Below are 253,864 nucleotides of genomic sequence, written 5' to 3'. Positions count from 1 at the left end.
ATTGTAACATGAGAGACAGAGCCTGCAGGTGCTGCCACAGAAAGGCCTCGTAGGCTAACATTGGTGTCACTGCACCAGCGGTGTTCCATTGACAGGGGATTCAAGGGACCGGTGACGTACAGGGGGGCCCAGGGTGGGAAAGTATTATACGATGTTGTATTTTTGTTGGCAGGCTTTGTGTTTTTTAAGGGGAGCCTGTGAGCTCCTTGGGGCAGAGTGTTGAGGAAACTTGCCGTGTGTGTTGTGCGAACTGTATCCAATAGAGAATTGCCATTCCAGACCGAAGCTACACTCTCCTGTTTGATCTCTTCGAACTCTACACTGTTCCCAGTAGCGGGTTAACAATGGTGCATTGGTGCAGGGCCACACTCGGAAGGGTCCCATAATTACCTAAATGTTTTTTTTAAGTGTACACATTGCGACACATTTTCATAGTGAATATGTATATTTGAATGTGGTGATACATTTTTTTTAAATAAACTGTATTTGAAAGGTGTATACATTTTATAAGTACCACAAAAATCATTCTGTCATTATAGCTTATCTTTTTCTTGCACACTCTAGTCATTTACAGGCGCGTGGCATCACTGTGTCACTGTCAGTCTCATCAGTGCCTGACACACTTGCATGAGTGAGCGCTGCAGGCGCGAGTGAAGAAGAATCGCCTTCGACAAGTGATTTCCACAAAATCATGAAAAACATTTAACCACTTTGTGGAAGGGTGAGGAATTCACTGACACAGGAGACAGAAAGTTGTAGTACTAAACACCACTCGGGTGCACAATTTATTGTTCACCAGCAGGTGGCACTAAAGGTCCGTCGTTCCCAGATACCAGCAATGGTAAATGAGATACGACCAGATAGACTCTCGCAGGTGCCTAAAAAAATAATAATCAAAAACAGAAGGTATAAAGAAAAAGAGAAAATAAAACACTTTAAATCAAAACTAGAAAATAAAGTTGCTGCACTCTGCAGCGTTTCCTGAATCGTCGGTAGCCGTACGACTCGAGTCTCCGTCCTACGCTCTACCGTTCCCTCGACCTGTTGGGGGTCTGCCTTAGGGTTCCCCGCTCTCTATTTTTATTTTATTTTCTTTGTTTTTTCTTTTGTTTTCTTTCTCTGTCCGTTCATGGTCTCTTAGAGCAGGGCTTCCACTATCTTGTTGTCGGTCTAGAGGGGCAGAGCTGAGGGAACAACAGAGCGTTATTTTATAGGTCCATCAATCCCCCAAGGCCCGCCTCTCAGCCACTCAGAGAGAGGGAAATCCAACACACCCTCTTCCCCACCTCTCCGTGTCATTCCCATGACTGACAGGCGGATCTTACGAGGCTGCTGCCCTCTTCCTGCAGCACCATGCATACGCCAGACAGTCAGTACAGATCTCCCCAGTTACACACTTCAACTCCAGATGTAAAAATGAAACCCCTTCCCAGGTACCAGATTTTGTAAATAATAATAATAATGTTTTCAAACCTGTAATTGCTATAAAATGTTAATATATGATGAATAAAACACAAATAAATGACATAAACTGTGTTTTTCATTAACCCTTTATGCTCCTGTGTACTACATACCCATGTTCAATATAGAGATAAAAACACGTTTTTTTTTTTTTTTTGAACAATGAAAACAAAAATGCTGCTAATAACGCTAATAACAATAATAATCGGTAAACAGTAATTATCAAATAAAAATCAAACAACATCAAAATGTGTGCCATTATCGACTTGCTCTGTGCCATTTATTGAAATGTTCAATTCAACAGAACCCGGGGTTGCCTTCGCAACCACTGCACATTTTTCTTGTGTCTTTTCTTTTGTTTTCATTTTTGTAGCAGACCCTGCACCTTTTTTAAGGTCTCTGCTTCGCTTGTGTTGGAGGGATAGTCACAAATGCATGTACACAGCTACTTTGCGCAGGCATTGTGATGGATCTGGCTGCCGCAGATGCCTGCTTTATTGACTTGTACCCAGTGCTGTGTTTTGATAGTATTTCGTCACAGCACTGCCATTTCAAACCAAACAGCTTCCCGTTTGCAGCTGGCTTACCTGTAAAGAAGCTGCATGCTATTTTGTTTGTACAGTTTGTACTGTTGTTGGCTCCACATCCTCTTCATCATCATCGCTGAGTGATAAGTCAGCATCACTATCGTTGGTATCGAAATCCTCCGAACCAACTTCACTCTCGTTGCTCATTATAGAAAGACCACGTACATGGCCATGTTTAGCTTTCGCTAAAAAATATATAAACTACAAGTATATATATATACTTGTAAAAGTTGAATGGCTTCCCGCAATATATCTCAGTCTTCTAAACGCCCACAGGTAGATTGGAATCTCTACATGACACGCAATTGGATACAAATGTCACCTGACCCTCCCCCGACTTTCATTGCACATTCCACAGTACTAGTACTGCCTTAGAGAATGAAACCTGAAATGCTAGACTGAGAAACCGATCATAGAATAGAATGGGAAACTTGACGTACGCACGTACGGCATGGTACCGTAAGTGGGTTTTCATTTAATGTACTGTACATGCGTAAGTCATGGTGTTGAAGTGGTTAAGTAGCGCTCAGAAGCGCAAATGTAAAGCTGAAGTTGGTGCAACTACTGCAAAACTGCCTTGTATAAGCAGTTACTTTGTTAACAGAGCTGCCACATCACTCACTGCTTCGATTGATGTAGAGACTTCTGGTGATTGTATTCAGTGTGCAGTAACGTTAGTTGATACTCCAGCCTACGCTGACAATGGCTCTGATGAACATGGTGGCTCTTATTATGCGGCTTCACAAAGCAGGAGCCAGGCCTGCGTGAAGGGACTACTAGAATAAAGACAACGTGCTTGTGACTTAGTCTTGACTACTTGGAGAACCGCCCTCGCAGAGGTGAGGCCAAACCAATCGACCTCCAAGGCCGGGAAACGTACTACAATGACGTACTACAAAACAATACAGAAAACACCTAATTTGGTTGAAAACATATCCACAAATGAAAAAAAAACATTGATATTATATTCTTAACATGTTTTATCTGATTGACATTTAATATATACAGCTCTGGAAAAAATTAAGAGACCACTGCAAAATGTAACAGTTTCTCTGGTTTTACTATTTATAGGTATGTGTTTGGGTAAAATGAACAATTTTTGTTTTATTCTATAAACTACTGACAACATTTCTCCCAAATTCCAAATAAAAATATTGTCATTTAGAGCATTTATTTGCAGAAAATGACAACTGGTCAAAATAACAAAAAAGATGCAGTGTTGTCAGACCTCGAATAATGCAAAGAAAATAAGTTCATATTCATTTTTAAACAACACAATACTAATGTTTTAACTTAGGAAGAGTTCAGAAATCAATATTTGGTGGAATAACCCTGATTTTCAAGCACAGCTTTCATGCGTCTTGGCATGCTCTCCACCAGTCTTTCACATTGATGTTGGGTGACTTTATGCCACTCCTGGCGCAAAAATTCAAGCAGCTCGGCTTTGTTTGATGGCTTGTGACCATCCATCTTCCTCTTGATCACATTCCAGAGGTTTTCAATGGGGTTCAGGTCTGGAGATTGGGCTGGCCATGACAGGGTCTTGATCTGGTGGTCCTCCATCCACACCTTGATTGACCTGTCTGTGTGGCATGGAGCATTGTCCTGCTGGAAAAAACAATCCTCAGAGTTGGGGAACATTGTCAGAGCAGAAGGAAGCAAGTTTTCTTCCAGGACAACCTTGTACTTGGCTTGATTCATGCGTCCTTCACAAAGACAAATCTGCCCGATTCCAGCCTTGCTGAAGCACCCCCAGATGAGTCCAATTTTCAGCTTTGCCCAACACCTGGTCGTCTAATGGTTAGACGGAGACCTGGAGAGGCCTACAAGCCACAGTGTCTCGCACCCACTGTGAAATGTGGTGGAGGATCGGTGATGATCTGGGGGTGCTTCAGCAAGGCTGGAATCGGACAGGTTTGGCATGAATCAAGCTAAGTACAAGGTTGTCCTGGAAGAAAACTTGCTTCCTTCTGCTCTGACAATGTTCCCCAACTCTGAGGATTGGTTTTTCCAGCAGGACAATGCTCCATGCCACACAGCCAGGTCAATCAACGTGTGGATGGAGGACCACCAGATCAAGACCCTGTCATGGCCAGCCCAATCTCCAGACCTGAACCCCATTGAAAACCTCTGGAATGTGATCAAGAGGAAGATGGATGGTCACAAGCCATCAAACAAAGCCGAGCTGCTTGAATTTTTGTGCCAGGAGTGACATAAAGTCACCCAACATCAATGTGAAAGACTGGTGGAGAGCATGCCAAGACACATGAAAGCTGTGCTTGAAAATCAGGGTTATTCCACCAAATATTGATTTCTGAACTCTTCCTAAGTTAAAACATTAGTATTGTGTTGTTTAAAAATGAATATGAACTTATTTTCTTTGCATTATTCGAGGTCTGACAACACTGCATCTTTTTTTTTGTTATTTTGGAATTTGGGAGAAATGTTGTCAGTAGTTTATAGAATAAAACAAAAATGTTCATTTTACCCAAACACATACCTATAAATAGTAAAACCAGAGAAACTGATAATTTTGCAGTGGTCTCTTAATTTTTTCCAGAGCTGTATATATATACTGTTAAGCCATAAATATTTGAAAGCCTTTTATTGTGCGTTTTTCACACATGAAAAAAAAAACTGCAAATATTTTTGGCACGAATATCTAATTCCACTAACAATACATACTTTGTATATTGCAACAGCTCGCCAACTTTTCTGGTGCAAAATAGGTTTTATGGGTGTGATTCACCAAATATTTTGGTTGCAAATATTTATGACTTTACATTATTTATTTTTTAAATATGCTTAAGCTGTTTTGGTCGAATAAAAGAAGCCTGTGCAATTTGCTTCTGCTGGGAAGGCCGCTGCATGCTGCTATAAAGCTATTTTCTACTTGGAGCGAAACTGCCTGATTCACTTTCTGCTTAATACAAATACGATGTCCCCGAATACAGATACAGATCATAGACCCTCTGCACACCGCTAGCATTTACAGTGTTTTTCATTATTATTGTTCTGCTTACTCTGCTTACCATACTCCCTGTACATTGTACTGAACAGTGCTTTACAATGCTTTCACATATAATACTGTGCTAACTTGCGCTTGTATTTTTCATCCTTGTGTTTCTCTTGGTAGACTGTGAGGGGAGTTTATTTTCAAGAATATGAATCCTGGGTTTGCTAAACCCAATTAGAACTTGAACTTGGCAAAATCTCTTTCAGGCTTGTGACAGCATACCCTATGAGAAGAATTTCAAATTGACCTTACAGCAATAGCATGTCTTTTATGGCAATTGTGCTGTCTGTTCTGGTAGTGTAAGCGCAGTGCAGCAGATGTTTTGACGCTCTTCAGAGAAATACAAAGTATCTTTGGATAAAGGAAATGCTAATCAAATTTCATGTTTTCAGGGATAATTAAACTAAATAAACAACATTTTTTATGCAACCAGGATGCTAAATTACAGCCATTAGCAGTGTAGTCATTTGTTAAATGATGTGAATTACTGATATAAATCTTAACCTACACACACGTGGGTTGAAAGTGCAATCAATATTTTTTAAGACGCAAAGCAGATGATTACCATTCAGTCAGATAAACACTGTGTTTTTTTTCACATATTTCCATTTCCACCAACAGCTGTGGGAGATAATAACAGAAGAGCTCTGGACTAAAAAAGTTTGTTTCCAAAGTAAAGAATAACAATAGTATAAAACATGACTCAAAAAATCTTGACAGTAATCAAATACATTTGATGAAAACAAAGAAAAGTTTACATACAACCATACAGCCAATTAAATCCTACTGGACAGTCAGTTAAAAAAAAAAAAAAACTAGTTAACTTCATATCAGTTCTCCGCAAAATAGATTTCATGTTTTCATGAAAAAAAAACACAGCAAAAGTGCTTATCTGACTGAATGGTAATCTTCTGTTAGTTTTTAACCATTGATTAAAATTTTCCTCATTTAATACAGTAACTCCCTGAAAGAGAAGATGACCACCAACCAATACTTTTAGGAAAGCAGTCAGACATCCTCAAGGACACTTGTGTCTAATAAAGGCATAGAGGGATCTACCACATTGAGTGGGTAGAACCTGGTGAATGTATGCAGAGTATCCCAGCTAGCCGCAGTACAGATATCAGTCAATAAGGCACCTCTAAAGAGGGCCCATGACGTAGCCACTCCCAGTTGAATGCGCGGCCACTCTCCCAGGTGGGGGTAGGCTGGCAGCAGTATATGCAGTCAAAACTGTGTCCACAAACCAGTGGGACAGTCGCTGTTTCGAGAGGGCTTGACCCAGGGTCCTTTCACCATGACAGACGAAGAGCTGGTCAGACTGACCTCTCATCTTGTCCACATGCCCGTCCTGGGCAGAGGAAATTCAATCTCTGATCCCCCTCCGATGCAAAAGGAGGGGGATGGAAAGCCTCAATCCACCGATTGGTTCAAGTGGAAAGCCGTAACCACTTTAGGGAGGAAAATGGGGTTTGTGTGCAACAATACCCTGTTTTCATCATCCCATATAAGTACTGACAGAGCCTGCAGCTCACTAACCCGCTTAGCAGAGGTGATGGCTAACAAAAGACTGTCTACATAGAGAGATATTTCAACTTTATGAAATGTATAGGCTGAAATGGGGCCTTAGTGAGAGCCTATATAATACCACATCCAGACTCCACTCGGGGAGGGCGTCCTTTCTAGGAGGACATAGCTGCCGAGCACCCTTTAAAAAAGGGTAGCCAGAATATGAGCGCCTGGGGAAACTGAGTCAATAGGCATATAGCTGCCAGGTACACTTTTAGCGTAGAGGGGGGCTGCCCTCCTCTTAACAGATCTTGCAGAAACTGTAGGATAGTTGCTATAGGGTAATAAATGGGGTCATGACCTCTGGTCATACACCAATTTTGAAAATATCTCCACTTGTAGGCATACAGTTCCCTCGTGGAGGAGGCCCTAGCATTCTGCAGTGTACTGACTACCGCGTCTGAGAGCCCTAAAGCGGACAAATGGTCCTGTTCAGGGGCCAGACCCATAGTTGGAGTCTGGCTGGTTCTGGGTGCCATAGAGTGCCTCTCGCCTGACTGAGGAGATCCATGTGAAGCGGGATCTCCCGGGCTGGCCTTGCAGTAGCTGGCAATGGTTCGCGAACCAGATTCTCCTAGGCCATCTGGGGGCCACCAGGAGAACGGTTGCCTCTTCTCACCGAAGTTTCTCTAGGAAAGCCGGGAGCAACGGTATCGGCGGGAATGCGTATAAAAGCGTTCTAGGCCACTCGTGCGCTAGGGTGTTGACGCCTAGTGGACCACTTCAGTGGTGGAGGGAGAACCATAGGGGCCAGTGGGGCATCTCTACCATGGCAAAGAGGTTGACTCGGGCCCTCCCGAACCGTTCCCAAATGCGCTCTACCATCTGAGGGTGGAGTCAACATTCTGACAGTAGAGGACCCTCCCTGGAGAGAAGGTCCGCCGCCCGGTTCACCACTCTCGGGAGATGAACAGCCCAGAAGGCATTGAGCCACATTTGGGCTGGGCACATGTGGAGTAACCCTAGTGGGATGGCTGATGACACTGCGGCCATCAGACCCAGCAGTTTTTGACACAACACCAACTGTACTGTGGATCCCTGTTGAAACAGGGCTAGACAGTTCTGAATGGTGGCCACTCTGTTGTCCGACAGGTAGGCTCGCATTGTAAGGGTTTTAATTGGATTTTAGCATTGTTCAGGGTGAGACCCAGTGTTCTGTCATAATTGCCATGTGGATCACTGCTCTCTCCTGCGACTGGGAGCAAATCAACCAGTTGTCCAGGTAGTTCAACACCCTGATCTCTTGCAGCTGCAAGGGAGCAAGGATGGCATCCATGCACTTTGATAACATGCGGGGGGCTAAGGAGAGGCCGAATGGCAGCACGAAAAACTTGAAAACGCTTCCCTGAAAGGCAAAGTGGAAGTAGTTTCTGTGTGCAGGACGAATAGGGAAGTGAAAATACGTATCCTTTAAGTCCACAGTGGTAAACCAGTTGCCCGGCCGGACTGACTGGAGCATGTGGCGAAGTGTGACCATTTGGAACCTCCTCTCCCTCAAGAATCCGTTGAGGTGTCTCAGGTCTAGGATGGGGCGAAGGCCCCCATCCTTCTTTGGCACCAGAAAGTATCTTGAGTAGAACCCCTCTTGCTGAGAGGTGCATTCTACGAGACTGATGGCTTGTTTTCGAGGTAGTGTGTCTACTTCTTGCCTGAAAGCTAAGACCTGGAGAGGGTTGCTCACGGATGTAACCATGATCCCTCGGAAGGGAGGAGGTCCTGCACGGAACTGCAGAGCGTAACCGGTTTGTACGGTGGTGAGCACCCAGGAGTCTGAGGTGCAACTGCGCCAGTATTGCAACTGGTGTTGGGAGAAGGGAAGGGTCTGAGGCCACAAGCCTTCAGGGGCCCTGTTGGGGCTGCTGAGGCTGTGGTGGAGCCTGTTCAGGAGGCTGTTTGGGGTGTTTCCTCAGAAACTGCTTCCCAGATCTGTGCTGGAGCCCCATGTCCGTCGTTTCCCCTTCTTTGTGGACGGCCCCAGGTATTGGCTGCCGCGGAAGCCTGTAGGTGAATCCTCAGGTCGCTGCGCGGCGCAGTGGGGATAGGAATTGTCCGGGTAACTGTGGTTATGGCCAGATGCCAGTGCTTAAACCTGTCTTGTACCAGAGCACGGGAAGGAAGCATCGCAGCCACCTGTCGTGACGCCTCCCGCTCTCTGTGGAAGCATTGCATGATCTCCTCTACCGCTAGCCTGAAAGTATGGCCAGGGGAGATAGGCACGTGTAACCGGCTGATTTGTCCTCATCCAAGACCCTGGCCTGAGACAGCCAAAGCTGTCTACTCGCCACTACAAGCCCCACCAGGCTTCTACCTAAGGCTTGCCCTTGGAAGCCTGAAATCTGGAGCAGCATACCTGGCACTAGGTGCAGCTCTGAGGCTATCGGCTTAGTGAGGGGTGCCAACCACAGGATGCCATCCAATTAGGCCATTAGGGGACCTGCTGTGTTGGCCAAGCGCGTTACCTGCACTGCAGCTGCGTAAGCCTTCTTAAGGTGGGCCTCTGTGTTCCTGCATTGGCCATTAGGGCATATAGGGTCCTTGGCCAGACCTCCTACTGGAGGGTCTCGCACCAGGGGCACTATGGTGGAGTCCACCGGCGGAAACTGCGCTAGCCCCAATGCCCCTGCGCCTTCCAAGCAGGCCAGCGAGTTCCATGAGCGTGCGAACCAAGCTTGACGGAAGGGTCACCTTAGTCTCTGAGGCTATCTTAGAGCTGGGCCCTGTCTCCAGGAAGTCCCCATCCCAGGAGGCCACGATGGAAATCACGTCCTGGTACCCTTCGATCATCGCCTCGTCTCAGTCCGAGAAGACATCGACGGCGAGTACAAGCGGGGACGGTACTGGGGCAGCTGCCGACCTGGGCCATCTGGCTCTTCAGGTCCAAAATGTCCTTCACCTGCCTGCTGTGCCTGGATCACTTACTGCTCCTCGAGGGAGACCGTGATACCCTGCGACAGGCTGGAAGGCAGGTGAAGGGGGAGGGTGGGGCTCCAAACGCTGCAGAGGCCTCAGCTGAGCTGGCTGATGAAGCCGCCCCTGTGAACTCTTCTGTGCAGGGTCCAAGGCTGGGACGCTGCTCAAATCGAGCAGAACGTCTCGTCGCCTAAGGCAGAGGAGGCATGCTGCATCCCCAAGCACTTAACACACAAGAGATGCTTGTCCTGTGGGGGAAGCATCCCTCCACAGGACATGCAAGGGTGGAATTTAGACATGGTGCTGCCCAGAGCGTCTGCAGTCCTGATGCATCGAGCTGAGGGGTCAAGCACTGATGCACAGGACGTCCGTGCACCAAAGCACTGAGGCGCTGAGGCTCTGGAGCACCGAAGTGCCAAAGCACCGAATGCACCAAGGGTATCGATGAGGAGGGTGCCTGTTCACCGAAGGTGCCGAAGCACGGAGGCATCGAGGCTCTGGAGCACTGAGGGTGTCGAGGCAGCGATGCGCCGAGGCTCTGCAGCACTGAATGCACCAAGGGTATCGATGCAGAGGGTGTCTGTGCACCGATGGCGCCAAAGCACAGAGTCACTGAGACACAGAGGGCCCAGAAGCACAGATGCACCGAGGCCTCGAAGGTACCAAGGACACTGAAGGCACCAAGCACCAGGGGCGTAAGCACCGAGGTTGCTGGGCCGGTGTCTAGTCTGGACTGCATGCAACGCGCAACTTGCAGCGGTGTAGAGCACTGCCTACAGACAGTATAAGCCTGGCCGGTGAGTAGTCACACAACCGGGGTAGCGTGAAGCTTACAGCGGCTTGGAGCACAGCTACAGGCCTATACACGAAGGAGAGAGGTAGAAAAAAGAGGTGTACTTTTTTTTGGTACAAAAAACGACACACACACACACACACAGCAGAGCTGAAGGTAGGGTAAAGAAAACCCTTTTTTTTTTTTAGGCCGCACACACCGAGCGGGAGGGCACCGAGCCCTGGTGGAGGCAGCGACTCTCTTTCTCTTTCTCTATTATTCATTTTTTTTGTTTGTTGTTTTTTTTTTTTTTAAAGGAGCGCAATTGCACAGCCGAGTTACTGATTCCGGGAAGTGGCAAGCCGTCTTCCAGAAATATTCAGAATTAGCAATTTCGTCTTGTGGAAATTTGTTTTCCGTTTCTTTTTAGCCGGTGGCATAGTTGCATCAAGGTTGGAGTCTGCAGAAGCCATAGCTCAATCCTATTATATTTGCCTACGACTTATTTTTATTATTATTTATTTCTTAGCAGACACCCTCATCCAGGGCGACTTACAATTGTTACAAGATATCACATTACTTTTACATACAATTACCCATTTATACAGTTGGGTTTTTACTGGAGCAATCTAGGTAAAGTACCTTGCTCAAGGGTACAGCAGCAGTGTCCCCCACCTGGGATTGAACCCACGACCCCCCAGTCAAGAGTCCAGAGCCCTAACCACTACTCCACACTGTTGCCCTTCTTTCTGTTCACTATACCACTCATTTATCTTTGCCAGAAGGAAGTTCTAAATCTTTAGGCGTTGAGAATCTATTTATAATGAGATACACTGATCTCTCCTGTATAATGAGCAGTAATTTATGCTGTTCCTAAACTTGCGGTGATAATACAGGAATTCATGAGAAAGAGCTGTTTAGTACAATGCACGCAAAAATTCTACGAAGGAATGAGGCTACGAATTTGCAGTATTTACGAACACGTAAGTATTATATAGTCTCTGTAAGTCACCTTGGATAAAGGCACCTGCTAAAATAAGCTTGTATATTATTAGTACATAGAGGCCATAGTATATACATGCAGGCCTTTTGTTAAGTATATTTCATCTGCAGCGTTGGAATAAAAAAAAATGCATGTTCTGTTTCTGTGTTATTTTTCTTCACAGCCATATTGCTTGTGGTCAAATAAGAATAATTGTTGCTTTTGTTTTTTGTGGCAGGACAGAGCTAGTGGTTGTGTGTTGGTGGTTGGCAGGGATGGGGTTAATTTCTATCCCTGCCAAATACATGTGTGAATGTGTCTGGAGCCTTAATTGAATAATTGATGATTAATTAGGCTCCAGCCACATGGGATATAATGGGAGAAAATATTTTGCTTGTGAGAGTGTGTTGGGAAAGGAGCGAGGTGAGTCTTGCTGGGTGCTGTGTAAGTTTGTTGTTGGACTGTGACGGTGAATGCCCAGCCGGACGTAAGTATTGTTTTGTTTTTTGTGTAAGACTTGTTTTTGTTTAACCTTTTTATTTTTCTCTGTGAGCAGTGTTTTTGATGTATTCTTGTTTAATAAATGTGTGCCAGCACTTAAACCCACAGCTACTGCCTCTGAGTCTCTCTAACCCCTTGCCAACCTGTCACAAAGACCTTTTTTGGTAGAGTATTTCAAAGTAGCATTACAATTAAAAGCTAAGGTTGTAGTTAATGCATACCCCATAAGTTACCAATGAAGTATATACCGTATTTATTGAAAGTACTCATGACTTAAAGGTAATGTTGCATTTTACTCACCCAAAATATATTTTACTCACATAGTGTCTTAAATTGGATATTAAATTACTTAATAACCAAAACCTTATCTGGAGGACTGGTTACAGGTCTTAAGCAGATATACAGTGGAACAGTGTTTAATCTCTGAAAAACAGGAGAATAAATCATAAGACTAAGTTAGCTGGGGCTTGCATTCTTCCTGAATTTACTTCTGTAAGAAAAGTATAACAATACATTGCTTCAACATTGAAGTACAAAAACAAATTGAAATAAAATCCAACATTATGAATTATCAGGTATTTTGAGTTGTATTACTTGTATTGGCAAACTCTTTACATAGAGAAATATGTTTTGTAAATTAACATGTATGGTTATGTTCAAATACAAATCACTGCATTATTTTACAGTTATGAACCCTTTTATATAATTGTTGTACAGTAAGTATAAATATTCTGACATTTCAAAAATATTTTCTATGAAACATTACATTATTGTTAATTACTCAATTGCAGTTTTATTCACAGTCCAAACCGTCCTAATGTAATTATAGTAAGTGACGTATTACATTTTAGTGATTCAGAACAACATGCATTAAGTCTCATGTTTTGCCATACATATGCCATAATTTATTATCAGAAAAAATATACAATACACACCATGAAAATATCAGTGTGATTAATTAAGAGAAACAAGGCATTTAACAGTAGTATTTCAGGAGCTAGCTATATATTTATATCTATATCTATCGATTTCGCTTTTGAATACTGCGTCACTTGGGGGAAATGCAACCATTACTTTAACACACTAATAGAAAATGAGATTTCCTTAAACTGATTAGTGATCATTAGTCAATATGAGGGCTTTAATCTCTGACAAAGGACCTCGGATGTTATCGAATCACTGTTCCAAAACAATCCACCCGAACATACGTAAATAAAGTATTTGTGTATTTATTTATTTCGCTAATAAACGTCAGGACGTAACGGTAACTTAAATACTGAAACTGTGCCAAGGCCGTTCTCATTATTTAACGACACGAGGTGGGCCTTACCAGACGGTAAAGCCGTCTTCGGGTTCTATTGCTTAATTCTATTGATAATTTTATCACCACATTGTAGCCTATGTTTCCCTAGCCGATTCAGCACTTGTATATTTAACGTCAAATAGATACTTAAATCACAAAAACAATGCACCAAAACGACACAATAATTACACATACCGGTAACGTCTAATCTAATGTTTAATGAGGTATTTTCAGTGATATTGAGGGTTACTAACCTGGAAAACAGGAGGATAAATCACAGAACTAAGTTATTATTATTATTATTTATTTCTTAGCAGACGCCCTTATCCAGGGCGACTTACAATCGTAAGCAAAAACATTTCAAGCGCTACAATACAAGTAATACAATAAGAGCAAGAAATACAATAACTTTTGTTCAAGCAAAGTACAAGTTTGACAAACCACAATTCAATAATACAGCAGGTAATAGTGCTAGTTACATCAGGATATGATTAAATAGTGATAGTTACATCAGGATGTGATTAAATACAAAGTACTACAGGTTAAAAACTTGGCAGATTACAGTATTCTGAAGTACAGGATTAAATGCAGTAAAATAGGGGGCTGATAAGAGCAAAATAAAGCACATTTACATGAAGGGTGATAGTGTCCCAGGATACAAACAGAGGAGTTCTACAGGTGCTCTTTGAAGAGGTGAGTCTTAAGGAGGCGCCGGAATGTGGTCAGGGACTGGGCAGTCCTGACATCTGTAGGAAGGTCATTCCACCACTGCGGAGCAAGGGTGGAGAAGGAGCGGGCTTTGGAGTTATTTGTGGCTTGCATTCTTCCAAAGTTTACTTCTTGAATTTGAATGACATTGGTTACATATTCATCTAAATACGCTGCTGGATATTTGTGTCTTGTACAACAAGTGTTGAGAAATCTAGCATTCAGAATGTTTTTTTTTTGTTTTAACCAGATCTTATTTTGGATTGTCTTGCATTCATTCAGGTGAATATATTGTTCTAAATTACACCGTATTGTAAAGTAATGATCAAAATACAGTTGTTTAATTTAGGTTTAAATATACTTTCTTTCCCATGCATTGTACTTGTTTTATAAAAAATATTTCATGACTGTTCATAGTGTATTCTCAATCTCCACAATATTTTAAAGTTGGTTTATAATGTTTTTGCAATTTTTTTATTTTTTATATTACTGTGGTTCACATGGACATTCTGAAATGTAAATGCAATAAATAAAAAATGATATTGTCCTTATTGAAAATATAAGGTTGTATGTTTTTCAAGTAAAATGTTATGACTACACAACACTAAAAATGTAAAGAAAGGCTCCTGTTTTATTTTTTTGTTCCCTGAGCTAAGAGCTTTCATGTGGTATTCACAGCACTTGTTGCTGTAGGTAGTAGCAGGCACAAGCTTGTGTGTATGCAGTTAAAACTACTCTGTCATGACTGATACATTCTAAAAAGGCAAAGTAAAACCAGGTTAGTAAAATTAGCTTTGACCCTTATCTGCTCTCCATCTTTTGAGTATTTAAACTTCCAAAATGTAAACACATAAGCATAAATATATATTTTTATGGGCAAATAAAAAGTCTTACCAGTTGCATCAACAGGAATTGACTTCACTACCTGGAGAGCCATTAAAAGCATCACTTTGTTATGAGGTGGATGTACAAAAATATTAAAAAGAACTTGCATGTTCTTAACAAATGTGTCCTCACATGACAAATGAATAATTCCTGGAAGCTCTGTTTTAAGAGAATTGAATTCTGTAGCTGAGTCATCAAAGAGCTTTTTAACATGTTTTCCTTAATGTATCCTCTTCAAGGTAATCAATTAGTTATGTGGTGGATGTATAAAAATTAGTTATGAGCAGGATGTACAAAAATATTAAAAAGGACTTGCATGTTCTTAAATGTGTCCTCGCATGGTCGCAAGGTGCCAATTCTGCTGACCCCAAGTATGAAGAATTCTATAGAGCTGCTGTTAAAACACAGAGAAGGTGTTGGCATTAATGGTGAAAATCCATATATTTTTGCCAGACCTTATTTCAATTCTCTGGAGCACATCAGAGGATGTGACAGCTTACGGCGGAACCCAGAACACATTACATCCACACGACTCCGCAAACATGTAGCTACTTTGTCACTATTACTGAATCTGCAAACTCGTGAACTGGACCAGTTGGCAACATTTATAGGTCACGACATCCAGGTTCACAGGGAATTTTATCGACTTCCTAAAGACACACTCCAGCTTGCAAAAGTAAGCCGTGTGCTTCTTGCCCTGGAGAATGGACTTCATAACTTCAAAGGGAAAACACTGGAGGAAGTCACACCAGATCTTGATGGTAAGTGATGGAATAAAAAATGCAAAATTGTTTAAAGATTACTAAATTAAATACCAGCAAAAAACAAGCAATTGTTTCTGTCCATGATTAATCAAAACATTTAATAATTTAAATAAACTTTTTTTTATTAGTTCTGCTGGAAGACTCTGACCCCGAGACAGAAATCACAGAAAGACCTGGCCCCTCAGAAGGAAGAAGGACAGCGAGTCAGAAAAATGAAGACTTGCAGAAAAGGAAGCACAAAGGTGCAAAAGAAACAGAAAACAGCATTACACCAATAAGAAACGGTAAAGTATTACATGCAAGCATGTGTAAATAATATATTTTATATGTTTTATACATTTTAGATTATAGCACTGAAATGTAACTCAGTTGTACTGATCCCAATTTATTGGGATTACACTGTGTAACAATTTTTTTTTTTTTTTTGTTCCTGGGTAGTAAGTGTTATTTCCTAATTGCTTATGCCTTAAAAGTATAGAAAATGGCTATTATTCCCCACAAACTTTGCTTTTGTGACCAGGACAGTGATATTTTGAAATGTACCTATTTCCAATGAGAAAACGGGCGAATTTGTGTCTTTTCGTTCACATAAAGTCAGAAAAAAACAACATATGAATCCAAATTAACATGTATTTATACTAAAGTAATACAAAAATGACTACAAAAAATTTAGAAGTGAGTAGTTTTTCGAGATTTACGATTATACTGGTGCTGATGCCACCACTGCACATCAAATTGGGCCTTATGAAACAATTTGTCAGAGCTCTAGATAAGGAGTCGGCAGCCTTCAAGTACCTTCAAGACTTCTTCCCTAAGCTGTCTGAGGCAAAGGTCAAAGCCGGTGTCTTCGTCGGACCACAGATAAAGAAGATCCTGGAGTGCAATGAATTCCCCAAGAAGCTCACTAGTAAGGAGAAAGCTGCTTGGAACAGCTTTGTCACAGTGGTTCGGGGCTTCCTGGGCAATCACAAGGCCGAAAACTATGTGGAGCTGGTTGAGACTCTGGTGAAGAACTACAGCACAATGGGCTGTAGGATGTCCCTCAAAGTCCATATCCTTGATGCTCATCTTGATAAATTCAAGGAGAACATGGGAGCTTACTCGGAGGAGCAAGGCGAGCGCTTCCACCAGGATATACTGGACTTTGAACGCCGCTACCAAGGACAGTATAACGAGAACATGATGGGAGACTACATTTGGGGGCTGATTCGTGAAAGTGATTTAGAGTATAATCGTAAATCTCGAAAAACTACTCACTTCTAAATCTTTTGTAGTCATTTTTGTATTACTTTAGTATAAATACATGTTAATTTGGATTCATATGTTGTTTTTTTCTGACTTTATGTGAACGAAAAGACACAAATTTGCCTGTTTTCTCATTGGAAATAGGTAAATTTCAAAATATCACTGTCCTGGTCACAAAAGCAAAGTTTGTGGGGAATAATAGCCATTTTCTATACTTTTGAGGCATAAGCAATTATGCAATAACACTTACTACCCAGGAACAAAAAATGTGTTACATAGTGTTATGCTTTATTATTATTATTATTATTATTATTATTATTATTATTATTATTATTATTATTAATATTATTATTAATATTATTATTAATAATTTTGTCATAAAGATAACAAATAAGAAATAAATAAGAGAATTGTATTCAGTGTAATTGTCACAAATGTTAAGTATTATATATAATTTAAATAATAATGTTTGATGCAGTAATATGTTTTATTATTATTATTTTAGGGAGATTTACTTCAGAGAGAAGGACCTGGTCAAAAATGGAAAAAGAAATGGTTGAAAGCCATTTAAAAACGTTCATTAAAATGATGCAAGTCCCTGGGAAAAAGGACTGTGAAAAGTGCATCGCTGAAAATCCCACACTACAGGAGAACGGTCGTGACTGGAAAGCTGTAAAATATTACTTGTACAACAGAATAAACTCAATCAAGAGGAATACATGGCTTTGATTAATAAAAACGGTTGTTAGACATTCTTCTAGATCTTATATCTACATCTCTTGTCACAGCATCAGCTACTGCAACAGTACCACTAAAATGTGCTTGAGTTCTGACTGAATCAAAATTCTGTAAAAAAAAAATATATATATATATATATACTACTTGTTCATGTTAATATTTTTGGTTTGAATGTCTGCAAATAAGTTGCTCTCTTGTATTTTCAAGCAATAAATGTGTTTTTACTCTAATTTTATTTGCGTCACTTTATTATTGGATGAGTTGAACTGTTTAAATTATTTTTTGTGGCTCCACTTCGACAGTGTTAAAACACACACATAATTGCACTCTGGCTCCTACACATGAAATGTATGGCATTTAACAACAACAAAAGAAAGAAACTTTACCAAAGTGTGTGATTAAAATCTAGCATACCATTTTCTGCACTTTATAGAGTCAAATAACATTGCCAACAGCATTCATTTTTCTTGAATTTTTAATACAGTTTATTTTTCAAGTTTTTCAGAATCCTTCTACAAGGAAGTGCCCACATACTGTAGATAACAACAGTTTGTGTGTTAGTGTAATACAAGTATGATTGTAAAATGCATGGTAGGTAATTGGTATAATTAGTGTACACTATCATCAATAATTTGGCTGTAATTCTGTTTATATAATACCTTATCATATTTCTAAAAAATATTCATATTCAATTGGATAAGTCTCCACCCCCCTGAGTTAATACTTGGTGGAAGCACCTTTGGCAGCAATTACAGCTGTGAGTCTGTTGGGATAGGTCTCTACCAACTTTGCACACCTACATTTGGCAAAACTGTTCAAGCTCTGTCAAGTTCCTTGGGGAGCGTTGATGGACAGCAATCTTCAAGTCATGCCACAAATTTTCGATTAGATTTAGGTCGGGGCTCTGACTGGGCCACTCAAGGACATTTACCTTTTTGTTCCATAGCCACTCCAACGTAGATTTGGCTGTGTGCTTTGGGTCGTGCTGAAAAGTGAACTTCCGTCCCAGTTTCAGCTTTCTTGCAGAGGGCAGCAGATTTTCCTCAAGGACTTCTCTGTACTTTGCGCCATTCATTTTCCCTTCTATCCTGACAAGTGCCCCAGTCCCCACTTAGATAGTATTGAGTGACACAAGTCCCCACTTGGATAGCGCAGAACGATGCTCACACTGTTTTTTATATTAAATGTATATTATTATTATTATTATTATTATTATTATTATTATTATTATTTGTTTATTTAGCAGACGCCTTTATCCAAGGCGACTTACAGAGACTAGGGTGCGTGAACTATGCATCAGCTGCAGAGTCACTTACAACTACGTCTCACCTGAAAGACGGAGCACAAGGAGGTTAAGTGACTTGCTCAGGGTCACACAATGAGTCAGTGGCTGAGGTGGGATTTGAACCGGGGACCTCCTGGTTACAAGCCCTTTTCTTTAACCCCTGGACCACACAGCCTCCTTCAGGTTTCAAAATATGAATTTCTTTCTCCATTTTGATTTTTTTGTATATAGGCACATAATGTATTTTAAAATGATATGTTATGTAAATGTTATAATTTAGATATTAAATATGATATTTATATATTGATATTTAGTAAGATAAAAAAATTAGCAGTTAATGAACATCTTTCATCAAAATAATCTTATGGTTATAATTAGTTTAACTGAAACAATATTGAAACTGTGTTTCCCATTATCTTTTAAAAGTATTTAAATCTCATGATCATTTACAAGCATACTGTAATCTAGAGCCAAGAGTTATAACTTAGAGTTGTCAATAACAGATATGAATGAAAATTGATGAGTAGATTAATAATTATTAATACTGAGATAGTTTGGAGTCCCCACTTGGATAGTGCGAAACGACACTCACACACGGCTGTGTGTTTGTGCAATATAAGTACACTATGCCAGTACATTGTAGGTACCTGGTATAAAATAGTTATAGTAATTAGGCTGCTAACTGTGCTTTCAATTTTCTATCAGTATTAAACTTTACCAGGTTCATAATCCTTTATATAAATATCCCCCACATTCTAGTCCCCACTTAGATAGTATTGAGCAACACAAGTCCCCACTTGCATAGTACAGAATGATGCTCACACACTGAAATACAAATTTCTTTCTCCATTTAGATTTTTTTTGTATATAGTGACATATAAATAAATGAATGTATTTTAAAATTATATGTCAGGTAAATATTATAATTTAGATGTTATATATGATATAATATTTATATATTGATATTTAGTATGATAAAAATTAGCAGAGTTAAAATTAAGTAGAATAATCTTATGGTTATAATTGATTTAGCTAAAAATTACAAATTAGCTTTTTAAAACATTCTCATAATCATTTGCAAAGATTCTGTAATCTAGAGTAAAGAATTAGAACTTCAGAACTACTAAATGCTGAATTGTAAGAAAGAGGAAGATGAATCTGCAACATGTCTGTGTAATGGTTGTGAACAGCAGGACTCAGAGTGGCTGCGGCTCAGACACAGTCCTACTACAGGCTGTGCAGGACCCCACTTTGTAGCGTAAACGTGGTTTAAGTCCCCACTTGGTGGTTTATTTTTTAAATATATTTTTAAACAAATATTATCAATGTTGAGCTTAAAACATAATTTTCTATATATATTTGGTTTAAAGAAAATGTTGGGAAGTCATGGTGCCCACTTAGCTGGTGGAGAATCATAGACCCCACTTGGTAGCATAGACGTGTTTATGTGTCTCAGTGTGTGTGTTTCTCAGTGTGTGTGTATGTGTCATTGTGTGTGTCTCAGTGTATGTGTGTGTGTCTCAGTGTATGTGTGTCTCAGTGTGTGTGTATGTCAGTTTATGTGTGTGTGCCTCAGTGTGTGTGTGTGTGTCTCAGTGTGTGAGTGTGTCTATCTAAGTGTGTGTGTGTGAGTGTGTCTATCTAAGTGTGTGTGTGTGTGTATGTGTGTGTGTCTCAGTGTGTGAGTGTGCCTCAGTGTGTGAGTGTGTGTCTCAGTCACTTCAAGTCATACAAAGAGCATTTCAAGTGGAGCGAAAAAGTGGAGCGAGGCGATCAAAAAAAGGTGCCAAGTTAGAAGCAAGAATTGTGTGAATCTTGGGCCCCAGCACCTTTCCAATTGTGCCTATTTGCTTGATGCTTGACAAGATTGGTCTAATTGCTTCTCCTAACTTGGACTTTTGTGTCCTGGTTCCCGCAGGAAGGCGCATCACACAGGGTGAGGCAGTCCACACACAGGCGGAGGGCGGGCGCGAACCCAGGACCTCTCGCACTAAAACATAGCGCCGATACGGCTGTACAAAAGAGCCGGCTCCCTTGCAAGGAGCGCATATCGGGCTTATGTCTTCGTGTGTGATTACGTCACCTACCAACCCTACTGCTGTCTTCCCCCGTGCACGCTACACTCTCCCGTGCCAGCCTCAAGTCCGCGCTGGACTTGCTAACCAGGCTACTGTCCGACGAGTGCGTACCGGGGTACCTGCATCCCACTACTGACACCAATGTTGCGATCCTGGTTGCCGCAGGCAGGAGCATCACACTAGACGAGGCAACTCACACACAGGCGGAGGGCGGGCGCGAACCCGGGACCTCCCGCACTAAAACATAGCGCCGATACCGCTGTACAAAAGAGCCGGCTCCCTTGCAAGGAGCGCATATCAGGTTTATGTCTTTGTGTGTGATTACATCACCTACCAACCCTACTGCTGCCTTCCCCCGTGCACGCTACAATACATTTTTCTTACCTGATGTGCTGACAAGTTACCAGTTTTCTTTGGGCTGCTGGCCGGGATTCCTGACTGGAGGAGTTAGGCTATATGTACACAAGGAAAATAATCACTTTTAATCAGGTAATAGTCTACTTTTCTCAGATACAAACCATAGGGGAACAGAAAAAGTACATATTTTTGTATACAAAACATTGTTTACAAAACTCTTGTTGCATTCTCACAGCAAAAGGTTGTTTGAATCCGACATCATGTAATGAACTTGAACTCCGGATAGCATAGCAGCAATGTATTTTTCTCCGTTGCTGCTGGCCACGTCACCACAAGTGAAATGTTTTCCTGTGTTGCTCAATTAACTTTTACCAAGTTAAAGTACTTGTGTAAGACTATACCAGCATGATTACTTTGAACGTGTGCTGCCTGGTAGATGAATCAATACAGACTGTTTTGTTTCATTTCATTTCGCCCAATGAAAGCCATTTAGCTTGATTATGTAACATACGCACCAATGTTGTGTTTGGCAGGACAGAGGTTCTATTAAAAACAAAAATGTGACGCCAACGTTACAAAGACAGAGTGTATAGGACCAGAGTTAATTTCTTACAGAATATCTAGATAATTCAATATTTGTAGTTATGAAAATATTTTAGCCTTTTCTATACTTGTGGTTATGAATGAGATTTATTCACTTGTTTTAACCATTTGTAACCTTACAGAACATTTGTTGTATTGCTAAAATGATATACCGTTATTTGCACCCAGTGTAATGTTACTACCAAGAAATGATCAGTGCAATATGGATGCGTACATTATATGACAGCTGACCTCTACTGTAGATTGCATTTGAAGTATACAAATAAAAACCGAATTGTAAATAATTCAATCTATAGAAAACGGTATATTAGATATTACAATAAAGTTTCCTCAAGTGATTGCGGATTTGCAATGCATCCTTGGCTTTTAACACCTGTGTCTTATCCACACAAGAACGAAGAACAAGCGTACAAGAACACACAGATCCACTAGGAATGTGATCGAGATCATTGACATGGATTTTGCCTAAACGTATATAAACAACTCCCCCCACACTTTATGTACAATGTACACTCAACCTCACATGTTTGTATGCATATAAAATGTTCTTATAATCCTGTAAGTGTTCGGTGGCTACTTCTAATCATGTTGAGTTTATTTATCGCGGAGGCGAGCAAAGAGTACCAGAGTAAATGCATGATTAGAGGAATTCACCGAGCAATTAATTATAAACAAATTGTGTATTGGGTTAGGGTTCTATTGTAATTTTAAAAGCTTAATAAACATAATGAAGTGTTACATACATGGTATACATGTATAATAACTAAAAACTACAAACACAAATGGCACTTCAAAGTATTTATTTACAGACTACAATCGTACATACTGTAAAATACATAAAGTAGATGTCTTTATAAGAAAATATATTCCAACCAAGCCTACATAGATGGCTGTACCCACCCTATCCAAAAAGGTATTTTTTTTCTTTTTAACCAAAAGAAAGATTGCAAAATGCACATTAAAAGAGCTGTATGTAGTAAGCTGTACAAAATATCCAAATGTGGGTAAATGACTAGTGTTTTTCTTTTTTTTTTTAAATCTGTGCATCCGATAAGTCAGCCTTGTATAGGTGTAGTGTTCTAAATAAATGTACTTTCTGGATGACAAAATGCACAATTTTAAATGAAGTTTACAAATTCTACACAAAATAGATATTGCCATTATTTTTTATTTCCATTTGGCTGCTGCTCACTGGTGGGAGAGCCGTCTCCCTGTACAGATAGTAGTTTCCATAACAGTGAATTCTTCTTGATCTCATTAACATGCATTTTGATTAACATGTTCGCCTTATCTAGTTGATGAGACAGGAAGTGATGTATGTGACCTGCGACAATTAAGCTTTTTAACGAGAAATGCATTCATTAACGACCTCATCGACTCAATTTCAAAGCATTGATTGATTGATTTAATTAACACATTCTGTTTGAAAATCACTTGCTACTAAAGCTCTTGTTACTATATCACAACACATTAACACTGTTTTTTGAAAATCCTGCCCATCGAGTTTTAATGTCAGAATCGGTGCAGTATTACTGTCAGTAGTTCCAGCTGAATAAAATGGTAAATAAAAAAGCTTTTTAAGCATGTGGCTGTACAATCCTACTTAATATTGCAAGAAGCTTGTGCCACTAGAGCTGCAGTTGGTCAGGGAGGCATTTATATTAACATAGACAAAGAACTGTCTACTGGCAGTTTCGCTTTACCGTTCTGTAGTGGAAAGAAAACCTGGTCTCCTATATTATTGCTGCAGGCTGCCAACCTCAGCACCAGGCTTGAGTGACTGTGTAAAGAGTGAAATGTGTGGGTTTTTGTTTTGTTTCCCTGTTTTCTTTTTTGGTTGCCAAGGCAGGCAACACAACCTAAAAACGTATTGTAAACCCAGTTAAAGAAAGCTGCACAATATCAGTTGTAGTGCAAGGCCGACTTGGAACACTGAGTCACTGACTGAAACATTTAAATATACCCTCCTGTATTATAATATTAAGGTAATAGTGTGCCAACAAAGTGAGATTAATCAGTGCACCTGGCAGGAATCAGAGGGAGTGGGACTGATCACTGAGGTAATTCACATTGGTGCAATATCAAGGGATTGTGGGTTATAAAAGAGGCAGCCTGCGAGCTAGCCAGTGTTGGGGATTCCAGTGATTGGTGAATCGTGTTTGCTGCCTGTATGATTACCTGCTGCCGAATAAGGAGCCTGCTGTCTTTAGCTGCATATCTGTTTTGTGTCCTTCCTTCTTAGCTAAAACACTACAATACAAGTAAAACAAGCTTGTTAAATTATACTTAGTTTTAGAATGGTGACACCTGGTGCCTACTCGAGGTATGATAGGGGTGAAGACCAGTTGTGAAGAGTGTGTATCGAAGCAATTAACTTGTTTATTTCATTGTGATTAAGTGGTGCATCTGAAATAAAGCATGAGTATATATGTAAATGGGTTCTGTATTGCATTTGTGTTTTATGTAGGCCTATATATTTCTGTTTAGTGTACCTCTTTAAGAAACAAATATTTACCTAAGTTACCTGACGGAGCTAAATAATTAAAAGGTCACTGGAAGTGGCTCTATGTTAGTCTTTGTGTGGACTCCACTATATTAACACTGAATAGAATTGCACAAGTCATGTTGAACTGTTCTATTTCAGGAGCTAGCTCATATGCTACAATAACTCAATTAGTAAAAAATAACTGTTGCTATGGCTTTCAAAGAGTGGACGCTGAATCTTATTTCTTGTTTAAAAGTAAAGATACAATGCATTATAATAAATTAGATAAGCCTGATTTCCCTCCATCACTTCCTTCACATCCATAGGCAGCATTTCCGTAAGTGATTGAGCTGGATGGCTCAGTGGTAGAGCACATGGAGTGTAAGGGCATCAGGTTGAAATCCCTACTCCCTATGTTTATTGGATCGATGTTTGTAATATTCAAAATGTATAGACATGAATTGCTTTGCTAGAACATATTTATATGCTTTTAATTATATGAAAAATAGATCCTACTAATCCATGTTTATGTACAGTCCATATACTGCAGTATTCTTTTGATATAGGATCTATATTATTTGTTTTAATCTATTTTTTGTTTGTGTATTCTGTACATACATATTTTGTATGTTAAGTGATTTAATTAAAAAATAAATATACAGCTACTGATTTGCAAAGAGGTAGGAACAGGGTGAGGGAGCTGAGAAAAGATGCCAGCCATTGAATGCTTTTCCCCTTCCAATTTGAATAATTGTTCATTTCTGTTTACAAAGCTGATCGTCTACCAGATAGTTAGCACTGGGAAGTTAGAAGGAAGTCAATAACGGAATGTACTTCCCTGCAGGGAAGTGATTTTGATCGAACCCCTACCCACAATACATTCACAACTAAGATTCAAACAGCAAGATACTGAGTTATCATATTGGTTTTTGGCAGTTATTGATTAAGCAAATAATATAATTTAGAGTGCCCAATTATTTTACTCAGAGTTTCTCCCCCATTTGGAATGTCCCAAGTTTGCAGCAATTCACTACAACATCTCAGGAGAACAAAGACAGCCCTGCAGATGTCCACTTGAGCTCACCAAGCACTGTAGCACGATGAGGAAAAGCAACATGAAATCCCCAACACAGACCCTATCGAATACCAAAACACTGGCAACCAGACTGTATGACTCACCCATCACACCCCGTGGGCGAGCCTTCACCAGAGAGCCACTCGATGGAACAGCCAACAGATATTTTTGAGTTTGAAAGAAATTTAGCGTGACATTCAGTAATTCAAGCTTAAATATCAAACCTGGTGTCAATGACGTAATAGTGTGGTACTATTATGTTTCCCAGTTGGAGCTCCTGAGGGGTCTGTATCAGGTCCCAAATTATTCAAGATGTAAATGACCTCCCTGGGAATGCTGATGGAGTCTTGTGGATTTAAATACAATTTACATGAAGATGATACCCAAATCTGTCATTCCTTTCTCATTCATAATACATAGATCTGTCAAAGAACACCTTAGTGCTTGATAACAGCACTTCCAAACTCATTGAAATATAAGTATGATAAGATGTACATCTGATATATTGGTCTGCACTATGACGAACAGCTTGTGATGCAGTGTTTGCATTATTTGCTTGGAGCCGGCTGATGTTGAAAGGTCAATACATCATGTGATTTATTTGAACTCAGGAAGTACTCAATGCAGATAATTGTTATGTGGATTCTGATACAGAGACAAATTAACTAATGTAAAATATTATATTTATAGCTACCATGCAAAAGAATTGATGATTTAATTATTTCTGATTTCTCTCATTTCTCACAAATATTAGATTGATCAATTAATTAAAAAAAAAAGATCAACCCCCCCCTAGTTATTCAGTTTTGCACTGATATGAAAAAGCTTTATCGATTGTCAAACATTAAACACAAACAAATTAGCACTTAAAACACCTTGAATCAGTTTTTAAATTATGACCGCATATGTTTAATTTGAAACCTAAAACAGTATTGCTGTAAAGCTTTACATGAAGATTTGAGAATAGGGACTTATATTTGAATACAAAAAAGGAACACTATTGGAGGGGGAGGTTGGGGAAAAAACAAACAAAAAAAACTACACAACTTGAAAGAAAACTAAAAAATAGAAAACTATAAAACAGGGTGATTCCAGAGTCACTGGACAGATGGAATGTACTGTACACATTTATTAATGGATAAACAAAAGTTACAGATACTGTCCATAACTGTCCACTGGCATTTGAATTGCATTGCATATTACGAAATGTCTCTCATATATTTAAATACTTTGATTAGACAGTTCAATTAAAACCTCAGACAATAGGATTAAATTACCAAATTAGACTAAGATATCCTACTGTTTCTGAAGAAATTAAACACGCAATTTTTAACAGTTCTGTACTATCGCTTCCAAACTACACTGCATATTGATAAATGTGCTTTTGTTTGTAGCTTTGTCACAATATTCCCTTGGAATTTTTTAACACAATGTTAATACTATTATATAAACTCTATGGGGTACGAAAAAGTGCCTGCCTAGGCTTTGGAACAAAGAGAAAGAGGCAAAAGCGAAAGCATAACACTCGTGAATAAATGGACAAATATAAATAACAGAAACAAATCATGCAATTAAACAATATAATACATAAATAAACACACGTGCAATCAAATGGTGGAGTATGTCATAGACTTAAAATGCCAGACTGGAACTGGAGGGAGAAAGGGAAAAGGGGATTACAATAATTAAACAAACAATGACTTTAATAGATCTAAAAACACCTTTAATAAAGAAATATTAAAATACTAATACAACCAGTTAAAATGCTAAGAATAACGTAAATGATTACAAAGGAATAAAACGTTACCGTAACCCTGTTTCATTGAGAAGACGACCACCAACGACATTATATGGTAGGTATATAGGTAATTGCTGAGCTCTCTATACCAGAGCTGCCGATAGGCCCCTTCCTGGGATGATGCACTCGGTCCCGCCCACCGAGGGATTAAAACCTTCATCCTGAGGAAGCCATTTCTCTTTTTCCATCAAACCCATGAGGGCGACCGATGCGACCTCACTGTTGGTGGTCGACTTCTCTTTCAGGGAACCAGGGTTACGGTAAGTAACCTAATGTTTCCTTTCAATTCGAAGACGACCACCAACAACATTATGTATGGGATAATGTATATCAGAGCCGTAGTGAGGGAGAATAAACGGCAGCATATGAGGGATGCATCAGAACCGCATAACCCAAGGGTTAGCACTGTGAGCTTACACCCTCAAGGACCCTTGTGCCTAATGAAGGCAGGGCAGGATCTACCACATTAACACGGTAGAACCTGGAGAAAGTATGTGGCGTAGCCCAGCTAGCCGCAGAACAAATACTGGACAGCGAGGCCCCTCTGAAGAGGGCCCAAGATGTAGCCAACCCTGTAGTGGAGTGTGCGGCTACCCTTCCAGGTGGGGGCAAGCCAGCACCATCATACGCAGTTGAGACTGTGTCCACAATCCAATGTGACAGACGCTACTTTGAGAGGGGCTGTCCTAGGGTCCATGTCCCGTGACAGACAAAGAGCTGGTAAGATTGACGCAGAGCTCTTGTCCTATCGACATAGCATTTCAATGCCCGCACTGGGCAGAGAAAATTCAATCTCTCATCCTCCGTTGAAGCAAACAGGGGTGGATGGAAGGACTCCAGTTCCACAGACAGATTAATGTTGAAGGCTGTGATCACCTTGGGGAGGAAAGCAGGGCTGGTGCGCAGAGACACCCTGCTGCCATCCTCCCAAATATCCTCCCTGCCTGCAGCTCACTGACCTGCTTAGCGGAGGTGATAGCCACGAGGAAGGCTGTCTTCACAGACAGGTACTTCAACTCTATGGAGTGTATGGGCTCAAACGGGCCCTTTGTGAGGGCCTCCAGTACAATATCAAAGCTCCATTCGGGGAGGACAGTCCTGGGAGGGCGTAATCGTCGAGCGCCTTTAAGAAATCGGGTAGCCAAGAAATGCACACCCAGAGACACCGAATCTACGGGGGCATGGCATGCAGAAATAGCCGCTAAATACACCTTAAAAGTGGAAGGTGACCTACCAGCATCAAGCAGTTCTTGCAGAAACTGTAAGATAACTGGCATAGGGCAAGAGATGGAGGGAGTACCACAAGGGGCAATGTGTCGTCTCTGCCGAGGCGAAGAGATCGACCTGCGCCTTCTCGAACCATTCCCAAATACGCTTCACTACCTGAGGGTGGAGTTACCACTCCGACGGATGCGGACCCTCCCTAGAGAGGAGGTCTGCTGCCCAGTTCACCACTCCGGGAATGTACATCGCCACCACTGTCATGTTGTCCATCCGGATCAACACATGTGTACCCCACAGCACCGGGAGGAAGTGGTGGAGAGCAAGGGAGGCCGCTTGCAACTCTATCATGTTTATATGCAGGGACATCCAGCGGTCTGGACAGGGTCTGCGTACACCTATGCCTTCCCAGACCACCCTCCAACCCAAGTTGGAGGCGTCTGTCGTCACCACTTGGCAGTTTAACACTACTCCATTCCGCACACCCTCGCGCAGGTGAGAGGTCGCCCTCCACCAGTGTAGGGCTGCCGAGCACGCGTGAGACACCATCAGCCAACGGTGTCTGTCACATTTGGGATTTAGGTGGAATGCATTCAGCCACGCTTGTAGTGGGCGCATGCGAAGTAGACTCAGCTGAATGGCCAATATGGCTGTGGACATCAGACCCAACAGTTTCTAGCACAATAGGAGGGTGACCTGCGATCCCTGTCGAAACAGGGAGAGGCAGCCCTGGATAGCTGCAACTCAGTCGTCTGACAGGTATGTGCGCATCATACTGGAGTCCAGCCGGAGCCCCAAGTACGTCGTGCACTGCACCTGTGTAAGCTGACTCTGCATCGTTGATGGTGAGGCCCAGCCTCGCCAGATGCTCTGTCATGACCGCTGTATGGGCCACTGCTCCCTCTCGCTACTGGGAACAGATCAAACAGTCGTCGAGTTTATTACTCTGATCCGCTGCAGGCGATGCCTTAGCGGAGCCATGGGGACTGGAACTGTCCTGGTGACAGTCCGCTTCGAAGGAGCGCGCCAGCAGTTTGACCTACCCCACGCAGGAGCGCGGGAAGGGAGCAATGTGGCCACCTGCCGGGATGCCTCACGTTCCTGGTGGGATCTCTGCAGGATCTCCTCCACGGCTGGCCCAAAGGTGTGTCCCGGGCATATAGGTGCGTCTAGCAGCGCAGCCTTATCTGCATCAGGGATCCTGGCTTGTGGCAACCACTGCTGTCTGCAAGCCACAATTAAGCTAGCCAGGCTCTGGCCAAGAGCTTGCCCTTGGCGACTGGAGATCTGCGGCAGCATGCCGGACAGGAGACACCAGCTTAGGGAGCGGGGCCTCACGCAGTATACCGTCCATATAGGCCATCAGCACGCTTGCCGTGTTTGACAGGCAAGTTTCCTGCTCTTCCTATGCATACTCCCGCTTGAGGTGTGTTTCTGAGTGTTCGGGCACGCCAGGTCTCTAGCCAACCCACCCACCAGTGGGGCCTTAACCAGGGCCGCGATGGTGGGGTCTACTGGGGGGAACCCCTCTAGGCCCAGCTTTTCCACGCCTTCTAGAGAGGAAAGCGGTGCGGCCTGCTTCAGCATGCTAGGACCGGAAGCCGGATGATCCCAAGAGGAGCGTACCTCCTCCATGAAGTCCGGGAAGGCCGGGAACTTTTGAGGGCGAGGAGCCATTGCCTGCGTCCGGAAAACGGACTGGCGTGGTTCTGCTGCTGGCGTCCAGGGGACCTGTAGGAAAGCTGCAGCGCGTCCCATCAGTGCCGAAACTGAGCTAGACAATGGGGGAGCGCTGGCTACCGAGGCTACCTCGAAGCCAGGTTCTTCGTCAGCAGGGAGTTCGAGTTCGAAGGAGGCCCCATCCCCAGAGGCCACTATAGGAAGCGTGTCCCCTTGCACCAGCTGGGACGCTTCTTCCCATCCACCCTGCTGTCCCCTGGGAGAGGGGGGGGGGGGGTATGGCAGTTGGGGCTGTAACGGAGCTGTGACTGCAGCCAGGGCCGCAGGTGCCTGTTTGGCCAAAAGCTCCAGGACCTGGCCATCTGGGCTTTGAGGTCCATGATGTCCCTTGCCTGCTTCTAACGCTTCACCCTTCTTGCCTGCGGAGATGGGGAGCAACTACGGGGGGCCTGTCTCTCTCTCTCTCTCTCTCGGGCCAAGGTGGCATGTTGGACATCCAAGGACCGCGCACAGAGGGTATGCTTATCCTCCTGTGGCACCTATGCAACTGTCCCAACTGTTTACAAGGCCCGACTCACCAAGGTGGGCGGGCCTACGCAGCTGGCAAGGCCTAGTCCCGCGGAGGAGAGCACGGCTGGAGGAGTCACTTGACAGTGGGGATGCGGCAAGGCCTAGCCCAGTGGAGGAACTGTGCACTCTCAAGAAGGAAAGACAACCACTCGCGAGGGCACAGGCAGTCGCTCACACACGACAGACAAATAACAAAGAGTGGCCTACCACACAAGCGAGGAGGCTGCTGAAAGACAGAAAGGCTGTGTCTTTTAAGAGACGTTGATTCCAGGAAAGCGGCGAGCCAGGTTTCAGCACGAATGCAAGGGAAATACAATCGACTCGATTCGACTTGAGAAGCACTTTTCTATCAAACGCTCAGCTCAACACAGAGGTCTTACTGTACCGTCTTGAGTAGGAAAAAGAGAAATGGCTTCCTCAGGATGACGATTTTAATCCCTCGGTGGGCGGGACCGAGTGCGTCACCCCAGGAAGGGGCCTATCTGCAGCTCTGGTATAGAGAGCTCAGCAATTACCTACCAAATGGGCAGGCATATCCCATACATAATGTAGTTTGTGGTCGTCTTCAAATTGAAAGGGAACCAGTTACCACAATCGAGAAGGAGTCACGGAACACGTTCAGATTCACTAAAACACAATGAGCGGATTTGGCCAGAATCCAACTGCAAGTAAATAGTTGCTGAAATCAATATACTGCACACACTAATATTGCACAGAAAATGTAGCGTCATAGAACACAAACAAGTTACTCTATCTCGCACCAAGCAAACGCTTGTCTCCAGGGGAGGGGTCATACGCATTATACACATGGGAGTAGTCATACGCAAAAAACACTCATTATCATATAATAGACGTATCCCCCCCCCCCCCCCCCCAACTCAACACCACACGACCATCATGACAGTAAAAACAGACATAATGAAGCGTTCTTACCATTGTATAAGTTAGTGATCAGCAGATGTGTCAGCCGCACAAAGTGCTTCCTCCTCCTAGTTACTTTCCTGTTCTCCCCACCCTCTCCATTGCTTTCTGCCAGATTTATAAAGTCTGAAACACAGGAGCAATCAATTAGCTAACTGATTACATCAGCCTAACCCACACCTTGTCTCAGACAAAAAAAGAAAAACCTGGCACGGAGCACGTAATGCATGCAATGCGAGGCAAGAAGACACACAGCTTTTGCCAGCACTACACGTATATAAGAAACTAAACATGTTACAATTACACGCAGTGACCGATCGACGATTGGGGATATAATAGTTTGTCTATTTTTTTGTGAATGTTTTTATTTTTATTTAGTAGCCTACATCAGATTAATTTCTGCTCAGGACTACTTTACATTTTTTTAACCATATCCCTGCAAATCAATAGAAATCAATGTTTGGAGTGAAGGGACATGCAGGGCCCCCTCCTTCACTCCTGTTTCAACATCATTAATGAGGAGTCAAGGTCCTAAAAGCTGATGCCAGTTCACTGTCTAATGATCTACTCCTGTCATTGAGCCCCTGATGAAGTGGATTGGAACGTGTCACGTACGAAGAAAACTCATCCAATGAGAAGAGGTTTCTAATTGTCCTTTAGTTTGAGTGGGTAGAATAATAATACTATTAATAACAACAATAAAAAAAAAACCTTTGATGGAGGTTACCCACCTGCAGCTGATGTCTACTGTCAATCCATTTCACCCCCGGGATCTCAAACTATAAAAGGTCCTCCTCAAACTATCCCCTGTGGAGAGGCGCAGCGGTGATAGATACCTGCTGAGTTCTTGGATAAAAAGGTGGGTTATCTTTGCTTACTTTCCAGTGTACTTTATAGAGACACTGGAAAATTATAAACAAGCAGTTACATTTATCTGTGTGGTTTATGTTATTTGACTTGATTTTTTCATCTACTGATATTACCCTGTGCTTGTCCAGAACGTAATTGGGCTTTAATTATACTGCTACTCATGTTAGGTATGTTCGTTTACAACTATTTATGTTATGATATGTTCACTTACCTAACATTTATATATATATGTCTTGGTCAGAGAGAGTAAACATGATTACATTGTGAAATTATATCTTAAAAGCAGTTTCAAATTAAAAATAATATATTCATTATCCTGACTATGGCTTTGGTCGTAACCTACCAAATTGACAAAGATTCAATTACACAGTACACTGTATATGAAAGAAAATACAAATAAGAATTGGAACTGCAGATTAAATAACCCGGTATATATTATTTGTCTATTTAAAATAAATAATTAAACCTACAGAAAAACTACAAGTGGAACAAGACCAGAACTAAAATGCAACATCTCGTTTCGGTGGGGCCCTGCTTCATCCTACTTTTAACTGGTGATGGAGTAAATTAGTTACTGAATGTAATGCATTTTGTCTGTTTCAAAGCACTTTTCAAAATGTCAGTTCTAGTGCACTGGGGTTTGAGATTTGTATTCTAATCATTGCATGATTAAAAAACAAACAAAAAAAAAACATAACAGTGCTCTGGCTTTTCTGTTCCGTACCACATCATGGATCGTTATTGCTGTGTTACCTGTTTGACAATGTGGGCAGTAAGCCTTAGACTCTCAGTACACTACAGCGTTGGCGTTGTAAGTTTAAAAATGTCATGTCAGCATGTTAACAATGAAAAGAAAAATTACAGGTACGTTATTTAAATAGTTGTAGCAATACGTGGGGACGTGTAACGTTATATATTTCGGAATCCCGCTACTTACTCTTTTAAATCTGCTTTTTAATATATTTTAGACGCACAAAAAAACACAAGTGTTACAATGTGTTATTTTATTGGTTGATTAGTTGTGTATTTTAAATATTTATAATTTTTCATTTGCTTTTATGTCTGCTATATAATGCTATATCTGCCATTTCTTTGCGTATCTATTTTTTATTTAATTTTTCAATTTAAGACTGTAATTTATATATTGTTATATTTTGTTTCATTTCTATAAGTCACTTTGGATTAAAACCGTCTGCTAAATAATAATAATAATAATAATAATAATAATAATAATAATAATAATAATAATAATATACATACTAACATATTTAAAATATGTTGCATTAGTTTTATGTTTAATTCTTAAACATGTTGTTTACAATGTTGTAATTGATTTATACACACACACAGTATTGTCCAGCATTTTTACTCCATAGAAAAGGTGTCACACTGCCAGTAACGAATATGTAACGTTACCTTGAATAAAAAACAACATTCGGTGAAATGATTTTGTTTTGTTGTAACACTAAGGCAGGATAGTTAACTTAAGGCAGGAAACTAAAAGCGCATGTAGACAACATCAAATTGAATGATAGTGAATGTTTATGAAAAACTGAAACAAGATAGGTTTGCTAAGTAGACTAAAATTAAGTCTGCACAAATAAATTATTGTACGTATATATCAGATTAGTTTAAATTACTATATACACCTAAATAGATATATGTAGTGATATACAAGTAATATTAATACATATCCTTACATTTAAGGTTGACAATAATAAAGCTTGCTAAGAAGTCTAAGGTGGTCTTAAGTGGATGTTAAGATGTCATTTTTTTTCTTATTTTAAGAGTGTTATTTTAAAAGACATAATGTATATGAATGTCACATTTCCAAACGAGTTGTGAAATAATGTATATTGAAATCTATTGGGCTAATCAATTTATATTAAGTTTTATTGTTACTTTTCATTACAGTTTAAACATGTATATTAATTATGACCATTATTCCTAAAGTACAGTTTTTGTTGAAAGTTTTCCATTATCTAAGAGTTGTGGTTCCTATACTCTGTTTAGTGCCCATAGTACAGTTCCAGAATGCTGCCTACTGCTCAACGGTGCCCCAAAGGGGAATGTTCCTCAAAGCCAAGATGGGTAAAAGTGACTGCCATCTACACAGTGATGTTGCTGGTGTCCCTGAGTTTCACCACTGCACAAAGCAGCACATCTGGTAAACACCACGTTGACAACAGAAGTAAGTCAAAATATTTGCCTTTTTTAACCCATTGATTACTGGATGGACCCAATTTTAAATTACAAGAATGTCAGTTACTACTAGTGTGAAGAAATCTCTTGGACAAAATTGTTGTGAGGTAAAAATAAAAATGGAGGCTTTTACAAAAATGCCTCTGGTATTAGTGAATCCTGCAACAAAATGTACATGTGGCAAAGACTGGTGCACATTGTGAACTTCCAGAAGCTAGCTTGACAGGCAAATCAAACCTTTCAGTACTTTTGAGAATTGAGAAATATTTTCTTATTACAGCTGCACTGTTAGAGCATTCCACATTTAATTTGTCCAGCCAAGAAAGATGACATGGGTAAAATCATAGATGGTGAGTGGAATTGGTTTGATCTCTCTCATACACTCTTAGAAATGAGGGTATAGGACACATCTTTTCTAAAAGTGGAGTCGATTTTCCACACTATAAAAGTACCTTTTTTGAGCAAGTGAGGATGCTAAACTCGTGTCCAGTTTTTCCAGGAACGAGGAGAACTCTCAGTTCTGTACTGATCTTGTTTCAAAGATTGATTACTTGGTTATCAATAGTACAATTCTTTTAATCCCCTATCGTTCAAGTTAGTCACTGTTTTGTACAAGTTAACATGCTTCTGTTCTTCTGCAACTGGTTCTTTGAGAAAATTACGATAGGAAACTGAAGTCAGGATTCTTAAATCTTTGCAACATTTGTTTTATTTAGTATTTGAATTAATGAAATCCTCACTCACATTTTTATCAAAGTAAAACAATCAATTTCTCATTTATAACAATCTCAGTAATATACTACATTATAATGATATCTGTAATACAGGTGATGCTTCAAGTAGCAAATTATCCGATTCAAGAACCTTACCTCAAAGTATTTCACCGATGAGTTAAAAGGGGATTATACACTTAATGCTCATTGAGTTCTTGTTCTCTTTTGGCTAGTTAAGTGCAGGAAGACTAATACTGAAGCACATTGTATGACTGCATGTATTTCAAGATATTTATTTTAAACAGTTTGTTCTTCCACTTATTTTTAAACATATCATTTTGTGTTACACAAAAATGCTTTAGTATTTTTAATTAAATGTAAATGCTTTATTTTCACTGCAACGCTAAAACCATTTACAATCATTTACTCATACGTCATTGTATGTTATTGCACTCAAGTACTTTACAATTGAAGATAGCATGACTGGATTTTTCAGCATTACCGTAATTGATACATTAAATTTCTATGTAAACAAATCCATACAATAATAATACTTTTGTTGTTGTTGTAAAAAAGAAGGTATTTCAAAAGACTTCACTGTTATCAATAATACAAATTTCTTTGTATTCCCTGACTTTCAAATTAGTCGATGTTATTGTATGTACTATTTTTTTTAAAATTTAGTTGTTGCCAATTATTTTTATTATTTTCCCCCAATTTGGAATCGCCAATTATTTTATGATGCTCAGCTCACCGCTACCACCCCTGTGCTGACTCGGGAGGGCAAAGACGAACACACGCTGTCCTCCGAAGCATGTGCCATCAGCCGACTGCTTCTTTTCACATTGCGGACTCACCATGCAGCCACCCAAGAGCTACAGCATCAGAGGACAACGCAGCTCTCGGGCAGCTTACAGGCAAGCCCGCAGGCACCCGGCCAGACTACAGGGGTCGCTGGTGCGCGGTGAGCCGTGGACACCCTGGCCGACCTAACCCTTCCTCCCCCCGGGCGACGCTCGGCCAATTGTGCGCTGCCCCCTGGGGGCTCCCGTCCACAGTCGGCTGTGGAATAGCCTGGACTCGAACTCGCGACGTCCAGACTATAGAGCGCATCCTGCACTCCACGTGGAGCGCCTTTACTGGATGCGCTACTCGGGAGCCCCTAATTGTATGTATTAATTAACACTTTGCTTTAGTTAGTGACGACTTTACTTTGAGACTATTTAATTGCAAAACTGCTAGGTAAACTATATTTTTACAACATTGCGGTTCACATAGCACTAATGTCAGCATGGCTAACACTCCATATTTAACACCTTTTTCTCGTAAGTCTTTCCCCTTGTGCCATAAAGTAAAATATGCGGAGCTCGGATTCAATGTACTTTCCCAGCTAACACACTGTCAGGTGACATAAACAAAGAGGGTAAGGGGATAGTTACAGCTCTGCACCAGGGTTAATTCTGCATTAACTCAGTGGAGCTACAAACCTGATAAAGTGGATGTTGCAATATGCAGGCCATGTGTTTCAGTCTGAAATTATATTTATAGAAAAAAGTCAGATGATCCCAGTACGAAGCATAAAATAGAGACAAATATTATTATTTATTTCTTAGCAGACGCCCTTATCCAGGGTGACTTACAATTGTTACAAGATATCACATTATTTTTTACATACAATTACCCATTTATACAGTTGGGTTTTTACGGGAGCAATCTAGGTAAAGTACCTTGCTCAAGGGTACAGCAGCAGTGTCCCCCACCTGGGATTGAACCAACAACCCTCCTGGCAAGAGTCCAGAGCCCTAACCACTACTCCACACTGCTGCCTTGCACTGAATATTACCATGCACTGAACACAGACGTCTGCAGGTATGAGAATTGATGCTGTATTTTCAGACAATGTTCTAAATAGCTTCCTAGCAACACCATTAGATACTCTGTTAGACACATTGGATGAATTGTCTTATTGGAATACCTGCAAAGAGGACATTACAGTAATTCATTTTATCTGATAATTGTTTTTTTCTTTGACTGGCAGACCCACATATCGATCCCTTCTGGTACATGGATCGTGGAGTGCGACCAATAGGCCGGTTTGGGAAGAGACAGATGAACAAGATTATCAATTTGAGGCCTGCTATCAATACTCTTGAATTTATCCTGAGCAGCTTAAGAAACAAAGAAGTTCACAGCCTGGACCAAACACTAGAAGGAGGAGAAGCTCGCTAGTTACCGTGACAACTGAAGCCGTGCTCTTTATCAAATTGCATAACTGTTTGTTAAATAATAGGTCTTCTTAAATGATTCTACTTTTTATTCAGCCAGCTATTCCCTGAAATTATGCTTTAGTTTCCTTTTGTATGACTTTTTTTTTGTTAGAAGTTGACATAATCAAGACGGGTGACAATCATATTAGGGGTTTCCTATACTGGATTTTAAGGGTCACCTCGGGGCCATGGTCAAATTACTGAAAATCACAATATAGTGTATGTACATGAAAATTGTTAAACAGTAGCAATACTGGTACATATTATAGATTAAATTCAATCAGCCTTACAATTCATTGAAATTCAGTCAGCTAAGTACTTAAATGTATTATATGGTCAAATGTAATATTTAGTTGAATTTTTGTTAGATATTCTGTGTCAAACCAACCACATTTTTTTATTCATAAATGTAATACTTTAAATAATTTATTTGATCATGGATGAAAAAGAAAATTCCATAAAATGTTGCTATTGCTATTTATGTATGTGATGTTAAAAAACGTGGTAGTTATACGCATGGTTAGGCTTTGAGTTAAGATAAATAAAAGGGGGGGGGGGGGGGGGATGACAAAATGGGCTTTGATATTAAAATTACAAAATATTTACTACACCTGCACCAGGGGTCTCTCTGCTTACTGTTAGGGAGGTTGACAACATAGATAAATATTCATACCCAACTGCTGTGTCCTTCTCCAATCCACTGTTATATGGTTCTTGGGGCAGTAGTACTAAAAATAAACAAAAAAGACACTAGGCCAGATTGTTATTAGTATTATTAGTATGGTTAAATATTGAGTTTTAACTAGCCACATTCCCTTTGGTGACCTGTAAATTCATGTTTCCCTGTGGATCAATTGATTTGGTTAAACTATCATTTTTGTAATGATAAATTGTTAAACTCATGCTAAAAGACATAGGCCACATACCTTTAAAATACAATTTTAAATACACACTCCCTAAAGATAATGGTAGCTTAGAAAGATGTTATTTAGTGGAAAATAGTGAAATTGGTCAGGCACTGTTTTTATTATCATTTCTACACATTATTGACGGATGACACATAAAACAGTCACAGTCAAAATTATTGGCACCCAACACTTAACATAGTAATTCAATAGATCATTAAATACAAGCATTTAGTGAACATTTTACACTAATTAATATGACAAAGACCAAAATACACAATTTCTGGTAGATCAACCAACAATCTTTATAAAAAAGCAAAAGCACTTAAGCAATTTCAAATAATTGTTCATGACAAAAGTACTGGCACCTTTACATTAAAAGTCGTAAAGATTTAATAGAACTAATTAAAAAATATATCACTTGATTGAAAACCATTACACAGCAATTAAGCTGCTTTATGAAATCAGTAACAGAAGAAGAACATTTGGGCAACACAGCGGCTGGTGGTCAAGACAAAGGAGTTGGATTCATGTTTGAGAAAAGCACTTTTAGCAAACTATAACAAAGGGAATGGCTATAGAACAGTATCAAAGAAATATCACAGAACAAATTCAACTGAAATGCTTGAAAGAAGTGGCTGTCCACAGAAAATTGCAGGTACAGCAGGCAGGAGAATCGTCTGATCTTAAAAATATCCGAGATTAACAGCCAAGGACTTGAACCCAAGAAAGAATAAGAAGCATCAGGCATAAGGGGGCACACAAGAACTATACATGCAGATCTCACTGCAAACCATTTTTAAAGAAAATTCATAAAACAAACCGTCTAACATTTGCCAAGAAATGTAATCAGGAATCTTAAGCATTCTTCAACAACATTCTCTGGTTCAATGAGACTAAACTAGAAGTTTTCTACAAAAATGGACATACAGTATGTTTGGAGGAAAAGGGGAGAGCCTTCAATGAAGAACACCTTGTACCTACAGTTAAACATGGGGGTGTTTTAGCAGTTTGGGGACTGGAGACATTGTATCTTACAAAACAACAACAACCCAAAGCATAGGGCTAAGTCAACTCTGGAAATCTCGAAGAAAATGAAGATAAAAGTTCTGGAATGACCTTCGCAATCTCAATCCAATAGAAATGTTTTGGACTAATCTGAAAAAAGCTGTAGCCAAGCATTGTGTATCCAATCTGTCTAAACTGAAGGAAATATGCAAGACAGAATGGGCCCAGATTTCACCAACATACTGGTTAAGAATGATAAAATATCTGAAAGCCATAATAAAAACAAAAGGAGAAGACACAAAATACTAAAGCAAGGGTGTCAATACTTTTGTCATGAACACATACTTTAAATGAAATTAGTTAGTTTTGTTAATTTATAAGATTATTTGTTAAATTACGAGAAATTGTGTAATTTGCTTTTTGTTTTATTAAAAATAAGTGGTTCAAGTTTACTAAATACTTAATCTGTTACCTTGATTTATGGTATAAGCATAGGGTTCTACTTTTGTCTGCGACTGTATATGTTAACAGTTTTTTTTTACTGCTTTGGTCATTCAATCACCTATCTAAAAATGATTCAAGAATCTTTATTCAGTCACCATATTACATTTTATTCAAACTGGAGCAAAATGGCACATGAAATTGAATCTGGACATTTCTGACTGCAATATATTCTTTAAGTGTTTTAATCAATGTTCTCACTATGAACTTCAACAATCAACATGTTTAGCTAATGAATACATAATTGTAGAGCAAGCTGTGCATAGTATACTTTACTGCAATCATCTAGAACCCAGTACATTAACACAAATGTTTATTGTTGATACATTGCACTAGAAATAATTATGATTGAATGAATATACATTTACATGTTACCTGACATTTACAAACAATGGATTTTTGTTGATTTTCAGATACTGTTTACTATAAAAAAAAGCAAAAAAAAAAAAAGCAAAATAATTCTAATTAAGTATATATCATAAGGTGTGTGTCAAACATAATGGAAGCATTCAATGCAAAAACATATTGGTCTTGCTGCTTAAAGTTGCCCTGATATCAAAAAGTCTGAGCAAGCCCACACAGACTAGCTTCAATGCAGGTTCACTGTGTAAATATTGATTTCCAAACAAGTTTTTCTTCTAAACAATACACTTTAAATGTTTTCACATAAGGCTTCAACTGTTTCCAACAACTGGTAGATTTAAAAAGATTGAAAATAGGAAGACAACATAATAGATCATGTTTGTATCGTGTTTTTAAAGAAACTACACATGGTTTTCAGTGAGGTACATACAAGATACTATAGAATATGGCAGAATTTGGCTTTTCTTTTTTAAATTCTGGGCTGGGCAAAACATTTACATTTGCAAATAATACAAGGGGCATTTCAAAGATAGAAGTGGAATGTGTAGTGTGGTTTCATTAAACTCATTCAATTTTTTAACAAGGCAGGACCAAATGAGAACAGGTCTTACAAAGACTTTAAGGCACACTTTTGTTCAGCCTTAGGTCTTCAAATTGTCTGAATATGGCATTCGAGTCTATTAGTGCAAACTGCTGCTGGTCTTACTACTGTAATAATTTGGTACCAAGGCTTTGAAAAACAAAATTGCACCGCTGAATTTCAATTGAATAAATACTACTATCCTCTTGTGGTCCACCATCAAGACAACATACTGTACTATATACCCCCCGAAAAGAAGGGATACGTTTCATAAAATCAAGACTACCGGTACACACTACAATTACTTTGATATGCCCCTAAAAAAGTTGTAATATATGTAACTATTTAACTATAATTGCAATTATTTTATCTAATGTTTTCAATTCTGATTGCCCCTGACAGAATACAACAGAAGTCAATCTCCTAATATCAATTTGGTTATTTGCACAATCTGCCTTGCAGCTGATTTCCATCACTTCAAACTACACATAATGCTTTTAACACTTTTTACATGGAAAGTTGCAGTTTGTAAGTAACACATAGTTGCACAACACAGGGGATAGAGAACACTGCAGTGTGTTTAAATCCATTTAATATTCAATTAGATACAGCTATGGCCACAAGTGAGGATTGAGACATTTAAAAAAAAAAAAAAAAAAAACTATAGGAACATAAAATGTAGATCTTTTAACATCATGTAATCAAAGAAACTACAAAATGATATTGCAAAAGTCTACCAGAAGCCATAATTGTAGTGGTCCAGTGGTTAAAGAAAAGGACTTGTAACCAGAAGGTCCCCGGTTCAAATCCCATCTCAGCCACTGACTCACTGTGTGACCCTGAGCAAGTCACTTAACCTCCTTGTGCTCCATCTTTCGGGTGAGACGTATTTGTAAGTGACTCTGCAGTTGATGCATGGTTCACACACCCTAGTCTCTGTAAGTCGCCTTGGATAAAGGCGTCTGCTAAATAAACAAATAATAATAATAATGTTAGATTTTGAAATGTCACATTGACATACAGTATTCCTTTTACACACAGATATGATGATTGTCTGGGAAGGACCACACTTTTCTTTTACAATACCTATACAGAACAATACTTAATTGATAAAACAGCCTAAACTGACATATTTTAGTACAGATGACATTTTTTGCTTAGTGAGACTATATGTAAGCCAAACTGTGTAGCACAAACTATGGGGCCCATAATAAGGCCCATCATTGTATCTGCTTTTAAGCCATCAATAGCTTTGGTTTTCAATTCCTTTCAGTTTTACTACAACACTTTTGGCATTCAGATGAGCAAAACACATGAGTAGAGGGCAAACATGTTATGTTGGCAAGTGGAATAAGTCGTGCTTTTACTTCTACCCAATACACAGTACAGTATTTTTGTTTTATCTATGAACGCAGTTATAGGGATGGAATACAACTACCAACTGCATATAAGTAAAAAACATTCCAGGTTATATTATTGTCTGAAGAATGGCCATAATAATACTATAAACTATAACACAGACATTACTCCAAGGATTTTGTGATGGGGAAAAAACGAAAATCTTGGCCCTACCTCACATTTACTCCTTTATAGGTACTTTCAGTGCCCTCTCTAAGATACCCCATATAAACTGCTCCTCCACCAACCAGTAGATTTTAACAGAAATCTTGATTCCTGCCATGTACAGTATTATTCCTCTTTAAACACCACATTTGTCAAATACATTATTACAAGAGGTTTTAATTGGCTGACAGAACAAAAAAGCACATTAAAAATCACAAAACATAATTCCTGAATTATTCAAGGATTTTGTTTATACCATATAGTTTGATACTGATATAACATTTAACACACTTGTTCAACAACAATCCATATGAGTTTCATGAATATAAAAGCTTTGTTTTATTAATCAAAATAGCTTTAATAGATCACGTGTTAAATCTTTGTGAATAGAGCCTGTTGTCTTTATAAGGACTGGTTGTATAAAATGAAATAATTCCCAGCCACTATCAGCACCTGTTAGTGATAATGATTATCAAATAACTTAATTACTGTATTATTTTTTTAAACAATTTAACAAACAAACCAAAAAAGAATTAACAAATTGTAAAGAATTAATTGCATAAACAACCATTACTGATAGTAAACTCCAGTCTCACATGGTGATGTTTTACTTTACGATACATTACAGCGGACATATTTAGAAATCAAATTTATCAAAAGTTGGATTATTTATTTACACATAATAGTTATTTTAAAAATAATGATTAGAACATCAACACCACCCTTGCATACAAATAAAAGGAAAAGTGCTTCCCATAACATGTTTAACTAATGACCAAAGCAAACCAATCTTTGATCAAGCACGTCTCTAACTTAAGGCAGAACATTTCCATCAAAAAGCCACAATACTTAGGATGAACCTAGGGAGGTATCAAAGTAGAGCTCCATTAGCATGACCAGATTAGGACTATTGCAAGTCCATTTCCTATTAAAGCCTTTTCATGGTTGTTGAATCAAGGCACTGTTGTGTACAGCTGTAGGCAGTGTGATCTTGGCATTGTAGTAGTGTGGTCTTAGTACATAAAATTGGATTGCACATCTGGCTTCTGTGTCTAGAAAAAAAAACAAAAAACATAGAAAGGTAGAGATAAGAAATCAATACCAGCATAACATTAATTGAAGCACAACCTAATTATACTGCTTGGAAAAAAGCATAACCAAATGATATTGCTTTGAAACAAAATCAGTACTCCATGCAAATTAACATCCAGATAATTGCATTTTTGTAGGATGTTTTGGAAAGGCATGTCTGGGTACATGTTCCATTGCAAACATGGTCACAGATACAGTCAGCCCTCTTTATACCGCCAGGTAAGGGCCAAAGGCAAAAACGGGCAATAAGCGAGGGTGCGTTATAGTGAGGGTCAAATAAAAAAAAAAAAAACACACCTGCACAAGCTTCTATGTTTGAAATAAATGCAAATGTTTTCATTTTTTAGATATACAATTACAGTATCTCCAGGCCATTTTAATAAAACATGAATCTTTTTCTTTAAAACTACATTACTAGTTCTTAACACAACAGGTATACTAGTGACATTATATCATCTTTTCCCATCTGAATGAAACATACTTTTGAGGAAAAGTTTATAATTAAAAAAAATAAAAAAATAAAAAACACTCATTTAGTTTCAAATCACCCAAACAATTCCATAAAAACACAAAAGCGTATTTTTGTGTACTGTCATTTGAACTTGTGTTGTGGCACATCTGTAAGCCTGCTGAATACTATCCCCCATTGAACGATGCCATCTATTTACTTCACAAAGCAATTTAAGCTCAACAGCATTCTTTGAACGCAGTTTAAAAAAACATTGAATATGTACAGGCAAACACTTTTTTTAAATGAAATGTAAAAAAAAAAAAAAAAAAAACTGCTGTTGACAAAACTGATGCTTTAGTTTAATACACCCCAGGGAATTATGCAAGGAAAAAACAAAATTATGCAAGGAAAAATACAAAATTATGCAAAATTATGCAACATTAAATTCTTTGTATTATTTGTTTACAAATTGAATTAAATATAACACTATTTTAACCTTCTTTAGAAGTATGTACAGGTATTTTGTATTTGTACAGCACATTTGTATCACAGAATCAACTGCTTTATCATTCCTTGAACAAAAAAAGTGACCCATCAGGTGTAAATTTTAAAACTAAATGCAGTTGTTAAATAAGGAAAATAAGGACTTTTCAGCAAAATTACCCTGCTGTGAATTAGATGCTCACAAGTGCAAAAAAACAAACAAACAAACAAACTATTAAACAAAAGTACTGTGCAATGTAACAAAAAATATGTGCAGTTATATTGGGTACTTCTCATACTACCATAGCACAGCAGGTAGAAATTAAATAAAGCATCAAAGACTAATCAAATTGATGTTATGTTGACGTGAAGTCTTTTTACATTGCAAGATTGAAGTAAAGGAAAACCAGCTCTTTTAGTTTGTCCTCCGAAAGAGAATGCCTTCGATCAGAGAGAACAAGGTTGTACAGCGAGTTGCTGCGCTCAGCATCAGCTGTGTTTGTTACAGCATGTATGTATCTAAAAGCTAATGTTTTTATATTCGGGAGTCGGTCGGATGTTGCTGATCAAAACACGGCGATGTCAATTCCCCCTGACTGTTCAGCGCGCTGGATCGCGTCGAGCGCCACCTTCCTGGTATACAAAGCAAACTCCTCTTCTGGAATGTCACTGAAGCCAGGAATTGAAGCATAATCGTCCTTGACATGAGACATTACAGGAACTCTTCTGGGGTTGAAAATCTGTACGCATTTCAAGAACTTAATTGCCGGCTGCCCACTCACTCTCAGTATCACTGATGGACCATTTTAACGCTTTTAAGGGTTATGCGGCAATGCTTGATCATACTATGTGTAAAATTACGCGGGCGCGTAATTGCGTAATTCCCCGGGGTGTAGTTTAAGTCAGTCTCCATTTGTGCAAAACTTGCACGTAAACAAACAAACGTCTTACTGTTTTTTTTTTTTTTTTAAAAACATTAACTGTGGTTTGTAATATTTATTTTAGACTGCGTCAAGCCTTTTTCAGGTTAAACAAATCGACACATTCCATCGGTATAATGTGGGACAACTGTACTATTAATATATGGGGATTCTACACTATTAACATCCTTACAAACATGCAAATAGTGCAGATAATTATAAACAGTACTATGTAGCACTTACATGTTACTATAACATTAATAGATATGTAGTTACATAGTAATTAATGTGTCATTTATGTCACTTATAAAAAAAAAGTTACAAAAAAACATACAAGGAATCAACTTAAGCATTAAGCATCTGAAGCTTTTGACTTATGTTGTTAAATGATGGATTATTCCACAACATTTAGCAGCTATATGGCCAACACTTTTTCTACAAAAACAAATTAAGGCTTACTGTGTGGTCTTTGGCACTGTTTTTCCTTTCACTCGTGATTCTTTGTCCTGAAGGACTTTGAAACATTGAGTTTCTGTTGAAGGTCCTTCCAGTTACTATTAGAGCAGGGTTAATCTTGTCTCCTAAAACAAGAAACAAATATTGTAAAAGTAATACAAAAGAAACAGTAGCTCGTTTAAACAGTATACACGCTGCTAAAGTTAACTTATTGGCTCCATAGTTCCTGTTAAACAGGAGGACGTTTCATAGAAACTGCATGTGCTAGTCAAGAAAGGTTTGGGTCCATGCTTCACACTTTTCTTACAAAAGCCTGACCTTTAGCCCTCTAGAAGTTACAGCTAAAGTATTAAGCCTACTTGTAGCCAAATAGCTGCACTTCATCTCGGTTATGCTTTATATATACTTGTTTTGTTTTACTATTTTTTTTTTATAACTTCTATCGATTTTTTTATTTGAAAAATCTTTATAAAATTGTATCATAAAAAAAGCAAAAGAACAAAAAAAAGAGTATCAGGGCCAGTATTAATGTTGATAAGCAGGTGCTAATTAGAGGTAAGATAATTGATTTTAAAGCCTTGGTTATCTCTTCTTTAGAAACTCTTATTACATTTTCATCTGTAGTAGACAAAACATGTTCCCCTTGTTAACCTTAGGAATCTTGCTGTTAAAGTTGATTAAATATCTGACAATTAGAAGGAAAAAATGTATTAGAGTTCCACCGAGATCTGCAAGCTGTTTATGTGCATGGGTTCCATTGGTGTAAGGCAATAGGGGAAGAAATTCATCATGAAAAATCAGATTTATTTGCATCATTTACTAAGTTTAAATATGTATGTCCATTAATTAAATTGTAAATAGAACTTATATACAAAAACAGATTTACTTAACACACATTTTAATCAATATGTATTACTTGTATTGTAACACTTGAAATGTATTTGCTTACGATTGTAAGTGGCCCTGGATAAGGGCGTCTGCTAAGAAATAAATAATAATAATAGTAATAATAATATGTATTATCTTTATGAATAAACAGATATGCTATTATAGGTGCCATAATAGAATTAATTAGAGTTAATTAGAGTTGTGCCATATTCTGTTACCGAGCAATTTGTAACATTGGTTACTATAGCTCTACTAAGCTGACATTCAGTAGATTGGATTTCAACATATACTACTCTAGTAACATATACTACTATTATAATAAAACACTTTTAAACAAATGTTTAATTTTCACTGGAACTATTTTCATTCTTATGAATTTTCAATACCTTTTGCACTTTCTGATAAGTATACTAATACAACTGTAGCATGAGTTCAGTTATATCCTTCCGTTTTTGTAAAGGAAGGGTACAAAAGGGTGTGAAGAGAACACCATGGCGACAAAGTGAAAGAACCATAGTGTTCCAAGTACATTTTTGCCTGGTTCTAAGAAAACCTTGCTTTCTCTTATTTAAAATTAATCACAGTAAAGGAAACGATTGATAGTCCCTGATAGCAAAGGAATCAGCATCATGAAACACTCTCCAAATCTGTGTGCAAATGTGCCATATTCTGTTACCGAGCAATTTGTAACATTGGTTACTATAGCTCTACTAAGCTGACATTCAGTAGATTGGATTTCAACATATACTACTCTAGTAACATATACTACTCTTTGCTCCTTTCTCACTGAGTACTCCACACAGCTCCTAGTCCAGGCCCTGGTACTGTCCCGCCTTAACTACTGCAACTCCCTCCTGGCTGTCCTCCCTGCCTTTGCTATCCATCTGCTCCAGCTCATCCAAAACTCTGCTGCCTGCCTTGTCTTTTCTCTTCCTCGTTTCTTCCACGCTACACCGCTGCTCCGCTCCCTCCACTGGCTCCCTATCACCGCTCGCATCCAATTCAAGACTATTGTAGTCGTCTATTGCTGTCTTGACCTTTCTACTCCCTCCTATCTCCAGACTATTATTTCTTCCTACACCCCCTCACGCCCCCTTCACCATGGCAGATTAGCTATACCCCCCCTGCTTCAAGATTCTGCTCCTTCTCCACCTTTGCCCCTCAGTGGTGGAACAACCTACTCAACAGATATCAGGACTGCTCAGTCCCTGACCACCTTCAGGCGCCTCCTCAAGACTCAGCTGTTCAGACAGCATCTGTAAACCTCACAACTCTCGACTATATTGGTCTATATGCTTACAAAAATATTTGAGCTTTGAGAATGTTTTAGTTACTTAAAATGAAATACAAAATTTCAAAATATTGTGGATGTTGTTCGTAACTGCTATTTTACACATCTACAGTCTGTACTGGGTTTGTATATTCCCAAGCTGGTCATTATACATTATTTCACATTATACAGATATCACATTATTTTTTTACATACATATTTTTTTTTTTTACATACAATTACCCATTTATACAGTTGGGTTTTTACTGGAGCAATCTAGGTAAAGTACCTTGCTCAAGGGTACAGCAACAGTGTCCCCCACCTGGGACTGAACCCACAACCCTCCGGTCAAGAGTCCAAAGCCCTAACCACTACTCCACACTGCTGCTCAATAGTCCCATAGATTACTGTCCAATTATCTGTGTCAGGAAAGATCAGCAGCTGCAACTAATTTTCCTTAAAACCAAAAAAAGCCCTGCTTCAGTTACATGACCGTCTGTAAAAGTAATGGAGATCTACAATCTTTACCTGTACTGTATGAAGTACTTTTCATGCACTTAAGATGCTCAAAGGACTTTTATAATATAAAGCATATGACAGCAAGGGGCAGTAACTGCATGACAAATATTATGCACAGATCATACAACTACCTTCATTCTCAGTCAATTAGAAGTGCCTTATTTGAGTAGCAATTCTCCATTCAGCTGCATTTTAGCTCTGTTTTGTAGTAATTTGTATTTTATTTTACTTGGTATGTAAAGTAGCTTGTTGTAATAACAGATGTACACACCTTGCTTCGGTGGGGCTGGAAGTTTTCTTCTCAGTTGCCGTGAAGTATCTATGGTTTGTGGCTGTGAATGAAGATTATATTAATTTACATTTGTTCAACTAAAATATTACTGTACTTTCAAATGGTGTGACTTGAATTTGTTACCTGGTGTGGTGTATCTTCCTTTTGTTTTGCCAGTCGCATATATGGGGTTACATTCAAACCTGCATTTTTAAGGGCTGAAATCCGTAGCTCAATATCTGATACCTGAAAGAAATAATGGACAAAAAGAAAGTGAAGCTTGAAAAAGCAATAATCAGAATCAGTTACAGTACCTACAAATGCAGTAATTTTAATGCTTCTGTGAATCAATTACCACCTTTTACCTAAAGCAATGTTTCCATATGACATTAGTTGGAATTGATTTGAAATCAGCCCATTCATTCTCTCAGACTCTCGAACTCACTCTTATAAAAAAATAATCTAATAAGCTTCCAATGAGGAGGACCCAAGAGGATAAAAAAATAACAAAGGGCGACCAACTTTTATTTTAAACTACCTGTGATGCACAAAGGCATCTTTAACATTTGAGTGACACTTACCGGTGCAAGTGGAAGTATGGCATAATATAATGCAACATTCAGGAGTTTTTAGTGACAAGGAGGGAGAGAAGAGACAAAACGGGAATTAAAACTATTTCTGTCTATAGACAGAGTATGTATAGTTGTTACCAAAAACTGTAATGCTACTTGGCAAGAGTGAATATTGACTCCTGAGAATGATCGCATTGCTCTTGTGATGACTAGCTTTCTTCCAGGGAAGCTTGCTTAAGCCTGTGTTCTGAGTATCTAAATACTGACTCAGGGCTCACTGTTCTTCTGTTTGATAACCCATGAAGAAGTATGTCTGGTTTGAGATCTGTGCTTGGATACAAAACCATTGTGCTTATAACTGATGTCATCCTTGACAATTCCAACTAAGAAAACCAAGAGAAACACCCTTGAAGTTTCTGACAGGCTGTGATTGTCACAGTTCCTGCTAACATCCTCAGTACTTACATTAAGGTGCTAACCTATATCCTGTGTGTGCATTTTTATTTGTGTTACCTATCGTTCTAGGGAGCTAGTTAATGGTTACTTGGTATGGATTGAGTAAAAGGTTTTTAGGGATTTTAAAACACTAACATATGTTAATAAGAAACCATGTGATTTTGTATTACCAAGCAGAGGAGCACAGCGAGTTGCTTTCCATGAAGACTGCATACACACACTCACTCTACCTGGATCTCTGCTCGGTGAACTTGTGCTGCTGCTGACGCTACTTGATCCTCCAGATAAGCTAGTTGATTCTCAGTAGTTATGCTGTTAATGCTGCGTGCACATTCTTCCAAGTCATCCAGTTGTCCTTCAAGGCCATAAACAGTGCCAGCAGTCAGATAGACCTAAAGGAATCGAGACATTCTAGAATAACCGTCTGTCATGGAACCTGTAACTTCCACAAAGCAGGTGACACCATGACTTTACATCCATTTTAAAAATAAATACAAACTACAACAATAATGCACAAGAATAGCATAGATCTCTGAAAGGCTTGTTGTGGTTAGTTTCCCAAGCGGACTTTGTTGTTCACACCAAACCGTATAGAGTGCGGACGAAACCCTCTAAACAGACCCATCGTGAACACAGCCTTAAAAGAGGGCCTAGGGTTTTTATACAAAAGGAGACTTACGTTTTCCTCCAGTTTGGTGAGGTGTTCTTGAAGTTTTACAGTGTCTGTTTCCTCACCATGTCTCCCCTTGTCCTGCAGTTTTGATGGAGAATCACTGTCCCCTGTAGCTTCCTCAATCAACACCTCTGTGGCATTGATCACTTTGAGGACCTCTGTTGTGATGTTGCAGAGAGATACAGCAGAATACTTCTGTTTCAAGTAAACACATACAAAAAACAGCTTGTAAACAAAATGTTAATGATTTTGTTTCAGTATGCTATTAAAAAACAGCAATTGGTCAAAAGTGAAGAAGAAAAATGAACCATCAAAAACCTGCTATTATCTTTGAATTTTATGAAACCTTTGGAAGAAGCTTACTAGTCAAAAATGCCAATTTTGAATGATTTGCACAGAATTAATGCTGAAGTGTGGATTTACATCGCTTCAATTAAAGCAGAAGCTCATTTTACAGCATTAACACATATTAGGATTGGGAGTTTGCACCTTAGCAGCACCAGTCAAAATGTTGACAAACACTCTCGTCCTTCAGGAAAATATCATTAGCCTGCTTAAAAATGATGCATAATAAATGAATAAATGAAATCTAATGAGTTACACAAATCTAACACAACTACACATGTATACAGTACAGCCATACATGTTTGTCAGCCGTGCTTGTTTGGATCAGGTCTGGAAAAAACATCATACTTCCATGGTTACTTATTTACACTAAAAAGCACACTCAGGAAAGTACACAAATGAAATAGTTCTGTTTCTCTGAAGTACTTAGGGGAAGAAAATAGCAACCACAAAAAGCATAAAACATCTACAAAGTTGTGTCAAAAAGACCAGGGTAGGGTGTCAGTGACAACAGCCACATTCTCACATGTTTTTGGCAGAGACAGGAATTAACCCCATCCCTGCCAACCACCAGCAAAACACAAACACCCACACTTTATACACAGGCAGGGGTCCACCAAACTGCCTCTATATATATATATATATATAGTGTGTGTGTGTGTGTGTGTGTGTGTGTGTGTGTGTGTGTGTGTGTGTGTGTGTGTGTTATGGTGAAAATTGTCCCTTTGTTAATGAAAGTGGAAGGAAGGTCATGTATGCTGTTATTATTAGCTCCATTAATATATATATATATATATATATATATATATATATATATATATATATATATATATATATATATATATATATATATATATATATTTTAGTTCTGTGAATAATAGTACTGTATTAAATGACTGCTCCACAGAAATATTGCTATATTTCTAAATATTGCTAAATAAATGTGAAATATAGTTAATATAATTACCTGGGCATGTAATATTTAAAATACAGGGTCTGGCCACTTCATTAGGAACAGTCCTCTGTATTTTTACTGGTGTCTTCTGAGAACAAATAAAGCTTCAGCAAGACTAGGTTCCTTTGGACATCCAGTGTATAACTATTTATACTCTGGCTCTGTGCACAGGCATCGGAAATCTCGATGTAGATCCAACCACCTGGGAAGTAATAGGACTTCTCCACTCCTGGAAGGCACCCACTCTGCCCATGAGAGGCCACATTCAAATGGAATGATTCTTAAGTAGACCCCCCGCAGTGTAAATGCAGTACTTAATCATCTAGAGCGGATGCTTGCATGTCTGTGTCCTGTTAAGTTACACAAAGCTGATATTCAGCAAAGCGTTGCAACAACAACACAGAAAGTTCCTGGATGGAGCAGGTTTAATGCAAAGATATCCACTGTTATCCCTACAATAACAGAGGTAGGATATTGTCCAATGTTGTCAGCTTCTCCAACTGAATAAAGTAAACAACATTAGTTAAATGTTAGGAAGATTACATAGCAGCAGGACCAGAAACATTCCGATATCACTTTTGATTGAGCAATCTACTGTAAAGCAAAGGAAATTCAATGCCGTTGCATACTGCCATGGCATTCCTTGCCTATATTGGCCACTATCCTAAATAGATGATTAGAGGACTTGATATATGGATGTAGCACTGCTGCAGCTCTCCTTAAATCAATGCTCGACTTGGAAAACCTTTAGACAATGGGTTAAGCCAAAAGGGGCTTGTGCAGTGAATCAAATGAGGATGTCATTCTTGCTGACATACACAGCATCACGTGTGTCAAGACAGATATGTAATTACACCAGGTCACCGGGGTCACTGATTTATAGTCTTGATAAAGTTCAGCAGCTGCTCAATATGTTATAACATCTGCCTTTTGGGACAAGGACCTTGATATGGCAGACATCCTTCTGACATTCATTCGTGCTGAACGGGATGGATCATGGGAGCTTTACCTTGGTTCACTCACAGACATGTTCCCCAACTTCTTTACTTAGGATCATACACCTTTTACACATTTTGTAGACTGGGCAAACACGAATCTCCTTCATCTTCAGTTTATGCAGGGAAACAACTTTGTTTTCCAATTTAATCAGAAATGTAATCAAATTTGGTCCAACATGGCTCTGGAGCAAACCCTCAATAGGGATAGTAAAACACAAGGTGGAATCATAGGAAAGTGATAAATACTCGCATTACATGAATGTTCAGCCATCACAACAGCCATTAAAGTTATGTGTGGCTTGACTGAAGAAGATGCAGTGCATGGAAACAAAGAAGCGGCATCCATGCGCATCAGATGAGAGGAATTGGATGTTCATAAAATCCTGGCAGTTTTGTGTGACCTAAATGCTGATCCTTTCCAAAATGAAGGAACCCGCTTTGGTGAATATTGTAACAGGCACTGTTGCACCAAAGGAGGTTGCTGCTCACGTTCTTAAAAGGGCAGGCTTTGGGTTTTTGAGATATACACAAATGTATCAAAGAACTGCTTGAAAAATGGATAGTGGGTTTATTCGAGAAACTACCCAAGTTTAAATTGAGGAGATTCTCATCTATGGCATGTGGTGCGGAAAAAACTAAGGTATTAAAATACAGAATGTGAGTTGTTTTGCAACATTTCTTTCTGCTTAGGTTAGAAGCACAGTAGGCTATTACAGAAAAAAAAAACACTCAAAATAAAGACGTATAAATTCAACCACGGAAGGAGGGGAAACAATAAGGTGCATAACAAGAAGTGAGAAATTCAAAAACACAAAGAGCACAACAGGACAAAAAAAAAAAAAAACAATGTAGCTAGCATTTGGGAATATGATTAGATTGAATCAGATTACATTGTGCATATTAAAGGGAGCGACTGAAGCAGAGGATAGGAGGGTTCTAGTGGACATGCTAAATTCGAAGCCGAATGATTTCCTAATGAACGTACTGTTATGATAAAATCACCAACAAACTGTACAAGCACATGCAATGTTTAGTACACTTTCAGTATATTATGACACATTTCAGTATGAAACAGAATTTATATTTATATGCGCCCCTTTATTTAGCATAAATGTGGGAAGAAGCACCAGGATGAAGAAAAATAATTAGGGCCATAATGAAGAAAAATACAAGTAACAGTGTTTGATCTCTCAGACAGAGAAGCACATTGATCACCAATAACAAGCTGTGAAAGGATGGTTACCTTTAGAAAAGAACATTCCTAATGGAGATAGCGAGCTACCAGCGCCCGTCAACAATTTCTAGTGCATTACGAAACCCGTAAGTATCAATTAGACAAAAAGAAATTCGATACTCAAAAGCTCTCACGACTTGCATTACATTTTGGGAACAGGATGACTTATTTTTCATTTTAATTAACAGAGAAAAAGGTACTTGACTGGTTCACACTCTGAACCCACAGCTGGAAACAAAAAGTTGGTACTGCATAAAGTTGGGACCCATTAAATAACAAGCTGGTTTATTGCCATTAACATTGCTTCTTTTTAGAACCTACACTTTTAGCACTGCTCTCTATATTAAATATTATCACCTCTCAACAATGAATTATGGTTTCTGTTCAGTAAAAGTAAAGTACAGTGGTGGATTCTTATTTATTATCAAGGGGTCAGTAGGTCAAATATTTGTTGTTTTTGTGTAGTCACAATGACGTTGATTTTATTATAAAGCCCATACTAAATTGTTGGCTATATTATATTGATTTCAATATGCAACATAAACTGCGGGTCTAGCGGTTGAATAAGCAACTGCTTATAACTTATTCATTTTTACGATTCTGCAGCTGAAACACCGTATGGGTATTTAATTCAAATATTTAGTAACGCTTAAGAACGGACATGCATGAGATATTCACATACGTGGAGATATTTCAATTTGAATTGCAAAATCCATTCAAAAAGTGGCTATGGTGGTGCTAGTGTTAACTGATTTAACTCAATTGTAAAGGTTAGGGAAAGGCACATTTTGTCTGGTTTCATTTATTTCATACTGACCAAAAAAAAACCTTGGCAAAATATATGTTTCATGGAAAATGTCAACCAACAATATACAGTATTCCTTCACGCTTTTTAAATCATTTTTTCTTCTCAAAAATGGCCTGCGTCTTAAATTGCCCGAGTACACAAACAGGAACATGACTGACTTTCCAAGAAAAGATGAACAAAAAGGTTACTGCCCGATCTCGAATCATCCATGACATAAAGGGAGCCATTTTCTTTATCAGGAATGGCTTGAAAACCATGATAAACAACTGACACCAACTGCACGAATGCGGCGTGCACCTCTGCCCCTCTTGTGTGTGTATTATTAAAGCATGGAATTCAATAAAAACAGAGACTGTGGTGCACCCCTTCAAAAAATTGTACATATCTGACCAGCTCGACGGAACAGAAGATGACATTGTATGGGAGATGTCAAGCAATAAAGAGGACATCTAACTCAGAGGATGATGATTAGGATAGATTTGTTGTTGTTACAGGCAAAGGACCCAGTCCCCCAACTTGGTCCACATAAGTATTATTTGAATGTGTAAAACTGTGTAGTGGGTCCTGCCGACCACACCATGTTTTGGAGAACTGTTCATTGCTTTCCACATTGTTTTCATAATTTATATTATTTGGGGTCATTATCTTAAGAATAACCCCTTCACCTATAAGTCGGATGCCAGAAGGTATTGCATGTCTCGGTGCATTAAGTACCATATGTAGGATACATCCTGGTACTGACAGCTGGGTCTGACAACGTTTATACACACAAACCTTTTGCTTATTACACAATGCATTGTATAAAAAAGATATTTCAATTATTCACGAACCATGTGGATGCTTTGCTCACATAAACACCTTAAAAAAAACTTTCCCCCATGCCAATGTGGATATGATATAATTAATGGACTACCTTTACAAGAGTTCACCTCCGCCGGTTAAGAGGCACCAGTGAGAGGCCAGTTCTCTCCAGGTTGTATTCCGAGCAGTTTTCTCTTTGCGTCAGACAGTCGTCATTATTATACTATAATAGTCAGTGTAACAATAAGAAAAACTGGACATGACTCAGGTCCAAGTCCACTTATGTTCAGATTTATTTTGGGAGAAAGTCCCAACAAATTTGTAACGAAAACACATCCCAAAAAATAAGGAACCGCCATTAGTCTTAGAGTGTCCCACAATACACTGCATATTAAGAAGGGGTTAACTGAACCAAAGAAATTTCTTTGGAAACTGGACCTAGTTGTAAACATCAGCAATAGGCTCAGCTATGTGATTAAATTCAGTAGGTGTTTTTCATCGTATAAATGGTCAACATTATTCACTACTAAATACCTACCTATATTTACTGTTGCATTGAAAGTATATTGTTTCTAGTGTATAATATTTTACAAATCTACAGGCCTTACATAAGTTACATTATGCATTTTATTTACAGCTAACTTAGTACTGTATACAAATGATATAGCGTGAAATACATTTTGGTTGATGCATTTTAATTGTGCACATATTAAGTAAACCATATTTTCCTAGTGTTACTGCTATGATGCACAAGACATCAACTGAAATATAGTACTGTTAGCAAAACATCACACAAAGAAAAATGTGTTTATTCCATGTCATTGGTTGTAGTAGTTCATCTACGGTCTCATTGATTAAATACTGTGCTCCACTACCTGCAGCTCTCACATGCTTTTCAGGAAGCCTGTATATTTCAGTATTATTAAAGTTTTAGTGGCATCTCCTCCTGCTTTCATATCAGCTGTTCTCTGGCAACATAAATGTGGGCACGGAACTATTCACGCAATACGTGCCTGTGCTCCTGTGTATGTTGCGCGTTCTCGGGAAACTCGCCAAATTTAAAAAAAAAAAATAATCATTGATAACACTCTTCGATGCATACAGCTCACCTTCCACACAAAGTCACCACTAACTGGTAGTGATGAGTTTGAGGTGGCATTCTAACATGAAATCGGTCTAATTTGTTCATTAGGCGATCCAGTTTTTTTAGTTGCTCAGCAGAGTCATGTAAATATAAAAGTATTGCCATAATCAAACTTTCAATCATTCTGAAACACCTCACCTGTTGCAAGACTGATGATAAGAACTGTAGCTTGTGTTGAAGTGTTAAAGCATTTTCTCCATCCTGTGCAGCATAATATCAAGAGAAGAATTGAGAAGGAAATGCACGGAAAGTTAAACTGAGTATGCAGAGAGAAAAGAAAGAAACCACTCAACATCAAAAGAATATTAATTTCCTTTTACCTGAAGTACGTCAGAATAAGAGATAGTACTTAGTTTGGCATGTGATGCTTCTTTCTGTCTTTTTTATGTAAGTGATTTATAAAGAAAACACTTTTAGCGTTACACTTCAGAACACACAGCTTTCAGGATGATCTTCATCAGCTAGATACAGACTTGTTTATTCTTTTAAGGTAAAGGCAAACCAGAGCTATACAAAACAGATTGGTGGTGGCACAAAAAAATGTAGTTAAATGTATAGGGCAGTGGGTGCTGGAACAATTTTTATAGTGGGGGTGCTAAAAGCCATTGACCAAAACTGTAATTTCTGTATATGATGGAAGCCATGCATTCGGTTGCTATTTAAACATGTTAAACATGTTACCAAAACAAAGCCAGCATCAACACCGGTTTATCTATTTAAGTAAACAATGCTTTAACCACCTTGCTACAATGTTTACAACATGCTTACCATAAAACGTTTAGCGCAAACATATCAAAAAGTAGCATATTATATTACGATCAACTTAAATACTGCAGTTTAGAAATGTCTTGTTTATTTGTAAACGCAGGTTGAACAGTTGTGTTGTATTTACAGTAGGCAAGGACAGCAAGACTGTGTCATGTTGATGATTTTTTTCATAAGGAAATGGAAATCTAGTGTGTCCAGAATGTCACTTCTGACTCATTGTGCTATGTAGCCACGCTTTAAGGCAGTGGCGGGCAGAAAAAGATCGCCCTGACCCTGCAACTGACTGTTAAACACAGACATAGTACCGTTCTGTATACACTCCCATCCCCCCAGCACCCCTAGTTCCTGGTATTGGGTCCAAAACAGTAAAGCCACCTACCACTAACCAGCTGCTGGTAGGACAATTAGCAATTCTAGAACAAGACAAAAAGTTGAAAACAGCCATCAGCAGCAACCAATGGTCATTGTTTGCACCAATGGCAACTATTATTACGTGGAGTATGACTGAAGTGAGTCCAGTGTGGATACACAGTTTGTGCTGTACTTTAAGTTTGTGGCACATCACATGTGAGTGGCCCGCATGTGGGTGAGCCCTGGGAAAAGTGTTGATTTGTCACCTGAGGGGATAGGTTTGAGATAGAGAGTCAGGAAGAAGGCTGCTCCAGCTTATTGTAACCATGACTTGGGACAACCCTTCAAGATGCATCACTGTACTAATTACTGTAAATATGAATCATTACAGTGTATAAACTTTCAATTATTTAACTACATACACCTTCTCAAGCACTAAGAGGGGTTGTTTTCACTCTATCACATGCTAAAACCATTAAATGGCAAAACAGAACATTAAATTATAGTAATAAATAAAAAGATTTATACCGTTCAAAATGAAAAACAAAAATTAAACAAACATACTCAAAAACGGCTGTCCAAGATTTTAAAAGGCTCCCTAAGTATATTGGTAACATAAACATTTGTTTTAGATTCAGGTGGATTCTCTACCTTCCTGGTATCCTCCTGAATGCTTTGTCTCTCTTCATAACAGGAGCTCTCCAGTGGTACCTGAGTCAGTCTGATGTCCTGCTCCCTCTCTTCTCCTGAAGAAGACTCATTATCGCTCACATTAGCAGTCAGCTCAGATAACTTTGACTTCAGTTTCATCTCCAAGGCATCTGCTTCTCTTTGTGGAAGGAAGCCTTCGTCAACAGCACCTGCTCCCAGTGAATCATCATAGATCTGCTTGGCAAATAGATAACAGAAGTTATTTTACATATATACAGATCTGTTTTCAGTTAGACTGGTAACTACTCTGCAGTGTGGTTCGCTGTGAAGAAAGCGGCACCAGGAGCATAATGTAAGGGGTACGGGGTCTCTGATGGAATGGTTTTCTTGAGTGGCTCTCTGGTGTGAGTTATGATTCGCTCAACACAACTAACGCTTTATTAAACTTCAATAACAGCATGCAATACAAAAAAGGCATCAATGTGCATAATTAACAATTTCGGAGACAACAGAACGTAACAAACTCTGGTTTATTTATTTATATTAGGGCTGCCCTGATTAACAGATTAAAATTGGACCAATTAATCAACTAAAGAGTTAACCTTTTGTGGTCCTATGTCGGACCAGGTCCGACATTACAATTTTCCCTTTCCGGTCCGATGTCCGACATCATCAAAAAGACGTAAAGCACAGGTCTCTAGTCGTCTCAAAGAATATCACGGACATTTGCAGAGCTTTTTGAGATGTTACAGTAATAAATTAATGACTTGGATCGCATTATTGAGGAGTTAAAATGAGTGATCAGGAGATGATTTATCAGTATGCACGACTATGAAGAGGTATGTGAAAAATACAGCGAACAAGGGGTGGGGCGGGGCTGGAGATGCAGTACTCAGTGTCCTGTTGATATTCAGTGCCTTTTAAACCTGTTTTACTGTGGGAAAAAAAATACTTTTAAACAGAGCAGAGGTGGGACATAAACATTTGAAAGTCTTGAGTAGGTTTAACCAATGGGAAAGTCAAAGATCTGCCCTGGTTTTGCAGCTGTCCAATCATTACTGAGCAGAGGCAGGACATAAATATGCTAGGTTAAAAGGTGTAAGAATAGCTGAATTGCATGCAATATTGCTAATATTATAGAGACTGTTATTGAGAATAATATTGAGAACGTCAAAGTAATATTTAGAATTGCTTTTTACAAATTTTAAAAAAAGTGTCTTGAGCCTTTTGGCACACCGTACTTTAATCCCGGCCACGGCAACATTGGATTGAGTGTCTGGGCAGTTATTGTTTAAATAGGAAGTGATTCACTGAACCGCATAATGGAGCAAAGCACTAAAAATGAATGGGAGTTTTATTTATTTTTTTAAAAACATTCTGACAGCTCACTGGAAAGAAAGACGCCTACTTGTCCACTGTCGAAGTGAGTTCTAGTAATCACACACAGTATGACACATAAGTACATCTAGTCTGCTGCGTGCTGAACACACCTTCATGTCTCAAAATACACCAGCAGCTCTTCTACTAAAGACAACAACAATATAACAACAAATTAAACCCACCAGTTTCGACAGAAATTCGGGATCAGTGCAAGCCCATGAATCAAGCGAAGTATGATAATATAAGATATAAGGCTATTTTTAAAAATGTTGCAGGCTTTAGCCAATCAAAGCTAAGTAGTCATTGTGATGCTATGTTTGGGTGGAATCTTCCTCTCACACAACACATCAAGTGCTAACTGCATTTGACTGACAGCTTGCGAGGCAGCTGGCACGGATCTTTTGAAAGTCCCAGACGTTTACATATTCCAACTTTATTTTAAATGTGAAGGTTTTTTTTTAGCAAACTTACAGACTAATTTTTAAAAGACAATGGACAGATATCTGCAAATTATTAAATTTACATCTACTTCAGCAGTGGAAATGGCAACATGTGAAAATAAATGTCAGAAGAGTAACAAATTGACTGTGCGATTCGTTTGTTACTTCATCTTTGGGGAAAGTGAACCAGAGATCACTCTAATGAAGATATGAGAGCAATGTGGAATCATATTTTAGATTGTCAACTTTGCGAATTGAACATCTACTTTCAAAATGATGCATATGGCCTCATGAAAGCCGCATCTGCATGCTTGCCACAATCGGACAGATTCGGCAATAGAGGAAGTCTACAGAACTGGCATGTACTTTGTACAACGTTAATATTGATGAAGCTGAAGTTTCAGTCTTCGTTCAACAAATAACATGCAAATTGACTGTGGGGAAAAAATATACAACACTAAATTGAGTTTTAGATTATTGCCACTTGTATATCTTTCCAAATATGCACTCACTTTTAAGAGTTTTGATCCCAATGACCACCTGTACACCGTGGACAGGATAAATACAGCTGTTGCGAGCCTCAATGCTGACAAGTCACTGAAGAACATGCTGTCTCTCATATGGTTTGAAAGAGACCCGTGTGAGTCTCTGGAGTATGACTATAATTGCAATATTCAACAGCAAGCCCGACACCTTGTCCTGTAAGGTGGAGCGGGGATGAGAGGATACTAACTGGGCAATGGTGAGTCATTTACTAACTTTAATTTTATTTGATAATTGCTTAAAATGTAATTAGTGTTTTCTCACTGGTTTGGCTTTTTAAAGAGTGTCCACTGCAGATACGTACATTTATTTTTTGTCTACTTCAAACATTCTAAATGGATTTACAGGGGAAATATTTAATGTATTCAGGGTTTTAATAAACTATTTCCTGTGATGTCAGACCCTGTCCAAACTAAACTGGGGCCCACCCACATTTCCAAGCCTAGTTACGCCACTGGAGTAGGCTGCGTTGCTGCTATTTTTTTTCCCCCGTAGTATGTACAGCTTACCAATTTTCTTGTTAGTTTGCAGTTTTTGGATATGATGATAAAGTTTTGTATGTTCTCTCCACAATTAACAGTTCATTTCCTAGAAGTGCTTACTGTAGCTACATATTTCAAATTTTAATAAAAAAAAAAAAACAAATTTAGTTCAGCCCACAATCACATTTAAAAATAGATATCTTATTTATTCTGTTTTCTGATCTCTATTTGCTGCCGATCAAGCTTGAACCACAAGTTTTTATGTGTTGGTTGTATTTGTAATTTCTAAATTATTGCCCCTAGTAAATTTTGGTCATTATCTCAATGGGTATATGTCCTGGTTAAATAAATTTAAAACTTTTATTTACAGTTAATAATAATAATAATAATAATAATAATAATAATAATAATAAAACACATTTAAATTAGATGAATGTATTAATTGTATCAACTTAATATGCGATTAAAACTGAGATTAACTAAGATAAAAAAAATTTTAATCGCGATTATTTTTTTTAAAAATGTGCAGTTTCCGAGATCTGGATAGCCGTTTTTTAGTAAAAGTTCCCACATTTTGCCCTATACTTAACATGGGTTTTTGCATTTTTTTGCTATCATGTACAGGCTATCAGGCATTGAATTTCTGCACCAATCCAAGTAAGGTACACATGGTCTGTGCTGAGGTAGGGCCTTTCGAAGGTTTGGTGAAAAAATATTATTAAACGATTCATGAGCTACAATAATAATAATAATAATAATAATAATAATAATAATAATAATTAAAAAAAAAAAAAGAGAGAGAGAACCTTCTAGCATCCAGGACTTTATTAAATCCTCTTAGCTTTTCAAATGATTGCGACAGTACTGCAGTATTCACTAAGAAATTTCTGTCGCGTGCAGAGGTGCTACATTATAAAAAAAATTACTGCTCAAGCTCTCAGGGTGGTGATAAACGGCTGTCTGAGGTAAGAATATTTTCTATTAAAAAGTTTCATTTTGACGCAATTGTTACAAAATTATATACAAGTAATAAAGTAAAAAAAAAAAAAATGTAGTTCAACACAAAAAAGCAGTTTAACAGTAGCCTGTAATAAAATCACATTGCAACTACAGATTAACACTAGACTGTAACAAAATTATATTGTAACTGCAGTTTTACACTAGACTGAAATAACCATTGTAACAATGTAATAACATTTCATTGAAACTGCAGCAAATCGGTCGTTCCAGGACTACCAAGTCTTGTTTTGGGACTACTTAACTGTAATGGTCTAAAGCCTGCGAGACTACCGGCCGCATTTGATGTGTTTTTTTCCCTCTTTTTTTAAGCAGTAAGTATAAACTGCAGCACACCATTGTGGTATAAAGACCCACCCTTATCCACTGGGCAAATCAGATAAAGCATTTGTCACGATGGGGCAAATTACAAAACAGTTTCACATTTTATTATTACTTTATTATTATTTATTTCTTAGCAGACACCCTTATCCACCGCGACTTACAGTCGTAAACAAAAATACATTTCAAGAATCACAGTACAAGTAATAATACAATTAGGAGCAAGATAAGAATATAATGACTTTGGTTCTAGCAAGTACAAGTATAACAAAATAACAGAGCAGATAACAGTGTCAGTGATAGTTACATCAGGATATAATTAAATACAAAATACTACAGATTAAATAACACTTGTGACAGCTTACAGTACTCTAAAGTACAGGATTAAATGCAGCAAAATAGGGGGCAGATAACAGCAAGTAAAGCGCATTTAAGGAAGAGTGATAAGTGTCCAGAGGGGAAAAAAAGAGGAGTTCTACAGGTGCTGTCTGAAGAGGTGAGTCTTGAGGAGGTGCCGGAAGGTGGTCAGGGACTGGGCAGTCCTGACATCTGTAGGAAGGTCATTCCACCACTGCGGGGCGAGGGTGGAGAAGGAGCGGGCTCTGGAGGCAGGGGAGCGTAGAGGAGGTAGAGCCAGTCTTCTAGTGCAGGAGGAGCGGAGAGGTCGAGTGGGGGTGTAGGGAGAGATGAGGGTCTGGAGGTAGCTGGGTGCAGTCTGGTCAAGGCATCTGTAGGCTAGTATAAGAGTCTTGAACTGGATGCGAGCGGTGATCGGGAGCCAGTGGAGTGAGCGGAGCAGTGGAGTTGTGTGGGAGAAGCGAGACAGAGAGAACACCAGGCGAGCAGCGGAGTTCTGGATGAGCTGGAATGGACGGGTGGCGGACGCAGGGAGGCCAGCCAGGAGGGAGTTGCAGTAGTCTAGGCGGGAGAGGACCAAGAGCTGGGTGGTGTAGTTGGTGAGGAAGGGTCGGATTCTTCGTATGTTGCTCAGGAAGAATCGGCAAGTGTGTGTCAGAGTGGAGATGTGCCGGGAATAAAAGAGGCAGGGGTCCAGGGTGACTGAGGTTCTTAGCTGAGGAGGAGGGAGAGTGTGTGGTAGATGCCAGAGGAACAGAGATAGAGAGATCAGAGAAGGAGGAGGAGGGAAAGAAGAGGAGGTCAGATTTAGAGAGGTTGAGTTTGAGGTGATGCGAGTGCATCCAGGAGGAGATAGCAGACAGGTAGAGATACGGGAGGGGATGGTGGAGTCAGTCAGAGGTGGGGAAGGAGAGAAAAATCTGAGCATCATCGGCATAGAAATGGTATGAGAAAGAGGGGGCCCAGGGAGCAGGTGTAGAGAGAGAACAGGAAAGGACCCTAGACTGACCCTTGGGGGACTCCTGTTGAGAGAGGGCGAGGTGTGGAGGTTGCTCCACGCCTGGTTACCTGGTAAGTGCGGTTGGAGAGGTAGGAGGAGAATGGGGCCAGAGCAGTGCCAGAGATTCCCAGGTCAGTGAGAGAGGATAGTAGAATAGAGTGATCGACAGTGTCAAAGGCAGCAGAGAGGTCGAGGAGAATTAGGACAGAGAGAGGCAGCTTGGGCAGAGTTTAGTGAGTTGGTGACAGACATGAGGGCGGTTTCAGTGGAGTGAGCAGAGCAAAAGCCAGATTGGAGAGGGTCGAGCAGAGAGTGGTTGGACAGGAAAGCAGAGCTGGCAGTGTACAGCCCGCTCGAGGGTTTTGGAGAGGAAGGGTAGGAAGGAGACAGGACGGTAGCTCTGAAGGCTATGAGAGACACGCAAACTTCAGAAAAGCAAATGATTCAGGACAGCTCTGCTTAAATCACAGCAAGACTTGTTCAGAAAATCTATCAGTGTGGGAGAAGAAAAGAAACAAAGAATGCACACAAAACAAATTATGTAAAAAAACACCGTTCAACTGTAAAAAATCTCATCAAGCAGCTTCTTGAAGGATCCCAGGGTGTCAGCTTCAACAACATTACTGGAGAGTTGGTTCCAGACTCCCACAATTCTTTCTGTAAAAAAGTGCCTCCTATTTTCTGTTCTGAATGCCCCTTTATCTAATCTCCATTTGTGACCCCTGGTCGTTGTTTCTTTTTCAGGTCGAAAAAGTCCCTTGGGTCAACATTGTCAATACCTTTTAGAATTTTGAATGCTTGAATCAGATCGCCGCACAGTCTTCTTTGTTCTGAATAGATTCAATTCTTTTAGCCTGTCTGCATATGACATGCCATAGATTCCTTCAATTTCAGGATCTCTCATATGGTATTTATAATGTATATTTTTATTGAGTGCGCGCAGTACCTTACACTTTTCTGTATTAAATGTCATTTGCCATGTGTCTGACCAGTTCTGAATGCTGTCTAGATCATTTTGAATGACCTTTGCTGCTGCAACAGTGTTTGCCTCCACTCCTATTTTTGTGTCGTCTGCAAATTTAACAAGTTTGCTTACTATACCAGAATCCAAGTCATGAATGTAGATTAGGAATAGCAGAAGACCTAATACTGATCCCTGTGGTACAGCACTGGTTACCTCGCTCCATTTTGAGGTTTCTCCTCTAATCAGTACTTTCTGTTTTCTACATGTTAGCCACTCCATAATCCATGTGCATGCATTTCTTTGAATCCCTACTGCATTCAGTTTACGAATTAATCTTTTATGCAGGACTGTCAAAAGCTTTCTGGAAATCTAAACATACCATGTCACATGCTTTTCAATTATCCATTGTCGATGTTGCATCCTTAAAAAAATCAAGCAGGTTAGTTAGACACGAACAATAACACACACTGTAACTGCAGTTTAACATTACATTTAATAGAATCAGTGAAAAAAAAGTTCTAACTTTAGTGAAGGATGAGCAATATGTTAAATCCTTGCTCTGAATTGTAAAAACAATTATTGTTCATGATATATTTTTCTTGTTTTGCTGTTGATTGCATTATACAGGTTTCATTAATAGATGTTAATTAAAAGAGGTTTTTATGGACAAAACATAAGAGGCATTTTGTGAAATTAACCTGATGTCTTGTCCATTAAAACCTGTTTTAACTGACACAAAGGGCTGGTACGTTACTTTGTCACGTATGTTGTCTAGTGTCAACCCACCTTAAGAAAAACGTCATTTCTTACCTTACAATTATGCATCAAAAACTATGTAGATACAAACGATCAACATTGTTTTACTATTTTGCTAGAATTACTGAGTTTGCACTCTTTGCATTAACATGTCTAATAAAATGTGGTAAAATGCAGCAGTCATTTATGGAACTACTTTACAAAAATAGAACTATATTTACAGCCTACGCCTGGTATGAAGAGATGGCTGCCAAGTGCACTATGAGGGCTGTCAACCGTAGGCCCGAATGAGAGGGACCAGAGGTAATCCAGGATGCTCGCCACTAGACAGGATGGGGGTCCAGCGCCGTGCCCTGACATCAAATGGAAAATCTCTTGAATTTGAAGGCGTAGCACTGGTGGGTCGACTGCTTCGGAGAGGCCTGATTTAGCATGCAGATAATATTCTTTGCCCTTTAACTCTGTCCGGAAGGCCTTTGAGTTTGCTCCTCCTACCCACCCGGGCAAACTGAGCGACATTAAAAAGCTACAAAATGTCCCATTCACCACAAACCAGCAGGTGTGTCCAACAAGAAACACCTGCTTCTGTCATGTATGTTGCAAGAAGAAACTGAGGGTTACCTGGTAAGCAGCTGTAGATTGCGTGTGATGACGCTCTCTGTCGTGAGCATGCTCTCTGCACGAAGGTTTGCTTTTCCTCCTGCGCCGAGACCTCCTGACACAAGGCCTGTTGGGCTCCTCTGCCTCGCTACTGTCCACAGTACCCAAACCACATGCTTGTGGGTTAAAGTTGATATCAAGTGCCTCGCCATGGTCTGGGCCTTTCCTCTTCAATACCTGCTGCTTTCCAATCTGTGACAGGCTGTCTCTCACAGAATGCACAGAGGAGGTTTCTGAATCAGAGAACATGGTCTCTGTGTTGGTGTACTGCCCAGAGGATGGGGAGGTGACAGGCCGATGCTTTGCATATGTCCATTCAGGATCATACTGGGAGTCAGTGTAGTAGGTTTCATCTGAGAGCTTTCGTGGCCGCCTTCTGAACTCGTTTAAATCACATTCATCTTCAGTATCTGAGCCCAATTCATCATAGGCAGAGATAACGCCAGATTCCTTCTCAAGAGCTGTGAACACCTGGCTTTTGGGTTTGGTCAGCAAACTCGGACGGGACTGAAATGTGCTTTGCAGGGCTATCCAGTTTCCATCAGGACTTTGTAAAACAGAAGATGGATCTAGAAAAAAACAATCCTGAATCAATTAACAGAATCACAAGAGGTAGCCCAACAAAAGAAGTTAACTTCACCAAATACTAGGCAAAAGGAGAAGACTGCTGGAACTTTACAATTTGTAGAGATATTATGGCTTAGCAAAGACAAAACTTCAGTTTTGCTTGATTATCTGACAAGGTCAATCAGTTAAATTATTATTTTAGTTTTTCTTTCTTTTTCGTCACTGTTTTTAGTTGATAATTACTGTTATATTTTTGCAAGGAAGAATGATAATTAGGTAATTAACTTAAATAAATAAAAACACAAATCATTTACTTTACTAGGGTGCGTTCCTTATCTTCTAAAGCAGCTGAAAATTGACATCAGTAAATTGAGGATCTTACTAGAATTATCAAGCCTATCCATGCTTCTCCAGCTTGGAAGTGAGGATAGTCTGGGATCATTTTTCAGGCTGGGATATCCCTCTTGGCTCCTCCATGTTGCTTTAGAAATGGTAGACTTCCAGTTGGAATCCATTGGTTGTACTGGAGGTTCGTCACCGGTGAGAGAGAAAGCAGACTGAGATCTCTGAAAAAAGAACAAAACATGGTAAATTAACAGTATTATTTCAAATAAGTAATTTTTACAAGTATTAAAACATATTCATTTTAAATGCTTCACTATAACTTCCTATTTAGTTATTTTTCCCAGATAAACAAATTAAATCAATTAGTTGTACAAACTATGGTTTTTTTTTTTTTTTAATTAATTTGGCTCCACCTAGTGGCCCTTCATATTTACATCTCTTTAGAAGTTGTACTATCCCAATGCCACAGGTGGTATAATTTTAATTCCAAAGCACTGCAATAAATGCTTAAATGCACTCTGGGATACATACAACACACTAAGATGTTGCTCCAATGAAATTTACAGAGAACAGAAGGGTAAACATTTGACAGATAGTGAGAAATATTGCTAAGCAAACAGGTTTTTAAATTATTTCTACAGAAAACAAACAAACAAGTCTCTGTCCCTTATAGCTCTATGAATAGAATTATTGTACATAAAACTATACATCAAAAAATAAAGCGAAATGTAATTAAGGGCCCAAAGGGGTCAAAGCTAATTAAATATTTCATAAATCAGACAGCACACTTTATACTGTTATGGAGGTCTCACATGCAGTTTTGAAATAAACTAACTTTATTGCAAATGTGCACATGTATCATAATTAGCAGCTGGTTAATGACAGAAAAGAAAGCCTAATAAGAATTTCACTCAAAAGATCTTGAAAAAAATGCAACCCTGATAACAAGGTTATACTACAGTGTGCATTTATCAAACCTCGCCTTGAGCTTTAAAATGCTTGCCTATGCTGTACCATGCTTTCACTATGACTATTACACTTTACTATTGGAAACTTTTATAAAAGGGAAGTCAAATACACCACCTAAAAGTAAAGCATCTATTCAGTTCCAATAGGACAAAAGACCCGTAACTCTTATTACATTCACAGACAGAGGGAAACTTCAAACACATCTTTCACAGTTAAACAAAAAAAAAGATTACTGGAAGATCTTAAAAAAGCAGATTTTATTGTGTTTATGCTTTGTTTTTTGTTGTTTTTTTTTCAAATCATGACTTTCTCTGACATTTATAGTTTTATGCAAGTCCTTCTGTCTTCAAAATTGCTGTACAGTCTTTCAGTAAGTATTGACAATACAAATTTAATTACACAGAAAACTCACTGCATTGTATTAATTCCCAGGTGGCTCCCAGTACTAAATGTTACATGAAATTGAAAAGCTAAAATGTTGCTTGTTGGCTGTTTCAACCCTGTTGTGATTTTCTTTTTTTTTTTTTTTTTAAGGTATGGCTATGAAGTCCCTGGGGATACTTCGCTTTGCTTTACTGAATAAAAAATAATGAACTTTAAATCCATGAAATAATATACACAATTCTAAGACACGAGATTCTAACACACAACCGTGACAGCACTGTAACAAATTCCAGTAAGTGTTATTGCATTAATTACTCAAAAAGGCCACTGTTTGTCTCAAAGAAGATTTCATTTTATTTTTCACTGCAGCAGCAATGCCAACTATACATTATACAGTATTTCTTATAAAATGGGTTTGAAGTGGTGTGCAAATGTAAAAACAACAGATGGCAGCATAACATAAGAAATCCAAAGGTGTACACAATGACTGTCAATGGATACTAAGGTTGCAGGGATACTAGAGACCGACACTTTCATAAAACTGAACCAAAACCGCAATTTTTGTACAGTGAAAAAGCATTGGCAGTCTCAGCACTAGGGCTTTTTTTCCTTTTTAGAAACTGTTTGCGGGGTCAATGACAATTCATCCCGTTACTAGGTGGACATATTCTAAGAGTCATATTAATAATTTGTGTACATTCAGCAAAAGTATTTTGATTTGATTTTTATACAGTGTGCTAGTACAAGAATATTAGAGTGGGTGGTTTAGTGTATTGCTGGTACTCTCCAGCTGGTAACCTGCCCCTCCCAGCTTGCACAGGCACCGATACGATAAGCAGACCTTTGTGTCTGTTAACAAGACCTTTTTTGCAGGGAAGGAGTGCCGAGATTTCTTCCTACGCTCCATTTACACAGCTTGTTGTGGTGATGTAGGTGTGGCATTTTTAGGTTGGTCAATTTAGCTCAGTCTAGCTTTGCAGTAAAACAGTTGTGTATGTGTGTTATGCTGACATCAGAAGATACAGTCCAGTACCAGTATATACCCTAGGGGTGTGCAGAAACTCATATTTTCCAAGTGAATTTGAAGTTTTGTTAGGTATTATTCAAATCCAATAAAACGTGTTCATTACTCAACACAAAATGCGGTCTCTTGGTTTCCCTTGTTTACACAATTATTGCGTATCAATCAATAACAAATCTGACAGTATTATTTAATACAGAACATGTTGTGATCAAGCTAATAGTCATTTATGTTTGACAACCAATTACCTATCATACCTTTCTTTGAGATTTGAGAACTTAAAGCCTACGTGGAAACTACATACCTGATGTATTATTTACAGAGTAAACAGACCTTCTATAGCACAAATCTATTGTGTAATTTTAGTCACAATTAGACCTTTAGGTCAACATTTTGAAAACATTTTACACCAGTGCAGCTTGGCAAAGGTTATGTAGTTACATCTGTTAATCCTTCTAGTTATGTATACTAAATAACATGACAATTATGGACATACATTTTTATTATGAATAAATATTTGAAATTGCTGATTAAAAGGCTAAAATATGCAAAGAACACAGAAATTGGACTATAGAACAATGGTAAAAGGTGCTTTGGACTCTTGATGGATGCAAATACTGTAACCTGGCCAAAACAATAGAAAACACATTCCAACATTACAATAGTATGTAATAAAACAAACTTAAATGAGATGGACACAGCAATTATATCAATTAAATGTGCGATTAAAACCAAGATTATATATATATATATATTATATATATATATATATATATATATATATATATGTAATTAAATTGAAAAATCATTCTAAGGAAGGGAGGTTCAAAGCACAACTGAGAGTCTTGTTCCTCTGCTTTAGTCAGTTTAGCATTTGGGTTAACCTTTAATTTTTTTTATTGTTTGGGGTGTCATTTTTCATTTACTTACCCATAAGCTGTAGGATCCTTTGCGGCTCGTCTGAGAGTTGACAGTACTGTGCTCGGAGATTGTCGGGGATGTCAGACCACTGCTTCGGGACAGAGGCCATTCCACCTCAGAGTCTGGCTGCATCTCTGAATTCTTCCTCCTCCTTATAATCTACAATAAAATAAACATATTTTACTTTCATATCTAACCTCCTCTCAGAGGAATTTTTAATTGACAAAGGTTAAACTGACCTCACAGTACTACTTACGAATATACTCGGCATTGTTTTAGTAACATTTTTTGCTACTCAGTTTTGTCACTTTTTTTTTTTTTTTTTTTTTGCAGTTTTATCATTCAAGGCAAAACTTCAAAACTTAGGCCGGATTTTCCAAAGTTGGTAAATTCCTCAGAGTAAAGGTTAGGAATCGACGTTCCAAGTTCTGTATGTTTATGTTGCAAAATCCACTGATAGTCGTGGCACTTTACTGCTGAGTAAGTGTCTTTTAATTCAAAGTAAAATCTCCTGCCCCACTCCAGTAATGAATAATAATTTATAGTTACAGAGCTTGAAGACAACTTCCCCTGAAGCAAGAAAATATGAAAAAAGAGGAAAAACTAGAGTGAAAACTACACTACTTATGCTTTTAGATAACATTATAAAATACCAGCGTGTATTATTTGGTGAAGGAAAAGATAAAGTTGGGCATTCCAGTGGAACAGTAACTAGATCGGTGGATCAAATTAAAATGCAAATATTGACCTAAAACACAATACGAAAGAAAAAGCTGCAAGAATGAGAAAGTCGGAAAATGGAACTGGAGGGGGACCACCAGAAAAGGAAGAATTAACACTAAAATGATTAAATTTCAATTGCAGTGCGTGTTTACGATACAGAGCTGTGTTTTTCTGACTTTTCCTAAATATATGTACTAATTACTGTGACAAAGAAAAAATCGCGTAGCTGCAAAAGTTAGCGAGATAAAATACTGTCATACCTATTCTGACCAGGAGCAGTCAAATTGACCACTATATATATATAAAACATATTATTATTTGTATTTATCAGTCGGGAGAGAGGGAGTTCTTTTATTTCGTATTTCAGTCACATATGTGTTGTTATGTGTCCCGTGGCGGCCACCACCCCCTCCCCCGTTTATAATGCTCTTCGGTTAGAACGCTCATATTGTGTGTCCCGAGACCCGCGTTATAGCGAGGGAGCACTGTATATATGAAAAGGCGCTAGCAAGAATTTTAATATCGACTCACAAAGAGCCAAACAGCAAGGGAGAGAGCGTGAACTTAGTCGCGACAAGGTACTGAATCCCGGGGAAGGGGCGGAGAGCCACCGGCTTCACACAGGGTACATGGCCACGGAGGGGACTTCATCAGAACCTAAAGCTAAGAATGATAGCTTAAAAAGCAAAACAAAAATTTATGTAAAAATATAACTTTACTTACCTTGGAAAATTGATTTTTTTTTTTTTTTTTTTTTACATTTACTCAAAACAGCCCTTACTTAAGAGTAAAAACCTTTACTAACTTTGGAAAATCAAGCTCTGTGTATTTTAGCGTTAAGGGAGAAACAGAAATTACTTACTTTTTGCACAATTGTCGTGGCAAGTTCTTCTATTAGTTCTTCTTTGTTATCACGCAGGTACTGGGCCTCATTTTGCTTCTCCTAGAGAAAATCCACATATTACAAAACCAAGCCATGTGAAAGTGGTACAATTAAAAAAAAAAGTCTGTCTTACCTGGAGCTAGAAACAATACTATTCTATTTACAATGTGGCAACATTGTGTTACTTGCCTACTTTCCATTCAAATAATATTTCTTTGGTTAGGATTAGTGTTCTGCATTTTTGTTGTTTACCTTAACAAATTTTTCCCAGGAATTTTTCTGAGTTTATTTTACAAATATTAAAATAAGGATAAAATCGGTAAAAACATTTATTTTTAATTGAAACATCAGGAAAAATTGGGGGAACAATATCGGCATACACATTTTACATGTGGAATATGCATAGCAGTTCTGGTTTCTGATTAAGTTTAATGCCCCTGGGATGTATGTATGATGAAGAAGAATCTGTGTAAATCAAGGCCACATTTTCCCAAGTAGCTGGTACTTTGTGAACGTTTGGGCAATCGCTGTGCTGACAGAGTTAGTATCTACAGAAGGTATGAACGTGACATCAGCACAAAACAAGCCAGGTGTATGCGCCTTGAAATCATAAAAAGAAAAGAAAATTGACAGAACCAGGCGGTCCGAGGCAATGGGAGTCGAGTCAAAAATCACACTGGACATTTCCATCAGTACGCTCCATAAGTTTACCAAGTACCAACTAAAGCATCATCATTTTCTGTCAAATATTTTACAGTTAAGATTGTCGGTGTTAGGCAGTGTTTAGCTGATGTACAGCTAAACACTGCCTAACACCGCACAACGTCACCAACGCATACCCATCTGCAATAAACTGTAGCTGTCCTGCAAAGCACAGTGCTCTGACAAACTCATTGACACAGTCATTCTGCGCTCTCTTTAGCACGTGTAAAAGCTGCAGAAATGGATTGCTTGTCTCTGTTTACTTTTTTGTTTTAGTTTAATGTGTCGCTTACTTTCAGTATGTTCTTTTATTCTGTCAGCGTGCACATTTTCCTCAATGCAGCAGTATTTACAATGCAATGCATCCTCTGCCTTATATGGCCCACTTCTGCTATTTGGCTTTTTGTATACTTCGAAACATCGTTTTCTTTTGAATATTCATAAACTGACTATCTTTCTCCCCGTTCCTCATCAACTCAAAATACTATATTTTCGGCTATTTTAATTTAGTTTTTGATCAAGCTAGTTACTACGCCCAGCACTTGCCACAATAATCAGCCTTTGATTGGCCATTGACAACTGAATCAGGTGATAATGTGTTTGTGAAGCAACAGAGAACCAATCACATGCGACGTTTGAATGTTATTTGATCATCTGTCTAAACATACGTGCTGTATCCTAGGATATAGTGTAGAGCTGCTTATGTAAAAAAAAAATAATATCATTTTAATCAAAATATTGTGTATTTCCTAAATAAAATAGTACTGGGAAAATACTGAATAGTAGACTAGAAAATCAATAAAAACCATGAACAAACCAGAAATGCAGAACCCTAGTTCTGATTAACCTACCATATTCTTGACACCCACTGTTTGTACATACCTTCATCTTGCACATGAAGGAGTTGTATAAGATTGATATGAGATGTTACTCCTACGGTCCCACAGTCTTTACAATAATTCATTATGTATTGCTCATTCTTGATATTACAATCATGATACTATGATTCAAGAGAGCATTGCTGTCAGTAACATTAAAGGATTATTTATACATGTGCATATGGTACACAAACTGGATCACCACTTTGTAGATCTCACATTTTCCTATATGAAAGATGTAAATATTATGGTAAACAGGTATTGGATTTTGTTCATAGAAATTTGTGACCAAGAAATTTGCTTTTGTACTTTTTAAAATCAGTAACAATTCTGAAAATTTGTTATTAATTCGATATATATATATATATATATATATATATATATATATATATATATGGCAATTAAACAGCAGCTCTGCAACAAGTTTTTGACGTTCCATGAGGAAAATAAGGGGTATCTGCTGTAGTGCAAGCTTCACTTGATGCCTAGGCTGCTCGGGTGAAGGATGTGGAAGTCTCATTTTGACATGGATGAGAGAGTTGCTGAAATGGAATCCTTGTGTAGCAGTCTGGCCGAACAGAATACGCTTCCAAACATTTTTTAGGACGTTTAGCACCACTGACATTTCTTTCTAGATCTCTTTTGCCCTTCCTAACATCCATGTTTACCTGTTTAAGCATACTTCTATATTCTTCCCAATTTTTGGCTATTCCATCTTTCCTGCAAGTCATTTACAGCTGTTTTTTTCCCTAATTTATTCTCATCCCTTCAAAGTTAGCCTTTCTGAAATTATACACTTTAGTTTGTTCAGCCTTTTTCCTGGAATCCCAAGCAATTACAAATTGAACCATATTGTGGGGTTCTACTACGTCTATACTACATAGCATGTCATAGTTGTTTGTGAGCACCAGATCTAAAATTGGTCTGTCTCTTGTCGGATGTGGTCAGGAAGCAGTCATTTACTGCATCAATCAGTTCATTTTCTACGTTTCCACATTCTACTTGATTTTCCCAGTTTATATTGGGAAAATTGAAATCCCCAATGATTACAGTATTCTTGCCCCTGCATGCTTTTCTAATAGCTTCATATAATAATTTGCTGTAATTTCTAATTTTGACCTGGGGCTCTGTATCATACCCCAATAAAAACAACTTTAGTGCTTTTACCCAACAGCTCTACACAAATTGACTTGCTTTGGTTTGTAGACTGAGATAAATGTATGTTTCTTTACTTCTAGCCCATCCCTAACATATAAACCTACACCTCCTCTCCTATCTAGTCTATCTTTTGAGAATACATACCCCTGTAGGACTAAGCCAGGTTTCTGTGATTCAGTTTACATGTGTGCTTCTAGTTCTAACCACTTATTTCAGATGTGTCTGGCATTTAGACACTGGCATTTCATGTTTGATTCTGTGTGACTTGCACCTTTAGCCCTAACTAGATCCTGACTTTGGTTCCCACCCACTCCCCTGCCCAGTTTAAATCCTTTCTGGTCTTCCTGAGGGTCCTTTCTATGCTCCATGCCAGAACATCTGCTCCCCTATCATTAAGGTGTAAGCAATCCTTCTTGAAAAGCTTGCTTTGTCCCCAAAAGGTGCTTCAGTTATCAATGAACCCAAAACCCTCCCTTCTGCAAACTTAAACCAACTACTCTGCTAAACCTCTCCTTCCCTGCTCTCAGAACTGGAAGCACCCCAGAGAATATTACTTTACTCTGTTTCTCTTTAAGCCTGGCAGAGAGTTCAGTGAACCTCTCTTCCAGTACCACTGAGTTCCTCTCACGTATGTTATTTGTCCCTACATGGACAATCACTGTTGGCTCTGCACCTGCCCAATTTGTGACCCGATCTAATCTGTCAATCACATCTTCAACTCTGGCACCAGGGAGACAGATAATACTCCTGTTTACTGGGCCCCTTCTGTAAAACTTCCTGTCTACAAGCCTTATTTTATTCCCCACTATGATCTGTCTCTGACTGTCCCCACTCTGTTGATCAGCGGGCTTGTTTGTAGTACCAACACTATGCTCCACTGTATTACCAAACTGTTCTATAGCCTGCTGCAACTCTTCACTTTCTTCCCCCCTGGTCACAATCAGCCACCTGTTCTTGAGGCCCAAGAGCAAGAAACCTGTTTGCAGGCTCTGGACTCCCAGCTACTCTCCTCCTTCGAGCTGCTGAACTGTTCTACGTTATTCCCTTTTCCTTTTCCCGCTAACTACTGTCCTCTCCCTATTTGGTTCACCGACCTCCGTTTGTCTAGTGGGGCCACATGCAACTACAACGGGGAGTCTACATACTGCTCTAACTCCTGCTGGTCTAGCTGCTCTCCAGCTACTACATTACCTACCAAGCTGTTCCTCTGTACAAAGACCTGCTACTCTCCTGTCACCCACTAGATCTTCCAGCCAGCACACTGCAACAAATACACTCCTAGTTCTTTAGCCAGGATCACTAACTTTATTATGTTTCCTGCTAGTGGTGTCTATCTATATATATACACACACATACACAGTATATATATATAAAATGTAGTCCTTGTGTAGCAGGACTACATCCCCCCAAATGAGCCTGGGAATTAGAGCTAGAATGAGAAACACCTGTAATTAAGCAGGCAGGTACAAAAGCAGGTCAAAATGTTTGTAAGTTGTCTGTTGGTCTCTGTGTGAAGCCCAAAAGGACTTTCTTCTGAGGTCGAAGCCTACAGGGGGCATGGCATTACCAAAAGTTCTACTACTGGTCGGCCAACATTCGCAATATGTCATACTGGTTGCTGGTTTCCAGTCCCACCCACAATGGGAGGGACCTACATGGCTACACATAGAGGAGGCTTTCTGCTCTCTTGTGCCCCCCCTTCCCCTCTCTGCATCTAAATTCCATACTACAGTAATTCTCTGGATGGGGCACAATTTAAAAGGCATTTCTCTTTGTCTGCACCAATTGATGCAAATCATTTGTTCCCACTCTCACTGGGAGACAAAAACTTCATTTGAACAGCTTTCTCAAAAATGTAATTCACCTCATACTCATTTCTTCTGCTCACTGCAGATTCTGCATTGTGTACATAGCAGGGTTCCCAAATCTCCTGACTGTGCTGAAATCCAACCCTAATTATAGGGGCATGATTTCAAAGATCTACGGCCCCATTCTACGTTGCTCCTCATTGTCTATACTGAAGGCCCATTGGGAGAAGGACCTAGGCTTTGCACTTACTGATGCTATCTGGAAATCCATGCTCACCTCGTGTCATTGGTCTGTGCCTGACATGGTGTAATACAGTTTAAAAACTTGCATCGACTCCATCTTTCTAAGGATAAAATGGCCAAAATCTATCCTGACCTGGACCGCCTGTGACAGATGTAAACTCTGGTTGCACCAGAGCTTATTTAGGTGTGTCATAGCAAAGGGGGTGAATACTTATGCAATCAATTATTTTCTGTTTTATATTTGTAATTAATTTAGAACAATTTGTAGATTTTATTTTTCACTTTGACATTATGGACTTTTTTTGTGTTGACCAGAGGCAAAAACTCCTAATTAAATCCATTTTGATTCCATGTTGTAACACAATAAAATGTGGAAACGTCCAAGGGGGGTGAATACTTTTGACAGCCACTGTATATCTTCCATCACTTCCTTAAACCTCATAAGCTATATAAACCTTAATAACAAATTGCTAAGCGAGTCAATCTTTCTTCCTTTTTCTAGAGAGCTTTAGGTTTGCTTCTAATGATTCATGTGGTGTACAGTTTGATTTGGTATTAAAAAAAACAATAAACAGAGGTTAAAAAATCATCTTTTACCATAATGTGTGTGTCTTACAAAGAGAGACCTACAATATTATAGCAATATATATTATATAAGATTTATTCGAATATATTGGGTTTCTGGAATGGTGAATATCACAGTGCATTCAAGGTAATGGAATGGCATCTACACTACAGATTTTTACTGTGTCTAGTTAGCCAAGTGAAGAATAGATATGACCTTGGTAAGAAAAGGGGTCACTATCTAAATGGAGTCTACATAAATCAGATGCATAGCCATTTACAGCTGAACAGCTCTTATGTCCAAATAAACCTAGGCAAGAATATGATTCATGATAATGTGATGGATTTAGGTATCTGTGCTATGAAAAGCCACAAAGACTGTACCACCTGAGGGTGAATAAAGAATAAAGAATTAAGAATAAGAGAAAAAAGCGCTGTGGATCTGGATACAGACCAAACAATCCTGTGTCTGAATCTGAAGGCTGCGAATGTGCACTGAAGGATTTGGTCGGGAGTCAAAGATTATACCCCCTTCCCTGTAATAAAGTTTTCAATATTTGCCCCCCCCCCCCCCCCTCCCTCCCTCCCTCCCTCCCTCCCTCCCTCCCTCTGATTTTCGGTGTTTTACTCTGACTGTCAAGCCATACATGTATCTCAATCACAACTGAGAAATGTGTTAATTGTAAAAAATGTTTTTTTTTTCTGCAGTCCTGTGTGCAGTTAAAAGAAAGTGTGATGCACTCTACCCAAAATATATTCTCAGGTGTTGTTTACCAGCACATTTAAGATAACTCCCTCGAGTGCCCTACAACTCAACTGTGTATGTGTGTGTATTCTACATTACATTACTAATGCTAACTAAGATATATATTAAAACAATGAAAATAATGCACTTTCCTAAATTAATAAAAAAAAATACAATACATTTTTTCAATAAACAAATAAATTAAGAAATGTTATCAACCCACAATAATGCTCACACATGCTCCCCCCCCACCCCCCACCATGATGAGAAGCCCCCTACCTTTAAAAACTCCCAGGTTTAAATATCAGCCTGCATTACAATTATGCTACATAGATAAATATAACTCAGGCATCAATGTTAGCAAACATGGGGTCAAAATTAAAAACTTACCAAACTATCCCTACACTCTTCAGCCTTAGAAATCGCCTCCTCTATTGCTTCCTCTGCAACTCGAAGTGCGACTGTAAGGGTTTCCGCCATACTGTGCCCTTCGGGAAAAATAAAGGTATTTAGTAAGTGAAAGAGAGAGAGGGAGAGTTTCAGTAGACTGTCAGGGCTGTTCTGCCTGTATTCATTATTGTACTCATTTAGCATAATATATATTTTATAGAGCTGTCGTTAAATTGTGATTAATCTTGCGATTAAAAAAAAAAACTCAGTTAATCTTGGTTTTAAATCACATATTTAACTGATACAATTACAGCACCCATCACATTCAAATGTATTTTATTACTGATATTATTATTACTATTATTATTAATATTATCATCATCCAGAAACAGCCCATCATAAAAAAACCTGTTTTCTTATTTCTGGATTCATATTGTTGGCCCCTCTTTATGGTTTTAGATTTATTTACACAAAATTACAGAAACATTACAGCATTTGCTGTTAAATTGTTTGAACTAACTGCTCAAATCATAACAGAGTCAGTTTATTACTTGCATGTCAAATTAAACTGTATATTTTCTTATCTGTTTCCTTTATAAGGCTATCCATTATACTCATAAACTCTTTTTCACTGCCGTTTAAAAAAAAAAAAAAAAAAAGAAAATCTATTAAAATTAAATGTCGTCATTTAAATAAAAAAAGCATTGGTTATACATGGTGTCTCACAGAAAGTAGCCCAGTAAGTATTACAACATACAAAAATAATAATACATCAATAATCCCATGATGGAGCAGACACAGACATGTACAAGAATCCTCGTTATTACAAATTAGTTTTATACAGGAATGTCACTCCCAACATGGAAAATGATGAAGCTTGATTCACAGGCTTGCAGAGATCCTGAATTTTTTAAAAAAGTACTCTGCTGAAACTGACAGGTTTAATCTGTTGTTCTGTTGTTGCTGCCTGTAGCAGAATAACTGTTACAAAGTGTATTTTGAGAAGTGAAGGTGTGTTTAGAGCATTCAGGTTGTACAGCAGACCAAATGCATTCTGTGATACTGGAACTAACAGATACAAGTAATAGTCTTCCTATCCAATGAAGTGTGAGAAAGCATTTTAAAAATAAACTTCCCATTCATAAGTCCTTCACTTTTAGTGCTTTGCTCCATAATGCAGTTCCATGACTAACTTTCTATTCAAACGATGAATTACGGTATGCTGAGAGGGTCAAGACAGATTAACGCACGTTTAAAAAAAAAAAAAGCCCTAATATTTTAAATGTGCCATTCTAAAACTTTTGCTAATTACTTTTTGTTGAGGGTTTATGACAAAAACACCCAAAGTTCACCCAATTTCAAAAGCTTTTCACACATACAAAATCATTAAAAACTAAAATAGAACTAACTTTCTATTGTTGCTCCCACTTTGTAAACATCCACAATGATTAAAAAAAATGTAATTCCTATAAAAAAAAGAAAACAACGAAACAGTTCTCTGAAAACAAAGATGGAATGTGATGGAGCTGACATGGCATGAACATACTTCTCCAGGAATTCTTTGCAATGGCTGGTAACATCAATATTGGCATGTGGTTATTTATTTCATTATTTTATATTCCTTGTTTATTTATCTACATCTCTAAGTACTGGGAACTCATTATCTACAAAGTGTCAAAATGAATAGCTTTACAGTGGAAAGCAAATTATGGGATATTCTTCCTGCAGAAGTTCAGTGTTTTGTCCCTGTGTCTATGGCTACCTGTACAATAGCATCCCTTTTAGAGGTAAACATCATACAGGTTTGTTGGAGATTTAAAGACACCTGCATGAGGGTAACAGCACAGGCCTCAGAGATGGGGGTATCAAGAGATATTTCATATTAGGACAAGTCTATTTGTAGGCCAAGCCTTACTTATCTGACTAGTCACTACTTTATCCCCCTTCAATTGTTATTTTATTTAAAATATTTATTTATTTATTTATTATGCACTATTTCTCAAATGCAGCAATTCATTTCCCATACCAGGCTCTTGCTGACTGGCCTGACCGCTACAAGGAAAGCCATCTTGCATAGTTAAAGACTTGAAGTAAAAAAAGGTTTGCATCACTTATGGTCACCCCACAAAACTATTTATTTATTTATTTATTTATTTATTTATTTATTTGTTTGTTTGTTTGTTTAATGCCAGAACATTATATTTTCTTCTTCTCCCTCTACCCCTATCTGTGCCACTTTGGCAATACATAATGACACCATGTCACACGGCTGGCTGAGTGGTGCCGTCAGATCCAGGAAATGAACACACAGACAGATTAAATGAAATGATGAAGGCGTTTGCTTGCGCCAGTTTATTATAAATAAAAAGGTTTTAAACAGAAAACAGGACACGGCACTTGAGGCCAAAATAAAGAGACAAACAAAACGGATTAACACTAAACAAACGGTGCACGGACAGACAAACAAACACGGTGAGTCTATATAAACAAACAAGTATCGTGCTGGTCCTACCAGCACGCAATAGCAATTGTTATCTTTTTATTTAACTAGTTCTCCTCCGACCTCTCCCGTTCACTACTCACCGAACACCCAACCCCGAGTGAGTAAAACATGCATCTATATATACTGCTGTGCCAGGATTCAATTACGAATTAATTATTCACTTGAATCCCAGCACGTGAATTAATTACGTGCAACCTCGTGCTCACATATTATATACTTTAAATGCACGTGAAGTAATGTGCAATCCCGTGCCTAAATACAACTATACATTTTAAATCACACATGAAACACAGACCCGTTTATATCCCGTGTACCAATGCCTATACACCAACATTAACACACGCAACATACAACACAGAAATGCACACAGGGGCTGCGCACAAGGGGGGGTATATGTGGCAATGTCTCAGCCCCTGTGTGCATTTCTGTGTTGCACACATGGCCTCAATGGCCACCTCCCCCCTTAAAAGCCCAAAAGTCCAGCACAAAGTCCTGGGCCAGAACTGGAGGCTTCAAGGGGCCCACAGGTCGTAAGGCTGTCAACAGCAATGCTGACAGCGGGGTGGCACACTCCTGCCACTCTTCTGCTGCTGGTGGCAACGCCAGCAGCTTCCCAGCTGACAGCGGAAATGCTGTCAGCAGAGACATTAATAGTCCCCAGTCTGGATCCTCCAGCCGGGGTAGTCCTGGCAGCGGAAAGGCTGCTTTACCATAGTCTCCTGACCTCCCCCCTTCTTCGTAGCCGGCAGCTCTCTCTTCCGGGGCTCCGGCCACAGTATCTCCTGCAGCACAAGTGCTGCAGTGGGAGCAGGTCTCCTGACCTCCCCCACGATCTCCGGCAGCAAAACTGCTGCTGGGGTTGGTGGTCTCTGGACCTCCTCCCCCTTCTTCGTGGCCGGCAGCTCCCCTTGGTGGGGTTCCGGCCACAGCACTTCCTGCTGCGATGCGGAGCAACAGGCAGCCCCAGGCGATGCGGAGCAACAGGCAGCCCCAGGCGATGGGGAGCAAAAGGCAGCCCCAGGCGATGCAAGGCTGGCATCCTTGGGCGAAGCGAGTCTGGCATCCTTGGGCAAAGCGAGGCTGGCATCCTTGGGCGAAGCGAGGCTGGCATCCTTGGGCGAAGCGAGGCTGGCATCCTTGGGCGAAGCGAGGCTGGCATCCTTGGGCGAAGCGAGGCTGGCATCCTTGGGCGAAGCGAGGCTGGCATCCTTGGGCGAAGGGAGGCTGGCATCCTTGGGCGAAGCGAGGCTGGCATCCTTGGGCGGTGCGAAACTCAGCTGCAGCTCCTCTTGTGGTGGAGGTGGAAGCAGCAAGCAGTCCTCCCATGTTGGGGAAGACGGAACCAGCAGGTATTCACCCTCTGCTGGTGGAGGTGGGAGGGGCAAGCAGTCCTCCCACGACAATGAAGGCGGAACCAGCAGGTATTCACCCTCTGCTGGTGGAGGTGGGAGGGGCAAGCAGTCCTCCCACGACAATGAAGGCGGAACCAGCAGGTATTCACCCTCTGCTGGTGGAGGAGGCAGAGGCAGCTCCTGCTGCTCTGCTCCTGCCAGTGGAGGTGATGGAAACAGAGGCAGCTCCTGCTGCTCTGCGCCTGGTGGAGGTGGTGGAGGCAGAGGCAACTCCTGCTTTTCTCCTCCTGGTGGCAAAGGCAACGGAGGTGGGAGCAGCGTGTAGTCTCCTGGCGACGGAGGTGGGAGCAGCGTGTAGTCTCCTGGCGACGGAGGTGGGAGCAGCGTGTAGTCTCCTGGCGACGGAGGTGGGAGCAGCGTGTAGTCTCCTGGCGACGGAGGTGGGAGCAGCGTGTAGTCTCCTGGCGACGGAGGTGGGAGCAGCGTGTAGTCTCCCTCTCTTGCAGGGGGCTGGTGCAGCTCTGCCTCTCTTGCAGGGGACTGGTGCGGCTCTGCCTCTCTTGCAGGGGACTGGTGCGGCTCTGCCTCTGAAGGGGAAACCAGCAGGCATTCTTCCTCTGCTGGTTGTGATGGGGAAACCAGCAGGCATTCTTCCTCTGCTGGTGGTGATGGTGGAGGCAGAGGCAGTTCTGGCTCCTCTCCTCGTGATGGTGGGGGAAGTGATACCAGCAGGCATTCACCCTCTGCTGGTGGAAGTGGGGACAGCAGGCATTCAGCCTCTGCTGGTGGAAGTGGAGACAGCAGGCATTTTCCCTCTGCTGGTGGAAGTGGAGACAGCAGGCATTCTCCCTCTGCTGGTGGAAGTGGAGACAGCAGGCATTCTCCCTCTGCTGGTGGAGATGGGGACAGCAGGCATTCTCCCTCTGCTGGTGGAGATGGGGACAGCAGGCATTCTCCCTCTGCTGGTGGAGATGGGGACAGCAGGCATTCTACCTCTGCTGGTGGCCCTGCTACCTGGGCTGCTGTTCTGTTTACAGCTGCCTCCAGGTAGCTGAGGACCAACTCCACACCTTCCTCCAAGGTGTTTGGGGTGTGTTCCCTCTCATACGGCTCCCATCGCTCCCTGTCCATCAGCCACAGGACTCGGATGGCTATGGGCATAGACTGGGCCTCCAGCTCAGCATTGTCCAGGATCCAGTCCCGCAGCCTGATGGCATCTTCTTCCATTGCCCTTTTTTTTATATATTTATTTTTCCCCCAAAAGGACACCTCAACAAAAAAATGCACTTTCCCTGGTCTGACGCTAGGGGCAGCTGTCATCCCGTTCCTGACACCATATGTCACACGGCTGGCTGAGTGGTGCCGTCAGATCCAGGAAATGAACACACAGACAGATGAAATGAAATGATGAAGGTGTTTGCTTGCGCCGGTTTTCCGTAATGACAGTAGTGATGAGTGAAACTGAGCCGCAATGGCTGTGCTCAGTACGTTTATTGCAAAATAAAAGGTTTTAAACAGAAAACAGGACACGGCACTTGAGGCCAAAATAGACAAACAAAACAGATTAACACTTAACAAACGGTGCAAGGACAGACAAACAAACATGGTGAGTTTAAACAAACAAGTATCGTGCTGGTCCTACCAGCACGCAATAGCAATTGTTATCTTTTTATTTATCTAGTTCTCCTCCGACCTCTCCCGTTCACTACTCACCGAACACCCAACCCCGAGTGAGTAAAACGTGCATCTATATATACTGCTGTGTTGGGATTCAATTACTAATTAATTATTCACTTGAATCCCAGCACGTGAATTAATTACGTGCAACCTTGTGCTTATTATATACTTTAAATGCACGTGAAGTGATGTGCAATCCCATGCCTAAATACAACTATACATTTTAAATCACACGTGAAAACACAGACCCGTTTATATCCCGTGTACCAATGCCTATACACCAACATTAACACACGCAACATACAACACAGAAATGCACACAGGGGCGGAGCACATTGCCACACACCATCACATTGAAATACGCTAACCCTTATAAAAGTTTACCATAGTAAAAGCATAGCAAAGATTAATAAAGCACAGTGAAAGCATGGTAAAGCATAGGAAAGCAATGTAAAGAACAGTGAGGTATGGTAAAGCATATTAATAAACATGGTAAACCAGGGTAAATTATGGTTAATACATGGTATTGACATGGAAAAAATAATGGTAAAAGTGCAAAAATACCATGCAAAAAAATACTATGGTAAACTTGTATAAGAGAATGTTAGTCTATATGCTGCTTAGGAAATCTAGAATGTTCTATGGCAGAGACACAATGTACAGCCATAGCCTGCATTTTCAAATGATTCAAACCTCACTGTGCTATAACATTTCACTAAGGTTTTTCCAAAGTTTGAATGGTTACCTGCAATACACTGACTACATCAGGGGAAAACACATTTTAAATGTGTGTGCTATAGAGTTCCAGTTATTTTATAAACAAAAAAAATGTGGTTATTTCCTTGGGAATGTTAAATGATTTTTCAATAAAAATAAAACAAATTCAGGCAGTAATCTAACCAAATGAGAAGAGGATCAAATTAATACACACTCAATTTAAGAGAGCCTTATGCTTTAGCTTCCTCCTGAGCCCATGCTAAATTGAAGAGTTCCCTCAGAAATCTAATTAAAAACTACAAGAAAGGCGGATTTGGCTGGCTGTTCTTACTGCTGCTGCTGCTGCAAAAAAAAAAAAAATTAGCACTGCAATGGCAGCCTCCGCATTCCCTTCCCTGGCACCAGTGGTCCCTTACATTCCTCTACATCATATATAGGGAGCTTTCTATTGCTTGCGTCCATAGGGCCAGGGAGGGGACTATACAGGCTTGGGGAGCATCAGCAGATGCCATTAAAATTGCTGATAAACTAGCCCTCAGCTGTAAATGTCTGATACAGACTCTCAGGGTCCTATGTGGGGTGAGGTGGGGTGGGGTGGGGTGAGGTGGGGGGGTTGCCACCTCTAGAAAGGGGGGAGAATGGGAATGTTCTTTTGTTACATTTTGATGTATTATGTATATCTCATTTCTCAAATAAAAATTTGATCACAAAAAAATCTAATACAATACATAAAGAAGATTTCCGTAAGGTTGCTGCTGTGATTTTTTAAGTACACAAATTAAACATTTAAAAGTGCAAAGAACTAACAAAATAAATCCAGATTGCACAATGTGTATTTTATTTTTTATTATATATTTCTTATAGCTATATTAGTGAACAAAAATGTCAATGCATTAATGTCAATACATACAGGGCATTGGTTAAAAAAAAAAAAAAAAAAACCTGTATAAATGATATACATTGCATTATATAGTACCATGTTTGTGCATATTCAGGCCTTTTATGTCTAAACCGTGATCGTTTCTTATTAGATTTTTGGTAAATCCTGACTATTCACACATGTACACAGAAATCAGTAACTGGAGTAGTCTTGCACATGTAGTCATCTTTTTTATGTTGTCTTCTTTAATAATTTCAAGGTCTGAGTCTTTATTCTGCTGTTTATACATTGCATCTATTTCTTTGATATTGTTTTTAATACATTTGCACACTTTCCATAGGTTACATTTTGGTCGAAAGTATTTTTAAATTTATAATATAATTAGAATTAATATAGCATCATGTCCAAAATTAGCATTAATAAGGTGAGGCAAGTACAGCTATCTATTTAAAAGCCAACTTAGAATTGTATTGTACTCTTTACTAATTGCAAGAAAATAAAATAAAATAATAATAATAATAATAATAATAATAATAATAATAATAATAATAATAATAATACAATATTGGAAAGCTAAAAACACACCCAGTATTAAGGCATGGTGGATTTTAATAATGGATACACATTAATCAAATTTAGACACAAGCTACAGAATATATATATATATATATATATATATATATATACACACACACACACACACACACACACACACACACACACACACACACACACACATTACATTTATACATGAACATAGCATACTGCAAAATAGCAAATAGCACACTGATATGAATGACTATTTTAACTATGACATCATCACTGTGTAAAGCGCATATACAGAATCCGTATGATGCAGCCAGAGGCAGATTAAGAATTATTGGGGCCCTAGGCACAAACATAATTGGAGGCCCCCACACCTTATTAAAAACATGAATGTATCAAAATTCATTAATAAATAGACCCATTAAATGTTTACACATTGCATTAATAATAAAGCAAATTAAAAATCACAACACGCAATGTCTAAATTAACTACTCAATTCTGCCACCCACAAAACTTAATAAAATAATTGCCTTAGGAAATTGACTTGGATCGCCATAAATGTAAAATAACATGAAACGGAATGATGTTTTAGTTTAGTGATCATGTAGACTTTTACTTTTTTTTTTTTTTTTTTTTTTTTAAATACACATGCTTCATTGTACACTGCAGTAAACTACAAGAAAACATACAGGCCATACCGATAGCCTCTAGTATGAGTCTAACAATACCTTTACAGTGATTCTTGCAATTAAAATAAAGCAATACACAATACATCAATGGTTTATCATTCCTGAAACATTAAACATGTGCTACACTTACTGTAAAATGTCTCTCTTTTATATACCCATTACACCTGAGTTTTAATAATACGATCACATAATTATGTAACCAAATGTGAAAAAATAGAAAACATCATGAGAATATATGTCTTGCCTTTTAAATGATTGGTTTCTTCCGAGCTTTAAGGGAGGAAAAAATCACGTATAATGTCGTCAAAGTCAATTTGTCACACCAGTTCTGACTCAACTGCCATTAGAGACAAGGCATTCAGACGTCTTTAATGCATTGTTGATCTCAGTTCATTTTTTATCCTTGCCATTGATGAGAACGTACTTCTCTGTGTTCTCCTTCACAGTTTGTAACAGATAGGGTCAGGAAAAGTCTAAGAGCAATGTACACGTTAGGGAATGTTGACTGAAGACCATTTTGCGTTACAACTTGCAGCAATTTGGCAGGGGATTTGTCTGGCTTATCCTGTACGAAGAACATGAATTGAGTTCATCAGGAAAGTTCTGTTCCAAACACTGGGGTAAACTACAGCAAGTTCAGCGGCATGCTTTCGAATGTCAGTTATGTCCAACAAGTTGTGTTCAAACAGTGCTCCGAAGCGATCATTCAACATCCTGTAGACACCCAGTCAGTGAAGAAGACAAGCTAATAAATGGTCAATTACAACATAGAAAGTCTCAATGAAAAACTTTTGGCTTCCCTCAAGTAAGGTCTCAGGTTCTCCCGATTCACCTGCAAACCGTTTTCGATTTCGTGTACGAGTCAGATCACTTTGATAATTTTGTGAAACTGTCTTGCATGTGTTTTTAGCACCATTTTCAAAAGTATTGAATTGATCTCACAGGGAAGACACAAATGATTCAAGTGATTGCAGTAACTGAACTGCTCTATTCAGGTCAATGTCGCTTTTCTGTAACTGCAAACTTGTCATTTTAAACCATTGAAGAACGGTGTCACAAAATTGTGCCACAAAGGCATTTTCCAATTGTTTCATCTTGCACTGAAGGGAAGCAGCTTCCAGTTGGGTGTCATGTGACTGGTTCATATCTTTTGGCAGGTCTTATAGGGCTTGCTGAATTGTATTGCAGTTCTGATACTTTCGTGGAATCTGCGTGATTGCTCCATCTTGTGTCTGACAGTCTTTTGAGTGTCAAGAATGACCAGCTACTCTCATTACAGAAAACCTGTTTCCAGCGATATGCTGACGCTGAGCAGAAAGCATATAACAACTGTAGAAACCAGAAAAAATTAATAGCATTTGAACAGCTGTTGCTAATACTCTTAATTCTCACTAAATTTAAAGAATGGGCACCACAAGGAACGTAGTGAATAAGTGGGTTTATTCATTTTAGATGTGCCTGCAAACCGTTGTATAGCCCCGACATTGATGGATGGCATTGTCATACGATTGTCCACGGCAACTGGAGATGTCTAAACCCAAGTTGTTCACCATTGCAAGTACACAGTCAGCAAGGCTTGCACCTGTATGATTCTCTAGTGGCTCAAATCCAATAAATCATTCTACAGTTTTCCCCTCTGAATTGACAAATCTGAACAAGGAAATCAAATGATCAACAGGTGATAAATCTGGTGTCGAATCCACAATCACTGAAAAATACTTGGCTTGTTGCAGTTCTGCTGCTATTGTTTTTAATTTTCTACCCCACCAAATCAATTAATTCTTCACAAGTACTTGATGACATATAAGGATTACCTTTACCCTTCTGTCCGAATTTAGCCACATGGTCTGCCAAAAATGGATCAAACTGAGCAATCAACTCCAAAATCCCAAAATAGTTTCCATTATGTGGTGATCCTAAGTGCTCATCGTGGCCACGGAACTCAAGTCCACGCTCAATTAAGAATGTGGTAACTGCTACAACATGCTTCAGGACATCTCTCCAGTAGTGACACTCTGACTGAAATTGCCATGCTAGATCTGCATCAACTGCACCTGTTGCTTTTGCACGCCGTATCCATGCCAGCATACAGTTTCGGTGTTGCAGGCTTTTCTCGTGTTCAGAAAGGTGTTCAGGGTGTTTCCAATCATCGAATCCTTCGATAAGGGCATGCACATTGTTTGAAAGAAGCTTGCAGGCAAAGCAGTAAACATTTCCAGAAGATGGTGATTAAATAAGCCAGTCCCGCGTAATAGATTCACCATTGTGCAGCCGACAAGAAAACAGATCTTCAGACAGCAAACGCGTCTTCCCTCCAATCACCCGAAGCAGAGAATTTTTTTACGTTTTTATTTTGACAAATCAGCTGAACCCTTAGCAATCCAAAAACTGAAGCTGTCAATGTTATTCCACAATGCAGGATTGCTGCTAAATTGACCTGCTTCGATTGCATTTGTTTCACATGCATCACTTGTTCCTGGCTCGTCTGCTTCTCGCAGGTCATCGTCTGCAGCTTCATCCTCATGTCAAAGGCCTACATTGTCAGAAGCACTGTCTGCCGAACCAGCGTTGTTGTCTTCCGTCAGCTGTTTCTCGTTTCTCTCTCTCCTTGAAATACTGATATATTGTTGGTATCTTTTGACGTAAAGAAGCTTTTTTAACCTCCTTTGCTTGCTTCAGCTTTCTCTTAGCACTCCCGCTTAAGTAACACCAATCCACATTGGGTGTTTTGTACACAAATACTAATAACTGCCAGATTTTTTACTGTCTCTGAATTTAGACGCACACTGTTCACATCGGACCAATCGCACAGCAAGTCATATTGCAACACGCATACACGTGTGTGTCTGTCTTCTATCTTTTTTTTTTGTGCGTGTCTTATAGTTTGCAAAAAAGTCTTAGGCCAGTCTACAACAATAGTAAATTGTTTGATGTCATTACAAACACTTGGAAATTGGCCCAGGCCCTGTGGGCCCATGCGTTAATCCACCTCTGGATGCAGCAATGTAACATCTTCTATTGTATATGCAACTGTAATTATTTATGTTTGTTTTAAACCAATCTGGTCCAAAAAATACATACAAACAAAACACAATGAATGACAGTCCATGTTTGAATGACCATACCTTCACTTTGTCTGTAAAACGTAGAGTCGCTGCCACAGGTGCTTTCTGCATAGTCAACAATTCCTTCATTAATGCTTCCCTCTATTAAGAAAGAAACAAGAAAAGATTTACCAAACCAGAAACATTATTATATTTAACTATTTTATGTTACACATGTCCCCTTTCTGATCCCTGAGCACTGACGAGAGATCAAATCTAATTTTTGCTATTCAATCCACAATTGTAGTTATTGATATACACACAAATTATAAATTCACAGTCTAAAATGTATTCTGGATTTAATATATTGGCAAGAATGTGTTTATTAGGATTTCATAAGTGCTATCAAAACTTGACTTTAAATATTAAAACACCAAAACTTTAGAAAAAAATAACTATCAAAATACTTTGAGAGAAATACAGCATCACATGAAATATCCACTATAATGACTATAATATTTTTCATTTTAAAAGTAATACTCTGCAACTATCGCATACAAGACAATACTATAATACAGTCCAAAAACACTGTATTTACTGTTGCGTATATAATACTATTGGAAACCATAGTGGTTTTGGATGATACTATAGTATTTGTATATGGGATCAGGCCACAAAACACTGTAGTAACCAACAATTAATTATTTAAAATGTGTTAGACCTTAGACTCATCTGCACAAACATAAATTAATTAGGGCAGATTTACTAAGCTTTGCTAAAACAGTAAAAACACTGTTTAAACTAGACAAAAACCATGTTAGTTAAAATGATAACAATCTTAAAAAAAAATTAAAAAGTAAAAAATTACACAATTGTGAAAAAGCCAAAAACTGCAAACATTTTTTTTTATTTTTTATTACATAAGAGTAGCTGTTATTTACTTCATGCTAATACTGGCCTCAGAGAGAATAATGATGAGGACCAACCAAGGCAGCTTTGCTGTTATATAGGAGCCTTCAGTGCTTTTTTTCCACCAGGTAACATGGATTTCTTACTGACCCTGTGTTGATGGCTGGAGTGTAATGCTGGCTCCAGAGATCAGCCTATTTGCAGCCTCCCTAGTGCCTCAGCATGGCAACCGTTTGGAATGGACTAGGTGGGGCATTTCGCTGGGATCATCATATGAACACCTCCCATCTTTGGGGCTTTGTTAACAAATCCACAACACCTCAGGAAGGATCAACAGTGATGCTGGCATCCAGCCCAGTTTACTTACAGTAGCCATCCATTCCTTTTAATTGCTGTAAACTTCATCTGTCACCACTCCTTTGAGGTCCCCAATCGGCCTCTTTCCTCATCAACCATATCTAGTTGCTACCTTTCTCTGCCTCCTCGGAGAGAGCCTTCAGTATATGCTGCAATTCCTGTCCACTGAATCCAAGATCTGGGAGGAGCCGGGTCATGGAGTGCGCTATGAATCCCAGACAACCCACCTCTACTGGATAAATCCAGACTTTTCAACCCCGCTGCTCCATCTAAGTGGCTAACTCAGCATACCAGTTTCTTCCTGTCATATGCCTCATCCACGAAATCCTCCCATGGCACTGTTGGCTCCACCAGGAGAACAAGGCGTGTTAACACTGACCACAGGACATTGTCAGGTCAAAGGGTAGTTGTAGAAATCTTGGGTGGGAAAATAAGGCGCTGGCCAACAGCTAGCAGTCTCCAATGGTCTTCGTTCTAATAACCTTTCCTGTTGACTACTCTCCTGGAGGGAGGAATGTTACACTCTGTGCAATATTGGTGGTGAGCGGTTGATCTTATTACGCTGTTCTTCCAGGGCTAATGCAAAGCATCGCAGAATTCGGTCATGACGCCAAGTGAAGCGACCCTGGTTCAGAGCCACCTACATGCTGTAAAAATGTGCTTCAGGGTAGCCAGTGATTAACACAAAGGACATGCAGGGTTCTCTCCTGCCCACACATTCAGGTTCTGCGCTGATGGAAGAACATCATATGTGGACCTGATTAGAAAGCCGATTGTCCACAATACAAAACAAAAAACAGTGCTCTCCACGCCATCACAGTACTGGTCGAGTTTTTGTTTCACTTTACTTGTAGTATGTCTTGCTTACAGCTACTGCAAATAAAGTAATGTTAAGGTTAAGCTTTTGGCCTTTATTGGTTCTAAATCATATTTTGAAAACCTAAACATATGGTTATGTTGACTGATGACTCCTGGTCATTTTTCACTTGGCGTGATGATCACCTGATATCTCCCTATACTAATATTATAAATCACATATCAGAAATCAACCAATCACAGTGAAGTATTTGCCAAAATTCCAGTACCTCTTATCCTATGTACATATCTCATCCCGTGCATAGAACACTGCACCCACTTCCAATGTTCAAAAATCAAAACAAAAACAAACACACATAACTGGTACCTTTTGTAAAATTAACGTTACTCTATCTTTAAAGCATAAGCATAGGAGGCTGTGTGGTCCAGTGGTTAAAGAAACAGGCTTGTAACCAGGAGGTCCCCAATTCAAATCCTACCTCAGCCAATGACTCATTGTGTGACCCTGAGCAAGTCACTTAACCTCCTTGTGCTCCGTCTTTCGGGTGAGACGTAGTTGTAAGTGACTCAGCAGCTGATGCATAGTTCACACACCCTAGTCTCTGTAAGTCGCCTTGGATAAAGGCGTCTGCTAAATAAACAAATAATAATAATAATAATAATAACAACACTAGTTTCTTTGAAGAAATATTACTAAAATTGTTACAAACTTTTAAAAAAACCCACAATTCTCCATCTTCACTTTTGTTTTTAACACATTTTACTTGTTTTTAAATGACGGGGGGGTGGGGGTGATGGAAGTTATGTTTTTCAAAAATACAAAATATTTTTCCTTTTAAAGCTATTCCTGTGTACAATCTTAATGCGTGTGATTTGTAATATGTTAATATGTCTTGTGATGGGTCAGAACCCAAACTGAGGCACAATACACACATTTATACAAAAAAAGAGAATCCTGGATCCACTTAAGCAAAATCAGCAGCAAAAAATGTATTTATGTGTAATAGTGTGAACCTGATATGAGGGAACAAAATAACATTTAATATTAGAAAACTAAGAACTAAGGGGAAAAAATTGAGTCCATTATAAACATCAGAAATTACATTGTCATGATTAAAGTGATATGCAGCAGTAATTAGTAAGGTTTTATTGATATGAGAAGTTGTTATACAGTAGAAAGAAATTACTGACAAAAAAATAATATTGCATTATTATTAAATGTGTCCTTGATTTAACATGACTGGGGAATTGAACATACCCCCTTTACAATATAAAATAAGCTGTTTCCGCAGGCAATATTAAACACATATACATAAGCACATTCTTTATGGAAAGTGACTCCAGACAACCTCTTTACTTTGTTATCAGCATGCATTTCATTTTGTTAGTGTGGTTTAGACTAAAGATCTGTTTGGACTATCTGTATCCAGATTAGAGAGAGCCTACAATGATTACATCACTAGTATGAAATGTATGAGTTAACTGCACACATCATCTACTGTTTTCCTAGAATACAAATGAGATGTACAGGTATGTGTTCTTCTAAAATGCAAGTGCTGTTATTATCATAATATCATGGTTGTGATTGAAATAACCTTGGTTTGCTGTCTACAAGCTTGTCTTGTGTTCAAGATATCATATCTCTATGGATTGCTCCTGCATACATAATATTTAATAAATTAATATGTATTACACAGGAGAACTATCACAATACGGCATACTACAAAGATGCTTTATAGCTTTAGTTTTTATGACCTTGTGATGTTCAGATGTTCAGACTTTACTTAAATAATTTAGAAATAGATTACAATTGCTTATAAAAAAAGGGTAAAATGCATCTGTAAAAACAAAACAGAAAATAAATAAATAAAGCAGGGGTTTATAGCCAATTTATTTGATAGAATACAGAATTATAAATACATTTTGATAATGTATTTCAAAAAATGACCCAGTTTATTTGATATACAAACACATGCTTCCAAGATCTCTTATTTAGGTGCAAGTGAAAATTGAGGTTGAAACATGTTCATTCTTTTAACCTCCATAATCAATGAATAAAGAACAAAAATAAAGAGATGACGACATTCGGACATCATTTCTAAGTTTTTGTATGTGTGGACATCCAAAACGCTAAGCTGAAGTATTGCAAAGTTTTGGTTTTTTTTTTTTTGTTTTTACAAAAAAATATATAAATCTGGCAGCCTTAACCTCCCCTACGGGGCCTAATAAGTGTGTGTGGACTGGCTGTGGTTAGTTTGATCAGCCAATATAATCACTTCACATTCCCAGGGTAAACATTTAATACATTTGAATGAAAGCTCATTAAATGCAGAGACATAAATCCACTTTGGCATGAGCGCTAGTTTACAGCAGGGCCTCATGGAGCAAAGCCATAGATCAAGCATTCAATTTACAAACCATACAAAATCCCACTGCATCTTAAAAGAAAGATACATTTAATATACTGTAAAAAAAGAATTCTTTATAGACAATAATTGCCTACAGTGAGAACCAAAGGTATTACAAAATATTTTATATGGCTTACTGAGAACATTCACATCTGGCTACGTAACTGAATTAGCTGAGCGGTTACCGCTTCCTTTTATTAACATTTAGGAAGACTATATGAGCATAACAAATCATGTTTGGAAAGCAAGTTTTGGGATAGGACTTGCAATACAGGCAACCTACGCCTTGCATGCACAAAACACATAAATCAAAGCGGCCTTGTAAGCTTAAAACACTAGGGTGAACACTGTATCAGCCTTAGTTGAATGCTTTACAGATGAACTCTGATAAGACAGAAGTTCTGTTATTATGTTCGCAGTAGCAACTAGAAGCCACATAATCTCTTAATAGATCTGGGCAATTTGACCATAAACATAAAAACAGAAGTGAAAAACTCTGATTTATTGAGTCGCATATTTGCAAGTCACCAAAGTCTCATTTTACCATTACTGTCATTGTCTGATGCTGATAAACTAATTCATGCTTCTGTATCTTCCCGACTTGACTATTGCAAAGCTCTATTCACTGGGCTTCTGGGTCATGCCATAAATCGCCTGCAGCTTATACAGAATGCAGCTGCTAGGCTTCTCATCACAACGAAAAAGAGACCATAAAACACCTATGATGGCTTCACTGCACTGGCTCCCAGTTTAGTTTAGAATTGATTTTACAACATTACTTCTGACATAAAACACTTAAAGGTAAGGCACCATATTATATAAAGGAGCTTGTAGTCACATATATACCTTCTCGTGATTTAAGATCAGCTGACACAAGCCTTCTGTGCTTCCCACAAGTGTACACAAAAAGAAACTGTGCTTTTCTATAATTTCTGTACAAATGTATTTTCTTCTGTTTTTTATATCCACTTTTTTAAGCTGAATTCTAAACTCTGTTTAGTTTCTACACAAATGTATTGTATTTTGATGTTCTACTATTTTGTCCTGTACATCAATTTGATATACTTTTTGTATGAAAGGCGCTAAATAAATAAAGTATTGACTGATTGATATTGATGAAAGAACGATGAACATAACCTACTTTTTAAGTTTGCATTTAACTGTGGGATCAATCTCGCTCAAAGTTAACAACCATGCAGCGATGCACAGACGTGTGCCTATTATTATTATTATTATTATTATTATTATTATTATTATTATTATTATTATTATTATTAATTTCTTAGCAGATGCTCTTATCCAGGGCGACTTACAATTGTTACAAGATATCACATTATTTCACATTATACATTATACAAATATCACATTGTTTTTACATACAATTACCCATTTATACAGCTGGGTTTTTTACTGGAGCAATCTAGGTAAAGTACCTTACTCAAGGGTACAACAGCAGTGTCCCCCACCTGGGATTGAACCCACAACCCTCCGGTCAAGAGTCCAGAGCCCTAACCACTATTCCACACTGCTGCCCTTATCTTTTGCCCATGTCTATACTACCCAGTTGTCAAAAGCTTTAGAGTGGATTATTGCTGTATATTTTCTTTGGTTTGGTTCCTCAATAAATGGACACCCTCAGAAAACATGCCATTGGAAATATGAGAATGTCCAGCGAAGACCATGGAAAGCATTTGGGATAGAAATATTTTGCAGCACTATATATAGACTATAGTATTGGGTGCCAAACTATCTGACACAAGCCCAACTAGATGATACAAAGAATATCAGGGTTTACTATACATTATAAATCACTGCATGTATATTTGGCACCTATATAAACATGCTAACTTTCGTGGCTCCTTTTGCGGAGCAAAAAGTGAGTGTACCTGACCGTCAATACCCTCCATGAACTTTGTAGCTTGCGATATACCGAAATTGAAGGAGGGCCAGACTGAAAGCATCATTTACAAATAAAAATTGATTTGTAAGAATTATTATTATAAATAATAATTATATAATATTATAAATAATACTTTGTGTGGTCACATGACATCCAGTGATAACATAGCCAAAATAGTTTTTTAGTGTTTTCCCAAAATACCCTAATAGAATTGTCACTTTGTTTACAATGCAGTCCATAATAATTACCAACCTCCAGTTTTTGCTGAGTACACACTACTGCTGTGGACACAAGGTCTTTTATTTCTGTAGTAAAGATCATGAAATCATAAATGACAGTATGAAAAAAGTAAAAGATACCTCCTATGTCTGAGAAAGCTCCTCTTTCTGTACGATGCTTTCTGTATAACATCTTCAAAACCTTGGAACTGCCAAAGCGTTTGAATCGGCTTTTGACGTTACTGTAGTACCATTCCAAAGACTGCGTTCTTAGAAGCCTAGAAAGACAAAAACATATCCATGATATAAGTTAAAACTGTATTTTTCATTCATTAACTTTCCGTGTGATATTTCAGAATAGTTGAGTAGTACACAAGATGGAATTCTGACTAAATACCAATGCATCTGAGGAGGCTAAAAGTTACTGCCATTTACATATTTAAAACCATTTCCACTCTGTCACATTTCCTTTAATGTCACAAATCATTTTCAATTATTCATTAAACTTTTAGTAGCAAAGGCTAATAAACTTAATTTATCTGCAGTCATTATCAACAAGATCAAGGTTAATTCTAAGACGATACTTGTTAAGGTTTTGTATACCTTTAGTCCCTGTGTGATGACTGAATGGCAGGTTTCTATATTTTTCTTTCCATTTATGTTTCCTATTGTGCCACTTTTGCACAACGTAATGCATCTATTATGTTTTAACCCTGCAGGTGAGTGTTGTGTGTTTTCTAACAATTTTTCACCAGATATATGGTTGAAATAAAACCAAATCTGAGTGTGTCTGGCCCCTCATCAGTAGGACACCATTCTAGTTGAGCTACACAAGAAATACTGTTATTCACCTTCCACACATCATCTCATTGCAGATAATTTTCTTATTAGCTCTCAGTTCACACCATAATTGATAAGAGAATGGCAATTTTCTACATTTATCAAGATATGTGCAGTACCTGTATGAGAAGAGTTACACAGATAACTAGTCTACTCAATCTTCAGAATATTTGCTGAATATAAAAGGATAGTTGCTTACCAAAAGGGTTACCAAGATCAACTTTAATATGAGTATTTTCTTCTCTCAGTCTTACACAGTACAAGTTAAAGGGACTGTTAATTTAAAAAAGCAGACTCTTAAAGTGTAGCTGGACTGGCTGTTGAGACCATCTACCTTGTGGGAATGTGAGGTTGGTTGTAGTATTGAAAACCCTTAGGCTTTTGGTCCCTATATGTGTCGTGCGTCATTGCAAGTAGAGTAAAGCCCGATTCGCACAGGACTAGAAATCACCACATAAAACAGGTGGTTTTGGAATTTCTACTGACATCCATGAACTGTAGTCCTGTGCAAACTGTCCATTTCTTTTCATCCCAAATAATTCTCAAAGGTGCTCCGATTTTGGACATTGGGACCGTCTGTAAAATTTTAAACTCAGGCGTCCTGTGTCTTTTTATTCCTGTGTGAATTGACCATGTCAGTGTTATGTTATTATTATTATTTCTTAGCAGATGCCCTTATCCAGGGCGACTTACAATTGTTACAAGATATCACATTATTTTTACATACAATTACCTATTTATACAGCTGGGTTTTTACTGGAGCAATCTAGGTAAAGTACCTTGCTCAAGGGTACAGTAGCAGTGTCCCCCACCTGGGATTGAACCCACAACCCTCTGGTCATTTTGAATTCACCGACTTTTCTTGATGAAAACGAATCCACGTTTGGGAGGTTACTACGTCCTCTGCTTTTGACCAACTCTAAGGACAACTACTTTTTAGTCCCGTGCGAATCATGCTTAAGAGTGAGAGTGAGTATCAGCCCAATACTGACAACTGGAACTGTCCACTCTACACTGGTGCAAAGGAGCTGAACGCAAAACACACAAAAAGTGACCGTCTAGTCTAGTTGTGCTGAAACCATAGCATGACACTGCTGTGGGGATGCTAGAACTTTTATTTATTTTTTGCTTACAGTTTATGTTCGTCTACCTCCTGTACCTAAATCGACATCTGTGTATTAGGTGAAAATAACACTTCTATCCAAACTGTCATAATATTAAAATTATCTTTCATATTATGATTTGGTTTTTGTTAATTCAGTCAAATAAATGTGATGTGCATAGCTATGTGCATAACACACAGTGCAGTCTGTAAACAATTGGTTGTGTGAACATGAAACGTGCTGGCATGGGACCCACAGAGCGTTGGCCTCTGGTCAGATGTAATCTTATGAACCTAACAAATGGCTTTAACTACGATATGAACCATCATGGCGAATAAAGAGCAACACTGGGTAGACCCGTAGGGTTCTATCTTAATTTTTGTGTTGTGATTGTATGCAAGCATGTCTGCAATTAGTTAAAGCCTGGTGGTGAAATGTAAGATGCATTATCCTTCAGTGTGTTTTTGTAATTAAGGGGGGGGACTTAAATGTGTTTTTCAGATACTAAGCAATCAAGCCAACTATTGATGTAAAGTGAATTATATATAAGTAATGTATGCTGATATCTAAGCAAGGGCGGTGTGCCTTTAGAAACGGTTAGTAATTTTTATGTCATGGTTGTGGCAACTTTTGAGAGCCAGGTGTGAGCCCTCCCAACCCATTAAACAGCACAAAATGTTATTTAAAAAGTTAATATTTTAAATGACTCACTTTGGCTAACTTGCAATTACATGTAAGCAAATACTTTCAAACTGTCAAATCACATGTTAGTAAATACATGTATTAAAATTAGCTGGCATTAGGAAATATATGCATGAAACCACATTATGTTAATACAGGTGCACGCCACTTATAATGGATCCTGTTAGAATGGATTTTACAACATATTGAAGAGGCATGTTCCTGCCAAACATAGGTTGACTCATTTCTATGTATATACCGTTTTATTAGGTACAGTTTTCCTGTACCACAGGCAGATGTTTTGCATTTTGCATTTAATACGTACAGTTTAATATTATTTATTATTATTATTATTATTTATTTCTTAGCAGACGCCCTTATCCAGGGCGACTTACAATTGTTACAAGATATCACATTATTTTTACATATAATTACCAAATTTATACAGTTGGGTTTTTACTGGGGCAATTTAGGTAAAGTACCTTGCTCAAGGGTACAGCAGCAGTGTCCCCTACCAGGGATTGAACCCACAACCCTCCGGTCAAGAGTCCAGAGCCCTAACCACTACGCCACACTGCTGCCCATACATACAGTACCGTTTTATTAGGTACAGTTTTCCTGTTCCACAGGTAGATATTTTGCACAAATAAGGTACATCAGTACAATCAAATCAAATTTATTTTGTATAGCACCTTTCATGCCAAGGCATCCCAAAGTGCTTCACATGACAAATAAATATACTATACAATACAATATACAATAAAATATCAAAAAATAATTAAAAAAAATAAAGTAAATAAAATACATATTAACAAAACTCTAAAATATACCATCCCAATCTACAAAAAGGCTCTGCATAAAGATGTGTTTTAAGCTTTGATTTAAATGCATTTATTGAGTCAGCTTTACAGATTTCAATTAGAAGATTGTTCCATAATACAGGTGCATAATGACTAAAGGCTCTTCCACCACAAGAGCTACGTTTTATCATTGTTGTCACCAGAAGCCCAGCATCAGCAGATCTCAACTGTCGTCCAGGGACATAAGGTAAAAGCATATCATTAATGTAAGCAGGGCCATTTCCAGAGACAACCTTAAATGTCATTAATAAAATTTTAAAACTAACTCTGTACTTCACCGGAAGCCAATGCAAGCGTGAATAAAAAATTTCTACGTCAGATTCTGCAGGATACAAACAGACTTGAGATATTATTCCGCAAATGAGAATAAGTAGACTTCACTACAGTTGAAATGACAGCTTTCAGAAGATAGTTTATAATCACTGCTGGTTGTGACTTCAGCTGGATGTGATTTTGTTTTAGCTTGTATCTGTCCATACTGTAATAAAAGTACTTTTTCTTTGCTCTGGAGTTTTCTAAGTGTTACGGACATACATTAAAGTACAGGCACTGCCATGTATTCCCTATTGCCTGGGATATTCACCTCCCTCTTACATAGTCCAGAGAAAAAAAAGCAAGCATTACTACCACACAACATTTAAAGCCAGTATTGTCATATTTGAAAAGCGATGAACAATAATAAACACATTTGTATCAAAAAGGGGTACATTAAAGTTAGGGGTACATTAAAATTGCTTCCATCTACATTGTACCTGTAATTGCTCCATTACATGAACTATGCATGCTTTAAATACTACAGGTTAAATAAAATTCTAATGAAACTATACCCTAGTAAACTAGCACTTTATGAAACAGCAGAAGTATAGAAATACATAATTGACTTGCTATACTTTCCTTTAAAAAGGAGTTTTCTAAGATGTACAGTATCCAACCCTTCACCCATACTGAAGAAAAAGTGTTGAAATATACAAGGTAAGCATTTCATGGATTCTAACCTAATCCATCAATTGTAAGTCTAAATCAGATTTAATTAAAATATGCAGCATAAGTGAATATATTACTTTTGCTCTATAAGCTTTAAAACTTCCTGTGGCACAGAAACTATTAAATTAATTGTCTTCACAAATCTTAATTTAAATGATTCTGATCTTGCTGCTTCAAGGGAAAATAAAAAAAGAATAAGGTTTTACATTCAGCAGTATATTACTTATTTTGACTTGAGAAAAATACATCCTTTTTTTTGGGGGGGGGGGGGGGGGGGGGGGTACATACTATAAGGTCATACAACCTGTACCCATAATTACATCTACATTCATTGTTTGACCCTATATAGACTCAAAATCATAGAAACACATATACTGACATTTTACAATCTCAAGATTTGTACCAATCATTTAACATCCATCCCATTTTATTCCCATTTATTTTATGGGCTGTCAACCACAAAAAGTCAAGAATCGTCTCATGATCAAGGACGCTGGCACATCAAATTTAAGCTTAACAACACAACCCATCAATTTTAACCACCTCAGACATTTCATTTTCACTTGAGCCACTACATTGTAAAACCATCAGATTTGTTCTATTGCTATAATAAATGAATCTTGAACACTAAGCAAATGAATATATATCAAAATATATTTTATTTTAACTATAGTACATTTGAAGGCAAAGCATGGGGAGGATACATTTCTAAACCTTAATAAAAAAAATATCCAACCAGCCCATGTAAATGGTGCCCTATATTTAGGGCTTCTGATTTTCAATGTTTATTAATTACATTTTTCAGGGGTTTATTTTTAGCTATTTTCGAGTTTTATATAGATACAATGATTTATTTTTTCTTTTTACAGGGATTTCACTTTTTATATACTGTATGAGATTCTTTTTTTTTGGTTTCCAAAATAACGACATAACAGTACTACAGTATTTCATGTTAGTTTTTGAAATGCCACATTTTTCAGTTAAGTATATGGAAAACTACAAAGCGGTACATAATGTGTTAACATAACTTTATCCAGCAGGTTTCATTCGACTTTATGAAGCAAAATGTGTTAATTCTATAGGGTGATGCAAAGCTTTTGGCCTAGCTGTACACACTTGCTCAATTGGCCTATTCTACTGGCCACCTATACTGTCACTCTGGTTGTGATGGAGCTGGTTAGTTTATTATAACCAACAGTGTGATAGTGGTGTGAGACTTAAGTAAGGTGCAAATTCTACTCCAAGTGAAAAAAAAAAGTTACATTTTATTTATTTATTTATTTAAAACTTTTGCACTTCAGGATATAATCCTTAGAAGGGGCCCGGGGGACAGCAGTCACTCACTATCCAGTTTCGTTTCTCATACTTAAAATTTGAGATGCAACAATTAATTGGTGCATTGATTATTCCTCATCCATCCTTAAATTTCCTCAGCTTCGATTAAATATTAGTGTATCTATGCAAATTAAAGCTCAGTTTGAAGACTCCCATTATCAGTTTGCATTAAAACATTGATTATGTAGTTATGTGCTTATATTAATGCTAGTAGGGTAGGTAGCCAACGTCAGCTAGGATACAAAAGTTTTGGCCTCTGGATTCGTGATGGACAAGTCCCATCAATTTTCCTGAAAATTACAACTACACAATTATTTTATTTAAAAAAAATGGAAGAATCTGACACAAACATTGGTAATTTTGGGGGTAGTCTAACATCTATTGAAAAATAACTTTACATTTTGAAAAAGCTTAACCCCTACGACTCAGGACGCACAACTCCAGTCGCAGTCATCTACCATTCGGTAGAGCCTGCAGCGACGGGCTCCATCACTTAAATAGTGCATTACTTAAAAAATAAAGCATTACACGTCCCCATGTGTTGCTACAACTGTGTAAATAAGCTACCTGTCATTTTTCTTTTCATTGTTAACATCCAAACAACTTTTTACACTTAAACTTTAAAGTCTGTTTCAACTGTCTTTTCAAAATGTCCTATCTAGTACACTGATAATGTAAGGATTATTGCCCACATTGTCAAACAGGTAACACAGCAATAACGATTCATGATGTGTTACAGAACAGAAAAGCCACAGCACTTTTTTTTTTTTTTAATCGCTCTCCCTGCAGTGATTTAGAGGACAGATCTCAAACCCCAGTGCACTAGAGCGGACATTAACGCTACATTTTTCAGAACCCCGCTACTTATTCTAAGTTGCTCTGACTATTTGAATTTGATAGAACATGGGATAGTTACTGGACACAAAAGTGTGTTTGAACTTACATAAAATGTATAATGAACTATAACTATAGTACGGTTTTTATTTGCATAAGATTCAGATCAGTTTAATTGAAGCCTGGAGAAGTTCCATTCGCTGTTGAATTTAAATTGAACTAATTTGCAATTGTAATTCTGAGATGCATTAAAATTAAACATTTGGCTGGGAGAAAATGTTTACTTGCAGACTTGTAAATTACTGTAACTACAGTTATCCATTGTAATAGGAAATCCACATTATCTGGAGGCAAAGCGCTGAAGGCTCATATTTTACAGCGAAGCCACGTCTTGGTTGGTTCCCACAACTATTATATAATCATATTTTGGCGAAAGCTGAGTCCAATATTAGCATGAAGTAAATAACAGCTACTCTCATGTAATAAAAGTCTGAAATTATAGCTGTTCGTGCTTTAGTTTAAGGAAGAGAAAGTAACTACCATTAGTATGCCTGTACTGTTAATGTATTTATGCATACATTTTCACTTACGTACTTTAATATAAAAATATTAAACTGATGGAATATAAAAATACATTGTTTTTAATATTAATCTGTATTTAATTACAAGACTCAAGACTCTTGTACTCACCTACCGATGCCTTGATCAGACTGCACCCAGCTACCTCCAGACACTCATCTCTCCCTACACCCCCACCGACCTCTCCGCTCTGCCTGCACTAGAAGACTGGCTGTACCTCCTCTAAGCTCCCCTGCCTCCAGAGTCCGCTCCTTCTCCACCCTCGCCCGCAGTGGTGGAACAACCTTCCTATGGATGTCAGGACTGCCCAGTCCCTGGCCACCTTCCAGCACCTACTCAAGACACACCTCTTCAGACAACCCCTGTAAAACTCAACTATTCCCTTGTGGACTACATAGCACTCTGCCTTTAATGCACTTTAACTTGTACTTATCTGCTTCCTATTTTACTGTATTTAATCCTGCACTTAACAAAATCTGTAGTATTTTGTATTTCACTTGCACTCGTGTCTAACCCTGCTCTAACTATCAACACTTGTCTGCTCTTGAACTGCCCCGATATCAAATCGTTTTTTATTTGTTTTTTATTTGCTCTTATTAGGACTGAAGTCATTGTATTTTGTATCTTGCTCTTAATTGTACTGTAATTCTGTAATATGTATTTTTTGTATACTACTGTAAGTCGCCCTGGGTAAGGACGTCTGCTAAGAAAATAAATAATAATAATAATAATAATAATACATACTGCTGTGCAAAAGTCTTAGATATGTTGCATTTTTCTATTGTTGCATTGTCATTGTCCATCAGATCAACAGTACGAAGGTCACTCTTGAAATCAGGACTGAAAGGATGTGTTGCAGTAAGAATACCTCTGTTAAGAAAGGGGAACAAGACTAAAAGATGCACAAGAACACAGAAATTGGACTATGGAACAATGGTCAAAAGGTGCATTTGACTGTTGATGGATGGACAACGACACCTGTGCCTTCTGCCAGTTCTGTTGTCAATTCAACGCTTGTCTTCTTTCTATTCCTTAAGGATATTATCTTCTTGCTTTTTGGGTCTTCCAGTCCTGGGTTTGTCAATTACAGATGATTCTTCTCTGTACTTGTTGATTATGCTTTGGATACCACACCTTGAAAATCAAGTGATGCAAGCTAATTCACTCAATGTTTTCCCTTCTTTATGCAAGTCAAGGTTGTGCAAGTCACTGAAATAACACGATTCCGAGAGTATCCGATCGGAAACAATAAGAACACGAGACTGAGAGACTGTGAGAGCGCAAAGCCTTCGCTTGTAGGAGATGCTACTGCTGTATTCCTCCGCACGCCGCACTACTTTGCATTTCCGTACGCTAAGCAATATTTTAAGCAACTCGAAAATTTTATTGATGCCTTATGGAACTTTTTGCGTAAGGTCAAATTTGCATAAGTCGGGTCTTGCGTAACCCGGGGAGCGTCTGTGTAGTATATATAAATACACAGACACACACACCCACAAACACATATACATGTCCACAATCTTACCAGGATAGCCTTATGAGATGCAACATCTTGTTTGCATGAGGTCCCAAGCAATAGTGGTTACACATTCATCCGTTACATCTGTCATACACCATATATTACATATAACAACTGAATATAATTTAAGAAGACATTTCCTAAAATAAGCATATCATTAAGTCTATATAAAAAAATTAAATTAAAAAAAACATGGCACACTTCTTTCAAGTAATTTAACAACTGAGTCTCCAAGCTTAAAATCGCTTTAATAAGTCAGACAACATATTTCATCCATCAGGGACAAAACAGGCGAAGGCATGTTTCTCCCTTGGTACCCTAAAATGTAGAGTTCCTAAATACTGTTTTTTGCAAAGCACATTAAGGAACCTCTTTTGTGCAATGGGAGAACCTTAATAGAAACATTCAACAAATAATTATATTTAACCCTTCTTGGAGATGTAAAAAAAAAAGATTATTATTTGTTTAATTTAGCAGACGCCTTTATCCAAGGGACTAGTGTGTATGAACTATGCATGCTGCCCAAAATAAAATAAAAGGTGCAGAGCAGGATTATTGCACTAGGGAAACAGTGATCTCAAACATCATCTTTATTTACCAAAGTGTAATAAGTAAATAACCCTGAATATATAAAAAAAAAATAATAATAAATAAATAAATAAATAAATAAATAATAATAATATGAGAAATTCACTCAGCAGGGATACGTTTTTCCAGCCAATTCATAAATTCTAAAGACAAAGTACAGGAACTATTTTGCACTGGCGGAAGGATACATTACATTCAATGTTAAGCATTTTAAAGCAGGTTACTTCAGCCGTATCGATATTGAGTATAAAGCATCATAAAAACTCAATTTGGTATATGCGATGTCATCAATGGGATTTCTCTGTGATGTGTCATGGAATACAGCATGCCAAATGTGCAGTCTGATTGGCTGAAAGATGCTCAGGTCTATAATATACTATACACTATGCTACTATAGGTTACCAGAGGCATGAGGCACAGCTTGATTTATTTTACTAAAAATTTATCTATATGAATACCACAGGAAATACAGCAAAGTGCTGTGGCAATGAAGTAAGGCCGTCAATTAACTAATTCAGTATGGTCTAGTGATCCAGTTAGTATTTGTCAGATCCAGAGTCATCGCAACCCACCCCCCTCTCTTTTAAGTGGCAGCTACCTGTAAGCCACAGATACCTCTCATAATTTGAATTCTGAAAGTGCGGAGTATATCCTTTCCCTTCCCATGTCAGCTCAGGGATCTGTGGTGTACATCTCCCTTTTTTTAACTATCTCCAATTTTTCAGAGAAAGTTCTCCTTGAAAAAGGATTCGTAACCAAATCGACTATGATGCCTCAGTTTTCTCACATTTTTTTTTTTATTTTAGTGTAAAATAAAATTCGAAATAATTAGCTGTTGTAAAGGTATTTGTATTCATCAATGTATATTTATAAGCAATATCGTGCAGATCCAGCTATCCTCCTAACTGCAGTGCTAACCAAGGAATATTCATGTTTTGGGGTTGCTCATTAATGATTGGTCAGCTGTCAGAGCTTTGACTTTCCCATTGGTTGCTAAAGCAGGGCCTTCAAGTGAGGCAGAGAATACCCTGGGAGATTTATCGCCCGCCTCTGCTCACTCTTGATTGGTCGCCTGTCTAAAAAAAAGGACATTCTTCGACTCGCCTATTGGTTAAACTCACTCAAGCCCTTCAACTGAAACGGAGAACACCCTCAACTGTTTTTTTCTAGCGACTGGTCGTTGTTTTAGAGTAGTATGTTTCATAGTATAAGCAAGCACACTGTACGCAAGTGAGTGAGGCAATGTAATGTCATTTGACTGACGGTTTACTTGGCACTGTCTGGTCAGCAGAGAATACCTTGAAGGTCCTGACGGCACGCCACTGGTCAGATCCTATCCTAAGATTTTACCCATGAGCCATTTAATAATGTTTTATCCAATCTATTTTGTATAAACAACATATCATTGTATAAATCATGAAACTTTTCTGGACAGTTAAACACTGTTATTTATTCATAAACAATATTCATAAACATGGTTATCAAAACATTCTTTGAATAACTAAGCTTAGCCTCACCCTGAAAACAAGGGGATTAAGCAAAAACAACAATTTAAAATAGGTCACTGATTAACACAGCAGCTTATAAGTCAAGAGGGCAGCCATCAAAATAATCTTTAATCTTTAAGATGTATAGTGATGGTGCCTATTCGCAGAACGTGGGAGAGAGAGAATAATTTAACAATTTAGTCACTGTATCTAAGCTCTTGCTGTGTTACGCCATCAATAAACATATTAATATAAGTAACCACCTTGCTTTATGGATCAACTCGTATGTCTGAAAAATAGCTTCAAAAGACATCACCCTGAATAATTAATTTGATACATGTGACAAGAGGGGGCTAAAGATAGAACTATCACATTGTATTCATTACTCATTGCCATCTTTCTGTTCTTCACCCAGAGCAAAATTGGCCTCTAATTGCATACAAAATGCACAGCACTTTTATGCATTTGTCAAACAAATAAAACTGCAGACAGAATTGTAACTTTTCACATGGTTTATCTTTAACAGGCAATAAAACAGTTACATTGACTAACAATCCTCTGTTTAATAAATGGGAACATAGCTGCTGCATATTGTGTCTAATAGCGGGGAATTGAAGCATGAATCTTAAAAGCAAAGTTCATTAAAACCATTTGTGTGTTTCATGGTAAAGTAATAACTTACACAGCTGAATGGCTTTAGTGCTGCAATATTATTTTGTACCAGAAAAGATGAACAGTACTAAGCTCAAACTTGGCACAGGAATACCATTATATAATTAGTAATTATTATATATTGGACAAAATTTTGATAAACACTAAAAAAATAGAAGGCAATGTGCAAACTCAAGAGTGTCTGCTTTTCGTCCTGCCGTATAGCTCATGTTGTGATTTTGAACAGAGCAAAGGCTAGAGGCTGGCATGACTTGGTTAATAGCAGACCAACTCATGGAAAGTGGGAGGAAGAAAGGGCTAGCACTGCATATCAAGAGAAAATGACGTTCCCTTTATTGTGGCATACTTTTCTTTTTTAATATGCATGCTGTTTATCATTAATAATAAAACAAATTTTCATTATTTCCATTAAAGCAAATATACTCTAATATAATGCCAAGTACATAATGTAGCTTAAATAGAGGGGAAAAAAAACAAGGGGTATTTTTTTCTATTTAATAAAGTTTTGTAGTAGTCCATTTGATAGCCTAGCAGCAACATTTCCAGAAAACAACCAGGGGGAGCATGTGTGTCATAATTTTAAATGCTACAAGTAGACTAGTAAAAGGCACATTCATTTTCCTTACGATTTGGAATATTTACTGGTACGTAAAGTCTCTCAATCAATATATAAAATATTAGTTTCTATCTAAAAAATGTAAATTGTAACTCTGAAGGGTACAAAACGGATGCCCTGCTGTAAATCTGTAAAGCACATGTGTGCGTTGTATCGGAAACATATTGCAGTGAAATGTTATGTTATTATTTTACACACACACGCTTCCCTGCAATTGCATTTGCTCTTTGAAAAGACCTGCTTTGAGGATTAGTTTGGATTGCGAAGGCAAACCTTTAGAAATCGCTTAGGTGAAAATGTTATGAAGCCACTCCCCAGATTTTTGTCCGACACCTGACAGTAGCACAGGCGTAAAAATACTTGGGGCAAAAACCGGTATTAAAATCACTTCACACGGTAAAGTCTTATTGCGCTCTTTTGAGCCCACCCAACACTCCACAAATCAGGCACTAACGACCTTTGCCTTAGCGTTGGTGCCTTGCCCTGTGATCAAAATTGGGCCCATTGACCCCTAATTCCCCATACTATTGCCTCTTTTTATTCCATTATCAATGTTTGTGTTCCAAATTTTAATTATTTGACTATTTCAGACTACAACCACATCTTGCCTCTAAAATGTTTATATATTAGCTATTAAAGGTGTAATAACCATTCTGTTCTTTTAAAATTAGTATAAAATAGATATAATATCAAATAACTATTGTCCATAGCTTCATGGTACTGGACTCCTACAGCAATACCAAAAAATTTCTACCCTACTGTATTTATATAAAATCGAATTAATTAAATTTGAAGCCGCAACCAAATCTGGAAAGAAAAACCTATATGCTTTCCCTACTGATGAGGTATGAAATCTGGAAACTGTGGTAAAGAGGTTGGGCAATATATGTAGCAGAACACGTTAACAGAAAATAATAATCCATATGCATATGGATCAAAGCTGTCAGAACTGCTGTCTTGCACGTCTTAACTAAAACAGACTTGCAAAAATTAAGCTTTTATATCTTACAGAATATACTGTAATGGAGGGAAGCCTATGGATGCACCACAAAGGTGTTTTTATCTACTTTAAATTGTGTTTCGGTTAAATATAAAATGTGTCTAAAATACAATAAATACAGACTCATTAATTCAGATTGTTTATCCAAAGAAATAATGAGCCCCGACATGCAAATGGGAATCCTGTGAATGCTGTGTTTATTGACCATTAACTCCTATTTCAAATGCATTAAAAAAGTCCCACCTGCAGCAAACAATTTGTTACACTAACACAATCCCTTGGGATACCATTGTGTTGTTGCTCATAGATAACTTACCAGGTCTTCATACTAACACATGGTCTTTCTCCATTATTGTAATTCACAACTTTTATTTCAGTGCTACACAATATTGGGGGGAATGTGTAAAACTTACCAGGTGTCAGCAGAGGCTTCCCAGACAGTCGCTGGAGCAGTGGAGAATAAGGGAGATTCTGCCTACTCCTGTAGAGTTATTAGCCAATCACATTCCTCATACTTTCATCTCGCAACGTCACACAAGTTTAAAAAAAAAAAAAAAAAGAACAGCCGGAAGAGGCAGGAGATGGGTCTCCTTCTGCTGTGTCTGCCAATCATTGGTCTTAACCTTTGCCTAAACTCTAACGTGCGTAGATTGTGTGTGGAAGTAGAGAGAGAAAGAGAAGAGGCAATAGACGATACCGGTAACTCTTATTTAAATTTTTTTTTGTAAAAGTTAAAACACATAATCAAATAAATGTCATTACATTACATTTCACTAAATGTAAATATTTTGTTTATTTAGGGGTAATTAAACACACCTATGCGTAACTGCTTTATTTCAAATGTGCAACACTTGGTTTTCTGTCAATTTAATTTAAAGTCTGATAATGCCATGATGTTATTTATGACAAGTAAGCTTAATCATTGGCAGTAAATTAGACTTTTTTTATCATAATCGTCCTATTGGGGATTTTTTATAATAGGCATAGTAATTTCTGTATTATTATTATTATTATTATTATTATTATATGATGTTGGTATTATTGTCTGGTTTCACAATTGCATATTCAGTTATTAGCGCTTTACTGGTGTATTGTATGGTAAGCAAACAGTGTTTAGGTAAATTGCAACATTTGTATTGAATAGCATTGTTTCAAATATAAAAACAGTAGCGAAAGTCGGACCCGCTGCCAATATTTTATGCCTCCGCAATTTTTGGGGCCACCAGCCGCTACTGTGTGTCAGCATGTCCACAAGAGAAACTAACTAATGTCGATTTACTAACATGAACAAGAACAAAAACATAATGGCACATGTAAGCAATTTTAAAACGGCTTATGATTCATTCAAGATAAAGCTAGTAGTGTAGCTGAAGATGGAGCATGATATTCTGAAAAATGGAATACCAGCAAATGCAGATACAGTTACAGTCACTGCTGTTAACTGGATGCAGACCTGCTGCAGTCCAGCTTTGCAGAAAGGTCACAATGTTGCAAAAGAACAGCAGGGGGAGCTGTGGGTTCCCATGACATGCTTCATGGACAGACAACGGTTTTACAGATGAATGCATGAACACCAGGACAGAAGGCAGTCTAAAGTAAAACTTTGTTATTTGATTACACTAATGGAAATGCAGTCTGCCAGAAAATTACATTCTAACTGTTCTTAAAAACATTATCACATTATACACGTCTGGTATATGAAATCAGAAAAGTGAAACGGTCGATTTACATTTTCTTGCATAATGCTAGTGGTTTGAGGTTTTCTAAGATTTACCATATCTAGGTAAAATAAATGGATTGCTCATTAAATAAAACTGCTAACCACCTATGGTACTGAGGGAAAACATTATTACTTATTAATATCTTAAAGCACATTGTTGTAATCAAGAATGGTCGTTTAGCAACAAAAAAACAACACACACCTGTTAAGAATACACATTTTAAACATTATCTGCTTCCAAAGATGAGCATATCACTATGTTGTTATAAAATCAGACATGTTTCAATTATATGTTTTATTTGACTTCTCTCATGTTATTATATTATTATTTTATAAAAGCTTAAAGCCCATGTGAACGTTTTTTTTTTTTTAAACCATTACTCCTCCCAGAATCAGTCCCAAAACTAAATCTGACTGAATTGTTGTTTGTTGCTGCTCAAAACTTCTACTGTATACTGCCAACAATTCTGCTTCCCGTTGTAGGTACATCAGTGGGTTTGACATCAACGCTCTTCCAGAACCTTATTAGAACAATGCTAGAATAAGCATTCGTACACAATTATAGAAAACTGAAAACAATTCAAATTATTAAAAAACATGCCTACACTAACTGTGACAGCGGTATGTGATGCAGCCTCAAATAACACTATTAATACATTTTCATAAATACTATTCTTACAAACTGTTCATCAAACAAATAGCTTGACAACATCTAGAAAACTACAAGGTAGGTTATAATTATTATGTACTGTACCCACACTGCATATTAGCAATAAATATCAAAATGATTTATTGTTTTAATAGAAAAAAATAATAGTCAAATAATGGTCAAATTTTGGCTTTCATTTGTAGATTTGTAATGCTGGAGTGTTTTTGTGTCTTATCTAAAATACCAGTGGGTGCTTAAGTGTTGCTTATCAAAGTTGTATACATAAAAACATTCACAATTTCAACAACCAAAATTAAAAGCATTAAAAATGTAATCTTAATGTTTTTTTTATATTTAAAACACAGACCATGAATTATAATTCAATGATTTAGCAAACAATCTAATCATACAGCCACTTTATTATCAAGCCTGTTTACAAATGTAGTTTGGATTCAGTAGAAGGTAGATAAAACAACACATTTTACTGGATTCTGCTCTTCATTAGAGCAGAACAGAGAAATGATTTAACATTAGCATTGTCAGTAAATCTATCACTAACCTGCTCTTCTGGCAGACAGCACAGATCCATGCCTTTTCTTTCTTGCTGTAGCTGCTGCAGCTCTTGCAGACATTGAATTTGCAGTCCAGGCACTGGCGCTTCGTATTTATGAGGAACGTGAAAGGAGAGCAGCAGCGCATGCAGCTGTGGTCATTAAACTTGTTATGTCTGGCGAGGATTGTGCATTTGCTGCCTTCTTCATCAAGCTCCTGTTTCATTTCACTACAAAACAAAGCAGAGAAATAAACCACCTTACTGACAGGCTGCTAAGGATGCTTTGCACAGAAAATGACAAGCAGATCACAATATATGTGGCAAGAAACCCAAATCGAAGATAATCTGTAGATACTGGCAGCAACACATTGTTTTGTAGATTGCAATAAGGCAAAAAGGCTTATTACGTAATACCTCACATTACACTAATCTGAATTGCGATCTGGCATGTCAGAAAAATCTTATTAAATCTTATTCTGAAGAAATACATTCTTTTTTTTTTTTTTTGTAATGTACAAATGATCACAATCTTCTTATCCAAAAAATAGCAGCTACAGGTTTGACTATGCATAACAATGTAATGGGCTTAGCAACAACAAAATGATGATCAACTGGATTTTTTTTTGTATTGACTTTGCTTAATAATGTGGCAGATACTGTTATGAAATATTTCAAAATCACCAAAACCAATGAAAAAAGTATGTTTAAGTGGAAAAAAAGCCATGCAAGATTCCCTTAAAATTGTTACTGAACATTATAAAACACTACAAATGCTAAATGTGGTACAGCTAATGATTGGCCTGTAATGTAATTATGACTTAATTATGCAAGATCATAATGGAGTCATTAAAATATTTCAGCAGGTTTCATTCGACTTTAAGAAGCAAAATTAGTTAATTCTATAGGGTGATGCAAAACTTTTGGCCATAGCTGTAGACATGTGTTTTTCTTCCTTGCTAGTCAAATGCTCTAGGCTTTTCATTAGTTCTTATAAACAGCTGACAAAGCCAATGCACATATTCTGGATCAAGAGGAGATAGATGACATTTAAAATTGGGTTAAAGCAGATTAATTTGTTACATCATCACAGTACTCTGGAATGCGGCAATTCTTTTAAAGTCAATTCTATGTGATTTGATATGGCAATACAAAAAAGAAAGGAAATAAAAAAACACTGACCACCTTATTATGTACGGGAACAAGATATCTGGAAAATGCAGGCCGATTCTTTTTTTTTTTTTTTTTTACTATTCCCAAATTCAAAGAGAGAGAAAGCATCTTCACATGGTCAGGAGTTGAGCAGAGAATATTTCAACAGAAAGAAACAAATCTGGTGTTATAGGAATTATTACAATTATTATTTTTAATTGCCGGTTTACACAACTGCAGAATAATGAAAACTAAGTTCAAATTCAAAGGCTCCAAGGATAATCCTTTTAGAAATGTACTTAAACCTTTTAGCAGTGGATGCCATGCAGCTGGTGAGCAGTCGAAATCCACCATCAAACACTGCTGCTCTATCTTCTAAAATACACTCTCTTGACTTTAGTTAAAATGTTCACAGGTTAAAATCAACTACGCAAAGGACAACTGTAAACATAGTATTATGATATCCCTGGCATATCCTTTTTTTTAAACTCATATTCAATTTGGCAAAGATGTCCCCTTAGGAAATACTTTGGGAGTCCAATGTCACAATGGAACCTTATAGAACGTCCCTGGCATTATTATAAATGTGTTCATTTATTTAACATTATTAAATGTTAACTGATAAGGCATTTGTCTTGTACACCGCTGAAGGCTTAAGCATGATACAATATAACATGCAAATCAATGGAACAAATTACTATAAAATGTTTATCTATTGAATAATGTTAACATTTTCCCATGCCTTTAAAAGGCATCAAGTCACAACTAGACTTAAACACGCTTGCATGCATGGCAGTATATGGTTTAGCTACAAAATTAGCACTCCCACTGCAAATGGCACATGGCTATTCAGGTCAGTCATGTTGTATATAATATAGGGACTATCAAAAAAGAAAAAAGGGCCAAGAAATAAGTTAACTCAATAAAGATACAAAATGTGATGTAAAAGGCTAAGCTACACAAAACAATTGGGACCAATGGCTCCCCTTTTAGAAACATACTGTATGTAAATACTAGTTCACATTCAACATTAAGAAAGGGTTTGTTGTTTAAATTCACCCAATACAGTACAATATACTGTATAGTATGTATCCTGTATAAGAAACCTCACCTCTCTTGGGATTTGAACTCATCTGAATATCAGGTAAATCACAGGGAATGCAATTCCCACCAGGTTTCTGTAACCATTATGACTGCATTTAATTGTTATTTGTGCAACTAATACAAAGAGTTACTGTAGGTTTCACAGATCGTCATTAGCTATAATCTTGGGTGACCTAAGGGAGTCCAGGATTAGTGCTAATCAGGGTCTGGGAAAACAGAACAAAGTGCTTTATCGTTGTATTCGGTCTACCATTATTTTATATTATACAAAAACCGGACACTGCTCTCCCATGGTTCTCTATGGAAGTCAACATTTCTGTTATCACTCAATAACAGATAAAGCAAAGCTGAGAGTTGACACTAATTAGTAGCATCTGTTATAATAGCCACTGCTTACTAATGAAACACTTCATGGACGCTTGGGCCCTGCTCTCAAAAAACTCTTTTGGTGGGCTATTATATTGATCAAAAATGTTACCTTCATTGCATGCAAGTTTTCCTTTACTCTGATGCACTGCACTGCCTCTCGGCATTTTTTTTTGCTAGTAAACAGAAATATAAAGACATAGCTACCACAATTGTCTGTCTGTATTTGTGTATATGTAAGAAAACAATGCATTTGCTAATGTATATCCTACGCAGTACCATTTCATATTGCATTAAACTAGGGTACTTAACTATCCTACAGTAAGAACACCTGCACTTAACAGGTAAGTACAGCCAGCAGAGTGCACAGGTCTATTACTGAGCTGAAATTTATAGGAAAAGGTAATTCTGACCAGCAAAAGCAGTTATTTCCTCCAGGTTCTTGAAAATGGAGAACAATAAACATGCAATTAATGACATTAACTGTTTTCATGGTATTCATTTGAAACATCATATCTTATATTATAATGATCTAGAGCTAATTTCCATAAAATATTTTCTAAAACATTCTGAAACAGGTAGCAGCCTGCTAAATACGAGAAGTGCTTATTGAAATCAGACCCTGCTTGGAACAGAATCCCAAACAAAGTGTTTTGCTGTGGTAGGTGGGCAAGACACTTGCGTGATACTGGTGTCAGTTATCAATGACTGTGCCTGTCGGCTAACACGACCTACAGTAGTAACCAAAAACTAGTTATCTGTTATTATTATTAAAATTACTGCAAGGGATTAGACAAACTAACCGCAAGAAACCACTTCACGGAAATCAAACTGTAATATGTGTAGTTATCTGTATGGTCTTAAAATAAATACAAAACCGGGTGGAGGGATATGCTGTATAATAAACTGTCTTAATCTTCGACTTTCATCTGTTCAACTGCACCCACATGATCCAATCATTGCTGAATGCTTTGCATGTGATCTTCAGAATTCAACCCTGTTTTGGAAGTGAAAGGAATATACAGCTCTTTTCCCAAGAATGCCCTTTGTTGTGCCTTTTTATTTTTATTATACATTTTTTCATCAGTTTTTATTTTTTGTTTAACAATAGAAGACAAAAAAGTTTTACTCTATAAGGCTTGGAACAAATAAAACCTGAGTTTATACTGTTGTGATACAATGCCTCAGTAATCTGCAGTTTCTCAAAGCGGTGTGTTAATTAATCAAGGTGCTGCACATGAGACTGCAGGTATAAAGAATGAATTAATTAAATTAAGGCACTTTCACTTTGTTTCCATCTCAAGCCTTGGTCAGGTTCTCATTGATTTATATTTGGTCCATATAAAATTCTTTCTAGCTTCATAAATACATTTTTTACGTATCTATTTTAATATATATTTAATAACATTCTCTGTTTGTTTTTGCCAACTACTTCGGAGACTCCCAAAACTCCAAATACACAGTCATGAGCTTGCCACATCACAGCACATCTGTGGGGGTAGGACTGCGTGCTGTATAATTCTGGTCTTACACATTCGTAACTTCAACATTTGTAACTTGTAATTTCAGGTTTTGTGAATGGGTACCATTTTTTATTTTTACTATTAAAGAAAATGTTTGAATGCCAGGTAGTAAAAAAATAAATTAACTTCCTAATAAAACTGATTCAAATAAGCGGTCTGCAGTAGCACCGACATTTTAAAATGCAGACTAAGTTACATTGTGACAAAAAAAAAAAAGTATGCAGGAATGCCATGTGGGCTAGTCTACTAATTGCCAGTCCCTACTACTGTAGTTCTATGTTTAACGGTTGTTCTATTATATTGATCTCAATGCAAACCAAAATATTTCTGATGGCCCTCATTTGAGAACTTAGAATTATTTGAACCCCTAAAAACTAAAACTAGCCTGCCAAGGTAATATAATAGGAGACTTAGGGCCACCTTTGACATGACCAATTTGGTTACGTAGCTCTGAAGACACTCCCATACTCCCACAGTATTGCCATCTCTCTCGAATTCATCGTGAGACATGTGATCTCTAAGTTAAATTAAGACCTGCTCGGGATCTCGCAACAGTACTGTTGGATCTCAGGATTTTTCGCTTTTCAAAAGGTATACGGTTAGTCATGGCGGAAAACTTGATGAAGCGCAAACACTGTAGATGCAAATTCAACCCAGACTGGAGCAGTTGCTTTCATATTGCTAAACATGCAACACTCCAGTAGCTGTCTGCGCAGCAATAACAGGTATGATAATAGATAATGTTGTTTGTAATGCTGAATGATGATCTGGATTGTCTGATTTTGTTATGCATTTTGAGAAGCACTAATAGAGGTGATTTGAGGTGTTATAGACGCAATATAAAGCTGTTGTTAACGAGGTTTAAAAAAACAACAGAAAATATTGGTCGTCTCTTAGCACTGAAATATTGGTTTATGTTTTGAAAAATTAAATCTCGCGACTTGAACGCCAAATCTCTTGATTTCTAAGAATTAGTCTCATGATTTCTGCAGAGGTGTGGTTGGGAATACTGCTCCCACACGCACGAACGGTAAATAAAAAGGTGAATGCTCTGCTAGCCAAGACGGCAGTGGATCGATACTGAATGGTAATTATTTCTACATCATATAACTTTAATTATAAAAATATTAAATAAAAAAAAAAACTGCCAGGTTAACATTCAGGTTGTTTCTTTCACATATGAGCTGCAGTGCATTCATAAATTAAGCTTAAATTTGTCACAATTACCTTTTCTTCCTGTTATTCAGTAACTAAGCGATAAATATAAAAACTGCAGGATTGTGGATTACAATTCTGATCAATAATGCTGGTGACTTGGCATATTCAGCCACCATTGTTTATTTTGCATGCAACGATATACATAGATACAGCAGTGTGCGTCTTTACATTCAATTTGTGATCATTTATTTTAGCTACTTGCTTTTACACACACACACACACACAACATACTGTTCTCATCCAAAAATATTGAGATCGTTGATGCACCATAACATTATGTCAAAATAGTCAATAATGGGGCTCCCGCGTGCCATATCCGGTAAAGGCGCTCCAAGCCTTATAGAGCAACACTTTTTTGTTTTCTTCTTGAATCTACTGTTCCCAGGGGGCGACGCACAATTGGCCAAGCACCGCCCGGGGGTTGGGGGGGAGCTTAGGTCGGCCAGGGTGTCCTCGTCTCACGGCGCACCAGTGACCCCTGTAGTCTGGCCAGGAGCCTGCTGGCTTGCCTGTAAGCTGCCCAGAGCTGGGTTGTCATCCAGTGCTGTAGCTCTGAGGTGGCTGCATGGTGGGCCTGCAGTGTGAAAAGAAGCGGTCGGCTGATGGCACATACTTCGGAGGACAGCGTGTTTGTCTTTGCCGCTCCCGAGTCAGCGCAGGGATGGTAGCGGTGAGCTGAGCCTAAAATAATAATAATTGGAAATTCTAAAATTGGGAAAAAATAATAAAAAAATTAATTGGCGACTACCAAATAAAAAAAATTAAAAAATCACCCCTGAAGATCGAAGCAACAAGTTTGGCAAGGACGAATTTCACGTCGATGGTAACGTGCTGTTTTGTACTTCATGCAGCAAGGCTGTAGATTACACTTGTAGGCAGACCACTGTAGAACACATGGGAAGCTTGTTTGTTTTATTGATTAATCTCACTGGTAAGCTTGTAACTTGCTTCGAATTTGAAAGTGTAACAATTTGTATTGTATTTGTTTATTTAGCAGACACATTTATCCAAAGCGACTTACACCACTGTAATACAAGGTTAAAGCTCAAGAATAATTAAAGTTATAAAATAAAATACAACATAGAGACACAACAAGTTTAACAAGAACAACAATAAATACTTCCTGTGTTAACTGTTACCCAATAGTACTGTTTTTGTGTCTTCTAATGTGGCAGGGAAAACTCATTTTAGCCTTTCAATTTTTGTCACAGAATAACTCAGATTTTTTATTTTTTTTATCTGAGAATTTCATATTTTTATTGTGGAAAACTATGATCCCTGGTTATTAGTTACTGTGCAATAACTGTGTAGGACAGATATAAATATTTTGGAATGTGAAATTGTCTGTGATTATGGCCTGTCATTACTTAGCAGCAGAAGTAGTGGTAGAGTTATAGCAGGAAAGCAACAAACTTATAACAAGCAAAATAATATGTTGCAAATGTTTTAGCCTCATATATGTAGAAATATACTATTATCTGGACTTTTACAAGAACAGTCTTGTAGCATGTTGCTTGCATTCTTTAGATTCTGTGTGGTAAATTAACATATTTGGCTTCCCAAAATGTATGCAGTGTGATTTTTGTTTTTAGTAATAACTAAATTTGCTGATTTACAATAGTAAGATGAAACTTACTCTATATAGTTATCAAGTACTTGAACCAGACTCTCTTAATTATTGATTTTTAGGCTTCAAATAGTGCATGCAGATGAAAATGATGAGTTCTGAAGCTGCTGATCACCAAAAGATTGATTCATGGGAAATTCTCCTGACAGCACCTGAACTGAGAGATTGTCAACCTTTTTTGGAAATAGCAAAGGATCTTGGCACTGAGGAACTACCAAATATCTTCTATCATCGTAAATGTCGTATTTTGTTTACTATGAAAAAAGACTTGGATTCCATAGCCAGATAAAGGAAAACAGTGAATATAATGAAGACTCAACTAGCAAGAGAAAGAGCACCACAGAACCTACTGTACAATCTCGCATATACAAACCAATATGTATATTCTGTTGCAAAGAAAGCAAATACTTAAAAAGGTCTGAACACAAGAGATGCACTGATCCAGTGCGCACAGCTGAGATCCGATGAAAAAGTGAAAGATGCAGCAGAACGTTGCATTCTGGCATTGTCAAAAAGAGAACTGGTAGCAACTGAAGCACATTATCATAGCTCAAGTTATAGGGACTATACAAGAATTAGAAGTGAAAAAAACTGCAACAGCAACCAATTCCACATGTGATGCCGACAGTGTATATGCCAAAGCAGAACACGAGGCATAAAACAATCTCTTTGAGTTCATTAGAAATGATCTCATGTAAAGGCCAAGGGTTATGAAACTCATCTCCCTTACAGAAATGTTAGTTTCAATGATCAAGGAGGCAGGAATAAAGGAGTCAACCAAAACACACTTTAGAAAAAAAAAACAGAGTTTGGAGATTCACACTAAGTTATTCAGACTGAGAAGAAAAAAATCTGTGTTTACCCTGCTGGCATGTCATTGTCTAGTTAGGATGAGGAAAACTAAGTCCTCAGGGATGATTTAGAAACAATAAGGGCCAACACAACAGACAATGCAATTATTTTGAGAAAAGCAGCACTGATATTGTGGTCAGCCATCAAGGAGCATCAGGAAAAGAATCCAAACCCTTAGGCTCCTGATCCATCATTCTTAGATAAAGATCATGTGAATCAAATCTACCACAGCCACTGTCACAGTTCCTACAATCCCTGCTGACTGGAGAGCAGTTTACTGTAACACCTAGAGTTCAGTGATTGACTCTATCCATAGGCCAAGATCTGATCTTTAGCACTAGTAGAGGAAAGGTAAAAACACCAAAGCACATACTTTTATCAGCAGTAAAATCACTCACAGGCAACGTTGAAGTGATTACGATAATGAACAGATTTGGTCACAGCATATCATACTCTCAGTTGTCAGAGATTGACACAACTCTGAATGCAAAAGTTAGCACTGTTACCTGAAATCATGGTGCCTTTGCCAGGTAACATCAAACCACATACAAACACCACTCTTGGCTGGGATAATACTGACAGGTTGGAAGAGACATTGTCAGGGGGAGGGACATCTCACAGAGTGAATAGTCTTGCAGTTCAACCACTTGCTAGTGGTCCACAGCTTCCCAGGGAAGTACCAGAAATCAAAACAAAGAAGTATTGATGTTGGTGAGCAACACATACCAGTGGACAATGCTGGTGAAAAAAAGACCCACTACCACGAGCAAGAATGGTTCAGCTTGACTATCAAGAGACAGATGTACTCAAAAATAACCTGATATCGGCTCTATGCAGGATGCATTACAGTCAAAATCAGAAGGGCAGTTCCTGGACAGGCTTCAATATCCAAATGCACAAACCAGAGAATCTCTCTCAGGTTACTTGCCTATAATAAATGCACCAGCAACCAACAGTCCACAGTTAATGAAATTCTCAGCCAGTCAAACAAAATTAGATAATCTCTAGACCTTGAAAGTGTTGTATGTGTTTTTGACCAGGCCCTGTACAGCAAAGTTGCTGAGATAAAATGGAAACACATGGACAAATTTAACAACATTGTTCTCCGAATGGGTGCCTTCCATACAACATGAACTCTCCTTGCCATTCTTGGAAATAGGTTTCAAGATGCTGGACTGAACGATCTTGCCATTGAATCTGGTGTCCTTGCAGAAGAGTCCACTGTCAGCCGCTTTGGAAGGACAAATAGAGCTACCAGGTTGCACAAACTAGTGTATGAAGCCTTGCTAAGGCTTGCATGGAAGAGATTAATTCCCTGGCAGAGCTGAATCAAAGTGAGAAAGGTTTGACATTGACTGTGTCCTTGAGCTTACCAGTGATCTCTCAGAAGAAATCTGTCACAAAACATTAAATGACCTTTTTCATAAGCAGTCATATGCTTGAGTCACAAAACTCTTTTCTACATACCTTGATGTGTTGCGAAATGATCGGGGGAATCTTGCATCATTTTGGATCTTATATAAACAATGTTTTGTTGCGGCTTCTTCAAGCATCAAATAATTGGCAGCTTCATTTGTCTGCTGTACAAGGGATTATCCTGTGGTGTTTTGCCTATGATAAACTCAACTATGCCCAATACTTGTATATTAATCAGACATGGTACACCTGCCAGCTCAATATTCCAGGGTCAGTGAATATATGGAACAGGGTGGCTTTGCTGTTCAAATAGGAAAATCACAAAATTAACTTGGCTCCAAGCAGTGGAAGAAACTGTCAATAAGGATACACATACCCCAAGTGGTATGAAAGGTTTAAGCCTGAATCCAGCTGCCTAAGCAAATACTATTTAACAGCAGAGTACAGGACCACTTGCTTAAGTAAACTGACACACGTGACTGATCTGAATTCACCTGATGTGCAACACCAAGATCTCCAAAAGTCCAGAATAAGAAAGGATGAAGAGAATGTTCAGGCAATTACAGATTTGCTCCAGAACAATGATTATGAAAACACGTATCTTGTGAGTTTGTCCACATGTGTTGTTGCAACTGAAGCTATCACAAAAGATTTGCTTGGGACAAAAGAAGTTGGAGAAAAGTCTTACACTCAGTTTTGTGAACAAAGACTTGAAAGTGACATTGTGAAGTTTCATGACGGAAATGTCCAGAAAAAAACTGAAGACTTTTCCAGATCTCAGCAAGAAAAACAGGAAAGTTAAGATACAAGGGAAGGAAAAAATGCTGAGGGCTGACTGCAACTTATATGACAACATGCTCATTGCAGCACAAAGTAGAAAGCTGAGGATGTAGGATGTCCTAGCTCATCACCTTGGGCCACTTCCATGGTCTCTAGCCACATCGGAGGGGAATCAGCACACAAGTAGCAAGTCAAATCTTGGAAATAAACTAGAGAAAAATGTGTAGTCTGCAGATAGCATTCCAAAGTCACGAGCATGCATAGAGGATGGCATGATGGTGGTGAATGGAATACATGGTCAACCTAAGACATTTCAGGCAATCTCAGACTGTTTTTTCAGTAGTTCTTAAGGAAGATGCAGGAAGCAACAGGATCAATGTTATGTTTGATGACATTTCAATTAAAAATGCTGAAAGGGAAGCATGAGCAGATGCTGTAGGTGTAATTATCTACAAGAAAATTGTCCCTGGACAGCAAGTCACTCAATGGAGAAATTATCTGAAAAGTTCCAAAAATAAAAATGTGGATTGTTCAACTGTTAAAAGATGTAAATGTATAACTCTTTAAATGTGTAATGTAAAAAAAAACCCCTTGTGGCGTCTAATTTGTTCAAACAACACAGATCTCAGGGCATCACCAACTAATCCTGACAGAAGATGACGTTTCACATCGGTACGTTAAACACCAACGGGTTTAAGGACAGTTTCCGCAGGGCCCAAGTAATCTCCTACCTGAAAAAGGGAGGTTACTCTGTGTGCTTCCTGCAGGAAACACACACCACTCCCACTGGCTACTGCAGTGGGGGGGGGGGGGGGGGGGGGCGTCTTTAAGCAACCTCACCGACACATCTTGAGGGGTGCCGACGCTCTTCACCCGGTCCTTTCGACCAGAAGTGACCGATGTGAACAACGTCGTGCCAGACCGCCTGTTGCACCACCAGATCCTTGGAGAGTCCAGTTTTAAATCACCAGGTGTCGGCCTACATGAGTGCCATCAGTGCCAACGAGTGCGTGGTCCTTGGGGGGGGGGGATTTCAACTCCACCGTCAAGGCCGTGGACAAGGAGGGGCAAGAACCCTACCCCCTCTCGTCGGCAGCTCTGAGGGACCTCTCAGCTCTCTCTGGTCGACATCTGGCGATGGCAACATTCGAATGCCTCGGGAAGGGTGGGTGTCTCAGTCCCGGATCGACAGGTTCTTCATCTCACAGAAACACGCTCATTGCATTCACTCCTCCGACATAAGGCCCGCGCCGTTCACGGACCACAACCTGGTGGCCGTGATTGTGGCCCTGGTGCCAGCTGGGCATGTCTCCGCCTACTGGCCCTTCAACAACACCTTGTTGGAGGACGAGCACTTTGAGCGGTCTTTCAGGGACTTCTGGACGGCCTGGTGTGGCAGACTCTCTCGCTTCCCCACGTGGAGTCAGTGAAGGGATGTGGGGAAAGCGCAGATCAAGATCTTCTGTCACGATTGCACGAGGGGCGCAAGCAGGTGGAGGGACTCACGGATCGAGCGGCTGGAAAGGGAGATGCTCGACCTGGAGAGGCACCTGGCTCGTGGAGACCAACTCAAGCAAAGCACGTACGTAGGGAAGAGGAGCACCTTTGTGCACTCGCGGGTACAGTTCCTTCGGGAGATGGACCGCGGCACACACTTCTATGTGTTGGAGAAAAAGAAGGGAAACCTAAAAAACATCTCCTGCCTTTTGGCAGATGATGGCTCCCTTCTGACAGATCTGGACAGCGTAAATGAGAGGGCTAGGGCCTTCTACTCTGCTCTCTTCTCTCTGGATCCTGTCGACTCCGACACATGCAGGGTTCTTTGGGATTGGCTTCCCACGGGTCAACTGGGGTGTCGGGGACGACTTCAAAAGCCAGCTGACGCTCCAAGTCTGATGCCTTATATCAAATCACCGGAGAGATGCCCCTTTCGATGAAGCGGGTGGTAATTGCACTGCTGCCCAAGAAAGGGGATCTGCGCTGCCTTAAAAACTGGCGCCCAGTCTCGTTGCTGTGCACAGACTACAAAATTGTGGCCAAGGCCGCCTCCTTGAGGCTCAAGTCCATGCTGGCAGACAAGATCCACACCGACCAGTCCTATACGGTCCTGAACCGGATGATATTTGACAACATCTTCCTGGTTCGGGACCTGCTGCACTGCAGGAGGACCGGTAGGTCAGTCGCCTTCCTGTCTCTGGATCAGGAGAAGGCATTCGACCGGGTGGATCACGAGTATCTCTTTGGAACCCTGCAATCATTCGGATTCGGGCCGCGGTTTGTCGACCTCTTCCAAATGCTGTACACCGCTGCCAAGTGCCTTTTGAAGGTGAAGGTGAATTGGTTCCTGACTGCACCCCTCACTTTCAGGAGAGTAGTATGTCAAGGATGCCCTCTGCCCAGTCAACTGTACGCACTGTGCATTGAGCCCTTCCTCTGCCTCCTTTGCAAGAGACTCGCAGGGATGGTGCTCTGCGAGCCAGACACGAGGGTAGTGCACACCCTCCATTTTCTCGCTCTTGTACCCCGCCGAGACACCGCTTGGCAGGAGCCCCTCCAACCCCCCGTAGGGTAAGCGTCCCCAGTGGGAGGCCCTGTACTCCCTGCTGGTCCCTAGAGGAGCTGGGGACCTGGGGTGGAGGGTGCTGCACAGAGCGCTCGCGTCAGGAGAGATCCTGCATCACTTTACCGACTCGGACGCCACATGCCCTTTCTGCTGTCTGTCCAAGTCCATGTGTTCCATATTTATTTTTTGTGCGCCAGGCTGCAGCCTTTTTTCCTTTTGTTGAGGAACCTTTTGCTGTAGTTCTGGCTGCATTTTTCACCAACCCTTTTTATTTTCGGGCACCCTATTCATGGCTTCACCAAGGAGAGGGACCTCCTGGTGAATCTGCTTCTGGCTATTTGCTATTTTAGGCCCTGTCCACACTACATAACCAAACTCGAGAACCGTACTCGAAACCGCTCTAATTAATACAGCTCAAAGCGTCCACACTGAAGTACCGTTTCATGTTTAGTCAGACTTATTGCATCCACACACCATTAGAATAGTTCAGTTACAATTCCCAGCAGCGCAACGAACGGTGGAAATTAATACGATAGTATCCCACCATGCACTGTATTATATTTTAAAATAATGTGTTATGCTTGAAGTTTTCAGGTTTTATTTTTAATCAGGTGAAGTTCCTTTAAACAAATTGAGCTGATTCTGTTTTAAAAATTAAACTCAGAAAAACCTGTTAATAACAAAACAACCTTTGTTTTTACCTTCATATCTTGCCTGAGCCTAATTCTGGTCCTCTTAATTTTATTTCAAACAGAGCTGACAAATTACGTAATTTGTTCATCCCCGATCCTACTTTAACTCGCATTTCATTTTTGCAGTCACCTAATTTTAACGTTGTGTTTTTGTTATTTTCCCCACTAGTTTAACAGATGTCATGAATACCTAGTGCGGAGTTTACACTGATAGCAAGTCCTTCATGCTCTGCGTATTTCGCCAAACATACCACAAAGCATTTGGGGATATTGGAGGATACACAAAAAATGTAGTTTGGTATTACAGCGTCCACACTTCTGATAAACCGCACTACCTGATGCGATCTAATTAGAACCGGACTCGAGACTATTATTATTATTATTATTTATTTCTTAGCAGACGCCCTTATCCAGGGCGACTTACAATCGTAAGCAAATACATTTCAAGTGTTACAATACAAGTAATACAATAAGAGCAAGAAATACTATAACTTTTGTTCAAGCAAAGTACAAGTGTGACAAACCAAAATTCAATAATACAGCAGATAATAGTGATAGTTACATCAGGATATGATTAAACAGTGATAGTTACATCAGGATATGATTAAATACAAAGTACTACAGGTTAAACACTTGGCAGATTACAGTATTCTGAAGTACAGGATTAAATGCAGTAAAATAGGGGTCAGATAAGAGCAAAATAAAGCACATTTACATGAAGGGTGATAGTGTCCCAGGATACAAACAGAGGAGTTCTACAGGTGCTGTTTGAAGAGGTGAGTCTTAAGGAGGCGCCGGAATGTGGTCAGGGACTAGGCAGTCCTGACATCTGTAGGAAGGTCATTCCACCACTGCGGAGCAAGGGTGGAGAAGGAGCGGGCTCTGGAGGCAGGGGAGCGTAGAGGAGGTAGAGCCAGTCTTCTAGTGCAGGCGGAGCGGAGAGGTCGAGTGGGGGTGTAGGGAGAGATGAGGGTCTGGAGGTAGCTGGGTGCAGTCTGGTCAAGGCATCTGTAGGCTAGTACAAGAGTCTTGAACTGGATGCGAGCGGTGATCGGGAGCCAGTGGAGCGAGCGGAGTAGTGGAGTAGCGTGGGCGAAGCGAGGCAGAGAGAACACCAGGCGGACAGCAGAGTTCTGGATGAGCTGGAGCGGACGGGTGGCGGACGCAGGGAGGCCAGCCAGGAGGGAGTTGCAGTAGTCTAGGCGGGAGAGTACCAGGGCCTGGATCAGGAGCTGGGTAGCATAGTTGGTGAGGAAGGGTCGGATTCTTCGGATGTTGCTCAGGAAGAAATCGGCAAGTGCGTGCCAGAGTGGAGATGTGCTGGGAATAAGAGAGGCAGGGGTCCAGGGTGACTCCAAGGTTCTTAGCGGAGGAAGAGGGAGAGAGTGTGGTAGATTCCAGAGGAACAGAGATAGAGAGATCAGAGGAGGGGGAGGAGGAGGGAAAGAAAAGGAGGTCAGATTTAGAGAGGTTGAGTTTGAGGTGATGCGAGTGCATCCAGGAGGAAATAGCAGACAGACAGGTAGAGATACGGGAGGAGATGGTGGAGTCAGAGGTGGGGAAGGAGAGGAAAATCTGAGCATCATCAGCATAGAAATGGTATGAGAAACCATAGGATGCGATGAGGGGGCCCAGGGAGCGGGTGTAGAGAGAGAACAGGAGAGGACCCAAGACTGACCCTTGGGGGACTCCAGTTAAGAGAGGGTGAGGTGTGGAGGTTGCTCCACGCCAGGTTACCTGGCAAGTGCGGTTGGAGAGGTAGGAGGAGAACCAGGCCAGAACAGTGCCAGAGATCCCCAGGTCAGCAAGAGATGATAGTAGAATAGAGTGATCAACAGTGTCAAAGGCAGCAGAGAGGTCAAGGAGAATTAGGACAGAGGAGAGAGAGGCAGCTCGGGCACACTTAAGTGAGTTGGTGACAGACAGGAGGGCGGTTTCAGTGGAGTGAGCAGAGCGGAAGCCAGATTGGAGAGGGTCAAGCAGAGAGTATTTGGACAGGAAAGCAGAGAGCTGGCAGTGTATAGTCCGCTCGAGGGTTTTGGAGAGGAAGGGTAGGAGGGAGACAGGACGGTAGCTCTGGAGGGAGGTGGGGTCGAGGGTAGGTTTTTTGAGGAGGGGAGTGATAGAGGCTTTTTTGAAGGCAGAGGGAAAGATACCAGAAAGTAGAGAGGTGTTGAGGAGTGAGGAGATGAAGGGGAGTAGAGCAGGAGCAGCAGCTTGAAAGAGGTGAGTGGGGAGGGGGTCCAAGGCACACGTGGTGGGTTTGTGACCCTGGAGCAGGGAGGAGAGGTCAGAGTCTGAGAGGGGCAAGAAGGTGGAGAGGGAGGGCGAGTTAGTAGGGGATGTAGTGGGTGTAGGGGTTGGAGCAGGAGGGGGTGCGGGGGAGGGAGAGGTGTTAAAGAGTTTGCGGATATCTGAGATTTTAGAAGAGAAGGAGGACCTACCTCCTGAGGTGGTCTCGAGTCCGGTTCTCGAGTACGGTATTAAATGCTGCGTAGTGTGGACGCAAACCGTATTTAGCACTTTTAAGCCGGCTTAAATGCAACTAATACGGTTTAAAGGCATAGTGTGGACAGGGCCACAGTTTCTGTATGGTCTGCAGATATACAAGGACTTTCAGTCCCCAGTGTTTTCCCATCATTCCCTTTACTATCACTGTGTTTAAGCAAAAAAAAAGGGGTAAAATAAATATAGTAACACTATACACAGTAAACAGTGGTCTGAAAGCAGCATTAAACTTCGTAAAATAAACAAGATAAATTAAAGACAAGAGATACAGTTTGTGGAGCTCAATTAAAATGAACATATCACTCTTGTTTACTGCCTTTATTGCCTTGGCAGCTAGTGTGCAGTGAGTCTCCTTAGTTTGTCCTTTTGCAAATTACATCTTGTTACTGTGGAGACAAATCTCCTGCTCGTTGTATGCTTTTGGAAATGTCAAACCCCAGTCTAACTAGACTCATCAATAAATCACAGAAAACAGGTACAGCTGCAAATCATAACACTCCATAGAAACCAGAAAAATATTCCTGCAGTTTTTCTTTTGAAAAAGATTACCTGGTTTCTCATCTATTATTCTTCACTACAAGTGGATGTAGGTACTGGTTGCCAGTTTACAGTTTATCACGAATATCAAAATGTACTATATTCATAAAAACGTTTGAAGACTTTATTAAAAAAAAAAAAAATCGTAAGATCCTATGCATCTTGGTGATGACTGATCAGATTACAGAATGCATATATTACACATCATTTGTGATCTACAGCCCTGAAAGAGAAGATGACCGCCAAAGCAATACTTTTGGGATATGCCTGCTTGTGAGGTATTCGCTGAGCATTTTATATCAAAGCTGCCAATAGGCCCCTCTGTGGAGTGACTTCCTTGGTCCCGCCTCCCGGTAATAAATATTCACTGCACGGAGACTTCAGTCCCTTTTGCATTGAACCCGCGAATGCGAGTGACGCAACCTCGCAAAGTTGGCGGTCATCTTCTCTTTTAGGGAACCGGGGTTACATCCGTAACCTATCGTTCCCTTTCAATTCGAAGATGACCGCCAAAACAATAATTTTGGGAAATTATACCAAAGTCACCGCGAGGGAGAATGAGCGGACAGCATATGAGGGACATCTTGCCAAAACCACTGCAACAACGCTGTTCCAAGCCGCTTTCTCCTTACTAGTGAGCTTCTTGGGGAATTGATTGCACTCCAGGATCTTCTTTATCTGTGGTCCGACAAAGACACCGGCTTTGACCTTTGCCTCAGACAGCTTATGGAAGAAGTCTTGAAGGTACTTGAAGGCTGCCGACTCCTTATCTAGAGCTCTGACAAATTGTTTCATAAGGCTCAATTTGATGTGCAGTGGTGGCATCAGCACCTTCCGGGGGTCCCAGTCGTACTCATCATACTTCAAGGCGTCCAGCAAGGTCTTGATGCTGTTGTAATCCTCTTTGAGGTGCACTGAGTGAGCCAGGGGAAGAGACGGGTACTTGTTACCATTATGGAGCAGCACAGCTTTGAGGCTCCTGGGTGAGCTGTCAATGAAGGACAGTATAACGAGAACATGATGGGAGACTACATTTGGGGGCTGATTCGTGAAAGTGATTTACAGTATAATCGTAAATCTCAAAAAACTACTCACTTCTAAATCTTTTGTAGTCATTTTTGTATTACTTTAGTATAAATACATGTTAATTTGGATTCATATGTGATCGAAAAGACACAAATTCGCCCGTTTTCTCATTGGAAATAGGTAAATTTCAAAATATCACTCCTGGTCACAAAAGCAAAGTTTGTGGGGAATAATAACCATTTTCTATACTTTTGAGGCATAAGCAATTAGGAAATAACACTTACTACCCAGGAACAAAAATTGTGTTACATAGTGTTATTAATCATGATAATATTTAGGTTGATAAAACCAACCTGTAACCCCAAGATGGATAGTTTCAATAGCACTGTCATTAATTATGTCCACATTGTTGGACCAACTGTTCATGCACTGAAGTGGTTACAGGCCTTAATTTAGTTTTTTGAACTCCCTCCTTCTCCCACTGTGTCACACACATGATCAACCTTCACTCACAGCATGGAGGAGTCTCCAAGGAAGATCAGACAAATTGGATTACATTAAAAGCAATGTTCCCTGGACTGCAACCTGCAGACTAATAGGCACGTATCAGTTACTAGACAACTACATTAATAACTTGAGCATTAGATTTTTTTCCAAATATACCAGATTGTTTAAGCCAAGGGATGCAACACCAAATCAAAACAAAAAGGCAAAACACTTCTTTATATACTATGCCAATTAATTATTAGGCTTCCAAGCCCATTGCTGGAAAGCCTATTTTTGTTGTTAAGATTATTATTATTTTTCTTTCTGCCAACAAAACCTTTAAAAAGTTGCATAAAATGAAAACCGTTCCACGAAAACTCTTGAAATTTCACAAAGTTGTAGGAGCCAATGGGAACTAATGTCCACAGCTGAATGAACACGATTGGTCACATGGTTTGGCAGCCATATTGAATTTTATGACACATTCTGGACAATTTACAAACATGTTCTTGTCGGAAACCACTTATCGCAGAGTTCTGAAACTTGGTATACATGGTTAGGGATTGTCCAAGATGCTCAGTGCTCGAAATGAAACCGATTGGTTAAGTGGTGTGGTGGCCATGTTGGATAACCTAATTAACACACAAATGTCTTCTCCAAAACCGCTAATCTGATCCAAGTATGGTTTTCTTTAACCCTTTGTGATCCTATGTCGGACCAGGTCCGACATTACAATTTTCCCTTTCCGGTCCAATTTCGGACCCTGTCCGACATCATCAAAAAGACGTAAAAAACAGGTCTCTAGTCGTTTTTTCTCCGGAAAAAGCAGAGAAAACCATTCAATGGCTGAGTGAGACCGATAGGAGCCGAGAGAATCCGAAGAAAAATAAATAAATAAATAAAAAATCAAACAAGATAGCTGCTTCTGCTTCCAGCGCTCAAAGAACATCACAGACATTTGCAGCGCTTTTTGAGATGTTATTGTAATAAGATCGCATTATTGAGCAGTTTGGTGATAAAATGAGTGATCAGGAGATGATTTATCGGTATGCACGACTATAAAGAGGTATGTGAAAAATACAGCGAACAAGGGGTGCAGCGGGGCTGGAGATGCAGTACTGAGTGTCCTGTTGATATACAGTGCCTTTTAACCCTTTGCAGTCCATTTATTAAGTGCGTGTCAGACGCGTCAGGTCCAATTTATTTTCACACGCGCAGTTAATTTTAGACGCGCTGTTTAAAAGTATTTTTTTTCCCCAGTCAAACAGGTGTAGAAGGCCGTGCATATCAACAAAGCACTCACTAGGCATCTCCAGCCCCGCCCCACCCTTTCGTTCGCGATAGCTTTCACATATGCTAATAAATAAATAAATAAAAATAATAATAATAAAAGGGTTAAACCTGTTTTACTGTGGAAAAAAAATACTTTTAAACAACGCCTCTAAAATAAACTGTGTGTGTTGAACAAAAACTCTTGAAACTTCAGAGTAGTGGAAGCCTACGGGAATTCATGTATGCTCTATTAAAAAAATACCTTGATGCTGACCTTGACCTTTGACCTCTCATTAAGGTCAAATGTAAAACTAGCTTATAACTCAGAGTGTAGATAGGGTCATGGTTACCATGGAACACAGATAGGAACCCATATGGGCGCTATTCAAAAATTACCTTGATCGAGACCTTTCACCTCTACTTAAGGTCAAATGTAAAACTAGCCATAACTCCTTACAGAGTGCAGAGAAGGCCATGGTTACTATGGAACACATACAGGAACCCACATATGCTTTATTAAAAAAATAACCTTGATCGTGACCTTTGACCTCTCCTTAAGGTCAAATGTGTTGTTACTATTAATGTCAAGTTTTAAAAAAAGCAGCCTATGGAAAGTGATGTCTACAACTGACTGAATGGCAACCAATCAAAATGCTTAAATTTAACAATAACTCTGGAAGCCGTAAAATTGCTTGCAAATTCTAGTTTTATCTTACTGTGTTATTTATTTTTGTTGCATCATACATCAAATCTCTGCCTACCATTAAATGTCAATTTGTAGTTGTTAAGCTGTCTCTGCATCCTAATAAAGAGAAAAGTACTAATTAAGGACAAGGTATTTTATGCTGAAAAGAAAATGTCAGTACAACTCTGTTCAATGAGTAAAAACAACGAAAGCACAACGATAAACTAGGCGACTGCAAGAATGAAATCAGCAATGAGAAGTTTACGTATTTTGTCACATCTGTTTGATAGAAAAATTACATCAGGCTCAGTCAAGATATGAAGATAAAAACAAGTGACACAGTTTTGTAATTGTGGCAGACACAGCCCTGTCACTGGTTCTTGTGAAATGTGTGCAGCTGGGACACAGAACAGGAGACGTGTTGCTGAGCAACCAATTGAGCCATTAGGTTCGCTGGGTGCAGAGCTGATCGGGAGGTCCGGATTGGGGAGACTGCGCCCAGCTTAAATGCGTCTGCGCCACAGCTTGAACAGACTGCACTGCCAGGCTACACAGAGGGGCACTTTGTTTACATCCAGGAGGAGAGTGTCCGCTCTGCAGGACAATTACTACAGAACCTTTCAACTGCAAGACGGTGCCTGTGAAAGCTCTGCTCAGCCAAGACCGTCGCAACGACCTGGAGCTGCTGTGAAGCTGTAAGTTAGTTTAGGGGGATGTGGATACCAACCAGTATAGAGAGGGTTTCGTAGTGTAGTAGGTTCTTGGAGCGGGACGTCTCTTTTAATGAGGCTAGTGCTCGCCTTGTGTGGCAAACGTTTTTTTAGCTTTGTTTTCTTTATTTTATCTGACACTAGGGCTACCATTGCTGGTACCCTAGTGACAGCCTGTGTTGAATTAAATCTGCGCACCTACGCGGCATGTGAACACCCACTGCTCTGTGTCCAATTCAGTATTATTCAGTGACACAACAGCAGAAGTTGATGGCAATCCCTCAGCCAGCTCTATAACATGAAGCAAACGCCGCAAATTATCCAAAGCAAGTCTGCCTTTCTTAAACCCTGTCTAATCGTGGTGAATTGGGGAGTGAATACATGAGTCAAGCTGACGGACTAGACACGTCACATACATTTTTAAGTCTGCATTCAAGAGAGACAGCTAGAACATTCTAAAGGAAAAGAAGAGAGATCAACGCATATTTCTGGTCTCTGTGAAAGGAGACGATTTCTAACGAACAGTTAATTGACTTTAGAAGTAGTGGGCCAATCTGTTTCCATAATAACAGTTCCGGTGGCAAACCGTCCAGTCCCGGGACACGACACTTATTCATTGCACGTACAGCATCCTCCAGCACCTGTAACGTCAGAGGCGTGTCTAGCATTGAAACTTGATGAGGAGATATTGGGGCAATTCCAGGGTGTTGATGTCTACTGTTGCCTTGTATGTATAAAGTCGAGAGTAAAATATCTTTAAGACCTCATTTACTTGCTCTGGACGGTAAACCACCCTTCCCATTGTATCATTGATTGCATCCATAGAAGTAACTTGTTCTGATTGTTTTACGCGCAAAGCCAATAATCTGCTTGGGTGTTCAGCATGGTCATAATAAAGCTGTGTAGATTTATGCAAAAGAAATTCCAGTTTATTTCTAGACAGCTTTGTGTCTGGCTTTCAAAGCATGTAGGCGGTCCATCTTCAAAAAATTGAACTTCAGTTGCGATTCAGCGTGTCTAACATCCTGCTATAGGCAAGTCAACTGCTGTAGCATATGAAATCATACAACTTCGAATATGACATTTCATTACCTCCCATACAGTATGGCGGGGTCACCTCTGAGGATAAATTAAGTGCCAGGAAGTCTTTTAAACTCTGTTAAATGTTTATCCTGCAGCAGAAATGTATTAAACCTCCAGCGCTTGGCCCATTTTATCTCAGAAATAAAATTAAAAGTGTATGACACAGGGGCGTGAGCCGAGATTAATATATTTTGGATCTCTGTGAACTTCACAAGTCTCAAAATATTACAGGATACTAGAATAGCATCGGTTCTGTTATGTTTTATGTCAGAATTTGTGACATAGAGAAAGAGCATTGACTTGGCACACATCTTATAGCAATATCCTATAGGACAGAAACATAGTAATGACAAAAACACAGTAAAGTAAAATAAGAAGGGAGCACATTTACAACAATTTAGAATAATAAAGAAGAGAGCCAGAGGGAGCCCATTGCATATCAGAAATCTCAAGCCACAGTTAACATCTGTACTCCCTCTCACTCGCTGGTTCCGCTCCCTATCTACCCCCAAATCCCAGCCTCCCCTTCCCTACTTCAACCTCCCCAGCCTCTCTTCCAACTCCCCCAACCAATCTAACAATTGTCATCATGAACCAGATTACCCTGAGGGGACATGCTGTGAGCCAAACCACCTCGCTGAATAGGAAAGATGAACTGCAAATTGAACAACCATAAACAACATATATATAATCTAGTAGCCCATGTATTCAGTGTTCAGGGAACTAATTAGAGTATAAATTGTCACCAACTATAACAATGCCACAAAAAGTAATAAAGATTGTGGAAATTAACACAGCCATGTATCCAGATTATTAATAATAAACCACAGTAGTATTTTTAATAGGGTTATCATATTCTCTGCAGTGTAGATATCCCTTTGAGGACCTTACATAATGACTAGATCAATGTCAAGAAATTACAAGGGGAAATGTGCAAACCTGATGGGTCACTGTCAATCACAGAAGGAGCAAGACGTATCCACTTCCATACCGTGAAAGTACGTAAAATAGTAATTTGGAACAAAAGTCAGTCCTTCGATCCGGGCCAAGGGATAAGAAGCGCAGGGTCCTGTGCTCAGAGGGATCAGTCGACCCCGTTGTATCCAGAAAACTTTGAGTAAAGAAGGAAATCGATCTCTTCAGTAGTGGAAGACAGGCGCTCCCCTCCATGAACGATGCCCGGAGCAGATTTTCGAGCAGCCTGAAGTCATTGTCGATCAGTGTAACAAAGGCATTGAAATATCATGGTGCAGGTTTATTGGAATCCCGAGGGCCATCTGCGTATACGCGATGTATTCTATTTAACTCCAGAACAGGGTGGTCATTGCCTTCAACCCCTTCAGGAAGCCCCACCAGTCTGATGTTACATCGACGATTCCTGTCCTCAAGGTCCGCCATCTTATCCTTCATAGCATCAATACGAGCGTTGCACTGATTTATTTCATCTTTCTGTTGCCAAAAAGATCAGCTCTGGTGAAATCCTGCATGGCACAGCTGTTTCATAGAGGAAGCAATATCAAACACCTCCCATTTAAGAGCATTGAGGATAGTAGCTGTTTTGGTTACCCTTTAAATCACAGGCCACAAGGCCGTGTCAATTGCTTCCTGAACTGATCCACGGAAAGTGCGTGAAATCTCTGCCAAGCAGATGTCCAAATCATTGGTGCCCAGTGACCTCTTCATACTCTTTCCCTCTGGTGTGGATTGAGGGGAAGCAACGGGTCCCTTGCGTGAAGTAGCCATTTAGAGATGGTAAGAAGACAATTTTTACATAAAAAAATAATTATTTGATTATAAATGAAAATCACAAAGTGGTAGCAGGAGCTCCAACAGCAAGCAGCCATCCCAGCGATAAGGTCACGTGATCTCATATTTCCCTTTTAACGTAGAAATACAAGTCAAAATATATAAAAAAAATGGGAACTTCGAAAATAAAATATTCTGCTATCGTGAAAAAAAGCATATTTGCTATTTAAAAAAGTATTTACTATATATATATATATATATATATATATATATATATATATATATATATATATTATATATATATATATATATCGCCTTTAACAAGACAAAGGAAATTCAAGTGAACTGTCAATCACAAGCTGTGGGCAATACCAAGGAGCGGCTCAGAGACGAATTAACCAGTGTTTAAGCACGTTGCATGACTTTAACCACCACCCATGAATTCAACGGTCCAATCAAGATGGGTCAGCACTTAATTCAAAAGAAGAGAGCAGTGGTTCTGAGAAATGAAATGAAAGCTGAACTGCTCTGAAGAAAGTTTCTGAAACTTGGAAAAAGCAATGGGAAAGTGTGCTGGAATCATGGGAGAAGCTATGGTCTGAAGACTGGCTGAAATCATGTTTTGAGAAGGCTGAAATTAGCTTTGAAGAGGTCCCTAGCTCTTTGCTATACGAGAGACTGAACCAGTAAACGGGACACCGCCTTGATCTGAAAGTGGGTCTTTGTATCCATGTCACTGCATGAAACAAAATGAAGCAATGCCAACAGCTGGGCCTACGGTCATGCACTCGCCTACAGAAGAAGTGCAACGAGAACACTTCTACAAACTACATAACTTTTCAATTGCAACTCATTCTCTGAATTACATCTGGTCAGTGCTACTGTTTCCAGTTGGAAAACTCCCAACAAGTCAAAGATAATGCTACAACACTATTGGAAATCAACAAGCTGATCTCCATTTGAAAATAACTATTTGTTTATTGTGAGCCGACACAATGCAATATGTACTTCAAGCAAAGTACAGGCCTTGTTTCATTGGAACTTCAGATCCAGAGAGAGAAGCAGCTGCAGTGTTCACCATCAAAGACGAGCCTTACTGTTTAGTTTAAAGATTGGCATATGGAAGCTGAGTTACATGTTTTATGTTGATACAATATGCGTTTTTATTACTAATGTGTGAAACCTCAAATAATTACTATTGCACATATTTTCAATTAGATAAAATGTACTGGCATTAATGGCAATTCGTTTTTGAATACAAGATCTTTAATTTGTTGGTATCGTCACACGTGTGACAGAAATGTTGGCAGGACTCCGGCACTATACAATATAGCACTGCACCACTGGTGAATAATATAAAAAAGACCTACATTCACAATGTGGAAAACAAAAACATAAAAAATCAGACCTGTATCCTTCAATACTGCAGCCCTCACCCACCCACCCACATCATGAGAGTGTATATTATTAAAATTAGACAAGTAACCATGTGAATTATATCTTTTGTGACCTAGGTCACCTAGCTAACTAACGTCATTATTAAATTTACAAGTCACCTGTCATTATTTATTTATGAGGTGGTCATCAAGTCATCAGCACTCAGGCGGCTGGTGAAATAGCGGATTTACAGAAATTGCTGTGGGTCTGCATACTAATTATACTGAACGTGCCATTTACAGTGAGATGATAGGACAGCTGGTGTGTGAACAACAGGATTATTTTGTGGAAGAGTTCAAGGTAATTGACCCTTTCCCAGCTACCATAAACTGCAATGACTGTCGTTCAATACTGAAAGTACTGTACATATTTTCTTTTCTCATTTGCATTTGTAATATAGTAGGTGACGTACTCTTATGCTTTAATGTACAGTGATACAGTGTTCCCTGCTGGCACCTAGAAATTAAAAAGTAATTTAAAAATCGCTAATTATTGTTTTTTTTTCATTAAGAGTTAAATGTGACTTGCATTCAGGGTCTTTTTTTTTGTGGCTGCATTTGGGGGTGCAATTTGAATTCAGTGGCGACTTAAATTCGAGTAAACACAGTATTATATCAGTGAAGGGCACTTTTTGTTTTTAGAGTCACAGAATGGAGACACCACAGAAAAGGGATTCATCAGCGATGGACCCGAACACCCCCTCCCAAAACTACAAAATTCAAGCAGATACTTCTCTGATGACACAGCACTGAAGGTAACGAAGCTCAGCCACAAGGATTCACGGGGCCAGACACTGCCCTGGCTAACAGAGACACAGCTTCATTCGCCGAGAGATTTAACTGTGGGATGCATCAAGGAATGTTTGAAAAGCGAAATCATCACGGAAATTATTATTTGTTTATTTAGCAGATGCCTTTATCCAAGGCGACTTACAGAGACTAGGGTGTGTGAACTATGCATCAGCTGCAGAGTCACTTACAATTATGTCTCACCCGAAAGACAGAGCACAAGGAGGTTAAGTGACTTGCTCAGGGTCTCACAATGAGTCAGTGGCTGAGGTGGGATTTGAACCGGGGACCTCCTGGTTACAAGCCCTTTTCTTTAACCACTGGACCACACAGCCTCCTATATGAAGTCTATCCAGGCTCGTCTCCAGCAAACAGAGGAGAAGATTATCGCTCCTCACTCCTCTCTTGATAAGCAGAACAAGCGAGTAGATATTCTTCAGGCTGCCCAGCGCCAAAACCGGGCTAGCATTAAAGAATCAGATACAGCGATTTCCTTACTTAAATCTCGCCTGGGTGAGTTGGAGGATAGAAACCGCCAATCAAATTTGTGGATCGTTGGCTTGCCGGGGGGTACCGAGGGGGGTGACCCTATTGACTTCCTACAAAAATCCATACCATTGTGGCTGCCCTCTGTGACCAGGCCTATTGAAATTGAGAGGGCTCACCGCATTTATGATGGATCTAGCGCTCGGAGAGACAGACCTCATTTACCCATTTATACAGCCGGGTTTTTACTGGAGCAATCTAAGTAAAGTACCTTGCTCAAGGGTACAGCAGCAGTGTCCCCACCTGGGATTGAACCCACGACCCTCCGGTCAAGAGTCCAGAGCCCTAACCACTACTCCACACTGCTAGATTACACAATGCCAGTGTAAAAACTGTCACTGCATGATCAGATGCTTTTTCTTATCTCAGAAATGTGCTTAATTAGCCCCCCCTCCAATTATATATATATATATATATATTATGATGTTCAGAAATTCAATTGAATGTATTTTATTTATTTATTATTATTTCTTAGCAGACACCCTTATCCAGGGCGACTTACAATTGTTACAAGAGATCACATTATTTTTACATACAATTACCCATTTATACAGTTGGGTTTTTACTGGAGCAATCTAGGTAAAGTACCTTGCTCAAGGGTACAGCAGCAGTGTCCCCACCTGGGATTGAACCCACGACCCTCGGTCAAGAGTCCAGAGCCCTAACCACTACTCCACACTGCTGCCCCCATACAGTATAGTAGTTCAACTGATATTAAAATGTAACATTTAAATGTGAGTATGACCAACAGGTAATACACTTTCTGGATTTAGAGATACAGTATATACAAAGGAGAAGAGAATTACAAACTACAATGTATAACAAACCAACGGATAGGAATTCACTCTTATTGGCAAATAGTCAACACCCACGGTCACCAATTAAATACCTCTGGGACAACTCCTCAGGGTGAAAAGAAAATGCAGTATGGAGCTGCAGTTTAATGAGAAATCATTAGAAATTTGTTCCAAGTCAAGGGGGTATGATGATAATACCATATTACTGGCTGTGGAGAGAGAAAAGGAACCAACAGGGATCTGCTCCTCAAAAACAAAAACAAAAGTAACATTGAAAATCAGGGGAAATAAAATGAAATGATAACCTTTTCAATGGAACACAATCAATTAGCTAATCATGTGACAAGAATAACCTTCCGACACTGTCACATTTTAAAAAGTGATAATTCGTTAAAGGGAATAGTACAGGACAGAACTCCTAGAGTCAAAACGGGCAAGAAATATAAAAGATTGAGTGGTACACTCATTTAGCCCCAGAATAGAAAAAAGAACATGGTTATCAAATATCACAGATGGGAATTTTAAATGCAGCCACTGTGTAAACTGTTCCAATACGACCAATACAAAATTCCACATCTGAGATCAGGCAGAAAGATTAAGTTCAGTGTCTTTATTAATTGTAATACCACGGGCGTTGTTTACATGCTAACCTGCCCTTGTAGTCTTACATACACAGGACAAACGAAGAGACTTATTGCGGCTCTTTGTTACTGTTTCTTATTGCGGCTTTATGAATAAGAAATAGTAACAAAGATTACTTGATTGCAAAACACTTAGAGCTGGGCACGGAGCATCTCAGCACTCACTATGCTATGTGGGTATTGAAAAGGTTAATATATCTGCTAGAGGGGGGAATATAGTTAATCGACTACTACACAGAGAAGCATACTGGATCACAATGTTACAAACACTGGAACTGTATGGATTGAATGAGAAACTCAACCTATGTCCTTTGATTTAATCCTAGTTCTGTTAAATATATGGCTCTGCTTTTAAACAAAATGATTAAATTGTCGACCTCGGAATAATACTTAATGTTGAATGAATCAAATGAAATATTTATTATAATTGAATTATTGGGACCCAATTACTTACTCTATGAAACATGTTAAGTAAGCTTCTTTGTTGGATTCATTTTATTATAACATTTTGGATTGTATGTTTGATTTGTAGTCTGTTAATGAAAATGATATGCTGAATATACTAGGAGTATGGGGCACTAGTGAATCACTGGCTTTTTAATTGTTTGATTGTATAGCTAATTTGATAAATTGACTATTAGGAGTGCACTCAATGATAAGTGAGGGAATGTGTGTGTTTGAATATAGGGTGAGGAAAACGCATTTGTTTGATATGCTCTGAGGAGGACAGAATTATTGAAACGCATAAGCACTGATGTAAACGTGCTCAGTGTTTCTGGTGTACTTATTGATCTTGACATGAATAAATAAAATATAAACTTAATATATTGCTGTGGATATTGATTTTCAAATGGGAGTTGCAGTCCAGTTTTCTCCAATTGTGGATTTCTATCTATATATATATATATATATATATATATATATATATATATATATATATATATATATATATAAAGAGATCTTAAGTTCTGAAAACTGCGATATGTGAGATTATCTGAATACTAAATAAGTGATGTCACAGCTAATATAAGTCGTCCACGTCCTAGTAATTTAATTAAACATACCGCTGGGGGAGGGCGAGGCTGAACGTGGTTTCACTGCCATCTAGTACTATAAATGACATATGTAGCAACTACAATTTCCTTATCACAGTGATTGACACCCCTGGGGCAGGGCACTTCATGTGTTTCCAGAATGTATTAGCGTCTGGGAACTAGGCAAGTCCTGTCCGTGAGATTTTATGCAGTGAGCGTGTGAGAGTGAGACAAGGTCCTAATGCGTGTGTCTCACGAGTCAAGCTTGAGACTTGAGGTGTATGATTATAGAGAGAGAGAGAGAGAGGAGAGAGAGAGAGAGAGAGAGAGAGAGAGAGAGAGAGAGAGAGAGAGAGAGAGATAGTGTTAACATGGTAGAAGCTGTTCAGCAATAAATACACCCACTACTTTTTAATTATGATTGTGTAATTATATAAAGTTATTTTAACTGCTTCAGAGCTACTATGATGCTAATGAATTGAACAAGCTTTTCAATCTGGTAACCCTAAATAAAAACAACAATTATTCTAATTGGCTTTATTGACCACAAACAATATGGCTGTGAGACAAACGAACACAGAAACAGAAGGCCTGCATAAACATACTATGTATTTCTAAGAAAATGATAATATTGTACTCCTGATTGATCACCACCACCTTCTTTTTCTTCTTCTCAATAAAAAAAAATTATGGTGGAATCCACTCACTTGCAGTGCGTGTTTGTGACTGGTGAAGAAGCTACTGGATTCTGGATTTCTCGGCAACCTATTTCTACCAATTTACCAATGTCAACCGAATTGGAAGGTAAATCTATATAATAAATACATTCCGTGAATTAGATTCCCTGCTTCAAATCTTCTCTTGCAAGTGGATTATAAGTCTTGTGATCCATGGATTGTGAAAAATAATCCACTTTGTACAGGTCTGTATCACCAGACCTAAAAATTCACATTCATGTTGTGATTTATAATCCTCTGCTCTGGAATGGGAATCCTTTGAGTGTGATGCATTTTAGCTTTAATTCCTTTATTGGCAAGCAACCAAGGGTTTTAATTTACAGTTTTGAAAAGTAAAGGTCTTTCAAACAACACAGTGCTACAAAAGACCTTTGTCTCCAGGGTCAGATATTCAGTTCCAAAACCCTCAAATTAGAAATGGGAGTTTTTGTGAACAAGACATCCCGTAGCATAATCTAAGGACACTTTCACACTTAGTTCACTTACAAAATTCAAACAAACAAGTTTATTTTAAAGTGAATTCAAATTCACTTGTTTGGTTCACATGCAGCTTTATCCAGACAACAGTTCTGTTTCACATTGCACTTTTCCAGACGCATTTGGCTCTCCAGAGCAAAAGTTATATTTGGCAACATTTTTTCCATCATGCCAAACATGGAGAATACTTTACGTGCTGTGCTGTGCTGTGCTGTTGTTTGTGTTCTTTTGGCTTATTTGGTGCTTACAACTACAAATCACTGCCGAAGAATCGGAACATGTCGCAAGAGCATCTCATATTTGTCGGGAAAACAGTTGTTTTGGAGGAATTGCGTGAGCAACATCTGGTGTTTAGAAGACGTTTCAAGTGAAGGCAAATATTACTGCGGCGTGCCTTAATCACGCCTTATTGTATTACTACCAGAGACAATCATCCCTTACCAGGTGATTATGAAAAATAATTTACATATTGTACATTTCAACAAACTGCAAGTTTGCTGTTATTGATAATAATAATAATAATAATAATAATAATAATAATAATAATAATAATAATAGCTTGTTGTGAAGGCTGTACGTGTGACGGTTGTAAGTGAGGTGAGATACAGATGCAACAAACAGTAGGCGCTGGTTTACTAAATTCAGGTGGAACAGCGCAAATGCAACACTAATGTCTTTTCCTTGCGAGTGTATATGGTACAATTATAATGAAGCCAGATGCAATACATGCTAAATAATGATTAAATTGTCATTTCATATTTTTCCTATGACTTTGCTATTATGCTTAAACGCACATGTAAATCTAGTAAATCGCAAACACTGGTATTAGCATAATTTTATTGAATAGCCCTGGGTTACGCTAGTTAGTAAATCAGCCCCCCAGTATTTATTTTGTGATGTGCTGTTGTGTACATGTGACATTATGGTGTTCTTGTCTGGTGTGTATGTGTAGGTGTTTTTTTTTGGTTTTTTTGTTACATTGGTTATTGTAAAACCATGGAATGTGCCTCAGTTTCAGCAGTACCCCAAGTCATTCTTTGTGAAGACATGTTTTTGACCAGCCCTGCGTTACGTACGTCTGTTTCCTTTGTGCTTTCTGAAGTACGTCACTTCCACAATTCGCTTTGTTGTTTGGAGAGGTTAGTTTCCAAATTAACTGGAGTATGTCTGGTTTAACATTGCAGAAAGTTGAAAAGGAACACAGTGGCAAACATACAGAGTCCACGTCCAAGCAAACTGAGTCAAGTGCTGGGACAAACACAGGATTTTCATGTTCGGATATTCACTCATAATTTAAATATTTGTTTGGATATTCGTTCGTTTTTAAAAAGTAATAAAAGCCATTATATTGCTCAGAACGCAGGCAGATACAGCATAGCAGCAGGGGCAGCGGGGCGTGGCCCCTGTGTGTGTGTGTGCCTTTATTTTACAGCAAGACCATGGTGCATAAATCGATTGTATGACTAATTCTATTTAAATTGAGTATGATATAATGATATTAACCATACTTGGTATAATACTTGATTATACATTGAACACAAATTATTCAATCGAATACAATCTACTCCTTTTTATAACTTCAAATACATTCAACAAGATTTATTTGTGATGATTTTGACTGCTGAGTTGATTGTTGAGTTGTTAATGGGGAATTTTACATACTGCTACAATACGTTCTGGATTTTAAAGTATTGTATTTACAGTCCATGTGTCCAGTCGTCTCTTTTGGCAAGTGATATTTTCAGAATCATATTATTTTGAATTAAAATACTACTTCTGTTAAATATAGTACTGTACCAACTACTGTAAATCTAAATGGAAGCCTACTTACTTTAAAAGCTAGGAATTTGTGTTCCCTGAAAAAAGTTCCCCCAACTCGTACGCTTACAAATTTCAATGAAAGAATCAAAGTCTCCATGTACAGTTCCACAAACGCAATTCATATTTTTTCTTTGTACATGTGTGTGTGTGTGTGTGTGTGTGTGTGTGTGTGCAGGGCAGGGGGTTGTATGGGTGGTAGGGGGCAGGTTAAAACGTGCTCACCTACATACACAAATCAGATGAAATAATCAGATGATGTGTCACACTCGTTTAACCGTCACTGAAGTCAACATTTTACAGGGTCGGATATGTGAGTGCTGACTGTAAAATAATCATTACTCATTTCATTATCAGTAATAAGGAAAAAAAAGATGAAATAGTGTATGCTTATATCCACGAGACAGAATAAATGTTCTAATATAAGTCAAATACATCAGATTTACAGTGTTTCCCCCTTTTTTTTTTATTTGCTCCAAACAAGTTCCTGTGATGTTTTGTTTCTGCAGTTTGCTGTAAACTGTTTCCTCCCTTTAGACACTAAATGTCCCTCTCAGTGACGTCACACAAAAAAAAAAAATATCAGGAAGTGAACATCAGTCCCTTCCCTATCCATTTATGTGCGTTTCAAGCCTGTACTGCAAGTACGGTGGCCCTGTAAGTCTAAAAAACAAAAGTGCTTTTTTTATCGTGTTTACACGATCGCGGTCCTAGATGACCACTTCAGTATGATCGTGTTAACATGATGCCGCTCCTTAAAGGGTTAAACATTGTTTTATTTATTCCTAAAATATAGTACATAAAGTTGACAACGCATTTTTTTTCCCCCCAATTCCTTGCCATTGCCGTTTCTTCACAGTAAACAGTGGCCATAGACACATTTTCATAAAGTAATAACACAAGGTTTACTTGTGCCTTTTTGTAGCTGAACAAGCAAACGAAAACTGAAATTTAACTTTAAATACGTCAAATAAAACAAAAACTTGGAAATGGTGTTGTAAAATGAAGGGTAAAAAAGCTCACCTTTTTGGTTCTCGTTTATTACATCAGTGTTTCCCAACCCTGTTCCTGGCGGAAGACCGTGTCTGCTGGTTTTCGTTCCAACGTAGAGCTCAATTGCTTAATTGAACCCTTCATTGAACTAATTAAGTGATGAACTGGGCATTTTTCCGTTATTTTCAAGGTCTTCGTTTGTTGATACGGTTCAATAAAGCAGTGTGCCGCCAGGAACAGGGCTGGGAAACACTATTACATTCCACATAACAAAGTCGCAACAAAATATATAAAATCTATATAAAAATCATAATTCCCAGCACTGTGTAAGTGAGGCATTACAGAATGACGTGCTTGTCTTTTTTCGGTCCCATGAGATTCTGACTTTCTGACCTTTTTGACCCAAATGGCGTTCCATAGAGATCACTATGCTTGCGCGTACATATTCTGGTTTGTTTACTTTTTGCTGTCTAAAACTTTTAAATACAGGCTTGAGCTGCTGTGTTGATCCTGTTTTTTTGGGGTTTTTTTAACATATTAACATCACATCTCACACAGAGCTCTTTTTTATTTGCCATTTTTTGAAACTGTTGTGCAACTTCCGGTGAGGTGGTAAATAAGTGCAGGGTATTTGTCATTTCTAGCGAATCCGAAAATAAGATTTATGTATCCGAATACATGTCAGAAGATATTTGTTCGAATATTGGGACATTTATCCCAGCACTATAGCTGAGATGAGCATCCTAGTGCGATTTTGTGGTTCTCTGAGGTTTCACATATAACTCGAAATGAACTAAACCATACTTCAATCCGCATCAAACAAACTAGTTGTGAAAGTGCAAAATGAGAAATCAGAAGTAAAATGAGAATGTTATCTGTATATCATTAATATGGTTTAAAGATTAAGGTTTAAAACAATGTGGTAATGAAACATGTTTCTGAAAAGTGGTTGATGTTCATTGGACACCACCTGTTATGAAACTTTCTTGAGAGAAGTCTGTATCATTGATAGAAATAATGGCAGTGAAAGGGTTTTTTTTTAATTTTTTTAAACTTCTTGCTGGACAACGTAACAGAACTAAGAAAATCTTTCTAGGAGAAGAAACTTAAGTTATATTAGGTCAATGTCATTGTCACCAACACATTAAACATGCAACAGGTTTGTATAACCCTGCTTCTACTGTTGCAGCTGCAGTTTTGCTTAAAAAAAAAAAAACTGGCACGATTTATTTCACATCTACACCCGCGATTGAACTTGCCCTAGGGAATCACAGAATAAGTTGCCAAGTGAAATGATTTATGAGATACTAGCAGTAGTAGGTACTGCTCATACAAGCACCCCTCACAGGGATGCTGATGTTACAGATAACTTTTCTCAGTTTCTTTGGTACTACAAAAGTCTGGAAATGCTTTTTAAAAACAAACTCAGGAATAACTACAAAAATGTTGTTTGTATTGAAAATATGTATTATGAAGTTAGGGCTTCTGGTTTTCAGTTTTTATTAATTTAATTTTTGTGCTCATTTTTAGCTATTTGAGTTATGTTAAAAAAAAAAAAAAAGTTTCCGGGCTTTCACTTTTTATATACTGTATGACATTATTGTTTTGTTTTCAAAATGCTTTGACCTTTTTTTTCTGTCAAAATATGTATAGTAGTAACTTGACAGTACTTGCACACTTAACTTGTACCTTCTTTCCTTCGCTGTCATCCACAATGAAATCCTTATGGCGACGGGTACATTCTTTTGGGGTTTTTGTTTTTGTGTGTAGGCATTTTTTTTTTACATTTTGCCACAGTTTGCAATTCTGTTTTAAATCCTCTATCAACTGTAATACAGCTTTAAATCCCGCAAACAAGCCTCCATTCCTAATTGTAATCTTGTTTAAAATTTCACAAGTGGAGTCTCCAATAGAAATGTAGTAATGTGCTGCCACGCAGTAGTTGGTGCGGGTTTAAAAGTATTCAGAACAAATCAATGATAGGTACAAGTCAGGAAAGAGGGACTTTTATTTATTTATTTATTTATTTTTATTTTTTTAAATGGGAAAGGGGTGGTCAACATGAACTGAGTAACCATTTCCATAATTTTTCCAGTGTTTATTAGCTATACACCGATTTCGTTTTTTTTAACTGTGGGCGTTTCATCGTTTATCGGTTAAACCTGAAAATAAAAAAGCCTTAATTATATAATTCTGTAAACTTCTGTAATAGGCAGGCATATGCTAACACTGCACCATTGAAAATGCACCAAATCTCAGAACATTTTCTGGGGCAGAACCCCTTGTTTTTTTACTGAACCATTAGATGTTAGCACATAAAGGTGATGGATAATATCCACTTCATGTAAAGTTTCTGTTAGCACAATACAATTTCTTACACAAAGGAATAGATAATCATTTAAGGTATTTGAAGGCATTAAAACGGTCTCATAACAGACCAGTTTTTAAAGGACATGTTTTATTAGAGTAAAATGTATACAGCAGTGGAGGCTCCTTAGTATTAATATAATAAAGTTCAATAAAACAAAATATAATAATGTTCAATAAAACAAAAACAGACAAACATTGTCTAAAATGCAAGAAGAAAAAAAAATAGATTCAACATTGCTATATTAACAGCAGTACTGGCTCCTCGGAGGAGGCAGGCCTCCGTTAGAAACTCCTATCTGCTATTAACCACAGTACTAGCAATGAAAGGTGATGTAGTCTGAGCCCTGGTTTTAATTTGAGCAAATCATACACTCCTGCCCCCTGCTGAAGCACTACTACTGTGTGCTCGATTATGAGTGAAATGTTGAATAATGGAAATTGCATAATTCGATTTTGTATTACATTTTTTGAAGGAGATTTTTAAGTGAAAAAAAAAAAAGAAATCCATCATAACGTTAGGACAAATTAAAAAACTTGACAGAAAGTTAACATGCGTGGATGACGGTAGTTGTAGTTTTCATCCGCATTTCTGTTGATTGGAAACACCTTTCAGCGTGCACCAGATAAATTACTATTCCCAGAAGACACTGGAAGCGTCTTTAAAGTGAGATATATTTTCAAAGTTTCGTATTATGAATGTTGTTAGTGTTTTTTTTTTCTCTGTTGGTGTTTGTAGGGAATGTGTATTTATATTATTTTAGCCCTTCCCCAGCAATTCTTGTTTAGTTTCCCTAGTGCAGGTTGTCACAGATGGTTCTGGCACGTCCCTTTTGTGCTGAAGTCATTAAATCCTTTTGCATGGAAGGCCTCCGTTGTAAGGGTGTGCGGTTCTTTGATGGACCCAGATTCAGTTAAAATGTTTTTGCCCACTAATGATGGGAATGGGAATGTAGAGATGGAAGCTCTGCTAACAAGATTTAAGTTTTTGCAGGTATCAGGCTTTTAAAGACACACCTGTGATGGCTTTGACAGACTCAATGAGAGCAGAAACTGACCCAGGACTGTGACAGCTACTGGAAGCAGGCTGATCTTTAGGATGCAAATTGAACATTTGTGAAACTGCATGTGTGTTAAAATGTTGTAATAACTGTACTGTGTTTTAAAGAATATAAAGCCAACACAAATGCTAAACACATTGTTAAAAAACACTGTTCATACAAAAAGTTATAATACGCTCTGTATTAACCTATAGTTATGTGAGAGCATTCTATATTCCTGTTTATTCTATTATAACCTTGAGCAGAAAGTCAGATGCAAGTATCAAGTTTCTTATTCAGAGAAGTAAGCTAGATCTGAAAGTAGTCTTTAAGCTAAACACAGGTATTCTAGAATAATTCAAACAGAATATAAGTGTAAATGTTTTATTTTAACAGAAGAACTGTAAAAGTTTGAAACTAAGAGAATATAGTGCAGAAATTAACTTAAAGTAAAAACTCCAGTCAGTCTGTGTCAAGCATATAGTAGGATCTGCTAAAGAGAAGGTAATTAATCTTGGTAACATTTGCTTGCTTGCAGTACCAGACTGGGAGTAATTGAAGGAAATAACTTTTTGGCAACTCATGCAGGTTTTAATGTTTGGGTGGTTTGAAATTCAAGGTTGCTATAATGAGTGATCTTTTACATATAAGAAAAAGCTTCTGGTACCAAGAAAGAATAACATCAGTTAAAAAGTTCACCTTACATATTTGGGAGATGTAGGAGAGATGGACTAGGGGATGATGGCTAATTCATTTTATGGAGGGAGTTGCCAGGTGTTTTGAGAATGTTGTTTGACTTGAGAGACAGGAGCTGTTAAGGCTGATTAATGTTCAAACTTCTGACGTAAGAAGCGAGGCAAAAAAAAAAATGAGGTAAAATCTTAGTCAAGTGTCACCAACTTGCTAACTACAAGTTGTGTGGCCCATGCTCTAAGGATCTCTGATCGAGCTGATTGCTGTTGGTGTTGTGTTCAGAAGTCTTTGCCTTTGAAGACAATTCCTGTCCTTACCTTATATTATACACTTCCATATATAAATTTGGGAGGCAAGAACTATTTGGAATCTATATCTATATCTCTCTTATATTGATGCAGGTATATGACTTATGTTTTAGTCTATGAGATTGATATATTGGATGTTTTAGGACTTAGCGGTGGGCGTCTTTAGTTTTATGCATGCGTAGCCTTACAGCAAAACATGTTGTAAACTATAAAATGTATTTGAAGTATTAATGCTAACATCTGTTAAGGTACTGGACTGCCCAGATTGTCTGTCAGCTGGGATTCGACGTAGTCTGTAACTACTCGATCCATTTTTTAGCAGTTAATAAACCGACGGGGTACTAATACTACTCTGATTCGTTAAAACTTCAAAACGAATGAGTCTGTGTGAATTTCTTGATTATTAAAAAGTTATCAGGATACGTTGCAAGCCCAGTGCATGAACGATCCACTTACAGGAGTCCGAAACATCTCCTGAACGTCTCCCCTGAGTTTAAGAGTGTGCTTAGAGTAATTATATATATATATATATATATATATATATATATATAATAAAGGGTATGTGCAAACCCGACAAGATAACCTCTCACTTTCTTTCGCCTGTACGGTATATCATTATTTTGTTGGTCATTTATTTAAGTTTAGCAAATTAAGACTATATAGGATGTAGTTGATTTGTGTCTGCCTTTCTCCTGCCGTAACAAGTGATGTGATCTTAAAATCAAAATGCTACATCAATGTTGTACACAGTGCATTTTTAAACATACGCTGGCAGAGTGTAATAGTTAAGTATATGTGTTCATAACTTTAAGGTTCACGTTTAGGTACACCTCAGCTAGACCGTCCAACTGAGGTGTATTTAAAAAAGTCTGTCTGCGTATCCGCTGCATTTTCTCAGGTACAGCTAACCTTGGAAGTATTTGCGCTACATCAGAGGTCAAACGGCATTCTGTGACACACAGAATGCTGGGATTCTGTGGCTTTTCAGAAACAACAGATTGTTTGTGAACATGGAGGTTGAAAGAATTCTTGTTGCTGTTTTCATTTTCGTTATCCACACTATTGACAACCTTATAAATACTGATTTTACAGCAACTGGCAGCGAAAACAAAGAAGAAGATGATGACATTTACTTACATCGTTGTAAAGCTTCCATGGTAAGTATTTGTTTGTAAAGCTCGCATGGTAAGTATTTGTTTGTAAAGCTCGCATGGTAAGTATTTGTTTGTAAAGCTTCCATGGTAAGTATTCATTTGTAAAGCTCGCATGGTAAGTATTTGTTTGTAAAGCTTCCATGGTAAGTATTTGTATGTAAAGCTTCCATGGTAAGTATTTGTTTGTAAAGCTTCCATGGTAAGTATTTGTTTGTAAAGCTTCCATGGTAAGTATTCATTTGTAAAGCTCGCATGGTAAGTATTTGTTTGTAAAGCTTCCATGGTAAGTATTTGTATGTAAAGCTTCCATGGTAAGTATTTGTTTGTTGTGTTGTTGGTCGTTAAAAATGAACTTTCTGACCAAAATATTCAGTGCTTTAATTTCCTCCCCATCCCAAAACCACAGTGATGTTGAGTATCATGCTACGTAATGACACTTCCACCTGAACCAGTTGGGACTCATCGGGTATGAGATACGAAACTGTACCATCTCAAACCACTTTGGGACACACTGAGGTGCACCTCAGCGTAACTGGAAACGCCCTGGACTCAGGGCGGACCAGCTGAGGTGTACCTAAATGTGGCTACTGGAAACGAGGCATTAGTGACCCAGACACAGTGACAGACTGGGACTAAAAAAATCGGCCTTGGCATTTTAAAGTGCACCGGCCCACGTTGAGGCTGTGACCATACTTAGTAAGAATAAAATGCGGGATTTCAGTTCTGACAGAGAATTACATACGACGTTTAGCAAACTTCAATTACTGAACTAAAAACAGGCTATCTTGTGATGGGACTGTTTTACTGTTTGCTGTAAATATACATAAAACACAGGAGACCTACAGACATATTTGGAATACAGTGTACAATGGGTTTGCTTATTTATTTCAGTAGCCTAACATGTTATTATTGCAGACATTTAGGAGGTAATATCCAAGGTAATATTAACACGCTTTTATAAGCAAGACAGAGATGCCAAGGGTTGGCTGTCCTAAAGAGTGAGATGGATGTCCTTGGTGACATCCATTTTAAAACAAACATTATAGTTTGTTTTAAAATGTACACTGCTTAATATTGCATATTAAATATATATTAAATATATATATTAAATCAGCTAAATTAATTAATATTTAACCCTCAGTTTGCAGGCATATGCTATGTAAAAACAGAATTTGATTTATATTTCCCCAGGACAATTGGCAGCTTTAACTTAAATAATATACATAATAAGAAACTTGTGTAGTTACTGTTCATAAGATGAATATGAACACACGCTGTCCTCCGAAGCGTGTGTCGTCAGCCGCCCGCTTCTTAACACTCTGCAGACTCACCGTGCAGCCGCCTCAGAGCTACAGCATCGGAGGACAACGCAGCTCTGGGCAGCTTACAGGCAAGCCCGCAGGCGCCCGGCCAGACTACAGGGGTCGCTGGAAAATTATGTTCAAACTTATGTACAGTACGCAAGGTTTTTTTTTTTTTTTTTGACAAACTGCCTAATACAATAAATCTCCTCTTCTTCCTCCTCCTCTTCTTCTTCTTCTGTTGATGTCACACTTTCCATGTCTTCCCAAAACACAGCCATATTTTATTTTTATTAGGTAAGAGCAACAGTGGGGGAAGGAGGGTATTTTCACGCTAAATGGAATGCTATAAAAAAGTACTTTAACCAGGAAAGGGAATTGACACTTGTGTATAGACTCACTTGTGTGGCAGTGTCTACCGCGTGTCAAAAAAAATAAAAAAAAAATAAAATAAAAAATAAAAAAATAAAAAAACCAAGCACTGGTGTGTCCAGGCCTTTAGGGTATCACTGAGCTCTGGCATTAGGCCTTAGCTTCAGTTTCTGAATTTAAATTACCATGAACAAAAAGGATGATTGGTGAACTTTGAAATTCCAACATGGTTTTAATTGTGCATTATAATTCTGTTTGATTTGATTAGGTGCTCCCTTGTGTATACGATGAAAATGAGATTCTTGTCCCTGTAAGTCCAATTAAACATATGTATACCCAGGAGGGAAAATTGTTGAGAAATACAGCTGATGCGTAAGTCTAACATGGTCTGTATTTTATTTCTACTCGACACACAGCTGCAATATGTACTTTCATAAAAGCTTCGGCTTTCATGAAGGCACTCTTATTCTGTCATTTGGGTGGGTTATACAGAGTTGACACTTTAGAAGAGATATTCTATGAAAAATCGTAAAGCTATTAATACAATTACAATGTTAAATCAGCAAGCAGCCCAGGCAACACCTGATTTGACAGTGATTACAAATCAAATTAGAGACATTTCTATCCAAATGTTTAATGGTATCACTGGCAACACAACTGCCTGAATAAAATGTGTATTAATTATTTTCAGTAATAATATACGACATTAGGGTACTATTTTTAAAAACTATCCAGGTTATCCTTAATATATCAAATGTCTGTATATTTGGCTTTTGTACCATTCTCAGTAGTTGTAAATAGACCATCAGTCAAATTAATAGTTTAGTAGAACCAAGAGCATAAAGTATACATCTAATTGAATGGTCATTACTACAGTATATCAGAACAATAATTTAGGTGAGTGAAGTTTTGTCATTTTTAAACTGATAAAACCAGGTTATAATTGCCTCAGGAAAAAGGAGTATCATATATTTACTTATTTTTTTGTTAATGTAACAGGAACTACTCTTTTAAAAAAAAAAAAAAAAAGATCCACTTCACTTGGCCATTTTAATCTCCATAGTATTCTCTGAAATACTCCCCTTTCTTTTCAGACCATTGGGTACTTGCCTACAACAGGACCATTGATAGCCTTGGATTAGAACATACATCCCTGTTATTTCATTTGTTTTGTTAATTATCCTAATAATAAATGATGTGTGCTTCTCTGTTACTTCTGTTTAGATTAATTACCATGAACTATTCCAGAAAAAAATAGCTTTTGAAAAGGCTCCTCAAAAGATGAACTAGAGGAAATGCAATGAAATGATGTCATCTTTGAGAAGTCTACAGGAGATTTTTTTTTTTTTTTTTTTTTTTTAACAGATTTGCTAGTCAGCACAGCAAATACTGGAAGTTCCTGTTTTTATAATGCTATTTCAGATTTCTCAATCTAATAAAATATGCTTTTAACATAGCTATAGACAATGTATACATAGTATAGCATTACATCAAATTAGGACTAAAAGCATTTCAAAAGGAATTGATTTTGAAAGACAAGTAAACACGTCTTCCTTCCCTCTACATTACATGAACACCTCTCTACATTATGAATCAGCATGTTTAGTTTATTAAGAGAACGGGAGAGCAGTGAGTGTGTTTAGCTGTAGCCTTCATCAACGTTCGATTGGTGACGTGAAATAAAGATTTAGCGTAGTGAAATACTTTCAGATATTATTTTTTAATTATATTAACATCAACAATAGTGATTACCAGGGAAACTAGTTTTCTGCAATAAAAAAAAAAATAGTTATTCCGCAATTGAAATAAAAGGATCAAATTGAGTGTTCGTCCTCTCCCCCTCTCTCCCCCCCCCCCCCCCCCCCCCCCCCCCCCCCCCCCCCCCCAATATTAATGGCAACCTTGGCAAGCGTAGGAAAATGTGGCTGTCCGCTAGGTGTAGACTAGAGTGCAATTTTGTGCCAGCTGCCAGATCCTGTCAAGTCAGTCACATGTTACTGTTCCATCTACGCTACTCAGCATATTTCCAATAGCAAAAAAATACTGCAAGCTGGTTGATGTCTCCCGATCTCGCTATGCTTTGGCTACTTACTTGGTTGAAGAATGTGTATACTAATTTCAGCATAGTATTGTTAATTGGCTTTTCATTGCCATCGCATAAGGTGTAGGTATATGTCATTCAAGCTGATTTGGAAAGCCGCAAGCAATAAAAAATAAACGACATTTATTTCGATCCAAAATAAGACTTTTTTATGTTTTAGTGTTAAAATGTGACTTTTATTGACTGGCCTATTTGTATGGACAGTTGGCAACGTCAAATGCAGTTTAACATGGCTTACTTCTTTCTCAATGCCATGACAGCAAAGGAAGTGAGCTTTCCTTGCTTTACTGTTGATAGGAGGTGGTTTTTGACACGGGTCAGTATAAGGTTTTCAGCGGTATGGGGCTTTCAGTACCAATTTGTAAAGATATTTATAATTCCCCTCTTGCTGCTTGTATTCTTTTTCTTCCTGTTTATTGTGTTTATACTTTGCTGCCTGTGAAAGAGACTTTGTTTGTTGTATTCAAGCAAAATCAAACTGCCCCCCCCCCCCCCCCCCGCAATTCCACAGCAAACTGATTCCTAGGATCCCTGGTGATTACCAGTAGTAACAACAGCTCCTCGGTTGTTAAAAACAGTAAACAAATAATTATGTTGTAAAGAATTTCCCAGCTACATTTTGAATCGTATAATTAAATTACTACAACTGGCATTTTTTCTGTGCATAATGGTCAATCAACTTCTGAATCATTAACCAAATGGATTTATGAAGAGTGTAACTTAATACAACACAACTTTAAGAAGGTAGCGTGGACAAAAGCATGACTAGAATTGTTATCTCCATGGGAGTAACGCTCAAAAACTCAGTAACTTAGCTATTATTATTATCATTCTCTAGTGCTGTTTCCAGAATGCATTAATACTCATATTTTAATTCTAAATGTATTTTATTTCACATGCCCCAGAAAACGGCCATATTGTTTTGAAGGTTTAAAAGAAAAAAAATTAACATATTAAACATTTCACAATAGTAAACTTACTTCAGCTGTCATTCATTCTATGAAAAACCATCTTTTTCCTTTGCTTACCATTCTTTCCACTCAGTTGTCGATATCAGGGAAGGGTAGCAATCACAGTGCATCAAAACCATTAAATACGTGATTTTGATATCATTATTGACCAATGAAATAAATCCATAGCCAGAAGAGACTGACCGATTGATTTAATAATGATTGGCACCAATGCTGCCAAATACCGATATTGCTGCCAAGAACCAAGGCCAATAGGTCATCCATTGGTTCATTTCGAGAATATTTGAATAATTTCTTAGTTACTGAGACGATACTGCTTTCCAATGGAATGCTAGTGGACTGAGTAAGCAGTAGATGGAATGCATGTGTGTTTGATGAAAAGCAGATAAAATAAGTCCTGGTACCCAGAACCAGCATTAAAATAAGTCCCTGTACTGAGTAGAATGAAGCCAATCTGGTGTGATTTCCACATCAATAAACGAAAGAAGCTGAAACTGTTGACAACGAACATCTTCAAATCGGCTGCAAAACTTGGGCACTAACCAGTGGAGACAAAGATCGTACCATTTGAGACAGGGTGCTACAGGCGCATCTTAGCACCCTTGGACGATCAAGCGAACAAACCAATCCGATCGTAGAGGAACTCCACTTGGAAGGGTGCGGGCTTCTGAGAGACATTGGATATGCTACTGATTGACTGATTGATTGATTGATTGATTGAGTACAGTGTCTATAAACAATCTTTTCGGTTAAACAGTACTTAAATAAATAAATAAATAAATAAATAAATAAATAAATAAATAAATAGGAGAAAGGGTTTTTGAACTGCAAACTTGAGCTTCTCTATTATGCTTGTGAGTACTCACTCAATCAAACATGTATTAACATAAGAAGGAACAAAAATAAATCAGTATAGCCAACAAAGCAAATGACTAATTACTTGGTTCAAATATCTGAAAAGCTTCATGAAAAAGGATCTCATAGTAATTGCATTTCTGTGTACTGCAAATTGAGCAGGGCAGACCGAGATGTGAATCGGAAATTAAAATGCAGAACCCTTTTATTTCAATTGCTACAATCCAATAGTCGCACCTGATGTGCATAATAAAGTATGAACTTCAAGAGGGTTCAGTTAGGGACGTTTCATTTGTTTTACTGCAGCAAAAAGAAATGTTAACTGAGAAAAAAAATCCAACATAATTATTTAATTCAATTTTTCTTTAACTTAAATTGGTGAATTTAAAATTCCTATAAAATTAAACATAAGTTTACATTTTTAATTATTCTCTTTAGACCTCAGGGTCCAGTGGTATGCATCTTGGATTGTACATTTTATTGTATCGGGGGAGTACAGATCTGAAGAGAATATTCAGTTGAGGAAATTACAGTATAAGAGAAGAAGAAAAAAGCTTAGTGCCATATTGCTATTTGGCAGGGGTATGACATTTCTGAAGCTGCAAGAGAGTGAAGTTTCTCAGTGTCATTAAAAATGACAGTGGTGCTGTCTGTTTCATTCGTAGCCCTACACACAAGAGATAATGTTAAATTACGCCTGTTACCAGCCATCTTGCTCGTTATTTTGGAATAGCTGAATTTGAAGAATTAAGGGCTATTCACACTATAGCGTTTACTCACTGCGTTTTCTAGGGTAAAAAAAACAGAACCTATGGAATTCAATAGTACCTTTCACATTTGAGCGTAACTGCTGCGAAAACAAATGTGAAATTCGCTGCGAAAAAAAAATAATCGAAAAAAACACAACCCTGTCCTGCTAAGTTTCGATATAATTTGAAGGCAATATGGATCGGGTGCAAGATGCCATATGGTTACTGCTCCGAAGAAGAGGAGAAAGAATGATCTACACAACTAAAGATTTGATCGCAAATCATTTTTTTTTTTTTTTTTAATATAAATCATGCAGAATTTTATTTTTGTATATAAAGTAAAACCAACCAATAGAAGATCTGCATTTTCTCCGCGGCAGTCCAATCATAAGTGAACGGAGGCAGGACATAAACAGTTGAAGATATTCTCTGCCTCAGCTGATGGTCTTGAGTAAGTTTTACCAATGGGAGCGTCAAAGATCCGCCCTGGTTTTGCAGTTGTCCAATCATGAGAGTGCAGAGGCGGGACATAAATATGCTAGGATCTAAGTGGTGTAACAATGGCTGAATTTTGCGAGATATTGCTTATTATAGAGCGTTATTGAGAATTATATTGAGAACGTCGAAGTAAAAGATTCCATAATGGGCCCTTCCTCTGGCAGAATTCAAATGGTTCAATGGAGGGTATTATAAGCGTTTCACTCTATAGAACTTAATTAGCTAGGAAAAGGTTTTGTTTTGTCAGTTACGAGCCTGTCTTCTTTCGTACAGCCTGACATTTAATTTTCAAAAACAGAATACACAATATGGTTACGTAAAAAAACGGGTTTGTGAAGTTTGAGGCTTACTCAAATGATATGAAACAGGGCTTGAATTTCATTTGTGTGTGCTGCAGCCAATGGGGGGATTGCAAAATTTTAGGGGGGAATGGCAAAAAAAAGCACTTTTGTATATACAAAAAAAAAACAACTTATATATACCCCTGTCTGATTTTCTGCATTTTTGCACATTTTTCACATTGTATTTGATCAGATTTTTTTGTGGGTTGTAGTAGTATATAGAGGGAGTCAGAGAAAAAATGACTCCAAAGTTTGGTGCTTCTTTCATTTGTTTGGTGTGCAAGGTAATCAAACATGCAATCTTCAGGTGTGAAAAAGTTATTGCCCCCGCCCCGCCCTAGTTAACTCAACCCAATTAAAGGGATAATTAGGGTCAGCTGTTTGAGTATTTTGGTTAACAACTAGGCCTGATTTGGGCCAGCCCTGCTCTATATAAATCTGACTAACTTTGGCCCTTACCATCAGAGTGAAGTTATCAGCACACAGGTTCTAGTGGCACATCAAGCCACGAACAAAACAAATTCCTGAAGACCTCCGGATAAAAGTTGTTGATGCCTATCAGTCTGGAAAGGGTTACAAAGCCATTTCTAAAGCTCTGGGGCTCCACCGAACCACAGTCAGAGCCATATTGTCCAAATGGAGAAAGTTTGGGACAGTAGTGAATCTTCCCAGGAGTGGCCGTCCTGCCAAAATCTCTCCACCAAGAACAAGGTGCAAAATCGTCCAGGAAGAAGTCACAAAGAACCCTAGAACAACATCCAGGGATCTGCAGGCCTCTCTTGCCTCAGCTACGGTCAGTGTTCATGACTCCACCATCAGAAAGACACTGGGCAAGAACATGAATGCTGGTCTCAAGTTTGCCAAAAAGCACCTGGATGATTCTCAAGAGTTGTGGAATAATGTTCTATGGACAGATGAGTCAAAAGTGGAACTTTTTGGCCGACATGGGCCCCGTTATGTCTGACGAAAACCAAACACTGCATTCCACAGTAAGAACCTCATACCAACGGTCAAGCATGGTGGTGGTAGTGTCATGGTTTGGGGATGCTTTGCTGCATCAGGACCTGGACGCCTTGCCATCATAGAAGGAACCATGAATTCTGCTCTGTATCAGAGAATTCTACAGGAGAATGTCAGGCCATCCGTCCGTGAGCTGAAGCTGAAGTGCAGCTGAGTCATGCAGCAAGACAATGATCCGAAACACACAAGCAAGTCTACATCAGAATGGTTAAAGATCTGATTTGCATAGTGTCAAATATGCAAAAATGCAGAAAATCAGACAGGGGCAAATACTTTTTCACGGCACTGTGTGTGTGTGTATATATATATATATATATATATATATATATATATTTTTTTTTTTTTTTTTTTTTTTTTACTGCATCATTATTCACACTGGTGTTGCTTTAAAATGAACAGCTGTTGGGTATCCTCAAAGCAGTTTATCACTGTGAGACAGAGCACCATTGCCTGACATGAACCTTTTGCATGCAGCAGAAGAAAAAAGGTGTTTCTTTTAAACCAGTGCTCCATTTCTTTTTTTTTTTAAACTGTTTACACTCAGCCCTATTTCCGCCTGATTTTTCACTGTTTTCATTAATGCATGTTTAACTAAGGATCAGGCATACTATATGTGGTAGAGATGAGAATCTAAGTTTAAAAAAAAAAAAAAAACGCTTTTCCAAAAAAATCATGTTTGGTCACTGCTATATATATATATATATATATATATATATATATATATATATATATATATATATATATTGTAATCATAGATGGCTACAAAAATAAATAAATAAATAAAAATAATAAGAATGCACCATTGACCTTAATATAAAATGCTGCAATGAAGGAGCAATAGACTCAAAACCTAAGACTATATAAAAGAAGGATAGGCCAGTCAATCACGTGTTCCTCAATTACAGTCACCATTTGTGGAGCCCACTCAGTACTGAATACATTGCGTCGATGCTGTGTTCAGCGCCAGGATATACCGGTACTTTTTAAATAATACAAAATATCGTTAATATAAAGTGACTGACTTATTTATGCTTGATTATGTCAAGAAACAAACAGTTTGCCAGGGCAAGTGCGAATACGTTAAAAGCATTGCGAGTGCACTTGTGCTCCAGAAATGCTCCACTGTTTCCTAACTCCACCCACTTGTGACATCTTTTCCTATCATTTTTTATACAGCCCTAGCTCAAAACGAAACCTAAGCTATGAACTCTGTCACGTATTGAGATTAAATAAAGTGGAAAGCGCATAATACCTGATAGTAACATAATACATGACATAGAAGCAGCAACACAGCAGCTAACAGCAGATAACAGGTTTAAAGAGCATGGAAAGCAAGAGAGAACAGGTGGGTCTTGAGAGTTGATTTAAAACGAGCAACGGTGGGAGCATCACGCACCAAAGCTGGGAGAGAGTTCCAGAGAGTCGGAGCCATGAAGCTAAACGAGTTTTCTCCAAGCGTGGTGCACTTTTGCTTGGGGATAACAAGCAGGCCAGAGTCGGAGGATCTCAGCTTGCGGGCAGGGACATAGCGGGTCAGCAGGTTGAGGAGGTACTCTGGACCTGTGTGATGAAGGGCATTGTAGGTGAGCAGGAGAGTTGAAAATAATCCTGAACTTTATAGGTAGCCAGTGCAGCTGGGCAAGATGGGGGGTGATGTGATCACGTTTTTTATATCTGGTAAGGATCCTGGCAGCGGCATTCTCAACTAGCTGCAGTCGGTTTATGGTGCGTGCCGGGAGACCACCACATAGGGAGTTGCAGTAGTCGAGTCGAGGGGAGACAAATGCATGACAAAGTATCTCCGCATCTGGGAGGGAAAGGTAGGGACGGACTTTGGAGATGTTTTGAAGATGGTAGAAGGAAGATTTAACTACGGAAGAGATGTGGGCATCAAAGGAGAGGTTGCTGTCAAGAGGTACACCAAGGCTACAATGAATATAATGTTATAGGTCAAGTAAAATCAGTGGTTCTAACAGAATTACATAATTTTCTAAATGCACTTACTGTTCCCATTATACTTATTTCTAAGGCTGAGCAGGTCAGAGAAAAGATTTGCTGTGGAATGCTTTATGTTATTGGAATGGCTACAGAGTCATTCTGCTGTTCTTAAATGTGCATGTAATTTGTGTAAAGGATTAAAGCTGGCTTTTCAACTAAAAAAAAGAGAGAATCTACTCCTTTGTCCTCATCTCTCAATCTTTAAAGTCAGATGACCTTTTTCCTTTTCATTGTAAGAGATTCAGAATTCGTTTTTTGCTGTCAGAGGTTACTAAACCCTGTAAAGTCCAACTTAATGAGTAATCTGCTGCTCTGAAATGTATTGATAGTGATTGCTGTCAGTTTGCTTACAATATAACTTCAAGATTATCTATTTTTTATTTTGCTTAGGTTTTCTTAAAAAATAATGTGCTTGATTGGTCTTTTTTCAAAGCAGTATGATTGATCTACTGCTGACTTCTTATTATAACTAGCAGAGACTTTCTACCAGAGTAAGCTGATTGGCACACACGCCAGGTATCTGCTAACAATTCTGGAGAACACATTCCCACAAAGGGCTGGAATAGTATTCTCTAAATAGCTTCCTTAGCCTCTGTGGGAGAGAAAGACTGAATACTTTACCTGAACATATCCAGATTAGACACTTTCTACAGATATGCCTTCTTGTCAGTTTTACAGTCTTTCACCCAGAGATATTATTTAACTTACAAACCCCTTGGGAAAAACTTGGAAAGCTTCCATCTGCTGTCACAAGATATTTTTCTATTCAACATATGAAGTTACTGGAGCTTATGCTAATATGCATAAAAATATTTCAACACAGAATGAATTCTTTAAAAATAAAATGACTGAGAAGGAAGAATGAAATAATAAAAAATGAATCAAAGTGTCATTTCATCTTTAGAGCAATCTGAAAAGTTAAAATAGTTTTTTATATGCCTTCAAGCACAATTATTTATAACATGCCTATATTTTGGGAGAATGTTGGATTTACTGTACATCCTCTTCCATCACAACCCAACCACCTGAAATCGGTTAATTAGACCAATTTGAATTTAGGAGTGCAAAACTTTTCAACCCAAACATCTGACTTTCTGCTCCAAATCTCTGACTGAGATGATTAGAATCACTGTCAAGTCCAGTGCTTTCACACAAGATCAGATATAAACGCCACAAGCTGCTGCAGATCTAGATTGTCGCTAGGATCCTCTACCATGCATGAATCTCAAAGCATTCGTAACATCTCAAAGCGAGTCAGTCAGTCAGTCTCGATATCTCTGATGAACAGATTCATATTGGATTCAAATGCAAAAACGGCCTGTTGTAGAGACTTGCCCTTGACATTTAACTTTCCTGGTGTGTAATACAGAGAAAGCTTAAAATGGGATGTTTCTGTTGTTCTGACAAAAGAGCAACAAATCCCTTGTGTTTACCCATCATGCTAGGTGCACCGTCAGTACACACTGAAACAAGTTTCCCTAACTGGATCTGCTTCTCGCTAACAAAATCCAGCGCATTTTTAAAGTAGGTCTTTCGCTTTGATTGTTCATTGGCAGAATTGTAAGCATTTCTTCTCGTACTAAGTTGCCACATATATATCACCCAAGAATACAGTTGTGCAAAATCTGACATCCGCTGACTCATCCAAAGCAAACGAAAAATATGTAGCAGAACCTATATTTTCTATTTGCTGCTTGTCAACCTGATGTGCTATTTTCACAGCTCGATCGTGAACTGTTTTTGCAGATAGGCATATCTTGTGTTTGCTGTAAGATTTTGTCTTTGTTGGGGAATTCTTCAAAAAGCTCTTTGGCTATATTAAGCATACAGCTCTTCGCCATCAGTGAAAGGCTTACCTTTGCGAACGATCTCTAAAGAGCCTGCGCAACTTGCTGAATTTAAACTTCCACCTTTATTTGACCATGCCAGCAGTTTACTTTGCCCCACGCTTTCATTTCTTTGCAGCTCCTAACAGGCCCTTTTCCTGCAAGTGCAGCATGTTGTTGTTCACTACATATGAGGCAAAGTGGAAAGACGTACATATCAGTCCATTCCAGCTGAAAAGAACGCCATTCCTCACCTGACTTTTCTTTTTGCCATTTTTAAATGAAAACTAAAGCGCTCTACACTACACTTCGAAACTGAAAAAAACAGTAAAAGCGGGGTTACAGATTGTGACTCATTTGCATATTGCTTGTTGACAGATCTCTCGACCAATCAAAACACAATGAAACAGACTCCAGAAACACAAGCACCAATAAGAGCAGCGAGTATGTGGATGTAAAAATAAATAAATAACGCGAGATATCATGTCACGAGTTGGTCATTTGTAGATGTGCAATGAGGCTAATAGTACATTTAATTAATTATTAGACATTTTGTGTGTGTGTGTGTGTGTGTGTGTGTGAGAGAGAGTGAGTGAGTGAGTGAAAGAAAGAGAGAGAAAGAGAATAACTTAGAGACTTGAGTGCTATATGTGGTTACTTGAAGAGACACATAGGTTGGCAACCCCTGGACTACAGTAGTCATGCGGTATATTTTTCAGATGTTTTGCATTGTTTTAGTGCCCTGTTGGGGCAGTTTTGTTTTTGGTACGGATTTCAAGCACACCCATTATAACATGTGCTGCTACAGCTGAATTGCTTTTAGTTGAAGAGATTATTAACAACTATAAAAGTATATTTGGAAGTCAAAACAGCCAATCAATCAAGGATTTGTAAATCAATATTGCAGAAAATTAAATGCTGTGGGTCAAACAAAAAGAACGTTAGGTTATTATCATAACCGTGGTTCCCTGAAATAGAAATGTAACCATTACTGTATGGATATTTACCTTGTAGAGACCCAAAACCTGAATAAGATACATCAACGTTGCTTTGCAAGCCTGTGACGCAGTCGTGGCTCGCCCTCAAAGGCACTGCGCTCACAGAGCTCAGCAGCATTTTTCCTTCAAGTCTGCTGCAACCATGGATGCACCGACCTTGAAGGTTAATGGTTACATTTCTATTTCAGGGAACCAGGGTTACGATAAATAACGTTCCCTTTCAAAGTATAAAATGTAACCATTACCATATGGGTAAGTGTACCAAACCAGCCGCAAGGGCAATATTGCAGAACGACTGGAATGCTGCAAGGCTAAGTCAAGAGGCTGCTTTATACATTACCATACGGAACCCCAGTAACAGTAGCTAGGGTGGAAAAAATGAGTGAGAAACTCACCTCTATGCCTGTGTTCTAAGGGTCAACTGGGAAGCTGCCCTTAACACTCTAGTTCCAAAACTAGGGTTTTGACTGATCCACAACATTAATTCTGTAGAACTTAGTAAAGGTATGCAGAGTAGCCCTCACCGCTGCATTGCAAATATCTTTGGACAGATGCACACTGGAATGAGCAGTGAGCTTTTCTGGAGGGAGCAAGTTGGCCAGCTCATAGGCAGCCATGACCGTGTCTGCTATCCACTTGGACAGCAGCTGCTTAGACATTGCTTGACCACGGGACTTTGCCCCATAGCAGACAAAAAATTGTTCGGACTGCCACTAACTTTTCATTCTGTCAACGTAGTACGCACTGGGTAGAGCGTATGGAGTTGACACACTCGGTCAGTCTGGAAAGGTGGATGGAAAGGTTCCAGTTCCACAGACATGGAATGCTGAGATCATCTGGCAGAAAGGACTGTACATTTTGTCCTGGCCTCTGTAAATATTAAGCAGGCTTTCACTATGGAGAATGACTGCATCTCACTCACCTGCATTGTGGAGATGACAGCGAGGAAGAAAGTCACTTTGAGCGATAAACATTTCAGCTCAGCTGAATACATAGGCTCAAATGGAGACTTTTTTGTAAGGCATGATATTGATAAGGCATGATATGAGATTCTGATCCAAACTTCTTTATACCTTGTTAACTGCTGAACACTAATGGGAGGTGAAAAATAACACAAATGAAATAACAAATTTGCATGCATTATATACTAAAATGTGCAAGTGTTGTATATTAAAAATACAAATCAAATACTAAATACAGAACACCCTCGCTATAACAACCCTGTTTGCCTTTTGTTCGCGAGGACAATCCAAAACGAACAATATAAGCTGCTGGAGTAAGTTAAGGAAGTCACCTTGGATAAAGGCATTAGCTAAATTAATAATATTAGTACTGTTTATATTCTTTGATTTTCTTTATTATTACAGTATTTGTCACTACCAATAATAATAAAATAATAATAATAGCAATGAGATTGTGAATAAAATTAGAATTACAAGTACAGTACCTATTTGTGACGTGCTGCATCCAGTATTCTGGCTATATCCTATTCACTGAAGAACACAGCACAACCCCATCCCCCCCAAAAAAGTGCATCAAAGTTTGTTTTGTTTCAATTGCAAATGTTAATTTAAATCTTGGTTCCTTATTAACATAAAAAAAAAAAACACATCGATGTTGCTTTGCCGTGACCGTTGCATAGAGCTGTACGAGCCAACATCAGCAGCAGTTTGATTATTATTAATATATTTATTTTTTTTAATCCATATTTAAATCGTATAATCCATAGCGAGGATGTAAATAGTATATCTACACTCAGCTGATGGTTTGGACCCGAGACTGTTGCTGCACTCTGAACTGTAAGTTACAAGCAAGCACCATACATTTAAAATTAAATTACTGGTACATTTTATTAATCACGATTTAATAAAGGCAACAACAAGATAACAAAATGTAAATCTTGGTGAGTAGAGTACAGTAGCTTGTTATTCCAGTTTGTAACTTTGTTTAATAAATCATAGCCTTCAAAATAAATTTATATATTTTGGCTGTCGTAGTGTCCATTTTACCCTTCGTTTCACTGGAGCAGACAGAGTCATGTGACATATACCAGTGTGCTGACTGGATAGGATTGCTTAAGTTGTCAGGACGTTGTCAGGGGTGTTACACGGGGCAATCCTTGCGGGATTTGGTCGCAAGCAATATAGTTGCTACTAGTAAATTGCCTAGACAGTTGCCGCTAGGGCTGCTGACCCGCTTTCAAGATCAATTATTATTAATAATAAAAAACAAATCACAGAATTATTTTCTCTTTCTCCCATGATACTAGTAAAATTCCAGACTTTTTCAAGACTTTCATGACGGAGACATGATTTTACAAACATTTTCAAGCTGTGGGACATATTCCTTGAATATGATATTAATACCTGAACGTGTATTAATGATATAACTGGACTAATTAATGAAAATGCTGTGTCTTAGGAAAAAAACAAACTGCTGTGTCTTAAGAAAAGGGGCCCCTTGGTTCCTGGCAGGAATACTGAACTGAAGATGACCAGGGCTAGGACGGGGCATCTGGAATGGGTGAGGCTGAAAGGACAGTGAAAAGACCGCAAAACTGCAAACACAATGGTTTGGTGCAAGGAAGACAAAGTATAGATGTCAACAAATCCCAACTGCAACAACAAGCTGCTGGATGAAAAAGCAGACAAAGGACAAATCTCAAAGATTATAAGACTATAAATATCCAAGCAAAACTAATTATTTTGCGCTCCACACCGAATGCTAAACAAGGTGCTGTCACTCTGCTAAGCAAAGCTGCAACTCCAGGACTTTGCCTAACAATGGAACCAAGATGGGACTGCCTGAAAAAGGACCAAAAGACAAGGAAGCAAGTTGCAAGCAAGTCAACGACCACAAGCAACGAGACTGAGGCCCGACTGGAGGACTGCTGTAAAACTTACAGAGACTGTTATCAGACAAACCAGTCTGGGTCTGTTGTACAACTAAAACCACAGTATCCAAAAGAAACTATGCTCTGCTACCTGCATAGCTAAAAGATTCAGCGAAGAGGACAGAGCGGACGGGCACTGTTGTGGATCCTATACCGAGGACTGAAGACTTTGTTGCAGCTGTTTGTTGATTCTATTGAGAACCGAAAGCTTTGTTGCCAAGTTTGATCCAATGTGGGATTGAAGATTTCATGGCGAGGGGAGAGCATTTTGTACTGGACACTTCAACAGATTAAGTTTCCAAAACAGCACACCAAAAGTCTAAGCTTCAAGGAACTGTTGAGTATAATTCCTGTTGCAGTTTCCTTTCATGGAACTAAATTAATTAATTGTAACACATTAGTTTGCACATACTGCGTGTGAAATAACTTTTAGTGAAACTTGATAAACATTTCCAGAGTTTTTCCGGTGTTTTCCGGTGTTTATTGGCTATCCACCGATTTATTTTTTTTGTATCAGGGGTGTTTTATATGGTTGTATCGGTTAAAAGCAAAAATCAGAAGCCCTACCTATATACCATTAATAAGCTTAAGGTGATATATTCTAAGATTGTCTGCATCATTTCAGTTAGGCTGGGTGCGTGCATGTGTGTGGGTGTGTGTGTGTGAACAAGGTACTAACTACGTCATAGCCTGTTTGTGTGTGAGGAGACAGGCAGTGTCATATTTCAATTGCCTGCTAGCCAGCATGAGTGTAGTGAGAGCTTTTTGAATTGTGTTTGTACTTAGAGACTAAGAGATTTACTTTCTAACTTTTCTGATTTCTGTTTATTATTTGTGTACTTAATAAAATACTACTATTGATTAAACATTCCTTGTGTCTGCGTGTGTATGTGTGTTCATAGTAAATCCTCGATCTTTGTAACACGTCAATTAAATATTTTTAGTAAGAGAACTAATCAATCCCAGACAAACATTAAATGATTAAGTATTGAATTGTTCCTACAAAGCCCTGGAAATCAGTTTGGCATTTTTCCATACTTTTTCCAGACTTCCTGACTGGCGTACAAACCCTGTGGGCACTCTCCTTGAGAGGAGGTCCACCGCCCAGTTCGTCACCCCGGGCAAATGTACTGCCCGTAGCGAGAGGAGGTTCTCATGTGCCCAGAGCAAAAGCTTGCAAGCCACACGATAGAGACTGGACGACCTGAGCCTGGCCTGATGATTGATGTGTTCCCACTGTTGTGGTGTCTGTACGGACAATCACATAGATATCAGGACTCCTCAGTCCCTGACCACCTTCCAGCACCTCCTCAAGACACACCTGTTCATCTGTAAATCTGAATTTACGGTATTTAACCCTTTGCGCTCCATTTATTCAGCGTGTCTCAGACGTGTCAGGTCCAATTTATTTTCACACGCACAGTTTATTTTAGACGTGCTGTTTAAAAGTATTTTTTTCACAGTAAAACAGGTTTAATAGGCACTGCATCTCCAGCCCCGCCCCACCCCTTGTTCGCTGTATTTTTCACATACCTCTTCATAGTAGTGCATACCGATAAATCATCTCCCGATCACTCGTTTTATCACCAAACTCCTCAATAATATCATTTTATTACTATAACATCTCAAAAAAGCTCTGCAAATGTCTGTGATATTCTTTGAGCGCTGGATGCAGAAGCAGCTATCTTGTTTGTTTATGTCCGTATTATCTCTGTGGTGCTGGGGCGATCTGTATTTCTCAGATACGCCCCTTTTTTTTCCCGGCTTCTCTCGGCTCCTATCAGTCTCACTCGGCCATTGGATGGTTTTGTCAGCTTTTTTCCGGAGAAAAAACGACTAGAGACCTGTTTTTTATGTCTTTTTGATGATGTCGGACAGGGTCCGACATTGGACCGGAAAGGGAAAATAATAATGTCGGACCAGGTCCGACATAGGACCGCAAAGGGTTAATAACTGCTCTTATCTGTAATGCGATTTTTTGTAACAACTGTAAGTCACCCTGGATAAGGGTGTCTGCTAAGAAATAAATAATAACAACAACTATTATTATTATCATTATCATCTCCCTCGTACCTCCTGCAAAAAATTCTGCAAGGCCAGGTAAACTGCCTGCAGCTGATGTGGAGACCCTGCCAAGGGAGGTTCCCACACACCTTGCGCACCACTGCCATTCCACACAGTGCCCCAGCCGAGGCTGGACCCGTCTGTGGTGACGACCTCTCTTCTGGTGACACTGCTGTTGAACCAAGCCTGCAGAGTGTGCATGCGCACAAGACCCAATGGAAGGGTCTGGGAAGCAGCTGCCATCAAGCTCAGAAGTTTCTGGAACGTCACTACCATGAGCGCTCTGTTGAGCTGAAAGAGCAGCGGACAGCATGGCCCTGGAGTCCAAGCACACTCCTAGATAGGAGGCTGTCCGAGAAGGCATCAGCTGGCTCTTCGCATGACTCACCGCAAGGCTCAACCGTTAAAAGATGGCTAGTGACAAGTTCTGTGTGGGCCTCTGCTGGAGACTGGGCACAAATGAGCCAGTTGTCTAGATAATTGAGCACTCTGATGCTTTTGAGTCTCAATGGGGCCAGGATAGCTTCCATGCACCTCGAGAAGGCACAGGGAGCTGGGGAGAGGCCAAATGGCAAGACACAGAACTTGTACACTGTTCCCTGAAAGGCGAACCGCAGGTCCTTACTGTGGCTGGTTTTATGGGGATGTGGAAATAGGCGTCTTTGAGGTCCACTATGGTGAACCACTCGCCTGGACTGATTGACCGCAAGAGCTGTTGCATCGTCAACACTAAACCTCCTTCGGCTCAGATACAAGTTGACCTGTCTGAGGTTGAGGATCAGTCTGAGGCCACCATCCCACTTGGGCACCAAGTAGTACCTGGAGTAGAACCCATCCCCCAACTGGAGACACCACAGCGGCATCCTGTGGGTACGTGACTGATGTTTCAGTCAAGCCCCGAAAGGGAGGGGGACCGTGCTTTAACTGCAGTGAGTAGCCACTCTGAATAGCAGTAAGCATCCAGATGTCTGTGGTGCACTGACAGCAATAGTCCAGATGGCTCCCTGAGAAGGGGCCCTGGGCCTGTGGCACCAAATTCCTAGGGCTGCTACTTAGTCTATGGCTTGGCCTGCGGCTTCTGTCTCTGCGCAGGGCGTTGCGGGCCGGTTCCAAACATCACCTTTGGCAGCGGGTGCAGCCGGCTGTGCCAGTCTTTGAGGCTGCTGGGGCCTAGGACACCAGTTTGCTGCTGGTTTACGCACTGGAGATGGTTGCTTGGGAAGCAGGCGAACCAGCTCCTTTGCGGATTCCCACGTGCGGTGAGAGCACTGCAGCATCTTGTCCATCCTGGGGAAATAGTAGGCACATAATTGAAGATGGACTGCTTGTTTCACCTTCTGTAGGCCAGGGCAATTGCAAAATTGCAGTGGCCCTCTTGATCAGCGGGAGAAGCTCTTCCGGCATGGAGATTTCACAGCAGGGGGATGTGCTGTCAGACTCTATGTCCTCAGGACGGGAAGGCCAGCTCCTGCAGACTAACTGAAAGAAACAGATTTTTTCTCTCTGCTGCTTGATGGAGCAACAGATGCTGGAAATATATAGAAGGAGCTGTTTTTTGTGAAGTATATAGCATCGGACGGGTCTGTGAAAACCAGCTTATTGGGGTATGTTTACTTGCGCTGACGGTGCGGCGGTGAATCTGGGTGTGAAGAAAGGTCTCGGCTCGTCTAAGACAGGAGAGTGGTTTGTAGCAATTAATTGTCTTAATCATTGGCACGTGTTTTTCATACAAGACAGATCAGATAGTACAAATGCTGGCATTCGGAAACTCTCGACAGTCGTTTTTAATTTATGTTTTACAGACTAGAGCTTGCTGTTAAAGATGCACTAAAGGGAACGTACTTTGATCTGATACTTCTATCTGTACCAGAGGATGCCAAAAAAAAACAGAGAGCTGAAAGAATTAGCTGACATTTTAGAAACAGAGGTTGAAAAACCCAGCCATGTTCATGGTATACGATGGCTGGAACAAACGCAGAGGATTTTAAAAACATTAACATCTGCAAAGTTTATCGTTGTCGTGGTGATAAACCTGCATGCAAAGAACTACGTTTGCTGTTGGAAAATTTGAGAGATGAGAATACAGAGTTGGAATTCAAAGCAGTTACTCTTAGAGATGTCAGAAGGGGTACGGGCTTCTTTAAAATCGCACAAGGACAAGTATGTAGATGAAATAAAAAAATGTATCAGACAGATTTGACAAATTACTGAAAACTAGATATCCAATTCTGAGCTGCTTGAAGTTGTTGGACATGGCAGCATGGCCTAGTAATGCAGAGCAATTGCAAGTGTTTGGTAACGAGGAGCTGAGAACTTTACTTGATCAGTGTTCAGGACTTTCAGTTGTGCATGTAAATGCTAAGGAAGTAATTTATGAATGGAACAAACTTAAACAATTCAGGCTTAGGGGTCTAGGGCTTCTAGACAAAAGTGAATTCTGGAGGAGGATGATTGGCATGTATAAAACACATTTTCCAAATTTAAAACACGTTCTGCAAGTGCTTCTAGTGATCCCAATGACCAATGCCCTATTAGAGCGATCCTTTTCAGTCATGCAGCATGTTAAAACTGACTGGGGAAACAGGCTAGGGGAAAAGATACTGGAACATCTGCTAAAATTGGAAGGTCCTGACCCTAAAGAGTTTCATCCCACTCCAGTCACCAAGAGATGTTTTGCCCTCTCAGTTAGGTGACCTTCTGCAAAGTCTTCTGGGTCTCAAAACAACCCCTCAAAAGAGAACATCAACAGAGGTTTTACACTTTGACAGTTTAGATGAGTGAGAAGGTACTAGTCTAAATAGAAATTTACCTGGAAAGGGTTTGCCCACAAGCAGTGAATGTATAAAAAACTTAAAAAAAAAATAAGTTCAGTTGTTTAGTTAAAAAGAGTTGAGTTGTTTAAAAAAAAAAAACAACAAAAAAACAAGTAATAAATGAAACAATTCAAGTAAATGTTTGTGACAATTTTAAACACATTTAGCGTCATCATTGAGTCTGTTGCCATTACAATGCAGGGATGGAAATAGGACTACCATTGCGTAGCAGTTGGCGCCATTTTGGGTTTTCTGACCTGCAGACTCTTGTTTTTTTTTTTCAGCTTCAGTTGGGCCTGCAGTTAGTAAAATCTGAAATGGACCAAACTGCTATGCATTAGGAGTCTTATTTCTAGCCCTGCAATGAATATACAATGTAATTTAAAAAAAATAAAATTTAAAAAATTTAAAAATTGCAACACAAATCCCAACTTTTGCTATGCACATTATAGTCTGAGTCGAGGAATTTCTATACAAATAAAAAAAAGTTTTTTCCATCCCTGGTACAGTATACAGTTGCTGCCTCATCTGCTTATAGATATCGTCCGGGCGGGTCAGGACAAGAGCAGGACCGGTTTGATAGTGGACTGGAACCGGATCGGTACCTGGAAGGTATCGGGTTGGTTTGGTACCGGTTTGGTGTAATTTGTGTAAAAACTCAATAAATGCGAAATATATAGTAGATAGAAGTAGCAAGTACTTATCTGAACAAGGCTCTCGGGTCAGGTCAGTCTTGAAAGGAAAATGGTGCTGAGATCTGTGTCTGCAGTGCCTTTGTGCCCTGGGGGCAGGCCACGACTGCGCCACAGGCTCACGGAGCAGCTTTGATATATTTTATTCAGGTTTTGGATCTCTACAAGGTAATGGAAATGGTTCAATTCCGTACTTCAAAGGGAACTACAAGTAAACAAAAACTTAAGTGAAAAACTAAATAACAATTATCGTTGGCAAAAAAAATCTGCTTGGGTAGTAGACCACCTCTGGATACTTATTTATCCTCTCTGGAAAGTCCAAATCAACTATGAACATGGAACGCATCAAATTAACTGGGGGGGGGGGGGGGGCAGAAACGACATTCAGTCCTCGGATAGTCACTAATGGCATGTACTGTATTTCTAGATTTGTTTACATAGGCTATGTGATAAGAGCACTTTGTGTGTATAACCTAAATGCATATTTATATATTGGGTGGTTGCGTATTTGCAATATGGGAATGTAATAGGATTATAATATGTAACCCTGTCTTGCATGTCATGAGTCCAACTACATGCAGCCCGTCCCATTATACAAAGTTGAAACTATTTTTGTTCTGGTGTATATAGACTTAACCACTATCACATGTACATTAAATTAATATGTAATAAGCGACACGTTGGGTGTCAATGTAGCTGATTTATTTCACCCTATGTATCGTTTTACATGTGTAGTCTACTTAACAGGCTAAATCAACCATAACTTGTTTGGTCATTGATTGAAATATTAAACAAATTCATCTCTTACTGCAACAGACATTTATGTGAGAGGCCGATCTGATTAAGTTAAAATCGGGTCAGTTCATATGGCTTATAAACCGTCTGCAAGATTTCTGTAGGATATTCTTATACAGGAATGTGTAGTATTTTGGTGTATGACTTAATTATAACAGGAAATAAAATACACTATTTAAAAAGAAGAATGCAGCTTTGTAACTTGTCGATAAAGCCTCAACAGATATTGCATGCGATTGCCTGGTAGTAGATTCCAATTCAGGTCTAAGCTCCTCACATAATTCCAACATTGCCTGCTGTGTGAGGCAAAACCTTAACAAACACTGGGAAACTGGGAAACTGTCTACATTTATTTGGTGTCTGATATGGGGCAGACAGGATTTCCCTTCCCTAATTCTTCTTCTGACGCCTTCTGTGTAACTACTTCCTACTACTCCCACGTATTATTATTATTTATTTATTAGCAGATGCCCTTATCCAGGGCAACTTACAATTGTTACAAGATATCACATTATTTTTACATACAATTACCCATTTATACAGTTGGGTTTTTACTGGAGCAATCTAGGTAAAGTACCTTGCTCAAGGGTACAGCAGCAGTGTCCCCACCAGGAATTGAATCCACGACCCTCCGGTCAAGAGTCCAGAGCCCTAAGCACTACACCAATTTTGAACTGCCGAGAGCTGACCTCTCTTGAATTTAATAACATGCCGCTGAGAACATGCTAACAACTGTCTTATACCTTCATTGATTGCAAATAATTGGATTACATAATTAAACATGGGAACGTCCCAATTGCATTCACAAGGTGCTATTAAGAAAAGGTGTTAATAGCCCTAATTCAAGCACAAAGGGGGTTAGATCATTTGCTGAAGAAGGACATTAAGTCATAAATTATACCAACACCATCACAACGTTTGTGAATCAGGCACTGTAATATTTATCAGTTACGCAGAGTAGTTAAAGCTGTTGCAGGGTCATCGGCACAGGTTGAAAATTATTTTCCCAACACTTTTATTCACAATTCTTAACTTGGTGTATGTTTAAAGAGGTCTTCTAAAAGGAGTCTATTTTGTTGTTACATAGTGTATGTATTGTTTGAGCATGCACACCACCTTATTTCTTTGGTGACCATGGTGACCAACCGATAATGTGTACTTGTGTAACCAGTGATCTCTGCAAATCAGTGTCATAGTATGTAGAAAGCAAAACACCCTACTTAAATAATTAAAGATTACTATTCAATACACATTTTTTAAAAAGTATACAAATCCCTGGGATTTGAACATATGCCTCTGAGAGCAATTAATACCAGGAAACAGAGTTTTAGACAAGTAGGCCATGCTCAATTTCAATTCTAAATTTGGCTTGAGTCACTTCAGTGTATTTTCCAGTCCATCTCAATCTCTACAGGTATGCTGTGTTTTACTGATTTACTGAGTATTTTTCCAAATTTAGTACCAGATGGTAAAAGTTTTGATTTGCATGTGGAGTCTAGACCTGTACAGAAAAGAAAAACTGCATTCAAACAATTGGCCTAGAATGGCGACCCAATTTCCCATAAAGTTTGAGTTTCTTCACCCATTATACAAGTTTTTGTGAACAAAAGCAAAGCATCCCCGCTAGCATAATCTAGGGGAAATGTCATATCAGATGGAACCATAGCACACAGCTTAACAACATTAACCCTTTGCGGTCCATTGTCGGACCTGGTCCGACATTGCAATTATTCCTATCCGGTCCATTGTCGGATATCCCATCCCATATGGGCAATGCAGCAGTAAGAGTATAATGTTTGCTATACAACATTGGTAATGTAACTTAGTTAAGAAAATCAAAGAATATACCAAATATTTAGACCATAACTAAAAGTGTACTGCCTCTGTGCAGTTATGCAAAAGTCACATGAACTCAATATGGCATCCATACTAGGTCAGAAGTCAATGTGAAGGGTGTCGTTGGATTTATTAGCAGTAGTAGGTGTGGCAGCTTAAAGCTCATAGGGCTCATTAATTACCAGATTCTCTCAATCTAGTTTTGTAAAGGCACATTATATAAAAACACCCAGTGGCAATAATGGACATATTGACAGTCATTTAAAAGTTGGCAAGAAAATGCAGTGGAAATGTCAAGCGAAATGAAAATCTGTCATACTGCCACTGGTGTGTAATATGGTCATTGATAAGTAAATACAAATTTACTAATACAGTATTATTACATCTCTTTTGGATAATCATAAATGACTGAGGAAAGACTATTTTTCTGTATTTCCACAATTAAAAAAAAAAAAAAAAAAAAACAACATTCTGGAACTCTCATATTTACTCTACTTCTAAACAGCAAAAAATGTTGACGCCATGAGCAAACTAAATCAATCCACCAACATTTACACATTTTCTTTGCTCTTTAAATTGTTTTATTATTATTATTATTATTATTATTATTATTATTATTATTAATTTCTTGGCAGACACCCTTATCCAGGGCGACTTACAATTGTTACAAGATATCACATTATTTCACATTTTACATATTATACATTATTTCACATTATAGAGATATCACATTATTTTTTTTACATACAATTACCCATTTATACAGTTGGGTTTTTACTGGAGCAATCTAGGTAAAAGTACCTTGCTCAAGGGTACAGCATTAGTGTCCCCCACCTGGGATTGAACTAACAACCCTCCGGTCAAGAGTCCAGAGCCCTGGGGCTCCCGAGTGGCACATCCAGTAAAAGCACTCGCTAGAGTGCAGGATGCGCTCTATAGCCTGGACGTCGCGAGTTCGAATCCAGGCTATTCCACAGCCGACCGTGGACGGGAGCTCCCAGGGGGCGGCGCTCAATTGGCCGAGCGTCGCCCGGGGGGAGGGAGGGTTAGGTCGGCCAGGGTGTCCTCGGCTCACCGCGCACCAGCGACACCTGTAGTCTGGCCGGGCGCCTGCGGGCTTGCCTGTAAGCTGCCCAGAGCTGCGTTGTCCTCCGACGCTGTAGCTCTGAGGCGGCTGCACGGCGAGTCTGCAGAGTGTAAAGAAGCGGGCGGCTGACGGCACACGCTTCGGAGGACAGCGTGTGTTCATCTTTGCCCCTCCCGAGTCAGCGCAGGGGTGGTAGCGGTGAGCTGAGCCTAAAAATAATTGGGCATTTCAAATTGGGGAGAAAATAATAAAAAATAATTGGCAACGACTAAAATTTTATAAAAAAAAAAAAAAAAAAAAAAAAGAGTCCAGAGCCCTAATCACTACTCCACACTGCTGCCCCTGTACACCAACCTCTATCAACATGGCCACCCCCTAAACAAAAAGTACACACAAATGACCCTTCATTTTCAAAGGTAGATTTTTACACATTGGATTGTACTGTGCAAATCTCTTCTCCCTTTAAAAACAAACTAATGTGAGGGTATTCCACTTTATTCCACATGGCTCAACATATTCTACCTACACAACAGAGAGCTTTTTATCCATATAGGTTAATCTCCCTGTGGCATTTTGATAACTTTCCTTGTGCCATCTGGTGTTAGCACTCTTCTGTCAGCAGACCCGCTCAGCACATCATAGTTCTGCACAGGGAGCTCAAAAGCATTGCCTCAAAAGCACATGCATGATAACCTTCTCACCCATTTCATCAGGAAATCGACAGATGCCCTTGTCTTCCACAGTGCATGGAACCACAATACCCCTGTCTCACAGCTAGCTCTTGCTACAGATTTTCTCTAACTCTGCAAGAATCTGCAGTGATAAGCCTTCAATTACATCCAAAGAAATGACTATTAATCAACTGAGCAAATAGAAAATATATACCCTTGAGCAAGGTACTTTACCTAGATTGCTCCAGTAAAAACCCAACTGTATAAATGGGTAATTGTATGTAAAATAATGTGATATCTGTATAATGTGAAATAATGTATAATGTGATATCTTGTAACAATTGTAAGTCGCCCTGGATAAGGGCGTCTGCTAAGAAATAAATAATAATAATAATAATAATATATTAAACACCAGAAATAAAAAAAAGCAATTGAACCTCCTCTGTTTTTGCCTTGCTGTTTAGTCTGAGTGTTTTTAATTTCCTACTGTACTCTACACCAGGGTTACTCAACCTTGGTCCTGGAGCAGGGGTGGGCAATTCCGGTCCTGGAAGGCCGCTGTCCCTCCTGGTTTTTGTTCCAACTCTACCCTAAATTACTTAATTGGACCAATTAAGTGCTTATTAGATGCTTAATTGGTCAAATTAATCAATTTAGTGTACAGTTAGAACAAAAATCAGGAGGGACAGCGCCCTCCAGGATCAGGGTTGAGTAGCCCTGCTCTACACTATTCAATAAAATCTTTTTTTAAAAGGGAGAGCTAAATCAATACCCGCGCCTCTTCCATTCAGCAAGGTTTAAAATGCTGGACTGGAGCCTAGCCATCGGAAGCTAAATTGAACTGCCTAATGCATGAAATGCTTTCTCACCTGGGAGAAAGAGACACTACACAATACATCTTGCCATAAAATAAATGTACATGATGTCTGATAACTGAAAGGTCTGAGCTGAAGTTTCAAATAAAATAATTATGTTCCTGTCTAAATTAAAACATTGACTACCTACCGAAAAATAGAATTATATCAATTGAAGACAGAACCTATTTTTTGTAAGAGGTAAAATGAAAACTGTCACACAAAGACATTATATATTTCAGGTTCTCTTCAGCACTCAAGGTGTTTGTTCATTGTTTTGCAGCATTAACATTATTTTTTCTCTTTAAAAAAAAAAAATAGGAGTTAATTAAAGACTGGAGTAAACACTTCGAAAACATCACCTTCAGTGTTCAAAGGAACTGTATATCCAGCCTTAGAGGATTAAGTAATTACGGGCATTCCTGCTTAAATTCGCACAAATGGGGTGCAGATAGTGCAAATGAGGGTTCACAAATATTGTAATGAGATGTACTAAAGTTGCCGGCAATTGTGACACTTATAGTTGCATCAATTTGTTAAGATCTTTTGAAAGCATGTTTTAAAACAGTCACAATTGTTGCTGGCATTTCCCAGCCTTGAAAACTAATATCTATGACATTTCTGGTTTCCCCAACGTGTTGGGAGCAATAGACTGTTCACATGTGTCACTTACACCTCCAGCTCATTCTGCATAAGAAAAAGAAACACACCTATTCTATTAATGTGCAGTTGGTTTGTAATTGTGCACAACTTAGCAATGCACCACTGACTAACTTAAATAAAAACTGACAGTATACATTTGGCTTATAGGCTGCTCATGATAACATGAATTAGTGGTATAATGCAAAATTTGTCACTGGTCCCTTGAAATTCGTATTAACGAGAACTGATTGTCCTCCTGCAAGTATCATAATTTGTCAATGTGGCACCATTATCTATTTTGTGTTAATTGTCTAGGCTACTAAGTAGGCCAAGTCAATAATAATAATAAGTTTCAATTTAAAATAATCTTTTATTTGCATTGTACACCAATGTGTACAATGCAGAAGCATTATGTATTTTGTGCTACCAGTAGCCTACAGGCCAAAGTAAAAAGAAAGTGCACTAGGTATATATTTGACACATACATGTAATGTGTACCCAACCCCAAACACATTAGTGTTATTTCAACACATTTTTATTTGGGGGTGAAGGTGGAGGCCCCACTATAGAATCTGAAGGGATTAAACTGCCTTTCATTATTTATTAAATAAAAAAATGTCGCACGACTCTCACATTGTATGCTAAAGATCTCGCTAAGATGACGCAACAAATATTTAAATGAGTACATTGCGGCTTCTCTTAGTACATAGTAGAATTGTCGCAAGGAAAATGCAAATTACGGTATGTTTGTGCTCCGACTGGCCCATCTTAGTACATCTACACCTTAGTTCTTCCTGCACGACAGACATAATGGAACATGACAATCATGAAATATACCTGTACTTTTCACAAATATTTTATCACAGTGTCAAGTTTACACCAAAAAAAAAATGACAGCTTTAAAAACAATAAAGATTAAATACAGATGCATTAAAGTGACTTGGATAGACTGTTTTGTTTATATTTTTTGTTTTTACTGAAGATGACAATTTATATTAAATCAATGCAGACACAGCCAGCCCATTTGGCTCCAATTGAGGAAGTTATAGCTCAGGGGTTCTAGGGCTCTCGTACGTCCCATCAACATCCTAACCTCTTTGAGTACATTTCAACCGCATAAAATGGTCCTTTATACCAAAGAATCGGATCTAAGGTGGCAAGTTCATGGCTCCCATTTGCTTCAGAATGCCATTTGAGCATTCTAGTTACAATGTGACACCCTTTATTATAAAATGTTTCTGTTTAAAAGCAAATATGTACTATTGCAAATATGTACTATGTACTATTGCAAATATGTACTATTGCAAATATGTACTATTGCATATGTAATTGCAGCTAAAAAAAAAACATTATTTTATTTGTGACCTCACAGTCCCTATCCTCTTTTCTGTGGCTAAATTGGATACGACAGCAATTTAAAATAAAGCATCTGTTGTCAGACTGGGTGTAGAGATGTCATGTACTAGACTACTTACATATACAGTATGTATTTAACCTGAGGCTTTCAAAAACATCCTCATGGATTTCTTTCAGTAAATGAACCCCGAGTTTGGCATTACAAATGTTTGTTTTTTTTGTTATTCTTATCTTAAGCAGGTTCAAACTCAAGCTGTTATGTTACGGTAATTATTGCTTTGATTGCATTCTGTAAAAGGTCAGTGTGATTGGAAACTTTTAGCACAGCACAATTTTTGGTGTTTACAAACTAGGAAGGATGGCTGACATCTAACACATCACTGTAATGCCCTATAAAATGTCTTTAATGTGACAAAAAGAACAAAAGACACAATCTGAAGCCCCTCTTCCTCCCTTCTTGATCTTGATGTCAAGTGAAGTTTTTAGTTCCTACCTTTCAAACAAATCTGGGCTCATGGGAAAAAAATAATTCACTATAACTTTCATGTTATTCAATAGTGCTAAAAGTCGGATGTTAAAAACTGCTTTTAAGCCTACATATCTTTGGTATTCCCAAGACATGCCCTACAATTTGGTCAGCTAGGTAACTTGCACATCATATCCCTAGTCAAAAGATTCCCTGGACGAATTTACTGTATTTTGTCGTGTTGGCACAGACTGCTTGATTTAATAGCATTTGTAAATTATGTTGTTATAGGACTGTGTCTGAGTATGGGTTATATCAACACTAGTATCACTTCTACCGATATGCCCTCATACACAGACGTTCGCTGTCCTATATCCCTTTATCTCCACACATCAACAGGAACTGGGTGACAAAATGAAACACATTTAACTCTGCTGGAGATTTCACAAAAGAGAAACCTGTGTTTATATGCGTACAGGCACTGAATTATTCTCTCAAAGGTTATAATCATCAGCATACTGGCACAATATTGAAGAACTGAATACCTTGACTAGTGGTTTGTGATTCAAGAATTTCCATTTATGAGACTCAGTGGTAGACCAGAATATTCCAAAAGGGAAATGCGTACCATACTGCAGCTCTAAGCAATCAATCTTGCTGTTAATTAAACACAATTAAATAATAAATCACTCTTACTTCAACAATGACCTTTGTAACAGCTTCAGATTACATTTTGGGTAAACATTAGTTGCTCCTTCAGAGAGATAATAATCTTGAGCAGATCACAACACATCTTGAACATCTGCTGCAACTGTGTGGGCAAACTGGTATTTTGCAACACTAGCTACTGTTTGTCATTTGTTATTTATTATAGATCTTGTCAAAAAATATAAAATTGATCTTGAAATTGATTTGTTCTTATATATAGGGCCCTGCGTTTTACGCAACCTGCTTTCTTAGGCTACACTTCATTCCTCCCACCGCAAGGTGGTCATGTAGTCTGCTTAATTAAACCACTTATTGATTAATAATCTCCCAATTCCTTTAATCATCTCAATTAGTCATTCTATTAATGCGCATTGGCTCGGTTCAAGCTCTGTCAAGTTGGATGGGGATCGTTGGTGGACAGCAATCTTCATGTCTTGCCACAGATTCTCAATTGGATTCAAGTCCGGGGCCACTCTAGGACATTCACTTTCTTGTTTTTAAGCCACTCCAGTATCGCTTTGGCTGTGTGCTTGGGGTCATTGTCCTGCTGAAAGGTGAATCTCCGTCCCAGTCTTAAGTCTTTTGCAGACTGAAGCAGGTTTTCCTCAAGGATTTGACTGTATCTAGCTCCATCCATTTTGCCCTCTACCCTGACAAGCTTCCCAGTCCCTGCTGATGAAAAGCATCCCCACAGCATGATGCTGCCACCACCATGCTTCACAGTAGGGATGGTGTTACCTGGGTGATGTGCTGTGTTGGGTTTGCACCAGACATAATGCTTTGCATTTAGGCCAAATAGTTCCATTTTTGTTTCATCGGACCACTGAATCTTTTGCCACAACTTTTCAGAGTCTCCCACATACCTTTTTGCAAATTCCAAGCGGGATTTTACATGGGCTTTTTTTCAGAAATGGCTGCCGCCTTGTCACTCTTCCATACAGGCCAGATTTGTGGAGTACCTGAGCTACTGTTGACACATGGACAGTTTCTCCCATCTCAGCCATGGAATGCTGTAGGTCTTTCAGAGTTGTCATTGGCCTCTTGCTGGCTTCTCTGACCAATGCCCTTCTTACTCGGCTGCTCAGTTTGGGAGGACAGCCTGCTCCAAGCAGATTCTGGGTGGTGCTGTTTACCTTCCACTTCTTAATGATCGACTTGACTGTGCTCCAAGGGATATTCAATGCCTTTGAAATCTTTTTATACCACTCCCCTGATCTATGCCTTTCCACAACTTTATCCTGGAGTTGTTTTGAAAGCTCCTTGGTCTTCATGGTAGTATCTTTGCTTTGAATGCACTACCCAACTGTGGGACCTTACAGCGACAGGTGTATTTAATCTGAAATCATGTGAACCACTTTGATTGCACACAGATGGACTCCATTTAACTTATTGTGTGAATTCTGAAGGCAATTGGTTGCACCTGAGCTTATTTAGGAGTGTCATAATTGATTTGTTTGTTCACCCGCCCCCCCCCCCCCCCATTTTTTCAGACATTGAAAGTGTTGAGTAGGTTGTGTAAATCAAAGGAAAAAAAATCCCATTTAAATGCATCAAGATTTCAGGTTGCAACACAACCAACTGGGGTGTGAATACTTACCATAGGCACTGTACGTTTGATGGACTCTCACTTCATAGCTTTCAAACCACTGAATCAGATCCACCAGTCCCTTGGCATGCGTTGCAATTAGGGAGAGTTGAGATTTTAAACTTTGCACATCTTTAAGCAATTTCTGGAGTTCCTTTAACACTACAGTATTTGGTGAAATGTGCATTTCCTTTTCTACGAAGCCTGCTTAAAAAGGGATGTATTTGGAATGATATTCAGCAGCAGAATATCAAGTGTCCCATCGTGCTGTGCATGGCTCAGGTGGCAACTTTATGGGTAAAGTACAGTCTTCTTGTTGGATTGCTTCTGTCAGGTGGTCTTTGTAATGTAGTTTTCTGCTTGGGCAATGTTTAAACCATTTTTTTTAACCACTTCAACTCCAGATGTAAAAATGAAACCCCTTCCCAGGTACCAGAGTTTGAAAATAATAATAATAATGGTTTTCAAACCTGTAATTGCTATAAAATGTTAACATATGATGAATATAACACAAATAAATGACTTAAACTGTGGTTTTCATTAACCCTTTATGCTGCTGTGTACTACATACCCATATTCAATATAGAGATAAAAAAAGTTTTTTTTTTTGTTTTTTTTTTTTAACAATGAAAACAAAAAAGCTGCTAATAACGGTAATAATCAGTAAACAGTAATAATCAGATAAAAATCAAACAACATCAAAACGTGTGCCAGTATTGACTTGCTCTGAGCCATTTATTGAAATGTTAAATGCAACAGAACTCGGGATTGCCTTCGCAACCACTGCACATTTTTCTTTCGTCTTTTCTTTTGTTTTCATTTTCGTAGCAGACCCTGTACCTTTTTTTTTTACGGTGTCTGCTTCCCTTGTGTTGGAGGGATAGTCTCAAAAGCATGTACACAGCTACTTTGTGCAGGCATTGTGATGGATCTGGCTTCCACATTGCCTGTACCCAGCGCTGTGTTTTGATAGTATTTTGTCACAGCACTGCCATTTCAAACCAAACAGCTTCCTGTTTGCAGCTGGCTTACCTGTAAAGTAGCTGCATGCTCTTCTGTTTGTACAGTTTGTATTGTTCTTGGCTCCATTCCTATTCATCATAATCGCTGAGTGATAAGTTAGCATCACTGTCGCTGGTATCGAAATCCTCCAAATCTACTTCACTCCTGTTGCTCATTATAGAAAGACCAGATACATTGCCATGTTTAGCTTTCGCTAAAAACTATATAAACTATAACTAAACAAGTAAAACTAATAACACATCAAAAATAATAATTTAAAACACTATATATATATATATATATTATATATACACACATACTTGTAAAAGCTGAATGGCTTCCTGCAATATAGCACAGCCTTCTAAACACCCACAGCTAGACTGGAATTGCTACATGACACGCAATTGGATAAAAATGTCACCTGACCCTCCCCCAACTTTCATTGCACATTCGACAGTACTAGCACTGCTTTAGAGAATGAAACCTGAAACGCTAGACTGAGAAACCGATCATAGAATAAAATGGGAAACTTGACGTACGCAGGTACGGTATTGTACTGTAAGTGGGTTTTCAGGACCAGGACCGACATTGCAATTTTCCCTTTCAGGGTCCTACATCATCAAAAAGACGTAAAACAAAGATCTCTAGTCGTTTTTTCTCCGGAAAAGCTGAGAAAACCATTCAATGGCCGAGTGAGACCGATAGGAGCCGAGAGAAGCCAAAAAAAAAGTGCGGATCTGAGCAACACACATAGCCCCAGCACCACAGAGATAACACAGACATAAACAAACAAGATAGCTGCTTCTGCATCCAACGCTCAAAGAATATCACAGACATTTGCAGAGTTTTTTGAGATGTTATAGTAATACAATAATGACTTGGATCACATTATTGAGGAGTTTGGTGATAAAACAAGTGGAGACGATTTATCGGTATGCACTACTATCAAGAGGTATGTGAAAAATACAGCGAACAAGGGGTGGAGCGGGGCTGGAGATGCAGTACTGAGTGTCCCGTTGATATGTAGTGCCTTTTAAACCTGTTTTACTGTGAAAATAAATTGGACCTGACGCGCTGAAAAATGGACAGCAAAGGATTAAAATTAACTTCAGATGTGTTTAAACATTTCACAACGCCCTGTGCCACCGATGGGTAATTCACAGAATGCAGATTAACTGTAACGGCTAATATTACATTCAGTTCGAAGGCATTCGATAGTCCTTGGAGAACAAACAAAATGTGCAAAACATACTGATCTTTTGCATTTATAGATTCACCAGTAACTACAGATACACTGTCAGACATCTTTACCAGTTGTACAATTTTCATCTTGTGCAACTCAACAATTTGGGGTAGATATTCCCTTCTCAGTTGACCTGCTGTAGGAATTGCTCCCACATTTATTACATGTTTGTTCAGAAATGCACATAGTTTGCGATTATCAATTTTTTCCAGGGGAATATTAGCACAAACAAATGCCTCTGTCAAATCGAAAATAACATCTCGTTGGCGTTCATACATTTTCGTTCCCCTTACGTTTTTCTGGAGGACGCCGCCTCATAGCTGTCAAATCTCAGCCTTTCGTTTTCTATGTTTTTCTGATGATAAATGTCGGTCTACTGTTGACTTGAGTGTGGTCCAAAGATAAATTGCAAGTTGTGCAAAATAAATTATAGCCATCGGTGTACAGAACACCAGGTGGATATTGTTGCGTGCATTCTCTCAATTAAATGCTTTTTGATTGCAATGTCTGGACTCCATGGTTTAGGTCTCTCTATTTTTCTTTTAACGCATCAATTTATTAACTTACCATTTATACTCATCATAAATCAGCTTTTATTTTTTTAATTAGTCAAAGTGTAATGTGTTGATTTCTTAATTGTGAATTTGATTTATAACTGGAGTGGCTGCAGGGACATCTAGGGGATAGCAGTTGAATTACAATTGAAAAAAACAGGTTGCGTAAAACGAAGGACCCTACTTATATAGAACCTTTGGTCAATAACCCAAGATTGCCAAATATAAGGAATAAATGTATAATGGCCAAGTTACTTTTGTCTCAAAGCTGTGGTATAACTTGCTTTAAAAAAGGTCCGACATTACAATTTTCCCTTTCCGGTCCAATGTCGGATCCTGTCCTACATCATCAAAAAGACGTACAAAACAGGCCAAGTGAGACCAATAGGAGCCGAAAAAAAGCGTATCTCATGAATACAGATAGCCCCGGCACCACAGAGATAACACGGACATAAACAAACAAGATAGCTGCTTCTGCATCCAGCGCTCAAAGAATATCAGACATTTGCAGAGGTTTTTGAGATGTTATAGTAATAAAATAATGACTTGGATCGCATTATTGAGGAGTTTGGTGATAAAGCGAGTAATCAGGAGATGATTTATCGGTATGCATGACTATGAAGAGGCATGTGAAAAATACAGCAAACATGGGGAGGGGCGGGGCTGGAGATGCAGTACTGTTGATATGCAGTGCCTTTTAAACCTGTTTTACTGTGAAAAAAATACTTTTAAACAGCGCATCTAAAATAAAATGCGTATGTGAAAATAAATTGGACCTGGCGCGTCTGAGACATGCTGAATAAATGGACCGCAAAGGGTTAATTCACCGATACACAGATTCACTCAAATAATTGAGTAGTTGAGAGAGTACAAAAGTACATTTGAAATTCACCCGAGTACAAAATTATTATTATTATTTGTTTATTTAGCAGACGCCTTTATCCACGGCGACTAACAGAGACTAGGGTGCGTGAACTATGCATCAGCTGCAGAGTCACTTACAATTACGTCTCACCTGAAAGACTGAGCACAAGGAGGTTAAGTGACTTGCTCAGGGTCACACAATGAGTCGGTGGCTGAGGTGGGATTTGAACCGGGGACCTCCTGGTTATAAGCCCTTTTCTTCAACCACTGGACCACACAGCCGCCTTGAAAGGCGCAAGCCAGAAACATTAGGCACCTTAGTGTTCTAATCAAAACGAAAGGGTTACCTGTGCAGAGACTAAAACTAATGAGGTATGTCTACTTCCAGGAATTTCTAAAGGACAAAGTATCACCTGAAAAACATTTGATGTATAAGGATTGATCACTTCTTTAAAAACAGGGGAACTGTTCATTACCGAGACTGGTGGACTAGATCCAACCGAGAAAGGAAGTATAGAGATATTGCACCCCCATTATTTCGTAGTGTAGTTACAAAGCAATCAAGACATCATTCAAAGGGCAGTTTGCAAAACCACAAGAATGTCCTCTAGATATATAGGGACCAATGCAAGTAATAACAGGTAGTAACAGGTAGTAACAGGTTACTGACTTATAACAATGCAAAACTGAAATCCACACAGCTAATGGAAACATTCTCAAGACAAATGCTAATTTTACACAGACATTACATTTCCTGTCTCCGAGTATGAAGCTCAGTTTTCTTCTCTGTATCAAACCCATATTAGCCAATTACAGTTTCCTAACAAAATAGCACGACTGCAAAAGAACACTTCCCGCAAGAAATGAGAAGTCTGACAGTGAACAGATAGTGACATAAATACTAAGTGACTGGCATAAAGAAAACAGAGCAAAATGTTTGAAAGCTGGTCTTCCAGTCCTCTATTACGCAGCAGGTGTTCTGATAAAAGGGTCATGTTTTCAGTAATGTGCATACCAAAAGAGAACACAATCATCTCAAACTGTTTGGGAACCCCCATCTATTTAAGAGTATATGCTATGTTCAATCCTCAAACCTTCCCTCCAGCTACTCCACCAACACAAATCAATAAGCCAATAATGCTTTAAAGAACATGTGTGATTTCTGAATTCTTTGCAAAATCTGAGTAATTAGAAAAACAACAAAATGGTTAACTTGGATGCATGTGTGTGATATACTTCACATGAATGAACCGATTCCAGCTATATTACCAGGATAATTAGTTCATTATATACCTGTGAGAAAGGCATCCACATTAAGGAAAGGTCTTGTCAACACTACCTTAAAGTAAAATATGCCCTAGGTGGCATTCATTAAGACCTTCATTAAAATAAATCTTTACCCCAAGATAAACACAGATATGTCTCAATTCACGACACTGGAGCTATACTATGCTCTTGGCTTTTTAAATAAGCATAATAAATATTTTCGAATACACCAATCCCACTTATTTTTTACTATTGTTATTTTGCAGGAAAAGCATCAAATGCTGTTTTGTAATATCAAAATGCCTTATATATTAAGATGTAGGAAAACAGCTATTGAAACATGTCTGAAAGATGAAATGCCATAATTACCTATAAATCGGATTTCTTCCGGGTCAAGATGAAGACATATGAACCTCTGATCTCGTTCCTAGCCCATGAGAAAGAGCCTTTCAGGAGAAAGCTCTTGTGCAGTATTGCATCCGATATAGGTGGGAGAGAGATGAGTGTGCCCAACCATTTTGTTTCTCCTGCTCTCGCCCAGAGAAGGACTAACCAGCTTATATTCGCCAGATAGCAGGGATTGAAGGAGGGAAATGTAGGGTTGTGGAGTTCACCTCAACCTGGAAGAAATCTGATTAAAGGTAATTTTGGGATTCTTAACAGTTCTGATGAACTCCATGCATATAGCCCTATACTAAAGAAATGATGAGTGGGGGCTTGATAGTGTTATTATTGGGAAGCGGTGCACAGAATTGCACAGAAGGAAGGTTGTGATCTAGAGATGTCTAGACTATGGTGTTTTCTGGAGGTGAGAAGAGGCCCAGGCAGCTGCACTGCAGATGTCTGATACTGGGACCTTTTTTAAGCTGGCCCAGGAGGTAGATATTCCCCCTGTTTGAGTGTGCTTTGAAGGTCTGCCTTCAAGGATATAGCAGGTCGTTTTGCACTGTCAGCCAGTTTGCGATTGTTTGTTTGGATACCGATCTCCCCAGGGTGTGCTCCATAAAAGGACACAAAGTTGACCTGTTGGTCTCTATATTTGGGTCCTGAATATACAGTGAGAGGAGAGAACTATTTGCACATCTAGGTGATGGTCTTGCCAGGCCCATATAGCAGAATTCCCCGAGATATAGAAGGCTTGAAGGGATATTAAATGGGTGTAAGTCACAGGTCTCCAATCCTGGTCCTGGAGGGCTGGTGTCCCTCCTGGTTTTTGTTCCAACTGTACCCTAAATTACTTAATTGGACCTGTTAAGCTTCCAATAAGTAATTTAGGGTGCAGTTGGAACAAAAACCAGGAGGGACACCAGCCCTCCAGGACCAGGATTGGAGACCCCTGGTGTAAGTTATTGTCTTCGCACCACCTGCTGAATTCTTCATTTCTTTGAGTGAGTGGACCTTCTTTCAGGCAGTTAATAGACTGTTTGAGTGAACTCCATGTGCTCTAATTCCCTCCTTTTAATTTACAGCTAACTGGAAGTAGTCTGGGTTGTGGTGGAACAGCTTGCCGTTGTTCTGGGAGAGGAGGTCCAGAGATAGCTAGGCTCATGACTTCCGGGAGCCATTAGCTCTTGGCCAGTATGGGTTGATGAAGATCATACAAGCTTGGTCTTGTTTTATTTTCCTCTGAAGAGCTGAAATCAAGATAACAAGGTAGGAAATGTGTGCAGCAGGTGCTGTAACCAAGAAATTGAGAGCCCATCGATTGCCAGCACCCCTTCTAGTGGTAACTTGAGTTTTTGGTGTTCTCAGTCTTTATTGATGCCGTTCAGGCTGGATGCCACACTGTCGTCCATGGGAGGTTTTCGTCTTTTTTTTTTTTCCCACTTTCGGGAAGCTTCAGATTATTTCTCCTAGGCTACCAACGAGATTGGAGGTTCATGTGTGGAGTTCATCAGAACTGGTAAGAAACTAATGATCCCATCTCTTAAACTAAATGAACCTACAGACCCCACTGCATGTATAAAAGACTGATTGACATAACCGTAAACCGTAAACTGAAACACAAGGACATTATAAAAAGGTTAAAATACTATAAAACAGATTTTTGATAATGAACCATTATATTTTCCATCAGTATTTCTCATTCCATCGCTCAGATTTTAGTGACCAACAATGCAATTTGGTAGATGTTACTGATCAAGACATTAGAAATAACTCTCAATCCAGAATGCTCCTACCACAAACAGCTATAGTTTGTTTCAATGATTTACTTCAGCTCTGTTGCTCCTCATTATCATGTTCACAGGTTTGTGTTTGCATTTCAGACTAACCCTCTTCTGAGCACGACTTATCAAAGAGTAAACGCTAGTGCAGGGTAGGTACGGAGCACACACACACACACACACACACACACACACACACAACATAACATAGAGAAAACTAACAAGTCACTTAAGTTAAAATAATTGTATTACAACAAATAAGTTATTATCTTTGTTAAATTGTTGAATGTAGCATGTACATGAAAAATGCACCATTTCACTGCAATACTGAAATTATATTTCCGATAGAAGACACACAGATTTACAGTACAGAGTTTGTTTTTGTACCCTTCAGAATCACAGATTTCAGTACGCAGACATTTACATTATGAAGGTTGTGTAAAAGTATAAAAACACCCAATATATATATTATTATTATAATTTTTTTTAATTGCAGATCCACACCACCACCTTTTTTGTGTGTGCAGAAACAAGAAAACTAACAAATATAACTAGTTTTGGAATACCGTTACTTTAGATTAGCCTTTGAGCAAAATGTAGCGTACTGTGTTGTATTTATAAAGCTTTTAGCAAAGAAAATGTTCAACATCTTTTTTTATCATGACGTTATTACAAGTCTTATTGGAAATGGGCATGTTTCGATAGTGACACATTTTACAGTGCTAGAAGTTTTTTTTTTAGCTTTGTTTTTCTAACTCAGTTGCACAAATAGGATACAGATATTATATTGCAATCAATTTTGTTATACACTGTCAACTACCACTGAATTCTGTATTGAGTGTTCTGTAATTTGTATTATTATCTTTAATTCAGGATGAAATGTTTTATCTGGTATGGCCATATATATTGATTTTTTGAGGTTTTACGTACCTGACAAAATATAACAAATAGACTATAAAACCATCAGAAAAATGAATGAAAGTGAGATATGAAAATGAAATTAATTAATTATCACACGTGCCCACAGTGGTTTTCTGGAAATGCTGCTGCTAAAGATAACCTCTCTCTGTTTAGATTATGTTTTTAGTTTTTACATACAGTCACCCAGTTCCAGACCTGAATCCTCTGACTATTTTTATTTTATTTTATACTGGCCTGGTGTGTAAACACCCACATTTCTTGTGCAGTGTGTTTATTATATGCTAAAGCCAGATACATACCAATATATCTGAATTCAATAAACATTAATATGCAGAACGAAGGCAACCCCTATTAGTTTCTCTTGATTTCCTAACCCTTTCTCTTGACTTTGCTACCCCTTTCTCCCTCCCATTTTCCATGGATTGGCCAGCGCTAATGAAATCTCGCCAGCAGGCAGTGTTTGCTCTTGGGACACATGGTAATTTCTTCCAGTACATTTCAAGCAGTCAAAACATTTCACCAACAAAAAACACAAAACAAAAGCACACTAGGTGTTGGCCTACTTATGAAAAAAACACCATTTCATATTCCCTAGGAAAATCAGCTATTTAATTTTTAAAAGGAGGCTCTGTGGTCCAGTGGTTAAAGAAAAGGGCTTGTAACCAGGAGGTCCCCGGTTCAAATCCCCCCTCAGCCACTGACTCATTGTGTGACCCTGAGCAAGTCACTTAACCTCCTTGTCCTCTGTCTTTCGGGTGAGACGTTGTTGTAAGTGACTCTGCAGCTGATGCATAGTTCACACACCCTAGTCTCTGTAAGTCGCCTTGGATAAAGGCGTCTGCTAAATAAACAAATAATAATAAATAATAATAAAAAAGTAGCACAAACACCTAGCAACATGGCAGTGTGGTTGAGTCACCCATGGCTGTTAGAATATTGCTTATTTTGGCATGTGGCCACTAAACATGAGTCACACCTAAGGCATTTGGTGAATAAAAGCAATCAAAAGCTACAGATAGCACAGTTAAATTCTCACAGATTACTAGAACTTGTAAAGTTTAGAAATGGCTAGGTAGAATACCTATATTAGGAAAGTTGATCGAAAAGTTAATGGAATATTCTACAGTTCTTTGTCTCAACATAAAACAAAAAGCAACATATTTCATTAAATGAAAGCCAAAATTCCTATATATCATACTGGCTTTTTAACATGCACATTAGGTGATTTTTTTAATTAATTGTTCCATCTGCAAAGAAACTAATAATTCTTTAGGAATTTCATGCAGTTCAATTTACAAACTACCTACTACAAGAACTAAATTGAATCCCACTGATGCATTCATGGTCTCCACAAAAACAAAGCAGTCAGTGAAATTATTAGAGTTGTAAAGGTTTAAACATTTAAATTACAAATGAAAATAAAAACCTTAAGCAGCATAATATTTTAATAAATGTAAAACCACAAATTTTACATTTAAAATTAAAAACATGTAAAGTTTACACAGACTATTTAAATGTCTATTAAATGTTGATTTACAGTGTTTGAAATTATAATACATCAGCTCTTCTATACCAAGGTGTTTATATAAATTGATTAAGGTACAAGCTGAAAAGTTTGTCTACTTAACATAGTTTCTTATAATGTTGGTTAGCTTTTTGCGGCTCATTACCACATAAACTTCCAACACTTTCAAGCTTTAGATGGTGGGGAAAAACAAGTCCTATAAGCTTTGCAGGTGTTAAGATCTGACAGTTCTTGCATCATTGCAGCTGTTAACCCTAATGCATCGACTCTTAGCCCCGACTCTGCAAACCACTTACAGTTTTAACTGAAACCACAAATGAGTCAAGCAAAAAAACACAAGCTGATCAAATTAACACATCATTTAAGGTTGATTATGTGAGTGCTTCAAGTTTATCTGATTGTGAACATGTTGGTATTGTTTTGTTGTTGGTACTGTACTCGTAGAAGCAGAGCAGGATACTGTAGACATGGTAAATACATACTGTAGACATGACAAATACACCCCAAAGTTGCAATCAGAGAAGGTTAGTCTTATTTCTTATGTTTGGCGAAAAAAAATACAAAATTATGACTAATTGATAAAAGTCTTAAATTTAAGTCAGAAATGTAAGCTGCCATGAGACAGTTTGCAAAAAAAAGCCTCCCAAATATTCATATTTCACACTTCTTTTGATTATCAAGGACAGTTGTTACTATAAGAAAGTTAAGAAAATGGTCATTGATCATGGTCACACAATTGAAATAGGTTATTTCCATTACATGAGAGTGGATGTTAAAACTTCATGCTGATTTGAACTCGGCTCTCGCCAAGATAAGCACCAACTAAGACGTAGCTTTACAGTAAACTAATGTGATCCATCTGCATCTCCATCCATTTGCGTTTCCTTCTATATGATGATGTAGATATCCTTCTGCCTTGTGTTGATGGCTGAAGTGTAGTGCCAACTCCAGGGACCAGCTTATTTTGTCTCCCCAGCACCTCAGCACACACAATGGCTGCGATGCTGGCTCTGGGGATCAAACATAATGCGGTCTCCCCAGCGCATCAGCATGACAACCGTCTGGATTGAGTAGCCTGCTGCATTAGTTGCTATGTACTCTGGATAAAATAGATCCAGCTATCCCCCCCCCATCATAATTCTTTTAATTTATTAAGTAGCCTCATGCATACAGTATTACATGCATGGTGCATGGGTGAATACCTGTATATTCACAAATGAATTAGTAACTACTGTAGTAGAGAACAGCTAGAATAAATTGCATAAGTGGACAACCTTTGAAGTGCTTAAAATTAATTGTTTTGAAACCTTACTGAAGGTTTTAGTTGAATTGTACACAGTAACCAATATTTATATCATGGCAATGACACAGAGAGGCTGGGTGAGTGTGTGTCATCTGGATCTCTCGGAGTGGCCGGGAGGCGGGTCTTGGGGGACGGTCGATCCAATAAAAATTACGCTGTGTTATTCCTTCGGTCTTGCCATTCTAAGATACAACTCAGCGGGAGCTCTGCTCGGTGAACTGGAGTAAAACAGAGAACGACAGTTTGGCCGGTGTTCTGCACAGCAGCAAGTGGCAGTGAGAAAAAGGGCAAACTCTGCTTATAGCAGCCCTAAAGAGATACTATCATACAAATGCACAGCCAAGGCTCCTACATCATTAAATCAAATAAATACAATTTCAGCAATCTTAGCATGCCGTTTGTGACTATTTGATGTATGTGAACAATTTAGTATTTTATAGTGGGTAACAAAAATGTAGAGTGCAAAACCGGGTAATACTCTCACAGTAACAAACAAACAAACAAAAACGAGGAGTTTATGCGATTATAGCCAAATGCAATCTGAAACATCTATAGGAGGCCAGGAGTGTATGATAAAAAATTGGTGAAGACTGGTGCAAAACCGAAACCAAGGCAGTTATCATGTTCACCATGTAGAGTGCATCAGACAAACAGGACAGACAGACAATCACCAATACAAAAAGGTTAGAGAACCACTGATCTAAAAGAAGCTTAGATAAAACAGATGCAATTAGCTCATAAGCAGTGCTTAATTTGAGTGAGCTTGCTGGGGTGCAGCCCTGCCACCTCTTCTGTTATGCAACTTAAAAATCACATTCTATTTTTTGCTCTCAAATGCATGCTGATAATTTAGCATTGTCAGTCAGGCATGACATAATGCACCAATGTTTTCTTAAAAGTTCTCAACACAGTTTTAGCCATTCTGCAAGTTCCTGAGTGTGCTAAAGACAGAGACAGTCTGCTGCCAGGAACTTTGTTTTTGATACTAGGCAGCTGACTCATGCTGCAGGTTGACGCAAGCACACTTCGACACAGCGACCATCACTTTACTATTGTTTTCGGTGACATAACATGCATGACTCTTGATCATGATAATTTCCCAAAGTCAGAGAAAAATTTGGTCTTATTTACATTTTTTAAATATTTATGTGTTTTTTGGTTTTTTTTTTTTTTTTAAAAAGGTGCTAATGCGAACGAGCCAGTTAGTAAGCAGAAGAGAAAGGACACAAAGACTGATGATGAAAACCATGGAAAAGAAACATTTACCAGGTGCTTCTGTATGTGTCAGCATCACAAGACTGTATCCAGTACCACTGTCCCTCACCTCTCCCAAGCAGTAAATTCACACACAAAAAAACACACTTCCCTTTCAACTCTGCTGGCAAATCTTAATATCACAGCTTAATCAAAATATCACTTAGGATTAAACATACGATATGAAATCTTAAATGACAGTGAAGTGCCAACAAACATTTGGTCAGTATTGTACACTACATTTGTGGCAATATTATGTATGGCTTAAAGTACAATTGTGGGTCAACACAAATATAATTTGTTTGTCTCTATTAATACATATGCCATGAAAGTAAATTTGGTTTGAGGTTATTGTAACAATATTATGCACTAAAGTTGTTTTACTGAAAAGCCAAAAGAATACATGCAAGTTACTATATAACGGAACACAATGCTGAAATACACTTGAGCACCAAAATAAATAAGTTAAATATTTATGTAAATAATATGTGAGAAATAATTTGTTCTTAATCAAGTTATGCAGGAATAAAATACACCATCTGCCTAGTGAGCCTGCAGTTTTTTTAAACAGGTTATATTAAGGATGTTTACAACTATAAATAACGTGTGCAAGAAATGCATTAAATCCATTTAACTACAGGTAATTGAAGATTGACTAAATTACACTCATGAGCAGCATCGTTCATCCACAAGCTGTAGTTCTAAAACCAATGTTTGTCAGCAATGGAGGCTTGGGCTACACATCCACTGTATGAAACTACATTTGCGCCTATTGTGGATTTGTGACCAGTGGCGTACATACTGTCCTAGCAGCCATAGCATAGCTACGGGGGCCAGAGCGCCCATGAGTAAGGTAACATATATATCGATTACAGGAGCACATTGCTGCCAGCCCAAATTCTAAAATAAACTCTTAACTGATTGGTCAAAGGCTTTGGTTGCTAAGGAACTATATAACTGCAGACATTTTTCAGTAAAACCAGAAAAAGCTTGAAACAGACAGGCAGACAGTATGTCTCAATATCAGCACCAAATGTGGGCGTGACAGCATCAAAACATCCAACAGTCTTAGCCCAATCCAACGGCAAATACAAGCGGTGAAAAAAATGAAGTGATGAGCAAGTAACAGTATGAAAGGAGTACAAGAAAATGATGGTGCTGAAGTTGCAATCGATAATTTCCCTAAAGGAATATCTAACAAATACCTTTGCTATTAATATTAGTGATCACCAAGTGAAGCGGTTTATAGTAGATCACAATTTTTTTTTTTTAACCATTCCTGTCACTGTTGCTGAGAGATAATGTTTTGAGACTTAAGCAGATTAAAACACACCAGAAGTTCCATGTGTCAAGAAAAACTATCAGGACTAGCCTTGTTGAGTATAGAACAAGCACGAGCAAGACAACTGAACATGGACAAGTTTGTGGATGATTTTGCGGCCATGAAATCCTGAAGATGGACATTTCAACTAATGTTTGGTAAGTATAGGTACTAACTCAGTATTTTGCAGTTACATGTCAGTAAAGTGTGGTAAATGGGGCCCAAATCAATTTTTTTTGCTGTGGGACCCGTGACGTGCTATCACTGTTTGTGACAGAGATTTTGCCAAGAATAAAACATTCTACTACTACTACTACAAAAAAATCTTTCAGTATTTGAATACATTTCGACTTGGAAACCCTTTTACAGCTGTATTTTACTCCATTTTATCTGGTCTACATTGGTTTCTTCTCCGTCTCCATGAATTATCCAAAACAACTCCAAATCTATATCAGATACCAACAAGACAATACATAAAATACACATGAATTGAGCAAGGAGTAACAACAAGAGCTTCAAAATATTTTTTACATCACACATAATGTAAGCAAATCTCAAAAACAGACAGAAAAGCAAAGCTGTGTATGCTTACAGTAAAAGTATGCACATCCAGTGTCTTAACTCTAAAGGAGGTAACTTACTTCAGGCGTTCCTCCTCTTTCTTCCGAAGACACATGTCCCTCTGGACCACCTGAAGTACATGGCCCGCTTCATCTTCAGTCAGACTTGAAAGATCCAGCTTCCTCCCCATTGTTCCTGGCAGGTTCCCCACACGGGCCTTCAATCAACTCTCACCAAGGGGCACTAAAGAGAAGGATACACAATTATATTGAGGACAATTCCAGTAGGACTGTTCTCAACATAACCCTGCAGTACCAGCAGAGAATAATAATGTACCTGTATTCACATTATTTTAACTTGTATCATGAGCATTACTGACTGTTATTAACTGGTATTATTGGCCATTACAGGTGGGAAATGCTTCAGTGCATGCCATTAAAAAATTACATCCAAGTTTTTTACAAATAGTGAAAAGCTGGCTAAAATAAGCCTCTATGTGAATTTATAAAGTCTTATTCCAGCCCTGTGGTAAATCAATCATTCTCCAGATAAATACGAGATTCTGTGGTCAATTAAATGTTTGATTGGGGTCCCTTCACTGATCTAAATTCTGGCATTAAAATAATTTCATATTTTTGCAGCCAGAAATACACAATGGATTTACGTATGGATGTTTGATTCTTAGAAACCTTGGTCCATTAATTATTTAAACTGGTCGGATTTAGATCTACAACCGTTTTGATAATTATCAAGAGACTTGTTTTGTCATCTGATTATCAGTTTGAGAAAACAAGTTAATGCCAATGTCCCTTTGAGGCAAAATGTCACAGGACAGTAATTATATTTATGACATTTTTTTGTAAGGGGAACCCTGTAATGAGATGGTCTATAAAACATGAAATAAGAAATCTATGTAAATAACTGCAGTCATATTCCCAGAATTTAAATCAATATGTATTACAGCAGAAAACAAAAAAAATGGTCTTGGATATATGAGGCTATGAATGTGTCGGAAGAAGGTTTGTTTTACTTGTATGATACCCATGCATGAACTTGACCTAGTTAACATACTGTTGCAATATACAAAATATGTATTGTTAGTGGAATTTGATATTCGTGCAAAAAATGTTTGTGTTTTTTTTCATACGCGAAAAGATGCATAATAAAAGGCTTGCAAATATTTATGGCTAAACAGTATGATTATTAATTTTTTTTTTATTTTTATTTTTTTTTACTGTGTATGAAGCCAATATGTCAAAGCATTAGGTCTTTATTATCCGAAATTTAAAATGCCATATGACTACAATAGGACAGCAATGTTAGGTTACAGGTCAAAGTGAAGAAAAACATGTGAAGAATAAAAAAGGTATAGAATGTATACATGTTTATGTATATTTTGTATAGATTATAGGATTTGGCCAAACCTGGCTGGAATCTGTCTCACAAAATCTTTGATGAAGTGTGGGAGGTTTGAAGTCCTGCTCTCAGGCAAGATCCCTGTCTCTTGTAAAATTTCCATTTAAACAAAAGGACAATTTGATCAAAAAGACCCCCACTTATGTTCTTGAATTCAAAGAGACTCCCCGCAGCGAACATAAGCCAGTTCATTTGTAAATGGTATATAAGGACATGTGAAATGAATCCATCGTTTGAACATATCTGGAATTCTTAAATCTGATAAAATATATTTATGCATTTTGTAATGTTTTAGATATTCAGAATTCTGATAAAATATATGATTAATAATTTTATGAATACACTTAACTACAGTACACCCTCGCTATAAAAAACCTGTTGGCGTCCAAGCCTTTTGTTTGTTATATCGCAGGGTTTGTTACAGCGAAATGAACGATAAACTGTTGGGAGTAAATTAAAGTAGATGAGATTGTGGATAAAAGTAGAATTACATGTACGTGTTCGTCTCATGTCTGCAGTATTCTGCCTTTGCTTTATCCTGTTCGTTAAAGAATTTAAACGCAGTACAAAAAGCAAAAATCATGAATTGAAGTTGAACTTTTATTCAAAATCAATCTGGCATGAATCATTTCAAAGTGCACCAAATCTTAATCCAACGTGCAAGAATCCCAAACAGAGCTTTTATTCCAAATCACCTGGACAGAAAAATTTGACATGAAAAGTTCCAAGTTTTTTTTGTTGTTTTTTTTTTTCCTTTAATCAATTTTGTTTTGCCATATGATTGCTGAACAAGCCAAAAAACAGAGTGCTTTTTGACAACCCATATTCACGTCATGACAGAGATATGCCAGCGTTACTGCTTTTTTCAAACGAAAAACAAGATAAGAGTTGACTTCACTGCGGAGGTGGCATCCTGTGCATACAGACAGGGATGTTGACAGTGTGTGTTTATAGCATCTTTTTTTATTATTTGGGGTCCAGGGGCCAGGTTCGTTATAGCCGAAGGTTCGTTATAATGAAGGCATGTTATAGCAAGGGTGTACTAACTAAATCAAATTGTTATTAGAATTCCTATCTTAACCTACCGAATTTTGGAACACTGAAATAGTCATTTTACTTTTATTTTATTTTTGAATGTTACAATCAAGCATTGTTAGAAATAATACCTATTAAGTTAATGGGGAATGGGGAATATTGTTTAAAATATTAAAATTAGCTACAGCACATACAACAGACAAAAAAGGATATATACTAACAAGTGCTGGTTTACTTAATTTAACTAGATAATCAATATTAAAAGTTAAAATATCTGCCACAAACGTTATATTTTTCCAGAGGAGTTTCCTTAACATTGAAAATGTTAAGTCAGCATCTCACTTGGTTTAGAAACAGTTGAAATAGCAGTGGGGATGCTCTATAACGAGATAGAACAACCACAAAACAAAGAACTATAGCAGTTGGGTTGCATAACTCATTCAAGCGACCCTCATGGGGATGCTTAAATATCAGTATTCATGTGGATTACTCTCTTTTTTTCAACAAATAGTGGTCTGCATTTGTGCTCACAGTCTTTTATATGAATCCCTGCTTCCAATAACACAGCAGTTCTCAAACTTCGCTGCACTGCGACCCCCTTCTATCAATAAAAATGACTACGTGACCCCACTGCCCTGTGTTATTTCAGAATAGTATTGATAAGTAAAACATGCATTGCAAGACAATATCAACGAAACTAATATATAGCCATTGGCTATTTTTAATTGACAATACAATCGCAAGATTTTTTACAGCCAACAGTAAAAAAATAAATGCTTCCAGGTTTATGTGATCGTAACACAAGGACAGCTCCTTGATGCAGCTTTTGACTTAGTGAGAGAAAAGACAGATGTATCTCGTCCTTGCAGTGACGTGTTAAGCGATCAAAAATATCTGCCAGGTAAGCTAGCAAAGCCAGCCATTTAGCATCTATAAGCATTTCAGGTTTTTATTTCTTACTGCTGATAGGGTCCTTGTTGTGGCACTTCCTTTGCTGCAGTGTCACTCGACTGTCCTTCATTACTCCCGTTTCCAACCTTTTTTTCAGAAAAACTGCACATTTTTTGCTACTGATGCAAAACAACTTTTTAAACTCACTTCACAACAAAAATCACTGAGGTTGGACAACACTACACTACAAACTCACTTCACAACAAAAATCACCGAGGTTGGACAACACTACACTACAAACTCACTTCATAACAAAAATCACTGAGGTTGGACAACACTACAGATGTGCATTCCGCTGATTGCCTGACATGCAAGTTGGTTGCTAGGTAACCAGCTCAGAACATTCAGACAAAGGCAGGTAGAGTGAAGGCGACATTGGGAGTAACATTTAGAGTAAAAAGGGCCAATAATAATAATAATAATAATAATAATAATAATAATAATAATAATAATAATAAACATACCTGTTTCTTAAACTAATTATATATATATATATATATATATATATATATATATATATATATATATATATATATATATATATATATATATATTGTGCAGGTATTCGCCGTTTCAGAACCGCTGCAATAACAGATTGGTCAAGAAAAAGCATTGTAAAATCGGGTTGATTTTGTAACTTTTCTGTGTAAAACCCAAATGTGTGTATGATAGCGTAGGTATATGGGAAATTCTTTACTCAAATGCTGCTTTACGGGTAACTTGAGAGTAATCCAGAGTCAACATACAGTAGCTTGTTCCAATTACTTGTATTAGTATTCATAATCAATATAGCTATTCACAGTAAGATTGAGAGCAGTCGATTTTGAGTGAACAGCAGTCTCCAGGTATGTATGTGATCATGGCAGAAGTCAACTGAGGTTTAACAGATTAGTAGTGCTTTTTTTTTTTTTTTTTTTTTTTAAGACTAAATTCCATGAATATAAACATTTCAAATGTACACTATTTCAGTTCCATGAATATCAAACTATTTTATTCATGTAAGCAGACTGAATAACTGAGATAAAGCATTGTGGAGATCCTCCTGTGAAGGTATCAGACGGGAGATTGCAAAGAAATTGATATCTAAACATAAAAAGACCAACAAGCCAAATAGCATAAACTCAATCTTTCTGATGTCAGATACAAAAACTGTGGGGGTGTGTGTGTGGGTGTGGGTGTGGGGCGGGGTGGAGGGGATAAAGTAAAGATGAGCCGATTCAAAACATCCAGAATAAGAAAGTCAGAAACTATGGAAATGCATGGCATTAATGTTTTAGTTAGTACAGTACACAGGGTAAAATTCAGTAAAAGAACTAATATCTAACAGAAACAAGCATAATAAAGTGTTTTTTTTTTTTCAAGCATTATAACTGGAGTAATTTGTATTTTTTTTTTTTTTTTCTTTTGTTGAATCTCAAACAGATAACATTTTAAATACGATTCAAATAATCAATTACACACTTTCTGCTTCCATTTATGAGCCCAGTGTGCACAATACATTTGTTTTCTATGAAAAGATCTATGAAAAGAGAAATTCAGGTGCGAGCTACATGAAAATATAATTCAAGGCCAAGTTATGCAATTGTTTTTAAGGATACTTATTCACCCACTGTGTGTGTGTGTATGATTCTGGGTGTTTGAACCTGATGTACTATTTCAGTACAAAAAAACAGCACAAAAACTAGCAATAAATAATTATACACGCAGTAATGATACAATTACAAACTTGTCATCCCAAATAGTCCTTTTTAAGACAGATACAATTAACCAAAATTATAAAAATATTCATTGAGGACAGCAAAATTTGCATTAAAATCAATGTATTCACATAGTTGTTTCAGCACCAATGTCTTTCCAAAAAAAAGTTACCTCTTATAAACATAAAAATTGAATTCAATTGTACTGTCTGTGAATATGGCCTACCTACTTCCTTTATTTGTCCTTTATTTTGTGTCCGTTTTGCTGCCCTTGCTTATCTTCTAAATTAAAATGTAATAAAACAATGTTGGAGAAATCAAATTGCATAACAAAAAAATATATATTAAAAAAAAAGAGTGTAAAATGAAGTGTCATTCAATTACCATGGGATTTCAATTTTGTAAATAGTGGCTAAATTTACAACAAGAGGTAAGAGTCCATAATTGTTGCACTATTATTTCTGAAAAAAATCCCTTGACCCTGTCCTTTTTTTATTTTGACAACTAACTTCTAAAGTGCTATGACAGTGGGAGTCATTTTATGGTAATTGAGGAGAGGCTATGCTGATATTTTATATAGCAGTGTGACAGGGTGACTGAGTCGGTGACGTCAGACGGAAGCAGGAACGTAAAAACACTGACCCCAGGGAAGTACTGCAGGTAAAGGCTGGCCGCCGTTTTTATTAATAACAAAAAATAAAATAAATATTTTAACAAAAACAAATCACGAACACTAAATAATAAATAAACCATACAGGTCAGGCTGGGCAGTCGCTGTCACTGTTCCTGTACTGTTATGCTTAAATGTTTTAGCGTTTACGTTTCTTTCCACTCTCGCTCTCTCCGCTCCTCCATCACTCACCCAACCCGAGCTGGAGAGCTGCAGCCTTTTTATATCGTGGCCGAGGGGTTTAACTAGCTTGTAATTAATTATTCTATTACTCCTCGGCCACAATCTGCACGAGTTTTCTAATTATTTTGTGGATGGGGCTTCCCATCCACGTTACAAAATAATAAACAAAACGACTACGCCGTCATCTAAACATAATAATTATAATAAATACAAAAACAATCTGCACAGGGGCGGAGGGGGAGACCCCGTTCTAAAAATAAACAAAACAATGTACAGGGCACCTCGCCCTGTTACAAGCACGCATCATAAGATCATACCAATAATTAATAAATGTGCATTGCATTAAAAAGCGTGTTTACAACAACTTTATAAGATTTTTAAATATTACAGAAACGTTCTAATTTTACTTACGTAATGGTGGCCGTCCAGATTCACAGCAGATGTACAGTAACTGGAGCATTCTACTGGTCATCTCTGTTTTTTTATATATATATATATATATATATATATATATATATATATTATATATATATATATATATATATATATATATATATATTCAAGAATGGTTACACGTAATTATTTGTTAAATGTTTCTATTAAGATTATAAGAGAAGTGATTTTATTTAAACATTTTTAAAATCAGTGAGAATCAATGCTATGATCTTAAAGACTGTAAGCTAAGGGTTAATTGCTTGATCTAAATGGAGAGCTCAGGTATGTACATCAATGTCTATATTGTATTTATAATTCACAAAAATGCACATTATACACAGATTAACCTGTTTTGACAGATTATGGTTTTACAGTGTTTTGAATACAGCCATCAGAAAGACTGCTGCGGGGCTTCTAGGTATGAGTATATCTCCAGTCCGTCTAGTGTTAAATAAGTTATACACTGATATGCAAAAGTCTTAGACACATTCAGGAGTTACAATATAGGGAGGTTATGAGCATCAACAATTTACTCAACTATTATAACAACTTTGACTGTTATTAATACAGCTTATTTTGGGTAAGAAGAAACCAAGCTTGTCATTTAGCAATCTTTAATGCACACTGATCACAATCTTCAAAAACTTGTGATCCCAACAAAAAGTAAACGTGCATGAGCAGCTAATATGAAGTGTTGTAGCAGCTAATCCATCACATTTACCAATCAAATCTAATTGATGACTCAGACAAGTGTTCCTTTCTACACATCCATAAAGCTAAAAACCCACTTTTTGTACTGCAGAATACAGATCTACCAGGATTAAGTGTTAGCTTAAAATTTCATTAGAAGACCGCCATAGAATTGTGTTTCTGCATAAAGAAGGAAAAGGAAGGAGAAGGAAAAGGAAAGGTGTGGTATGCAAAGCATAATCAAGTACAGGGAAACAACATCTGTAATTGACAAACCCAGGACGAAGACCCAAACAGCTGTCTAACAAGGATGAGCAATACTTGAAGATAATATCCTTAAGGAATAGAAAGAAGACAAGTGTTGAATTCACAACAGAACTGGCAGAAGGCTCAGGTGTCGTTGTCCATCCATCAACAGTACGAAGGTCACTTTTGAAATCAGGATTTCAAGGATGTGTTGCAGTGAGAAAACCTCTGTTAAGAAAGGGGAAAAAGACTAAAAGGCTAAAATATGCACAAGAACACAGAAATTGGACTATGGAACAATGGTCAAAGGTGCTTTGGACAAACGAGCCAAAGTTTCAGTTATCTGGTTCTAATTGAAGACAGTATGTGAGACGACGAACAACTGAAACTTATAAAGGAGCCTTGCTTGAAGCCAACAATTAACCCTTTGCGGTCCATTGTCGGACTGGGTCCGACATTGCAATTATTCCTCTCAGGTCCTTTGTCGGACTGGGTCCGACATCATTATAGCAACGCAAAAAACGGGTTTCTAGTCGTTTTTTCTCCGGAAAAAGCCGAGAAAACCATTCAATTGCCGAGTGGGAGCGACAGGAGCCGAAACAAGTCGGAAAAAAAAAAAAGGCGTATCACATGAATAGTCATACATATGGCCCTGGTATCAGATAACGGGGCGGTCATAGTAAACAAGCTGGCTGAGTGCGTCAGCGCACAGAGACTATCATGGACATTTGCAGAGCTTTTTTCAGATGTTATAGTAATAAAATAATGACTTTGATCGCAATATTGAGGAGTTTGGTGATAAAACGAGTGATCCGGAGATGATTGATCGGTATGTACGACTATTTTTATTATTATTTATTTCTTACATAGATGAAAGCGATAGCGAAAGAAAGGGTGTGGCGGGGCTGGAGAAGCCTAGTGAGTGCTTTGTTGATATGCAGGGCCATTTAAACCTGTTTGACTGTGGAAAAAATACATTTTAAACAGCGCGTATAAAATTAACTGCGAGTGTGAAAATAAATTGCGCCTGACGCGCACTTAATAAATGGACTGCAAAGTGTTAAGCATGGAGGAAGTTCAATTCAAGTTTGGGGGTACATATCCTCAAGTGGTGTTGGAAGACTGCTGGTATACTGACTGCAGCAAGGTACAAACACATTTTAATCCACCATGCTATCCCCTGTGGTGCAAGACTTATTGGTCCAAACTTCATCTTGCAGCAAGATAATGATCCAAAACACTCAGCTGGAATAATTAAAACATATCTGCAAAAGAAAGAGGAAGCTGGAGTCCTTCAATGCATGGAATGGCCCCCTGAAAGCCCAGATCAATCCAATTGAAGCTGTATGGGCCTATTTGGGCAATGAAAAAGTAAAAAAAGAATCCCAGCATCTAAGATGATCTTCGGAAGGTCTTGGAAGAAGCGTGGAACACCATTCCACAAGAGTTTATAACACAATTATTTGAAAGTGTCCCTAGAAGAATTTCAATAGTTTTGAAACATTTGGATTAGCAAGATGCTAATTTCATCATCACTCAATTTTGTTAAATTAATAGTGTTTACAACGACACTGACTCTCAGTACGACCGACGCCGAAATTTCATATTTTTTTAGTTTGCTCCTGCGTTTTGAAATTATTTCATACTATAGGTTTAATGTACAAATGGTACCCTCAGCATATTTACCATATTGATTGCTCACAACGATCTCTAGTTTAGACCTGTTGTTCATGTGCAATCATATATCCCTTTCAACTTCCTGGTATGAGCACATGGTTGAACAGGTGGTGTGATAATCCACATTCATCCAGCACACACTAAGGTAAGATAACATCATTAATAGGAAATACTAGTATGTCGGCATTAATCTGATGGAAAATGTCTTTTTTTATTGTTCAGAAAGGTTCTTAGTGTAGCTTATATATTTTACCAAACATATTAATCATAAAACAAAAACAGGTCAAGTTGCAAAGACATTAATGATTCATTACAATAGCCCAAAATTAACATAGCAAAATGAACTCACTACAGTATCAGGTTTTCTGTAATTACATAGCATAATACTGTACTTATATAATCGCAGAAGTATTGTCAGCCTTCATTTGAAACTGTTATTCACTAATGTATTTATTTTAATAAACATTGTTCATTAAACTATACTAATGTATTAATTATATATTTTTCATTGAACACCGATTCAAAGATTGCAGGTAAACTATTTCAATTAAGATATAGGGTGCCAATGTCTGCAAATCTATGTTGAGAGACAGACATAGGTATTATTACCCCCTGTGTTAACTCAGTTCAATCAACTGGAATCTTGAATTTCTCTAGGCAGTGTTCAATCAATCAATCAGTGTTCAATAAATTCTGACAATATGTAATTGAGAAGTAAAACTTAATATTTATTCAACTAAATGAATTAGGGAATAACATTGGTTTCAAATGAAGTGTGCCAATACTTTTGTCTGCAGCTGTATAACTAAATTAATTTTCATTACAGAAAAATGCCTATGTCAAACAAGGATACGCAAGCTAGGAAGCATGCCAAAGTTAAGTGCAACCCAGAAAAGTATAGGAGGTACAAATAGATAGTGAGAGGAAAGCCAAGAAAAGAGCAGAAGAAAGAATGACAGTTTAAGACAGGGCTAGTACCAGGGCTGCAGAAAACAAACATATACAAGAATTCAGGAAGCAAAACAAAACCACAAATGTTGAGGCAGGGTTATCTAGTTCACCAGGAAAATCAATTGGTCCTTTCAGATCCAAGCAACAATTGGGAAAAGCGATAAAGAGAAAGAACTTCTCTTCCTCTGTCCCCAAGGAAATGAAAGGCTGTTTGCTGTGCCCTTGCAAAAGAAAGTGGGCTCAAAATTGCTGCTTTGGATGTCAAAATCAAGAAGATCCTCAAATAGTCTAGATGAAGACATAAAAAACTAGTACAAGATGTCTACATTAATGATGAAATATCATGGCAGGCACCTGGGAAAAAGGACAGGGTGATTTTTTGCAGAAAAGAGGAGGATCAGAAGAAGATAAAATTTGATCTTCAAAGTCGCTACATGTTAATGTCACTTTCTGAAGCGTATAGTCTCTTCTTGAAGGATAATTTGATGGTGATCAGTCATAGCAAGTTTTGTTCCTTGAGACCTCAAAATGTTAAACTTTTTGAGGATATCCCCCATTCGGTATACGTTTGCCAGTACCATGAAAATGTACATCTCCTCCTGCTTGCCCTGAAACTATCAACACGCCTCCCAGATGACATATCAGCCTTCACCAAAAGGATACTGTGTGATGTCATGACTATTATTTGACCTGACTGCAAAGATGAACTTTAAGTATGGACCTCAAGCAAATGAAGTCACATACTCTCAATGGGAAAATAATGAAAAACGTCTAACAGCAGCACAAGAAGCTTTCTGTGAGCTGAAGTGTAAGCTGAAGCATTTCCTCCTCCATGTGTTCATAGAAAGGTGACAATCTACGTACATGGACAAGTCAAAGGCGGCCTGTGATGGGTGCAAGGTAGTTGTCCAAGTTGATTTTGCTGAAAATGCTACCCTGAAAAGATCAGAATGAAATCGTCAGTTCATTGGAGCCACAATCAAGCCACTCTCTTCACGTCATATGCTTGGATTTCCACAGAACCTGAAGAAAAGGAGAGCATTGTTATCATGTCCGATGATTTGAACCATACCAAAATGAGTGTGTACACCTTCATATCCTTGAATCACTAAAGAACAAATACCCTGCAATTGAAGAAGTTAAGATCTTTCAGATGGGGCTAGCTCACAATTCAAACAGCGGTTCTTCTTCTCAAACCTGTATTTGTGGGAGGAGAAGTTCAGCTTCAAAGTTAGCTGGCATTTTTTCGCAACATCATGGCAAAGGGCTTGTTGACGGGATTGGAGGAACAGTGAAAAGATCAGTTTTGCACTATGTTCGTAGTGGAAAATGTCAAACAACAACACTATTTGCCTTCTACAGAGCAGCTAAGGAGAGAAATCCAGGAATAAATATTCTGCACATCAAGAGAGCAAATTGAAAAGGAGAGGAATACACTTGAGTCTCATTGGGTAGGAACCATGCTAATTGCAAATACTCAAATTCACAGCATTCGACCAAAGGGAAAGTATACTTTGGTTGTAGCTGAACATTTCACGGAGGTGCCAATTAAGGACAAAGATCTGGATGAGACCCTCAATGAGTCCAGCAGTCAACCAAATCAAGAAGAGGATATCTCTTGCAAAGAAGTCTTCTTGGTAGGGGACTGGGTTCTAGTGAAGTACGATGGCAACATATTTCCAGAAGTTGTCACCGAGCCGAGTAAAGAGGATGGTCAACACATCTACAAAGTCAAAGCCATGTGCCCATCTGGAACAAAATGGAAATGGCCTGATACTTCTGTCCACATTGTATACTTACAAAAGGATGCAATTAAGAAGACTGAAGCTCCAGTAGTTGCAGGAAAGAGGGAACAGTTCACTTTATCTACCCAATTCTAGGCTCTACGTTAGCATATGTAGGTTGCATTAAGGTTCCATACTGTAGTTTTGTATTTTGATTTAGATTAGCTCCAATAGTTGCAGGAAATAGGGGTAAATTCATTTCCACTACCCCATTCTAGGCTCAGCAGGTCAGGGTGTACTGCACTTCAGATTACATCAGGTTACTATACTGTTCATGTATCCTGCATGTAATATACTGTATGTCAGAATAAAAGTTAATTTGGGGCATTTAAATACATCTTGTGAGTTTTATTTTCTAGCTACACATTGCTTTAGTTGTTACACCGCATTTCAAACTGAAATTAAGTAAATAAGGCATATAACTGTATTAATAACATTTATCAATACTGAGTATCTACTGTAGCTGCACAAAAGGCTTAATATATAGAATCAATCACTTGAAATATTTTTAAACGGTAACCCTTCCATTGACAGCTTAGTAAAATTTATGATATGTGGGGAAAAAAAGTTTTTTTTATTTAAAATAGTATTTGGACATCCGACACATTCAGAAATGTACGCCCGACACTAGAAAAACTGAAGAAAAACATTCCTATTTCAGAACTAATGCATGTCATTTGAAATACTTGATATACAATTCATTACTTTAAGTCTTATCTAAAGGATAAACATAGTTTATTATCAGTGTCTTCCTAATTCAGAGCAATCTGAATGTTTCTGTACCTATGCTGGAAAAATACATTTCTCTGAGTACGTCCGATACAGAGTGTTTTTAGCCCCACCTAGATTGGATATTTAGTATGTGACTTGACCATATACAATTAACTGCACAACAAGGCAAACATTATATGAATTACTTAATATTACTTGTGTGTTAATTTGGCATTTAAAATAGGACTTGTGGCAATGTTTGGGAGGTTTATGTACACTAGTACAGTATGTAGAGGAGAGTGGCGTTTGATTCGAGTACTTGGAAATTGTAATGCTCAAGTACTCGTCTCAAGCAACAATAGATCTCAAAAATTCCACCGCTACTATCAAAGACCGCAAACTTTTAAATTTGAGGCAGACTTTTTAATATCAGTCACAGTGCTCCTTAAAATTCCAAACTTTGTGCTATTTTATCCCTTCATTACCTTTTCCAGAAGTGAAAGTATTTCCTACTTTTTTTTAAATTGTAAGCACAACTCGTTTTCGGTTCTGTGCTGTACAGTGGATGATGATCATCTCAATTTTTTTTTTTAAACCATATAATTTTGGGCAAAAACTACAAAAAAAAAAAATAGAATTGGTTCCTGTTTTTTTGTTGTTAAATGAACCTTTAAGAAACACACTATTCTAAAAACATTATACTATCCGAAAATGTGTTCAATATGTATATAGTATAAATCTATATCTTCACTAGCAACTTTAATTACAACCATAAATAAACATTTCAATATATACTTTGATGTGTACATGTTTATTTTATTTTTTATTTTTTTACTTTGTAGTTAAGTCTTTGCGATATATGATTATGATTATATAGGATTTATTTGCTTAGAAAAATGATTTCCATTACACGAGAGTAGATGTTAAAACTTGCTGAACATGCTGATTTGAACTCGGCTCTCGCCAAGATAAGCACCAACCAAGACGTAGCTTTACAGTAAACTAATGTGATCCATATGCGTCTCCATCCATTTACGTTTCCTTCCATATGATGATGTAGATATCCTTCTGTCTGGTGTTAATGGCTGAAGTGTAATGCTGGCTCCAGGGATCAGCTTATTTTGCCTCCCTGGCGCATCAGCACACACAACGGCTGCGATGCTGGCTCCGGGGATCAACCAAAGTGCGGCCTCCCCAGCGCATCAGCATGACAACCGTCTGGATTGAGCTAAGTAGGGTACATCTCTGGGGTTTTCAAGTGGGCACCTTCCATCCTCAGTGTTTCGTCGACTAGCCCACGACACCTCAAGAGGGCTCGACGGTGATTCTGGCGTCCCAGCATCACCCCCCTCCGTCCCCCACTCAACTCAGCCCAGCTTACTTACCTGTCCCCAGCCAGAATTTTTCCGTCTCAACCACAGCCAGTTGCTGCTCCTCTCTGCTGCTTCAGATAAGTTCTTCACTGTGCGACGCAACTCTTGGCCACTGAATCCGACGTCTCTGAGAAACCGGGTTGTAGAGTGTGCCACAAATCCTCGACAACCCACTTCCACTGGGTAAACCCGAACTCTCCATCCTCGCTGTTCCGCTTCAGTGGCTAGTTGAGCATACCGCAGTTTCTTCCTCTCATACGCCTCATCTACAGCGTCCTCCCATGGCACTGTTAACTCTACCAGGTGAACAAGGCGTGCTGATCCAGACCACAAGACAATATCTGGTCGAAGGTTAGTGGTGGCAATCTCAGGTGGAAAAATAAGCCGTTGACCAACATCTGCCAGCATTTTCCAGTCTCTAGCAGCTTCCAGTTGTCCTGGGCGAGGATTGGTTTTAACACCTTTTCTTGGTGGTTGCTCTCCTGGGCGGAGGAATGTTGTCTTTTGTGTGTAATGTTTTGATAGAACAGGTGGCAACTTATTGGTCATGTTACGCTTGTCTTCCAATGCTAAGGCCAAACATCGCAGCACCTGGTCATGGCGCCAAGTAAACCGTCCTTGGCTAAGAGCCACCTTACATCCTGTCAAAATGTGCCGTAATGTTGCAGGTGATGAACACAAAGGACATGAGGGATCCTCTCCTACCCAGAGATTTAGGTTCTGTGGTGATGGGAGAACATCATATGTTGACCTGATGAGGAAACTGATCCTGCTCTGTTCCATTGACCATAGGTCTTACCAGCCAATCTTGCGTTGTTCCACACTCTCCCATCTCATCCATTCTCCCTGTTTGGCCTGGGAAATGGCCTTTATACACCTCATCCTCTCCTCCTGCTTTTGCACCTCGTTGACTACCAGCTTCCTTCTTTGAGCTGGGGCTGCCTTGTGCCATGTAGGAGGAGTTGAACTGAAACCAAGACCCCCTCTTCCATGCTGAACTTGCCCCATGATATCACCAATTCGAAGGGCAGCCTTTGCATCCTCCACAGCTTTCTTTGCCGCCCACTTTCTTCCAGTTTTCAACACAGGTGCTGCCTCCCTTACGCATTTATCACGTGACTCTACTAATGTCATTTCCAGTCTGACCTTGGCGCACTTAAACTCCTCGGTTAGAGCAGAGACTGGTAGCTGCAGTATTCCTTTACCATAAAGTCCCACTCTGCTGAGGCAGCGTGGAACTCCCAACCATTTCCTGATGTATGAACTGATTAAAGCTTCCAGCTTCTCTACTGTTGTCAAAGAAACCTCGTACACAGTCAGTGGCCACAGCAACTTCGGCAGTAGACCAAACTGAAAGCACCAGAGTTTTAGTTTACCTGGTAGAGCGCAGCTGTCTATGCTCTTCAACCCTTCCACTGCTTGTTGTCTAACTTCTCCCACACGAACTGTGTCCTTTAGATCCCCGTCGTACCATCTCCCAAGACTCTTCACTGGCTTCTCAGACACTGTTGGTATTGCCTCACCATTAATGAAGAATGTTTTATCTACTACTTTGCCTTTAATTATAGAGATGCTCCTTGATTTAGTGGGCTTGAATTGCATTCGTGCCCATTCAATGTTATTGGTTAATTTGCCCAATAATCGATTAGTGCAGGCTACTGTTGTAGTCATGGTTGTCATGTCATCCATGTATGCTCGAATTGGTGGTAGTCGCATTCCAGAAGCCAAGCGCTCTCCTCCTACTACCCATTTTGATGCCCTAATGATTACTTCCATTGCCATGGTAAAAGCCAGTGGAGAAATGGTGCATCCTGCCATTATTCCAACCTCTAGGCATTGCCATGTAGTGCTGAATTCTGAAGTTGAAAAACTGAATTGCAAATCTCCAAAATAGGCTTTCACTAAATTTGTTATTGTCATCGGTACACTGAAAAAATCAAATGCTGCCCAAAGTAGTTCATGTGGCACTGAACCATATGCATTAGCCAAATCCAGGAATGTCACATGGAGCTCCTTCCTCTCCTTTTTAGCTGATTGAATTTGTTGCCAGATCACATTGATGTGTTCTAAGCAACCTGGGAAACCTGGAATGCCCGCTTTTTGTATTGAAGTGTCAATGAAGCAGTTCTTTAATAGGTAAGCCGACAATCTCTGAGCAATAATGCTGAAGAAAATCTTGCCTTCTACGTTTAATAGGGAAATGGGACGAAACTGACTGATGCTTGTAGACTCTTTTTCTTTAGGTATAAAGACTCCACCTGCTCGGCGCCATGCTCTTGGTACAACCTGTTTTTCCCATGCCACTTTCATCAATTTCCACAGAATTCGTAGAACTCCTGAAGCACTCTTGTACACTCTGTACGGAACTCCATTAGGCCCTGGAGATGATGAAGCCCTTGCTTTTTTCACAGCTTGCTCTATTTCTTTCCACTTAGGTGCACAGTCCTCCATTTGGTATTCTGGTGGATTGATAGGTGGGATGTCTGACGGAATTGACATAGGCTCCTGCCTTTTTGAATCTGTATGTGTTTCCTCCAAATATCTCTCCAGCTCAACCTTAGATGCTTTTAGTGTGCCATTCTTCTCACTGGTGAATAACTTCTTTACAAATTTGAATGGGTCTTTATAAAAGTTAGCTCTCGTACGCTCCTTCTTTTTGTAGCGTTTCCGTAGGCGCTCAGCTCTGCGCAATGTTGCAAGCTTATCTTTTATGACCCTTTGTAAGAGATTGAGTCCCTCCTTCTGACTTTGTTCTGCTCTTCTCCATTGGTTCCTCAGCTGTCTCCTTTCTCTAACTAAGCGTTCAATCTCCTGCTGCCGTCTAGACTTTCCAGGAATAGTTTGTACTTTTTCCTTCCTTTTTTCAACTCCAAACCTCTCACTTCCATATGCGTAGATGATGTCCCCAAATTTATCCAGCTTCTTTTCAACTGTTCCACTTAATCTTTCCAATGCAACGCAGAGATCTGTGTTTACTGTGTCCCATGCAGTTTTCTCACAAGCTCTTGGCCATTTAACTCCAGGCTTGTGCCCGTTGAGGTTCTTTTCTCTCTTATGCTGGTTTGTCTGACCGGGTTCACAAGGATCATTAGGTTCATCACTAACTGTGTCCATGCAAGTCCTCCTCTAACACTAACTAATACTAACCAAGGCTGCCAGTATCAGAACGTAATATAAAGTGTGTGTATGTAGACATGGTTTAAACGCTGACATTACAAAGAGTTTAAACGTTCATAAAAATTTACCAAAAGCACATTTGTATATATATATATATATATATATACACAGACGTGCTCAAATTTGTTGGTACCCCTCCACAAAAAACGAAGAATGCACAATTTTCTCTGAAATAACTTGAAACTGACAAAAGTAATTGGCATCCACCATTGTTTATTCCATATTTAATAGAAATCAGACTTTGCTTTTGATTTTTTATTCAACATATTATTGTAAATAAGAAAACAAATGAAAATGGCATGGACAAAATTGATGGGACCGCTAACCTAATATTTTGTTGTACAACCTTTAGAGGCAATCACTGCAATCAAACGTTTTCTGTAGCTCTCAATGAGACTTCTGCACCTGTTAACAGGTAGTTTGGCCCACTCTTCCTGAGCAAACTGCTCCAGCTGTCTCAGGTTTGATGGGTGCCTTCTCCAGACTGCAAGTTTAAGCTCTTTCCATAGATGTTCGATAGGATTCAGATCAGTACTCATAGAAGGCCACTTCAGAATAGTCAAATGTTTTGTTCTTATCCATTCTTGGGTGCTTTTAGCTGTGTGTTTTGCGTCATTATCCTGTTGGAGGACCCATGACCTGCGACGGAGACAGAGCTTTCCGACACTGGGCAGTACGTTTCGCTCCAGAATGCCTTGATAGTCTTGAGATTTCATTGTGCCCTGCACAGATTCAAGGCACACTGTGCCAGGCGCAGCAAAGCAGCCCCAAAACATAACCGAGCCTCCTCCATGTTTCACTGTAGGTATGGTGTTCTTTTCTTTGAAAGCTTCATTTTTTCGTCTGTGAACATAGAGCTGATGTGACTTGCCAAAAAGCTCCAGTTTTGACTCATCTGTCCAAAGGACATTCTCCCAGAAGGATTGTGGCTTGTCAATATGCATTTTAGCAAATTCCAGTCTGGCTTTTTTATGTTTTTCTTTCAAAAGTGGAGTCCTCCTGGGTCTTCTTCCATGGAGCCCACTTTCGCTCAAAAAGCGACGGATGGTGCTATCAGAAACTGACGTACCTTCACCTTGGAGTTCAGCTTGTATCTCTTTGGCAGTTATCCTTGGTTCTTTTTCTACCATTCGCACTATCCTTCTGTTCACTCTGGGGACGATTTTCCTCTTGCGGCCGCGCCCAGGGAGGTTGGCTACAGTTCCATGGACCTTAAACTTCTTAATAATATTTGCAACTGTTGTCACAGGAACATCAAGCTGCTTGGAGATGGTCTTGTAGCCTTTACCTTTACCATGCTTATCTATTATTTTCTTTCTGATCTCCCCAGACAACTCTCTCCTTTGCTTTCTCTGGTCCATGTTCAGTGTGGTGCACACAATGATACCAAACAGCACAGTGACTACTTTTCTCCATTTAAATAGGCTGAATGACTGATTACAAGATTGGAGACATGTGTGATACTAATTAAAGAAACTAATTAGTTTGAAATATCACTATAATCCAATTATTTATTATCTTTTCTAAGGGGTACCAACAAATGTGTCCAGGCCATTTTAGAATATCTTTGTAGAATAAGCAATAATTCATCTCTTTTCACAGCTTCTTTGCTTTATTCTATGACATACCAAAGGCATGCAAGTATACATGATAAAATAGCTTTTAATTTCATCACTTTTCAGGAGGAATGAAGCATTATTTCAATGAGCTGTAAGGGTACCAACAAATTTGAGCACGTCTGTATATAAAATTGAGGCCCAGGCAAAATAATAACAAAACAAAAACAAACAGTTTAACATAATCCAGACTTAAACTAATACAAGAAAGTAAAAAAAAAAAAGAAAAACACAACAGGATACACATGACTGTCAAAGGTGGAACCCTCAGAGTTCGAAAATACTCAGTTACTCATTATACTACTCATATACAGTATTGGCCTCATCATAAATCTTTATTTAATCCATCAAAATAGACTTAGTCCTATATAATTAAATCATTCATGCTACGTTCCCTCTAAGACTTTCATTTAGTTAGCCACTGTGGCTAAAGTAACTTACCATTTTTTTAGCCACAATGGAAAAACTTAAGCTACACCAAACAATATTAAAGAAAACCATAAAACTGTTTTATTGTACACAATACAATAAACATATTGACTACAATTGTGTCCAACAACCCTCTCCCCTAAACACCGCACTCACCACAGGTTTCCCTAAACACAAATAATATACCGGTAGGTAAGCGTTTCAGCTTCCAGTGCAAGCCTGAATGGCAAAAAAATAGCAAGCTGTCACTGGTAGAATTCATAATAGGTACTGTCTGCCTTTAACAACTTCACAAGGCTAAAACAATACAATTTTACTACACAATTTTTGTGGACATTTGTTTATATTATTGTTAAGAATAAACAAACATACTGTTTCAGCAAGACAAAAAGTGTATTTTATTTTAAAACACTTTATGCCAGACCCTACCCTTTACTTACACATACAGTATATTTAAAGTGCACTATACCGATTCCCATTTAATCAAGGCCAAACTTAGTCCCACGTGAAAAAACAAGCTCGCAGATTCCCTAAATTCAGAATTGTTTTGCAGATATTCATGTGCTGCACCTTTACATTATTTTGACGGTGTCGCGGTTTTCTTTCCACTGCAGAACGCGAAACTGCAGGTAGACAGTGATATAAGTGTATGTTAATATAAATGCCTCCCTGACCAGCCGCAGCTCTAATTACACAAGCGTGTAATATTATTAAAGTAGGATTGTACAGCCACGACTGTATTATTTCACCCAGGACTGACAGTAATATTGCACCGATTCCAAAATTAAAACTCAATAAATCATAGTGAGACTAATTTTTTTTGTCTTAATAATAAATGTGTTTATTCTTTTATTAATTGTTCCTCTTCTGAATCTTCTTGGAACCATTCTGTTACTATATTCAGCATATTTTAAAGAGCAAACAACGACTGACTACAGTCATATTTTTGTTTCTAATTAGAACCTCTGTACCGCCAAACACAACGTTGGTGTGTATGTTTGTAATCAAGCTAAATGGCTTTCATTGGGTGAAATGAAATGAAACAAAACAAAAATAGTCTGTATTGCTTCATCTACCAGGCAGCACACGTTCAAAGTAATCATGCTGGCATAATCTTACACAAGTACATTTTTCAAAGCCTTTGCCACCGTGGCGAACTTGGCGAAAATTAATTGCACAACACAGGAAAACATTTTTTTAACCAACTCTGAAGATATTCAAGCAACAGTATGATTGAATGATCTGGACTGACGCAAACTCCAGAGAACAAGTATTGAATGTTAACGCAGATTGACAAATTTCTTCTAGCTCACCCTCAGCACAAGTTCATACAATAATTATGCAACAGATGGTTATTCCAACAGTCATAAATCAAAGTCTTAAAGAAAGAAGGACGACATGTCGCCCTCTCAAATTGATTTTTAATTTAAAACGTAGAATGTTCAAGTAGGTTCCATCACCGCAGCAATTGTCCACCCAGTTCAGGAGACCTGAAAGTTCAGTGTTTGTCCTTCGATCCCACAATCTCTTTTACACCCAGGAACTGAAGACTGGATACCAGTGAGCTACCAGTCTCCGGAGGACAAAGACTAGCCCTGAAGGGGATTGTCTGAGCTCACCAACTGCCTGGCCAGGAGAGTCTGCTTTAGCACAATGGTTTTGCCTCCCTAACCTGTGGGAGTACCAGCGCCACTGCAAGACCTCAAATGATACAGAACATTAACTTACCTACCAAAAGCCATGAATAGAGTTTCTTTATTGGAAATTAAAACTAATGCAGAACAGCATAAAGCCTTCAGAAGCTATAAACACATATCCAAATGTGTCCTGCTTTGAAGTTTGCACGACAGAGTTGAAGTTATTTAAATAAATGAAATAAACCTCATACAAGTGCAATACTGCAAACTGTTTTAATCTATCTTACTGCTTACTGGTCCAAAAACACTACAGAAAATAAACAATATATAATAAGGAAGTGGTGTCATGAAAATTAGCTTCCAAATTAAATGTGAAAAGTGTTGGATGAACATAGACTTTAGAGAAACTAGATACTTTAAAAATTAGCTATTTTACAGAGACTGCTAGTATGAAGGCAATTTGGTTTCAATATTAAGTGAAGCAGCCAGATGGCAGGAAAGCATTCATGTACCCTAAATGTTATGACAACTTGAAAGGTGATTGAACTGTATTCTGTGTTCTTAGGGAAGTGACACATTTGGCTAAACATTCTTTTCCCACAGTTTAAATATCAAATAGGCAAAAGGCTTACTCCTTTATTCTTCTCTCTTCCTCCCTTAGTTTTACAGTCTGCACTCGGATATACGACACTCAGATACACGTCAGTCATGTTTTACGGCCTTTATATTAAATAAAATCAATCACCATTGCGTATATGTAACAAATTAATGCACTTACCCATCACACGCGATTTCCGACTCCAGTTTTCTGATACAAAGCCCATCTCTTCAATATTATAATTGACTTGTTTAACCATCACAGCCTGCGTTTTCTTTTTTTTTTCTGGGATGGCAAATCAGTCTGTCTTTATTGTGCACTGCAGTTACACAGCACTTCCTCCAAAATCAAAGCGAATGAGACAAGGCACGGTAATGTAAAAGTTAATCATTAAACAGTTTTAGATACTGTGATGCATTTTTTAAAAATCTGTGATCTTTATACTTTTGTGCATTTTCATTTGCAAGTGAACTGTGACATTAGGGCCTTATCGAGCACTATATTCTGCGATTTTGAAGACTGACTTTGGATGCTGTTTTAATTCTGGAAACTGGTGGTGTTACTTTGAAATCTTTTGCTGAATTGCATTGCCTTATGTTTTAAGCAGTTCTGTGCATGGGTAACATTTTTTATTTCCTTTTGCTGTTGTGCCGTTAAATGAGGAATTTTACATACTGCTACAATACTTTTAAATCCGATGCACGAAGGAGAGAAATCAAACTTTAATTTTTGAATTCTGCAAAAAGATGAAATGGATCATGTATTTTGATATCTAGAAAAAGTTAGATCTCACAAGAAAAAAAAGCACCAAGACATATTCCCTGATGATCATCTCAAATAGTGGGCTCAAACAACGAGGGTCAGTGTGAACTGACTTTCTTGTTTTTTTGCCCCATTGGAAAAAAATCCAGACAGCACTTTGAAGCAATCATTTTATCACTAATGTAATTTGCTTACACAGTATTTCTTGTGCCAATATAAATGGACAGTTACATGTACATCATTGACAATCAATACATTAGAGTCCGAGTCATGTGGTCAGTTAGTGTAAACTTTATAGGGCAAAATAAAAGTTAGATTACACAAATGTCTTTAGAACTTCATATTGGTTTCTCAATCATATATATCAGTGACCCATATTGAAAAAAAGGAAATTAAGTGACGGGAGTATAGATTCTTGGGCTATTATTATTATTTATTATTTATTTCTTAGCAGACGCCCTTATCCAGGGCAACTTACAATTGTTACAAGATATCACATTATACATTATTTTACATTACACAGATATCACATTATTTTTACATACAATTACCCATTTATACAGTTGGGTTTTTATTGGAGCAATCTAGGTAAAGTACCTTGCTCAAGGGTACAACAGCAGTGTCCCCCACTGGGGATTGAACCCATAACCCTCTGGTCAAGAGTCCAGAGCCCTAACCACTACTCCACACTGCTATAGAGGCAGATTACTAAACTTTTGCCCAATATTTCTAAGATAATTTAGAAACACTTGTGGATTCTACAGAATTCAGAAAAATTCATTTTTTATTTTTTTTATTTTATTTTTTTATAAATTTAGTCATTGCCAATTATTTTTTATTATTTTCTCCCAATTTAGAATGTCCAATTACTTTTAGGCTCAGCTCACCGCTACCACCCCTGCGCTGACTCGGGAGGGCGAAGACGAACACACGCTGTCCTCCAAAGTGTGTGCCGTCAGCCGACCGCTTTTTTCACACTGCAGAATCACCATGCAGCCACCCATGAGCTACAGCGTCGGAGGACAACGCAGCTCTCGAGCAGCTTACAGGCAAGCCCGCAGGCGCCCGGCCAGACTACAGGGGTCGCTCGTGCGCGGTGAGCCGAGGACACATTGGCCGACCTAACCCTCCCTCCCCCCGGGCGACGCTCGGCCAATTGAGCGCCGCCCCCTGGGAGCTCCCGTCCACGGTCGGCTGTGGAATAGCCTGGACTCGAACTTGCGATGTCCAGACTACAGAGCGCATCCTGCACTCCACGCGGAGCGCCTTTACTGGATGTGCCACTCGGGAGCCCAGAATTCAGAAAAATTTTAAAAAGTATTTAAAGCCCCAGTTGTAGCATTCAAAAGAGAAGCTAATTTAGGTGATATTTTAGTTCACAGTAAACATAAAAGAATAATTGACAGAATAGGTTCTACAAATACTTGCACTAGTACATGTAAAAAGTGTGTAAATGGACAAAAGTAAAAAAAAATATATAATTAAACATAAGAACAACACATATCCACTAAAAACTAATACCTACTGTAAAAATAGCAATGTGGTTTAAGGAATAGCCTGTGAAAAATGTGATGAAATAAAATATGTTGAAGACTGGAACAACTTTATATAAAAGAATTCAGAACCACCTTTCATTAATTAAAAATTTAAAAAATTAGTGAACCAACAGTACAGCACTTCACCAGTCAAGAATATGACAAATAATGTAATGTTTGTAGTATTAGAACAGCTAAAATTAGATAATGCGACATACAGAAGATTAAAAAAGTAAATGGATAAATAGACTGAACATGATTATGCCAGCGGGACTCAACAGAAAATAATGAACTAATTAACTCCAATAAATCTAACATTTAAATAAATAAATACATAAATAAATAAACAAAAGTTGTGCATGCTGATGCGCTGGGGAGGCCAAATCAAGTAAAAATGATGTTACAATATATAGAACACTATTACATCATGTAAGAATAAATCATGGATTTGAACAGAAACAATAACAAGTAGTTGTCATGCCGTCAAACACCTATAAATACCTCCTATGTTTTGATTCAAAACACATGCTCCACTGGCGCTTTGAGCTAATTATATTTATATATATATATATATATATATATATATATATATATATATATATATATATATATATATATATATATATATATATATATATAGGCTCTTTGAACTAAAATTATATATTATATATATATATATATATATATATATATATATATATATATATATATATATATATATATATATATATATATATATTAGACACACACACACACACACACACACACACAGGCAAACCTGTATTAAGAGACCACTCAAGGGACAATCTAATAGTGGCCTCAACACAGGTGGTCTCTTAAAAGCTACATAGTTCCCAGGCAAGTGCGAGAATGAAATGAAAGTTAAAGTAGCATCTGGGGGAAGTGATTAATGTCATTGCTTGGTCCTGTGTTCAAATAATGAAGGTGGTAAAACAGAATCAGCAAGTCAATCAGGATATCAAGGTAAAATGAAGCGACTTTGTTTAGTAACTAACAATTTAATTAAGATATTGAATCGTCTCAAAACACGGTCATGTGAACAAAAATAAAAATAAACCTAAAACTTCAAACCCTAGTTTCTGTTTCAAAATGCTGTATCTGTGTCTTTCTAGTGCCAAATTTTCCAGCAGTTTTTCTGGCACTTACTGTCTTTACAAGTTTAATAACTTTAATTCTGTCATCTAGGGAGGACCTTTTGTTTCTCCATGTTTTCTCTCTTCCTTTACAAGAGAGCGCTGTTGTTTTACTGATTATGGATAAAAGATCACTAAAATGGTTATCGTATTCCTTTGAATTTAGGACGTACCATTTAAAACCATATTTTTCTTATAACAGCCCTGTGTAAGGGTGCTTAATATAGGTTTGAGTCCATTGCTGGATAATAGAATTGTGGTCGCGTTAGACAGGTGGTCACTTAATACAGTTAAATAAAAGCACAAATATCATTGGGAGGAATTTAAAGTGGTCACATATATATATAACAAATACTTTAACTATTAGTTTAAACACATTCTTTCCTTGCAGCTGGCTCTTTGAGCTAAAATTATATATATATATATTATTTAGTTACCTTTTTGTGTATTTCAACTTAAAATTAATATTCTGTTTTGCCCTGTTAACACATTATGGTTAGATAATTATCTACAAAATTTAACTTTTCAGTTCCAAAAAGATTCTCAACAAATGTCACTAAGCTTTGAAATAACCCCCCCCCTTTGTATACATTTTAAAATGGGTCACAAAGCACAAAACAGGAAAGGCCCTTTCCTTAAAGGATATTTCATTAGACCAATGCCAGGAATGTTACATTCGGGATGTTTGGTCACTTAACTACAATATTTCTCTGAAAGTAAAATGAGTCCAGCCTCTTGTATCCTTCTCAATCAACATTTACCAGGCAACTCCCTTGCTTCATCCAAAAGAGTGAGAGCCTGGTTTCTGCCAGTCCAAGCTGCTACAACTGGTTTGATTTCAGTCTGTTGCTGATGGACAGAGTTTTTTGTTTTGTTTTGTTTTTTTTTTTAAATGCAATACACTTAAAATCAGAGATTCTTAGTAAGGGGTTGAGGTTTTAATGCTTACAAGGATATACAGGAAACACAGTCAATACTCTCCACTGAAAACACAGGCTAACTTCACTAGAACGAACACCCGTTTTTAACGATCCCAACAGCAAGCACCGATTTGTTCAATGCAAATTAGCCCTATTAGAACGATCACGTACAGGACCGACACGGATACAACAATCCCAGTACTGACCAGCACTCCCTCTAAAGGGGCGTTCACACCAGACGCGGCGCGGCAAAAGCAATGGTTTTCAATGAAGGCGGTTACACGCAGCGGCAGAGGGACGCAGCACCGCGGAGCGGCGCGCAAGAGATAAAATATTTTCAACTTTTGCCGTGCCGTGACGTAATCTACCAGCAGCCAATCAGGGAAGAGTAGGAGGTTCCTTTGCGAGGAAGAAATAAAAAAATAAAATGGAGGAAAAGCTGTATAATACAACAATTAATAGTTACCGTGATATTAATAAAAAATGTAGAATGGTGGTCTGTGGGTGTACAAATGGGATTACCGAGTGAATATTAAATATACATAATTACGTAAATGAGGTAATATATATTTTTTGTGCTAAACTCCACATTGAAAATAATTATGCACCTGCTACTATAACGTAAGCATATTTTTTTTGATAAATTAACTGCAGACAAACTTTTAAAAGATAAAGCCTATGGTTGACAATGATGTATTCGCCGTACTGTTTTCTTTTCTTCAGGATGTCATGTACCCATGACGATCATACAGCAGAGCGATCACATTTTTTTTTTTTGTTTGCTGTGCATTCTTCAAAGTATTGTGTGTGTGTTTGTGTGTGTGTAATATATATATATATATATATATATATATATATATATATATATATATTATATATATATATATATATATATATATATATTATATATATATATATTATATATATATATATATATATATATTAAAAGCAACCGGGGGGGGGGGGGGGGGGGGGGGTAGGAGTGTGTCGGGTCTTTCGGGGTGATTGTGGTGCTACATAACGTAATCATTTTTTTTTGGGATAAATTAACTGCAGAAGACTTTTTAAAAGATAAAGCAAAACGTTTTATTTGGTGTACATTTATTATATTTTAACAGTTTTTAACAAAATTAATACAAAATGAGGGGGGGGTTGTGGTGGTGTGGGGGTTAGAATTAGGTTTCATAAAAAAATATTTATAATGTTTCGCTCTTCAGTTTTGTCTTTTGTCAGTGTCTTCAGTTCTGTCAAAACAGTTTTATTTTCCCGCTGGCATTTACTGTTTGTTGCTCGGTTACCAAAAGCCACTGTACCTGCAGCCGTGACGTAACGTCGGACCGCCCACTGACTTTACCCTGCCGCGTCCGGTGTGAACGCCCCTTAAGGCTAAAATGCTCTCATTTTTCGCGGTAACTGGCGACAACCTTCGCACTCAGTTTACTAACCTTCGCGCTCAGTTTACTAACCTTCGCAAGTTATTATCATAAATATCAACCTTAACCGAGACTCCAGCCTCTTGAGGTAAACCTATTATTTTGAGAGAATTCTTACAAAGCATTAACATAAGTATATTTGTGTCTGATTCTCCGATTTCCCTCTGTAAAAATGCACATCACATTAGTGCAGAGCTTGCTCGGGCACCAGCGAATCTACTGGTACAGGGCGGGCGAAGCAGGTGTCTGGCAATTCTGCCTCTATAGAGAGTGCTGCTCGGTGCTGCTCATGAAGTTTAGTTTTTAACTCGTCGTATAATTGAATACTAAAATCAGCGAAGCACAATCTTCCTGCATTATTTAGAAGTATAAATACTCAGGTAAACAAATAAAAAATCGCAATACTCACACTTTGACTGTTTTTGTTTTATTTCCCTTTTAAAAAAACAACCATTTCAGAAATCTGAAGCATTTTGAAACTGGTAAAAATGCAACCAGCACATTAGTCAAAAATACACATTTAAGTGTATAGTAATTAAAGACGACATACCATGCCCATTATTTTTTTTTGCAAGTAAATTCATCATGTGACTTCACTCCATGTCTCTGCTGAAACTCAACATGGCAGCTGCACCAACGAAGAAAAAAAAAAAGCAATGTTTCAGTAAGGCAGAGCTAAAAGAAATCTGATTATCTATATGCGGATGGTGGGATAGTATAAAGTTTTGCTGTAATTCGCATGATCATGTACCAGTCAATACCATTAAATATCATAATGCCAGTCGTAAAACACATAGAGAATAAGAAAGCAAATAAGACTGCAACAATGGCAAAGCACTGCATTCTTCTATGCTGAAAAACTAAGACTAAGGTACTGCGCTCAAGGCAGAGCTTTACCGAAGTAAATAAGCTAAATTAATTGCGTATTTCATTATTGTTTAGTTTATTTCTTTCCACACTACCTGCCTTTAATGAAGCTATAATTAGCCATTTTAAACCATGGCCGTTTCTTAATTGAATTATATTTTCTGATGACGAAGAAATTAGCTCAAAACTATTTTTCTATACAGTCCTTAAAGGAAATTGATCACTTTACTGTGTAAAGGATGTAGTCACTACACTGCACACCGTTGGTTTCATAAAGACAGTCTGTCTGGAGACACACCTCTTTAAATCTTGCAAATAACACTGCAGAATTAGGAAAGAAACAATTGAGAGGATTAATTGTGCGCTTACATTAAATGGGGCGCTATTTAAATAACAATCGGGTAATGCACAGCAGTGAACCTGTTTTAGAGCAACGAGTCAGTCAACACACCTTTGTCAGTGTTTCATATTTTATCCTGGTTATTATTGTAATGCCAGTAAAACGCTAAACTTAATTTGTGGCGTACTGTACATAGGATTACTCTCACATGACATTGCTGGACTGTTACTAAACTGTTTCATAATTTTTATTGTTATTGTAAATGCCAGCAATAAGCTAAACAGGTCTTTTCAAAACACCTTTATTTGTAGACTGAACTGTGTTAGTGGAAGAATGTAAATATGATTCTCACAACTGTGGTGGACATTTGGTTTTCTGAACAGTTGTAATACAAGTCTTAGGTTTTCCTTCTTATTTTAATGCCAGCAATGAGCCAAGTGATGTCTATAAACAGGTTTGGAGTGTCTTCAGTTGCTTTACTAGTACAGCAACAAGTGAACTGTGGTAATATTTATTAAACATACTCATTTTAACTACCAACATTATATTTATGTTCAAATGCCATATTTAATTATTAAACAAATGTAATTAGCCATTTTTGAAAAACAGAATTTGGTATTCCCAATAATGGAACAATTAGTAGCCCTAAAGATGGTTACAGTTGAAGGCAGTGCAGATGTCAGTGTTTTATGCAGTAATATAAAGCAATTTTATGCAGGCCACCAGTTAAGCATGCAGTCTATATCTATGATAACCACCGACAGGGCTGCATAGGATCAGAGGATGATTCAAAATCAGAGGCAGAGCCACAATAAATGTCTTGTTTAAATTTAAAGTAAATTGTACAATTGTTGAGATACTTGTGTTGGAATATTGTTTCAAAATGGTATAATGCAACAAATATATTAAAAGGGTTAATGCGTGGCTGAAGGTTTCTCACTGATAATCTACTCTCTCTCAGTCAAAATAGCAAGTTTCTCAGCATCTAAAAAGCTTAGAGGGAACACTCGTACTGACTGACATTGAACTTTCTCCAGTGTCAAGTGTGTTATTCTCTCAGTGAAAACAAAGACCATGGTTGACTAATTCAAAGATAATGCTAATTCAAAAGATGACCTATTGTAGTATGAATCATACATGACGAATGCAATCGTTGCCTGTCAGTCATCTTCACACAAACGGGCGTGAGGAGCAATCTATGCTGGATAGTTTTTTTCATGAGAAAGGACATGTAATTACTGTATTCAGCATGCAAGTGTACATTCTTTCCTTTTTCATTTCTTTACTCTTTTCTTTTAAACACACCACAGGGGGAAATTAGTGTCTGTGTAAGTTATATGTGGAAACAGGTTTGTTTTGTGTGCTTTTTGGAGTTGTTATGTTTGATCAAATGACTGTTAACAGACGGATGCTCGATTGAGACTTGCTGCCTGTCTGTCTTGTATGTGTCCTCTGTGCGTTACCATCGTTGGTAGCGTCACATGACCAGTTTGTTTACTTTCTGTTTTGTGTTTAATAAATCCTGCGCCTGTGCCAGCGTTTCAACTCCAACTCCTCTGTCTTGCAATGCGGTTACCCACACATGTGACATGAGTACCTTGTCACAACACCATTTAAAATGTTGATCAATGCGAAGGAAAATTCATAGAAAAGTACTATATATTTTTGTTCAATTCAAATTTGTCGTTTTGTCATTATTCCCGATACAGAAAAATACAAAGCCCTATTATAGTGAACACCCTGATTTCTCCAGGTCCCAGGGGGGGTTTGTTATAGTGAAATTAGCCTGTATAGTAAATCTTTCAATGGCACAATGGCAGAAAACATGCATAAGTGCAGGATGTATTTAATTAAAAAAAAAAAAGGTTAATCAAAATTGACACCACAATCCACTCCAGTCTTCATAACCTTGAGCCAATTGATTTGCTGTGGAGTGTCTTGATTGATCAGGTCAAAAAAAGAAATCCACATCCCTATCCAATTTGAAATGGGAAGAATTATTAATAGAAAATGTTCATAATAAACATTTCAGGTTGATACTATTTGCCGAAGTTAAACTTTAGTATTCATCCTTTAAAATTCTGTTTAATAGCGTTGTTGAATTTACTAGTCCTATTTTTCACTCTTGAGAGCTTGATTATAATAAACACAATCATCAATAAATAATATTGGTCTTTATTGTAAGAACATTGTCTTCAAGTTAAATGTTAAGTAATCAGTGGAAAACATGTACCATTAAAAGGAACCGTACCACCTACATTTGCATAGGGAAAATTACACAGTGTCCAAGTTGGACCTACTGATTTGTCTGGTATGCATGCTGAATAAAGTTCTCCCAAACAAAATGGATACATTGCCAAATTGTGCAGGGATGGAAACAAGACTCCCATTACATAGCAGTTTGATCCATTCCTGGTTTTACTGTGAATTTAATAAGACACACCTAAGCTTGTTAACTACACACTGGGGTTCAGTTCTGCCAGCATTTCCGAGAAGACAACATCTAAAATGGACATATGATCATATTGCTTTGTGCGATATGTAGATCGATATTTACCAGGATAGATCCACTTAGGCACAACATTACGTTTTCAGTCATATCCTTAGGGAGGGAGCTATCATTTAAGACTGTACATTTAGGAACTTCTAAACTGAACTGAAGAGCAGCTCCTGAGCTCAGGTGATTAAAGGATAAATACTGAAGTTTAACTTCAACGAATAGTATCAACCTGAAATGACTTAGCTGCTGTCAAATACAACACACAGTGTATATTTTACTATTAGTAACAGGACTTAACATAAATGCAAAAGTATGTGGGGTCAAGTTTTCCAAAAATGAAACAAAATCTCGACAAAGTTGTACAATGCTTTACTATAAATGGGCACACACACTCATTGCTTGTACATTTTAACAACGTCGAAAACTAAATCTTCTCATATGTTTAGACTTTAACATGAGACACACACAGGGCACCCAAAGGTAGCATTGTACCCCAGTCTCTCCCGTTCATTTTACATCATGAGAGTATTACTCATGGTTACTGCATAATCGATACAAAACAAAATTGTTTAGTACAGAGGTGGATTCTCACAGCTAAAACAAACGTAATATAACATGCCAAACACTAAGAAAAAAATAGAAAAGCACTGCAAAGAGCAGAAGTCAAGATACACAGGCTTAGCAACATAACTTTTTTTTTAAAGGCTATGTCTATCTTCATTGTCCATTAAGAATTATTTTAATCTTATTTAAACATCAACTTTGTTATGTTTTTTATATAATGCTGCCTAATGCTACAGTAACACAAAGTTTTATGGGTTTATTCATAGCTCTACTAACTGTTTATTGTAATCTAGTGTGAACTGATTTTACTGTATTTTGATAATGGTTTTGGAGGAAACTGTCAGTGACACAGAATACAAGTGTCACTGACAGCTTCCTCCAATTTTTCTATATTTTTTCTACAATTTTTAGCAGCAGGATAGCCTACTTATTCTCAAAGTGCTTTGTTTCAACAAGCTATTCAGTTTTCAAAAATGCAAGTGAAGATTTTTTTGTACAAACTGTAGATATGTAATAGTCATCTGTATCAACATTATGCAAACATAATCCAATAAAATATGTCAAGTGTTAAAATAATTTGTGTACGGCTTTGCAATACGTATTTGGGCCCTGTGCCAAACATAAGTAATTCGAATAAAGATGGCAGATTAGCACAGGGTACAAGTTGATATTTTTTACAGCTGTCACTGGAGGGTAACAAAATGCAATATAAAGCACAGACAATATTGGAATAAGGAAAAACAAATGTATTGTTGTTTGAATTTGTCCAAAATGATCATAAGCAAATTCTAGTTTTTCAAACATGTAATTCCATTTTAGCATCTCAATTCCATTAATTAAATGTATGCTAAAGTATCGTGGAAAATCACTTGCTCTCCTCTTACGATAAACCCTTATAAAAGTTTACCACAGTAAATTTCCATTGGAAATACCTATTTTTTACTAGCCACTGAAGCAGAACAGCGAGGATGGAGAGTCCAGGTTTACCCAGTGGAGGTGGGTTGTCGAGGATTTGTGGCGCACTCTACAACCGGGTTTCTCAGAGTCGTCGGATTCAGTGGCCAAGAGTTGCGTCGCACAGTGAAGAACTTAGCTGAAGCAGCAGAGAGGAGCAGCAACTGGCAGTGGTTGAGACAGAAAGATTCTGGCTGGGGATCTCAAGCACAATAGAAAGAAAGAAACGCTGATGTACAGGTAAGTAAGCTGGGCTGAGTTGAGTGGGGGACGGAGGGGGGCGGATGCTGGGACGCCAGAATCACCGTCGAGCCCTCTTGAGGTGTCGTGGGCTAGTCGACGAAACACCGAGGATGGAAGGTGCCCACTTGAAGACCCCAGAGATGTACCCTACTTAGCTCAATCCAGACGGTTGTCATGCTGATGCGCTGGGGAGACCGCACTGCGGTTGATCCCCGGAGCCAGCATCGCAGCCGTTATGTGTGCTGATGCGCCAGGGAGGCAATAAGCTGATCCCTGGAGCCAGCATTACACTTCAGCCATCAACACCAGACAGAAGGATATCTACATCATATGGAAGGAAGCGCAAATGGATGGAGACACAGATGGATCACATTAGTTTACTGTAAAGCTACATCTTAGTTGGTGCTTATCTTGGCGAGAGCCAAGTTCAAATCATTATGAAGTTTTAACATCTACTCTCGTGTAATGGAAATCCCATGCTTTTCCCATGGTTACATTATGCATTTACCATTGTGCAACATGGTTTCCCAGGGTATTTTTTTTTTTAAAATTTGTTTACCATACCTCTCTGGGCTTTAGAATGCTTACCTATGCTTTAGCATAGTTTCAATATGCTACATTACAGTTTCCTATGCATTTATTATTCAAGAGTTTGAATGTATGAATTTACCAGAAAACCTTATTTCCTACAGATGATGACACTTCATACAAAAACCCTAAAAAACTTAACAGCAATTTTGTTGTATGAACTTCTAATAGGGAAAGAAGCAGTGAACCAAATTGATGCTGCGTACCATTAGGTATTGAATCAAGGAAGGGATCCTCTTGAATTAGTCAAGAGACACTTGTGCTGAACCAGTACCTCAAATGTGATAATTAAAAGATGGATTAGCAGATCAATTGTATTTAAAATTAAAATCACAGAGCATTGCAACAGTCTCACCTAGTGGAACAAAAATTTTAAATTACACAATTTGAAGACTAATCAAAAATGGTATGTTTACATTCTTTAAAACATCCAGGGCAATAAAATCAGTATCCTGGAAAACATCACCCTGACATACATCCACTTCATGAATTAAAACATTACTTTTGTACAGACAGTAAAAATGATTTCATTCAGTAAATACCTAGATTCTGATCAATTAGTTACAGTATGCTGAACAATAAAGTAACCATGTTCCATCAAAATTAGGTTCTCTAGATATATGTAAAAATGTAGGCGTGACAAAAGTGATATTTACAGACAGACAAACAGGCACCTTCACTATATGGGGTATGCATTCCCAGTGATAGTAATTTAAAAGGCAGTATTGCTTTAAATATATTAGTGCGATTACAATATGCTCACCAATTCTGAACCGAGGTCCAAATAGCCTTAATGGTCACTGACTTCCACTTTCAGGATATGCATTCTACTACGCAATGCAAGCTGTTCATAGAGAGACAAACAGCTGTTCCCAAGAAGCAGAAGAGACATACAAGGTCATCCAGCAAGACATTAGGCAGGTGCTACAATTTATATCACTACCAGTGTCTGGTAAAATATCACATGACAGAAGCTCTAGCCAAGGCTAACATTCTCCTGAGGAACTAAAAGAGCAGATTTGTACTATTACCTAAAAGATAAACATTGCATTTGCTGCTTTCGACAACTGCAAACACAAACCGCAAGGTCAAAATAATGCAAAACTGATCTGACTTCTCTGCCTTTCTTGGATGTGTATTTGTGTAGAAATTGCAATATCAAAAGGGATAACCCAACAGCATCAAAAAACGGAATTCTCAATGTAGTGATGTTGCACCTTTACAGGCCTTCAGAGACATTTCCCCCTAAAATAATTAATGAAGCTATGTGCAAATCCAAGACCTGCAAGAATAATTCAAATCAATGAGGATTCCTGTTGTCCAAAACAAAAAGGATTATATTACTGTAGAATACCCAGGGTTTTCAAAATAAGCCGGTGACCGGCGCGATCCACTGTCTAAAACTATATTTGCGTCAGCTACTTTTGTTAAAAAATATTAGTAATTTTTGTGTCGCATTAAGGCGATATATAGTACATAATAGCTATGCATATGCACCCAAACAAAAACAACAAAAAAAACATTTATTTTGTTGTGATATCATAAAAACATGTAACAAGGTGCTGGTCATATTGGGGTTTCATGTATAGAGGATGTACGCCTTTAAGAAGAAAGCCATGATGGGATATCAGCTTAGCTCTTGTCAACTGATATACAAATGCTAAGTGCAGGGAGGTGCTGTATATTATTATTAACACCAGAAGAATACAGTAACCCCAGTTTCATGCAACAGTTGGTGACCAAACATGTGCAAGTACTGTTGTGTGAAATGTTGCTTAAATTGTTGTACTCAAATTTAGAACAAGAATAGTGAAAAATTCAAATACACTTAGTGTGTGAGTGTTGCACACGTGCCATCAACAAAATGCCTTGAAAACTTAACATAAAAAAAATAATTAATGAAGGACTGTAACTCTAATAAACAACGTAATCTTTTGCCAATCAAATCGTAGAGCGCCTAAACTAAAGAGTCCCACAAACAGATTTATTTTTGTCTGTTGCATCTTTTTTAGCAGTCGCAAAGTTTGTTACCAACAGGAGTTTAAGGATGATTTAATTGCGCAGCAGATTTCCTAGTTAGATGATGAGCTGGTAATATCTCTTCGGCCAAAGAAGCAGGCAGTTTTGTACGAAGTCAGCTTTTGCAAGGAAAACAAAATGTATTTCTCAAATTGACCAGGGGATGTTTCCCCAAAGCTACTTGAAAACCAAACCAACATCATAAGACCATTGGAAGATGAACATTTTGAAACTGCAGTGTTTCTCGAACATCATTGTAACTCCAGTAGCTCTTGAACATCTACTTGAGTTCACGAGTGGTCTGAGGTAATCATGAAATGTTCGTGTAGATATTTAATGCACACTTTAAACATATAATATTTATTATATTACTTTTTGTTTTGTTATATATATGTAAATGTAGCGAACCTCAGTTCCCGCAGGCAGGCGCATCACACAGGGCGAGGCAATCTACACACATGCAGAGGGCGTGCGCGAACCCGGGACCTCTCGCACTAACGCATACCACCGATACCGCTGAACAAAAGAGCCGGCTCCTTTGCAAGGAGTGTATATCGGGCTTATGTCTCTGTGTGTGTGATTACGTCACCTACCAGCCCTGCTGCTGCCTACCCCTGTGCATGCTACACTATATGTATTATATATATATAATATATATATATATATATATATATATTATTATTATTATTATTATTATTATTTATTTCTTAGCAGACGCCCTTATCCAGGGCGACTTACAATCGTAAGCAAATACATTTCAAGTGTTACAATACAAGTAATACAATAAGAGCAAGAATACAATAACTTTTGTTCAAGCAAGGTACAAGTGTGACAAACCACAATTCAATAATACAGCAGATAATAGTGATAGTTACATCAGGATATGATTAAATAGTGATAGTTACATCAGGATGTGATTAAATACAAAGTACTACAGGTTAAACACTTGGCAGATTACAGTATTCTGAAGTACAGGATTAAATGCAGTAAAATAGGGGGCAGATAAGAGCAAAATAAAGCACATTTACATGAAGGGTGATAGTGTCCCAGGATACAAACAGAGGAGTTCTACAGGTGCTCTTTGAAGAGGTGAGTCTTAAGGAGGCGCCGGAATGTGGTCAGGGACTGGGCAGTCCTGACATCTGTAGGAAGGTCATTCCACCACTGCGGAGCAAGGGTGGAGAAGGAGTGGGCTCTGGAGGCAGGGGAGCGTAGCGGAGGTATAGCTATATATGTATATGTATATATATATATATATATATATATATATATATATATATATATATATATATATATATATATGTAATTATTTTATTTTATTTTAATACAGTACATTTAATTGCGTAGCATACAGCTTTAATCATGTGTAAATAAAATCAATTTTTGTAGACTGTACATGTATGGCGAGTCCTGGGGCTGCTTCATTGGTTATGGGAGCACTGGGATTGGACTGGAACTTTACAAAAGAAAGAAGGGGTGAGGGGTCCAGGGGCAGAACTTATGTACGTGTTTTATCCTACCATTGTTTGAGGTGTTCATTTTCTGAGCAATATCTCCACCCCTTGTTGATTTTTGTTTGATGTGTAACACTGTTACGCCTTATTTGCTTCTACTTCATTGACAAGTATTTATATTTCATTTTTTGTAAATATATTCTTTTGGCCCCATCTTCAAACACATTTTCTTTTGGCTTTTTTGTTTTCAAAAGTTAACAATCATTTAGACCACTTAAATGTGTTTCAAACATGCTTAAGTGCTAATCAGACACCAATATACGATGCACTTCAAGATCACTAGGTAAGTTGTAGTTCCATGTGGGGTTTTGGGAAACGCATGTGAAGATCGATCGAAAGCAGCTGCAGTGAATTGCAAAAATCATCTACAAACCCTATGTACTACTGTTATCGGGAAACAGCCCACTGAAAGGTGAAAGCAGAATACATAGAAATAGTTGCGACTAATTAGGAAGTGTACTGCTGAGAAAAAAAAATAATATATATATATATATATATATATATATATATGTGTATATATATATATATATATATATATATATGTGTATATATATACTGTATATATTATGGAATTCAGAATTAAATGTACCGCAGCTTGCTTACTGAAATATAAACGGTAACATGTAGTCATAAGAGGTGTCTATTACATGCTGTCAGATAAGGACTTGACTAACGCAGAGTATGGGAGCTGCAGCATGCAATTTCTCATATTACAACTGTACACAATTAAAGGTGCCGTCTCCAATTCCATACACATTTTCAGCCAGTCTTGTATTAGAACATAAGAAAGTTTACAAACGACAGGAGGCCATTCGGCCCATCTTGCTCGTTTGGTTGTTAGTAGCTTATTGATCCCAGAATCTTATCAAGCAGCTTCTTGAAAGATCCCAGGGTGTCAGTTTCAACAGCATTACAGGGGAGTTGGTTCCAGACCCTCACAATTCTCTGTCCAAAAAAGTGCCTCCTATTTTCTGTTCGGAATGCCCCTTTATCTAATCTCCATTTGTGACCCCTGGTCCTTGTTTCTTTTTTCAGGTCAAAGAAGTCCCCTGGGTCGACATTGTCAAAACCTTCTATAATTTTGAATGCTTGAATCAGATCACTGCATAGTCTTCTTTGTTAAAGACTGAATAGATTCATTTCTTTTAGCCTGTCTGCATACGACATGCCTTTTAAGCCCGGGATAATTCTGGTCGCTCTTCTTTGCACTCTTTCTAGAGCAGCAATATCCTTTTTGTAACTTGGTGACTAGAACTGAACACAATATTCTAGATGAGGTCTTACTAATGCATTGTAAAGTTTTAACATTACTTACCTTTATTTAAATTCAACAGTTTTCACAATATGTCCGAGCATCTTGTTGACCTTTTTTTATAGCTTCCCCACATTGTCTAGATGAAATTTCTGAGACAACTGTGAATCTGTCTAGAACAGGCCATCCTCAAAAACGGAGTATCCGGGGCTCCCGAGTGGCGTATCCAGTAAAAGCACTCGCTAGAGCGCAGGATGCGCTCTATAGTAAAAGCACCTGCTAGAGCGCAGGATGCGCTCTATAGCCTGGACATTGCCGCTTCAAGTCCAGGCTATTCCACAGCCGACCGTGGATGGGAGCTCCCAGGGGGCGTCGCTCAGTTGGCCGAGCGTCGTCCGGGGGGAGGGAGGATTAGGTCGGCCAGGGTGTCCTCGGCTCACCGCGCACAAGCGACCCCTGTAGTCTGGCCGGGCGCCTGCGGGCTTGCCTGTAAGCTGCCCAGAGCTGCGTCCTCCGACGCTGTAGCTCTGAGGTGGCTGCACGGTGAGTCTGCAGAGCGTAAAGAAGCAGGCAGCTGACGGCACACGCTTCGGAGGACAGCGTGTGTTCTTCTTTGCCCCTCCCGAGTCAGCGCAGGGGTGGTAGCGGTGAGCTGAGCCTAAAAATAATTGGGCATTTCAAATTGGGGAGAAAATAATAAAAACTAAATTGGCAAAGTCTAAATTTAAAAAACAAACAAACAAAAGGAGTATCTGGGCAAGAAGGGCACTAGTCAGGTAGGCCACCAAGAGGCCTATGGCAACTCTAAAGGAGTTACAATCTTCCACGGCTGAGCTGGGAGACACTGTGCATACGGCAACAATAGCCTGGGTGCTTCACAAAACTGGCCTTTATGGGAGAGTGGCAAAAAGAAAGCCATTGTTGAAAAAATCTTGGCTAGAATTTGCCAGAAGGCATGTGGGAGACTCTGAGACCAAGTGGAAGAAGATTCTATGGTCTGATGAGACCAAAATAGAGCTTTTTGGCCTCAACGCTAAGCGCTATGTTTGGCGCAAGCCTAACACCGCACATCATCCTGAGAACACCATCCCTACCGTGAAGCATGGTGGTGGCAGCATCATGCTATGGGGATGCTTCTCTGTGTCAGGGCCTGGAACGCTCGTGAAGATAGAGGGCAAAATGGATGCAGCAAAGTACAGAAAGATCCTGGAGGAAAACCTGCTGCAAGGGACCTGGGACTTGGTAGAAGATTCATCTTCCAGCAGGACAATGACCCCAAACATACAGCCAAAGCCACACTGGAGTGAGTGGCTTAAAAACAAAAAGGTCAATGTCCTGGAGTGGCCCAGTTAAAGCCCGGACCTCAATCCAATTGAGAATATGTGGAAAGAGTTGAAAATTGCTGTTCACCAAAGGTCCCCATCCAACTTGACGGAGCTTGAGCAATTTTGCAAAGAAGAATAGGCAAAAATTGCAGTGTCCAGATGTGCAAAGCTGGTAGACTTATCCAAATAGACTCATGGCTGTAATTGCTGCCAAAGGTGCCTCTACCAAATATTGACTCAAGGGGGTGAATACTTATGCAATCAATTATTTTCTGTTTTGTATTTGTAATTAATTTAGAAAAATTTGTAGATTTTATTTTTCACTTTGACTTTATGGACTTTTTTTGTGTTGATCAGTGGCAAAAACTCCTAATTAAATCAATTTTGATTCCATGTTGTAACACAGTAAAATGTGGAAAAAGTCCAAGGGGGTGAATACTTTTGAGAGCCACTGAGCCACAGGTCAAAGTAACGAGTACTATTAGATTTCCATAACACTGAAAATATGAAGGCATGTGAAGAGGTTTATGGGGTATTCGAAGTTGAAGTACCAGGAGCATATTTATATCGGGAGGATGCTTAATTACCTGGTCACAATGTAAATGACACAGTTTTAAGTAAGCAGTGGGCGAAATTACAAATTCAGCCAATGCATTAATTCAATCAAGAAATTTAAATATGAAATTTCCCCAAGTAAAGCACCCCCCCCCCCCCGTTAAAAACAAGATAAAACAAAAACTAACAGCATTGCTTAAGACTAAAGTTAATAAAGTGATAACACCACCCCCTCTCAATCATTGTATTTCTCTATACCACTTTACTCCTACGACTACAACAACTGAAGTGAAAATGACCTTCAGAAGATTCTCTTTTGACTGTGCAAATATTGGACTAATTCACAACAGAAATAAAAATGAGGGAAGGACCATCTTGTTATAAAAACTGAATGAGATTCAGAGATGTCTAGATTCTTAACACAAAACGTTATTGTGCTAAGAAAAAAAAAAATATGGTTTTGTGACAATTACAATAGACACGCGCTATAAGGAATTATTACGTATTATATGAAATGTGTTTAGCCTTACAGTTTAATTATGTTGAAAATATCAGCTCATTACCATTAAAATGTTAACCAGATAAAAACACATTCGCAATCCCATTAATTTCACTGTTGCTTCTACTAGCTACAAAAATGATTTCACATTAAGAACCTCCTATTGCTCCATGCAGAAACCGGAGCATGCCTTTTCGGTTGAAGGAGTGGCCCAATGGCATCAGATTGAAAATCTGGGAATGTACACAAATCAAACAATGTGTGCTTCCTTATAAAAATGGGGTGCACAGAAAGAAAGGAAAAATGTCATAATGTAGTTACGAATTATTCAGTTTAAAAGCGAAACGCGTTTTGTTTTGTTTGGTTCCTTTAATGACAGGTTTAAACATTACCTGAAAACATGAGGTAAAAAATGCTTTTATCAAAGTTAACTACTGATGTATTTAGTATTACATTACATCCAAATGCAAGTGAATTACGGATTTTTCCTTCCAATAACATCTATTATACAAATAATTTACATTAGGTCCATAGCCTTTGGCATTCAAAATGTAAACTACGTTTCCTAACAGGCTGTTTTTAATACTGCAAACAAGGTAATTGTTTAGAGCAGGTGTGCATCACCAGTTACTAGTCAGTGGAGGATGTGTGATCATTACAACACATTCAGAAGTATACTGTACATTCCTGGTCAATACTTTAATGGTGGACTTGTATTCAAACTTATTTAAAATGCAGTTTGGTGTTTCATATTTAAATTAATTAAGATATTTGACCTCTTTGTATTTTGGTATGCACGGCAATATAAATATAATTTAATCAGAACAACCCTGTTATAATAACATGCATTGTTACAGCTACCACTGTTGCATATGTATGTGTTACATGTACAAAATGCAAATTAACAACCCAGTTCGACTGTACAATATTCAAATTGTGGTAGACAACAGGTGAAATTAAACAAGATTCTGCAAAATGATTATCACGTGCCGACAGAAAAGGGACAGTGGTTGGCACGGCATTACGTAAATGAACTTATGTTCACATAGTTCCTTAAACGGAATGCGTCTTAAATATATTACAGTTCATATGACTACACGCGTTTGTTATAGATACCATTTGCAGCGAGGTCGTATACAATGAAGACTGGAGGACTAAATGGTTAAATATACTCCTACTAGGCGTGACCTTAGGAGGAATGTCAATGAAGTTTACGTGCGGAGTCCTGGATATATTGCCATGTACTTGATCACAGGTGATCGGTTAAGTAATTACCGCTACATAACTACACCACCATCATTAAAAAATTCGTTCAAATCACATTTCCCCTAAACAAATGACAGACAGTCTACTGGTAGCTGTTGTATTGTTTGCACTGGTTTAAAACTAGTGTACTTAACAAACCAGGCAACTAGAACACATTCCAAAATACACTGTTGATACTCAGTTTCCCACGGAAATCGCCTGTGAACACCCACGCTACATGCTCCATCATTACTTTAAACTGCACTTAATAAAAACATGATAGACTTGTAACTTACATGGATTGACAGGATGCCTGTCTGTAGGAAAAGAGCCAGTGCAGCCGGATACAGTCCTCCAGTCGCCCTTTCCTTAGGTCAAGGAATCCTATACAAAGTTAATGAAAATAACCCTATAAATAACTCCCCGATACTTCTCGGAGCAATTGCAAATCTTAAACAAATTATGCAGCAACACCCGAATGCAGCACCAATGTAGCCAGTCACGCGATTTGCACAAGACTAAGAAACACTGCTGTCCACGCTGTCTTACATCCAGTTAATTCCGTACTGTCACATCCAAGTACTGCTGTACTTATATTTTATAAGTGTTCTTATATATTTGAAGTGATGTAATATTCAAATAAAACGAGAAGGCGACCGAGCTTTAAGGGTGTTTCTCTCAATCAGGGAACTCTGTTGGGTGATTCCATTTTCAGAATGCAGCCAGCAACTGTGCCTCTGTGCAAGGCAGCCAATCAGTTAGCAGAGAGACCCAATGAACTCTCCTCACACACAACTGCAGCCAGAGGACTCACATTTGTTAAATGGTCATGTCACAATTACTATTACTCGGTGTCGTGAAAATCGTGAAAGGAAGTCGTCGTTGGCCACGGAGACTTTAACAATGTATATTTGATATTGTCAATAGCACTGCGAATAGAACTGTGGTCAAACCTAATCCACTGTAATTGTTCTAATTAGATCGCGTGTGAATTAGCCTGTCAGAAAATAGCCTGTTAAGAACAAAACGTGGTTTGCATTTTGTCTGTAGTCGTAGCCTACGGATGTAATTCTGTGTTGCTGATATGCAACATGATATGTATATTCCAGTGGGTTCTCATTCGTGGTAAAACAATAAATCATTTAAATTGAATTGAATTTCGAAAATACAGAGAACAGGGATATATGGATGGAGCCGGACAGCGGTTTAACCTTGATGGTGCCAAGAATGGACACACTGCTATTATTATTACTCTGCAACGTATTCCCTTTTAAAATAATTAAACATGAATTACTCATTCTCTAATGTAAAGCGTTTTGGCCCATACAATACTGTTGTTCTGGGATTAAATGCTTACTTCAGCAAGTTAGCATTTTTTTGCAGTTAGCATCCCTCATCAAATGAGTAATTGTAATTGATTTTTTAATGCAAATTATCTTAGTTATTAATCTATATCAATTATATATGACAATTAAGATGTTTGTTTTTTTAAATTACCAATACCGATCCAAATGTTTAACAACCAGAGTACATCACAGTTGATAAAATACATTACAAAAGTGTTCCTGAGATACAACAAGGTAAATTGGTTAAAAGCTTTTGTAAGCATGGTAAATGAAGCAATATATTTACTTAAGTGGTTCATGACAGGGTAGACTGCCAATGTGTGATCCTGCTGAGGGTTTTTTTTTTTTTTTTTAAATCCAGTGGGACTAAGCCATCAAACCAGCTGTTAAAAAAAGGAACTACAGGTACACAATATGAACTGGCTTTGAACCACCTCATTTGGTTTGCAGTCACTTGTGCACCCTGGAAGTATGTATATTCCAAATAAATGTTATGCTGACTTTGGTAATTAAGTTACTTTAAGGGTAAAGTTTTAATAGATACTGTAAACACTGTGGGAGGCAGAGGCAGCTGTGGGAAGAATTAGGATGCCAGCCCTCCATTTGATTAGCATTATAAACTACTGTGGCTTTTTCTGCATGATTTGCAATTTTTAATCTGTTTCTGTGCCTCTTTTTTTAAATTAAATCTTACAAATATTAAGCACTGCTTTATTGATCCCCTAATGCAGTGGTACTCAACTATGGCCCTCAAGATCTAATCCAATCCAGGTTTTTACTCCAAGCAGGTTCTAATACTGTTAACTGAAGCTGCTAAGAGGCAATTAACTAATTTAGGACCTGGTTGGAATAAAGATCAGGACTGGAATGGATCTCGAGGGCCAGAGTTGAGTACCACTGCATTCAATATAGAACCCTTTTATTCTGAGCCAATTTAAATATACAAGGTCTTATTTTGCAGGCAAGTAAGTAATATTAAATTGCGGTATACTGGACAGTCATATAAATTTATTCAAAATGTTGGCAACACCTAATTTTGTTGATAGTGCCAAGTATAGTTATATATTTTACATGTTTGTTACAGTAATGTTTATAGTTCTTTAGCACCACCTACTGGGTTGTACACGGTTGACTACATTTTGCGAAGAGGAGAACTGTGCAGACTTGCCTTGGGAACAGTATACTGCAGAGGTTCCCAAACTGTGGGCCGCGGGTATATAACAACGAAAAGCAATAACAAAATACTAATGAAGAAAAAATAACATTCAAATGAAAAAATAACAGTTTAGACTAAGTTTATTTACAGCGTTCCAGGTATTAAAATGTTTTTAATTTGTCATTTTTCTCAAGTCCGAATAGTAGGCCGCAGTGCCCTATGCAGCTGAACAGGAGGTTAAAATGTTTGGGAACCCCTGGTATACTGTATCCTGAATAACGTGGCTAACGAGAGGGCTAAATAATTTAAAAGTACTTGACTCTGGGACATGTACTGTATGTTTTAGAACGAGGTACGGGAACGATTGTACACTTTGTTCTATATGGCAGTGATGAATATGAAGAGAGGTGGAGGGCTACAAAAACTCTGGGAAAGAAGTAGACACAGTTAGGTAAGTGGTGTGTTTTTTTTTTTTCAAACTGAATTCAGCCATAAAGGTTTTATTAAAATAAATTAAATGCTGGGGTGTTCACCATTTTAACATTCTTCAGTCAAAAATCAAACTCTTTGAGCCAGTAGCCAATAGGAGAGAGTCAGCGAAGGCAGCAAAGATCTGCACTGACACAAACCAACAACCAAACTAACAAAGTACTATTGCCAAAGAGGAACCTTGTTTGCATCACAAAACTTAAGAGTAAAATGAAGACTTCAAATCAGGAACAAAAAGTATATGATAATGTTGCACGACTGCACAGGAGGTCTACTTTATTAAGGGACTTTTGCTTTAAAATCAGATTCAGAAATACAGTAAAGATTCATCAATTTGCTTATTAACAGCACTGTTTGTGTTTACAAGCCCACTATGGATTGTAACTCTATTGTGAATACATTGAACCTGGCAGATTATAGGTCTAGACAAATCCCTGAATACCAGTTCTGCTAAATTACTTATAGTACTCATGTATTTTGTAGGCAGGAGTAATATGATAGGATAAAGGAAGAGTGGTGGTAGGTATACAGTGAGATGTTTGTGTCACACACTGGGAGCTGGTACAGGACCTTCATTGTTACATTTAATTACAAGTCTTTGGATTCACAGAATCAAAAGACGGGAATCTCTTCAGGAAACATACCTATTCGCTTTCTATTCGGTAAAGCTATTATAAATAAACAAAAATAGTCTGCACTGTAAATGATCATGTCACCATTTACTTCCCATTTCAGCATCACTGTGTGCCATTTAAAATGTTTACAACATCAGAGACAACCTCAAGCTAAAAATATAATAACTAACAATGACACACTTTTTATTAAAGCAACACAAAAATGATCCAAAGGGAGTCGGTATAAACCGTTGTCCGCATGTGTTCTGCACTCCATGTGTGCAATGTTCTTTTTGTTCTGAGTTCTGTGCGATTTTCAGCGTAGCTGTGGTTTGTAATATCTGGCTCTTTTTTATTATCTTTAAGTTCAGTTAAGAGCCAGATGAGAAACACAGTTAATATGCTGCCAAGAAAAATAACAGTCAGGACTCTGGGGGTCCAAAGCTGACTGTCCCAAGGCCATCCGAGCCGTCTACGTTGTTCCAGGGGGCGATACATCTCCCTTCGGGCTATAGGGCACTTTTCTGCAATGGCTGGCGTGGACCCACGTTGATCGTTCAGCGACTTTCACCGCTGTCTGCGTTGTCAGGAGCACCTGGAACGGACCTGTCCAGCGTTGTTGATACCAATGCTTCCGGCGGAGGTCTTTGATGATCACCCAGAGCGCCCCTTCCTTCGGCTCGGGTAGGGTGGCTTTTACCCTGGGAAAAATAGACTTCAGAACATTGTTAAGAGAAGCACAATATTTTACCATTTCATCCTCACATCCCATTAGGGTGAGCCTATTTTGAGGAAAAGGTGTGTTCAGCATCCGCATTGGGCATCCCGTCAATACTTCATGGGGTGCTAGCCCTGTAGTACTGTGCGTGCGTCCGCGCATGTACATCAGGGCCAATGGCAATACTGTAACCCATGAGAGCCCTGTTTCAGCCAGGAGCTTAGTTAGTTTAGTTTTTATTATTTGGTTTGCTCTCTCCACCAAGCCTCCGCTTGCGGGGTGGTAGCTACAGTGTGTGCGTAAATCAATTTGTAGGCTTTCAGAAATGTTCTGTACCACACTGTTCACAAAATGAGAACCATTGTCAGATGTCAATTTAGATGGCAGACCCCATCGGGGTATAATCTCTCTCATCAGGCTTTTTGCTACTGCCACAGCTGTGGCATGTCTGCAGGGGAATGCTTCAATCCATTCAGAAAAAGTGTCAATTATCACAAGGCAGTACTTGTAACCTTGGCAAGGTGTTAATTAAATAAAATCCATCATGACATGTTCGTAGGGGCCCTCAGGCCTCGGATGAGCTGATACGGACATGGGCGTGTTGCGGCCTACATTGTTGGTCATACAAATCACACATTTAGCACAAAATTGGTTAGCATATGTAGAAAAACCTGGAGCAAACCAAAAATTCTTAACGACATTCACCACCCCTCCCTTTGACACATGGTCTTGGCCGTGTGCCAACTTAGCTACATAAGGGAAACATGAACGGGGAAGGGCAGGCAACCCAGTGGGTCCTCGCCAAATCTTATGAGTAGAATCATAAGAGCATTTGTTCTTCCACAGAACTATCTCAGCAGGACCCACACTGTGTTGTAAGTCAGCTACGTCCTGTAAAGAAAATACAGATTCAGTTAAGGCAGGTAATGACACCATTTGGAGCACAGGGGCCTGAGTTGATGCGGCCGCTGCTTTAGCAGCAGCATCTGCAACAGCATTCCCTTGAGAGACAGGATCAGAAGCGTTAGTATGTGCCTGGCATTTACATACAGAAATGGCTTTTGGTAGCAGAATAGCTTCCAACAAGTTGGCCACCAGTTTAGAGTGACATATGGGCATCCCCGTAGAAGTGAGGAAACCCCGCTGTTGCCAGAGGGTGCCAAAGTCGTGTACGACCCCAAAGGCATAGCGACTATCAGTATAGATGGTAACAGTTTGACTTTGAGCCAAAATACAACCACGGGTTAGGGCGAACAGTTCTGCGGCCTGAGCAGAAAGGTTGCCAGGTAGTCTAGCGCTTTCTAGTACAGCAGTCGCAGTAGTAACTGCATACACAACTAGAGGGTCACCCGCTGGAGAGCGCTGTGCCGAGCCATCAACAAACAATTCTAAATCAGCATTCAATAGGGGCACATCAGTAAGATCGGGTCGTGGCTTGCAGACCTGTTCTACTAAGGCGGTGCAATCGTGAGGCTCTCCATCGGCTTCTGTAGGAAGAAGTGTAGCAGGGTTAAGCACAGTACAGCGTTTTAGCACAACATGTGCCATGGTCATTAATACATTCTGGTAATGTAGTAGACGAGCTGGAGTCAGATGTGCTGTCTTGGCCTATGAAATGAGAGCATGTACTGCATGAGGAACATGTACAGTTAGAGGGCACATTGCAACTAGGTCAGCACTAGCCAGCACAGCTTCAGTGGCGGCGGCCACCGCTCTCAAGCAACAGACTAGCCCTCGGGCTACGTTATCAAGGCGCTTAGAGTAAAAAGCCACAGGACGTTGTTTTCCCCCGTGCTCTTGTGTCAGTACTGCCGACATGAATCCTCCCTTTTCACAAACAAACAGGTTATAAGGTTTAGAGCGGCAGAAAAGGCGGCTGGTGTCTCGGTGAACCCTTGAGGCATAACTGTCCGGGTCCACCGTTTCCCCACAAAGGTGAAAGCAAACCAAAACTGTGAGTCCCCTGCAACGGGGATGCTAAAAAATGCATTTGCTAAATCAATAACAGTAAACCACTTCACACTTGGGGGAACAGCTGACAAAACAGTAACTGGGTTTGGCACAATAGGGGCCCTTGCATATATCGCGTCATTTACTAACCTGAGGTCTTGGACAAATCGCCATTCTCCCGAGGCTTTGCGGACCGGGAGAATCGGGGTGTTGCAAGGCAAGTCCAGGCAGGGCACGATAGCTCCTCTAGAGACCAAAGACGCATGCACAGGAGCAATGCCTTCCTGTGCTTCCTTGCTGAGAGGATACTGGGCGCGGCTAGGCCGGTGTGTGCTTTTTGGTGTGACTGTTAGGGGCTCTGCCCCTTTCATAAGGCCAATATCATACTTAACTTTTGCCCATAGAGAATCGGGGAGGCCGATCAGCAAGGGTGGAAACGTGCCTCCCAGTGCCTCCTCAGGGGGCGCATCTCGGTTCTCTGCCCCATGGATTCCCGTTGGACAGGCGCGACCCAAAATAAAGGAGCGCAAACAGCGCGAGCACTGGGGGAGAATTTGAACCCGTCTTCACTTTGCCAGTCAGTCACCTGCAACACAGACTTAAGCCAGACGCCAGTATCTTTCCACTCTACATCATCGGTTTTTGCTACGTTTATATGTGGCACAGAGTCAGTTGTGTGGTAAAGTAAAGACTGATCGCCATTCAGTTTAATGGCTGCAACACAAAAGCGTAAACCTATATACAAGGCTGTGCATGTAATTGTTTCGTTAGATGGAGGTTGTGCTAACCACTTTTTCTCAAATTCATAATCTCTCGATAAAGGTGAGTACAGGACAGTGCAATGTAAGGCATAAGGTGATATAAACCCAGTTTCATGACCCCAATGTCACCTCCGTTTAACATATCCCATGAATAGAACCAACTACCGGTCTCAATCATTTGGGCCATCATCAAGGGACACGAGACGGTAACTCCGCTTTGCTCACATTTAATTTCACAATTGAATTTACATAGTAGATCTCGCCCCGCTAGGTTGCAAGGGCAGCATTCAGAGAAAATAAACCGATGCATAAACGTTTTCCCTTCATATTGTACGGGTAAAGGCATCATACTTTTCTCCCTCAATACTACTCCTGAGGCTCCCACTGTTTTTACTGATTCATTTGATATCATTGGGTTGGGCATAGTTCTAGCATTTATGACAGACATTGCAGCACCAGTATCAATTAAGAATTCAAATGACTCACCATTCACGAAGAGATCAACAGTGGGGGCTTCTTGTGGTTTAGAAAAAGTTAGCACGTACTGCTTGTTCGCTGTTTTGGTGTCAGCTGTCCCTGCCTCGTTTCATTCTGGTTTCTGTTTGTATAGTGATATTTGCGGTGGGGGAGCGCTCTGCCAGTTACTCCCATTGGTTTGTTGTTGTTGCTGCTGTTTCTGACAATCTCTAGCAAAATGTCCTTCCTGGCCACAATTATAGCAACTAGTGTCTATTCTGGTTCTGGAAGTTTCTGTTGCCACCGCCTCCGCTTCCCCCTCCTCGACCCCTCCTACCACGCCCGCCCCATCCGCGTTGGTATCCGCCTCGGGTTGGTCCTTCGCCCTGATAATAAGCCAGCTGAGCTGCCTGCAATTTGACTCCTTTTTCGGCTTTTGTCTTTTGATTGCTCTCTTGCTTCTGTTGTTGTCTTTCAGCGTGCTTGCAATGTTCGATAACCTGAATGAGGGGAGCTGTCTCCCATCCAATGCATGTCATCCGTACCTGTTTATTGAGGGCAGGTACGAGTCCGTTTACTATGACTGCCTTTAGAAGACTGTTGTATTCATCGGTGCCTAGTCGGAGTCCACTGTGTTTGCAGAAGCACGTCTCCAATCTTTGTCTATATTCCTCTAAAGACTCTTTGGAGTGCTGTGTGCAGCTATGTATAGCATCCCAATCAGTCTTAGCAGGGTATTGCCGTTTCAATCTGTCCAGCAACTGTTCAAACTGCGGTTGATCTCAGTCCAGGGGGCGACCAAGGGGACCAAATCCATCGGGAACCACCCTGGAAAAATGTCGGGTTGCTTGGGGTGGATGTCAGAGGCGGAGGTGCGGGCGTTGGATTCTCTGCTACGAGCAGAGGCTGTTGATGGACCTAGACGGGCCGGTCGGGCTGAGGTGCAGGGGCTGTGGGAACAGGAACACAGTACGGGGGGGGGGGGAACAGTCCCTTTCCTCATCGTAATCTCTATTTCTCTGTCTTTTTTTCTCTTCCTCAGTACTATCTTTCTGACTTGCTTTTACCATTATGCCTTTAGCCTGCAATGCTGTTTGTCGTTCGGCTTCTCGTTCCCATTTCCTATAACTATCCCAGTCAACTTTATTTTTCTTTTTCCCTTTCTTTGTCTTCTCAAACTCTTCTAACTTTCCCCTACATTCTTGTAATTTTCTTTCACTCAGGGTCCCTTTTAATGGGAAATCAGCTATTTTATGCCACAGAACAACCTGGTCTACAACACCACGACCCCATTTATCAGCCATCGTTCGTCCCGGTCCAACCAGCGGGTCCGGGAGACAGACCTCCTTTTTACTATTACTTGACCCCATTGTAATCAAACCTACACGCGCACACACACACACAATTATTAGATAACACTCATTCACAGTTATCTGTCGTCCACACTATATCACTGCCTATTTTTATTTGCACCACCCGCACAGAAAAATGACTTCTCAATTGACCATCCGACAGTGCGCTTGGTATATTGATCAACTACACTAGTAGTATGACTTTTTAAAACTGTGCATTTAATTTTTTCGATTGTTATTTTTGGTTCAATATTCGGTATTTCATACGATGTCTTTTTAACTAGTTTCATTTGTAATTACTTATTAGTATTATTCATAGATCAGTCGAATCACTTAATTTACCTGTTTCTGGATCAGGATTTCTATGTCTATTAGACAACAAAGTTCCCAAAACTTTTCTGCGCAGCCTGTTCTCAGAACAGGTTTTATTAGGTTCCCAGAACCTGAACCATGTGGTCTATCTTAATTTTGTCTTCTAGACAATAGAGTTCCCAGAACTCTTTCTGCGCAGCCCGTTCCCAGAGCGGGGTTTATCAGGTTCCCAGAACCTTACCAATTGGTCAATTTTATGTATGAGGAAAACCAGTCTCACCCTTTGTCTTTGTTCGGGACGGCGTATCCATCCACCGATGCTCCCAGCCGGGTTCAAGGTGGGTCCTTCTCCTCCGAAATTATTTCAGAGTGTGGTTCCCTGAGCCACTCCTAAGCAGCCCCCGTGCACGGTTAACCTCGAGGTCCCCGGGAACAATCAGCAAACGGAGCTAGCCATCCCATCCTCGTCGCCAAGAATTGTCGTGGAAATTCTAATAAAAGGAAGAGAGACTGCGAGTTCCAAACACACAGGCCTTTATTTCTTAAGTTTGCAAACTGAAAACACTCTCAACACACAGGGTGCTAGATAATCATCGAGCAGTGTTCCAACATACAGAGTTAGATCAGTTTCTTATATACCTTAAAACTGTCAGCAAGGCAGAGGGTTAGCCAATGATGATTCAGATATTAGCATATAAGAAAAAACAACTTATAACTACGCATACGTGGCATATAGCTAAGCAAGCAGATAACAGGATGGGTAGTTTGGGTGTACGTGTAAAAAGACACGTCTGGCTCATCCTGTTATCTTCACAGCTGCAGTTGCAGTGTAGGCATCTTGCGGTTCCTTGTTCTGACTTTATCTTAAGCAAAGCATACAAGGTTATGCGAGCAATGTTATAGGAGTGCAAAATGCCAGTACATTATGTCGAGCCAATTCTATTTTCTGTAACATTTCTATTACAGAGCTGAGAGGGACTCGCTCTATTGGGACCTATGATTTATATTTTTGTTGCTTTGGACTGTGTTCCCCTTTAAAAAAGTACGCCCTTGTGGCAATGTGGCCACGCCCTTGTGCATAGTTTGTTTATATGTTACGTGTTGTGTGTAAATGTTGGTGTATAGAGATGGCTGCACAGGATATAAATGGGTGTGTGCAGCACGAGTTAAAGATGTATAATTGTATTTAAGCACGAGGTTGCACGTAATTAATTCACGTGCTGGGATTCAAGTGAATAATTAATTAGTAATTGAATCCCAGCACAACAGTATATACAGATGCACATTTCACTCACTAGGGGTTGGGTGTTCGTGAGTGGAGAACGGGTGAGAGAGAAGGAGAAATAAAAGCTAAAGTAAAGAATAACAATTGCTACAGCGTGCTGGAAGTGCCAGCACGGTACTTGTTTAAACGTTCGTCCGCTTGTTTTGTGTGTTAGTGCGTTTTGTTTATATATTTATTTTGGCGTAAGTGCCGTGTCCTGTTTTGTGTTTAAAACCTTTTTATTTTGCAATAAACCTTCTGAACGCTACCATTGCATCTCAGTTTCACTCACCACTACTGTCTGTCTGTGTTTCTTCCGAGTCTGACGTGTCACCACTCAGCCAGCCTTGTGACAGCCCTCTACCATTGTTGGTATTGGAGTATTTGCACCTGTATCAGTGACTCTGTGACGTCTGTTCCACCCCCACACCCACCACACCGTTACAGTTACTCACAAATAAAGTTAATTTTTTCATCACTATACTTGTAAGCAAACAATTGATGCTTGTTTATTTTCAAAAGGGGCAAAAAATAGTTACAAACCAAATTTTAGATTATGGTCTAATCTATGGTCTCTAAATGTGGCCATCACCACATTTACATGCACTGTTCATATTGTAAACTCCTCAGGCGAAATCAATCCCTTCAGCTTGATATCTTGGACAAGCGGCACATGTGTGCTACTACAAATAAAAAAAAAAAAAACTTTGCAATAAATACATACATAAATAACAAAGCCCTTCTTACACTTACATGTGTTATCTTCGTCATTGGTCATTGCATAGCTGATTGCTTTAGCCTAGATTGTTCTGTCCAGCCCTTAGCAATAAGATGTTCATTGTATACTAGCTTAAGTACCATCTACCATGGGCACCTACAAAGTCACATTTGTACCAAAATATCTATTAATGTAGCGTAGCTGTATTACCCCATACGGAAAATAAATATATTTTTAATATATGGAATTATATATTTTTTAAACCTGAAATGTATTTATAATATATTTTCTTAAACATGACATGTTGCTTAAATATATTTATAATATACTATAAATGTATTTTGTAAATCAACATTCACATTTATACATTTTATTTTTCTAAATTATATTCAAAATACATTGTAAAATATGTTTTAAATAAATATATTCACATTAATATATTTAAAAGTGTATCCAGTGTTTTCAAACAATATATTTATATATTGCATATAATGGGAGACTGCGACGGTCAGGCAGCACTAAATTTAAAACAAGAAGGCTTCATAAGTTTATCCATGTACAGCAGATAAAAACACAGACACTGATTTTAATTCGGTAAATAAGTTTATTCTTGACGGAACAAATATGGTCGTTAATCAATCTTTCTGCAGATACCGAAGTGTTACAGATACCTCATAAATAACTGGGCTAAGCCTGGTATTTAGAAGAAAAAAAAAAAAAAAAAGGAGAGGTCAATAACAATCAAGGACACAATATGCTGTTCATATTTTAAGTCACCTTATATTTAAACTGTATGCCCACCAATATGAAAAAAGAATGAAATTGTAAAAATGTATTTCCAGTTTATTAGTGTTTTTTTACTTTCATAGCTCCATTTTCAGTAACAATTCCATAGCTATTAATGAATTTTTAATTGGAAGCAGCAGTTTTTTGTAACGTCTAACAATGTTAGCAGGTCTGCAGAGAAGCAGCCCAAACACCTGTTGTAATGCAAACAGCCTTTTAGCATATGTAGAAAGCTTTTCATTTTTGTACTTGAGTGTTTTATATACACTGAATTTTTACAAAATGTTGATATATTCCGTTATGTTTAAAGATAGTAGTTATTTTTAAGTGAAATTGCGGAATTCCATTCATTTATTTATTGGCTTCATATCTGTTTGATGGAACACATGCAAAATATGGTGTGTGTCCAGGCACTTTACATTATGTAGTATATTGTGAATACATTATATAATACATATTTAGTAAATATATTAAATACATTTCTAAAACATACATGGACAATATAATTGATATATTGTTACCTGAAATTATATTTAAAATATATATTTTTTTTAGTATGGGATTGCTGCCATCTACTGACAACACCAGGCTTGAGCAAATTCATTTAGCAAGATTTGTTTTACAGTACGAAAACATGACAAAAAATAAATAAATTGGTTCCACGAATTTGTTAAAAAAGACAAATACAGTTTTTAAAAGCAGCTTGCTGCAAGACTAATATACTGCATAATGAAGTTCCTGAACAGCACTGAGAAATGTGTTGAACCTGTGGACTACCGATATACTGGTTCATCAATAACAAGAACAAAATATAGTATATTGTAGCCATATTCAACTGACGAGAGCCTTGCACTGTCACTGCAGGATTAAGATTCAGGTATTTCTATTATTATAACAATAATATGTAGTGGAAACGCAGTGAGTAGTGTATCCTGATTTACTACAAAAAAGTAAAAAATGTAGTGTACTAAACATTTTGATTAGATCATTTTTATATCATTAACCTAAAGTGCTGGTATTTTAGCTCTGTTAGTAGACTTCAGATTCAGATTTGCTGAAGCTACAATCCTGTAAAAAACCTTGTACATGTATATATGTACGTGTGTCAGTGGTGACTGGTGGCCCAAAAAAGAAAGAGCTCTCTTAAGCTCCCAGCAGCAGTAGAATCTTATTATTTTATTCAGACTGACAACATTTTTCATATTATTATTGTTATTATTATTATTTATTTGGCAGACTTACTAGTCTGCCAAATACAAGTTACTAGAAGAGGTGAAGAGACCACCTCCACCACAGCCCCAACCACCACCCCAGCGCATCAATCTGGTGTTGGTAGGTCAGGTCCCTCACCTCGCGCTCCTAGATAGCTAACATACTCAGCCAAAGTGGAAGGGGCACTCACCAACCTGACTGACCAGTGTGGGGAGTTATGGCCAACCCCCCCATAATGAAACCACAGACAAAAACATGGCCCTCATTCCCCGGAGGCTGGATTGTCGCCGACAAAAGCAGCGGCCGGTTAGACATGAAGGCAGAGAGTGCTAAGAATCACCGGGTTATGAATTTAGGCTGCCACAGAACACTGACCCTGGCCACGTAGAACTGCAGATCTCTTTCAGGTGAAGCAAGACTTCTAGAGTTGGAAGAAGAACCTGGAAGAATCAAGTGGGATATCATAGGACTAAGCAAAGTACAGTGAAAAGACGAAAGACTACTAGAACTCAAGAATAGTGGGCATCTTCTCTTCTACCGAGACAATATAGATGGACGAACAGGAGGCATTGGATTCATTGTCCACAAGAGAATCAAGAATAACACAGTAGAGACTGACAGCTTCGTGAAAGTTTCAAGGAAGTATGAACTTCAGGTCCTCCAAGTATATGCAGCAGCAACAAGCTATTTGGATGAAGAAGTTGAAGATTTTTATGAAGCACAAGAACTACACGAAAATGGGAAGAGTCACTATAAGTTCATCATCTGTGACTTCAGCGCCATAATAGGAGCCCATCAAGAAGATGAGAATTCGGTTGGCAAATTTGGACAAAGCGACAGGAACGAGAGGGGCGACAGACTAGTCAAATTTGCAGAGAACAAGAACTTATTTATCATGAACACCTTCTTCCAGAAGAAACCCATCAGGAAAATGGACATGGAGAGGACCCAACGGAGTGAAGAATGAAATTGACTACATACTCACCAACAAGAAGCACACCATGGAAGATGTCTCAATACTAAACAATTTTAACACAGGAAGTGACCACAGACTTGTAAGATGCATAATACACCTAAACACAGCACTGAAACTTGTGATGATGAAATCCAACACAATCAACGTAGAAATGCTCCAGAAGCAAAACCTGGTGTTTCAAGAAGAATAGATTCAGCGCTCTTCAAGTTCTACAAAAAGATGAAGCAATCGAGGTAAACAACATCTATGAAGAAGTGACGCAAGTAATTACAGAAACAGCAAAAAACATCGCTGGAACACAGAGTACAAAATGTGACCAGAAGATCACACAAGAGACAAAAGACCTCATGAAGAAAAGAAGGGATATGAAAGTCAAAGATTGAATACATTGAGACAGTAAGGAAGCGCATTACTGAGGATATACTGTAGGTTAATCTATAGGTTGGTAGAGAAAACTATTGAAAACAACTGAAGCATGAAGAAAGCAAAACAAAGATTAATCGTTGGGGAAAAAAAACAGATTTTAGCAATCAAACAAGGAGGACGGGACTGTCATCAAGAACCACGAATTGATTTTGAAGAGAGTCGAAGACTTTTACAGAAAATTATATCAAGATGAAAAGAGCAACATAGCAGATGATGAAGACGAGACGGAAAAAATGCAACCCGAGGAAGAAGTTCCAAACTGAAGAAGTGAAACATGCTATCAAACATATGAAGACAGTAAAGGCACCCAGAGAAGACGGCATAATGATTGACATCATGAAAGAAGGAGGTGAAGGAGGTGACAAAAGATTGTATTAAGCAAAAGAAAGTGCCAAACAACTGGAACAACGCATCGGTGATACTTTTACATAAGAAATTAGATACAGAAGACCTCAAGAACTACAGATCTATTAGCTTAGTTCCTATAATCTACAAAACTTTTACAAAGATACTTACCAACAGACTTCAAGATAAATTTTACTCGGCACAATCAATTGAGCAAGCAGGATTTAGGAGTGGATTTAGCACAATGGATCATCTTCAGGTTGTACAGCAAGCGATTCAAACCAGCAACGAGTACGAACTACCACTTTGCTTGGGGTTCATCGATATGAAAAAGCCTTTGACTCTTTACTCAAGATCTGAATTAAGTTCTCTGAAAAAACAAGGAATTGAGAAAACAGAGACTTGATCAGCACCATATACAAGAATGCAACATCCACTGTAAGACTCCATAAAAACGGCGACGAAATCAAGATTGAAAAAGGAGTTCACTGGATTGGGAAAATAAGGGGCTGAAGATCAATGAAGCCTACTTGAATCACCTACGATTTGCTGACGACATCCTAATATTTACAACGTGCCCAGAAGAATTACAAATAAGAATACAACTACACAAGGCTAGCATCAAAGCGGGTTTGAAAATGAACCTGAAGAATACTCAAGTCATGTTCAATACATATACCATTCCACAGGCAATTGAAGTCAATGGGATCAAGCTTGAAGAAGTCAATAACTATGTATACTTATGACAGTTAGTTACGGTAATGTATAACCAAGTGATAATTTCAGAATCATATCATTCTGAATTAAAACACAAAGTTCTGTGTCTGAGATGGGAGTCGTGTTCACACATCAACAATATGCCAGTCCCTACACAAAGCTGGCCTGTATGGACGGGTGGCAAGAAAGAAGCCATTAATCAAAAAGCCTCATCTTAAAGCACGTAT

General features: G+C 38.6%; 1 protein-coding gene across 4 annotated transcripts; it reads right to left on the bottom strand.

Moving 5' to 3' along the window:
- Nucleotides 1-40,151: 40,151 nt before the first annotated feature.
- LOC117399485 (rab effector MyRIP-like) lies at nucleotides 40,152-238,843 on the bottom strand. Of its 4 annotated transcripts, none has more exons than XM_059022671.1 (18): nucleotides 238,336-238,843; nucleotides 196,575-196,737; nucleotides 112,857-113,078; nucleotides 96,972-97,108; nucleotides 90,304-90,384; nucleotides 78,814-78,911; nucleotides 72,305-72,385; nucleotides 70,729-70,878; nucleotides 67,462-67,645; nucleotides 66,474-67,081; nucleotides 58,653-58,829; nucleotides 56,961-57,023; nucleotides 50,544-50,732; nucleotides 50,095-50,256; nucleotides 48,981-49,082; nucleotides 48,837-48,897; nucleotides 45,892-46,013; nucleotides 40,152-43,538 (listed from the first exon to the last, which is right to left on the bottom strand). In XM_059022671.1, exons 2-18 carry the CDS (start codon nucleotides 196,682-196,684, stop codon nucleotides 43,500-43,502), a joined length of 2,586 nt encoding a protein of 861 aa, XP_058878654.1. In that variant the 5' UTR covers nucleotides 196,685-196,737; nucleotides 238,336-238,843; the 3' UTR covers nucleotides 40,152-43,499. The 4 variants fall into 4 exon arrangements, with proteins under 4 accessions (XP_058878654.1, XP_058878653.1, XP_058878655.1 ...); XM_059022670.1 differs by having other exon boundaries at nucleotides 58,593-58,826; XM_059022672.1 differs by lacking the exon at nucleotides 56,961-57,023 and having other exon boundaries at nucleotides 58,593-58,829.
- Nucleotides 238,844-253,864: the final 15,021 nt, after the last annotated feature.

Source organism: Acipenser ruthenus, chromosome 4 (genome assembly GCF_902713425.1).
Source record: "Acipenser ruthenus chromosome 4, fAciRut3.2 maternal haplotype, whole genome shotgun sequence".
In the NCBI taxonomy this organism is placed as follows: domain Eukaryota; kingdom Metazoa; phylum Chordata; class Actinopteri; order Acipenseriformes; family Acipenseridae; genus Acipenser; species Acipenser ruthenus.
The sequence above is the reverse complement of the archived record's forward strand: the minus strand, read 5'-3'. Positions and strand labels throughout refer to the sequence as shown.

Bases quoted from the DNA above. Each gene is read 5' to 3' on its own strand.
- LOC117399485 (XM_059022670.1), bottom strand. From the start codon at position 196,684: ATGGGGAGGAAGCTGGATCTTTCAAGTCTGACTGAAGATGAAGCGGGC. The intron at 72,386-78,813 runs GTAAGTTTTTAA...GATTTTCTCTAG, and splicing joins AAGAGTGTAGGGATAGTTTG to GAGAAGCAAAATGAGGCCCA. The intron at 50,733-56,960 runs GTGAGGTGTTTC...TACTTGAAACAG, and splicing joins TATCATCAGTCTTGCAACAG to AAGTATTCTGCTGTATCTCT.